Source organism: Pelobates fuscus, chromosome 6 (genome assembly GCF_036172605.1).
Source record: "Pelobates fuscus isolate aPelFus1 chromosome 6, aPelFus1.pri, whole genome shotgun sequence".
In the NCBI taxonomy this organism is placed as follows: Eukaryota; Metazoa; Chordata; class Amphibia; order Anura; family Pelobatidae; genus Pelobates; species Pelobates fuscus.
In genome coordinates, this window is record NC_086322.1 from 298,300,039 (window position 1) to 298,588,396 (window position 288,358).

At 43.2% G+C, this 288,358-nt stretch overlaps 1 long non-coding RNA gene across 4 annotated transcripts; it reads right to left on the reverse strand.

Annotated features, from left to right (window-relative positions):
- Positions 1-66,606: 66,606 nt before the first annotated feature.
- Positions 66,607-199,774, reverse strand: LOC134615148 (uncharacterized). Of its 4 annotated transcripts, XR_010091286.1 has the most exons (5): positions 198,917-199,774; positions 194,272-194,418; positions 77,703-77,769; positions 77,511-77,609; positions 66,607-67,229 (listed from the first exon to the last, which is right to left on the reverse strand). It is a non-coding gene; the product is annotated as an uncharacterized LOC134615148 (long non-coding RNA). The 4 variants fall into 4 exon arrangements; XR_010091285.1 differs by lacking the exons at positions 66,607-67,229; positions 77,511-77,609; positions 77,703-77,769 and adding an exon at positions 156,730-157,419 and having other exon boundaries at positions 194,272-194,383; XR_010091287.1 differs by lacking the exons at positions 66,607-67,229; positions 77,511-77,609; positions 77,703-77,769 and adding an exon at positions 156,730-157,300.
- Between the last annotated feature and the right edge of the window lie 88,584 nt (positions 199,775-288,358).

A 288,358-nucleotide genomic window follows, 5' to 3' on the forward strand; every position in this document is an offset into this window, starting at 1 on the left:
GGCGGTGCAGGGAAACCTCAGGGCGGCCCAGCAGCATCAGAGGGTATGGTATGACCGACGGGCTAGGCACCGGAGCTTTCAGATCGGCCAAAAGGTCATGGTGCTAAGACCGGTCCGAACAGACAAGCTCCAGGCCGCCTGGCAGGGCCCCTACAAAGTTATAGGGCAGATATGCGACACCACCTACACCATAGCTAGCTGCGAGGATGAGGATGTGAAGCGAACCTTTCACATCAACATGCTTAAGGCCTATCAGGAACGGGCAGAGGAAGTGACCGCTATCTGTGCACCAGCAGGGGAAGATACAGAGACACTACCTCTTCCCGACCTATTGGGCAGCAACGAAGGGAGGACCCAGATAGAGAAAGTCCAACTAGGCGAACAGCTGGGACCACAAGAGAGGGCTCAAGCTGTCCGCTTGCCAGAATCCAAACAGGCCACATTCTCTCAGGAGCCTGGGTACACACTCCTAGCCGTCCACAAGGTGGAGACTCCAGGGCAAGCACCCCTGAGGCAGCCTCCTTACCGTATTCCGGAAGCAGTCCGAGAAGGGATGCGGAAGGAAATCGATGAGATGCTTCGGTTAGGGGTAATAGAACACTCGGAAAGTCCTTGGGCCTCGCCGGTAGTCCTAGTACCAAAAAAGGACGGGACAACCCGCTTCTGTGTGGATTACCGGCGACTCAACGACAAAACAGTTTCTGACGCCTATCCAATGCCGCGGATGGACGAACTGCTTGACCGTATCTCTGCAGGGAAGTATCTGACCACAATTGACCTATGTAAGAGATATTGGCAGATTCCCCTAGCAGAAGATGCCATACCCAAGTCTGCCTTCATCACCCCGTTCGGCCTATACCAATTCCGGTTTATGCCATTCGGGATGAAGAACGCCCCGGCCACCTTCCAACGGATGGTGGACCAATTACTGGGAGGTCTCCAGGACTACGCATGCGCCTACCTGGATGACATCGCCATCCATAGCGATACCTGGGAAGCGCACCTAGAACACGTAGGGGTAGTATTAGATAGGATAAAGGTGGCCGGCCTGACCTTGAAACCAGACAAATGTCATTTGGGTATGGCGGAGGTACAATATTTGGGCCACCGAGTAGGATGTGGTAAGCAACGGCCGGAGCCGGCTAAGATCGAGGCCGTTGCCAATTGGCCCACTCCCCAAACCAAGACACAAGTCATGGCTTTCTTGGGCACAGCCGGCTATTACAGACGCTTTGTACCCGACTATAGCGCCGTAGCCAAACCCCTGACCGACCTGACCAAAAATAAGTTACCCCGACAAGTCCTGTGGTCCCCGGAATGTGAGGTGGCTTTCCAAGCACTAAAGAATGCTCTGGTTAATGCTCCAGTGTTGGTTACCCCAGATCCTAACAAAAGGTTTATTGTCCACACAGACGCTTCAATGTTTGGACTGGGGGCAGTACTAAGCCAGATCGGAGAGGATGGGGGAGAGCACCCGGTGGCATACCTGAGTCGGAAGTTGTTGCCAAGGGAGGTCAGTTATGCCACCATTGAGAAGGAGTGTTTGGCCTTGGTATGGGCACTCAAAAAGCTCACACCCTATCTCTATGGCCGGGCCTTCACCCTCATCACGGATCACAATCCCCTAGTTTGGCTCAACCGGGTCTCAGGGGATAACGCCCATTTGCTGCGCTGGAGCCTGGCGTTACAGCCCTATGACTTTACTATTCATTATCGCCCAGGCAAGCAAAACGAGAATGCTGATGGACTGTCGCGCCAAACGGCTTGGCCTCAGATTAAAAACTTTGGAAAGACCCGTCAACCCTATTGGACCAGGAAAGGTCCAACCGAGTTGCCGGAGCAGGGAGGAAAAGGGGGGCCATTGTGAAGAATTTTTCTTGTATTTGCCTGTGGGCCCTCAGTTAAACCTTCTCCCTGCTGTTTAAATGCCTGTATCCGCTCGGTTCAATATGTATGTACCACTTTAAGAACATTTTTCAAAAGTTGACAGTTGGCAGTTTACTCCTTGAGCTTTTATTAAATTGGCTGTTGTCTCCCTGAACGGTGTTTTGTCTGGTTACTGGGGGATTTGGGATATTACCTTCTATACCAGCGGAGATCTGGGGATTTAATATTGCAGTCCCGTTACACCCTAGTCACCCACCCCCCACCCAAATAAAACCTATCCCCTACCTACCCCCCTCACCCTAAAAATAGTGAGGCCAATCAGAGTGCTCTTTGTCATTTTACACAACGTGGGAAAGTTCTTTGGAATTTTCCCACGCTGTGTAAAATGACTCCTAACACTCTGATTGGATGGCTTGAAATCTAACCAATCAGAGTGCTATGTGTCACTTTACACAGCATGGGAAAATTCCAAAGAACTTTCCCATGCTGTATAAAATGACAAAGAGCACTCTGATTGGCTTAAATCATCCAATCAGAGTGTTCTTAGCCTAATTGCAGGGCGGGGCAAGGCTTTATAAGTCTTCCCCCGCCCTGCAGAGCTCAGTCTGCGCGGAGCCCTCCATGGGTGAAGATGGATGAATTTTTTGAGCGTCAGGTTTTTTCTTTTTCGGCTGGATTTATTTCTTGCGATCGGGTTTTTTATTTTATTTTAAGTTCGACGGGTATGATGGCTTTTTATTTGGGCTTTTTTTTTTTTTTTACAGGTTAGTTATTTTATTCCCCCCTCACTATTTTTAGGATGAGGGGGGTAGGTAGGGGATAGGTTTTATTTGGGTTGGGGTGGGGTGGGTGACTAGGGTCTTGGGGACCCCTAGTCACCTATGAAGGGGGGGGGGATTTTTAATTTAGGGCCCCCACCCACCGCTCAGGGGTGGGGGCCGGGGGGAGGACAGTAGGTTCCCCCCCATTATTCTTATATAGGGCCGCCACTCAGGGGTGGGGGCTGAGGGGTGGTCAGTTGGTTCCCCCCCCCATTATCCTTATTTAGAGCCTCCACCTGCTGCACAGGGGTGGAGTCCGGGGGGAGGACAGTAGGTCCCTCCCCATTATTCTTATATAGGGCCCCCACCCGCAGCTCAGGGGTGGGGGCCAGGGGGGTTAGGACAGTAGGTGTCCCCCCCATTATTCTTATATAGGGCCCCCACCCCTAAGCTGCGGGGGGGGGGAGGACAGTAGGTCCCCCCCCTCTATTGTGATTTATGGGCCCTGAATTAGGTGCCTCCCCCCCCCCAATTGTCCATTATGGCCCCCACCCACCGCTCAGGGGTGGGGGCCTGGGGGGGAGGACAATAGGTGTCCCCCCCCCCCCTCATTATCCTTTAGGGTACCTGTACTAGGACTTTTTTGTTTATTTTAACAGTGAGCAGCCACTGGCTGCTCACGGTTTACTAGACATGCCCCTACTTGCGTTATAGCGAGTAGGGGTTAGAATTTACTAATACTAATTAATCTTTATTTAGTATTAGTAAATTTGTCTGAAAGACCAATTAAGGTCTTTCAGCCTAATAGTAGATAACTCCCTGATACGGTGGCCGCGGCAATGAATAGGATCGGAGTTTCATTCATTCGAATGAAATTCCGATACGAACAAAGTCCCGAATTGCGTTCTAACACGAATGGAGAAACTGTTAGAACGCAATTCGGCAGTTTTGACGGCGTCCTGTCTAAGTGACAGGAAGCATCGTGGGAACAGGGAGGAAAGGATTGTGGGAAAATTGCTGTGACCACCGGAAACGAAGCACACTTTGCTCCTCCGCTGGTCACCGCGTAGGAAACCTCCATAAGAGAAATAATCAAACGTGCCTTGTCTGAACTCCTTCATCTGGTTCCGAAAAACTGGGTCTAGCTGCGGGCCACATGCTCATTCTGACCTTAAACAGTGGTCACCCTTCTAAGCTGCCGATGGTGTACCCGAGGATACCCTACACAAGCGTGTTCTGCTCTGGGGGACCGGAACAGGGCTTGCGACCTACTCGAGCTTAAGCTGAGGAGAGACGGCTGCTCTCCCAGATCTTTGATCGACGCATAGCTGTCCGTTCCCCCTCTGGACCACTGGGGGTTATCCTGGTTACTGGTAAACCACACTAACCTTCGCTGCCTTTAACCCCTCAAGGACCAAACTTCTGGAATAAAAGGGAATCATGACATGTCACACATGTCATGTGTCCTTAAGGGGTTAAGCACCCTCACTGACAGACCGTGGACAGGGCGGATTACCTCAAGATGGCAGACATGCTACCACCTCGTGTACAGGAACCTACAAAGTCCACACATGGTGCATACGAGCACATACAGCAACGCCTGACCAAGATCTTTGACAACATCAGCTCGTCTTGAGACAACAACGATGCTGGTTGGAGAGAGAGAGTGCAGGGAGGCAATACGGGAGATGTGCGGGTCCCACCCTGGGCGCTTCTTTTGAAATGGCGTTACGGTCTCCTACCCGTGGCCTACCTGAGCTGAAGACCAACCCGGTGCATCGACCACCAACGCGGAAGATCGACAGCTCATCAGGATCAACTGCTGTTCCAGTAAAGGGAAGCACCTGGTCTCCTCTGCAAGCTCCAAAGTTCGTGGACTTTGGATGCAGGCTTTCATGATGGCCTGGGTCTGGGGGGCAGTCTTGCTCAGACCCTGTCTCATAACGCCACTGGGCCACTTTTGTTCGCCACCAAGCCAGAGCATCGGCTGACTCGGGACTTAATAACCCAAGCCTTTAACTAGTGGGAAATCTGACTCACTTATTGGCCCACCTAAATGCTTGCTGCATGCCAACTAACATATCATTGTATCATAGTGTTATCGCTCACTTCATTACATTTTATTTACTTACATTGCTTATCTCTTATGCTAAATTATTCTAAAATACCATTAAGCCTCAGTTGTGCAAAGATTGAGCAGCTTGATATGCAGCTCATGCCCTATGCTGGTTAAACTACCTTCACTTAGCTGGAGTCCCTAGCCTACATATATTTTGGTTTATCACGCAGTAACCTATCCGAGGGCTATAACATGTTCACTAACTACCCTTTTAAACATGTACTTAATCTCACAGCCATAGTGTGGTGCCAATATTTTAGTTCTGTGTTGTGTGGTAACCCGCAATGGTGTGGACCCATAGGTAATATAATTTAATACTCCGGCCTGTTAGGCGGCACCTATACTATGCTACTTCACACACTAAGGCCTAGCCTAACTTTTTCCCCCGGGCACTAACCTTGTACCCTCTTTCAAGCATCTATGTATGCCAGGCACTTAACTAATACTTAGCGCGGATTGCTATACCAGGCATATGTTTTATCCTTAAAGCATTTGTTACAGCTACTCATTACGCATCGAGACTAGCTTGTGACAGTATAATATGATGTATACTTGGATAGGTGTTGCTTGACATGTCTAAATTTAGTTTCTTAAAAAAAAAAAAAAAAAAAAAGAGACTGATTAAGGCAGAGTTTAGTACCATATGTATACATGTTATGCCTTTGTTTTGTACACATGTGCTATGACTCCTTTTTTCTAATTTCTGTATTGTATCAACTATGCCTCAAATAAAAAACAGATTGACAAAAAAAATCAAAATGTTTGCTTGCTATGAGGAGGACAAAGGCACAGATCGTTAATATTAATCGTACATATAAGGTTTGGTATATCGTGCCCTGGGAGATTCCTGTTTATGATTTCTTAGTCTGTGCTGGTACCAGGAATAAGAAACCGTTGCTGAAAGGGTTAATGCTGAAATGGACTCAACTCCCCTCGGTTCTCGATCCCTCGGTCACCAAAATCAACGTTGATGGAGAATCATTGTCAGCAAAAAGACACGGACACCAACAAGATGCTTTGACAAGATTTCTCGCTCTGTATTACTTCGAAGCTAGCATTTATACACAGTTTCTCACGTAAGCCGTGAAATGTATTGTTTCCTTGTAGTTAATAGTACATACTTGTCTGACATTAAAAGATAAGCATTTGAATAAAGACGGGACAGGAACATCCGGAAGTCAAACAAGGTCGCACATCCTCTAGAAGGAAGACCTTGGTACAAAATACATCTGCCATTTTAAAGCATACAAAGCAAAAATAGTTTAACTGTTTCATATCCTTTCAGTTAGCAATAATGATTATAAACCTTATCTAAGCATAAAATACATATGGTCAAGAAAAGTTAACTATTTCATATTCCTACAACCCCCTAATGAAATTGCTCATATTATCGATAAAATCTTCCCAGGACAGAGAAACTTCCACATGGTATTTTCAGGGGTGCTAGTCACCCCCTGCGGGACTTTCATTAATTTCTTCACCTCGATTCCCATGTGGTAATTCCTAAGGCCCAGTTTTAAAGATGGGTTGATACCCTCCAGTGGCAGAGAGGAGAATTTCCAATTGTTTCTGTTCTGCATTATGGATTAATTTCTGTATTCTCTTCCTCAATATACAAGTAAGGTGGCAGTTATATAAAATCATACACAATAAAATCAGGACTATAATAACAAGAGGATAGAAGATTGATTTCATTATCTGGGATCCAGTAGGGGACCAACCAGTAAAAGCATCGTACCAATGATGGGCTAAATCATTCTAAATTTGTGAACTCACCTTAAGGAGTTCTCTTTTTAGGATATGTGTGGCTACCTGTGTGTGTTATCTTTGGGAAAAATATAGTCCCCTGTGTATGTGGGTGCCCATCAGGTTAAATTTCTGGCAAAGATATCATTAACTGGTACTGGTAATGTGTTAAATTGACAAGCTAATTTAACATCCTTTGATGATGCATGATATAATGTAAAATAGCATGAGCATGAAAAATGTGAAACATTACCAGTTAACCATTCATTGCATTTAGTGGATTGGGGTTTTAGAAGTAACCATTCATTATCTGTGAGGTTAAGCATTCCTCTAATCTTCTCTAGTTTAGGAATCATTAGTGTGCTTTCTAATACCAATCTTTGTTGTTGCATCCATAAATACCTGATGGCACAAGTACTCCAGTTACTTAGACCTGTAGTGAATTTCATAGTTGCAACAGTTAAATTACCTAAACAGTTATACCTTGATTTATCTAAATCCAATCCTATAACCTGTGATTTAACAACAGTTGGAGCCCAGTTTGCAGTAGCATGGAAATCAGTCCCTATATGCATGCTGGCCGTGTTTAACTTATTCTTGAGGGTCTCCATATCCATACTATTTAGTATACCCATAGTGGTTCCAGCATCTCCTAACAGTGTGTCATACCATTCCCTTTTCTGCCTTTGTTTGTTGTGTTACATAATGTTACAACAGGAGTAGTGATTTTTAATGACACATGTACAGCTTGTAAGAAGGCAGTAGTATTAACACATGTGGACGGAATAGGTGTGTGTGTGTGTGTCGTTGTTGACTTTTGGTTCTATGGTAGAGGATAAAGGACAGTAATAAGGTGTAAAATATAAGGTAGTGTATAGTTCTCAATTGCAGTGTCGTTCATAATGACTAACATTTGTCCCCTTCTCCAATTAATGGTACCAGTTATATAATCATTATTAAAAGTAATAAGGCCTGTCTGTTTACATTGATATGCAACCTTATTAATTTTCTTATAATATATATATATATATATCCCAAATCTGTTAAGGTGTTTTTTTCTTACCATCAGAACTTATATTAAATAATGTGACACAGATATTAGTGTAATTAGCAACCTTAACTGTGCACATTTCTGCGTTATAAGATCTAACAATTTTCCGTGAACCTTCAAACAAACATAAAAAAAATAATGAAGAATTGGTGAAGCCCTAATAACTCTTCCCTACTGGGGAATAACCCACGATAATTAGAAAAAGACAGAAAAGGATGGAACCTAAGGTTCCTAAATGGAAGAGTTATGAATGTAAAGGGAATCCCTACCTTTAATAATCCTAAGGGTATAGGTGAATAAAAAGACAGGAGGGAAGATGAGGGTAAGGGGATTAGCTGTGTAAAAACACATATAATTCCAAACAACCGCTAGACAGAGAGATTCAAAACCTAATATGGTAAGGTTAAACACCTCTAAACTGAAGGGTTGTAAAAAATGGGTAGGAGAAAAATTGAGGAGGAGAAGGCTACTACAACTCCTTGGAGGGGAGAAACAAAAATCCCCCAAAGCCCAAAAAAATGAGAACGTAACCTCCTTCTGGTGGAGAAAAAGAAAATCCCCAAAATCAATTTAACAACAAAGTAACCCCCAATCTCTAAGAAAAAGAGGGTACTAGTGCTATTACCTCGGCACTGCGAAAAACCACAAGTGCCTACCTTATTACCCTACTGCCTTCCTGTCTAAGATAGCTTAAAAACGAATTAAATTAAACTGAAAATTGAATCCATAAGTGCTACCTAAGTGAACACACAAAAAAACAAAATAGTTAAATAAATGAGAACTCGACGCGCGTTTCAGCGTGCTAACACGCCGTCATCAGGAGTGATAAGCCTCTACCTGTCTCCATGCTCGTTTATATAGGGATTGTTGCAATCAACTTGAAACACTTTACCGCTGTGTGTAGTTCCTGCGTGCGCATCCGATCCTCTGATTGGTCAGAGGATACCCTTGTTGATTGGGCTATGATCACGTGATCGGGATATTTGACGGGTGCACACGTGGGGATGGGGGAGTGGTCTGGTCATGTCACATGGTGACACGCTTATCCGTCATGATAAGACCACCCACATACCCTCCCATTGGTGCACACGTAAGGGCAGGCGGTCGCATACAGGGGGAGTGATTTAAGTCGCGTCATATAATGACGCCGCTGTCAATCATTTGGAGTCTTCCCTTTTGCGGCTAGATCTATCATGATCGCCGGACGGTGACTCCACCCCCTCTCCTGTGCTTGGTCCCGATCTTACTGTATCCCAGATGATCTGGGCTTTATGTAGAAGATCCCGAAATGTGTCATTTTAAGCATGACCCAAGGCAGTGTTCAGTCACTATAGTGTCAATCTTACAGATCGGGTGTTATACAGAGGGTCCTGAAGTGTCCCCTTTGGTATGACCCGAAGCAGTGTCTAACTACTATAGTATTTAGCTCACAATTAGAATATTATAAAAAGGGGGGCTTGAAATGTGCAGTTTTGGTATGACACCAAACAGTGTGGATTGCACCCTAGCATAAAGAGGGAGAGGGAAAGAAACTTAGTGATGGAGACATTTAAGAGTAAGGGCACAGCTTATCAGTCTCTTTGCCTTTCAGGCTGATGGGTGACACCCATAAATTCCTGAGGCTGTCAGATTTGCTGAACCCCATACACAATCCCACATCACACAGTAATATACATCTAAATAACAGTGACTATATACAAGTGTTCAACCTAATATGTACAAAGGACTTGTGAGAGATGTCCCTAATTATATATTACATCCAAAAAGAGAGTAATCACAAAAAAGCAGTAAATGAAAACCCCTCATTCAATCCTGCGGGAGAAAGGGTCTTTAATCTATAGATCCAGTACGACTCACGTTGACGCAACTTAGTGTCCCAATCACCTTTTCTTTGGGTCTGAGGAATATGCTCAATTCCCATAAACCTCAGTTTTTTAGAGGAATTTGAGTGATGTATTCTCAGGTGCCGGGATATGGGAGTTTCTAAGGGTCGCCTAACTGAGTTTACGTGTTCCCTGATCCGTAGTTTAAAGGGTCTAAATGTTTTGCCCACGTACTTGATGCCGCATGAACAGATGAGTAAATAAATCACCCCCTCTGTTCTACAGTTAAAAAATGACCGAACAGGGAACACCTCTGTATTATTGCTGTCACTGAATTCTTTGGAATTCCTTTCCATGAATTCACACGCACTACAGTGCCCGCATTTATACGACCCTTTCGGTAGATAGTTATGACGTTCCATTTTTCTGGGTGCCAGATGACTCTGTACCAAAGTGTCTCTGAAATTTCTCCCCCTCCTCGCTGTAACTGATGGAAAGGGGGTAATTACATGCTTCAGGTGTGGGTCAGATTTAAGGATCGGCCAATAGCGTTTGAGTGTATCCATCATGTAATCCCACCCAGCGTCAAATGTGGCGATACATCTAATCAGTTTCTTGTCTTCTACTGATTGTATCTTCTCATCAGTAAGAAGTGTATCCCTGTCAGTCTTAATGGCTCTAGCATAAGCTCTACGTAAGACCCTATTTGGGTACCCCTTGTCCTTAAAAGCCCGCCTTAATTCCCAAGCTTTAGTCTTAAAGTCTTCCATAGATGAGCAGTTACGTCTCAATCGAAGGTACTGGCCGATTGGGATGCCAGCCTTGAGTGGTTTTGGGTGGTAACTAGTCCAATTAAGGAGACTGTTTGTAGCAGTTTGTTTTTTATTTTTATGTCAATCTTTCTTTATTGAAGCAAGCATTGAAATGGGTACAGAATAAAGAAGAAGGGACATACAGTATGTTTACAGGCTGGGAACATGCTAACAAGTTGTCACAGCTCCTTTGAGCGATAGCTTCTTTTTTTTTTTTTTTTTTTTTTTTTTTTGTGTCAATCATATTTTATCGGTAAGGTTTCACCGGTAACAAAAACAGCAATTTCACATAAGTCACACGGAAATGTAGATTGATCCTTTTACAACATAATAACAGTTAAACTTTTGAGGTGCCGAAATAGGATGCCGATTTCTGGGAAGCTTAGGTAACAGAATTGGCTTTGGCCAGAACACTCGTTTGCTTCCCCCTGGGTTTGCTTGGGTTTATTCGGGCGACTCTGTGGTCGGCAGTTCCCATTCCCAGATCCCCACTTATTAACAACAGATTTCTAGTGTTTCCATTTCGGGGTTAACTCCTTACTACCCCAGAACCTACGTCGTGTCAGGGTATGTGTACTCTTTGTGTGCACGGGTGGTCCAAACGGGACCAGATTCCGTTGCTGTGTGTAGTTATTGGAACAGTGTGTCCCCTGGGCGTCTTACTTATGGTTTGAGCAGCCCCATGTGTTACCCTGCTCGGTGGAGTGTCCTTTCAGGGGTATCGGTCATGTCTGGTGGGCCATGGCTGTCCATGGGTTTGTGTCTAGGTGGTGGCCTACTATCACGTCTATGTCCGTCTGGCTAGCTTCCCTTGACTTCTAGGTCCCCTCAAAGAGGTTTTGTTCCGTATCATGTCGTGTGGTCCGGATCTCGGTTTTGAACACCTAGGTGCTGTAACGAGTATATACCCCTACACGCAGGATCCAGCCTAACAGAAGACAGTACAGAGGAGAGATACGTCTACCGGACCTTAGAGTGGCCGGACTCGACGTAATAGGATAAGACAGAGTCAGGAACGATCCGAGGTCAAGGGCACAAAGAGACAGCGTAAACGAAAACTAGCCGGGGACTGGTACACAGGAATCAGCAAGCCGGCAAACAGTACAGAATAGGATAAAGCGAAAACGAAGTCAGAATACAAAGCCAAGGTCAAATACGGAGAAACACAACTAAACACAACAAGCACTAAAGGGAACTGTAGCAGAAACCACGATAGGGCAAGGAACTAAGGGAAAAGGGTAAGTATAAGTAGCCTTCAAACTAATATGATTGGCTCTTGTCACTTCCACTCCCCCAACAGGTAAGTGTATGGGGTGATTGGCATGACAGGAGCCAATGGGAGCCTTTTTGCAATTTAGGCTCCCACTGTCTCTTTAAGAGCGCGCCCGAGATTCGCGGCGCGCTCTTAGCTGCAGGCGGGACACGTGACCGCTTCTCGCGGTCACTGCCCGCCTTCCTGTCTGAACAGTCGGACGAGCCGCGCGCGGCTCGTGCAGCCGCAGGACCGCGCGCGGCTTGAAGAGAGGACCGCGTCCGGCCCCCGGATAGGGTAAGTACCGCTACAGGTGCGAATAAAGTTACCTGTCCGTCAGAGTGAAGTACAGTCAGTTAGGGGGCCAGATTCCTCTGGCGTCTAGTAGTATGAAAGGTCCGTCACGTTAAGGGTTGGTGGAGGGGAAGAGGGGGGAGGGGGCGAGCATAGTCGGTACAGGGGGGAGAAAAGAAGGGGGGGGGGAAGTCTAGAACCCGGGTGAGGTCTCCTCCGGCTATTTAGCTACTTTATTTCCTTAGCGCTGGGTATAGTCCGACCAAACTGCGCAGTTCGGGTAGCCATTCCGGCTCTCTGCCTATCCCGGGGATTTTACGCGATTCCCCTGGAGATGTAAAGTCGCCAGGGGTACCATTGCAATGCGCACTTATCTGAGCGTCCCTGCAGAGAGGCTGTCAGTATCTCCATATCATAGACGCTCTCCACCTTGTCCACCCATTGTCTAAACGAGGGTGTCGTTGTGCGTTTCCAATGTAGGGGAATCAATGCTTTCGCTGCATTCAACAGATGTATGGTGAGAGAGTGTTTATATTTCTGCGTGGGTATGGGAGTGTGATGTAGAAGCATTGTCATGGGTTGTAGAGGGATGGGATCGCCTGTGACTTCTCTAATTTTCGTGTTTATCATCTGCCAGTATGTTACTATGCGTGGACAAGACCACCAGATGTGCAGATTCGTTCCCAGGGCCGTGCCGCACCTCCAGCAGTCACCCGCACCAGCTCCACCGAAGTGCCTAAGGGTGTCCGGAGTCCGATACCAGTGCGATAATAGCTTATATCCAGTCTCTTGGATCTTTGAGCTGATCGAGCACTTGTGGGTTAAGCGGACTATTTTGTCCCATTCCTGGTCCGAGAGTTGTGTACCTGTCTCTCTTTCCCACTTGCTCTTGTATCCCAGTGGGTAGGAGTCTTGGGCCTCTCTCAGAGAGTCGCACATGCGCGACACCCCATGGTCTATGTGACCTCTTTTTGTGCATATTTTTTCAAAATCCGTCAGTTGCCTATGAAGGTGGTCCTTTCCAGCTAAGCTGGTGACATACGATTGCACCTGGTGGTACCGAAAGATGTCTAATTGTGTGGGCCGTGTGTCTCCGAGCAGGTCCTCAAGGGGACGGAGTCGCCCCCTCGAGCACCACTGATCTAGGTATATCCAGTTCGCCTGATGAAAGTTCCGCAGTGCCGTCGGGTGGAGTCCCCCTGCTAGATTTGGGTTGCATGCGATCGGGGTCAACGGGTTCGGTGATGTAGTGAGCCGATGGGTGTAACGAACCTTGCACCAGACATTGAGCGTCGCGTCTATCATGGGGTTGCCCGTCCGCAGTTCTGCGAACGTGGTGCCCCCCAACCACAGTCTCGAGGGGATTGTACCTCCTGTTTGCTGCAGTTCCATAGCCACCCAGCGCTTTGGGCTCTTGTCTACATGCCAGTCTGTGAGCCTGTGCAAGTGTGTGGCTTTATAGTAAGTGGACGCCGAGGGCAGTCCCAGTCCCCCGGATTGTTTAGGTCTCTCCATCGTCGACTTGCGGACCCGCGAGGGTCTATGATTCCAGATGAACCCACGGATCGCTGTATCCAGCGATTTAAAGAATGATTGTGGGATTAAAAGTGGCAGGGTGGCAAAGAGATACAGCAACCGTGGCAACACGTTCATCTTGATCGCGTTAATCCTCCCGAACCAGGTGATATAGTAAGCCGTCCAGCGGTGGAGGTCTGATTGTATGTTCCGGAGGAGGGGCAGGAAATTCAGTTGGTAGGTTTGTGAAAGGTCTTTCGGTAGCCAGGTACCGAGGTACCGTATCTTCTCCGTGCACCACGAGAAGGCAAACTGGTTGCCTAGTCTGTGGGCTTCGCCTTCGTCCTTCATTATCGGCATCGCCTCCGACTTGTCAAGGTTCAATTTCAGGTTTGACACCTGGCGGTATTCGTCAAAAGCCTTTAGTAGGTTGGGCACGGAGACCAGAGGTTGTTCCAAAAAGAACAACATGTCGTCGGCGTATGCCGCTACCCGATGTTCCTCTGTGCCCATGCGAACCCCCGTTATACCCCCGTCCCGTCTGACCGCCTCCAGGAATGGTTCCAGGGTGAGGGCAAACAGGAGGGGGGACAGGGGACAGCCTTGTCGCGTTCCATTACATATCGGGAAAGACCGCGTGAGGGCTCCGTTTATCCGTATCCGGGCAGTCGGAGTGGTGTACAGGGCCGAGATCCACATGCGCATATATGGACCAAAGCCCATGTGATGCAGCGTTTCCTTCAGGTATGTCCAATCCACCCGATCAAACGCCTTTTCGGCGTCCGTCGAGAGGAGGACGACGTCTCGCTTTCCGGCCCGTGCGTTATGAATTATGTTTAGCGCTCGGATGGTGTCGTCTCGTGCTTCCCTGCCTGGAATGAAGCCGACCTGATCCGGGTGGATCAGGTCGGGCAGTAACCGGGATATCCTCAGGGAAAGGGCCTTCGTGAACAATTTTAGATCTGCGTTAAGCAGTGAGATCGGCCTATAGCTGGCACAATTGCTCGGGTCTTTCCCTTCCTTGGGGATCACCGTGACTACAGCCGCTAGGGTGTCCGTGGGGAACGCACCCCCTTCTCGCAGGGCGTTTAGGCCAGTCAGAAGTCTCGGTAGGAGCTCCTCTTGGAACGTCCGTAAGTAAGTCAGGGGGAGGCCGTCTGGACCCGGTGCTCGGTGTGGTTTCGAACGTTTCATTGCAGTCGCTAGTTCTTCAAGGGTGAGGGGGTTGTCCAGCTCCTCCGCGAGTGCCGGTGTGAGTTTACGTGTTACATGGTGAGCTAGATAGTCCGTTACTCGTCGGTAATGGGTCTGTGCAGCAGCACCCTGTTGGGTCTGGGATTGGTTGTACAGGTCCGCATAATAGGACCTGAAAGCGTCCAGAATGCCCTCAGGCATCCCCGTAGTTCGCCCATTTGGTGTATGGATTTTGTGTATGTGTTGGGATCTACGCTTTTCCTGGAGCATCTTCGCCAGGAGTTTGCCGCTTTTGTTGGAGTGCTCATAGAAGAACCTGGCGGATTTTCGCATGGTGTGCAGCAGGCCCTGGGAAAGGTGGTTCGTGAGTGCTCTGCGGGCTTCTGTGAGCCGTAAATGTATGTTGTCGTCTAGTGTGTGCTTATGTGAGTTTTCTAAGTCTGCTATCTGTTTCGTGAGGTCTGTAAGCTCGCGTGCCCTGTCTTTCCTGCGCTGTGTGCACACGGAAATGAAGTGCCCTCGGACTACGCATTTATGGGCCTCCCACAGTGTCAGGGGGGACATGTCTACTGTGTCATTTTCCTCAAAGTAGTTCCTGATAGTCTGACGGGCAATGGTACAGGTCCCTAGGTCGTCCAGCAGGGACTCATTGAGCCTCCATTGGCGTTCCATGGGTTTGAGCAGTGGAGATTTTATTTCCACCGCGACTGGTGCGTGGTCTGACTGATAAATAAGTCCTATATTAGCCTCCCGGAGAAGAGGCAGGCTACCCTGGGGCATGAATATGTAATCTATCCTGCTGTATTGTTTGTGCATCGGGGAATAGTAAGAAAAATCTTTGTCCTCCGGGTGCGCCGCCCTCCAGCAGTCCACTAACCCAGCTTTGGTCAGGGAACGTCTGATCGATCTAAGGCAGTGTTCCGGGACCGTACTAGCTCCCCGAGAGGAGTCCATGCGCGGGTCAAGAGGGACATTAAGGTCCCCTGCCAGCACCACGAGGCCTTCCTTGAACCTGTCCAGTTTAATCAGTGTCTTGGCTATGAATGTGTGTTGTTGCCTGTTGGGGCTATAGATGCACGCGAACGTGTGGGGAACGTCTCCAATGGAGCCTTTAAGGAAGATGTATCGACCCCCCGGATCAATGAGAGTAGCCTTGTGTTGGAAATGTACCGAGTGGGCGAATAAAATCGCCACACCCACCTTCTTCATGTCTGGGTGGTTGGCAAAGTAACCCTGTGGAAAGCGTCTATTTTCCAGTTTTGGCGCGGAAGAACCGCGGAAATGCGTCTCCTGCAGGAACGCTATGGACACCCTGTCGGCCCATAACCTGCGCAGCAATTGAGCTCGTTTCTCAGGGAGGTTAAGACCCCTAACATTGTGGGACCAGAGCTTAAGCAGCGCCGGTTTAAAGGACTCCATAGTCTCTTCGCGAGAGTCCCCCGCCCGGGCTCAGCGGGGTATCGTAAGGGAAAGCTTCGTCGGTCTAGTCGGGTCTATTCGGGGAGAGGGAAAGGTGGGTGGGGAGGTATGTGGTGAAGGTGTGGTCAACCGTCTAGGTAAGTAGGTCAGTCGGGGAACAAAAGGCAACAATGAACCTTGGTCGGGTGTAGGTTGTCGGGGGTACTAAGGTGAAGCCCCTTCCAGTCCCGGACCAGTATGTACAGTATAGGTCAGTTGCGTGGGGTGCGTGGGAGGCTACCCATGGTGTCGGTCGCCCTCTCTGGTAGGTGAAGTCAGTAGTGGACTCCCTCAGCTCCCAACCCGCCGAGTGTGTCTTCCATCGGGTCAGTGCCCGGCGAGTCTCCCTATCTAAGCTATCGCGGGGTACCCATGGCGGCCCTAATCCCCCTCTCGGGACCCCCGTGTCGGCCATGTAATATGCTGAGAACGGGTGGGGACCCTTGGTGTCCCGAGCCTAGCCTGTGTGGGAATTGCCGGGATCCCTGCATCCCCCAATTTCGTGATTGTGAGGGCTAAAGCACTTCCGGGCCCACTTCCCTGTGTCCTGGAGTGGATATATAACATACAGAGTCGGGGGGGGTCTCCCTGCCCTACTGGATAGCTAACGTACAGGACTAATGAACAAAAACATCAACTTAGGCTAAAACCAAGTAAAACATGTACATAACATTCAGTTGCATGGGCTAAAAATCTCCTCCGCCCGCCAAATCAACATGGTCCCCCCGGAGACGCAATCGTTCCGCACCGCGTCTGGCTCCGCGCCCGCCAGGGTATGACCCCCAGCTGGAGCCCGGTCGGCCGCGGGCGCGTCACGGGTGCGTGGCCAGGCCTCCCCCTCCACCCGCCCGCACCCCCCCCTCCCACCCCCGGCCCCAACAGCGGCTCGAGGCCTGATCACATCTGTCAATTTATAGGCATAGTCTGGGTGATATTCGGCCCCCTTTCCCTTATCTCATGGCCGGTGGTGGTGCAATGTCCAGCAAACATCCCATCCCCCCGTCGGGGTGGGGCCCCTTGGCCGGCATGGTTATCCCCCCATTGATCGTCTCACACCCCCCACCCCACCTGATAATGTATCCCCTGTTGTGGGTTTGCAAGACCCCTTGCTAGCCACCCGCTAAAACATGTCGGAATGCTTATCTTACCCATCCCATACCCCTCCCCAAAACATCGGCCCCCCCCGGGTTAGGAAGATCCCGGGGAGTCTCAGGGTCCCAGTGAGGGAGGGGGGGGAAGGGGGGGGGGGGGGCACAAAGACAGTACATACCCCTGGCGTACAGTCCTGGTGTCTCTGGGCCTCTGCATTTCACTCTATGCTGTGGGAGGTCAGGGGCTGTCCACTGCTCGGGCCTGGCCGGTAGGAAAAAAGAAAACGGTGTGCAGGTCATTCGTCGATGCGGGTTCTGCGTCCCCGGGGGCCCAATCGCAGCTTATTCCTCCGGCGCGTCCGGGCCACCTCTACGTTGGGGGGGTGTACTCGGCATGGGTCCCCTTCTGAGCATGTCGGCTGGTGTAGTCGGACCCGTAGGCCTTGCGGGCGGATAGTCCAAAATCCAGTTAGGTACAGGCAAGTCCGGTAGGCCCAGCGCGTGCAGGAAGCGTGGGACTTCTGTGGGCCACCTCAAGACGTGCCATATATTTCCAATCCTCGCTTGTAAGCTGAACGGGTATCCCCATTTATAGTGAATCCTCTTCTCTTGTAACGCATTTGTAATTGGCTTTAGGGCTCGTCTCGCATCCAGGGTGATGTTGGATAGGTCTTGGTACAGTGCAATAGGTGAGTCCATGTATCGGAGTGAGCGTTGTGAGCGGGCCGACCTCATAATGGCCTCCTTTAGCTGAAATGACCGGAGACAGCAGATCAGGTCTCTCGGCTGACCATCCCTGCGCGATGCCCTAAGCGCCCTGTGAGCTCTCTCAAGTCCAAAGTCTGGCGGTGCGGCCTCGCCCAGGATCTGGGTAAATAGGCCTTCGAGCAGCTCACGTGGCGATTCACCTTCAGATTCCGGCATGCCCCTGATGCGGATATTATTACGTCTGCCTCGGTTATCAAGGTCCTCTACTTGGCGTCTCAACTCTAGTAGGATATTGCCTTGCCTTGTGGCTGCCAGCTCTGATGCCCGGTGGTGTTGGGTGGCCTGCAGGCTGTGTACCTCCAAATCGTCCACTCTCTGTTCCAGCACCGCCAGGTCCCGCCTCACTGCCGTGATTTCCTCACGTACCGCTGCTCGAAGCTCCGCAATGAGTTCAGCCTTGTCTCCCCTCGTGAGCATGTTCGCCGCAATAGCCGCCATGTCCGCGGACAGCTGGGTGAGAGTATCTGTTTGTGTGTCTCTTGCGGGGGATCCCCGCGGGGAGGGATCGTGGCTGCTCATACCCGGGGACGCAGGCGCCATATTGTTTGGGCCTCGTGCGCCGGCCAGCGGTTGCGGTGTAGCAAGAAAATCGTCCATAGGTCCCGTCGGGTGTCCCGAGGAGGGCAACGTCGGGCCGGGAGTGGCCCCCTTCTTAGTTCTCACCATCAGCGTGGTTGTATGGGAGTTTAACGCTTTGTTATAGGGGCTTTAGCGGGTTAGGGCCTGGGAGCTCCGAAAGCGTGCGTCCTACTCCATCAGCAGCCAGGCCACGCCCCCCCAGTTTGTTTTTTAAAACAAAGTTGTTTGTACCCGTCCCCCTTCCTTGATCGTGATAGTAATATCAAGGAAGTTGATTTGGTTACCACCTATCTCGCTGGTAAATCTTAGGTCAAAGTCGTTTGTGTTCAGGATTTTGACAAAATCCTCAAAATCCTTAATAGGCCCCGTCCACACAATTAGGACGTCGTCGATGTACCTTTTCCAGAATGCTACTGACTTTGAATACTTCCCTAAGTGTGGCACCTTAAGGGTTTGATTCTCCCAAGTTCCCAAGTAAAGGTTAGCGTAGGACGGGGCACACGAAGTCCCCATGGCTGTCCCTTTAATTTGTTGGTAAATGGTGCCATTGAACAGAAAGATATTTTTAGTCAGTACCATTCTGAGTACATCCGCGACAAAATTGACATAGAGGTTTGAGGACTGAAGTTCTTGTTGTAAAATTGTTTTGATATTATCAATGCCCTTCTGGTGTGGTATAGAGCTATACAACGATTCCACGTCCAGACTGCATAGTACTGCTTGCTCTGGTATGGATATGTCCTTCAAGAAATTTAGCATTTGCTTAGTATCCCTTATGTGAGAGGGTAATCTTGACACTATAGGGGACAGGATTTTGTCTAAGTAAATACTCAGGTTTTGGGTCAGGTTGCCACATCCTGACACGATTGGTCTACCTGATGGATTAACTAAAGACTTGTGGACTTTAGGTAGGCTATAGAACGTGGAGAGTACTGGCTGTTTAACAAACATGAAGTCAAATTCATTCTTGGTAATTAGTTTGTCTACTAGGGCCTGGTTCAGCAGGGTTTTAATCTCGATAGAGTATTGTGAAGTAGGATCGTGACTAAGAACCTGATAGGTTTCCCTATCGCCCAAAAGGCTCTGTGCCATTTGGATATAGTTAGGTCGATCCATGAGCACTATATTCCCACCCTTATCGGATGGTTTGATTACCACATCAACATTCTCATTCAGTTGTTTGCATGCCAATTTTTCCTCTCTAGTGAGGTTACCACATATTTTAAGGTTCTGATCTCCCAAATCTACTTTTTCAACATCTCTACACACCATCTCCAAAAAGACTTCAATATTCTTATAGTCTTTCAGATGGGGAGTAAATCTGCTCTTAGGTGCGAGATGTGTGTTCGGGACATTATTTACAGGGTCATTAGAGTCGAGTAGTTCAATCAAAGTGTCCAAGCAGTCCATGTCTGTGATTGTAAGTCCTAAGTTTTGTGCTTGTACTTCTTTTTTATGTGTGTGGTACTTGTGTAGAGCTAGCTTGCGGGCAAACAAGTGCAAGTCCTTCGTCCACATGAACTTATTAAAGGGAGGGGTCGGTACAAAGGACAAACCTTTGGAAAGTATTTTGGTTTGTATGTCAGTTAAGCTCAAGGAAGATAGGTTTATAACTCTTAAGTCACCGCCCACTAACGTCGGTATTGTCTCTGGCCCCTGCCTCTCTGTGATTGTCTCGTTCGCGGGCGTTGGACTTCGTCCGCCTGTCTCAGCCCTAAAAAATCAACCCCTTTTCTTAATATGCTTTTTGGTGCCGCTGGTAGAGAACTACTGGTTGCACTGTCCCCTTCATTATCTGTTGACTCGTATTCCGATGTACTGAAGTGATCTGAGTCGATTCTAGTTCTCCTTTTCGTCTGACGGTAAACTTTCCCCGTTTCAAAATCTGAGGTATCTCTTACAAATTTATTGTGTTTTTTGATTTTAATTTGATACGAGAATTTATCCAAGTTAGACTTCAGCTTTATTTCTAGATTTTGGAACTGGGGTTCATCTTTAAACCTTTGAATGTTCTCTATTTCATCATCTAGGTTTTTTTGAATTTTAGCTAGGTGTACAGTCTCATATTTACATATAATCGACATAAAGGTGTTTGAGCATTTAGCTGCTGCGTTCTCCCATTCCTGGCTGAAGCCTTCTATTTCAATATGCCTAGAGGGTGGGACAAGAACTCTCAATCCTCTAGGTATAATATTCTTAGCGATATACGTCTCTAGAGTAGAGATTTCCCAGCTAGTTTTGATTTGCTGTTTAAAGACCTTGGTTAGTTTGTTAAAACCACTCTGTATATCCACAGGGGGTAGCGTTTTGGGCGGGGAGTTAGTAGAAAAAATGGATTCTGCATCTGAGCACCATTGTTTGTGGTCTACTTTATTTGTGAGGAATCCTGCCATAGATATGAAGTGGGGTTTAGTAAATAAATTGCTTGACTCTCTATTGAAAGGATGTATAGGGCTAGAAATGGTGCATAACACCTATATAGAGTAAAAATAATGAAGAATTGGTGAAGCCCTAATAACTCTTCCCTACTGGGGAATAACCCACGATAATTAGAAAAAGACAGAAAAGGATGGAACCTAAGGTTCCTAAATGGAAGAGTTATGAATGTAAAGGGAATCCCTACCTTTAATAATCCTAAGGGTATAGGTGAATAAAAAGACAGGAGGGAAGATGAGGGTAAGGGGATTAGCTGTGTAAAAACACATATAATTCCAAACAACCGCTAGACAGAGAGATTCAAAACCTAATATGGTAAGGTTAAACACCTCTAAACTGAAGGGTTGTAAAAAATGGGTAGGAGGAAAATTGAGGAGGAGAAGGCTACTACAACTCCTTGGAGGGGAGAAACAAAAATCCCCCAAAGCCCAAAAAAATGAGAACGTAACCTCCTTCTGGTGGAGAAAAAGAAAATCCCCAAAATCAATTTAACAACAAAGTAACCCCCAATCTCTAAGAAAAAGAGGGTACTAGTGCTATTACCTCGGCACTGCGAAAAACCACAAGTGCCTACCTTATTACCCTACTGCCTTCCTGTCTAAGATAGCTTAAAAACGAATTAAATTAAACTGAAAATTGAATCCATAAGTGCTACCTAAGTGAACACACAAAAAAACAAAATAGTTAAATAAATGAGAACTCGACGCGCGTTTCAGCGTGCTAACACGCCGTCATCAGGAGTGATAAGCCTCTACCTGTCTCCATGCTCGTTTATATAGGGATTGTTGCAATCAACTTGAAACACTTTACCGCTGTGTGTAGTTCCTGCGTGCGCATCCGATCCTCTGATTGGTCAGAGGATACCCTTGTTGATTGGGCTATGATCACGTGATCGGGATATTTGACGGGTGCACACGTGGGGATGGGGGAGTGGTCTGGTCATGTCACATGGTGACACGCTTATCCGTCATGATAAGACCACCCACATACCCTCCCATTGGTGCACACGTAAGGGCAGGCGGTCGCATACAGGGGGAGTGATTTAAGTCGCGTCATATAATGACGCCGCTGTCAATCATTTGGAGTCTTCCCTTTTGCGGCTAGATCTATCATGATCGCCGGACGGTGACTCCACCCCCTCTCCTGTGCTTGGTCCCGATCTTACTGTATCCCAGATGATCTGGGCTTTATGTAGAAGATCCCGAAATGTGTCATTTTAAGCATGACCCAAGGCAGTGTTCAGTCACTATAGTGTCAATCTTACAGATCGGGTGTTATACAGAGGGTCCTGAAGTGTCCCCTTTGGTATGACCCGAAGCAGTGTCTAACTACTATAGTATTTAGCTCACAATTAGAATATTATAAAAAGGGGGGCTTGAAATGTGCAGTTTTGGTATGACACCAAACAGTGTGGATTGCACCCTAGCATAAAGAGGGAGAGGGAAAGAAACTTAGTGATGGAGACATTTAAGAGTAAGGGCACAGCTTATCAGTCTCTTTGCCTTTCAGGCTGATGGGTGACACCCATAAATTCCTGAGGCTGTCAGATTTGCTGAACCCCATACACAATCCCACATCACACAGTAATATACATCTAAATAACAGTGACTATATACAAGTGTTCAACCTAATATGTACAAAGGACTTGTGAGAGATGTCCCTAATTATATATTACATCCAAAAAGAGAGTAATCACAAAAAAGCAGTAAATGAAAACCCCTCATTCAATCCTGCGGGAGAAAGGGTCTTTAATCTATAGATCCAGTACGACTCACGTTGACGCAACTTAGTGTCCCAATCACCTTTTCTTTGGGTCTGAGGAATATGCTCAATTCCCATAAACCTCAGTTTTTTAGAGGAATTTGAGTGATGTATTCTCAGGTGCCGGGATATGGGAGTTTCTAAGGGTCGCCTAACTGAGTTTACGTGTTCCCTGATCCGTAGTTTAAAGGGTCTAAATGTTTTGCCCACGTACTTGATGCCGCATGAACAGATGAGTAAATAAATCACCCCCTCTGTTCTACAGTTAAAAAATGACCGAACAGGGAACACCTCTGTATTATTGCTGTCACTGAATTCTTTGGAATTCCTTTCCATGAATTCACACGCACTACAGTGCCCGCATTTATACGACCCTTTCGGTAGATAGTTATGACGTTCCATTTTTCTGGGTGCCAGATGACTCTGTACCAAAGTGTCTCTGAAATTTCTCCCCCTCCTCGCTGTAACTGATGGAAAGGGGGTAATTACATGCTTCAGGTGTGGGTCAGATTTAAGGATCGGCCAATAGCGTTTGAGTGTATCCATCATGTAATCCCACCCAGCGTCAAATGTGGCGATACATCTAATCAGTTTCTTGTCTTCTACTGATTGTATCTTCTCATCAGTAAGAAGTGTATCCCTGTCAGTCTTAATGGCTCTAGCATAAGCTCTACGTAAGACCCTATTTGGGTACCCCTTGTCCTTAAAAGCCCGCCTTAATTCCCAAGCTTTAGTCTTAAAGTCTTCCATAGATGAGCAGTTACGTCTCAATCGAAGGTACTGGCCGATTGGGATGCCAGCCTTGAGTGGTTTTGGGTGGTAACTAGTCCAATTAAGGAGACTGTTTGTAGCAGTTTGTTTTTTAAACAAAGTTGTTTGTACCCGTCCCCCTTCCTTGATCGTGATAGTAATATCAAGGAAGTTGATTTGGTTACCACCTATCTCGCTGGTAAATCTTAGGTCAAAGTCGTTTGTGTTCAGGATTTTGACAAAATCCTCAAAATCCTTAATAGGCCCCGTCCACACAATTAGGACGTCGTCGATGTACCTTTTCCAGAATGCTACTGACTTTGAATACTTCCCTAAGTGTGGCACCTTAAGGGTTTGATTCTCCCAAGTTCCCAAGTAAAGGTTAGCGTAGGACGGGGCACACGAAGTCCCCATGGCTGTCCCTTTAATTTGTTGGTAAATGGTGCCATTGAACAGAAAGATATTTTTAGTCAGTACCATTCTGAGTACATCCGCGACAAAATTGACATAGAGGTTTGAGGACTGAAGTTCTTGTTGTAAAATTGTTTTGATATTATCAATGCCCTTCTGGTGTGGTATAGAGCTATACAACGATTCCACGTCCAGACTGCATAGTACTGCTTGCTCTGGTATGGATATGTCCTTCAAGAAATTTAGCATTTGCTTAGTATCCCTTATGTGAGAGGGTAATCTTGACACTATAGGGGACAGGATTTTGTCTAAGTAAATACTCAGGTTTTGGGTCAGGTTGCCACATCCTGACACGATTGGTCTACCTGATGGATTAACTAAAGACTTGTGGACTTTAGGTAGGCTATAGAACGTGGAGAGTACTGGCTGTTTAACAAACATGAAGTCAAATTCATTCTTGGTAATTAGTTTGTCTACTAGGGCCTGGTTCAGCAGGGTTTTAATCTCGATAGAGTATTGTGAAGTAGGATCGTGACTAAGAACCTGATAGGTTTCCCTATCGCCCAAAAGGCTCTGTGCCATTTGGATATAGTTAGGTCGATCCATGAGCACTATATTCCCACCCTTATCGGATGGTTTGATTACCACATCAACATTCTCATTCAGTTGTTTGCATGCCAATTTTTCCTCTCTAGTGAGGTTACCACATATTTTAAGGTTCTGATCTCCCAAATCTACTTTTTCAACATCTCTACACACCATCTCCAAAAAGACTTCAATATTCTTATAGTCTTTCAGATGGGGAGTAAATCTGCTCTTAGGTGCGAGATGTGTGTTCGGGACATTATTTACAGGGTCATTAGAGTCGAGTAGTTCAATCAAAGTGTCCAAGCAGTCCATGTCTGTGATTGTAAGTCCTAAGTTTTGTGCTTGTACTTCTTTTTTATGTGTGTGGTACTTGTGTAGAGCTAGCTTGCGGGCAAACAAGTGCAAGTCCTTCGTCCACATGAACTTATTAAAGGGAGGGGTCGGTACAAAGGACAAACCTTTGGAAAGTATTTTGGTTTGTATGTCAGTTAAGCTCAAGGAAGATAGGTTTATAACTCTTAAGTCACCGCCCACTAACGTCGGTATTGTCTCTGGCCCCTGCCTCTCTGTGATTGTCTCGTTCGCGGGCGTTGGACTTCGTCCGCCTGTCTCAGCCCTAAAAAATCAACCCCTTTTCTTAATATGCTTTTTGGTGCCGCTGGTAGAGAACTACTGGTTGCACTGTCCCCTTCATTATCTGTTGACTCGTATTCCGATGTACTGAAGTGATCTGAGTCGATTCTAGTTCTCCTTTTCGTCTGACGGTAAACTTTCCCCGTTTCAAAATCTGAGGTATCTCTTACAAATTTATTGTGTTTTTTGATTTTAATTTGATACGAGAATTTATCCAAGTTAGACTTCAGCTTTATTTCTAGATTTTGGAACTGGGGTTCATCTTTAAACCTTTGAATGTTCTCTATTTCATCATCTAGGTTTTTTTGAATTTTAGCTAGGTGTACAGTCTCATATTTACATATAATCGACATAAAGGTGTTTGAGCATTTAGCTGCTGCGTTCTCCCATTCCTGGCTGAAGCCTTCTATTTCAATATGCCTAGAGGGTGGGACAAGAACTCTCAATCCTCTAGGTATAATATTCTTAGCGATATACGTCTCTAGAGTAGAGATTTCCCAGCTAGTTTTGATTTGCTGTTTAAAGACCTTGGTTAGTTTGTTAAAACCACTCTGTATATCCACAGGGGGTAGCGTTTTGGGCGGGGAGTTAGTAGAAAAAATGGATTCTGCATCTGAGCACCATTGTTTGTGGTCTACTTTATTTGTGAGGAATCCTGCCATAGATATGAAGTGGGGTTTAGTAAATAAATTGCTTGACTCTCTATTGAAAGGATGTATAGGGCTAGAAATGGTGCATAACACCTATATAGAGTAAAAATAATGAAGAATTGGTGAAGCCCTAATAACTCTTCCCTACTGGGGAATAACCCACGATAATTAGAAAAAGACAGAAAAGGATGGAACCTAAGGTTCCTAAATGGAAGAGTTATGAATGTAAAGGGAATCCCTACCTTTAATAATCCTAAGGGTATAGGTGAATAAAAAGACAGGAGGGAAGATGAGGGTAAGGGGATTAGCTGTGTAAAAACACATATAATTCCAAACAACCGCTAGACAGAGAGATTCAAAACCTAATATGGTAAGGTTAAACACCTCTAAACTGAAGGGTTGTAAAAAATGGGTAGGAGGAAAATTGAGGAGGAGAAGGCTACTACAACTCCTTGGAGGGGAGAAACAAAAATCCCCCAAAGCCCAAAAAAATGAGAACGTAACCTCCTTCTGGTGGAGAAAAAGAAAATCCCCAAAATCAATTTAACAACAAAGTAACCCCCAATCTCTAAGAAAAACATAATCTCTAACAAACATAATGCATCGGTTTCATTAGCTGTGGACACATTCCATATGGGTAACTGGTACTTATAAGCGTTATTTGTCCAATTCATCCAAATGCATTCAGTCAATGAGTGATTGCATATTACATGCTGATAGAAAGGTGGTGGAGAAAGGTTCTTGAGGGAGCGTGTGTGACGAATGCTAGATGAGGGGCTACGGCCTAATTGGGCTGGGGGGTATTGAAGAATTGTTCATCGTGTCAGAGTCTTTTCTCCAGAAACAAACAGGTTTCAAACTTCTCATTGACTTGTACTCATAATGGCATTCAAGGAACAATATCAGAGGTGACAACTCCAGAAAGCATAGCGCAAAACATAATCTTGGTCTCAGGTACGTATGAACCTCTCAATCTACGATATGGTGTAAAAGCCATGATGCTTCGCTGGCGAGAAATTCTTCTGTTTCCGATCGAGGAGTGGTGTTGTCTTCCTTGGCTCCCCTCTTTGGACACAACTTCACTCGGGATGCGTGAATCCAGATGTCGTGGGAATCTGTGAGGACAGCGGTTCTGGGTACAGCAATCACAGTAGCAGGTGGTCCAAAAGGGTATCCTCCTTTCTTGGTCCTGTTCAGCTGACGGATATACACCTTGTCACCGGGCTGGTATGGATGAGTAGGTTCCTGTGAAGGTAAGGGAAAACTTCGAAGAAACATTGTCATACATACCATTCAGTTTTATCAACAATTCCTGTACATATTGTTCTTGTATTAGCTGTAAATCCCCAGACATTATAACAAGCGGTTCCCTGGCCCAGGGTGTGGGAAAAGGTCATGCCATTAAAATCTCAAATGGAGATAATTTAGTCACCTTGTGGGTATTCATTCTTATCTCAGCTAAAATAGCTGGTAGATATCTAGTCCAATTTACCCATGTTCCTGGGTAAATTCTGGGCTTTTCCTTCATAGTCATATTCATCCTTTCAACTACCCCTGTACTTTGTGGATGATAAGGTATATGAAATTTCCAGGTAACTTGCAAGAATTTAGCAAGTTCCTGGGTAACCTTACTGGCGAAAACCAGGCCATTATCAGAGCCAATCTGCAGAGGGCAGCCATACCTGGGAATAATTTCAATAGCAAGAATCTTCACTACAGTCCTAGCATCTTCCCTAGATGTCACAAAGGCCTCAGGCCATCTACTATACTGATCAACTATGACCAGTAAGTATTGCTGTTTCTTACCAATTTTGGATACATGAGTAAAATCAATCTGTAAGTGTGCAAAAAGAGCAGCTGGAGGGGGCAAATGTTCGTGCTGCGATTTGTGTGGAATATTAGGATGTGTTCTCATACATGGTTCACACGATCTTACAAAAGATTGTACATGCTGCCTGAGATTCCTAATATAAAATGAATTCATGAGGAATTGAATGGTGCTTGCTATGTGCCTGACTGATGAAAATAAAGCAGCTGGCTTCAAGTATGCCTATTCTCCCCTCTTTAGAGAACAGATCATTCTGATCTTTCTCTAAACCTTGTTTAATCCAAAAGACAGATTCTGGGTATTAAGAAAAAGAATCTCATAACCACTTAAGCGCTGGGCTGTCATGTGTTGTGTGGTGAGATTTTTTATAAGCTGAGTGACCTGGTGACTGGCATGAAGTATTGTAGGATGCCCTAGTGTGATAGTAGTAGCAGTTTCAACAACCATTGCACATGCTGTCAATGCTCTGAGACGCCGGCATACCCTGTACCGGAGCTGAAACTACTTTGGAAAAGAATGCTATGTGACGCATACCGCCTCCGTGCTATGGTTTTACAATTGTCCCAAGCATACAAATGAAATGGTTTACAATACACAGGTAGTCCTAAAGCCGGGGTTTGCACAATAACAACTTTAAGGGCAATATATGCAGCTAGTATGTCTGGTGACCAGCAGACATTTTCAGGACTGTCAGAACGTACAGCCTCCCTTAGGATTGAGTCATAATGGGAGCATTCAGGGATCCACTGGCGGCAGTCATTAATCATGCCGAGGAAGGTGAGCAACTCCTTCCGAGTAGTGGGTGTAGGAATCCTCTGAATGACCTCAATAAGTTTTGGACTCAATTGTCTGGAGCCTGAAGCCAGAACAAAACCTAAGTCATCAACCTTTGATTTACACAATTGCATTTTGTGTTTAACAACCTTGTGACCAACAGTTGCTGACAGTATCCACAGTGCTTGCCTCATAGCTAGGGCTACATAACAAATCATCAACATTTTGCAAAAGGACGGAACCATGACCGGTGATCCATGTTTTTTAGAGTATGTTGGAGTACCAACGAATAAACAGCTGGGGAATCCACATATCCTTGGGTAAGCGTGTCCAGGTAAACTGACCGCCTTCAAAAAATAAAAACCATAAGTAGCTGTGTCTCTTGATCAATAGGTATAGACAAAAAAATGCATTACTTAAATCAATGACAGTGAAGCAAGTGGCATCATGTGGAATGGCTGTAATGAGGGATGTCACATCAGGGACAATGGGTGAAATGGGCACAATTAAAGTATTCAGGGCTCTAAAGTCCTGAACTAAGCGATATACTGGCCAGTGGTGTTGGGAGTGGGCCTGGTGTTGTTCTTGTCTACCGAGCGTATTTTGAGAATTGTGGGGTTGTTGGGGTGGCTGGGGTTTCCTGGGGTGTGGACACTCATTCCTCCAGTTGCCATGCTGGCCACAGTTGAAACAAGTGTTCCTGTCTATTCCTCATTAACCCTGATTTCCCTGTCTCCATCCCCTTGCCCCTCTTTGACCACCCCTTCCACGGGCTCTATGTGCTCCATCCCATCCTCTCTCTCGGATCTGTGTAGGTGGACAGTGTTGCAATCCCTGAGCATAATAAGCAACCTTACTTCCTAAATATTTTCTTAAGTCAAAACAACCTGTGTTTTACTTTTCTATAACCTTGGTAAGAAAATCTTAGCCACCCAAATTGGACCAGTCTGAAATCAATTATTTCACAAGCAAAGAATACTGTGGCAACATATTACCAAGGCATGACTGTATTTTAAGGAGATCCATATCATCTCCAGACATAAAACCTGCCTCATCCTTCCAACACTTGTAAAATCTCTTTACAAAAATCATATTACCAATCTCTTCCTTTGCACCTTGCTTATATGCCAAAGCAGTGGATATAGACTGCTTATTCTTCCATAATCTCAACATTTCAACTTTCAACTTCATTCCACATTTTAGCACATCTTACTGAAGTACTAAGCTCATAAACAACAATTAATTTCAAACATATAACTCATACTCAGCATACAATGTCTCACAAAACAGTATCTTTGCAGAAACACATAATGGGTACCCAGCAGATATGCCAATACAGAAATCACATTTCTGGGCACGCAACTACACACTCTATCTCCCTCCTAGGAAACACGGATAGACACAATATGAAAGCAGTCTTAAACTAACACCTCCAAATCTCCATTTCCATATAGCTATATCAGACCACAACACAGAGCCTCTTTGAGCTGATAGAACTACTCCAACTCCAACTACTCTTGGCCAAAACGCTAGTATTCAACAGCTAATAAAACAGTTATTTGCTAGGTTAGTTGGCTGGCATTCTTATCAGTATCACTAGACTGTGACAAACTGATTCACATATAATTTAAAACAATACAGCAACATATACCGTATTTATCGGCGTATAACACACACCTTTTCTCCCTGAAAATAGGGGGAAAATGATGGGTGCGTGTTATACGCCGATATCCCATATTTACTTACCTGTCTTGAAGCGTGGGCCGGTGTTCAGCGCGCACCGCGGTACTGGAACTTCAATTTCAGGTTCCGGTTTCCGGCGGGACTGAAAGGAAGTGTGCTCAATATAAACCGGAGACCTCTCATGGTCTCAATATAACTAAAGTCCTTACACCTTTCCTATCTTACTGGATACAGTCTTACTGAACCAAAGGGGGGTCATAGACAATCAGCGTCAATAAGACACAAAAAGGCTACTCACCTCAATGGTTTTGCTGATCCATCCCACTTATAGACACCAAGCTGAAAGGGTTAATGCTGAAATGGACTCAACTCCCCTCGGTTCTCGATCCCTCGGTCACCAAAATCAACGTTGATGGAGAATCATTGTCAGCAAAAAGACACGGACACCAACAAGATGATTTGACAAGATTTCTCGCTCTGTATTACTTCGAAGCTAGCATTTATACACAGTTTCTCACGTAAGCCGTGAAATGTATTGTTTCCTTGTAGTTAATAGTACATACTTGTCTGACATTAAAAGATAAGCATTTGAATAAAGACGGGACAGGAACATCCGGAGGTCAAGCAAGGTCGCACATCCTCTAGAAGGAAGACCTTGGTACAAAATACATCTGCCAAAGTCAGCATAATTATTTCAAACATTATTTTAAAGCATACAAAGCAAAAAGAGTTTAACTGTTTCATATCCTTTCAGTCAGCAATAATGATTATAAACCTTATCTAGGCATAAAATACATATGGACAAGAAAAGTTAACTATTTCATATTCCTACAGTTGCAATTTCATGTCTTTCAAATTATTCGAATGGCAATATTTGCAGAGGAAAAACTCTTTTACAAACAGAAATAGAACAGCTTCTATTTTGAGTCCTGCATTGATAAATGTTGGATTTCCAAGACCGTTAAGCTTTCAATCTTGGCCCAAAATGTAAAAATTACAAATACTTATTTTAGAATTTCCAACAGCTCACACTTTATTTACAGAGGCACTCTAAGTATACTGTAGTGGTTATGGTGCAAGTGGCTATTGTTTACAAGTCTGGTAATGCTCGCTTGTAAACCATCAAACCATTTTAAAACCAGTTTGATATTTAACTGCCTCACTTGCGTTTGCCAGCTGATTTTGGTTTGAGCTTTTTTTGATAAATCAGAATTCCTGCATTATCATATCCATACCAAGTCTGGACATTTATTTATTGGCGGAGTGTTCAAGTGATGGCTCCACTTTACCATTTTAGCTCTGACTGTAAAGACTGACAGAGACTGTTATGTACAGTGTTATATTGTTCTTAACCCTGTCAAGAGACCCTTTGCTCCATTATCAATGCAGTGAGTGAATATGATATAACCTTATATATTCTTGTCGTTGTCAATATTTGTCACTCATCTAGTGAGAGCAGCAAAGACCCCCAATAGTGGCAACCCTGCTTGGAGGAAGGAGGCCCATGGGTGCCTCATGGGTAACTTATTCTTATCTGATGCTGTGATCCGCGGGCTTGCCTTCTTCAAGCTTTCGCTTCTGGTGCTTCATTCACCAGGAACCCAAATCAGTGCTGTACTCTCATGCATGACAATTCTGCATTACTGTGACCAAATAGGGAACTTGCTGAAGTGCTTTATGTGTGAAGAGTGTGTCCTCTTTTCACATTAAAGGACCACAATAGTGCCAGGAAAACAAACTCGTTTTCATGGCACTATAGGTTCTTTAGGTCCCGTCCCCCACCCTCAGGGACCCACTTCCGCTGTGCTGAAGGGGTTAAACACTTACCTTTCTCCAGCGCCGGGCTCCCTCGGTGCTGGGGAACTCTCCTTCCTTCTGCTGACGTCAGCGCTGAATGCGCATGCGCGGCAAGAGCCGCGCGTGCATTCAAACAGTCCATAGGAAAGTATTTCTCAATGCTTTCCTATGGACGTCCAGCGTCTTCTCACTGTAATTTTCACAGTGAGAAGCACTGAAGTGCCTCTAGCGGCTGTCAGTGAGGCAGACACTTGAGGCTGGATTAGCCCTAGTGTAAACATAGCAGTTTCTGTGAAACTGCTATGTTTACAGCTGCAGGGTTAATACTAGATGGACTTTTCACCAAGACCACTTCATTGAGCTGAAGTGGTCTGGGTGCCTATAGTGGTCCTTTAAGTGCAGATTTCAATAGAAATTGGCAATTTTGTAAATAAACCTTGTTACACCTCCACTCCTGGCTGTCATTCCGGCACCAGGTTCTAAAGACTTCTCGTTGAGCTGCATTAAGATGTCTGTGATTGGACAGCCACAGAAAGTCTGGGTGGGGTTAGACGGTGAGGGCTTTTGCAAGCTGTTTCTAGTTATACCCCCAATGAAAAAATAAGTGTTTAAATGCATATTTTCATTAGTGGTATATTTACTAAATGGTGATTTTTTATTTTAGCAGTGGAGTGTCCCTATAGGAGAGAAATTTTAGAGAGTGGGAGAATTTATAAAAGTAATTTGGGGGAGTTCTCAATTGTGAAACAGTGAGCGGTCTCATCTGCTTCACATTTAGAATTAAGCTGTCCTTTATTTTAGAGGTTAAATTAGCTAAATTAGCACCCTGGACAGCGTTATTGCACACAGCAAGAGCTTAAACAGCAGTCTACACTGAATCCAACGGAAACAGACTAACTTACTATACAAAGACTGGCCAGCGACGCCTGTTTATTGATGGAAAATTATTCTGGTTTTTGTTTTTTTTCTTATTTTTTTACTTTTATAAAATATCCTTAAAACCAGTCATAAAGAGGGGTAATATTCACTCAAATACACAATTAATGCTAATATTTTAGTGCCTGACGATTACGTGAACAGGTTTTTAATTTACTTTAAATTTATTGTAGGCATCTGCCTCTGTTTCCTGATTGGATATTTATTTAGTGAATTATTAGTATCATTTGGGGGACAAATGAAATCCCTAATAATACAAACATGTAATGTGACCCATAAATTCAACGTACCCACTCCTATTGGAGACTATAAATTTGCATGTATGGATTGACTGTCGGCTAAGTCTCAAAAGCTCCCTATGGCCTCTTCCTCCCACTGCCATCACATCAGACAGGGGAACTACATGTGGCCTTGTCCTCTCACTGCCATCACATCAGACAGGGGAACTACACGTGGCCTCTTACTCTCACTGCCATCACATCAGACAGGGGAACTACACGTCTCCTCTTACTCTCACTGTCATCACATCAGACAGGGGAACTACATGTGGCCTCTTCCTCTCACTGCATCACATCAGACAGGGGAACTACTGCCAAGTGTTAACCAACACCAGATAGTGGGCTCCTACTCACCACTGAAACACAAGATGTATTGTTGAGCCCCTTAAGGACCAAACTTCTGGAATAAAAGGGATTCATATGTCACTCATGTCATGTGTCCTTAAGGGGTTAAATTAATATTTTCTGTCTGGAATGTTTGTTGGGTGACCATCCATCAAAATGCGGTATGCTATTCACGTCTACAGTAAGAATTGTGGTAATATTTTTCATTTTCACATTTACAATTTACAAATGAAAACGTTGTCAGAGGTTATAAGTTAATTGATGCAGGAAGTCTGTGGAAAGGAACATGTGCAGAAACATACAGCACCTTACAAGGAGCCAGCAGAACAAGTCATTAGTAGTTACTTTCCGTTTAACTCTTCACTAGGTTGGATTAGAAAGGAAACACTAACAGAATGATAGATGCTTCTAGAAGAAGGACAAAAACTGGACAATCACTGTTCGGTGTGATTTGTGCGCAGTCAGTTTATGGAAGAAGGTCAGTTTATAAACAGTATATGACTGCATGCACAAAAAAGTACAACAACAATAGCAGGCAAATAATATATAAATTAAAAGATAAACGTCTTTCTGATAACCAAACTTCAGCAGAGCATTTCTTACAGTGGGAAAAAAAGGACCCAAAATAGGAACTGAAAATATTTACTCTCAAGAGTATAACAGACAAATATAGCACATTCAATTTTTCAGTTTATGCACATTGAAACTTGCCAGACGGGTTATGTTGAATGAAGTTACCTCCATGATAGCATACCACTTGCAAAAGTAGACAACCCAAAGTATTACAAATAGGGTATGTCCAGTCTTTTTTTATTAGCCACTTAGTCACAAACACTGGCTTTCATAATTGTTTGTGTGTGAAAAATGCATCATTTTAATCTGTTCAGCAGTTTTTTTAAACAAACATTTAATGATATTATTAGGAAACCTGGTTAAAACAATTATCTTTTCTTTCATGCAGTGTGGAATAATAGGAACGAATCAGCTCAAATGTGGAAGTTCCAAGTTCTGATTGGCTGCTTACTTTGTAGTTTTAAGGAGTTCATTTAAATTACCAACATGTTTGCACAGGATGCAATCAAATATTGCTAGCCTAGCTGTTTATTTCAGCTTTCTTGTCCACTTTTAAATTGGTTGGCCAGAACATTATAACATTGTAATATAGGCTTACATGTAAAAGGATTAATTGAAATTTGGCAAAATGTGTACAAAAATAAGTTCTCATTCTAAAATCATAACTTTGACATTGCTCTTTATATTTTTACTTTTTTTTTCTCTAACCCCTTAAGGACGGAAGCAATTGTACAATTTCTGACAAAAATAAAACCTAGAACTTTAGCTATATGTCTGTTCAACCATTATTTACTTCTTTCATATTAAGTGTACCAACACTTATTATATATCATTTTTATATACTTAGAAACAGGCCTTTTTATTTTACATCAAATATTTATATATGAAACATAATTTAATGTGAATACAATTAAAAAAAAAAGTTTGAGTAATTAAGAAATTTGATATTTTTGAAGTTCTGCATGTCATTTTAACTGTATGGGTACAACAATGCCCCCTATGTACAGGTTTTGTGGTGTTTTGGAAAGTTAGAGGGTCAAATAAAGACATTGCCCATTTCAATTTTTACACATTAAAATTTGCCTGATGGGTTTGCTGGGCCTATATTGCCTTTGAGACCAGGAATGAAAATTTAACCCATTATGGCATGCCATTTGCAAAAGTAGACAACCTAGGGTATTCAAATTGGGTATGTCCTATATTTTTTAGTAGCCACTTAGTCAAAAACCCTGGCCAAAGTAGTGTTTGTAAGGGAATTCCCATGTCACAGACACTTTGAGAGGCGTGAAGGCTAGCTTCCTGCCCAAAGACTTTGGGTCTGGTCCCAGAAATTTCTTTTGTCTGCCGAGTTACTTATTTTACTCACATCGCTGTCATAACAACTAGCGCATGACTCTCAGACATTTCCTCCCTAAAAGGACTGTAATCACCATAGTTACCTCTCTAGTCTGTGCCTCCCAGCTGAGCGTCCCTTTCCTGGGGCCCAAGTGTCACCACATACTAGCCGGGAGACTATAGAAACAAGGTGCATTTGACCAGGAGCAACCCACAAATTTTATGGAACTCTTTTTCGTGTAAAACCTTGTGGAGAGCACTCTCGGTCCCAGAGGCACCTATCAGAGTGCTTTTTGGAGGGGAGATCAGGGAGGAAGTGTGGCATCAAAAGACACCTTGGACTTGAGAGCTTCCTGCCTTGGACCCGCTAGAAACCAGAGAATGTGACCAGGAATTACGAAGTAACAGCCTGGAACCCTAAGGCAGATCAGAGAATAGCCGTGACCCAGTGAAGCTTGAATGTACTATAATTCGGGCACGGATTTTTGGCCGGCATGGACGCTCTGGGTAGAGCTTTTCAGGGACACATAACATGTGAGGATACCGGCCTCAGGAGCCACAGGAACCCAGTGTTGTGAGACCGGGAAAAGCAGTCGCATGTTGTGAGTGCTCCGTGCACCTAAGGCCTTAACCTGAGCAATTTGGACCTTCAAAGCCTGATTCCAATGGCGAAACTAAATATGTCTTAGTTCAAACCTAACCGGACGTCGGAGAGACAAGAAAAGTCACACTTTTTTGCCCCAAGAACCGGGTAGACTAAGATTCAGGCGCTGCCTGAAGAAATCCAAGATGGCGCCGAGCAGTCAGAGTTTGAGTCCTCTCAAAAATCACAAGCAACAGACTCTCCAGCTACTCAGGGAGTATTACAGGCTATGCTGCACGATATGTCAGACAAAATACTGCATACCTTACAATTCTCACTCGGAGACCTACGCAAAGATCTTCAACAATTGGGGGCTAGAACATCCACTATGGAAAACACCATGTCAGAGTACGCTGAGGCCCATAATGACATGACTGCAAAAATGGATGGCCTAATGTCTCGGATGGAAGGATTTGAGATAAAGCAGGCGGATATGGAAGACAGGGCCCGGCGGAATAATCTCCGCATTAGGGGAGTGAAAGAAACGGTCAGTGCCAATGAACTGTCTGCCTATATTATGGAGCTATTATGTGCAATTGCCCCAGAGCTCCCAAGAGAGGTCAAAGGCAGCGTACATCGCATAACTATCCACAAATTCCTGCCACCTGATACACCGCGAGACATATTGCTACGCCTCCGCTATTATAATGCGAAGGAGGAAATCCTTAAGAGAAGCAGGACTCACACAGACTGATCGGAGAAATACCGGGACGTCGCGGTATATGCGGACATTTCAGCATTTACACTCAAGAGGAGGAGATCTTTCCGAGCCATCACGGAGCAACTCAGAGCCCACTGAATCATCTATCGTTGGGGATATCCAGTGAAATTGTTAGTGCAGCGAGAGGGTAAAATCACCGTAAAGCTTACTCCCGAAGACAGATCCAAAGTACTTCATGAATGGGGACTGGAACCGAAAGAACCAACAAGACCCACTGGAGACACGCAACGCCTTTCTCCCAAATGGAAGATGCCGAGGAGAAGATGAAGGACTAAATGCTGGTCCCAGAGACTGTGCTAGTGTAGTATTGTTACCGCATGTCCTATTGTCCCTATGACCGTTATATGTTGGTATCATTGAGGATAGGTAGTGTGGTACTGGGGTTATTGCACTCTTTTCTCTTACTCTGTCTCCCTTTAGACGTATCAGAAATGTTTATGGGGATAGGTGGCCCTAGGATACAGTCCCCTACATGTAATGTCTAAACAGAGACCCTGTAATACAAAAAATTATAAACGCAAATGCATAAATTACCAAAAAATAAAGTATTTTTACAATTTCCACTAATAAGACATATAACCGTGCCAGCATGGGACGAGGAATTGCAATGGTCGCCTGCGTTAAATGTGGCAGAAGGGGAGTCCTCTATCACTAGATTAACCTACTTTCCCCAATAAATTGGGATCCCCAAAATTGCTGGAAGGGTCAGGAGCAGCTTCCACTTGACAGCGGTATTTAATCACGCAAAACCCACATTTCTAGTTCTGATTGCTGGGAAAAAGGGGTAGAGCAGGTACGTCACCGGGGAGGCAAAAAAAGAAGAAGAAAAAAAGGAAAACACAACAAACCAAGAAAAATAAATAAAATAAATAATTACATACCAAGATTAAAAAAAAACCATCTAATCTGTTAATGTATGTTGCTTGTACATGCTTATAATAGACAGAATTGAGATTTCTTGTATTGGTCCTCACATTTGTTTGAAGAGTATTCAAGGGCCATTAGGAGCACATTCTCTAAGGACAGGAAGCTACATACTTCCCCAGGGCACTACTGGAAAGTGCCTAGCTGGCTTTTCTGCTCTTTAGTTATATTTTTCTTTGTTTCACTTTTTGGCGCAGGATGGGTGGCGCAGGGCTGTTTTCGCTGGGCGCCGTTTGTGCACTTCATTATTTGGTTTGTATGTTTCCGGTAAGAGTTGCGCAGGGGTCTCGACCACTAGGCGGGTTGGTCGGGGGCTACTGGATTGCAGTCTTAATGCCATTCATTCACAGAGCTGCTTCACTCTGCTTAATAGAGCTGGGAGGAGTGGAGCTCTCTATAAATCTTGAAGTTTGTATACTCATACAGCACACAAAAATCTATGACCCACCGTGACCAGTGGTGTATCCTGGTTTTGTGCTGCCCTAGGCAGAACAAAACTCAGGCGACCCCCCCCACGCGCGCCACCCCCACCCAACCTTTACCCCGCCCCGCATTCTAAACACACACACACACACATTCACTGACAGATATGCATACACTCGCTAACAGAAACACACACACTAATAGACAAACTCACACTCAGTAACAGACAAACTCACACTCAGTAACAGACAAACACACTAACAGACACACTCGCTAACAGACACTCACACACTTGCTAACAGACACACACACACTCGCTAACAGACACACACTCACTAACAGACACACACTCACACTCACTCACTAACAGACACACACTCACACTCACTCACTAACAGACACACACACTCACACTCACTCACTAACAGACACTCACATTAACACTTTTTTTTTTTTTTTACTTTAACCCCCACAGCCTCCTTACCTTTGGGAATGCTGGGGGGGGGGGGGCCTTCTTTTTTCCCTGGTGGTCCAGTGGCTTTTTTTTTTTACTTTAACCCCCCAGCCTCCTTACCTTTGGGAATGCTGGGGGAGCACTTCCTTTGAGCTGTCTGCTCAGCTCCCTCGCGCGCCGCACAGTGAGGCTGGGAGGCGGAGCCGGAATATGACATCATATTCCGGCTCCCAGCCTCACTGTGCGGCGCGCGAGGGAGCTGAGCAGACAGCTCAAAGGAAGTGCTCCCTCGCCGCCCGCCCAGCAGCGCCGCCCGACCGCCCAGCAGCCCAGCATGTCTGTTAGCCGCAAGGCTAACAAGACATTTGCCTTGGGCATTTGGGGGGCGGCTTTTTTTGCCGCCCCCTGGAAAATGCCGCCCAAGGCAAATGCCTTGTTTGCCTCGCGGCTAATACGCCCCTGACCGTGACGATCTACTCGCAAAATGTCAAAGTCCTCAATATACCAATGAAAGGCACCTGTTGAGCCGAGAGCTCTGAACACACCACACATATGTCATATGTCTACAGGAAACCCACTTTTGCACACAAGATCACCCTCCCTTATTGTATAGGGATTACCCTATACAATTTCATTCAACTTCCTCTACTAAGTCAAAGGGTACATACTCCTCAGCAAAAACCTATCTTTTCAGGCACACTTCCAAGACATTGACACAAACGGACGGTACCTTATTTTAGTAGGCTCTATCACATAGTTACATAGTTACATAGCTGAAAAGAGACTTGCGTCCATCAAGTTCAGCCTTCCTCACATATGTTTTTGCTGTTGATCCAAAAGAAGGCAAAAAACCCAGTCTGAAGCGCTTCCAATTTTGCAACAAACTAGGAAAAAATTCCTTCTTGACCCCAAAATAGCAGTCAGATGTCTCCTTGGATCAAGCAACTATTACCCCACTAATTAGAAATTATATCCCTGTATGTTATGTTTTTGCAAAGAATTCCATATCCTTCTTTGCCTTAGATGAAATCTCCTTTCTTCAAGCCTAAATGCGTGACCTTGTGTCCTATGTATAGCCCTGTTTATGAATAGATTTCCAGATAATGGATTCTACTGGCCCCGAATATATTTGTATAATGTTATCATATCCCCTCTCAGGCGCCGTTTTTCCAAACTAAAGAGATTTAAATTTTTTAACCTTTCTTCATAACTAAAATGCTCCATTCCCAGGGGCGTGGCTGACCGCCGGACAAGATGGCCGCATAAGGACTTGCTCCGGTACAGAGCTCCAACAACCAAGCTTCAAAAGGAACAAATAAGAGAAAACAACAATCCCTGCGGTGATGTCTAGTCACAGAGCGAAGAAGTCGGCCACAAAACCGGACAAAATAAACCACAAAACACAGTCTTCGCGGGCGGCCTCACCACGAGACACTCAAGATGGCGGTGATGACTCAGACACGAGCCTCACCATGGCGGAGAATATACAATCAGACCACATTACTAAAAGCTTTTTAGCACAAGCCCTGGACACACTGTCCAATAAATTGATAGCCTCGTGGCAAACGGCTGAAAGGCTGACTAAAGAACTGCAGGACATAGGAACACGCACGTCGCAACTGGAGGACAAAATGGGGGACCTTGCTACCACCCAAAACAACACAGATGATCATGTCAGGCGCTTAGAAGGGAAGGTGGAAAGGCTGGAAGTGCAGATGGCTGATGCGGAGGACAGGGCACGGAGAAACAACATTAGGCTCCGGGGGGTGCCTGAGTCCGTACAACAAGTGGACCTCCAGGCCTACACAAGAGGTCTGATGAAGGCCTACGCGCCGGACATCCCGGCTGATATGCTACTAATAGACCGCATACATCGAATCCCCAAGCCTGCCTACTTACCTGACACCACGCCGCGAGATGTGCTGTTCCGCGCTCACTATTTTCATATCAAGGAATTAGTTCTCAAGGCGAGCCGCAATCGAGAACACACGCATGAAGATTATCCCACAGTTAAAATCTTTAACGATTTGTCTGCGGCTACTCTGAAACGGAGACGAAACTTCCAACAGGTGGCAGAAGCGCTACGGCAACACGGAACCAGGTACCGGTGGGGATACCCGACCAAAAGGCTGGTCCAACATGGCGGGGGATTCAAACCTATCCTCACTCCACAGGAGGGCATCAACCTCCTAAAAGAATGGGACATTCCTTTCTCACCCGCCGAAACAACCTCCAAGAAGAAAACTGCTATGGAGTGGAACAAAGTCCGCAAGTGACTCTCTCAAAGCATGGGACATAAGCCGCAAGTATTGACTGCCATACACAACAACAATGCAACACCACGCACCTTCACACATCCATTCAATAACAGCTACACATAGACTAACTACAGCAACTTTCACACCCTCATGCATACTCACACGGCAAATGTAGAGAAATACAGCGGTTGACTCCGTTTTTGAGCCGCGGAGCACACGGGTGTCACCTTACCCCAGCCACAAGACCCATCTCAGAGACTAATGGCAAACGGACTGGCTACGGCCAATCAAGTTCAGATAGGATGATAAAAATGATGTGACATTAATGTGATAACATGTTATGCGATGTGCTGGTCATAGGTTCATACACAGGCCTCTGGGCCACAAGCGGGTTTGGGGGCTTGTATTGAAATGCTAACACGATAACTAATATGACACAGTGCTCTCCAAGGTATAACCTAGGCCGTAGCCCACAACAATAACACGGGTCTTGGTTATGGGGGACACGAGTCACTGACAGAAAGCGGCGTGTGGCTGACGAAGCAGGCTAGCATCGCCCCTATGCATGACCACGAGGGCTGTGCATACGGGCCATGGGCCGGGCAGAGGCTACACGACTTGCCAGCGGAGTAAGGCAACATATGAACGTAGTCCGGGACCCACAAGACCCAAAAAACGGCACTGTACGATTGTTTAAATCATCATAACCACTCTGAATGGGGGAACAAAACAAAACTAGACATTCCCTAGAATTTCCCTTTAATTACGCCTTTAAGTAATAACACATACACCACAAGGAGCTCGACAGCCACTCATGGGAGAGATGGAAAACTCCCGTCCCCGAGGTGTGGATCGTCCACACCATAAACAGGAATTCTTGTTTATACCACCCAAGTTTTTACACCCTGGTTCCTCCCCCCCCTCCTCTACCGAACCCCAGGAGAGTACAGCCTCACTAGGGGCGCACAAGCACCCTGCAATCGATCACCACCAAGCTCACAAAAAGGTACATACACTAGGGCCGCAGTGTGTCTTTACCCAGCAGCTCAAATCACTCCAATGTCTATAACGATACGAACCCACAACACCCGAGGACTAAATCACCCGCACAAACGCCGCATTCTCTTAGAAGCGGCAAAGCAAGATAAAATAGACATACTGTGTGCCCAAGAAACACATTTCGTGAAAAACAGGGTCCCCAACTTTGGACTCCGAGACTTCCCAACTCAATTTCATGCCACACACACCTCCAAGTCCAAGGGAGTATCATTTCTTATACATACCTCCTTGACGTTTGAGCTTCTAAAAGTCAACAAAGATACATAATCCTGCACTGCATGATAAACAATACTGAATACGTATTAGTAGGCATATACAGCCCAAATACAAACCAAAGGCAATTCCTGCAAAAAGTCCTGAATAAACTCCCTCATCAGACACAGGGGGCTATGGTCATATGTGTAAACCTAAACCATGTACTAGCCCCATATATGGACAAGACCTACACAGATACCCTCCACCGACAACATGCAACAACCACACAGAGCACAGCCATAACTAAATTGCTAGCGGAACACAACCTACATGATGCATGGCGCTCACTACACCCTATGGATAAGGAGTTCACTTACTACTCACAGGTCCACAAATCATTCTCAAGGATAGACCATATCCTGGTATCCGGAACACTAGTTCCGAGAATCACCCAATGCACCATTGGGGACATTGTATGGTCCGACCATGCCCCACTCACGATGACACTAAGAGGTTCCTTCCCCCACAGAGGTCGAGCACCTTGGCGTCTAAATGACGCTCTATTACACGATCCCACTTTCTTGACCCAAATGACCCAAGACCTGGAACTATACTTTCAGACCAACGATACCCCGGACATATCCCCCGCCTCCTTGTGGCAGGCACATAAACCAACCATTAGAGGACTAATGATAAGCAGGGCCTCATACATCAGACGCACAGCCAACGCAGAATACATAACATTACTGCGCATAATTTGGAATGCCACAAATGCACATACAGCAAATCCAGACACAACCCACCTCGCGACAATCGCACAAGCCACGCAACGCCTAAACGACATTCACCTAGCCAAACATCGCACACACTGCAACGCCTAAAGATGAGACAATACACACAGGGCAACAGAGCGGGGAAGGCTCTGGCAGCGATGCTGCGGAAACAGCAAGCTCAATCCATACTCTATATAACCTAAAACAGGATAACGGCACATATCAACCCACGGACACTGAATTAGAGGACTTTTTAGACCCCATACACCTGCCAACACTGACTCAGCAGCAAAAACAAGCGATTCAATCACCGGTAACTACTCACGAAATACAACAAACAATAGCTGCTCTTCCAACCGGGAAATCCCCGGGACCAGACGGCCTAACAAACTATTACTACAAAACATTCACTAGCATACTAGCCCCCCGCCTGACACCAGTCTACAACCATATTATCACCACAGGCAAGATACCGAAAGAAATGCTCACGGCGCACGTAGTGACACTCCCCAAACCAGGGAAACCCCCAAACAAAAGTCAAAATTTACACCCAATCTCGCTCCTCAATATGGACACGAAAATACTAGCCAAGATATTCGCCAACAGACTGTCCTCAATTATTCCCACACTAGTGCATGCGGACCAAGTAGGTTTTGTGAGCGGGCGCCAGGGAGCGGATGGGGTGAGGAAAGTGCTGGACTTGCTGGGTGGGCTGCGTGGAGGAAGTACGCCTAGCGTATTAGTATCACTGGATGCCGAGAAAGCATTTGATCGCCTCCACTGGCCCTTCCTCCACGCGGTCCTAGGGAGGTTCGGATTCCCCCAGCAATTCACGACTCTCATCAAGGCATTATACTCATACTCCTCGGCCCAGGTGGTAAATGGTGGCTTCTCCTCAGCCAACTTTAACATATCCAACGGCTCACGACAAGGCTGCCCCCTGTCCCCAATACTGTACATCCTAGCCCTGGAACCCCTTACACATTTGATCAGAAACAATCCCCAAATACAGGGCATTAAAGTAAAGAACACAGAACACAAACTAACATTATTTGCAGACGACATCCTGCTCACGCTACAGAACCCCCGGAATTCGTTACCCGCACTACACCACCTAATCCGCCAATATGGCAACTGTTTATATTACAAATTAAATATCTCCAAAACACAAGCAATGGGCATCAACATCCAACAGCCGGAGCTAGGCATCCTTAAAGAGACGTTCGCATATGAATGGCGAACGGATAATCTCAAATTCCTAAGGGTAGCATTAACAAAAACGTTAGCAGGCACCCACAAAGCCAACTATAACCCGCTACTCATAGAACTTAAAAACCTCATACACAGTTGGAAGGGGAAGTTTATCTCTTGGGCGGGCAGAATAGCTGCTGCAAAAATGCTACTCCTCCCGAGAATACAATACTTATTCAGAACCATCCCACTAGCGGTCCCTACTAGTTACCTACGCGAAGCACAAACAGTAATTAACTCATTTATATGGAATGGTACCAAACCCAGAATTGCCAAATCCACTCTATACAAAACGTTCCCAATGGGAGGTATGGGCCTACCGAACTTAACCAACTATTACAGAGCAGCCGTCCTAGGCCAGGTGTTAGCTACCAGCGGCAACCCCAACCCCCCGCAATGGGTGCAGATAGAAGCGGTCTACACTAATGACTTCACATTACCGGCCCTGGCCTGGATGTCTAGGAAGCTAAGACCAAAATATAAGGACATCCTCCCCACAACACAGCTCACGCTACAAACCTGGGACAAATTTGGGGATGCACACATATTGAAAGGGGGCATCTCCTTAGCAATGCCACTGGAATCGGTGTCTTTAGTAATACCAGGCTTCAACTTTAGGCTGTGGCACAACCACAATATCACACATCTTTTTCACATATACCAAGGCCCCACATTGAAACCATTTGCGGAAATTCAAACACAACATAAGCTACCAGACACAGCACAATTTTCGCACAGACAGCTTTTGTCATGGTTTAGGACCCAAACAATATGCTCGTACAACAGTGTAAATGGTCTACAGCTGACGGAGGTAGAAAAAAATATGTCTTAAACTGAGACCACTGATATCCATGGTCTATGCCATACTTAGTGCCAATGAGGGTCCCCACGTTTATAAAATCATGGAACCGAGAACTCAGTGTCCACATCACTGAGAGCCAGTGGGGCCAAATACTCCGGGCACATAAGAACCTCTCCCTGTGCACTTCCCATATGGAAATTACGCGCAAAATTTTGTACAGATGGTACATGGTACCAGTACGGCTTAACAAAGGTAACCCCACCATACCGGACTCATGCTGGCGCTGCATGGGAGACAAAGGAACCATGCTCCACATATGGTGGGCCTGCTCAACAATGCAGCAATATTGGACAGACGTAATCCAAGTAATAAAGGCCTGCACAGGTGTCCACCTCCAGCGAGCCCCAGAAATGTATCTGTTACAATTATTCCCAAAAGGCCTTACAAAAGCCCACCAATATCTTATATACCAAATTATAGTTGCAGCCCTCCAAACGATAAGCAGGCACTGGCGGGACCCATGCCCACCAAAAGTAGCCCAATGCATCGCTTCAATAGAGCTCACTTCAATATTCAAAACTATACGAAAAAATGGCACGGAAGACCGCACAACCGAAGCCAGCCATAACAGCAGCTTGGGAACTATGGGAGAAATACCTCGCCACCTCACAGAGCTGAAACCCTGAGCTATCAATATGTAGATTCACCCATTAACATGAGACAAGAACGTAACTCCACCAGCTGTGACCATATGTACGTAGCAATAGACATATAGCAACAATATGAATGTAACAACTAGGAGTAACAGAATGTACCCACGCAACATAAATTAATTGTAAATCTGTTTTCTGTAATGATGACTATGCAACATATTTCCAGCCTTTGGTGAATACAGATTCACCCCTAGACTTTCCTACCTCCCATCCCCCCCCTTCCCTCACACCCCCCTCCTCTCACACCCCCCTCCTTAACCCGTTACTGTTAACAAAAGTTAAGGTATCAACCTGCTCGAAAGGTACAAAGCACACATCAAGAATCGTGCAACAGCTGAACAAAACTGTTACTAAGTAAAATATTTCCTTGTTGTGCTAAATACTGAAATGCATGTTGATATTATAAAATGCAAATAAAAAAAAAAGCTCCATTCCTTTTATCAATTTTGTAGCTCGTCTCTGCACTTTTTCTAGTGCCATATCTTTCTTTAGAACAGGTGCCCAAACTTGCACAGCATATTCAAGGTGTGGTCTTACCAGCGATTTATAAAGAGGCAAAATTATATTATATATAATTAATATTTGTGTACGGGATTATGGAAGGGGCGCACATTAAAGTGTGTGTAGTTTTTAATATATAAGAGTCGGTTGAGGTGTGCCGAAACCGACGCGAGGTTAGGCCTGCAAAAAGAGGGCCCACCTGAGTATAATGATATATAAAGAGGGTGTGGTGGGAGGGAATTTCCGAAATCGTCGAAGACAGGTGAGTAAGGGGTTTGCTGGGTTTAAATAGGGTTAAAATCCCTCCCACAACTTCAGGCATACGCCTTCTATTTGTGTACGGGATTATGGAAGGGGCGCACATTAAAGTGTGTGTAGTTTTTAATATATAAGAGTTGGTTGAGGTGTGCCGAAACCGACGCGAGGTTAGGCCTGCAAAAAGAGGGCCAAAAAGTATGTAACATGTATTAAACATAACGACATCATTTAGACATATTATAGAAAGCGAGCCTGATTTCTTCACTGGACTTGGAATGAACCGGTCGTATGCCGAGGACTTCCAGCGTCCCCTCTTCTCTACAAGATGAGTTGGAACTTGACAACTAGAGGCTGCTGAGGCGGCCCTAATACAGAATGAATGTCCCGAGAAGGAAATTGGATTGAGGCCAAGACTAATAAACGAGGAGCGAATGTATAGCATGAACTGTTTGAGAGATGTGCCAAAAAATTGTGCAAGCAACCATTATAATCGGAACGCATGTATTACCTTGAACCACATATAATACTTACACATATCGTAAGCCGTAGAGTACGTTTGCTTAGTATTATTGGACAAATCTTACCTGCGTAGACTCTAACTCCAGGCATGATCGATACCTTTTTTGACCTGCAGAGGAAATCTGGACTGCGTGTTCTTTTATTCCAACCGTTACATTTAAGCAAGGTCCGACTTCAGGACTTCGGAAGTGGCTAAGGCGGAGGATACTGCAGGGGACTTGGGACGACAGGGTTAGCGTTTATTAAAGATAATACGATACCTGAAGCTAGCTGTTGTAGCGTGCTGTGAGGAGGAAGGAAACGTAAAAAGTAAAAATTATGCAAGACTCCGATGCCCATTGAATTTCTCGTGTAGTAGAGCTGCTAGCTAATGGGAACCAATTAAGGACTATCCCGTAAGAGTTGAGGCCGTGCCAGTAGCCCTGTGTTTGAGAAAGGCCCTACCTATGATTTGGGCCATGTGGACCCGTACCAACTACGCGTGGCAGGGTATTAACCTCTTGTGGACGAGCGTCAACCTGACCGTAAACGTGTGATTACCTGCAGTAAACCACAGCGAAAAAAGGACTGTAACCGGCACCTAATGAAACTAACTGTCGTGATGTGAACCGAAGAATAGAATGCAGAGCCGTGACTCACCGTAGGGAAATATTTGCACAAGAGAGGAACCGGAAAAGGAGCTTCGATTGTAGTTTAAATTCGAAGACGATATGTGTTTGTATAGCAAGTACCCTATAGCAGTTACTTGGTAGGCGCGAGATCGTAAAAGTTTGTATTATAGGATGCGTAAGATGTTACAACTTAAATCGAAACATCCAGCATGACCGAAAGTAACTCCTGATGGACTTCTTAAAGTTAAATAAAGTGAAACGTGAACAACATCAAATGCGTGATGAATGAATTGGATGCACATGGAGGACCCTGTGAACGCCAAGCGTGCAGACAAGTCCCTAATTAGTAGATTAAGGATTTGAATGGTATACGTTTGGTCGAAACGGAGGCAGAGTGAAGCCTGGATGTTCGATATGAAACAAGTGGGAATTCTGTTTACCCGGTCTAATCGGATTGCTAAAGCTTATCCTGCATTGCTTGTATAGGTGACTTAGACGTGAAAACTAAGTGAGAGTATGAGTCGACAAATGATAATTTAGAACTCAACGTACCAAATGCCCCCCAATATGTTGTGAAGTAACAAAATGTATAACTGTAATACATGAGTCTGGAGGCAGTCACTGTATGCACGTCAGCGCCTGGAGGACCTGACGACGGTCCAATACAAGGCCAAACCTGTACGACGTGTAACGTGAAAGGCAACGTGGGACCCAACATACGTATTTAACTGAAAATATGTAAGAAATGCCTGAAACAAGTTGTTGAAAGGAACCGCTGGTCTAGGTGACTACTAGCTCGGCCTGGGCACGTAGTGTATGTGGTACTTGAGGATCACCAGCAAGTGACAGGTTGGGGTAATATGTATATATGGCATCCTCGTACTGTTATAACTAAGTATCTAGCGGAGCCATAGCCCGTAAGAGATAACGTATTGAAAGCACAGGAATTAGCCTAGCATGAATGTTCTGACAAACTGTTTGGATCACTGTAAGAGTATGTAACACACAATCGAAACTAAAGCGGGAAATAAAGCGCTAGGATGTCAGATTCGGTTATAGGATCTAAAACATAGTGATTATGCGTGATGGTTCTGTACTGTGCCGACCCCCCAGCGCACTAGGGGTGCGAGCGTGAGTGTGAGTGAGTGTGGGCTGGCTGACTAGCTAGTGCCGCGATGCGGCGAAACGATTATTCTAGGTTGGTGACAGGTGAGGCCCTGCTATTTGCCAAGCGGCTTGAGAGGCTCTATCTATGCGTTGGCGCGAGGGGGCAGTGTGGCCACTGGACGGCGTGGCGGGGTGTCGGCCTCTCGGTAAAAGTTAAACATAAGATAGAATGGGAGTGACAGATGAGGCCCTCTCTATGCCACCATGCGAGGCGACTAACTATGATTTGGCCCGAGGGGCAAAGTACCTCCAAGTATGAGGATGGGTGTTGGCCTCGCGGGACCACTAACCTATGGCAAAGAAGCCAGGGGGAATAACAACTAGTGGACACCTAGGAACCTGACAGCCAGCCGTTGCTAACTAAGAGGGAAGGTCAGTACGTGAAAGAGGACATGCCACGGAACGAAAAGCGGGTGGTAATGAGTTAGGATCATACAGCTGGACCGAAACTGGAGTGCCCTGTGAGCATGTCGGGGTCCAGATGGTCGGGACGTATGAACAAGAATGTGTGTATGAATCGTATGTATGGCCCTCGGGGCCCATGGTGCCATATCGCGGCACTGGTTTGTAATGTAAAACGAGTTTCAATTTTTTTTTTTATTTTTTTTTTACGCGAACAGCAAAGACCTGATGTTTCTGAGATACAGCTTAGGGAGAGGAAACGCCCAACTAGTATAAAAACGCCGAATTTTGTATGAAGTGAAACATCGTTGTAACGAGAGAGAGAAACGGATACACGTATCAAGTGAAATCGCTGGCCATGTTGCCATTGGTATTTAGTATGCAGAATACCTACATACTAGCCGTTCTATTTATTCGGACGGAAATGTCGTAAAGAAGTATACCATGAAATAGACTGAACATTAACTGGTTAAGGAAGCTTTAAGAAATAATGAAAAGTGTACTAGATGAACAACCGTGTACGAGTGCTAGTTGTACCTATCATGTAATGCACAAAACCAGGTACTTGAACAGCGGTAATGAATGAGACCCAGCCCCATACTCACGTCATTTTTAGAAAGGAATTTTACTAACCAGACTGAAACGGGAACACTATGTAAGTGTAGCAACGTATGTCGGTGCCCAATTATTCCCTTACGTCCGGCAATTAAAACGAAAAAAGACCGACTAACACTAAATAGGTATGTAGCTTTAAGAGACACAGCGACCGTATACTAGACGAATTTCCCTGCCATCATGAAAAGGAAAAAAAGAAAATTGTAAAGTTTCCAGATAAACGATGGAAGTGTGAAGACCACATTCCCCAGGTCTAACTGTTCAATTGGAATCTATACATCCTGGGTTATTTGAAACGTGAGATGTAGATTACTAGCAAAATATTTTATGTTGTCAAGAACACATTTCGTTTTTTTTTTTTTTTTTTTTTTATGCGAAGAATGTGGAAACATACAAAACCAGTGTAAGACTGACCATTTGAGGAATAAAAAATTCGGTATGGCATAAAGGTTGACAGGACATTGTGTTATAAGATGCGAACAATTATTTAAATATAGCATGGTTTAATTAAATGGTGGAAATAAATGAAGGTGAGGACTAGTGGTTCAGTTGAATGCCATGGGGAAGGGGTTCAGTACCATGGTGAGTGCGTGGATAGCGCTGAGGCTGGGTGACGTGAGTTAGTGTCGTTCATGTACGCGTGGTCGTAGTGCATAGGAGTCGGTCGTGGAAGACCTGTGTTAGTTAAGGTTCCGCACTAGGACAGTCGGGGTTGCGGTCTCGTCATTTCTAGTGAGTACGAAAGGTGGGGCGCCGCTCCTGTGTTGCGTGAATCCCCGTACCCTATGGTTGTAGGTGGTGCATGGTTTGTTAAGCGTCAGTAAGATGCTATGCGATCGTTGTGCCTTGCACTCTGGTGCAATGAATATAATCGCAACATTTAAATTCGAATAGCAGAGTTTTGAACATACCAGCTTAGCCATTTTGTTTTTAATTGCCCAATTAAACACAACTCATGACAGTCTAATATTTTTTAAAAATCACCAGACTACGACATTAACAAGTGCACTAACATTAATTTTTTTTTTTTCTTCAACCACTGTTAAAAGAAACCATTAGCTTTTTCGCCCAGTACAATGTCAAAAGCATCTGTTTGTTCTCGTAACCTGTACGGCACTAAAAGTGTTCCTCTTGATCAGCGCGATGACCTAGACTTCACTATTTTGCTCAACAGACACACTGCTAAGGTCTGCCAGCTTTCTCAGCCTGTGCACTAACAGAGGGGTCCACTTGGTCTCGCAATATGTACAGAAGAAGAATGATCAATTAGCTCTTTCAGTCTTCCCCTTTACTGTACAATGCTCAAAGAGACAAATAGAACAATACCCAAAATTCTGAAATACATTTCACAGTCCATTTGATATAATTAGCCTCGTAGGCAAACAGACCAAGCCACCCAAGCTTCTATTACATACATGAATAGCCATGCTAAAATATAGAATTTGCCATTAGTTGTGTACGGGAGCTGCAGTTCCCAACATCGTTTTAAAATGCTATGAACACGTAATTTCACTCGACAATAGAGATTCCCCGAAGCGAGAAAGTAAACGTGACTATGCGAAATCCGAAGTGTGTTTGCCGAAAAAAAAATAAATACTCACGATTGGAAACTAGCTGAAACGCCGAGGAACGTGTACTCGTGTCGAGGCGGAAATGACGTCAGAAGGTTTGCGCTACCCGGAAGAGGAATTTCCGAAATCGTCGAAGACAGGTGAGTAAGGGGTTTGCTGGGTTTAAATAGGGTTAAAATCCCTCCCACAACTTCAGGCATACGCCTTCTATATATATATTAATGACATGATGTCCACGATAGTATCAGTCTATGCACCAAATACAAATCAAATAAATATCCTCCGTATGGTATTGAAAAGGGTGGTAGCTATACGCCAAAGGATTACAATATTATGTGGGTATTTCAACCATATCCTTGATCTGGCATTAGACACTACCCTTTCCCCACAAAAAGCTAGATTTGGACCACTCAAAAGACAGTATAGAGCGCTGCAAAAACTCTTTTTTTTGTTGCATCATTACTATGACGCCTGGAGAGCTTCCCACGGGACAGAAAAATCTTGTACCTACTCCTCACATATATACAACTCATATTCCCCTCTGGATGCATTCTTCGTGTCAGGATCACACCTTAACCAAATTGACAGCTGTGATATTACCCAAATCACATGGTCAGACCATGCTCCGGTCTGTTTCTGACCTTGGAAGAACTTATATGATTTTAAACATCGGAGTCCATGGAGACTGAATGACTCTCTATTACAAAACAAGGAGTTTACAGGCAAAATAGATGAGGCCCTTCAAAATTATTTCCTAGATAACGAGACCCCTGAGGTATCTATCAACATGATATGGCAGGCACACAAAACAGTGGTAAGGGGACTTTTTATACAAAGAGCTGCTGCACTACGTAAACAGTCTCAGGCACAATTGAAGCAATGGCAAAAGGACCTTTATGCACTTATTGTGCAAAACAAACTAACACCATCTCTATCGCTTAAAAGCCAGATCTTGACCCTGACGAGACTTTTACACCAATAGGCTCTCGGACTACCAGTTATTAGCTTAAACGCCTCAAAGCCAATTTTTATGCTCAGGGGAACAAGGCGAGTAAGCTCTTAGCCGGTAGTTTAAAGGCGAGACAAGCCTGTCAAAAGATCGCATATCTCACAATGCGAACGGGAACCAAGATACATACTCCAAAAGATATCATTGACAAATTTGTGCGATACTACGCAGATCTGTACAGTTTAAAACAGGACCCCCAGCTATGTCAACCGCCAGAGTGAGGATATAGCTCACTACCTGACGGACCTTAATTTACCCGACTTGACCACAGCACAGCAGGCAGACTTGACCGGTCCACTGTCGGAACATTAGGTGGTTGATGCTATTAGGGTACTGCCATCGGGTAAAGCACCTGGAGCTAATGGCCTGGACAACCTCTACTATAAAAAATTCTGCATCATACTAGCTCCTCACGTGGTTGCAATGTTTGCGAACGCTGTCACCACTGAACACTTGTACACTGATATACTTGCAGCATATGTTGTCACACGACCTAAACCAGGTAAACCACCTACCATACCTCAAAACTTTAGGCCCATATCGCTTTTAAGTATGGACGCGAAACTGTTCGCAACGATATATGTAACCCGACTCAGTAAGATTTTACCCCATGTAATTCATTCTGATCAAGTGAGTTTTGTGACAGGACGCCAAGGAAATATATACATCTGTACAACATGCGTGCACACCAAAGTGGGTAAGAAGATATATAAAATATGAATTACCCTTATATTATAATAGATAGTAAGAAGCTCCCTTAGATCGTGTTTTAGTAGACATACAAAAAAATACAATCTAAAAATGGGGAAAGAAATAACAAATAATGGTGCAGTAAATAAAAACACCAAAAAGCACTAGTGACTAAAATGCACTCACTAGATAATTATTGATTGCAGGTATAAGGGAGAGTAAAATGGTCATAAAAAAAAAAGTAGTTTAAGAAAGTAGAGTGAAGACATGGGGAAAATGAGGATGTGGGAGAAAGGAAGGTCACAGCTGACGGGCAACCTGAGGTGTGATTTCTTTTTTTTTTTTTGTCAATCTTTCTTTTATTGAGGCATAGGGTTATGGTGATACAGAATAAAGAGAGGGAGACTTGCAGGGGTTACACAGGCTAATATCATCATATCAAGTTACAAAATCTCCAAGAGTTATCCGCCTCATTTTATATTTTTTTAAACAAGCTTAAAACAAACATGTGTGTTATAATGTATTTCTCGGTTATCCTGCTTAATTAACGTGGCGTTGATACATCAATACATATATTGTGTAGAAACAGTCGTTCGGTGAAGACGATTTTAAGCAAGCTAGAAATAGATGCAATACAGCAAATCAAAGATTTACATACAAGAGTATTATCATGTGGAGCATCTAAAGTAAGTGATTCAGGCTAAAACTGAGCCGTGGAGGCCCAGTTAGTGACAAGTTAAACTGAGACCACAGGATTATGACAGTCGTATAGTTTGGTTATGCTAACAGATAACAGGTAGGCCAGTATATCGCACAAGATGCTACTTAGTGTCTCGCGCAGCTAAGCCTAGGTATGATGTTTAACTGCCTATGTCAGCCAGACCGGGATAGAGGGTTTACACTGGTTTCAGCAGCCTATTAGCAAGTCGGTTCGCCAGTAGGGGTACCGCTCTAGTGGCCTATGGTTTTTGCACCGTATGTTGGCAAGTAACATTAGGATGTATGTGGGTTAGGAGCCTAACAGAATACACCAGCATAGTCGCATTAGTGTGAGCAACAAGCAGCTAAAAAATATCGCTGGGCAGGACTGGTTAAAGGGTATACATGAGACATTGGACATATAGAGGAGACATATATTACATCGCTGAAATATAGGGCAGCATGCATGGTGACTGCCTGGAATAATAGTGTCCCTTCTGTTACTGCATATTGTCCAGTGGAATATGCCTGCTGTGCTCCGGGGTGTATGGGTTCTGTCCGTTGAACCATGGGTCAAGTGTGGTCAGGCTGTCAGGTAGTCCAAAGCAGCCCATAGATAGGTTCCTGTATGCGGTATCCGGGTTGTGTGGCCCAGAGCATGGGTAAGCTTGTAGGGAGTCCATATGTGGTGGTCGGTGTGTCCGGTCATTTCGGTTATATCTCGCGCCGGGTGCGCCGTGTAGGATTTCCCGGCGTTGTGACATTGCCAGCACCATGGGTCACCAGCCTTCGGCCTGGGGCCTTCGTAGGCGCTCGCGCCCTTGCGCCATTGATCCCATCAACAGGATCGTGGGCCCCGGGTTCCGCCGGGTTGCGGTCTGTCCCCGGGGGATATGGCAGGCTGTAGAGGGGATCCTCTTGGTGAGCGCCCAGCCCAGAAGAGGGGTGTGTGGTCCCACAGGTAGCTCCGTTTCCAGGAGTAGAGTGATGTGATGCGTGTCGGTGAGTTACCGGATTTAGATGTTGCTGTACGGTATATGTCACCACAGGTTTGCAGCTTTGTATTCCATGCTGGGTCCTGTCTGCAGTCTGCTTCAGGGTCTGCCGGTCTGGCCTCGCACACGTGGCTGCCGCCATTTTGACTGCGGATCTCAGGCCTTCTTGGTGGGTAAGTAGAGCCTCCGAGTGTGGTCATAAGGCTTGGACCGGGATCACCCCCCCCGGTCCGGTGGGGGGGGAACAGGGCCGGACCTGCCGATGTGCTGTGCGCTTGATCGGCTCCGTCGGGCAGGATAGCGAGGTGGCGGCCGTCCACCTCACTCACCGCCTGGTCGGGTCCCGCTTGGTGCTGCAGGGATCCCGCCTCCGGGGGACTGGAACTCCAAGAGCGAGCCTCACCCCGACTTCGGTAGTCCGCATACAAGGTAGATGGTCGCTGGGTGCCCCATAAATCGCGGGTTATAGCGTGTATATCACTCGGTCTGCAGGAGCTGCTCTTCCCTGCGACCGCTCGGCTCGGCTCGGCGGCCCGGCCCCGCCCCCGTGATTTCTAGTCTTCATGGGTCAACAACCACATCACACAATCCGAGCTCGAAAGGGTACAGGCAAACATGCAACCTTTCTTAATGTACATAATGTTTTGCAACTGCTAGTCGTACTGTTCTAACCCTATGATCCCTACTGCGATGGGAATGGCAATGAATACCCTTACCGTTTTATCTTCTGTATCCTGTTGAAACGCTTTTGACTCAATAAAAATTGTCAAATTGAAAAAAAAAAGTGCTCAGTCACTCTACAGGTGAGACCTGAGACACTGCTAAAAGAAAAGTTGTGAATCTTCAAACGGCAGGACTGGGGCTGTAACTCTAAGGACTGATATGATTCTGATTTCAGTCTCTTTTCATCTATAGTGCTTGTTGCTTCTGTTAACCATGTCAGATACTTCTTGGCTCTATATTACCACTGCAGATTAATTATAATGCAAGCTGTAAAAGTCATAAAGAGTCTATCAGTATCCTGCTGCGTTAACCCTTTGCATATTATTTTATGGCAGCAGCAAATTCACTATAAAGCTGTAGTTGTCATAGCAGGAACACTACTGAAGATGAGATCATGTAAGGGAGAACTAAGAGGGCTAGGAAGCTAGAGAGAGAGAGAGAGAAAAAGAGAGAGGAGGAGCATTATACATTTATTTATTTATTTATAAAATATTTTACCAGGAAAGATACATTGCGATTTCTCTCGTTTTCAAGTATGTCCTTGGTCAATCTCTCTCTCTCTCTCTCTCTGTATTACAACTCTGTGTAATCAATTGCAGTGATCCTGGCTGTGTGGGATAGTTATGTATATCCTTATTGTGCCCAGCTCTGTATTTTACTCGGCTCTCTGCCTGTTGTATGGGTATCTCTTTGTTTTTACTCTTCCCTTCTAGCACCAGCTTCTGCACTGTTTGCTTGTTTTTTTTCCTCTCTTCCCCCTCACTCTGTAATCTTCACACAAGATATTTACGACCCTCTGCGAGAATGGTGTCTATTTTCTATCAAACCTGTGTCTTATCTGCAATCATGTCACTCTAACCCCAGTATCATACTCAACTTTGAATTCTATGTGTTGTCTTGCTCAGAAATGCTTTAGACTTGAAAAAGGGAGTCTGCTAGCTCCTGCTAGTGTATTTGTAGGGAATCTTTGAATATATTTAGAAACTAATGATGGGTGAATGAAAATATAGGAAAGGAAGTTCTTAAATGTTCTATAAGTTTACAATTTATTTCTAGCTACCAAAATGGTTATTCCACTATTAGGCTGTAGGGACAGCTTTCATAAAATACACAATTCCCGATCGTAGGTTAGGAGGGAATGTTCCACAGATTAGGTAAAAGTAGACATTTATGAGAAAATCTGGCAAGTATTTGTTGGAGGGGTTCCTCAATAGAATATTGATGGTGAGATGTACTTGAGTGGTGGTTTTCTGTGTGTTCTAAATTTACTCTAGCTCAGGGGTCAAGTCCTGGGGAATAAAGTGTGGGAACTCACTCGAGTTCCACCCTGACCCCACCACCAGAAAAAAACTAAACTTGCATGCATATATAAACACGTACACACACACTCAGGTGCACACATACACTCACAGACACACACACACATACTCACAGACAGACACACATACACACACACTCACAGACACACACTCCCAGACACACACACCCACACACTCCCAGACACACACACATACACCCACACATACACTCACAGACACATACACACACTCACACATCCACTCCCAGACACACACACTCACACACATACACACACACTCCCAGACACACACACACTCCCAGACACACACACAGACACACTCCCAGACACATACACACACACAGACACTCAGACACTCCCAGACACATACACACACACACTCACACATCCACTCACAGACACACACACACCCAGACACACACACACACACACACACACTCCCAGACACACACACAGACACACTCCCAGACACACACACTCCCAGACACATACACACACACCCAGACACACACACACTCACACACACATACACACACACACTCCCAGACGCACACAGACACACTCCCAGACATACACAGTCACTCACAGACACACACACTCACAGACACACACACTCCCAGACACACACACACACACACACAGACACACACACACACACACACACTCACAGACACACACACACACTCACAGACACACACACACTCCCAGACACACACACACACTCACACATCCACTCACACACACACACACACACACACACACACACACACACACACACACACAGACACACTCCCAGACACTCCCAGACACACACACACTCCCAGACACACACACAGACACACTCCCAGACACTCAGACACACACACACTCCCAGACACACACACAGACACACTCCCAGACACATACACACACACAGACACTCAGACACTCCCAGACACATACACACACACACTCACACATCCACTCACAGACACACACACACCCACACACACACTCCCAGACACACACACAGACACACTCCCAGACACACACACTCCCAGACACATACACACACACCCAGACACACACACACTCACACACACATACACACACACACTCCCAGACGCACACAGACACACTCCCAGACATACACAGTCACTCACAGACACACACACTCACAGACACACACACACACACACACAGACACACACACACACACACACACACTCACAGACACACACACACACTCACAGACACACACACACTCCCAGACACACACACACACTCACACATCCACTCACACACACACACACACACACACACACACTCCCAGACACACACACACAGACACACTCCCAGACACACACACACTCCCAGACACACACACAGACACACTCCCAGACACTCAGACACACACACACTCCCAGACACATACACACACACACTCCCAGACACATACACATACACACACACTCCCAGACACATACACACACACACTCCCAGACACATACACATACACACACACTCACAGACACACACACACAAAAATTATTTGTATTTTTTTTTTTAAATTTAAAAATGTCCACCCAGCCTCCCTACCTGGAGAGCTGGCGTGGACCTGTCCCTGGGGTCCAATGGGGCTTCAGTGCGGCCGGCTCTTGTCTCTCTCTGTCAGCCGCGGCGAGGGAGATGTGTTCTCTCTGCTCCCTCTCGCCGCGCGGGCTGTCTGCTGATGCCGGGAGCCGGAAATGACGTCATATTCCGGCTCCCAGCATCAGCAAACGGCGCGCGGCGAGAGGGAGCAGAGAGAACACAGCTCCCTCGCCGCGGCTGACAGAGAGAGACAAGAGCCGGCCGGGGGGGGGGGTCCTTCAGGTGGCCATTAGGCCACCTCTTTGGCCCCCCATGACAGGAGGAACACGGGGACATTTGGGGGCGGCATTTTTTGCCGCCCCCTGAGTGCCTGCAGGACCATAAACGGGAACGGCGTTCCTGCACTAAAAAAAGTGCAGGAACGCCGTTCCCACGCGTTCCTGCAGGACTCGAGCCCTGCTCTAGCTATAAACAAATCACATCCTTACTGCCCTATTACCCATATTTTCTAGGTACATTATAAATGCAAACGCAATGAGGACCAGTTTTGCACAGTTGGTACCTTGATGTTTGTGTTACTTTGCACATATTGTATCAATGTCTCTTACTCCTGCTGATGTCAATCTTCAATTTAAAACAAATATTAAGGGGGTGTTAGTTTTACACTTCTCACGGGTAACTCCTTTTCTTTGGAATAGCCCGCCTACCACCATGCGACTCTCCAATCATTTAAAAAGTGCCTCAAAGGGGGCGGAGCTAACCACCTAGCTGATCAGACACCATTGCTCACAGCTCCGGCTCTAATCTTTACTATCTCACCTCAATCTGGAGAATCACCATAAATCCCACCATCCTCGACCCACACCCCGACTTGGGACGCCGAGCTGCATCGATAGATGCCCTTCTTTGTAAAAAAGACGCTGCTGAAACGGCAACGAAAGACCGGGGCCTACTCTGCGCAGCCACTGCCCGACCTGACGGCGCTCCTCGGCGGAGTTTACCAAGGCCTTGCACCTACCTTGTCTACCGAACCCCATCCCAGTCTGGTGGATCACATGCCTGCCATGGGACGCCGTTCCCAGAAAGCCAGCACCCAGACAGCACCCAGGGAGAGACATAGGGGCTATGCTACAACGGCCCGCTAGGCCCAAACTGGCCACAGGAGAAAGCCAGACAGCTACTGCACAACAGGACCATGCTGATCAGCCAGGGAGCGCCGACTTCGGCACCATACCACCAGCTCCCCGAGAGGGATCGCCACCAGTGACCAAACATGACCTGCAGATACTCCTGCATGATTTCCACAAACTGCTGGCGAAGGAGCTTACAGGACTCAGAGCTGACCTACAGGCCACAAATGATCGGGTGCGCGCCACAGAGGCTGACATGACAGAAGTCACAACAAATTTAACAAACATACAGGCCTCGGTGCAACAGCTCCAAAAGTCCCAACATAACCTGACCCTGCACCTGAATGCCCTCGAGAACAGCCACAGACGCAATAATATCAAAATCCGAGGCATCCCAACAAGTGTCACGTCAGAAGAGCTGCCACATTATATAAGAAGGCTAATAGCAACAATACTGCCTCCAGCGATGGCAAGGAAAATATTAACCGATGGAATATATCGGGTCGCAGGCCCCCCAAGGGCTCCCCCGCAAACAGCACGTGATGTCATCCTCCGCTGTATGTCCTCACAAGACAAGGGACAGATTATGGCGGCACAAGACCCCACTATCATTTGAGAATTCCAACCTCACCTTCTATCAAGATCTAACAAGGGCCACCCTTCAATGGCGCCGATTACTCCACCCAGTGACCCAACAACTGCGAGCAGCCAACATGAGCTACAGGTGGGCAGCACCAGGATCGCTGCTGGCTATGCACAACGGGATTACCCATACACTTACCTCTCTTGCAGAAGCCCCAACCTTTCTTGAAACGCTGGGACTGAAAGCGGCAGACGCACAAACCCTAGAGAGCACCTGGGACCCAGATAACAGCGTCCCCTTCATTTAACGCTCCGACCTGGCACACCAACAGCCCACATGAATGCAGCTGAAAGAAACAATCCGTAGGACACTGCATAGAGACTATGGATAACCGGGTTCTTCGGACACTAGCGAAAAGAATGTTTATTTGCCTTTTTAAATGTTACTCAGCATAGCGCAGCTCAAGTTAGAGAGTGAGCGATAGAGACTTATACCTATGCTTATGGTAAGATTGTTTATACCCCAGTTTCTCTGTTCCCAAGTTGCACAGCTTAGCGCAGTTCAAATCCTGGCACGAACGATAGGGTCTCTTACCTACACCTACCTGACACACTGGGACCCCCCTCAAGGGCCCCCGAATCCACAACAGACACCTACCACGGTGCCAGCACCCACACTCCTAATAGACGAGATGACAACCCCCCCTCCCCTCCCCGCAGGCCCCCTAGGTTAGGGGTATCACACAGTACACACCTATCACTGAACACCACACTGAGATGGAAAGGCACTCGGAGGGATGGCAAACACATACACGATCAATAAGATACCTAAGCACAGATCGGCAACACCCCGTACCGGAATTAAGCCCAGTCATAGGACCTACACGGTACTGTTTGTTACAAGCATGGTTCTGAGATATAAATGATACCTACCCATAACCAAGCAACTTCTCTGCGCACACAGCCACAGAATCACAAACACAACCTCAATTCCAAGCATGATATAACTCATGAGCATCGACATGCCTCGCACACTTTAGGAAGATATCAATTAACCTCGGGCATGTCCTATCAAACGCAGTAAACTCACAAAAACGTGCTGTATAATCGTTGATAACTCTTTGTCACACAAATGTATACCTGTTTATAGCCTATCTCTGCTGTTGTGGCAGAATAGGTACTTATGTACCATTTACGCACGACAAAATAAAGAATTAAAAAAAAAAAGTGCCTCAAAACCCATCTCTTCAGGAAAGCTTATAGCCTCCCAGAGTAACCTCTACCTCACATACCTTTTCCTTGCTCTCTCCTAAAAGGCAGAACTCTCCTTCAGCTCTGCCTCACTCCCACTTTCTTTGATTGCTATCCCCAGTCCTATTGTGTTTTGTACCCCACCTCCTCTAGATTGTAAGCTGGTTTGAGCAGGTTCCTATTCATGCTTATGTTCCTGTAACATTTTGTAATTGTCTCAATTATTGGTAAATTGTGTATATCGCTACAGAATATAATTGTGTAAATCGCTACAGAATATGTTGACGCTATATAAATACCAATAATAATAATTGCAGCAAAATCAAACCATCTGTCTGTTTACATTTGGTTGGTAAGGAAAATGGTTAGAGTGGACCACTCACCCAAAATACCTTTACGTCAGTCAGTAGTATAGTATGCTCTCTTTAAGACTTGCCTTAAAGGAACACTTCAATGTAAGAACTGATATTCGGTTCCTTTAACCCTCCTAATGCCAGCCCCCTCTAACAACTAATAAATAAAATAATACATTTGACTTACCTTTTTTTTTCCGGAGGCAAGTGGTCTTTGTATTGCCTGTTTTATCACCACAGCTAATGCTTTGCTATTTGGAGGGCTTCTATGTCTCTGCTATAGAGCATTTTATCAGTCAGACCTCCATCAGACAGGATGCAGATTGTTATCTAGCCCTACCTTTGTCAGCATCTCTGCACATTTCCTGAAAAGTATATAACCTGGTGTGTGGTAATTTATGACCAAATATTACACACTTTAAGATAGATGTTAAAGTGTTCATGGCTAGAATATATTTGCATAAAATGCATCATTACTTTATGCTTGTAGTACTATTAAATGCATGAACTTTATGAAAAATGCAGCTTTAAGAAATTGTCCCTTTCCTGACCACTTAGTATTTTCCAGCATAGAGAGATACAGACAATTGTTTCACAGGGAAGTGCAGGTGAACCCTCATACAGGCATTCTCCTGCTTTCCTATACCACATCACAGCATGTGACATGATTGCTCTGGATAGGAGGTTAGTAGTTGCTTAATAGATGATATATATATATATATATATATATATACTGTATATAATTCATCTCAGCAACAAATTATATATTCAGAGGGAAGAGTGAATGGTTTGCAGGTGACAGGCTCACTTTAAGTCTTTGTGCAGTTCAGACACCTACCTTGTTTGTGGGTTTTAGTAAAGCGGAATGCATCTTCAGTTCTACATTTCATTCAGATAATTTCCCACTCATCATAGGAACAGACATTATTACTCAAAAAGACATATCTAGATTATGGTTTGTTTCATTTCCTCAAACAAAACAAGCACGTGTACTGCTGCCTCCTATGAAAAATACTAGTCATTATCCATCATCAGCAGAAGTATCTACTGTCCAACTCTCTCTTTACAGTGTGCCTCTGCCTCACTGACCATGTAACCCTGTGCTCTGCCCACTACAGTGTGCCCCTGGCTATATAATCCCATGCTTTGCCGCTTACCGTGGCCCCTGGCTCTGTATCACCATGCTCTGCCCCTTATGGTGCGCCCTGACTATGTACCCCATCTTCTGCCCCTTACAGTGTGCTCTCTGACTATGTACAATATGCTCTGCCTATTACTGTGTGCCTACTGACTATTTACACCATGCTCTGCCCCATACAGTGTACCCCCGGACTATGTACACTATGCTCTGCCTCTTAAAGTGCCCCTTGACTATGTACCCATCTTCTGCCCCTTACAGTGTGCCCCCTGACTGTGTACCCCATGATCTGCCCCTTAACGTGTCCCCTGACTGTGGACCCCATTATCTGCCCCTTACAGTGTGCCCCCGACTATGTACACTATGCTCTGCCTATTACAGTGTGCCTACTGACTACGTACCCCATTCTCCCCCTTACAGTGTGCCTACTGACTATGTACCCCATGCTCTGCCCCTTACAATGTGCCCACTGACTTTGTTCCCCATGCTCTGCCCCTTACAGTGTGCCCCCTGACTATGTACCCCATGCTCTACCCCTTACAGTGTGCCCCCTGACTATGTACTCTATGCTCTACCCCTTACAGTGTGCCCCCTGACTATGTACCCCATGCTCTACCCCTTACAGTGTGCCTCCTGACTATGTACACTATGCTCTGCCTATTAGTGTGCCCACTGACTATGTTCCCAATGCTCTGCCCCTTACAGTGTGCCCCCTGACTATGTACCCCATGCTCTACCCCTTACAGTGTGCCCCCTGACTATGTACCCCATGTTCTACCCTTTACAGTGTGCCCCCTGACTATGTACCCCATGCTCTACCCCTTACAGTGTGCCCCCTGACTATGTACCCCATGCTCTACCCCTTACAGTGTGCCTCTGCCTCCCTGGCTATGTAACCCCATGCTCTACCCCTTACAGTGTGCTCAAGGCCTCCCTGGCTGTTATCCCATGCTCTGCCTCTTACAGTGTGACCCCTAAAAGTGTCCTATTGTCGAAATGCACATATAACCTGTGCTCTGTCCACTACAGTGTGTCCCTGGCTATGTACTCCATGCTCTGCCCCTTACAGTGTGCCCCCTGACTATGTACACTATGCTCTACCCCTTACAGTGTCCCCCCTGACTATGTACCCCATGCTCTACCCCTTACAGTGTGCCTCCTGACTATGTACACTATGCTCTGCCTATTACAGTGTGCCCACTGACTATGTTCCCCATGCTCTGCCCCTTACAGTGTGCCCCCTGACTATGTACCCCATGCTCTACCCCTTAGTGTGCCCCCTGACTATGTTCCCCATGCTCTGCCCCTTACAGGGTGCCCCCTGACTATGTACCCCATGCTCTACCCTTTACAGCGTGCCCCCTGACTATGTGCCCCATGCTCTACCCCTTACAGTGTGCCTCTGCCTCCCTGGCTATGTAACCCCATGATCTACCCCTTACAGTGTGCTCAAGGCCTCCCTGGCTGTTATCCCATGCTCTGCCTCTTACAGTGTGACCCTGACTATGTACCTCATGTTCTGCCCCTAAAAGTGTCCTATTGTCGAGATGAACATATAACCTGTGCTCTGTGCACTACAGTGTGTCCCTGGCTATGTACTCCATGCTCTGCCCCTTACAGTTTGCCCCTCTATCCATGCCCATGTAAACCTGCACTCTGCCTTTTACAATGTGCTCCCTGGCCATGTAAGACAATGCTCTGCCACTTACAGTGTTCTCCTTGGCTATGTACCCATGTGCTGCTGTTTACAGTGGGCCCCTGCCTCCTTGGCTCTATATTAAGCCACCCTCTGCCCCTTAGTGTGTGCCCCTGCCCATGTAACCCTGTGCTCTGCCCACTACAATGTGCCCCTAGACTATGTACCCCATGATTTGCTCATTACAGTGTGTCCTTGCTTCCCTTGATATGTAACCCCTTGCCCTACACCTTACAATGTGCCTCCTGGCTATGTACCCCATGCTCTGCCCCTTACAGCATGCTCCTATTTCCATGCTCATGTAACCCTAAGCTCTACCCCTTACTGTGTGGCCCTGCCTCCCTGCCCATTTAACCACAAGCTCTGCCCACTACAGTGTGCTCCCATTTTCCTAGCTATGTAACTCCAGAAGCCACCTAAACTGTGGTTTTAACACTATAGGGTCAGGAATATATGTTTGTGTTCCTGACCCTATATTGTTCCTTTAAAGATTGCAGCATGTAAATCTGCATACACCAATATTAGGGTAAAAGACAATGCAGATCGCTCTCTGGGATTGGTGACGTACCACCCTGGGGACTGCTGACAAACCTGCATTCCTGGCCATGTTTACAGCATGTTCATTTTATGGGAAGATGCTAAAGCTCACAACTCCTGTGATGTACTCTGTGTGGTCCAAAACATTTTATTTTTATTTTATTTTGAAAATACAATTTTATTTATCTTGCTTGATGTAGAAATGCAATATATACATGAAGTATTAAAAATTGTACAAGTATAGTGATTGAGAGTAATGATAAAGTATAACAGTTTACCACTGACTTAATTTGATTTCCATTTTAAACATAACAAAGAAATCGTTGCAAAACAAACGTGGCTTGCCCTGCAGACCCCACCCACCACAGCCCCCTATTTATTAATTTAAAACAGTTCATGATTTACAAGTATCAAGAACAACATACGTAGGAGAGGCTTTTGTGTCAACTCGAAATTAGTTTCATGTAGCACCTGGATGGCAAGCATAATATAATCAGGATAAACAAAAACTGAGCTGACCTACAATGATTTTAATACTGCCACTCCTTCTTCATAAACCATGATATACAGTATTCCCTCCTTGTTTCACAGAATGTGATCTAAAAGGAAAATAGCCTGGTAAATGGAATTTTATATATGCATTTACTTTAGAAGTGTAATGTGTCCCTATCCCCACAAGAGGGCGATGTTATCCAGTTGTAATGTGTAGTAGATACTGGAGGAGCAGAAATGTATGAGATATAGCTGTCCTGTTCCTATATGTAGATTTCTATTAACTTCCCACACAGCTTGAGAGTGGCACAAATTGTAGATTGTTTATGGTACTGTCAGCTTAGCTCCCAAAACTCCTTTTTTTGTTGTTGTAGATTCCCATCCCTAAACCTAGTTTATTGTAATGATTCTAGCTGGGGAGTGAGTTTTCTATTCCCTCTATCCAGATGCACAGGGAATGTATGATAGAGCCGTGGGCATTTAATAGTACCACAATTGCTGTATTAAACATTCTAGCTTCCTGGAATTTCCCATATTTACACGAAATTAAAAACCACTTCCAAAACACTGTATTAAACACAAATAAAACAACATATGTGTGGTGTATATAGGAAGCAATATGTGTATATAGCATGCAATATAAAATTAATAATCCTCTATTAGTGCTATAAGTGAGGAAACACATTAAGTTTATATGAATAAGCAATCTTCAGTGAGATATCAATCCAATAATGATTTAACCAATATCAGCAGAAATTATTCAGAAGACTTTAATCACTTTTTAAAAACATGGAAAAAAACATAGTGTGAAACCATATACAAAGGGTGTTATGAATAGAATGCTTGAAAAAAACACTCACAAACACAAAGGCACCTTAATAGGTCCCAAAGACCAGCTCAAATGGCGAGGGTGATGTCCCAGAGGTTATTCACCTCCCTGCTTCAGGTCCGGAATCCTGGCAGAAGGTGTAGTTCTACCCTGGTAAAGTCCCAAGCTGGAATTAAGAACCTCACTACTGCAATTGGTGTACTACACAGTCTAATAATTGTTGCTAGCACTCGAGTCTTTAATAATGTAATGAGGTGCTGATACCTGGATAAACCCTCAACTTGGTACGCGTAACAACAATACGAAGATGGGTGGTATCACACACTCGCTAGAAAGAGTTAAAGATATTTAGGTTTGCTTATTAGTGTTCTTATTTCTCCTTAATTGTTTAAGGCACAAAATGACTGTCATACACAGAAAGGGATGCACGCCTTGAAGCTGACTGTGACACCCCCAAAATGACTAAACAGTGCAAAAAATTATTATAAACAAAAAAAATGACATACAAAAATATAAAAAAATAACAGATTATTCAGACAATATTCTGTTAACACTCCTGCTGTATGCTGGTTTATAGTATCACAAAGGAGTGGTACAGCAATACTTTAATCAATTTATTTCTACATTTCATTGTAGAGGTTCCCAAGAGTTTGATCCCAACTTGTAAAAGGCAGTTCTAGTATACTTTGAAGTCTTCTAGACATAAGTAGATTCGTAGTTGCTGCCTGAGGTGAATAATCTCCACATCAATATATGTTGCAGTAGTATATCACTTTTCCATTACTTTATCCCTCAGTGTAAAATAGGAAAAATAAATATAATAGACAAATTTGGCCAAATGATCACAATATATCTGTTTAAAACAAATGCTCTTTGTGGTGGTATTTTCCCAATTTTGAGGCTAAACCACTAAATAATAGGTCATACACATGTGATGGTAAGTCTACGGCCACAAAATAATCTGTAGTGTCCTCAACTTTAGGTCAAAAAGGGGACCAAATGTACTTGCAGAAATTGTATCCAAATAAACTTTAGTTTGCAAACCAAGTTTGGAGAGTTTATTCAAATATGACATTTGGCCAGTTATACATCCGTTGGGTCCCACCCATTTGCAGAAACCAGGGCTTGTATGCTGGAAATTTCTCAACTCTTCAGTGGCTCTGTTTATTGTCTGAACAGTAGGATTCCTGGGCTGTGTGCTCGAGACTGTGCGTCCCTTCTATGACCCTGAGGAGAATCCAAGATGGCTTCTATTTACAATGATATCGACAGCATGCAAACAGTAGCTCAATTGCGTCATTACACTACAACATCGACTAATTTTATTAAACGTACATATAATTCTGAATGAATGAGTTTTTATTGCTAACTGGCTAAATAGCTTTTATAGTGCTCGAGTACATAGAACTGCTCTATGAACACACGGGAAGGCCTATCACTATGCTGGGTAAAGGCACAAGTTAGGGGAAAGAAAGAACTCAATAAAAAAAAAAGAAAAATTGGTCTGAAATAAAAAAAAAATAAACAGCTGAAATAAGACACAAATAAAACAGAATAAGCAAGATATATTAACTAAGCCCTCAATGAATACTATCCTAACAACCTACTTTTCTACCCTACCTTTTGTGTCACTATACCCCACTCCCTCTAGCATGAAGGCCCTCAATCCCTCTGTTCCTGTGCGTCCAACTTGTCTGGTTACAAATACTTGTCTGTTAGTTCACCCATTGTACAGCGCTACGGAACTTGTTGGCGCTTTATAAATAATAATAATTAAAATATAATTAATAAAATTAATGTAAAAAAAATTACAAAATAAAATTAGTGTAGATTGGATTAGCAGTATTAGTCCAGTAGACAAGATGCCAAAATACCAGAGTACTGCAGTATGCAATGAAACCTTTTTTGTTGGACTAACATAATATTATGTATTATTTTAGTCCAATAAAAAAGGTATCATTGCATACTTCAATACTCTGGTATTTTGGCAAAAAAAATATATATATACAAGGTCTGTCCGGAAAGTATCCAGCCATGTAACATGAAAAATAGAGACATTTATTGAAGAAGATACAAGAACAAATTGTAATTCTATAAGGAGAAAGCATCCATGGTGTACATATGTTAAGAAACCGTGGAGAGTCCAGGGTCGCGGACCAAACTTGGTCAAATACTGCATGTAGAAGTGCAGAGAATTATAAGGTTAGTGGATCAAATAGTGTTCAGGGCAAGGCTCTAAAAGATTTAGGAAAAAAGATTAACCATAATGTATTATTCTGTATAGTGTACTGTTGCCATAGAGTTTTCCACCGAAGGGCAACAAAGACCCTCCGCGAACTTCCTTGTTTTAGGGAGTTCCCTTCCCTTCCCATTTGCAAAAGTAGAAAAAGCAAGGTATTGCAAATGTTAAGTATTTTTTAGTAGCCACGTAGTCACAAACACTGGCCAAAATTAGCGTTCAGTTTAGTTTATTTCGCATTTTTCACACACAAACAAATATGAACGCTAACTTTGGCCAGTGTTTGTGACTAAGTGGCTTCTAAAAAAGACTGAACATACCACATTTGTAATACCTTGGGTTATCTTCTTTTGCAAATGGTATGCCATCATGGGGGTAATTCTCATTCCTGGACTACCATACGCTCTCAAAGGCAACATAACCAACCCTGCAAATTTCAATGTAAAAAAATTAGACCTTTATATTTGACCCTGTAACTTTCAAAACCCTATAAAACCTGTACATGGGGGGTACTGTTATACTCAGGAGACTTTGCTGAATCCAAATATTAGTGTTTCAAAACAGTAAAACGTATCACAACAATTATATAATCAGTGTAAGTGCCATTTGTGTGTGAAAAATTAAAAAAACTTCACTTTCACTGACAATATCATCGCTGTGATATGGTTTACTGTTTTGAAACACTAATATTTGTGTTCAGCGAAGTCTCCAGAGTAAAACAGTAACCCCCGTGTACAGGTTTTAGGGTGTCATAGAAAGTTACAAGGTTAAATACATTGCTAGCAAATTAAATTCTCTGGACTTTCGGCCTGGGTTGTCCGGCAGGTCCCTCAAATTGCAATCAGTAAAATTACTTAATTATGTAAAAATATTATATAAATATGCATGTAGAATTTAAATATATATTTAAAGTCTATGTGTATATTTATGAACTTATTTATATAATTTTGTATATGGATATATATATATAATTCCATACTAATTGTATTTTGATATAATTATATATATTAATATCAAAATACAGTTAGAATAAAATTACATTCAATATATAACTTATTTATTTTTTACATTTTTAGTTTATTTTATTTACTTATTAATATTTTATAATATATATATATATATATATATATATATATATATATATTTGTGTGTGTAATTTAATTAGAAGTGTATTTTTATATTAATATAAAAATACACTTAGTATGACATTATATATCATATATATATATATATATATATATATATATAGAGAGAGAGAGAGAGAGAGAGATATGTGTATGTACACATATATATCTATATTTTGATTTAATTAAAAAATATATATTTTATTTTACAGATGCAGTCAGCTGGATTAACCCATTTCTGAAACTGCTATGTTTACAGCAGAAAGGGTTAATTCTAGATGGACCTGGCACCCAGACCACGTCATTAAGCTGAAGTGGTCTGGGTGCCTATAGTGGTCCTTTAAAAAGTCTACAGGGACAGGCTATAGACACCAGAACCACTACATTATGCTGTAGTGCTTCTGGTGATTATAGTGTCCTTTTAGGAATTGTATTTTTGTAGTTGAAAATGAAACTTTGTTAATTTAAAAAAAGAAAACTGGCTCATAATGTTTTTTTTTTTTTTCTCGCTGGCTCCTAGATTTCAAGCAAATTTGTCAAGTCCTGGGGTAAAATATAACTTTTAGGTGAATAAAAGACTGAGAGTGACCAAAAGAAGGGCACGGGCCCCACTCAGCAGAGACATTTGGTCCAAGTTAAAATGTATTCAGTGTTAAATGTGACTTTTAATTTAACACATCAGTGTGCCATTCTACCTCTATAGTGGGGAAAAGGTTCCAATCCACTGTTTCATAGCACATCTCAAACCATAAATCTTTTAAAACCAGAATCAGCTACGTGCTTTTATTTTTCTTTCTTTTTTCCCTTTGATGGTGTGGAGGGTTTTGTCCATACTGTGGTTTGAGCAGTAATCTGCTGCCTGGTTAAAACAAACATATACTGTCTGTGCAGTAATCTGATGAATTATTCCTGTGTTTTATGCACCATATGACTGTTAACCAGTAATAGTTACCGTATATACTCGAGTATAAGCCAAGTGTTTCAGCACATTTTTTGTGCTGAAAAACCCCAACTCGGCTTATACTCGAGTCAGTGTCTGTATTATGGCAATTTACATTGCCATAAAACAGACAGGGGGCTGTGGGGGCTGCAGAGCTCTTACTTACCTCTCCTGCAGCTCCTGTCAGCTCCCTTCTCCTCCGCGCCGGTCCGTTCAGCACCTCGGTCAGCTCCCAGTGTAAGTCTCGCGAGAGCCGCGGGGTCATAGTGCGGCTCTCGCGAGACTTACAGTGTAAGCCGACAGAAGAGCTGCACGGACCGGCGCGGAGGAATGGGAGCTGACAGGAGCTGCAGGAGAGGTAAGTAACAGCTCTGCCAGCCCCCATCCCCCCCACTGAACTGCCAATGCCACTGGACCACCAGGGAAGGAGAGCCCCCCTCCCTGCCATGTATCAAGCAGGGAGGGGGGGACGAAAAAATGTATAAAAAATATAAATAATAATAATAATGAAAAAAATAAATAATAAAAAAATAAAAAATTATTTAACCAAAAATAAATTATTAAAATAATAATAAAATAAATAAATAATAAAAATGCCCACCCCCCACCAAGGCTCTGTAACACACACACACACACACACACACTGCACTCATACATACTGCATTCATACACACACACACACACTGCATTCATACACACACACTGCATTCATACACACACTGCATTCATACACACACGCTGCACTCATACACACACTGCACTCATACACACACTGCACTCATACACACACTGCACTCATACACACACTGCACTCATACACACACTGCATTCATACACACACTGCACTCATACACACACACGCTGCACTCATACGCACACTGCATTCATACACACACTGCATTCATACACACACTGCACTCATACACATACACTGCACTCATATACACACACTGCATTCATTATATACACACACTGTAAATAAATATTCAATTAATATAATTTTTTTAGGATCTAATTTTATTTAGAAATTTAAGTCTTATACTCGAGTCAATACGTTTTCTCAGTTTTTTGGGGTAAAATTAGGGGCCTCGGCTTATATTCGGGTCGGCTTATACTCGAGTATATACAGTATTTATTTTACTATTTCACTGTTCATAGCCCTTGTGTCCCTTAAAAGAATCAAGTGCTGTAATTTCTAATTGCCGGGGGAAAAAAATCAATATGCTTACAGGCTCTTATGCTCAAACAGAAGATTGTGCATCACAATAAAAACAAATTCTGTATATATTCATTAGAAGGGAGGTCATCCAGCTAGTTTATTTTACAGACAAATCTCTTTACTGTTTCATTGTAAAGAGGTGACAAAAGACAAACACCAGTGTGCTAAGAGTATGTAAGACCAATATGGATTTGCAGTGACTGAGATTATGTTCAAGTGGAAAATTGTTTTTTTTTATTTTCATGGGCTGCAACGCTAAGCTCTTACCCTGCGTGGCAACCGTTGTCAGATTTAATTAGCAGGAGTGAAGCAGTATCACTGCTTCCTTCTCTATACCATTTATTATACTGCAGCTCGAGGGGCTAGTGACCCCCAACAAGCTAAGACTACGGAATGAGATTTTACTTAGGCTTGTCCTCAAAGTAATCAAATGGGTATTGCTATCGTTTTTCTGTAAAGGAATCTACTTCAGCTGAATCATATTACGAGTTGATGGAATAATGACATCACATCCTTCTGAGTCACTGCGACGGTACAATTCCGTGTGCAATTCATAAAATCCATATAGGACATGTGCAGTGTGCGTTTTTTACATGAGATAGGATGGCATTGGATCACAATACGCTTGGAAAGAAAGAGCTGTGTTGCACAAACATGCTGCAGTAGAAGAAAACCAGAATACATTATTTTATTGTGCGTTACTGACATTTCTCTGTTGTTTGGATTACCTCTGAGAAAGACTTGAATGGTGTTCACGCTATGACACTGTATTTATTATTCCTCCACTGTCCTATTGTCATCTCTCTTCTACAACCTTGTTTGTATTCCTCTGCACTAACAAGATCGCTCCTATCACCAAATATTTTCTGCAATTTAAAAAGATTAACATACCATGATTCCTGGGTTTGATGCACTCTGTAACTACTATAACCAGTATTTGTTTATACACAGGCTGACACCCCTGCATTACCACAGGCTGACACTCCACATGGAGAGATCCCTGCATTGTCGTAGGTTGACACTCCACACGGAGAGAACCTGGTATTCTTGTAGGCTGACACTCTAAACGGAGAGAATCCTGCATTCCCACATGCTGACACTCATCACGGAGGAACCCCTGCATTCCCATGTACTCACACTCAACACAAACAGACCCCTGCTTTCCTGCAATAAACTACAATAATTAGCTTTGCAGGGTTATGGGACCTGGGAATATACACCCAGACTGCTGCAATGAGATGAAGTAGCCTGGGTGCCTATAGGGACCCTTCCTTTTAAGCTGAAGCTACAGTTAATGTAAGGCTGATTATGTGGTGACTATTAACCTCTTCTGTGTGTGATGAAGCAGGGTGGTAATGCATAGTATTACTTGTGTGTGTGTGTGTGTGTATGATGGCCCATTTTCATCATATGGGGATGCTACCATTCCACCATCCATTTTTCATTTTTAACCCGACAAAGGCACTGTTTTGAAAGAAGTTGAGGATGCCTTTCCTATATGAGGGTACCACCGAAGGCATTGCAATTAGGTGATCGTATTTACATTTTTTAACTAATGTGCAGTACATTCGAAACCGTTCTGTATGTGGGTTACAAATTCAAATAACCCCTTATTTTAGGCAGTAGTGTGTCTTGATGCCATAAATATATCCATAATATTAGTTATTTTATTTTTCCACATTCCTATAGTTTTATTAAATGCAAGTTATTTTTCCCCAAAGTGTAAAAAAGTAACTATAATTTTAGATTGCAGGGGAGAACCATTTAAGCTTCCTTAATACACATAATACTATATGTTTATTTAGTCTAATAAATGTAGATATAATTTTTGCTGCAGTGTTGGGCTGTGTAAAAAAGGCAGTTTTTCATTATTTTCTCATAACCAAGCCACAAGGTACAATGTAAATGTATATTTAGTGTGGACAATGGTGTTGGGGTATTTTGTTTAATTAATCTTCTGTGATGAGTTGCATACATTAAAAAATAATACCAACAGTAGAATTACACTACTTTGTTTCTGGATGTACGCCTGCATTAAAAAAAATCTACATCTCAGCCACCCTGTTTGGGGCATTGTACAACTAACGTCAGGTTTTGATGGTTGGTATATCTTGCATTGAGATTAATTGCACACTTTGCTGTGTACAAGGTTTGTTTTACGTAGCTGTCTTTCTGATTCACCTATAAGAATAGAGACAAGAAAGCAGAGTGAGTTAAAGGTTTATGGAAATTGCCCATCTTGGTTTTCAAGTGAGGACATTGATTGAATTCAGAGCCATCCCAGACGGTCTATAGATTGACTTTACATTATACAGCCTGTCTCACTGTGTCCTTCTAGACATTGCAGAAAGTCAGCACTTTTACTGGAAGTTTATCGTGAGCTTTGCATATCTACTTCCTAGTAAAATAACGATACTTCACCTGTCCTGTTCCTAGCCAAAAGCTTCCAGCAATATTTCTTTATATTGCTTAAAAAACAATGTTGGATACACAAGCCACATCTGTAATCTTTACAAAGACTTTTCATTTTAGATAAGTCACAGACTGTAATACCTTAGAAGGGTTAGTGGATACACACTGTGTGCATATAATTATGGGAGATAGGCACTATAGAAGGAAGTCTTTCCAGGATACACATACTGTGTGTGCACAGCATTTTGGCAGATACGCACTTTAGAGAGAAGCGACTGGACAAGACTCACTTTCACCCTTTATTTCTTAACCCCTTAAGGACACATGACATGTGTGACATGTCATGATTCCATTTTATTCCAGAAGTTTGGTCCTTAAGGGGTTAAAGGGGCACTCCAGGCTCCCAGACCACTTCTGCCCATTGGAGTCGTCTGGGTGCCAACTCCCACTGCCCTTAACCCTGCAAGTGTAATTATTGCAGTTTTCATAAACTGCAATAATCAACTTGCAGGGTTAACTCCTCCTCTAGTGGCTGTCTACTAGACAGCCACTAGAGGGCACTTCCATGTTTATAGCACATGAAAAGTGTGCTATAACGTCGCTGGACCCTCACGCTATGTGAGGACCTCCAGCGTCGCTGAAATCCCCATAGGAACACATTGAAAGCATTTTGTTTTACTGGCACTGAAGAGTCCCTTTAACCCCTTAAGGACCAATCTTCTGGAATAAAAGGGAATCATGACATGTCACACATGTCATGTGTCCTTAAGGGGTTAAAGAACCACTAAAGTCACCCAGACCACTTTTTATCAATGAAAGGGTCTGGGTGCAATGGAGTGTCCTTCAAACCCTGCAATGTAAAACATTGCAGTTTTTTTTAGAAACTGTAATATTTACATTGGAAAGTTAAAGGCACGCTCCACTGCCCAAATAGAAAAAAAAGAATAAAAATCAATAAGTAGATATACCCTGAATGAAAACATGCATGCATTTAATTATGCCTTTTTTTTCATCGGGGGTATATCTAACCACAACTTGCAATAGCTACAGATCTCTTGTCTGCAGCCTTTTCAAGCCTTCTCCTTCGTACCCCGCCCAGGCAAACAACCAGGATGTAATGGACCAGTTGTCTGATTTACAGTCATGTGGGTGTTACAAGGTTCATTTATAATAATGCCATTTTTTAAAAAAAAAAATTTTTAATTCTTTATTTTTGTTGTGCACAATAGTAACATACCGCTCTGGTGCGCCACAACAGCGATATCAGGATAAGTTTAGAAAACATTTGCTATACAGGTTGTGACATATGTTAGTCAGGCACATTTTTAAGTTATTAGGATTAGTATTTCAACAGTGTAGATTCTCGCTTGAGTAATTATAAAACATCATTAATTAAACTCTGTGTGTCAGGTGATGTGGACTAAGGTTAGGTAAGCATACAGATACTGAACCTGACTATTTGCTAGTCAATGCCCTATTTTCTTCAGGTATTGCTTTAAAAAAAAAATCGCTAGACACAAGAAATGAACAAAGAAAATCCGCTGAGAACAGATAGCTATTACCCTCCACCCTGACCAGCTATGCTAAACAGAGTAAAAAATTAACTAAATGAGCTGAGAGTGCTACAGTGCTATGGCTAAATAAATTGACGCTGGGACTCTCTGTCAATCATTCCTCTTAGCTAGTCTGCTTCAGGCATATGCAGACAATTGAGTATCATAAGGGTTTAGTATCTATGTTCTCAGTAAATACTTGGTGCTTATTGTCCACACAGCGGTAGTTGAGAAGGGGCTCCCAGGGTGCTGGAGCGGTGTGCCCGTCGTTAGACATGAATGTGAGTGCTTCAGCCTATGCCCATAGGAGGGAAGTCTCTCTTGGTGTCTTGATGTGCCCTGTCTTTGGTGCTTCTGTGTTGGGAGTCTGCTCTTGTAGTGACCTGTAGGATGTGCAGCCGCTTGATTGCTTGGTGTGCAGCGCTGGTTATGATGAGCTGGGTCGTGCTGCGCTTGATGCATAGTTTCAGATGAGGTGGGGTGCTTGCGTGATATGCTTGGTAGGCTATTCCACTTATGTGTATTTGGGAGTGGGAGTATCGTGGTACCTTTTCCCGCCGTGGGGATCGCAGATATCTACGTCGCCGGATGGCTGTCCTGGGAGCTTGAGGCAGGTATCTGTAGTAGCGGCGTCTCATTGCGGGTCGGGTCCATGATGCTACAGTTTTCACCGCCAGCTGGAGAGTCACTCCGCGGCTGTGCATTGTGGCCCAAAAGCTTGCGCAGATCTGGTCTAAGGCCCCCAGGAGGTATGTGGGTGGCTGGGCGCAGGTACTCTGCTTGTTAGGCCCGTGCTGGGCGGCCATTTTGGTTGTGTCTTAGTAGTTTGGTACCCTTGCCTGCTGTGTGGTCTGTTCAGCTGCCCTCTGTGCCAGTCAGATTGTCCAGTGTGGACCGGGATGTCCCCCACCGGTCCAGGGGGGGGGGGTTGGGAGATGCGAGGTCTCTTAAGGGTTCCGGTGTCGGGGAGAGCGGCCGCCTCTCCCCGGCCCTAATCCCAGTAGGCCGCACTTGGATTTCCGCTCTCGTAGCTCCGACAGGCTCCGGGGTGGTCTCGATCGGGTCCGACGTGGGTGGTGTACCCTTGGTGGTCTTCTGGCAGATTTGCCGTCGCTTTTACCCCGGTTTCTTCCCGCCAAGCAGGAGCTCGTGCTTTGTGTGTCCGCACGGCTTGGCGGTCAGGCTCCGCCCCCCATAATGCAATTTTGAATGCATTTGATTGGAGGACTTCACCAGCTCAGAGTGCATACATACGCGTGGCGTGGACATTAAAAAAAAAAAAAAGCAATCAACAGACAGTATAGGGTATAGGGGGGCAGGGAAGCCTGCAGTAAAGAAGGGAGGGGAGACAGGCTTAGAAGAGGATTAGTACGTCTGTTGCTAGGACACTGGGTGCGCTAACAAAGGATGTAACATTTATACAGATTTTATATAAGGCAGCCCAGAACAGAGGTACAAACAGAGATGCTGCACAACCAGACTCCTATCACCACGACCACTTCAAATCATTCAAGTGGTCATGATGATTGGAGTAACCCTTTCTAGTGGCACTCATGTGAGTACAGCCAGCTTCTTCCTTTAGATACATAAATGAGAAAAGGAAAGTAAAACAAGGGTTAGTTAGATTAAAAACAAAAGAAGACAGTGCCAGATAAAATTAATGTACTAAGGAGAAAAAAAAAATCTATCAGGAAAATCTATAAAAAAAAAAGGCACAGAATAGTCAAAATGATAAAATACGATAGGATATACTAAAAATTGAATAACAGGGCAGAAATAAAAAGAACAAATAAAAGTTCAAAGTAAGGTCCAATAAAATTCAGTAGAAATAAAATAACCAAAAAAGAAGATAAAACTTGCAAGGAGAAGACAACCAAGTCCTGTCAGAGGTATTCTTCTACATAGATATAAGATCAGGATTTTCTTGAAATTTATAAATGAAAAAACAGACACCTAATAGTGTAGTATATAGCAACAAAGAGTGGTTCTAGTAGATCTAAGGTTTATGTAGTTCTACTCACATTTAGTAGAGCTTTAACCAGCTCTATGATGGATAGTGTATAGTGGTATAATCTCCGCGTATAGGATACGTGAAGTGATGTGGTTGGCAGATGTCACAGCTATATGGAGACAATAGAAATAAAAACCGCAATAGTACTCACTGTAAAAAAAAAATAAAAACACGAGTATTAAATTCACATTTGTGTACTCACATTTGGTAGAGCAGGCAAACTGCTTAGTGGCAAATTCCCCACTTTGGATTCTTTAGAGTAGTCCTCACTGGAACGTTTGTTCAGTATTTACAAATGAAAATGAAGGAAATGGACCTCAGTTAGGAAAAAAAAACCAAATGAGTAATTTGTTACATGTGAGTTTACAGAGGAAGAAGTTCTATTTCAACTGTCAAAGACAAATAAGTTGATGGTGCATGATGGGATACACCCAAAGTTATTTTTATTTAACCAATCAGGAGTAGTCCCAGAAGACTGTAAATTGGCAAATGTTGTGTCCATTCACAAGAAAGGTAGTAGGGAGGAGTCAGGCAACTATAGACCAGTAATCCTTATTTAGTAGTGGGGAAAGTGGTGAAAACCATGTTAAAGGGTAGGATTGTGAACATCTAAAATCCCTTGGATTTCAAGACCAGAGACAACATGTTTACTTCAGGTAGATCATGCCAAACTAATCTTATTGGGTTTTTTTTTGAGGGGGGGGAGGCTGGGAGGTTTGGGTGACTAAAATAATACATCAGGGTGCAGTAGACATTGCTTACTTCGATTTCAGTAGGGCTTTTGACACTGTTGCACATAGAAGGCTCATCAATAAACTACAATCTTTAAGCTTGGATTCCAGTATTGTTGAATGTGTTAAGAAGTGGCTGAGTGACAGGCAACAGAGTGTTGTAGTCAAAGGAGTATATTCGAAGCAATATCTAATTACCAGTGGGGTACCTCAGGGATCTATACTTGGACCCATTCTCTTTAATATTTTTATTAGTGATATTGCAGAAGATCTTGATGGTAAGATAGGTATTTTTGCTGATGATACAAAGATCTGCAACAGGGTTGATGTTCCAGTAGGAAGCAAGAAGCCAAATGGCAAATGATTTAGGTGAACTAGAAAAATGGTAAGAGCTGTGGCAACTGACATTTAATGTGGATAAGTGCAAGATAATTCATATTGGGCGTAAAAAGCCACGGGAAGAGTATAGAATATTTGATACAGTGCTAACCTCAACATCTGAGGAAAGGGATTTCTTGGTAATTATTTCCGATGACTTAATCGTAGGCAGACAAGGCAACAGAGCAGCAGGAAATACTAGCATAATGCTTGGTTGTATAGGGAGAGTTATAAGCAGTAGAGTATAAAGAGGGAAGTGCTCATGCCATTGTACAGAACCCCGGTAAGACCTCACTTGGAGTATTGTACGCAGTACTGGAGACCATATTTTCAGAAGGATTTTGATAGTTTGGAAAGAGTTCAGAGAATGGCTACTAATCTGGTTCATGGATTGCAGGATAAAACTTACAAGGAAAGGTTAAAGGAGTTTAACATGCATCGCTTGGAGGAAAGACGAGACGGGGGATATGATAGAAACATTTAAATACATACAGGAAATCAAAACAGTAAAGGAGGAGACTATATTTAAAAGAAGAAAAATTACCAGAACAAGAGGACATTGTCTTAAAGGAACACTATAGGGTCAGGAATACAAACATATTCCTGACCCTATTGTGTTAAAATCACCATTCAGGCGGCTTGCCAACCCCCTCCTTAGCCCCCTTAGAAGGGGTTAAAACTCACCTTATTTCCAACCCGGTGCGGGTCTGCCATGCTGGCCATGCCCTAAGTCCGCCCCCTCGGTGACATCATCAGAATATACAATTTTTAGTCAATCCAATGTTTTCCCTTAGGGAAATCGGCCAGGAATCAGGATGGGGGAATGGTCAAATACCGTTTTGGCCAATCAGCACTTCATCATAGAGATGGGTTTGACACGGCAGGAAGAGAGTGGATTTAGGATAGAGACACAGCAGGAATGAAGTGGATAGTGACATGGCAGGAAGGGAGTGGATAGTGACATGAAAGGAAGGGTGTGGATTGGGGTAGAGACACGGCAGGAAGGGATAGTGTAATAGTCCTTAAGAGAACACTATTGGGTGAGGAACACAAACATGCATTTCTGACCCTTTATTGTTAAAAACACTACCTACCTCCACTAGGTATAGAAAAATCTTACCTTTATTCCAGTCTTCTGGCGCTGGCTCTGTTGAAGCAATGCATCTCTATTCACTGTCACCATGCACAGGTAGAGACACTAAATGTCAGTCACACTGTGCCGCACTAACCCAGCAAGCACCTGTAGTAGCCATCTGAGGAGTGGCCACTGAGGGGGACCCAAGGCAGATAATAATTTAACAATGTTTACCACTTACAAGAGATCTATGCAATGGAGGGTTAATAGTACAAATTTCCATGTAATAGTATAGTCTACAAGGGGAATAATTTTAATACCTTATTGAGGTTGTGTAGTAACTCACAGATTGTTGAAATAGTGATTGTAATTGTAGTCCATTGAAACAATACAAGCAGGAGTCTGGTTCATGACGTATCAGATACCTGAGAGCTCAAGAAGCAGCTTTTGTATAGCAAAGTTACAAAATAACAGAGTGATACAAAGTTGCTGTATCTTCCCTAACTAGGCTTGCTGCATTGTCAGTGTGAGGGCAGAGATTCGTCACTGATGACATTTGGACAAGGCAGAGCAGCTTCAGGATAATGACAAAATCAGTAAGGTGACCTAACATATTCCTGCACCCCAAGGAGTGCATTACATGGGCAAACCTTGAGGTTTATCAGGATATATTCTGTGGAATGAAGCAACCAACCTTGGTGCATGAACATCTTTAGCATCTTCCTCTAGGTTCATAACCCTTCCATCTATTCAAGTACTGTAACGTGCCACGATGGAACGTAAATTAAGAATTGTATGGACTTTGTATTCTTCTTCATCTTTTATGATAATGGAATCCGTATAGTTTTCTTAAAAAAAGGGAATTCTTTAAAAAAAAAAAAAGTCAGGTGTATGTATCTGTAGGAGAGACATGAAATACAAAATGTAATTTGATTGAAGGTGGTAATTTCAACTTAACAGCAACATCGTTTATTATGCTAATAGCAAATGGTACAATGAAAAGAGAGCTGAGTTTTTTGGAAGGGCGTGTAGTGTTTTGTGGAGAGCCATACTGTCACAGTTCTCACCGTGCTATACAGATGGCCAGACGTTGCAATCCCATAAGTACCCAGCAGGGGATTTGAACCTGGGCATTTTACTGCCCCGAGCCTGCTACTTACCTCTGAGCCACAATTCAGCTCATGCATCAGCCTGAAGTCGAATCTTGACTTATACCTAGCACTTGGGGGCTGGGCTTTACCCGTGACTGCTCCTGTCAATCTCAGTCCACCTGAAGCAGATGCCTAATTAGCCAGGTAAAAGACACTGCGTCTCCCTGAAGGAAGTGTTAGTTTATTGACTCTGGTTCTCGTTATTTGTTCCTGTTATTGTGTATCCTGATCGTGTGTTCTTCAGTTTTATCCCAGCTCCTGACCTTGGCTTATCTCAACGTTTACTCTGACCTCTGGCTTCCCCTGACTTCAGCTATACCTTGACTACCCTTCTGCTTGTCCTTGCCTGTACTGTGACTTGAAACACTATTACTGCACAGCCCCGGTGCACAGACTCACAGCCCAGGTGGCTTCTTACCTGGTCACCTTGGACTGTTTTTATTTGCAAGGGTGAGCGTATAACCCTGCACGTCGGACTCCACACCAGGTGAGATCCTGACACATACAGTATCTTCTATCTTATAAACTGGGGAAGGTCATCTTCCTTTATCAGAGAAATGTTTTTTTTTAATAGACTGTTAGGATTTAAGATTTTCTTTTAGTGTTTGGAAAATTTTAGTAATGTCATCAATATGGACGTTTACAGAAGAATTAGTACTGTAAGTAAGATTAGTTCGTATTTGTGGTGGAGCTCCAATAGAGTATCTCTGCCAAAACCTCACTTCAGAGTATTCTCCAGAGTATAAGCCCACCCAAACATCAGTCGAGACTTGATGATGGGTGAAAATAGGAATCTTTATTAGGTTTCAATGCACATATTTATACACAGACCTCTGGCAGGGGGTCATCAAGTAAAACAATGGAGATCCCCCCCATGCACATAAATGTCAACATTAGTAAACCACACACATATGGTATCCCCAAATAGCGCCATGATCCATCGCAGGGTGACCGAGCTACATACAATTTAAGTTTCAACAGGTTGTGCCAAAGTACCTATCCACTCGGCAGTTCCACAGAGTTTCTAGGTTTGTGGCAGTCTAATAGCTGATTAGTTTGTGTGAGTCTAGTTTTCTTGGTCACCCTGTGCCCCCGATCAGCACAGGGTGAGTTAGACAAAGGAGGTGACAGGAAGCTGAGAAAGGGAGTTCCCCATGAATATGCCATTACCTCTATTCCATACTCAAACCTACCCCCATATGTCCCTATTCTCAGGGGTTTACCGTGACACCCACACATTCCAACAGTAAATCTGGAACCCCACGTTTCCACCCCAGAGTAGTAGGATGAATATTGTAGGTGGAATAAAATGGAGTCATGTTGCTGCTTGAGGGTACAGAATTATTATATGCAAATTCAACAAGGGGCAAAAAAGTTCCATCATCTTGAAGATATGTACAATAACAATGGAGATATTGTTCCAAACATTGATTTACTCTCTGTTTGACCATTTGTCTGTGGGTGATACCAAGCTGATAGATTATGGTTTAAAGGACCACTATAGGCACCCAGACCACTTCAGCTTAATGAAGTGGTCTGGGTGCCATGTCCACCTAGGATTAACCCTTTCTGCTGTAAACATAGCAGTTTCAGAGAATTAGGGTTAATCCGTTAATCCAGCCTGCTAGAGGCGCTTCCGCTCGTGTGATTTTCACAGTGAGAAGACGCCAGCGTCCATAGGAAAGCATTGAGAATGCTTTCCTATGGACTGACTGAATGCGTGCGCGGCTCTTGCCGCGCATGCGCATTCAGCCGATGACGGGAAAGGAGGAGGAGAGTCTCCAGCACCGAGGTAGCCTGGTGCTGGAGAAAGGTAAATGTGTAACCCCTTCCTCCCAGCCCGGCGGTAGTGGGACACTGAGGGTGGGGCCTCAGGGCACCATAGTGCCAGGAAAACGAGTATGTTTTACTGGCACTATAGTGGTCCTTTAATTGAAAAGAGGAACAAAGTTATTTTCCAAAATAAGTGATTTAAACTTGATTCCACGATCAGAGATTATTTCACAAATGAGTCCATGTAATTTAACGATATTGGATACGAAGTTCGTAGCATTTTCATTGGATGTAGGAATCTTTGGTAGAGGTATGAAATGAGACATTCGTAAAATGATCAACATTTCTGCAATGGTAGTTTGTTTTTGAGATAGGGGCAATTCAACAATGAAGTACATAGAGATAGATTTCCAAGGTCTGTAAGGTATAGTCAGATTCATCAGGGATTGCAGAGATTTGGTTTTGATTTTTGACCTACTGGACAAGAAGAACCTTATTTCAAAACAGAATCAAGTAGCTGTGGCTACCAAACATGTCTACAAGCTAATGCAAATGTTTTCTTACATGCCAAGGATCATCATGGACCAGTTTCAAGGCCTCCACATGTAGAAAAAATGGAAACATGTACTGTATCATTCTTTAAGTAAACTTCATCTCGTTTTATTTAATTAAAGATGGTTTGACTGGCAAAGCCATTTCATTCATAGGTATTTTTTTTTATTTGGTCACTGAATTGTGATGTTATTACAATGAATTTGGTGGCTGGGAGTACTGAGGTAGGACATAGTCTTATGTTTTCTGAGATAGGTAGGATCTAGACAAATAATCAGCTTTTTTTCTCATTAAACAAGGTTCGTATACTAATTAGATGGTCTTATGAATCCCTTGCTTAGATTTTGTTCTAAATAGTCCTTGAACATCTTGAATTCGGCATCTGAGAGTGGATACATATATGTGTGAAAGGCAGAGATGTTCTGAGAAGGATACTTTTAGGCAAATCATAAATCCTGTATGGAGGTAAGGATTCAGTTTTTTGTTTTTTTAATTTACTGACTTTGTTCTTAAATTCTATATACTGTTTAGATATTGAGCCCTCGTTTGTGATATGTAAAAGGGAGGAATAAGAAAAACACATTTCCTGACAGTAAGTGGTGACTGGTGGGGTTATGCAGAGTCAACCAATCCGTACCTAATATAACAGGAAAGGTCAGTGATTTAACTACATCAAAATATAAGATGAATTCAGTATCTCTTTTGTTTGTGGTCCTTTGCAAAGGGCTGGTTTTCTGTTTTATGGGACCTGAAGGCATGAAAGAATGATCAACCACTTGAAAAGAAACAAAAGTATCTTTAATTCTGTCAGTAGTGTATGATCTTGGTTTTAATGCAAAAAGTAGCTTGCATGAATTGTAAAATTCACTATATGTTGCAGTCACCTGAAAATCTTTCAGGAAGACAGGCAACAGGTTCAGGAGCATCACGAAAAGTGCCTCTAGTAGTGGGAGTGAAGAATATCAGATTTTGGATTTCTCTAAAATAAGACAGGAGACGCTCATTAGCTTTTGTAATTCCTGCATGCCTTGTAGCCCGCCTCTGCACTTGTGCCATAATATCCTTCTTTAGAACAGGTGCCCAAAATTGCACAGCATATTCAATATGTGGTCTTACCAGTGATTTATAAAGAGGCAAAATTATATTCTCATCCCAAAAATGAATGCCCTTTTCAATGCATGACAATACCTTACTGGCCTTAGCCACTGCTGAGTGACATTGCATATTGTTGCATAGTTTGTTGTCTATAACAATTCCCAAGTCCTTTTCGTGTGTTGTTATCCCTAATTCGCTTCTATTAAGGGTATACGTTGCTTGTGTATTCTTTACGCCGAAGTGCATAACTTTCCATTTTTCAACATTAAAATTCATCTGCCATTTGAGTGCCCAGTCCCCCAGTCTAAATCCCTCTGCAGCAAAGTAATATCTTGCTCACGTATTATTTTACAGAGTTTTGTGTCATCTGCAAACACTGAAACATGACTTTCAATGCTTTTTTCAAGATAATTTATAAACATGTTAAATAGAAGAGGTCCCAGAACAGAACCCTGAGGGACATCACTTGCCACCTCTGTCCAGCTTGAAAATTTACCATTAATGACAACTCTTTGTACTCTATTTCAAAGCCAATGTTCTACCCAAGAACAAGCATTTTCATCTAGACCGATTTCCTTGAGTTTGCACACTAATGGAACTGTATTAAATGCCTTGGCAAAATCCAAATAGATCACATCCACTGCAACACCCTGACCTATACTTCTACCTACTGCTTCGAAGAATGCAATCAAGTTACCGTATATACTCGAGTATAAGCCGACCCGAATATAAGCCGAGGCCCCTAATTTTACCCCAAAAAACTGGGAAAACTTATTGACTTGACTATAAGACTTTCTAAAAATTTCTAAATAAAATTAGATCCTAAAAAAAATTATATTAATTGAATATTTATTTACAGTGTGTGTATATGAATGCAGTGTGTGTGTATATGAGTGCAGTGTGTGTGTATGAGTGCAGTGTGTGTGTATGAATGCAGTGTGTGTGTATGAGTGCAGTGTGTGTGTATGAGTGCAGTGTGTGTGTATGAATGCAGTGTGTGTATGACTGCAGTGTGTGTGTATGAGTGCAGTGTGTATGAATGCAGTGTGTATGTATGAATGCAGTGTGTGTGTATGAATGCAGTGTGTATGAGTGAGTGCAGTGTGTATGTATGAATGCAGTGTGTGTGTATGAGTGCAGTGAGTGTATGACTGCAGTGTGTGTATGACTGCAGTGTGTATGTATGAATGCAGTGTGTGCAGTGTGTATGTATGACTGCAGTGTGTGTATGAGTGCAGTGTGTGTGTATGAGTGCAGTGTGTGTGTGTGTGTGTGATGCAGAGTGTGATGCAGAGCCTTGGTGGGGGGGTGGGCATTTAAAAAAAAAAAAAATTATTATTATTTTAATTTCTTTTGTTATATTATTATTTATTTATTTTTATTATTATTATTAATTTATTTATTTTTCGTCCCCCCTCCCTGCTTGATACATGGCAGGGAGGGGGGCTCTCCTTCCCTGGTGGTCCAGTGGCATTGGCAGTTCACCTTCCGCCTCCCTGCACTTCCGGGTTCACTGTGAAGTGCAAGGAGACGGATCAGACCTGATCTTTTCCCTGTAAAAAAAAAAATAAAGTTTAATTACTGACTACAGTGATCAATTGGCAGGGATTACATTTTACTATGATCTAATTTCTTTTTTTTTTTTTTAACCCTCGGGGGTTAAATTTATTTTATTAATTCATTTAAGTATTTTAAAATGATAAATTTAACTAGCTGGGGTGGGTGGAAGTTAGTGGGGAATTGGGGGATTTTGTGTTAGTGCTGCTTACTGCTAGTTAGGGGTTAACGGTAAAAAAAAAAAGCTTAGAAAAATGTTAAATCTGTAAAAAAAAGTTTTAAGAAAGTTTAGAAAAGTTTAAAAAAATAAGCAAAACAAAAGTTTAAAAACAAGTTTTAAAAAGTAAAAAAAGTTTGAAAAAGTAAAAAAAAATACATTTAAAAACGCTCATTACCACTACATCTGGAACAAACTAAAAAAAGTTTGAAAATAAGCTTTAAAAAGTTAAAAATTAAGTGTAAGAAAAGTTTTAATAATGTTTAAGTAAAAAAAAAAAAGAAACCCTTTACCCAGTCGAAATAAAAATTAACCCCTTCCCTGCCAGTCGATCGCTGCCTACAGTGATCAAAATACAGATCACAGTATTAAACTGTGATCTAATTTTTTTAACCCCAGATGATTAACTTTTATTTTTTAACCCTCAGGGCTTCAATTTATTTAATTTTATTTAATTAACTAATTTAAATATTTTATTAATATATATTTTGCTAGCTGGGGTGGGTGGGAGTTATGGGAAAATGGGGAATTTACTGTTAGTGCTGCTTACTGCTAGTTAGGGGTTAACGGTAAAAAAAAAGCTTAGAAAAATGTTAAATCTGTAAAAAAAAGTTTTAAGAAAGTTTATGAAAGTTTAAAAAAATTAATAAGCAAAACAAAAGTTTAAAAACTAGTTTTAAAATGTAAAAAAAGTTTTAAAAAGTAAAAAAAAATACATTTAAAAACGCTCATTACCATTACATCTGGAACAAACTAGAGAAAAAAATGATCCCACGCCAAGGTTAAAAATATGAATTACCCCAGGGTTTATTCTTTAATAAATAGTATGTGTTTGTGGTGAAGTTTCAATAACCAACTATCTAAACTACTCCAAATTGGAACATGGACACAGTGTAAAACTTCAAAGTTAGAAAAAAACGGAATGGCTGCGTCTCAAATGTGCCCCTTCAACATCCACATATACCTGGCAAAGGTACATACGGGGGTATTGCTGTACTCAGACCACATAGCTGAGCAACATATGAAGTATTATACAGTCGTAGCACACATAAGGCTTGCAAAATATACTGTGCAGGGGGCGGGGCCGGGCCGACTGGACGCCATGAACATGGGCTCCAGCACTAACCCGAGCCAAAAGGCATACGAAACCACTCCTGGCTGCTTAAAAGTCGGACACGACCGCAATGCACAGGGAGCAACCCCGGCACATCACTGCCGCCGACGTTAAACGTATCGCAAGCCGGGCCGGCAACAGAGGCCTTGCGCGACCTACACGCGGCAGAGCACCAGACCGCCCGCGGCCGCAACACGCGGCAAGGAGCTGCAAAGAGGCACAACCCCGGATCGGGAGAAACCGCACAGCTGAAACCCCACCCCAGGCCCGGGGCGCGGCGCTGCCCCCCCCCCTGGCCGGCGGGGGTCATCCCGGCTGCATGGCGGCGACCCGCGACACGACGGGGGTTACCGTGTGGAGTCCACACTGGCCGCCTACACTGGCAAAGGCTGTGGAAGAAACAGCAAGCCAGCAGAAGAAAGACAGCGACATACGGATCTCAAACTGCTCATCGTCTGACAAAACGGCCCACCAAGAGTCATGAGATGACCAGCACTGAAATGGAGGCGCTTCATTACAGATTCATTCACCCAGAGGGCTGTAGCGCAACTTACCATGGGGCACTGGCATAGACGGCTCGTGCAGGCCCAGACGATACTGAGCACCGGGCGGAACGCCCGCGCCGCTTACACAATGACCAGAGCAGTGAGTACCCCGGTCTCTGGGTATGGGAGGTCCCCGGAGAATCCTGTCCCCACTGTCGTGAGGCGGGAGTGTGGCCGGGGGGGTAGTGTACCAGCATTAAGTGTGATGCCGACACTGGGAGAGACACGGGAGTGCCTGCTCCATGGGGAACAAAGTGATACTGGGGAGGTGCAGGGGGCGGGAGGGCCACGGACTTTGTGGTGGGGTCTCGTGGATAATCTCAGCCCCTGAGTGCCCACAGTGCCGCGGAGGACCCGGCCAGTGGGCGGGGGCCAGCGTGGGTGTGACGGGCGGAGGCTTGGCGATCTGAGGACTGCACCGAAGCTGAGACATGTGAGGCCTCCTTCAGACTGCCATACAAGTTATAACCAGCCTTTTTTTTTTTTCTTCTGTTCTTTTTTCCTTCCGTTCATTTTGATTGCCCTATATATTTTCGCTATAAATTTGCAAGGATGGTATGGGAGCGTTTTCTGCATCAAAGTATCAAATATCGCATAAGCTCCACTAGATGGCTGCCACCTATCTCGCAGACCAACAGCACTTATTTTTTCTACACATGCTGCATCAGTGTTGGTTTAATTTTTATGCTACGTGTAAGCCGTCTGTTTACGCAACGTTTAAGTTACTACTATTAATGCATATATTATAGGCATTCATAATATCTATGTTAGAGTCACAATAGACTAGGCACTATTTGAACACATCTTATGATAGGTCTGTGTACCTAATCACTTGGGTTATCAATCCACAAGGGAACACGTCACCCCTATCCACTCGCTGCATAATTACCACTGCATAGTTACTACTGTATATGTTGATTATGTTAATGTATGTACCGCGACTTAAACCTGAATATGTTCTCCACGTTACATGGCCTCAGCGGACATAGGCTACATGTTAGCCATTGTAATCAACTTATTGACAAACCAAATGCAAATATGGCGCATGGCACAACCTATAGTGAAATTGTCCACAGGACGTCACAAGTGGCTTCAGCAAGCACATACTAAATTGGTGCCCTATAGTACCCAGAGGCTATCTGGTACGCTGCTGTAATTAGTTATATATCTTCCGACCCATATTATACTTACAATAGAAAGGCAAAGTATACTTAATTACATATACGGTTACATATACTGAAAGCTCTACCACATGCTTAGTTAGACACAACTTGACTGCGTAGTGCCATATGAGGCCCCATTTTGAACTCAACCGATGCAGGGAAAAAAAGAAACATATGAAAAATGTCCAAAACTATAGGGCTATAATATGCTATGACAAACTTGCCCGCATATCTATTCATGTTTTTCCATAACAAATGCATTGTTGACGCTTTACCCCCTGCGTGGGAAAACTGCTTATTGTGTTGACCTCAATAAAAACAGATTTAAAAAAATCTTTGTGTGTCAAAAAGGCAGTTTTAAAAAGTAAAAAAAAATCATTTAAAAACGCTTATTACCACTACACTTGGTACAAGCTAGCGGAAAAATGATCCCACGCTAGGGTTCAAAATATACCTTTTAAAATACCCTGGGGTGTCTACTTTAAGAAATGGTAGGCCTTTGTGGGGTAGTTTGAATTTAAAACCTGTGAAGATGCTTGGAAATTGCACATAGGCCCAGCATCAAAATTCAAAGTTCTGTAAAAACTGATATGGCTTGGTCTCCTATATGGCACTGGAGCTTCACGAAATAGTGCCAAAGACATTCATTGGGGGTGTCTTTTTACTCAGAAGACTTAGCTGAGCATAATTTGGGGGTTTTGAACTTAGTGGCACATATGAAATATACAAGATGCCCAGCAAAAATGCGATCTGTATGTAAAAAACGCACAAAATTATTTTTTACCACATACTTTTGCATATATTGGTGAAAAAATGGGGGCATGTTAAGGCACAATATGCACCTTATGAGATACCCTGGAGTGTCTATTTTTACAAATGGTAGGCCTTTGTGTTTTTTTTTTTTTGAATAGTCAAACTACTATAATACCCCAAATGGAAGCATAGGCTCATTAAATCCATCTCTCAAAATTCTACTGTGAATACTGAAAATGACAGGTCTCCTATATGGCACTGTAACTTCATGAAATAGTGCCAAAGATATACAATGGGGGTGTCATTTTACTCAGCAGATGTAACTGAACACAAAATAAAACTTTGTACAGGAATAGCACACACCAACTTTACAAAATACACATGAGAATTTCTTTGTTATAAGTTTATGTGCCAAAAACCAAAAAAAACACACAATTTTACTCCTATATTTAGCAGAGGTTGGCGGTGAAATGGCTACGTAGAAAGTGTCAAACAACCTTAGGTAAACAGCCCGTGATGTCTACTTTATATGAATATATATATACCTTTGTGTGTCAATTTTGTTTTCTTTTATGGCTATTAAGCTTACAAGACAAACATACCAAATTCTAAAATCGCTCCACATTAAAAGTTTATTTTACTCCTTGTCCTTTGTGACCTGTAACTACCAAAAAAACCTTAAAATCCCAGACACATTATATATTCTGTAAATCAGAACAACTAAATGAATTTATTTTTAATTACTTTCCTTAACCTGCACTAATTGTGCACACATTGTTATTGCATAAACTGTAAAAAAAAAAACCACAAAATGTTTAATTATTTTTGCATTTTTCTGTATTTCTTTATAATAAATAAGCATATATATATATATATATATATATATATATATATATATATATATATATATATATATATATATATATGTTACATCAAATGAAAGCCCTTTCTGTCCTTTTAAAAACGGTGTATAATATGTGTCGGTGCAATAAATTAGTAAAATGCAAATTGCAGTTGAACGTAAACAGCAAAAAAATGCTGTTGTCATTAAGTGAAAGACAAGCTTCTGAAGCTCTGTCCTTAAGGGGTTAACAAGTTTAAAAACGTAATTCCTTTTGCTGAGCTACTAGTCCCTCTGTCCCAATTTATGTCCGGGTAATTAAAATCTCCAATAATTAAAGTTTTACCCAGATTTGCAGCTTTCTCAATTTGCTCAAACAGCTGTTGTTCCTCGTCAATATTATTATTATTATTTTATTAGTTATATAGCGCCAGTAAGTTCCGTAGCGCTGTACAATGGGTGGACTAACAGACACATAATTGAGATCAGACCACTGGACGTACAGGAACAGAGGGGTTGAGGGCCCTGCTCGATGAGCTTAGATGGTAGAGGGAGTGGAGTATAGTGACACAAAGGGTTAAAGTAGGGGAATTAAATAGTTTGTTAGAGAAGGGTTTATTGAGTGCTGGGTAGGTCATTTTTGACAGTTGCAGGAAGGGAATCATGGGGTGGAGGATGAGAAACCTGCTGACAGTTTAATTGATACGCTTTAATGAAGAAGTGAGTTTTCAAAGATTTTTTGAAGGAGTGGAGGCTGGGTAAAAGTCTGATTGAGGAAGGGAGGGAGTTCCATAGAATAGGTGCAGCCCTGGAGAAATCTTGAAGGCGAGCATCAGAGGTGGGGATCCGGGCAGAGGATAGGCGTAGGTCTTGGGCTGAGCGCAGGGTTCTCAACGAGATATATTTGTGTATGAGGGAGGATAAGTATGTTGGAGCAGCATTATGTTGGGATTTGTAAGCAAGCGCCATATTAACATTAGGTGGTTTATAACATATCCCAACCAATAGTTGATTTCCCTTCTTTTCCCCCAAGCAGATATTTACCCATAAAGCTTCCACATTTTCCTCATCGCATTCCACTTGCTTAAGATTTGGCTTTAACTCACGGTTGACATACAAACATACCCCACCACCCTTCTTGTTTTTCCTATCCTTCCTAAATAACATGTACCCATTTAAGTTAACTGTCAAGTCATGTGTCTCATCCCACCATGTTTCATTTATGCCTATTATATCGTATTGTTTAGTGTATGCTATTGCCTCTAGTTCTCCCATTTTGTTATTTAGGCTCCTTGCATTAGTAAGCATACATTTAATATAATGAGTCACTTGTACTTTTTGTGAATTATCAACATTACATACCTTCTCTGTTCTGTGCTTTCCCCTCCCCCCATCTCCACCCCCCTTATACTGAGCTAAAGCCCATCTCCTTTCTGTCCTATCTCCATTTTGTAGATTGCTATGACCCTCCCCCCCCCCCTACTACTAGTTTAAAATCTCCTCGAACCTTCTAGCCATCCTATCCCCCAGAGCTGCAGACCCTCTCCCGTTTAGGTGCAACCCATCACTACTATAAAAGTTGTACCCAAGCGCAAAGTCGACCCAGTGCTCTAAAAACCCCAAACCCTCCTTCCTGCACCAAGACTTCAGCCACGTATTTACCTCTCTAATCTCCCGCTGCCTTTCCACTGTAGCGCGTGGCACAGGTAATATCTCAGAGAATACCATCTTAGAGGTCCTTTTCTTAAGTTTGTCACCTAATTCCCTATAGGTGCCTATTAGTTCTTTTAAGTATTGGGTTTACCAAAGATTTGGGAGGAATTTTCTAAGAAACAGACAATATGAAAGAGGTAAAATGCATTTTTTCCCCCACATTATTCTTACTGGTGGTAAATACCTGACAGATCTTGGTCTTGGATCTGTTTATACACTATTAGTAATATGTAGCATGTCAAGCTGTAGCTTCACAGTCAGCACCCCTATTTCTGATGCTTAAACTTCCAGCTTTGTAAGGATATGCTGCATTACTACATGTCAGCCATCGATGGACAGTTTGAGTTTCCCTTCTTAGCTAGTAGTTGGTTCTTTTCAACCTTAACATGAAAAGGACATTGTTTGCTCAGTATTAGACATGATGCTGCAGACAGTGTTCTTCTAAAGCTTTATACAAAATGTCTTCAATGGAAAATAATATAAATCTCCATGTCAAGGAAAGTACTGCAACAACAACTTACGACACCTTCCTGGGACACAAATTTAACATTCTGCCAGCTATCTGATTAAAATCACCCTAGAAAAAAAACGATTCACTTAAAAATGGGCTTAGTTAATGTCAGCAACTAAAGATAGTGCTTTTCTGGCGAGACTCCCAGCCAAAGCAGATTCAGGGTCATTGGTTTGTCGAATAGAAACTTCCTTCTCATTCATGGCTCTCGTACCGTCCAGGCTAGCTGAGAATGTACATATTCTTTATGATGTTTAAAGGGACACTATCGGCTTCAAAACCAGTTTTGTTATAATGATCATGCCAGTGCAGTCTCACTTCTCAATTATCTGCCATTTATTAATCAAATCACTTTTGTTTCTGTTTATAGCATCCTAGTCACACATCCCCTGGCTGTGATTGACACAGCTTGCATGAAAAAAAGGTTTCTTGTTCAATCAGATGTTAACTTGCTTTCAAAGTTTTTATTTCCTAATATGTAAATTAGACTTTAATCAAACACAGGAGGCTCCTGTAGGGTCTGGAAGGCTATTACCAGAGCAGGAGATACATTCTAAATTAAACAGACTGTGCAATAAAGGAAGTTTAAACTTTAGATCTCACTTTACAGTAATTGTTTAGGAAGGTTGTGCCAGTCACATGCAGGGAGGTGTGACTAGGGCTATATAAACAAAGTGATTTAACACCTAAATGACAGAGAATTGAGCAGTGAGACTGCAGTGGCATGATCTATACACCAAAATTGCTCAATTAAGCTAAGGTCGTTTTGGTACCTGTAGTTTCTCTTTAACCCCTTAAGGACACATGACATGTCTGACACGTCATGATTCCCTTTTATTCCAGAAGTTTGGTCCTTAAGGGGTTAACAGATACACCACAGTATGTTTGTTTTAACCACATAGAAATTATCTGGCAAAGTGAATGTAAAGAATATGTTCTTTCACTCAGCTAAAGCTGGCCTTCTGTTGCCTTCCATGTTATAGGAAAAAACAGCTGGGATTTAAATCTTTCCATGTAACTTATCAAACAAACATGTGTGTGGGCATTGATTAGCAAACCAACAAAATCAAAATCATAGTGTCAGCCCTGGAAATGACCAGTAACAATTACAAAGCATTTCTTGGACATCGCAGGATTTGGTACGCACCATCGCGGGATTTGGTTCCTTCTTCCTGCTGGAACAGAAAGAGAGAGTGGACAGAATATAGAGGGACAGCATAAAGAGGGACAACATAAAGAGAGAAGGGACAGAATAAAGAGAGAAGAGACAGAATGAAGAGATGAAATGAACAGTATGCCATTTGCAATAAACTTTGCATAAAATAGTTCATTTGCATTCAATTTTAATGGTTCAAAGAATGTCAGGCAAAATGGTTGGCCCTCATGCATGTGCACTTCATCAAATCTGGCCCTCTTTGAAAAAAGTTTGGACACCCCTGGCTTAGATCATCAGTAATGAAAATCTCAGCTACGGGTGAAGCTGCAGCAAGGCAGGTGCAGCCTAGGGAAAAATAATTCTTATTTAATGGTTGCAGAGGCCCTAACTCCAAATTACTAGCAAGAAACTCTTACTTGTATTTTTTAAATTTTCCTTTAAATACCACTTGGGTGGTAAGCTGTAAAGATATATTGTTTATCCAAATTTGTATTCTTTCTCTTCCAGTATTTATTTATATCAATAAACATTGGTTAATAGATAATCTAAATGGCAGTGACTGTACAGGTTATTTATTGAAGTGGGAATCGGTGAGAATTGTTAGTGAATTTGAAGTTTTTTTTGTTGTGGCCAAGAAAATTTTTTTTGTTCATAATCAATAGGTTCTGCTTTTGTCTGATAAAGACTCCTAAACCTGATTAGATCAATGTACTGGTAATTGTAAATTGCATATATATTAAATCGTATTTTGTGGGTTTTTAGTCTTATTTGCCACAACCTTTTAAAAATTGCCTTGGTGGTGGCAGAGTTATATTATTACATTTAAGTGTGAGTGGTGTTAAAGAGGAGTGAATTTTTACCCTTTCACTGCCAGAACCAAGTCACTTGCACACTTCGAGTAGGGTGTATTTGTGCCAGCCTGCACCAGCATAAAGGAAGGTCCAGTTCTACTACTTTACTTCCACCAAAATGGTTGCATGTGAGGTAAAATTGTAAAATACCTCTTACAGTATTTACAGCCATACATTAAAGCAATGTAAGACTGGAGGAAAAAACAAAGGGCGTTACAGAATGCCTCTCCTGGTACTGGATAAGTTTACTTCTCCGGATATACAGTGCCTTGATCGTAAAGATAGCACTGACTGGACATGAGAAAGGAAACACTATGCGTTGTCATATTCTGTTTAGTTGGCCAGATGGTCCTAGGTCAGAATGTAACAGTCAGGATCGGGACAGGGATCCAACACGCAAAGTACAAACAGGAGGTAGGTACGTATACCGGACCTTAGAATGGCCGGACTAACGTAAGGAGTAAGCAAAGAATGGTCTAGAGACAAGCCGAGGTCGAGGGAACGAGAGAGCAGATAAGCGAGAGACAAGCCGAGTCAAAGGGTAATAGAGGTAAGCAGGGTAGAACAAACAAGCCGGGTCAAAACCAAAGAGACAAATAGATAACAAGAGCACTGAGTGACTAGACAAGCTAGAACCACGACAGGGCAATGAGCAAATGCATAAAGCCCTACTTTATACCCTGGTTCTAGATAGGTAATCACGCCCCCGACGAGTCCTGATTCGTGGTCGGGACTTGATTGACAGGTCGGAACGGATTGTTGTCATGACGTCGGCTACTGAGCGCCGCGTCATAAAAGGAAGCGGGTCCCTCGCAGCCGGCGTGTAAACGGCCGAGAGAACTGCGAGGAACGAGTGAGTCAACCCCTCTGAGAGGATGAACGCCTAAGTATCTCACCTCCTCTGAGGTAGAGACAACAGGTACCCTGACAGTACCCCCCCTCTCAGAAACGCCCACCGGGCGGAAGGAACCGGGGCGAGATGGAAAACGAGAGTGAAAAGCCCTGCGGAGGCGAGGAGCATGCACATCCTCCTGAGGTACCCAAGTCCTCTCCTCAGGACCATATCCCTTCCAGCCAACAAGATATTGTAACCTCCCCCGAGAGATTCGAGAATCGAGGATGGAGTTGATCTCATACTCCTCCTGACCCTCAACCTGAACAGCGCGAGGAGAGGATACAGCGGAGGAAAACGTGTTACATACTAGAGGCTTCAACAAGGAAACATGAAAGGAGTTAGGAATGCGTAAGGCAGATGGAAGGGCCAGACGATACGCAACTGGGTTAATTCGAGTCAGAACCCTGTAAGGGCCAATGTAACGAGGGGCGAATTTCATAGAAGGAACCTTCAAGCGAATGTTTCTGGTACTCAACCATACCCTATCACCTGGAACAAAAGCCGGAGCCGCCCTTCTACGCTTATCAGCGTGTTTCTTGAACAACGCGGAATTATGCAGGAGAATTTGTCGAGTTTGATCCCACAACTTCCTCAAATTGGCAACATGAACATCAACCGACGGTACCCCTTGGGAAGGAGAAACCGAGGGAAGAATGGAAGGATGAAAGCCATAATTCATGAAAAAGGGGCTAGAACGAGTAGAATCACAAACGAGATTGTTATTTGCAAACTCCGCCCAAGGAATCAGACCGACCCAATCGTCCTGGTGTTCGGAAACAAAACAACGTAAATATTGTTCAATCTTTTGGTTGGTGCGTTCAGCAGCTCCGTTAGAATGGGGATGATAGGCAGAAGAGAAATTCAATTTGATGCCCAGTTGAGAACAGAAGGATTTCCAAAAACGGGAAACAAATTGGGAACCTCTATCAGAAACAATTTCGGAGGGTATCCCATGTAAACGAAAAATCTCTCTCGCGAATATCTCAGCCAATTCGGGAGAAGATGGCAGTTTAGGTAAGGGCACGAAATGAGCCATCTTAGTAAACCTGTCAACCACCGTGAGGATAACAGTCAAATCGAAACAGGCAAATCGACAATGAAGTCCATAGCCAGACAGGACCACGGTCTCTCGGGAATTTCCAAGGGATGCAAAAGCCCACATGGAAGCGTATGAGGTTGTTTAGTCTTCATACAGACCTCACATGCTCCGACGAAATCCCTAATATCCTTACGTAGTGAAGGCCACCAGAAATCTTTGGAAATCAAGGCACACGTCTTGCAAATGCCAGGATGCCCAGCCACCTTACTGTTGTGAAAGCACTGTAACAGTTCCAGTTGGAGTTCAGGAGGAACGAAATACCTTGCCCCAGGACCCTGTCTAGGAGCCAGATGCCGTAACTTCATGATCTCGGCCAGCAACGGAGAATGAATCCTGAGACTCGTGTTGGCGATAATATTGCACTTGGGAACTATAGAAGACAAAACCGCCTCAGATATAGTAGAAGGTTCATGTTGGCGAGACAAAGCATCGGCTTTAGAGTTCTTAGAACCAGGTCTATAAGTGAGCACGTAATTGAAATGAGTGAGGAACAAGGACCAACGAGCTTGCCTGGCGGACAAGCGCTTGGCCTCCCCAATATAGGACAAGTTCTTGTGATCCGTCAAAATAGTAACAGGATGCAAGGTCCCTTCCAATAAATGTCTCCACTCCTTTAAAGCCATGATGACCGCTAGTAGTTCCCTGTCACCAATGTCATATCTGCTCTCAGGCCCAGATAATTTCTTGGAAAAAAAACCACATGGATGTAACGGTTTATCCACACCTAACCTTTGAGACAAGATAGCGCCTACCCCTGTCTCTGAGGCGTCTACCTCGAGTAGAAAAGGCAAAGTCGTATCAGGGTGAACTAAAATTGGTGCAGAGGCAAAAAGTTCCTTGAGTGTCTTGAAAGCAACGAGAGCTTCAGTAGACCAAGTCTTAATGTCAGCCCCCTGTCTGGTCATATTGGTAATAGGAGCAATAATAGAAGAGTATCCTTTAATGAAACGCCTGTAATAATTGGAGAATCCAATAAACCTCTGAATGGCTTTGAGACCCCTGGGTAATGGCCAATCTAAAATAGACTGGAGTTTATCCGGATCCATTTTAAACCCGTCCCCAGAAATCACGTAACCAAGAAAGTTTATCTGAGATTGGTCAAAACTACATTTCTCCAATTTGCAGTACAACCCATGTTGTAGAAGTTTGCGCAATACCCTTCTGACCTGTCTGTGGTGGGTCTCAATTTCTCTAGAGTGTATTAGTATATCATCCAAATATACAATAACGCACTCCTGTTGAAATTCCCTAAGAACTTCATTGATCAGGTCCTGAAATACTGCCGGTGCATTACAGAGCCCAAAAGGCATTACCGTGTACTCATAGTGCCCATATCGGGTATTGAACGCTGTTTTCCACTCGTCACCCTGCTGAATTCTCACCAAGTTATACGCCCCTCTGAGATCTAACTTGGTGAAAATCTTGGAGCCTTTTAGACGATCAAAGAGCTCAGTAATCAAAGGAATCGGGTAGGCATTTCTAATCGTTATTTTATTCAAGCATCGATAATTAATGCAAGGCCTTAACGTACCATCCTTCTTATTCACAAAAAAAAAACCAGCCCCGGCAGGGGAGGAGGATCTCCTAATGAATCCTTTGTCTAGGTTCTCACGAATATACTCCTCTAAGACTAGGTTCTCCTTAGTAGATAAAGGATATACCGTACCCCTCGGAGGCATGGTCCCAGGCAGGAGTCTGATCTTGCAGTCAAAGGGCCTGTGTGGAGGTAAAGTGTCAGCATTCTTTTTGTCAAAGACTGCCTTTAAATCCAGGTACAGAGGCGGTATTTGTACGTCTGTAGACTGGGTAGAATTAGCCGGTGCGTTAACTACGCAAACCGGTGAGACTTTCTGTAAGCACCTGCTCTGGCAACCCTGACCCCATGAGACTATCTCCCCTAGTTCCCAATCAATAATAGGGTTATGTTTCTTTAACCACGGATACCCCAGGACTATAGGAACAGAAGGAGACGACTGTAGGATACCAACAGTTAAGTTAACAGGTATGGTCTCACGAAAAATAACAGGTTCAGATAATGGTCTACCATCTATGGCCTCAACGGCCAAGGGTGTATCCCTTAGCTGGGATGGAATAGAGTGTTTAGTAACAAAAACTTGGTCAATAAAGCTCTCAGCAGCTCCGGAATCTACCAACGCCATAGTTTTTAGTACTCCCTTCTCCCAAGCTAAAGAAACAGGTAGCAGAAGCCTGTGATCTTTATAATTATGTATAGAGGACAAAATAGAAACACCCAAGGCCTGTCCTCTAGAGAAACTTAGGTGCGAGCGTTTCCCGGGCGATTAGGACAATTTAGGCGTAGGTGCCCTCTTACTCCACAATACATACACAACCCCTCCCTTCTCCTGTACTGTCTCTCTTCTTCTTTTTTTTTAAAGATTCTTTATTTTTCATTTTTCAGTTTTCATGAACAAAAGTGAGTGAACGTTTTTACAGAAAAAAGAGGTTGGTTAGTTAGGGGGTTACAATAGGATACAAAATATTTCAGTAGGACATTTTTCTGGCATTGTGGTTTGGTATCTCTCATAACCTTTTCTTTTGAGGATCTTGAGTTAGGAAGGCTACGTGTGCGACCGTTCGGGTCGTGTTGCCTGCGGTTAGGTGGAGTTACAGGGTTCTAGGGGTGGTTATGAGGCGTCTTTCGAGTTACCTGTTCCGGGATATTCCGGTCATTAGAGATAGTTGAGGTTGTAGGGTCATTAGCCAGAAGCTTTCAGTGGTGATCCTCCTATTGTTGGGGGGATGGGGATAACTGTCTGGGGGAGTATGGCCTTCGAGTCGGGCAGAGGTTGTGGTTGTGTCTGTAGGGCCAGGAGGTTAGGGTGGGTGGTACAGGGAGGGTAGTGTTAAGTAGGGGGGTAGTTAAGGGGGGGGGAGAGGAACTGTGGAGGAGTGAATAGAGTGCTGCTGCCCTTCTGGGTTTTCCCTCCGAACCCAGGGTGGTGGGGTTGGATTGGGGGTGGGTTGAAGCTGTGCGCTTCATCCTAGTTGTGGTTAGCGTCGGTGGTGTAGGTCGTCAGGTCTGGTGTGTCACCATGGGAGGGCATTGTGTCCGTCGAGCCACGGGTCCCAGACTTTGTGGAATGAATTAGGGGTGTCGTGTATCTGTGCTGTAAGTCTGTCCATGTCTATGCTGTCTGTGATTTTCGTGTGTATTTGAGAGTGAGTGGGTATACGTGTTGTGGACCAGTTTTCGGCGATTGCTCGGCGTGTGGCTAGGGCTATTCTTGCTATGAGCTTATTTTCACTACGGGTGAAGCTGTCCAGGGGCTTAGAGAGTAAAAGGGCCCATGGGTCAAGGGGTACTGGTTTGTTGAGTAGGCCAGATAGGAGGGTCGTCATAGTTTTCCATAGGGGTGTAAGTTTAGGGCATGTCCACCAGCAGTGGAGGAATGTGCCTGTTTCTCCGCACATTTTCCAGCAGAGGTTGGTGTGGTTTTGTTTCATGGCCTTCAGGCGGCAGGGGGTGAGGTACCATCTGAAGAGCATTTTGTATGCCTGTTCTTGATGGGTGACGCAGATTGAGATGGATTTAATAGATGCCCAGATGTCGGCCCAGTCCGTGGGGTCCTCGGGGGGTCCGAGATCTTTTTCCCACGCCGTAATATATGGGAGGGCTATCTGCGTGTGGTGTGTGGTTAGGTTTATGTAGATAGATGAGATTTGGCTCTTCCTGGATGGTGACTGTAGGGTATCTCTTTCAAACTTGGTCAGGGACGAGGTGGCTGCTATGCGAACCGTGTCGGTCGCTGCGAAGCTTCGGAGTTGTAGGTAGCGGAAGTGATCAAATGTGGTTAGGGTTTCGGGGTTGGGGAGCTCCGTGTATTGCAGGAGCTTGCCATTGGGGTAGAGGTGTCCCAACCTAACTATGTCTCGGTCTTCAAAATGGGCATAGTGTTGAGGAGTGAGGCCAGGTTGGAACATTTTGTTGCGGAGGATTGGGGTGAGGGGTGAGAGGCCTGTAGACAGGTCAAATTTGTCGCTGAGCCGGTCCCAGAGGTCTAGGGAGTGGGTGATTGCTGGGGATGTGGGGGGTGGCAGTGGCCTGTATTGCCTTTGGAGCCACATGTATTGGGAGGGGTGGTCTCGGCCAAAGATGAGGTGTTCCAGGTCCACCCATCGTTTGTGTGCGGGGGGGAGATGCCAGTGTTGGATTTGTGTCAGGTGGGCTGCATGTAGATAGTGGGTAACGTTGGGGAGGCCTAGACCTCCGGAGAGTTTGGGAACATATAATGTGGCTCTGCGGATGCGGGGTTTTTTCCCGTTCCAAATGAATCGGTCTATGGCAGTTTGAAGGCTTTTGAGGTCCGTTTTATTGCAGGGGATGGGTAGTGCTTGGAAGGCATAGAGGAATTTGGGTAGGAGGTTCATTTTAACGGAAGCTATCCTTCCTAGCCAAGATATGTTCATCTGTTTCCAGCGCTCCAGGTTTTGAGTTGCTTTCTGGAAGAGTGGGGGATAGTTGGTTTTGTATAAGGCGTTGGTGTCACTAGTGATTTGGACTCCCAGGTAAGTGATTGCCGTTGGGCGAATCCGAAAGGGGAAGTCTTGTTTTAGGGAGTGGATAGTGGGTTCTGTCAGGTTGAGCGGCATGAGGTCTGTTTTGGTGGCATTGAGTTGGTATCCCGATATCTTTGAGTAGTCTTGTAGGGTTGTTATGAGGGTGGTCAGGGTTGGAATGGGGTCAGTCAGGGTGAGGAGGATGTCGTCTGCGTATGCGGCGATGGTGAATGTGTCGTCCCTAATTTTGAGTCCTTTGATGTGTGGGTTGGTACGTATGGTCTCCAGCAGTGGTTCGAGGGATATAGCGAATAGTAGGGGGGACAAGGGGCAGCCTTGTCGGGTTCCGTTCAGTATAGGGAAAGAGGGGGGGGTGATATTGGGGATTAGTAGCTGCGCAGTCGGGGTGTGGTACATGGCTTGGAGAAAGTGGGTGAGTTCTTGTGGGAATTTGAATTTGCGAAGGACTTCGAATAGATAGGGCCATAGAAGGCGGTCAAAGGCCTTCTCGGCATCTAGGGAGAGTATGGCGGTCGGGAGGCGTTTATGGTTGGCGTACCAGATTAGGTCTATGACCCTTCTGGTGTTGTCTTGTGCCTGTCTATGGGGGATGAAGCCTACTTGGTCTGGGTTGATGAGTTTGGGCAGGAGGGGATTAATTCTCGTTGTCATGACTTTGGTCAGGAGTTTTAGGTCTATGTTTAAGAGTGAAATGGGGCGGAAGTGGCCTGGTTCTTCGTGGGATTTCCCGGGTTTAGGTAGGAGGGTAATGTTGGCTTGCGTCATGTCGGGGGGTAGAGGGTTGCCTTTGAGCATTGCATTGAAGACTTTGCATAGTCGTGGGGTGAGTATGTCTCCGAATGTTTTATAATAGATAGCTGTGAAGCCGTCAGGTCCGGGGCTTTTATTGGGTTTCAGGGATTTTATAGCTGCTTGTAGTTCTTCTGGGGATATGTCTGCTGAGATAAGAGTTCTGGCTGTGTCAGTGAGGGAGGGGAGGGAGAGTTTCTCAAGGAAGTCGTCTGTTAAGGATCTGGCGAGGTCAGTTTGGGGGTCCGGGGTGTGGTTGTAGAGGGACGTGAAGTATTGCTGGAAGGTTTTTCCGATTGTGTGTGGGTCAGTGCTCATTGTACCGTCTGATGTGCGGATCTTAGAGATTCGTTTTGTGTCTGTTAAGTTTTTGAGGCGTTTAGCTAACATCGAGTCTGCCTTGTTGCCCTTTTCATAATATCTTTGTTTGGTCCATGTGAGTGCTTTGGCCGTGGTTGAGAGGGAGAGGCGTTTGAGTAGGGCTCTCGCTGTTGTGAGTTGGTCAAGGTGTGAGGGGGTCGGGTGGCGTTTGTGGAGGGTTTCTAGGCGGCCTATGTCTGAGATGGCATCCATTAGTTGTCTGTTGTGCTGCTTTTTACGCGCTGTGGCTATTGCTATGAGTTTGCCTCTGATTACTGGCTTGTGGGCCGCCCATAGGGTGATTGGGGAGGACACGGAGGGGTCATTCAGGGTGAAATATTCCTTAATGTCATCCGCTAGGGACGAGGTAATGAGCTTGTCTTGTAGGAGTTGTGAGTTAAGTTTCCAAGTCCAGGGGCGTGTCATGTTGGGGATTGAGAGGGTAAGGGAGATGTCGGCATGGTCCGACCAGGTTATGTGACCAATGGAAGTGTTTGTGATTCTCGATGTTATGTTTGGGGAGATGAGGAAGTAATCGATGCGGGAGTAAGTGTTGTGAGGGTGGGAGTAGAATGTATAGTCCAAAGTTGAGGGGTGTTGGGCTCTCCAGATATCCAGGAGGTTGTGTGTGTGTAGGAAGTGGGAGAAGGGAGCGTCGTTGTGTGATGGTCTTGGGTCGTTCTGAGTTTTGGTGGTGCGGTCAATGGGCGGGTGGTGTGTGGCGTTGCAGTCGCCACCTACAATGGTGAATGTGGCTTTAATCGTAGTGAGATGTGCTGAGAATGTTTGCCAAAAGGTCGCGTCTGGGGTTGTAGGGGCGTATAGAGAGGTGATGGAGTAGGTTGAGGAGCCTATTTTGCCTGTGAGCGTGAGGTATCTACCTTGTTTGTCTGGGAAGGTTTGGATGTCGTTCAGGGGGCAGGATGCTTTAAGTATGATGGCCACCCCTTTGGTTTTAGCTTCTGGGGAGTTGGCGAGAAAGCTGCGGTTGTAGTGTTTGTTCCTGAGTGGGAAGTGTTTGTGGGGGGTGAAGTGTGTCTCTTGGAGTAGGAGGATGTCTGCTTTTTGGTTGTGTGCCCATCGTAAGAGGGCATGGCGTTTTTTGGGGTTGTTGAGGCCCTTAGCGTTAATGGAGACACAATGTAAGTTGAGTGGCATGGTCAGGAATGGTCTGGTCAGGTGTCGTAGCGTATGAGGGGGTGTTGGACTGGTCAATGGGGAGGAAGGGAGGAGGTCTGGGCCCGGGTGGTCCCAGAAGGGCAGCAGGAGGATTCAGAAGACGGGTAAGGTGTATGGGGAGGGGGGTAAACGTGCTGGTCTTACGTCGATTGCCAGCAAAGGTGAACTGTGGTACCGGGGGTCTCACTGGTCAGTGTATTCGGAGACCGGCGGTACGGAACAGGTTATGTGAGGGGGGTAATGGTCGTTCGTCTGAGAGTGGTCGGCAAACGGCAAATAGGTTCGTATGGGCAGTCTTGTCCTAGTAAGGAACCGGGGAGAATGAAACCTGGAAGGTAGGCTTCTTAACTATGTACAACGGAGTTTAGAGGTTGTCGCGTCTTTTGTGTTTGGCTTTACCCTTCAGATACTTTTCTGTTCTGTCCGGGGGGGGGGAGGGGGGACACACATGAACAAGTTGTGGGAGCAAGTTGTGGGATACAATGAGTGCTCTGCGAAGTAAGCATTTTTAACAGTTGTTACAAGTTATTACACATATCACAAGGATCTGTATGGCATGCATGTAAGATATTAATAGTTTGGGTTGTCATCATGTATCTATACTTGATCAGCCAAAATTGAAACTGCTTTCATACCCTAAGTGGGTGGAATGTCAAAGTATCAAATCACCGTAGTTGTGTGTGGCTGGGAAATACCTCCCTGCAGGGATCCCTGACTTTGACCTTCCCATGGTTTGTCAGGTTTTATCACCCTGTCTCAAGCTACTGAGCAATCAGAATTCAGTCTGTTTGTCTGAGATTGCCCGGGGCAGGGTGGCACTGACCCGGCTGATCATTCTTTAGGTGTGGGTGGTCCGGCCAGGCTGGAGGGTCGTATTGCCCCGGTCTCAGTCTCTCTGGGGACGTGAGGGGCTATAGTGCCTCCCACGAGTGTCTGGGGTCATTGTAGTTATTGGGGAGTGCCTTTTCATAGTGGCTCTAGGCCGTCGCGGCCCGCCGCCCCCCCCGTCCCATGGGAGGGGGGGGGGGGACGGCCGCCAGGGCCCAGACCATCTGTAATTTACTGTCTACGCATTCCCGTCCTCCAGCCAGGTCGCGTGCTCTGTGACTCAGGGGAGTCGTTACCTCGTCTGTTACTGGGCCTCTGCAGCCCGTCACCCCCCACCCCCGTTGGAGGAGGGGGGGGGAAGGCCGCCAGAGTCCCACTGTGTTCCATCGATCCCGCCCCCCCCAGTCCCCCCTGTGCCTCAAGTGAGGTTGTGTATGAGCCACATGGTGTATATATCATGTCATATCATCCCTGCCCGAGGCCGTCGCGGCCCGCCGTCCCCCCACCTCATAAGAGGGGGGGGGAGTGGGGACCACCAGGGCCCCGGGTCCCTCCACCCTGTCCATTTCCCCCCACCCCAAGCAGTTGGAATAAGGCAAAAAAGGTGTCCCCACTGTGATCTTACTGTAGTCCCAATGTACTTAGAGTTTGCACAGTTCGATCTCCAGCAGCCGGGTCTTGGGGTGTGAGGTGGAGTGTTTCATCGCTGGGTGAGGTCGCCTTCATCTGCGGTTGTGGATGATGGACAGCATCTTGTGGATCCTGGGGTGGGTCTCTAGAGCCTGTTGTGGCCTCAGGTTGAGGTCGGCCGGCCGGTATGCCTCAAGGCCGGCAGCAAGGGTAGCTGTGGTGGGTGGTCGCGTCTGCCGGGATAGGGCCCTGGTGATGCTGAGTAAGTGGGTCCCGAGGGCCAGAGGGTAGGCATAGGTGTTGAGTGCATTTTGTCCGGTTCTGGGGTTCGCGGTTAGGTCGTTAGTTTCGGCTTGGCAGTGCTGATGGTATTAGTTCTGTGTGTCCGGGGTCGGTTAGTAGGGTGGGCTTGAAGTGAAGGTGCCATGAGTGGAGCCAAGACGCGGCTGTAACAGTGGGCTTCGGTTTAGGCTGGAGGCTGTCTAGGGCGTTGTCTTCTGTCGCGTTCCCTTTGTGGTTGTTGGTCCCATGGACCGTGGTGGGCCGCTGGTTGTCGTTGCGAGGCAGCGTTTGAGTCCAGGATTAGGTCTTGGAGGCCTAGTTGCGTAGCGAATTCTCGAGCTTCCGATGGTCTGTATAGCGTGTATGTGTGGTTGTCTCGCCGCACCATAAGTTTGAAGGGATGGCCCCAGGAGTAGCGAATTCTCCGTGCCTGGAGGGCTTGGGTCAGCGGTTTGAGTTCTCTGCGTTTGCGGAGGGTCGTGGGTGCTAGGTCTTGGTATAGTTGCACCGTGTGGCCTTCAATCTGCAGTGGGGTCTCTCTGGTGGCCCGCATGATCGCCTCCTTAATGTGAAAGTAGTGGCAGCGAACTATAATATCTCGGGGTTGCGATGAGCCTGCTGTGGGTGGGCGAAGGGCTCTGTGTGCCCTGTCTAGGAGGAGGTCGGATGGCGCGGCGTCTGGCAGCAGGCTGCTGAAGGCCTCAAGGAGCATGGCGTTAAGGGTTTCTGGTGCTGCGGATTCAGGCAGGCCCCTTATGCGAATGTTGTTTCGCCTTGACCGGTTATTAAGGTCTTCTTGTAAGTCTTCCAGGTAGGCTATTTGTTCTTGCATGTCTTTAAATTTGTCTTCGTGGTTGGAAGTTATGGCGGTAACGTCAGCCATTTTGGATTCTAGCGTGTGTGTGCGCTTAGTTAGGGCGGTCAGGCCTTCATTGATTGGGGCCAGATGCTTAGTAAGTTCATCTGCCACTAGGGATTTCATGTCTGTGAGTAGTTCCTTGAGGTCTTGCCTGGTAAGGGGTGATGTCTCTTTCCTATGGCTAGTTATGCTGGTGTCAGAGTCTGAGTCCGAGGCCTGCATGCTGTGTGCGCATGGCGCCTCTCTGTCTGACCTGGTTTTGAAGATTGGTGCCACGGCCGTTCCGGACTTGGATTTTCGTCCGCCTCCCATTTCAGCTTGCTCTGGTGTGGGTCGGGTATGCAGTGCTCGGTTCACGGGTGGATTGCCTGTGTTAGTGCCCGTTTTTTGTGCTTATGTTGCGTTTGCCGCCACGGAGCTCTCTCAGACCGCGGCCATCTTCATCGGCAGTCAGGCTCCGCCCATTCGTCTCTCTTCTTCTGAGAGGCGAGTATTGCCTATCTGCATAGGTTCTGGAAAAGCTGAGGTTGTGGATTCAGGACATTGAAATGAGGGAGCTAGTTTAAAGGAAGGTCTACGGGTGTCAGGATCGGGTCAGGGATCCAACACGCAGAGTACAAAGAGTAGCAGATACGTATACCGGTCCTTAGAATGGCCGGACTTAACGTATAACTACGATAGAATGGTCAGAGACAAGCCGAGGTCGAGGGAACGAGAAGACAGGTAAGCGAGAGACAAGCCGGGTCAAGGATAACGGAAAGACAGGAGAGTAAATACCTAAGCCGGGTCAGAACCAAAAGACAAGAGAATAACAAAGCACTGTGTGACTAGGCGGACTAGAACCACGACAGGGCAATGAGTGAATGAGAGAGCCACTGTTAAGTATCCTGGCTAGGGAGAGAAGACACGCCTCCGGCGAGTCCTGATTCGTCTCCCGAGATTTGAGTGACAGGACGTTCCGGGTTGGCGTCATGACGTCTACCTCCGGTCCTCCTGTTATAAAAGGAAGTGACTCCCTCGCGGCCGGCGTTAGCAAGACCGAGTGAACCGCGAGGGGCCGAGGAGACATGCCGTCCGGACGGATAAACTTCTAAGTCTCTACCTCTCTCAGAGGTAGAGGCTTCAGGTACCCTGACAACGGGTTCTATCTCGAGTGTTCTGCCTCTCTCTTAAACGTTCATCAATACGAGAAATAAAAGAAATTAAATCCTCCAAATTTTCAGGAAGCTCTCTTGTGGCAACCTCGTCTAGAATTTCATCTGATAGTCCGTTTAAAAATACGTCTATATAAGCCTGTTCATTCCACTTAACTTCTGCCGCCAAGGACCTGAACTCTAGTGCATAATCCACAAGGGTTCGGTTATCTTGTCTAAGGCGCAACAATAATCTAGCTGCATTGACCTTTCTACCTGGAGGGTCAAAAGTTCTTCTAAAAGCAGCGACAAAGGCATTATAATTATAGACTAACGGGTTATCATTCTCCCACAATGGATTGGCCCATCTCAGAGCCTTATCAATGAGTAGTGTGATAATGAATCCAACCTTCGCCCTATCTGTAGGGTAGGAGCGGGGTTGTAATTCGAAATGAATACCTATCTGGTTTAAAAAACCACGACACTTATCCGGAGAGCCACCATAACGTACAGGAGGAGTAATACGGGAAGAAGCACCTACTGTGGCTACCTCTAGACCTGAACTTACAGGGGAGATGGATGTAGTACGCATCTCTTCTGGTTGATTATTAGAACGAGATAATAAAGCCTGCAGCGCTAGAGCCATCTGATCCATTCTATGATCCATGGCCTCAAATCTAGAGTCGGAAGAACCAACCTGAGTGTTTGTACCTGCAGGATCCATTGGCCCTGTCGTAATGTCAGGATCGGGACAGGGATCCAACACGCAAAGTACAAACAGGAGGTAGGTACGTATACCGGACCTTAGAATGGCCGGACTAACGTAAGGAGTAAGCAAAGAATGGTCTAGAGACAAGCCGAGGTCGAGGGAACGAGAGAGCAGATAAGCGAGAGACAAGCCGAGTCAAAGGGTAATAGAGGTAAGCAGGGTAGAACAAACAAGCCGGGTCAAAACCAAAGAGACAAATAGATAACAAGAGCACTGAGTGACTAGACAAGCTAGAACCACGACAGGGCAATGAGCAAATGCATAAAGCCCTACTTTATACCCTGGTTCTAGATAGGTAATCACGCCCCCGACGAGTCCTGATTCGTGGTCGGGACTTGATTGACAGGTCGGAACGGATTGTTGTCATGACGTCGGCTACTGAGCGCCGCGTCATAAAAGGAAGCGGGTCCCTCGCGGCCGGCGTGTAAACGGCCGAGAGAACTGCGAGGAACGAGTGAGTCAACCCCTCTGAGAGGATGAACGTCTAAGTATCTCACCTCCTCTGAGGTAGAGACAACAGGTGACAGTAACAGACAGAGTCCTCTGCTGATAGAATTGTTTTGTTTTTAGTGTGCCGCTTGCTGAAGTACAGTTTTAAAGGGCATGTACGCTGGCCATTGGCCGCCGATCTCAAGAACTCAACACTGTGGCAGTTGGAAGGGATATAGGGGCCATGCTACAGAGGCCTGTCCTGCCCAAATTTGCTTCCGCGGAGGACCTTCGTGCTGCAACCCAGACTCCTACACTTGAGCAGCAGGGGTCGGAGACCTCTATGGACTCACTTGAAGCACAGTTCTTACATTGAGAAACCTCCAATGGCTCGGCTCCGACTGTCACAAACGCACCCTACTTCAAGAGTGTGCAAGACATAGTTGTGGTGGTGAAAGGGTGAAAGGGTTAAAGTTCACTATTTGTCTGCACTAGACCGGAAATAATGATAAAATCCTACTTAACACCACCCAAACTTAACCATAATAATATAAATATTACTATTTTAACACTGCTACCACCGAGAAAATTTATAAATGGAGTGCCTTGGTCCCACAGGTAACTTAATAATAAAAGCCCACCAAATATCACAATATCTAAGCAATTGCAAAACACTAATTAGTCTCTTCAGGTAACGTGATTCTTTACCAGACAAAGGCAGAACTTAATAAAGGAATATGTATTATGAGAAAAAAAAGTCACAGTGCATACAAAAATAGATGATAAATTATTTACACCAACAGATAAAAAACAAAAAGGATAATATAACAGAAGTCCTAATCACTTACTCATGTTTTCAAAGTAAAACGTCTGCGCAGGGGGTCTCTGGCAAGGAAGATGGTGACTCACTCAAAATTAGATTTTGTCCCTAAGCAAGTACAATGCACATTTCAATAACATTGGTTATATACCCTGTGGATTACCAAGTTTGGCCCAGGGGTGGAGATAAGGCAATAGAGACAATAAGTGACCACCCCCTTGTGTTCCAGACCACCATTAATCCAAATGGAAACATTTGGTTCTATCTCCTCTTATGTACTTGCCACAGAAATAATAATTGCATCTATGAATTTTTCCATTCCACACATATGTCACACTTCTTACTTGTGACCCAATATAGCGGACATTACAATCCCTTCTCATATGGTCATATGGCAAAGGTTTAACCCCTTAAGGACACATGACATGTGTGACATGTCATGATTCCCTTTTATTCCAGAAGTTTGGTCCTTAAGGGGTTAAAAATAATATCAGGAAGTATTACTTTACGGAAAAGGTAGTGGATGCATGGAATAGCCTTCCAGCTGAAGTGGTAACGGTTAACACAGTAAAGGAGTTTAAGCATGCATGGGATAGGCATAAGGCTATTCTCACTATAGGATAAGGCCAGTGACTAATGAAAGTATTTAGAAAATTGGGCAGACTAGATGGACCGAATGGTTCTTATCTGCCGTCACATTCTATGTTTCTATGGTTAAGTTAGGCAAATAATGTTTAGGCTTGATTAGAATAGTGTGCTTGTCCCGGTCTTACTATAATAAAAATGAGGCTTAATTATTGATCTGTGGGTAAGTATTAATGTTTCTTAAGGATATGATACTGGAACACAAGGGTTTTTCTTGAAAGCTAATGACCATTCATGTCAAAGGACTCCCTATCTAAAAGGGAACCAAGACAATGGCAAATGAGAGAGTTGGTTTATACTGAAATCAGATTTCCAGGCCACTTATGTGTGACTTCTTACACCTTACAGAGTAGCTATGTTGGGGTCCCAGCTTAACCCCTTAAGGACCAAACTTCTGGAATAAAAGGGAATCATGACATGTCACACATGTCATGTGTCCTTAAGGGGTTAAAGGAGGAATTTATGTTGTAAACCTTCTGACCTCCCATACAATCAAATGAACCCCTTTTCAATTTGACTATACCACCTCAACCAGATGGCCAATTCATATATGCACTACACAAATTACATACAATTTCAATATCCTTGCCGTGACACCGACCACTAAAAACGACCTGAAGGTGGGGCGTGGCTTGGACGCCGAGGAAGATGGCCGCGTGAATCCGGAGCTCCCCGCAAGGCTCCCAACACAAACTCGCCTACAGCACCTTATTGCCCTGAAAATTGGCAAATCACAGAGAACTGGGCACACCTCGAAGCCCGCGGACACCCCGAGGGGCGCCGCGAACCCATCCATGCGGCGGTACCTGTCAGCCCCGGCGGACCGCGAGGCACAGGCCTCTAACGACGCACCGTCGTCACCCTCCCTCTGTGGAGAAGAGACTCTAGCTGAGACACCGGCACTACACCCCGAGGAAACACACCCGGAATGGATGCGCATTCTCCGTAGCCTACCCACTAAGGCGGACCTGGCGGCGGCGAACAATGACCTCCGCGCTTCCATCACAGTGGAAATACAGGCCATGAGGGAGGAATTCTGCGGCCTAAGCCAGAGGGTCTCTCAACTCGAGGCGGACTGCGACCACATGCAAACGGCGCAGGCTGCCAATACCGAGACCCTGAAGCTAACGTTACAACGGATACAACAAATGGCGTACCACCTGCGGGATCCCCGAAGAGACAGACGAAACCACACCGATACAATCGACCCTCCTAGAGATTTTCAACAACTTACTGGGCAGCACACCCCAGTCGCCAATAGACCTGGTGAGAGCACATAGGCCGCTTAGACCGAAAGGCCCCCCAGGAAGCCTACCCAGGGACACAATTTGCTGCTTGGCAAGCTACCAAACGAAGGAGGAGATACTACGTAGAGTCAGAGACGCAGACAAGGTACTACTGGGCAGCACAGAGATCCAATTGTTCCCAGACCTGTCCCCCACCACCCTGGCCTACCGCAGGGCTCTGCGCCCATTCACCAGACAACTCCAAGCTAATCGAATAAAATATCGCTGGTGTTTCCCGAATGGACTACAGGTACACACACCAAAGGGCCCGTACATGGTAAGGGAAAAGGCGGACATGGAGACCCTGGGAAGGGAACTGCAGATCACACCGGCCCCTCTACAATGGCCGGACCCCCTCACCCTATATACACCTGCTCAACAACCAAGGCCACAAGGCGCAGGTAGCCAGATCCCGCGCACTTCCCGCCAACAAGCAACAGGCCCGAGAGGCCTATGAGGAACAGAGGAGACAGCCAGTACCGATCATGCAACCAGAACAATCGAGACAACGATGCCATCTATGGGGATCCCTCCCCCGCCCAACTGCCCCAAACCGGACATGTACAGACGAGACGATACCCCTCAAACAGACACAGCCATATCACAAATGGACGCAGCTCAGACCAAAAGGACCGGATTACAAGCCAGGAAACGGACACCCCCTATCCCGGGACTCACAAGACCACGACATCACCATTCCCCAAACGTTCCCGAAAGCGCAAATCGCAGACCTCAGGTTTCCTGAACAACATACGGCCCGGGACCCTAGACCCGGAGGCTCCGGGACAGACGAGGACAACCACAAGTATTCGATAAAACTGGCCGAAAGGTCGGAGAGACTATTGGTATCTTAACACGACCACGTTACTAAAGGGACTGTTACTCATATGTATCGCAGGGAGGTGGGAGGTGGGAGGGAGAGACGGGGGAGGTAAAAAACTGCAAATTGTGGGATTTCTTGTACGGGGTAATGGACGTGAGACGGGCAGAAGACCGACGCGGTCGACCGTACTCCCCTGGGAGGGCCTAGCGATGACCTACCCAGGAGCAGGCCGGGGGGTCGGGGGCCCGCGCCGCTCGGACACCCGAGGGGGAAGGAAGAGGGAGGGGGACCGGGTACAAACAACGAGCTGCTGGCTCACTGCGGGGCCCGAGGTACTGGACGACCATAGGGTAGAGACGGACAGCCATCCCAACCCTGTACAACAAGCAGCGTAAGATATTAAACCGGCGGACACATACGCAGAGGTGGGAAGACATAGGGGAGAAGATCAGGGAGATGAGAATACCAGCCCTTTCTCCAAGCTGGTATAGGAGACAGAGGACACACACCAGCACACCCACCATCACACACGAACACCCTCCGGGGACCGACGGACTAACAAGACTATAGACGCAGGAGGGAAGGGAGGGGGACCCAGGGGCACGAAACTGCATGTAAGCGAGGTGGCTAACTGGAGGAAAGGGGGCTACATAGACGGGCCCATCCCTGGACATGGTGGGACAGGTGGGGAGAGATGCTAAGGTTAATGTTCTAATGTTATACTATGTTCATCTGAAAGTTTTACCTTATGTTTTCTGTCTCATATGCTACTACACTGCTTGAGTCTCAACTGACCCAATGTCACAACGCAAACCTGAGGCGAGGACACAAAGCACACACACAATCACATGGAGCCCCGAGGGGGACAATAAGGGACACAGACCAAGGTAAGAGGACGACCTGAGATAGGGAAAGCAGGGAACATCCTGACGTCAGCCACATACACGCTGACGTAGCCGGACACCTCGACGCTCCATCTACTCCCGCACGGGATAAGCGCCAATTTTAGGTGAACGACTCCTGGGACCTAGGAGAAGGCCAGGGTCTACACGCACACCTAGACGCAAATTCCCTAACGCCGCTGAGCCGGCGGACGACACAACCAACACCCCCCCCCCAACCCGTAGCAGCCGGGGTACTGGACTCACTGAGGCAGACCCCGCCATGACACTAACACCAGCCAACCTAACGTTGATCACCATCAACGCTCGGGGTCTGAACAAACCTGAAAAAAGATCGTCAGCCCTGAAAGACTTCCACGCCGCTAGAGCGTCAATAGTCTTTATCCAGGAGACACACTTTAAGGAGGGAGCTAGACCAAAACTACATAACCACCACTACCCCACGGGCTATTACAGCGACTATCATGGAGGCAAAGCACGGGGCACAGCGATACTCATACACAGGGGGGTCCCCTTCCGAGAACAAGGGATACAGGTGGACCGGGAAGGCAGATATGTACTCTTAAAAGGCACGATAGCTGGACAAATGTACACCTTCGCTAACATTTACGCTCCCAATCAGCGACACTATAGGTTCCTGACGGGAATCCTCCGTAAGATACAGGGGTTCGTGGAGGGTATACTGATATTAGGGGGAAACTTCAACCTAGCCCTGGACCCGAAATGGGACACATCCACAGGAAACACCCACATCCCTGCTCAACATCTAACCGCACTAAAAAACCTCCTATCCAGACACAAGCAGGTAGACAGCTGGAGGGCCCATCACCCAGACGAGAGGGACTATACGTTTTTCTCACATCCTCATAACTCTTACACCAGAATTGACTACTTTCTACTCACACACTATCACCTCCCCCTCGTCTTACAAGTGGAACACGGCACAGCCACATGGTCGGACCACGCCCCCGTGACGCTCACAATAACGTCCCCACTATACAGACCAAGTGTAGCCAAGTGGCGGCTCAATGAACACCTACTCGGACATCGGAGCTACCCTCCGGGAATACTTCGACCTCAACACATCATCCCAAACGTCCCCGACGATTAGGTGGGAGGCACATAAGAGTGTGATCAGGGGACATTTCCTACAAAAAAGCTCCATACTCAAACGACAACGAGAGGCCGCCATGGTGGACATACTGACGAAAATACAGGAGATAGACAACCAAAATAAAACCAATCAGACCCCCGAACTGCAAAGTCAACTGCTCTCATTGCGCAGAGACCTTACCAAACTTCTCCAGACGCGATACCATAGGGACGCGCTGAGACATAAAGCGTTCTTCGCCTTACACGGCAACAAGAGTGGCAAGTTACTGGCGAGAATGCTAGCCAAGCGACGACAACTGACATACATAGACCGCATTAGGGACAATACAAACACGCTACACAGACTGCCCCAAAAGATACAGGAAACAATCAGGGCTTACTACGCCAAACTCTACTCGCTCCCACGACCACACACACGACACGCGGACGAACACCTCACGGACTCGATCAACAAATACCTACACTCACACTCGACGCCCACACTGGACAAGGCTGTAGCAGAGCTCTTAGATGAGGAGATAACTCTGGGGGAACTAACCACGGCGGTGAAGCAGACGAAGCCGGGCAAGAGTCCAGGCCCAGACAGCCTGCCGCTCCGCTACTATAAAATATACGCAGACATTCTATACGCCCCACTAGTCTCCACGTTCAACGCCATTAAGGAGGGCCACCAATTTCCCAAACAATCCCTGGCGGCACACATAACGGTTATCCCCAAAGACGGTAAAGACGGGGACCAATGCGGTAGCTACCGCCCCATATCGCTCATAAACTGTGACCTCAAACTGCTAGCTAAAATCCTTGCAAATAGACTACAAACGCACGTCCCCATGTTAGTTCACCCAGACCAGGTGGGATTCGTGATGGGACGAGAGGCACGGGAAAACACCATGCGCACGCTCACAGTGATGCACAGTGGTAGACGAGCCGCGGGAGGCCTTCTCCTGCTGTACACGGACGCGGAGAAGACCTTCGATCGGGTGGGGTGGAAGTACCTATTCCACACTCTCACGCACATGGGCCTGGGGCCAGGGCTTCGGGGATGGATAGAAAATCTCCCCCCGAAATCTCCCTCCCTAACATACTGAAAGCATTCCGTGACTTCGGGAACATCTCCAACTTCAAAATAAACCTGAACAAATCCTTCATACTTAACGTGTCCATCCCGGAGCGCAGGGCAGAGCCATTACGCCAACACTACACTTTCCAATGGGCGAACCAAAAAATGAAATACCTGGGGATCTGGCTAACAAAAAGAGAAGGGGATATGTTCAGGGAAAATTTTGCCACCATGCAGACGAAGATGCGCACAGACATGCAGGAATGGGCATACCCACACATCTCCTGGCTGGGTAGGATACAGGTGGTGAAAATGAATTTTCTCCCACGCTTACTCTACCTGTTCCAAACCATCCCCATAACAATACCCCGCCCTTTCTTCACCTCACTGCGCACGGCCCTGGGACAATAAGTGTGGAACGGTAAACAACCTCGGCTTCGCCATGCACTGCTGACAAAACCGAAAAACAGGGGCGGACTGGCACTGCCGGACTTCACCCTCTACTATAAAGCATGCCACTTCCTGCGGATAGTGGAATGGACTAAGGCAGAGACCCACAAACTGTGGAAACAGGCTGAGGAACATGTGGCGGGCATATCGGTCGCGGCCCTACCGTGGTTGCCCCCGGAGGCCTCGGTGGGCGATGCAAAACGCTCCCCCTACACTAGAGCCACTCTACAGATCTGGAACCGCACAAAAGGGAGACACGGCCTTACCACGTACCCGACCCCCCTATTACCACTCACACACAACTCGACCTTCCCACCAGGTCTGGACCCCAGAGCATTCAAGGACCTAATACAAGACCCAATACCCAGACTTAAACACCTACACACGACAGACGGCATAAAGACACTAGTGGACCTACGTGAAACAGTGGAACACACCCTCCTGACACAACTAAAATAAAAACAAATCCGCAGCTACATTGCAACACTCCCTCAGGGCCCGATACTAACACGGACGACCACAGCCTTTGAGAACCTCTGCCTGGACCCGAACCCGATCACACACGGGTTTCCACCCTATATACCCTACTACTAACACACACACCAACAGAACTACCTGGATTCTATGGGAAATGGGAGGCGGCACTAGGCCACACGCTGGAGCAGGAGGATTGGGAGAAAATATGTTACCTCACACACCACTGCTCCAGCTATAGCAAAACACAAGAGACGGCTTACAAGCTGTTAACACAATGGTACTATACCCCCAAGACCCTGCACGCACGAATCCCGTCGCACTCCCCTCAGTGTTGGCGATGCGAGGAGGACGAGGGCACTCTCCTACACATATGGTGGGAATGCAAGAAGATAGCCCCATACTGGAATGACATACACAAGATACTCCGACGGTTCACAGACGACCCACCGCCATTCAGCCCAGAGGCCATGCTGTTACACCACACCACGGCCCCCAGTTCTGCATACAAAAAATCACTCACGATACGCATATTGAATACAGCCAAATCACTGATACCACAGTTCTGGAAACAGCGAGACACCCCCCCCTAAAAGCTTGGTTCGCACAAATGGAGGAACTGAGATCCCTCGAAGAACTCCACCATACTGCTAATGACACATTCCAAAAGTACTTAAACACATGGATACACTGGATTCTCCAGACTTCCAAACCTGACTTCACCAACATACTACAAGATACACCCTCCAGCTAACAATACGAAAACGCCGAGTCGAAAACGCCGAGTCTAAAACGCCTCAATAGGAGATAGCTCAGGGGTCAACGGGGCCTCGGCTGCTACGGGATCCTCCCCTAACTCACACACATCCCTACACGAAACACCACCACACACACAACCTACACCAGGAACAACCCGTGTGACACATAGGCCCTGACGAGGCCGAGGACATGCCAACACACCAGATTAGGCTGCTGACCAACCGGTATAACATACCCTAAGACCCGGACACGAACGACCAAACGGTCACCAGCCTACATGCACCGACATAGGACACCTAACAACATGTCAGACACAGGGCAAACGGGCAACAGTGCCATGACTTACATTCCATAGGTAAGAACCCTAGGTTGCTAGAGATCTTTGGGTCATCCAAATCACTCGACCGCACCACCTGGAAATACCACCTACTGTTCGCTCCTGGTGGGACCTGCGAGTCCCCTATACACATAATAGCTCTGATGTACAGTGACCTGCGTGTCACAAAATTGTGTTACAAGTCTTATGTAAACATGCATACTTGTGAGCATGCCGCACGAGTCGATGAACGAAATGTTGGGACCTGCGAGTCCCTGTCGCTTATTTCATAACACGAAAATAACCTGCCTGAAAATGTGAACAACCCAAATAACAATTATATTTACAAAACACAAAGTATATACTCGCGCATGTTGCGCTTTAAACCCTGTGACTGAAACAATGCTTGCGACCTACGAGCCTCACTGTATCAGGCTCCCATTGTCATAGCACCGCATATACCCGCACATGATACGCTCTGAACGCTATGCTTGACACACTGCTAGAGGCCTGCAAGTCTCATTATATCTTGTTTTCATTGACACCTAACCGTATATATGTGCGCATGTTGCGCTTTGAACGTTCTACTTGGAACACTGCTAGAGACCTGCGAGTCTCATTGTATGTCGCTTTCATTGATATAAAACTAAATAAAAATCATATTTACAAAAAAAAAACAACCTGAAGGTTTTGTTGTCGAGTAAACTGCTGGCTCCAGACACGGTCCTCATCAGAGCTAACGCGCAGGCCGTCACAGAATGTGTGAGAGCCTCAGAGGAGAATATTCTAGTTGTGCAAATTCACCTTTTTAATCAGGTGAAACAATTACAGAACCTACAGAAGGCTATGTTGATCCAGATGACGAAAATGGAGGACCGCCAATGCCGTACTCATATTACAATTAGAGGCATCCCTGCAGCAATCTCAACAGTAGAATTGCCCCGTTACACCGCCTGTCAACCATCTTTCTCACTGGCTTAGAAACTAACCATTGACTGTGTATCTTTTACCCGGCTCCCTTAAAACACCACTAAATATAGAAAGGGACATTATTTTCAGATGCTTGACAATCCATTACAAGAGCCAAATTTTGTCAGCACTCAAAGGTGAAAAAACTTTGTCTTTTGAAGACTCACACTTATCTTTCTTCAATACCTCACAAGGGCCACTCTCCTCTGGCGCAACTCATTCACTCCAGTCACAATCCAATTGTGGCCTACAGATAGGGCGTGACTGGCTTTCTGGTGGTCACACACAGCTGGACTATACACACTCTCACATCAATGGCAGAGGCGCCCATCTTTATGGCAACACTGGGACTGACACCCTTGCATGCTGGCCTAAGTGAAGAATGTACCACAGAGACTTGGGATCTTGATGCTATTGTACCCTTCGTCCTGGGCTCTGATGCCATGACTTGGGGAGAAGTCTGACCTTACCTGACACACCTATACTCCTGCCGGATGCCTATCTGCAACCCAGGCATTTCTCTTGCTGCTCATTCATGTTACATGGAACTCTGGGACCAAGCCTTGCTTAGGCCTCACACTATTCATATTGAGGCAGCCAGACCGAGATCATCATTGGATTATCGAGAGAGATACACATTTTCTAGTTATCCCTACATGGCGACTTAACCCCTTAAGGACCAAACTTCTGGAATAAAAGGGAATCATGACATGTCACACATGTCATGTGTCCTTAAGGGGTTAAAGGACCACTATAGGCACCCAGACCACTTCAGCTTAATGAAGTGGTCTGGGTGCCAGGTCCAGCTAGGTTTAACCCTTTTTTTCAGAGAAACTGCTATGTTTACCTATGGGTTAATCCAGCCTCTAGTGGCTGTCTCATTGACAGCCGCTAGAGGCGCTTCTCACTGTGATTTTCATAGGAAAGCATTGAGAATGCTTTCCTATGGACTGGCTGAATGCGAGCGCGGCTCTTGCCGCGCATGTGCATTCAGCCGATGATGGCGAAAAGAAGGCGGAGAGTTCCCTGCGCCGAGGGAGCCCGGCGGGGGGGAAAGGTAAGGGATTAACCCCTTCCACCCCCTAGAGCCCGGCGGGAGGGGGACCCAGAGGGTGGGGGGGACCTAGAGACCATATAGTGCCAGGAAAAAAAGAGTATGTTTTTCTGGTACTATAGTGGTCCTTTAATTCTCCTGATGTTGTCTCCTAAGCTTTACACTACCCAGTCAGACCCAGACTAGAAATAGCGTGAGACATATATATATATATATATATATATATATATATATATATATATATGTAAAGATTGTAGCCGTATTAGTCCAGTGATGTAGATGTAAAAAAGATAAAATTTGCATCTTGTAATACCTTTTTTATTGGACTAACAAAAAATTTTAATGACAAGCTTTCAGGAGAACCTCCCTTTCTCAAGTCTAAAGCATTTCTGAGCAAGACGACATAGAATTCAAAGTTGAGTTGTGATACAGGGGTTAAAGCGACATGAGTGCAGATAAGATACAGATTTGATAAAGATTTGACACCATTCTAGCAGAGGGTCGTAAATCTCTTTTGTGAAGATCACAGAGAGAGGGGGAAGAGAGAGAAAAAAACAAGGAAACTGCAGAAAATGGTGCTATAAGGGGAGAGTAAAAACAAAATCATTACTTATATTAACAATGCTTGAATTCCCATCCAGTGCGCTGTTTCTTTACAGTTGTACAACTTATATTCTCATGCATGTTTATTATACTCTAGTCACCCATTGATTGTTATACTGCAATGCACTGCAAAAATAAAAAAAATAAAAATTGCTTTATCTTTAGATATACTGCAAGATATTTTGAGGAGCTGAGATATTGCTGCAAGAAAGTCAAAGACTTTAAAAAAAAAATAAACAACAACAAATCTAATATTAACCTTGTGTGTAAATAGTTTTATCCAGCAGAGCTTCATTCAGTGGTTTCTTTTTTTTTTCTCGCCCTGCTGAGGCTGTTGGGACGATAATATTGGGATGGCAGCCAACCATATTGCCTCAGCATTCTTGCATGCCCATAATCCTGGCCATCCATATTAATTGTGAGGGAATAGAGCCAAAAGGCTGATATGGGTGTTTGAGAGTAATGAGCGACAATACTTACGGGAAATTAATTTAATGAAAAAGAATATGGCACTTCAACAAAATATGAGGAAAGTTTGCCTGGTTTGGCATTAGTCAACAAAGAATAATGTTATTATCTTTTAAATGATGTTCTGCAATGCAGATTTCCTGCCCTGCAAGTAAGAGAGTATTTCGGCATTAAGGGATGTTAGAGGAGATGGTTAAACCTCCCTGGAGCCTTTTTATCAACCTTGACCTTCCCTGCCAGCCGGCTTATTCTTTTTCATATCAACAATGTATAATCAATAGTACCTTTTCTGTTAATGTTGTTCCTGGCCATCTGACTAAGGCCGACAGCACAAGCGAGGAGACTAGCGACTTGCACATTAATGACAATCAGAGAGGCATAAGCTGGCAATAACCCTACGCCTTGTGTGTATGTATTATATATATATATATATATATATATATATATATGCCAGGCATTGAAATGTTACAGGGACATACAATATAACAATTGTAAAGCGCTACGGAATCTGTTGGCGCTATATAAATGGCAATAATAAATAAAATAAAATAAACAATCAGACCACATTGCGAAGTATCAACCATTGGAACAACATGCACTAATCAACCCGTGAAGGCAAAATGCTCATCATATTTGTTACCTTTCTAATTATTACTTTTCTCTTACCCTGGTTCTTGTTTTGTGATTGTAATATGCTAGTATTATTAGGGCCTAATTAAGGGTTTGAAATTAATAAAGGGAAAACAAAAGATTGGAAATAGGTTGCGCTGTAGTGACAATGTATAGTGGTAATATACTCACATATATTATATATTATACTTACATAAAAATGTAAAAAGCAAGAAAATTAATTAAAAATAGTCCTAATACTTAGTGAACTTCTATAGGATCCAGTTGACCTGTAGAGACTTGAATATGTGATGAGTCCAATAGAGTACTGGATCTTCAAGTACTGGAGTAGTCTTGACTCAGTTTTGGATATGTGGATAAAAAGACAGAAAGTACTCCAATGGTACAGACTGCGAGGTGACAGGTAAATATATATATATATATATATATATATATATATATATATATATATATATATACACAACAGGGAGGTAATACACTCACCTGTTTGGGAGCATGGACTAGCTCAAGTATTTCTGGCATTCAGTGGCGTCGATCCCCCACTGGTAGGATATAGGTGTTGATGATCTGAAGAGCTCCTCAGTGTGTAGAGAGATAAAAGCCAAATATAGTGCTCACTGTATACATTATAAAACAGGTAAATAGAGAAGAAATGGAATACTCACATTTGCATGAGCAGGATATACTGCTCAATATGATAGCGTGGGTGGTACTATCCCCACCTAGGATTCTTGGGCAGATGTATGCTCCAGTATTTATGAATGACCAGGTGTAAAATCAATAAAATAATAAAAGGTATATGGCAAATTTGTGATTTAAAAAAAGCCAATATTCCGTTATTAATAATATTTTAAAATAAAGTAAAAAAATAGCCAAAACTCGTTTCGCCACACAGGGCTTTATCAACTGGCAATAAAAAAACAACCTGGTACATTGATGCTTATATAGGCTTAATAAACATATGCTAATTAAAATTTTGGTGCCAAAATGACGTCATTAGTAAAATACATCAGAACAGTACAAAACATAAACTATGTTTACACTGGTTGCTGGGGGAGGTGGCTATCGAGTGGAACGCATCCATTTCTGGGAGCGTTCCACCCGCGGACTCCACTTCCCAAAGCACTTTGCTGTCTAAAGTATAAGCCCTCCTTATTGTTTTTCGGCACTTTGCCGCTGGCGAATCCAGTCAGGGCGCCATGTGGATACGGACTATCATGCCGCCCTGCCTACTGCCGTCAGAGGAGGGCGTATATATCAATGCTGATCTCGGCTCAGCATACATTTCCCAAAGTCCTTTGGGGCATACCACGTGATCGCGGTAGATCGCGATCATGTGATCAGAATTCTCTATTTCTCTCTCTCTTTTTTATAAGTTTTTGTAAGTTTTTTTTTTGTTGTAAATCTCTTTTTATTGAAAGAATGTAAGCGAGAGAAGTAGGCTCGCAGGCCTCCATGAGCAACATTTGTAAAGACATAATACAGATCATGAGTCAAACTTTGTAAGTATACAATAACGTTATGCGGAACAACGCTCAAATACATCCTCATAGCATAGAGAGAGTAAAGTTGCATTTTAGATATGTATGCCATAAAAGCGATGTCTATTCCTTTAAACTTTGATCTACACACGAACACGTATTTTAATTGTCATCCAAGGCTTAGTGTATGATATCATCTTCCAACCCTTTTTGTGAGTCTAGGCTTTACTTATCATGTTGAGGAATACAGATTCTGGATACATAGATCACTTTAGGTGGACATAGAATAAAAGATAAGGTTATACAAACCCTCACATGATGTGTCCGAGGATTGATATCAGATTTTAAATGCTATGATCGGGGCTCGCGGGCCTAGAGTAGTGATGGACGTGCAGGTCCTATGTGGCGTTGCCAGATTTTGAACGTGGTGTGTAATATATATTTACAGAGATAAGAACAGTATGTGTTTCCAGATACATGAATCAGGATGAGTTCCCCAAACTGGGGCATGTTTTGTTTTTATGACTGAAAGAGTCCAAGAAGGATGCAAGCCTGGTAAGTCAGAGGGTACGTTTCTAATTAGGCTCGTAAGACCCGAGAACCACAGTGAGGCAACGTGCATGGGGTTCGGATCACCCCTGATCTCATATGTGCGGGTGGTCGGGTGTTCGTGATTGTTGTCTGTGGAGGGGTCTGTATTGAGTCCAATCTACTTGGCCTCTTTTTCATAATGCTGTGAGTCAAGGATATGTTGTGATGGGTTTCCTCCCCTTCATCTAACTACAAGTGGTGTGAGGTGCATAAGGAGTATGGTATATGTGTTGAAAGTTGGTGAATCGTGAGGTGTTGTGGGTATTATGTGTCAATTCTTCGGTTATGCTCCCTGTAGTTAGAGTGATTCATGATATGTGTTGCTAAACACAGAAGGTAGAGTGCCTGTGTCAGGTCGTGTTGTCAGTACTTGTGTTGTACCTAGCATGGTCTCAGCATGCTGTGTATTTTGTGTTTGGTCTCCTCGGACCCCACTCCTGTTCCCCCTCCACCCCGGCACTCCGGCAGTCGGCCAACAGAGTGCAACAAGAAAGGACGGGACAGTGTGGGAGGGTAAGGTAAGAAGGTATAGTATGATCTGTGCTATGCGGGCCCTGTCTCTGCCGACGTCCCCTGTACAGCCCCAACAGCATCCCCATCCCATCGGTACTGGGATATGTATAGGAACCACGGTAGCCATATCTCCGCATGTCTGGTTCCCCGGTCTGTCAGAGATGCGTGGGTTGCTTCAGCTGCCTGGATATCCTCTACCCTGTGGATCCATTCTCTCTTAGTGGGTACCGTCGTTGTTTTCCAATGTACCGGCATGGCTGCTTTGGCCGCATTTAGGAGATGACGGAGTATCGATTTTTTGTATAGCGGAATTGGTTGCGTCGAAATGTGGAGTAAGGCCAGTTCAGCGCTCCAATACAGAATGTCTCCCAGGATAGTCGTCACCACGTCCTTGATCATGTCCCAGAATGTGGTTATGCTCCTGCACGACCACCAGATGTGTACCAGGGTGCCCCTTTCTGCCTGGCATCTCCAGCATGTGGGTGGGACTGATGGGAAGATCCGGTGTAACAGTGTTGGTGTTCTGTACCAAAGAGAGAGCAACTTATAATTCACTTCTTGGTAAAATGAGCTCATGGAGCTCTTCTGTTGCCAGATCAGTGCTTTATCCCATTGTGGGGTTGTGAAAGTCGTCCCCAATTGTTCCTCCCATTGTCGCTTAAACGTGTTGGCATTAGTTGTGCCAGCTGTTATGAGGTGTTGATAGAGTGCTGAAATTGCATGTTCTAGGGGGTATCCTCGGTCGCAAAGTTCTTCGAACCAGGTGAGGTCTCTGTGTATGCGTTCTTTGTGGGGCATTGAGTCGTAGTAATGTTTCAGTTGTATGTATCTCATGACGACGAGGGGAGTTCTGGGTTCGCCTTCCAGTAGCGAGTCCAGAGTACGCAATCCTCCGTTTCCCAGGGCCTTGTGTATGGGGATGAACGTCCCGGAGCCAGCAATGGGCCATGCTCTAGTGGGTATTCCGCCTCCTATGGCTTTGTTATGCGTGATGGGGATCATTGGGCTTGGTGTGGGTGAAATATGGTTTTGATCTCTCAGCGCCTTCCGGCTTTGTATTGTCTGTAAGATCGTCCCCTCCCCTCGGTATTGCGACACGCTACTCCCGTCTCCTCCCCAGATCTTCGCCTTCAACGTAGGGCCAATAAGGCCTCTGTCGAGCTCTGCCCATTGTTTCCGTGTTGGTTCCAAGTGCCAGTCCAAGATGCGCTGTAGTACCGTAGCTTGGTAATACTTTTTAAAATCCGGTAGTGCCAGGCCCCCGTGTTGTCTGGGCCGGCATAGGATGTCATATCGAAGTCTGGATCGTTCGCCTCGCCAGACATATTTGATGACCGCCGATTTCAAAGATGAGAAGAAGATCGCCGGTAGTGTGACGGGTATGGTCTGCATGAGGTATAGAATTCTCGGGAGTATGTTCATTTTTAATTCCGCTATTCGCCCATGCCATGTGACGTGCGGATATGACCATTTAGTCAGGTCAGCCAGGACATTCTTAAGCAGTGGCTGGTAATTCTATCGATTTATGTCAGCCGGATCCGTAGACATCCAGATGCCAAGATACTTCATCTTGTCACGGCACCAGTGAAATGCGAACTGCGATTCCAGGGAAGTGTATTCTGCTGTGGGTAGCGTGATGTTCAGAGCTTCACATTTCGATAGGTTAAGCTTGAATCCAGATACCTTCCCATATTTATCGAGTTCAGAGAGGAGACATGGTAGAGTAATTCTAGGGTTGCGTATGAAGAAAAGTAAGTCATCCTCGTATGCGGCTTCTTTATGGTCCGTCTCCTTCCATTCGTATCCCCGAATATCTGGGTTCAGCCGGATCGCTTGCAGTAGCGGTTCCAGGGACATTGCGAACAGCAGAGGTGAGAGCGGGCATCCCTTTCGGGTGCCGTTATTGATCGCAAAGTCAGTTGTCGTGGCCCCGTTAATCCTAATTGTTGCGTGCGGTTTGCTATATAATGCGGATATCCATGTGAGGAGCTTCTGTCCGCAGCCCATCTGTCTCAGTGTTGCCATCATATAGGTCCAGTTGACGCGATCAAACGCTTTTTCTGCGTCCGTTGAAAGTAGCATCAGGCGGGTTTTCGTCCGTCTTGCGTGGTGTTGGATTGAGAAGAGTCGGAGGGTGCTATCTCTGGCTTCTCTTCTGGGGATGAAACCCGTTTGGTCTGCGTGTATCAGGTCCGGGAGAAGATGTTTCAACCTGGTCGCCAAGACTTTGGTAAATAGTTTAGTGTTTATGTTTAGCAACGAGATCGGTCGGTAGCTGCCGCACGACAGTGGATCCTTCCCTGGTTTCAGTAAGACAGTTATGGTCGCTGCCAGTGATTCCGTTCCTAAAGTCCCCCCGTCCTCCACCACATTAGTTGCTTTAATCAGCCACGGCAGCAGTGTACCCGAGAATTTTTTGTAGTACCCGACGGAAAAACCATCTGGGCCAGGGGCCTTGCCTGTCTTGGATGATTTGAGTGCTGCCGCTAGTTCTTCTACGGTGATTGGTGAGACCAGGGTCAAAGCCGCATCCTGAGGGATCGGGTTTGTGATTGTGCCATTTAAATAGCTTTGTATTTGCGCGTGTCGAAGCGTGTTTTGTTCTCCTTCTTCTTCGGGGGGGGGGGGGAGGTAGAGGTTTTATAAGGCTTGATAATACGACCTGAATTCTTCTGCGATTTTCTGTGGTAGGGGTGTTGCTTCCCCTGAGGCGAGGCATATTTTGCGTATTTGTCTGTGGGGCATAGAACCTTTCAGGAGTCTTGCCAGGTACTTACCCCCTTTATTCGCGTGAACGTAGTAAAAGTCTTTCGAGCGTTGTATCGTTCGGAGGTGTCGTTTCGTAATGAGTTCTTTAAGTGTCCTTCTTTGTTCCATTAGTTCGTCATAGACTGCATTTAGTGGGATCTCTTGTGTTGGCGCTCTAGTAGTGCTATAGAGCGGTATAGGTCGGTCATTTCCTGTATTGCTGCTTTCCTCTTTTGCGTGGCGATGCGCATAAGTGTGCCGCGGATGACACTTTTGTGAGCTTCCCATATGGATATTGGGGATGTCACAGGTGTGTCATTTTCCTGGAAGTACTGCTCCAGCTCCTGGGTTATTTGTGTCTTGGTGTCTAGGTCCATCAGGAGTGTTTCATTGAGACGCCAGGTCCACATGGAAGGTCGAAACAGAGGGGACGCCAGTTAGATCCTCACGGAGCTGTGGTCCGACCATGTGGCTGGTTCAATGTCTGCTTTTTGAAGGCGAGATAGTCCCTCTTGCATGACAAAGAGGTAGTCAATACGGGAGTAGCGGTCGTGGAGAGCTGAGTAATTCGTGTAATCTTTAGCGGAGGGATTGAGCGTCCTCCAGCAATCGACCAACCTCAGAGATTCCAATGTTTGTCGAATATTTCTAATGTTATAGTTACATAGCTGAAAAGAGACTTGCGTCCATCAAGTTCAGCTGTAATGCCTTAACTATGGTATCCTCTTACTTCCTGGTTCCACGGAGCCTAGCCACACCCCTGTATGACACGGTCTGCCTATTTAATCTGACTGCACCAGCTGATCAAGGCTGGATTATTGAACTACGTTCCTTACTCACAACCCGGCTACAACTTCGTTGTGAAAGCCTCTGCTACCAGACCGGACTGAAAGACTCTGCAAAGTTCCCTTCACCTCTCCTCATCCACGACTAAAGATTAAACACTCTTCATACGCCTCTGAGGAGATCTCGGGAACCAGTAATCTATGTGCTGGAAGCTAAGTAAAACCAATGTGATAAGAGTTGCATCTAAAAGCTGTTATTACCTGTCTCCAAAAGTCCTTCGGTAAAAACAATCCCGTTACAGCTAACTTCAACTCATACTTCATCTCAGTTAGCTGCATCTGTCTTGCTTCAGTTAAAGTATGGAACAGCTATTGTAACTACTTATCACCTAAACCGTTAACTCTACTAAGAGACTCTTTATTGATTCAGTGTCTGCAATTTACTACCGTTTACTCCTTAAAGCTACAGTGCCTGTAACTGTGGACTTCAGTTATCATTTACTCCTTAAAGCTACAGTGCCTGTAACTGTGGACTTCAGTTATCATTTACTACTTAAAGCTACAGTGCCTGTAATTGTGGACTTCAGTTATCGTTTACTACTTAAAGCTACCTGTAAATTGGAATTAAAGTCTTTACCTTTTACTTTCGTTAATAAATATTCAACTATACGAAATCTGCAGTTGTGTTCCTTCATAACAAATGTTTAAACGTGACAGATTCTGGAAAACGATGACCCCATTTTAGATTCACTGGATGAATTTTTTGAAGCCATGTCTCTTCTCTATGAAGATCCTAACAAACAAGCTACAGCTGATTTAACAATCAGAACACTACAGCAAAGAAATAGACCCGTTGAAGATTACATTGCTGAATTCAAAAGATGGGCTATAGAAACGCAATGGAATGACATCACATTGCGCAACCAATTTCGAATTGGTTTATCGGAAGCTGTAAAAGATGAATTATCTAGAACAGAACTCCCTACTAATTTGAACGCTCTAATTCGCCTATCAATCAGCATTGACAGAAGATTAAGAGAAAGAAAGGCCGAAAAAGCCCTTTCACAGTCAAAAGACCGCAAACCTTTCACTCCCTCAAAAGCTCCAGATAAGACTTCCATACCAAGTGAACCTATGGAAATAGGGGCTCCAAAGCCTCCTGACAACCCATCTGAACCAATCGAACCTATGGAAATAGGGATAATAAGAAGTCCCCTCACTCCTGAAGAGAAAAATCGAAGACGTCAATTAAACCTATGCATGTATTGTGCCTCTCAAGTTCATTTAGTCTCTGATTGTCCTTCATTAAAACGGATAAAAGGCAGAAGGCAGTCTCATGCCTCTTCCATCCTAAGTGTACTTCCCTCTACAGCAAATACTCAAATGTCCCCTATCGTTCTTGTATTACAGTGGGACAATAAAAGAATCATAACCAAGGCTGTTATCGATTCCGGTGCAAATGGAGTATTCATCGACTCAGCCTTTGTAACAAAGAATAAAATTCCTTGTGTTCGTAAAAGAACGTCTGTACCTGTTAAAGTGATTGACGGGTCCCTCATCTCATCGGGACCAATACTTCATGAATCCGTCCCTCTAAAAGTAACCATCAATCATACTCATACGGAAAGTCTTATATTTGATGTTATCTCATCACCATTTTTTCCTATTATATTAGGGATCAACTGGTTAAGGAACCACAACCCTCAAATCTCATGGTTTCCTTTCTCTCTCACCTTTAACTCACATTATTGTAAAGAAACATGTTTACAGCAAATTCCAATTCTCCAGTCTACGAAAGAACCAGCTAAAACCTCATGTTGTTCTGACACCGAACTGGAGTCTCCTCCTCCTACAGTCATTGGAATCCTATCTTCTCTTATCGACGACGTTAAAGGTCTCAGTGAAGACGCTCTTGAACTTCCTAAATCAAGTAAATTATCCAAGAAAAACGGTCTCTACTATTTTAAAGACCGGATTTATGTACCTCCCTCTTTCAGAATTAAAGTACTTGAAATTATTCATGATTCTCCTCTGGCAGGTCATCCAGGTATGAAAAAGACCCTTGAATTGTCTAAAAGATACTATTGGTGGCCTCGTCAAGACCAAACTATTGAATCTTATGTCAATTCCTGTTCTGTATGCCAAAGATCCAAACATGTGTCCTTGCTAAAGCCTTATCATCCTGACCCTTTCCAAAGAAATGTCACTACTTCTCCTGATCCCATATTGGTCCAGGGTGAAGAAGAATACGAAATTCAAAGTATACTGGATTCAAGGATCCATCGTGGCTCCTTACAATACCTCATCAGATGGAAAGGATATGGTGTTGATGAAGATACATGGGAAAACTCCTCTGTTGTTCATGCTAATAAATTGATTTCCAAATTTCACAAGCATAACCCTTCTAAGCCAAATCAATAGCACCCAGAGGTTGCTCATTAGAGAGGGGGTACTGTAATGCCTTAACTATGGTATCCTCTTACTTCCTGGTTCCACGGAGCCTAGCCACACCCCTGTATGACACGGTCTGCCTATTTAATCTGACTGCACCAGCTGATCAAGGCTGGATTATTGAACTACGTTCCTTACTCACAACCCGGCTACAACTTCGTTGTGAAAGCCTCTGCTACCAGACCGGACTGAAAGACTCTGCAAAGTTCCCTTCACCTCTCCTCATCCACGACTAAAGATTAAACACTCTTCATACGCCTCTGAGGAGATCTCGGGAACCAGTAATCTATGTGCTGGAAGCTAAGTAAAACCAATGTGATAAGAGTTGCATCTAAAAGCTGTTATTACCTGTCTCCAAAAGTCCTTCGGTAAAAACAATCCCGTTACAGCTAACTTCAACTCATACTTCATCTCAGTTAGCTGCATCTGTCTTGCTTCAGTTAAAGTATGGAACAGCTATTGTAACTACTTATCACCTAAACCGTTAACTCTACTAAGAGACTCTTTATTGATTCAGTGTCTGCAATTTACTACCGTTTACTCCTTAAAGCTACAGTGCCTGTAACTGTGGACTTCAGTTATCATTTACTCCTTAAAGCTACAGTGCCTGTAACTGTGGACTTCAGTTATCATTTACTACTTAAAGCTACAGTGCCTGTAATTGTGGACTTCAGTTATCGTTTACTACTTAAAGCTACCTGTAAATTGGAATTAAAGTCTTTACCTTTTACTTTCGTTAATAAATATTCAACTATACGAAATCTGCAGTTGTGTTCCTTCATAACAAATGTTTAAACGTGACATCAGCCTTCCTCACATATGTTTTTTGCTGTTGATCCAAAAGAAGGCAAAAAAAAACCCAGTTTGAAGCACTTCCAATTTTGCAACAAGCTAGGAAAAAAATTCCTTCTTGACCCCAGAATGGCAGTCAGATTTATCCTTGGATCAAGCAGTTATTACCCTACATTGAAAGATTATATCCTTGAATATTCTGTTTTTGCAAGTATGCATCTAGTAGCTGTTTGAACATCTGTATAGACTCTGATAAAACCACTTCTTCAGGCAGAGAATTCCACATCCTGATTGTTCTTACAGTAAAAAAACCTTTCCTTTGCCTTAGACGAAATCTTCTTCTAGTCTAAACGCATGACCTCGTGTCCTATGTAAAGTCCGGTTTGTGAATAGATTTCCACACAATGGTTTGTATTGGCCTCGAATATATTTGTATAATGTTATCATATCCCCTCTCAGGCGACGTTTTATTAAACTAAATAGGTTTAAATTTGTTAACCTTTCTTCATAGCTGATATGTTCAATTCCTTTTATTAATTTGTAGCCCGCCTCTGCACTTTTTCTAGTGCCATAATATCCTTCTTTAGAACAGGTGCCCAAAATTGCACAGCATATTCAATGTGTGGTCTTACCAGTGATTTATAAAGAGGCAAAAAGATATTCTCGTCCCGAGAATGAATGCCCTTTTTCATGCATGACAATACCCTACTGGCCTTGGCCACTGCTGATTGACATTGCACATTGTTGCATAGTTTGTTGTCTATAACAATTCCCAAGTCCTGTTCGTGTGTTGTTATCCCTAATTCGCTTCCATTAAGGGTATACGTTGCTTGTGTATTCTTTACGCCGAAGTGCATAACTTTGCATTTTTCAACATTAAATTTCATCTGCCATTTGAGTGCCCAGTCCTCCAGTCTATGTTGCGTTGTGAGAGACAGCTATGTCCCGAGGATGAGTCTAGCGTTGGGTCCAGTGGGGCATTAAAGTCACCTCCTACCAGTAGTATCCCATCTGTAAATTCGTCTAGCATGTGTAGTGCGTTCCTTAAAAAGGAGGCTTGATTCCTGTTGGGGACGTATATTGTCGCTATCGTGTATACTTTATCTGCTATGACGCCTTTTAAGAAGAGGTACTGTCCCTGCGAGTGTCATGGAGTAACACTTCAGGGTTACGTTCTCAGCAGTGAGGAGCCTGACTCCACCCCCCTCTGACACAGCTCTGAAAGTATTTAGGGAGACTGGGCCAGAGGGAGGGTGCTTGGTGATTGATTGTTTGAGCTAACGTGTGAGCTCCCTCCTGGAAGCTCCATAGGCTCAGCTACTGGGAAACTGGCACCAGACAAACCCTTCCAGCCTTTGAGCAAATACAAGGATTGCTGCAAGCCATAAAGGATTACTGGAGAAAGGAAACTTTGCTACTTTACAAGTGGACAATATGTCTGGACTATTGGAGGACTACCCATATAAACCTTAAGTATATCTTTCAGCTAATTGATTACAAAATCATTTATGCTATGAACTGTTTCTTGCATTGCAAATACTTCCATTTCTACAAGTTACTAATCTCATGAAGGACAACTCCTATCATGCTTATTCACTATGAACTGTTTCTTGCTCTGCAAATATATTCATTGCTACAAGTTACTAATCTCATGAAGGACAACACCCATCATGCTTATTCACTATGAACTGTTCCTGCTTTGCAACTATTCTCAGCTAATTGATTATTGTTCCTATTGAAGATTACTGTTTCTTGCATTGCAAATACTTCCATTGCTACAAGTTACTAATCTCATGAAGGACAACTCCCATCATGCTTATTCACTATGAACTGTTCTTGCTTTGCAACTATTCTCAGCTAATTGATTGATTATTGTTCCTATTGAAGATTATTCTCATGAACTAATGTTACTTAATGCATCTCTGAAGAAATACTTAATACTGAACTTTGTGTTGTTGAATTATTTGCAATTCTTATTATTGGATTATTGCCTAAATGCAATTCATTCTTATTAAAACTTCGGTTGAATCAAGTTACCAGTGATTCTCTCTTTTACAAGCTGCAGTTGAGTTCCAACCCAAATCACCCCAAGTAGCGTAACAGCGAGTCCTGTTTGCGTTCTAATTCCTTGAATGTTAGCTCGGCCGCCAGTATAATGGCTACTCCAGATTTGTGGGCCGATGTGTGGTTGGAGAAGTAGGTGTCCGAATAGTGTTTATTTTGCAGTCTGGGCGCCGATCCCTCCTTGAAGTGGTTTTCCTGGAACATGTCCACCGTGATATGTTTTTCTTTAATTCTCTTAGTAAATGTGTCCTGCGTTCAGGAGTATTCAGACCTCTGCAGTTTTGGGTGAGTACTCTCAGGGGTGTGTTGCGATAGGCCATTACGTTTGCGGCTCCCCGGGGCTTGTCCGAGTTGTGGGGGTCTTTCAACCCTGCGCCGTACGGTTCTCGGGTCCCCAACACAGATCAACACAAAGAGAGTCAGGGTGAGGGGAGAGAGATAAAAGGGAGTATTTGTTTAGGGAGTGCAGGAGCGGGATCCCCCAGGACCAGAGGCCTCGAGAGAGAGAGAGAGTCGGTCAAGTCCCGTGTTGTGTAAAATGAGGAGCACCTCCGGGTGGTGGAAGTCCTCGTAGATATCGGGTGTATCCCCCACTTGGACCCAGTAGTGTTCCACACGTCCGAGCCAGTCAGCTCTACAGGGCTAGGACTTTTAGGTGGGTGCATTGGGCCATACGTAGCCATGGTCCTCAGTGTACCTTGAGTGTAGGGGTTTTCGTTCTGCTCATCTAAAGGGGGGAAGATACCTCTGTAGCGGACTGGACCCTGTACCAGAGTCTGCCCCAGTTTCCTGGAGGGGACTGCGTACTCACCTCCTGCCCAGTGATTATGGTCCCGGGAAGATGGGACCCTTTAAACCCATTGACTGGACGTAATGGATTGTGTATGACCTTACTGGCCCTTTAAGAACCAGTCAGGGACCTTCTATGACTTTTTGGGAACAATACCCCTTTAAGACTTTGCAGCAGATTGCAGTAAGGATGTCTTTTATAGTATGTATGTTTCTGTATATGCAGCATTCGTCTGATTGTTCGGTAGAATCGCTCCATTCATTATATTGAGTGAAACTACCGAACAACCAGACCACCCAGGAATAAGTGTGCCTCCAATTACCGTTTGCAACAATGTTGCAAACGGGTAATTGGCAATCTATGTAATATGTTCTTTGTCCTCTGGGTGGCCGCCATTCGGGAAACAAACACGTGACGGCGGCCATCTTAAACTCCCGAACAGCGGTGTTTTGCCGTCGAGTGTCTGGAACTAAAATCGGACACTTGACTAGGCAAACACCGCTGAGTCCTCCAGACTTCCAGCAATTCGTGCAGAAACTACCGAACGGCCCGCCGTTCTGTAGAAAGGATCCCACGAACAAGGGGATTCATACGAATCCTCCCCAAGCTCCATAACCCAGTCAATTTGTGTGTTTCATTCCCTTTTCTGTGACCGACCGCAGGGCCAAAATACATGGAACTATTTTCGGATACGTTAGCCATGCGGTCGGTCAAATATTTACCTCCCCATAACTCCCGAACCCCTGGTCTGATCTGGGTGATTTTTGGATATGTTCCTCACCCAGATCAGGGCTACCAGGGGTACCATATTTGGGGTACATCCAGGAATTGGAGAAAAGTGTACACTGTATAATTAGCTTAAGTGTTAATCTAAGGGGAGGAGATGTGTGGTAGGTTACGTCTATGGTATTGGCTACTGCACTAATTATGGTGAGTCCCTCGCTTGCATGGGAGAATCTCATAAAAGCAGGCATGGTGTAAATAAACCTCAGTTCTACTCCTGATACTGTGTGTCGTCCAGTTATTGGGAAAGGTGATGGGATATCTTTGGATTATATCGCTGATTGTGCTGGTTACCCTGTTGGATTTATTACTTGTTCCTGCATCCCCTGGATATACTGGTGGAGTAAAGCTGTGAGAAATCAGCTCTCCGCTACAACCTCATTAGGGTCTTTGACATGCATAATGCGTCCAGAGGTGTATTGGTAGCACTGGCGAATTATTTTTCGACAATACAGAGTGTGCCCCTAAGCGCAGTGTTCCATAGTGATTACTTATGAAGTGTTATATATACAATAATTTTTTTTTATTTCGTTTTTGCATACAGTAGTGCGCAGATGCCCTGAAACCACTTATGTGTGGTTGGGTCTATGTAACGGTAATCACAGACGTGTGAATCTAACTATTTGGGCATGTTAGTTATTATGGGGAAGGTAATAGGGGTCTGAAGTCACTGGTGCTGCTCTGTGTCGATTGATCCCCCTCTAGGTTTCCCGTGGCTCTCCCCCTATATTCTACAGACCCAGGCCTCTGCGTTGAAATCCACTGATATCACATATAAACACTTAAAAAATACTTAAACAATTAACAATCAACAGTTCGGAGCCATAGTCACGTGTTCCATTATGTGGTAATCTGATCCAGGCCCTAAGGGTAAATAGGAGTTACTTAGTAAGAGCGCAGGGTCCTATCTCCTTATCTCCCAGGTGCCCTCCGCCCAACATGTACATTTGTGGCCCCAACCGGGAAGAGTTTGAGTTTGCAGTTGGGGGGGAGGGGAGAAGTGCTGTGCTATGTGGAGAAGCAATCAAGTGCAAGGTCCCCAGTTGTGTACCCCCAGACCCGTGAGTCCCCCTCCCAAAACCCCCATCGGGCTTACCCAGCGTACCTGGTGGGGTTCCGTACAACGCTGCTATGCACAATACCGGTCAGGGGAGGACGGGGTTCACTGGTGGAAACGCAGGTGGATAGTTACCATATGTGCCATTGGGGTTAATCTGAGCAGTAGGGTCTCAAAGGTGGATCGGGGTTCTCGGCCAGTTGTATGGTTTTAGTTGCCGTCGCGGGTGTGCAGGGGTACTCACTCTTCCGGTGAGGTCGGGTTCCTGCGCCGCCTGGTCGGTTGAGCCGGTGGGCCCCTCTCTGTGATCTCGGTGGCATGCTCGGTGGACCCAGGATCCAATTGGGCACCGACAGCGGTGGAAGGCCCAGTTCTTCCAGGAAACCTGGCACTTCTTCGGGCCATCTGAGTGAAATCCAACTGTTATGTCTTGCCATGAGACCAAATTGGAACCCCCATTTGTATGTGACATTGCGGTCCCTCAAGGCGGAAGTCACTGGGCGGAGTGCCCGTCGAGCCTCAAGCGTTATAGGGGATAAGTCATTGTACAAAGCTACCTGAGCCCCCCTGTAGGGCCAAGTTGGCCTGTCGCGTGCCTTCTTCATTATGGCGTCCTTTACCGGGAAGGAATGTAAGCAACAAATGAGGTCTCTAGGTCCGTCTTCCAGGGTTCGGGGTCGCAGTGTCCTGTGGGCCCTCTCATATTTAATGGGCCGTGGAGTAGGTGATTGGAGTATTGATTGGAAGAGCTCAGTTAGTATCTCCACCACGTTTTCCGCATTCTCTGCCTCCGGTATTCCGCGGACGCGGATATTGCATATACTGCCCCTATTGTCAATATCTTCGAGGTGCCTTCTCATTGACAGTATGATCCTACCCTGGCGTGCCACAGCGGTGTCCGCGGATGTGAGACGCGTGGTGAGGGCCGCATTTGTTTCCTCCAGGGTGGTAATGCGGCCTGCGTGTGAGGCGACCTTGGAGCGGATTCCCGCCATCTCAGCTTTCAGCGTGAGCGTTTGTAGGTCGACTTTCGTGACTACAGAGGCTGCCAGGTTCCGTAGTTCACCCTCTATTCGTACGAGGGTCGGATTGTCTGGATCCGCTGGCGGCGTCGGCGCCATTTTGGGGCTTCCCGGGTCCCCGCTCGTACCGGAGTGCGGCTGCAGGTAGTCATCCAGGGGCCTTTGTTGCGTGTTCCTAAGAGTCTGGGGATGTTCTGGACGTTTTGTGCAACCCATTTGGCTTAGGCAAGCGCTAATAGTGACTATTTAGAGGGCTGGTGGAGCGGAGCTCTCCTCTCACGCGGTCATCTTGGTCAGCGTCCAAACCACGGCCCCAAGTTTTTGTAAGTTAACACTCGTTTTTAAAAAGAAAATATAGTAAAACTATTTACTTTGTCTTCTTAATATTATGTTCCCATCACATTTATGTTTTGTACTGTTCTGATGTATTTTACCAATGACGTCATTTTGGCGCCAAAATTTGAATTAGCATATGTTTATTAAGCCTATATAAGCATCTATGTACCAGGTTGTTTTTTTATTGCCAGTTGATAAAGCCCTGTGTGGCGAAACGCGTTTTTAGGCTATTTTTTTTACTTTATTTTAAAATATTATTAATAACGGAATATTGGCTTTTTTAAATCACAAATTTGCCATATACCTTTTATTATTTTATTGATTTTACACCTGGTCATTCATAAATACTGGAGCATACATCTGCCCAAGAATCCTAGGTGGGGTTAGTACCACCCACGCTATCATATTGAGCAGTATATCCTGCTCATGCAAATGTGAGTATTCCATTTCTTCACTATTTACCTGTTTTATAATATATACAGTGAGCACTATATTTGGCTTTTATCTCTCTACACACTGAGAAGCTCTTCAGATCATCAACACCTATATCCTACCAGTGGGGGATCGACGCCACTGAATGCCAGAAATACTTGAGCTAGTCCATGCTCCCAAATAGGTGAATGGATTACCTCCCTGTTGTGTATATATATATTTTTTTTTTACCTGTCACCTCGCAGTCTGCACCATTGGAGTACTTTCTGTCTTTTTATCCACATATCCAAAACTGAGTCAAGACTACTCCAGTATTTGAAGATCCAGTACTCTATTGGACTCATCACATATTGAAGTCTCTACAGGTCAACTGGACCCTATAGAAGTTCACTAAGTATTAGGACTATTTTTAATTCATTTTCTTGCTTTTTACATTTTTATGTAAGTATAATATATAATATATGTGAGTATATTACCACTATACATTGTCACTACAGCGCGACCTATTTCCAATCTTTTGTCTTGCCATTTTCTTTGAGGGTATGTGAGGGAACCTCATATCAATAGGTTGCAGCTTTATATCTATTTTAGCTTCTATTTGATCATATAGCGCTGATCCAACATCTATTTGTTTAAAATTAATAAAGGTTTTAACTCCATTGTTTCAGCCACCTTTCTCCTTTATAATTATTATGTATAAAACGCCAACAGATTCCGCAGCGTTATACAATAGATGAACTAACACAAGTATTTGCAACAAGACGAGTTGGATGAACAGGAACAGCGGGTGTTGAGGGCTCTGCTCAAACAAGCTTGCATTCTAGAGGGAGTGGGGTAAAGTGGCACTATTTATCTCTGACATTTCCCTGTGACATGCCAGCTACTGGTACACATAGTGGAGGAGGCATTAACCTTGGAATTTGCTAAATCTGAATCAATTTGTCACAGGACCATAGAGTAAAATAAAGCCTTATATGCCACCTCCTTCAGGGAGGACAATCTGCCAGAGGAACTACCAGTCCACAACCACTTGCACCACTAGCCAGGCCATGGAATTGCATAAACTTGCATACTATCTCAAAATCATGAATGGACCCTTAAAGCACCTCCTTTGAGCCACCCTACACACCAGAGGCGGCTCTCTAATTAGGCGGTTTAGACGGCCGCCTAAGGCCTCGCGCTGGATGGGGCCTCGCGGCCGCCTAAACCACCTGTGGGCAGACTGTGTCAGGTCCTCGGTCACTGACCGAGGACCTGACACCAGGAGGGGGCCCGGCGGCTTGCCCGGTATGCCGCCGGGTGCGAGGCCCCTCCTGGCTGCCCGGCCAGCCACCGCTGACACCGGTCTGCAGCTCCGCAGTGAGCAGAGCTGCAGACTATGTGTCTCGCGAAAACCGGCTAATCAGAGCGTTGCCGCGGGTTACCACGGCAACGCTCTGATGGTCTCGCGAGATTACATGGTCTGCAGCTCTGCGGAGCTGCAGACCGGGAGCAGTGGCCACCGGACCACCAGGGAGCCCACTGGACCACCAGGGACTAAAGGTATACCCTCAGCCTCACCACCCTCAGCCCCACCAGCCTCAGCACCCCCCACCACCCTAAGCCTCAGCACCCTCAGCCTCACCACCCCCCACCACCCTCAACCTCACCACCCCCCACCACCCTCAGCCTCACCACCCCACCGCCCTCAGCATCACCACCCTCAGCATAACCCCCCTCACCATCCTCACCACCCTCAGCATCACCCCCCCCACCCCAACCACCCGCAGCATCACCCCCTTACCATCCTCAGCATCACCCCCACCCCCCTCAGCCTCACCCCCCTCAGCCTCACCACCCTCAGCCTCACCACCCTCAGCCTCATCCCCTCACCACCCTCACCATCAACCCCCCTCCTTCTCACATCGCATCACCCCCCCTCACTCTCACATCACCCCCCTCACTCTCACATCACCCCCCCTCACTTTCACATCAACCCCCCTCCTTCTCACATCACCCCCCCTCCTTCTCACATCACCCCCACTCACTCTCACCATCACCCCGCTCTCCCTCTCACCATCACCCCGCTCTCCCTCTCACCATCACCCCCCTTTCCCTCTCACCATCACCCTCCTCTCACCATCACCCCCCTCACACTATCACCCGCCATACACACAACACACTTCAGTCTCAGACAAAAACGCAAACAGTGGGGCCTCATGTTTGAGTTTCGCCTAAGGCCTCATAAACTCTAGAGCCGCCTCTGCTACACACTTTATGAAAAAGTCTTTATTTTTTGCTTCCCTTAAAGCGGCACTGTCATGCCGAACTTACCTTTCACCTCTCTCAGGATCTGTTCATTTCTTCCTGTCTGCTCTAGTTTTCTTTAAAACTTAAGAAAAAGTAGGGGCTATTTCTCTTATGGAGGTTTCCTACACCGTGACCAGCGGAGGAGCAAAGTGTGCTTCGTTACCGGTGGTCACAGACATTTTCCCACAATCCTTACCTTTCCTCCCTGTTCCCGCGACGCATCCTGTCACTTAGACAGGATGCCGGCAAAACTGCTGAATTGCGTTCTAACAGTTTCTCCATTCGTCTTAGAACGCAATTCGGGACTTTGTTCGTATCGGAATTTCATTCAAATGAATAAAAAACTCTGATCCTATTCATTGCCGCAGCTGCATCATGCAGCCGCTTAGTAGATAACTCCCTAATTCCCATGGTATCAGGGAGCTATCTACCAAAAGGCTGAAAGAAAGAAATTGGTGTTTCAGCAACATTTACTAATACTAAGTATATATTACTTAGTATTAGTAAATTCAGCCCCTACTCGCTATACCGCTAGTAGGGGCATGTCTAGTAAACAGCCTGTGGCTGCTTATTGTTAAAAGAAACAAAAAAGCCAGAGTACAGGTACCCTAAAGGATAATGGGGTGGACGTGGACCTATTTTCTCCCCCCCAGCCCCCACCCCTGAGCAGTGGGTGGGGGCAATAATGGACAATCGGGGGTTGGGGGACCTACTGTCCTCCCCCACCGGCCCCCACCTCTGCGCGATGGGTGGGGGCCATTAATCACAATGGGGGAAGACCTACTGTCCTCCCCCCCTGGCCCCCACCCCTGAGCGGTGGGTCAGGGCCATAAAGATAATTGGGGGGGCGTACCTACTGTCCTCCCCCCCGGCCCCCACCCCTGATCGGTGGGTGGGGGCCATAAAGATAATGAGGGGGTACCTACTGTCCTCACCCCGGCCCCCACCCCTGTGTGGTGGGTGGGGGCCATAAATACAATGGGGGGGACCTACTGTCTTCCCCCCAGTCCCCACCCTTGAGTGGTGGGTGGGGGCCATAAGGATAATGAGGGGGTGGACCTACTGTCCTCCCCTCTGGCCCCCACCACTGAGCGGTGGGTGAGGGCCATAAAGATAATGAGGTGGGACCTACTGTCCTCCCTACCCGGCCCCACCCCTGGGCGGCGGGGGGCCGTCCTCCCCCGGCCCCCACCACTGAGCGGTGGGTGAGGGCCATAAAGATAATGAGGGGGGGAACCTACTGTCCTCCCCCCACCCCTGCGCGGTGGGTGGCGGCCATAAATTACAATGGGGGGACCTACTGTCCTCCCCCCCGGCCCCCCACCCTTGAGCGGTGGGTGGGGGCCATAAAGATAATGAGGGGGGACCTTCTGTCCTCCCCCCCTGGCCCCCACCCTTGAGCGGTGGGTGGGGGCCATAATGAGGGGGGGGACCTTCTCTCCTCCCGGCCCCCACCCCTGCGCGGTGGGTGGGGGACATAAAGATAATAGTGAGGGGGGAATAAAATAACTAACCTGTAAGGAAAAATTAAACTTACCATTTGACGTCTTCTTTTTCTAAAATCTTAATTTTTCAGCCCCAAAAAAGGCCAAATAAAAAACCTGAGCGCAAACAATAAAACCAGACGGAAAAAAAAACCAGAGCGCAAAAAAAATAATCCTTCTTCACCCATGGAGGGCTCCGCGCAGACTGAGCTCTGCAGGGCGGGGGAAGGATTGCCCCGCCCTGCAATTAGGCTAAGAACACTCTGATTGTTAGCTTGATATCCAATCACAGTGCTCTGTGTCATTTTACACAGCGTGGGAAAGTTATTTGGAATTTTCCCACGCTGTGTAATTTGACTCATAACACTCTGATTGGTGGGCTTGGACCAATCAGAGTGCTCTTTGTCATTTTACACAGCGTGGGGGTGGGGGCCGAATAGGCTGCTCACTGTTTAGTAGACATGCCCCTACTCGCGGTATAGCGAGTAGGGGTATTCAGGAGATTTTAATCTCCCTTATGCTATTATGGAGGTCATATAGACCCCCATAGAGTCAGGAAGGACATGGGGGGGGGGGGCTTTGGAAGTGGCTGGGAGCACTGCTCCCTGCCGCTTCTATCTTTACATATTACAATGAGGGAGCTGTGCGCCGGTAGCTCCCTCCTTGTAATAAACCGAACAAACAAACGAACACTGATATTCAGTGTTTGTTCGTCTGAAATTTCTAGCCATCTTTCTGACGAATTAATGAATAGATGAAATTCCTGTTTGCATGCCCAAGTGTGTAACTGGGCATGTGCGGGAATCTCACAGCACTATCTAGTGTGGGCAGATGACGTGTCCCACAGGGACTTCCTCTACCCACACAAAGATGGCAGCGCCCTGAATATAGATTGGGGCAGAAAATAAAGATTAAAAGTAGGTAATATGGGAGCTTAGGGACATTTGGGGGTGACTAAGGGGTCAATTAGATGTAGTGAAGTTGGGAGGGGGGTTATAAAAAAAACGGGATTCGGCCATGACAGTGCCGTTTTAATGTACCGAATGTATATTTTAGAATTTCTTATCTTCTGCTCTATCAATTGACTGCAAGAGCCTGCAGCAGCTTCGTGTGTATGTGAATAAAGTAAACACATTGCGCTGTAAGATTAAATTGCTAAATAATTTTTTTTTTTCATGTAGTCTGTGTGATACTGAGCCAGTGGCTAGGGCTACATAAATTGCGTGATTTAACTCCTAAATATCAGAGAATTTAGCAGTGAAACTGCAGGGGCATGATCTATACACCAAAACTACTTCATTAAGCTAAAGTTGTTTTGTGGAATCTAATTTAAACATTAGTTTTTTTATGAGACTTGTGAAACTTGCAAAACAACCCTTCCCTTTATAATTTTTGTACACTGTGTTGTGTTAAACTCAGGTTCCTGATAGAAAAGGAGATTTTGCGTATCATGACAATAATACCTGCATCACCCTTTTACTTGTCTTTATCTCAGTATTGCACGTTCTTCTTTTTATTACTTGTCATTAGACATTCCACAATGTAGTATGATCCCCTCAGGACTGAACAAACAATACATCTAATAAGATCATAATAACAAGGGATTTAGCCAACTTTCAAAAGGGAAAAACAGGCTGGACTTAGAGATCCATCACTTTCTGTGTCTGTCACAGCTCGCTAATAACACCTACATCTAATTAATTTAACGTGTCAAGCTCCTATGAAAGTATATTTGAAGAGCTATCAAATAAGTGAGAATGCCACAATTTATATATAAATATATATTTAATACATCTCACTGTTCTTTGCTTACAAACTGCAGTAGAAGAGTATATCTTGACTTTAACATGCTGGAGCAAATACAGAAAAAAGTAACAGAACAAAGTAACCCGAAGGAATTCCCTCTGCTAGTATTAGTACTGTTATTATCAGCAAATAGATTGTTGAAACTGTAAAGAGCGACAACATCAAAACACTGAATATACATGTAATGGGACAATGTTATGTAAGGTGGTTTCATGTTTTCTTCTCTAAATGACAGACTTCAAGCAAACCTGACTCATCTTTTTAACAATGTCATGTTCCACACCCCCATTAGTTGACCCATATTTCGTTTTACAGAAAGAAACATAAGAACTATTCTTCCTTATGTAAATTCCCAAGGTTGACAAAGGGTGGAGTATTCCTCAAGTCATTTACTGCATTAGCCTTATACACATCCTGAGCATTCTTCAATTCCTTTACTGTGTTAGCCTTATACACATCCTGAGCATTCTTCACTCATTTACTGTGTTAGCCTTATACACATCCTGAGCATTCTTCACTCCTTTACTGTGTTAGCCTTATACACATCCTGAGCATTCTTCAATTCATTTACTCCGTTAGCCTTATACACATCCCGAGCATTCTTCACTCCTTTACTGTGTTAGCCTTATACACATCCTGAGCATTCTTCACTCCTTTACTGTGTTAGCCTTATACACATCCTGAGCATTCTTCAATTCATTTACTCCGTTAGCCTTATACACATCCCGAGCATTCTTCAATTCCTTTACTTTGTTAGCCTTATACAAATCCTGAGCATTCTTCAATTTCTTTACTTTGTTAGCCTTATACACATCCCAAGCATTCTTCCATTCCTTTACTGGGTTAGCCTTATACACATCCCAAGCATTCTTCAATTCCTTTACTGGGTTAGCCTTATACACATCCTGAGCATTCTTCAATTCCTTTACTGTGTTAGCCTTATACACATTCTGAGCAATCTTCAATTCCTTTACTGTGTTAGCCTTTTACACATCCTGAGCATTCTTCAATTACTTTACTGTGTTAGCCTTATACACATTCCGAGCATTCTTTAATTAATTTACTGTGTTAGCCTTATACACATCCCAAGCATTCTTCAATTCCTTAACTTTGTTAGCCTTATACACATTCTGAGCATTCTTCAATTCCTTTACTGTGTTACCCTTATACACATCCTGAGCATTCTTCAATTCATTTTCTGTGTTAGCCTTATACACATCATGAGCATTCTTCAATTCGTTTACTGCGTTAGCCTTATACACATCCTGAGCATTCTTCAATTCATTTACTCCGTTAGCCTTATACACATCCCGAGCATTCTTCAATTCCTTTACTTTGTTAGTCTTATACACATCCTGAGCATTATTCAATTTCTTTACTTTGTTAGCCTTATACACATCCCAAGCATTCTTCAATTCCTTTACTGGGTTAGCCTTATACACATCCCAAGCATTCTTCAATTCCTTTACTGTGTTAGCCTTATACACATTCTGAACATTCTTCAATTCCTTTACTGTGTTAGCCTTATACACATCCCGAGCATTCTTCAATTCCTTTACGGTGTTAGCCTTATACACATTCTGAGCATTCTTCAATTCCTTTACTGTGTTAGCCTTATACACATCCTGAGCATTCTTCAATTCATTTTCTGTGTTAGCCTTATACACATCATGAGCATTCTTCAATTTGTTTACTGCGTTAGCCTTATACACATCATGAGAATTCTTCAATTCATTTACTCTGTTAGCCTTATACACATCCCGAGCATTCTTCATTTCCTTTACTTTGTTAGCCTTATACACATCCCAAGCATTCTTCAATTCCTTTACTGGGTTAGCCTTATACACATCCCAAGCATTCTTCAATTCCTTTACGGTGTTAGCCTTATACACATTCTGAGCATTCTTAAATTCCTTTACTGTGTTAGCCTTATACACATCCTGAGCATTCTTCAATTCCTTTACTGTGTTAGCCTTATACACATCCTGAGCATTCTTCCATTAATTTACTGTGTTAGCCTTATACACATCCTGAGCATTCTTTAATTCCTTAACTGTGTTAGCCTTATACACATTCTGAGCATTCTTCAATTCCTTAACTGTGTTAGCCTTATACACATTCTGAGCATTCTTCAATTCCTTCACTGTGCAACCCTTATACACATCCTAAGCATTCTTCAATTCATTTTCTGTTTTAGCCTTATACACATCATGAGCATTCTTCAATTCATTTACTGCGTTAGCCTTATACACATCATGAGGATTCTTCAATTCGTTTACTGCGTTAGTCTTATACACATCCCGAGCATTCTTCACTCCTTTACTGTGTTAGCCTTATACACATCCTGAGCATTCTTCACTCCTTTACTGTGTTAGCCTTATACACATCCTGAGCATTCTTCACTCATTTACTGTGTTAGCCTTATACACATCCTGAGCATTCTTCACTCCTTTACTGTGTTAGCCTTATACACATCCTGAGCATTCTTCAATTCATTTACTGTGTTAGCCTTATACACATTCTGAGCAATCTTCAATTCCTTTACTGTGTTAGCCTTTTACACATCCTGAGCATTCTTCAATTCCTTTACTGTGTTAGCCTTATACACATTCCGAGCATTCTTTAATTCATTTACTGTGTTAGCCTTATACACATCCCAAGCATTCTTCAATTCCTTAACTTTGTTAGCCTTATACACATTCTGAGCATTCTTCAATTCCTTTACTGTGTTACCCTTATACACATCCTGAGCATTCTTCAATTCATTTTCTGTGTTAGCCTTATACACATCATGAGCATTCTTCAATTCGTTTACTGCGTTAGCCTTATACACATCCTGAGCATTCTTCAATTAATTTACTCCGTTAGCCTTATACACATCCCGAGCATTCTTCAATTCCTTTACTTTGTTAGTCTTATACACATCCTGAGCATTATTCAATTTCTTTACTTTGTTAGCCTTATACACATCCCGAGCATTCTTCAATTCCTTTACTGTGTTAGCCTTATACACATTCTGAGCATTCTTCAATTCCTTTACTGTGTTAGCCTTATACACATCCTGAGCATTCTTCAATTCATTTTCTGTGTTAGCCTTATACACATCATGAGCATTCTTCAATTTGTTTACTGCGTTAGCCTTATACACATCATGAGAATTCTTCAATTCATTTACTCTGTTAGCCTTATACACATCCCGAGCATTCTTCATTTCCTTTACTTTGTTAGCCTTATACACATCCCAAGCATTCTTCAATTCCTTTACTGGGTTAGCCTTATACACATCCCAAGCATTCTTCAATTCTTTTACTCCTTTAGCCTTATACATATCACAAGCTTTCTTCAATTTCTTTGCTGGGCTAGCCTTACACACATCCTGAGCATTCTTTATGTGTTAGCATTGTACACACCATATTCATTCTTTAATTCGAATGCTATTTCCACTAGAACGTTCTTCTAATATTACCTGTTAATCACACGCTTTCCTTCTGCCTGGTGGAATCCTTATAATCTTAGCTAGTGACCAAAGTACAGGCTATGTGCAGACCAGACCCCTTCTCCTGAATGTTCACAAGGCTTTTTTATCCTTCGTTCTCTGTCCGTGGAGCATTAACCGCTCAATGTTGGAGCAATTTAAATAGTTCAGTAGTTTAGCTCGGTTAATTACATTAGCCAATTTGAGAGCTTGAGTTCATTAATGCAAGGACAACTAGCAATTAAATACAATGATTTAATTCTGTGAACAGTTCTCAGTACAAGCCCTGGATGAAGAGTAAATTCAGAGAAGGTGAAGCCAAAGATTCTTCCCCTGTTTCATCTCTGGGCATTAAAACTTTTTCACTGTTTGACCCATAGGCAAGAGCATCTCAGCATTTGATAAATCATTTTGTGATATTTATTCCAGATCAAAGTTACACATGATCATTGCTGAAATAATGAAACACACTTTTAAAAATATATATTTCAGAGATATATTGAGACAGTGTAGATTGCTTATGTACTATTTATATGTGTTAGCTGCCATAAAGGATTTATAATATAAACATGGGAATCCCTCAGTATAATTTTTCCCTCAGTATAGCTGGTCCCAGACACAGAGTTTGGAGATTTTCTGAGACTAGTTTCCTGAAGAAATACTTACGTAGGGCTATTTTGCTAAATTCAAATTCAACCAAGATTCAAACAAGCATCTATCCGTTTTTGTACATCTAGTAACTGAGGCTGTTGGAAAAGTTTCTTTGCTATGCTGCTTCCTGACCCACTATCCTATTGTGTAGGTTATAAAATGGGTAGCTATTTCTGTCTGTTGGAAAAGATAATCTTTTTCATAAATACTGATGTAATCAGGGCCGCCACCAGAAATTTGGGGGCCCCTGACAAAGCACAAGGTCTGGGCCCCCCTCCCCGCTACCCATCCTCCCGGCGCGCCCACAGGACTCTTACCTAGTCCGCAGACAATGATGCAGGACTGAATGTGGTGTGTATAGTGGAAGTGAATTAAAATGTGTGTAATGGATGTAGTGTTTGTGTGTATTAGATACTGTTTGTGCAGTGAATGCAGAGTGTGTGTTTGTGTAGCGGATGCAGTGTGTGTAGTGGATGTAGTGTGTGTTTGTGTAGTGGATGTAGTTTTTGTGTGTACTAGATGCAATGTGTTTAGTGGATGTAGTGTGTGTATTAGACACAGTGTCTCTGTATAGTGAATGCAGAATGTTTAAATGTGCGGTGGGTGTAGTGTGTGTACTGTGAATACAGGATGTTTGTGTAGTGGATGCTGTGTGTATAGTTAATGCAGAGTGTGTGTCAGTTTAGTGAATGCAGAGTGTGTGTTAGTGTAATAAATGCAAAGTGTGTGTGTCAGTGTAGTGAATGCAGAGTGTGTGTGTCAGTGTAGTGAATGCAGAGTGTGTGTGTCAGTGTAATGAATGCAGTGTGTGTGTTAGTGTAGTGGATGCAGAGTGTGTGTCAGTGTAGTGAATACAGTATGTGTGTGTCAGTGTAGTGAATGCAGTGTGTGTGTGTTAGTGTAGTGGATGCAGAGTGTGTTAGTGTAGTGGATGCAGAGTGTGTGTTAGTGTAATGAATGCAGTGTGTGTGTTAGTGAAGTGAATGCAGTGTGTGTGTTAGTGAAGTGAATGCAGTGTGTGTGTTAGTGAAGTGAATGCAGTGTGTGTGTTAGTGTAGTGGATGCAGTGTGTGTGGATGCAGTGTGTGTGTTAGTGTAGTGGATGCAGTGTGTGTGATAGTGTAGTGAATACAGTGTGTGTGTTAGTGTAGTGAATACAGTGTGTTAGTGTAGTGAATACAGTGTGTTAGTGTAGTGGATGCAGTGTGTGTGTTAGTGAAGTGAATGTAGTGTGTGTTAATATAGTTGATGCAGTGTGTGTGTTAGTGTAGTGAATACAGTGTGTGTGTTAGTGTAGTGGATGCAGAGTGTGTCAGTGTAGTGAATACAGTGTGTGTTAGTGTAGTGGATGCAGAGTGTGTCAGTGTAGTGAATACAGTGTGTGTTAGTGTAGTGGATGCAGTGGATGTGTTAGTGTAGTGGATGCAGAGTGTGTCAGTGTAGTGAATACAGTGTGTGTTAGTGTAGTGGATGCAGTGTGTGTGTCAGTGTAGTTAATGCAGTGTGTGTGTGTTAGTGTAATGAATGCAGTGTGTGTTAGTGCAGTGAATACAGTGTGTGTTAGTGTAATGAATACAGTGTGTGTGTTAGTGTAATGAATACAGTGTGTGTTAGTGTAGTGGATGCAGTGTGTGTTAGTGTAGTGAATACAGTGTGTGTGTTAGTGTAGTGGATGCAGTGTGTGTTAGTGTAGTGAATACAGTGTGTGTCTTAGTGTAGTGAATACAGTTTGTTAGTGAAGTGGATGCAGTGTGTGTGTTAGTGAAGTGAATGTAGTGTGTGTTAATGTAGTGGATGCAGAGTGTGTCAGTATAGTGAATACAGTGTGTGTTAGTGTAGTGGATGCAGTGTGTGTGTTAGTGTAGTGGATGCAGTGTGTGTTAGTGTAGTGAATGCAGTGTGTGTGTCAGTGTAGTGAATGCAGTGTGTGTGTCAGTGTAGTGAATGCAGTGTGTGTGTGTTAGTGCAATGAATGCAGTGTGTTAGTACAGTGAATGCAGTGTGTGTCAGTGTAGTGAATGCAGTGTGTGTGTTAGTGCAGTGAATGCAGTGTGTTTGTGTTAGTGTAGTGAATGCAGTGTGTGTGTTAGTGTAGTGAATTCAGAATGTGTCAGTGTAGTGAATACAGTGTGTGTGTTAGTGTAATGAATACAGTGTGTGTGTTAGTGTAATGAATGCAGATTGTGTGTTAGTGCATTGAATGCAGTGTGTGTTAGTGTAATGGATGCAGTGTGTGTGTTAGTGTTGTGGATGCCGTGTGTGTGTGTTAGTGTTGTGGATGCAGTGTGTGTGTTAGTGTAATGGATGCAGTGTGTGTGTTAGTGTTGTGGATGCAGTGTGTGTGTCAGTGTAGTGAATGCAGTGTGTGTGTCAGTGTAGTGAATGCAGTGTGTGTGTGTTAGTGCAATGAATGCAGTGTGTTAGTACAGTGAATGCAGTGTGTGTGTCAGTGTAGTGAATGCAGTGTGTGTGTTAGTGCAGTGAATGCAGTGTGTTTGTGTTAGTGTAGTGAATGCAGTGTGTGTGTTAGTGTAGTGAATTCAGAATGTGTCAGTGTAGTGAATACAGTGTGTGTGTTAGTGTAATGAATACAGTGTGTGTGTTAGTGTAATGAATGCAGATTGTGTGTTAGTGCATTGAATGCAGTGTGTGTTAGTGTAGTGAATACAGTGTGTGTGTCAGTGTAGTGAATGCAGTGTGTGTGTTAGTGTAATGAATGCAGTGTGTGTGTTAGTGTTGTGGATGCAGTGTGTGTTAGTGTAATGAATGCAGAGTGTGTGTTAGTGTTGTGGATGCAGTGTGTGTGTTAGTGTTGTGGATGCAGTGTGTGTGTTAGTGTAATGAATGCAGTGTGTGTTAGTGTAGTGAATACAGTGTGTGTTAGTGTAGTGAATACAGTGTGTGTTAGTGTAGTGAATACAGTGTGTGTGTCAGTGTAGTGAATGCAGTGTGTGTGTTAGTGTAATGAATGCAGTGTGTGTGTTAGTGTTGTGGATGCAGTGTGTGTTAGTGTAATGAATGCAGAGTGTGTGTTAGTGTTGTGGATGCAGTGTGTGTGTTAGTGTAGGGAATGCAGTGTGTGTGTTAGTGTAGTGAATACAGTCTGTTAGTGTAATGAATGCAGAGTGTGTTTTAATGTAGTGGATGCAGTGTGTGTGTTAGTGTAGTGAAAACAGCGTGTTAGTGTAATGAATGCAGAGTGTGTGTTAGTGAAGTGGATGCAGTGTGTGTGTGTTAGTGTGTTTACTAGTGTATGTATGTAATGTAATGAAAGTTATTCCCCCCTCCCTGTTTCTTACCGGGTTCAGGGAGTGGGGAAGATTCTTTGATTCCTGGTGGTCCGGTCTGTTGCCATTGTGGGCCCCCCCCCCCCCCCCCCCCCCGGCTCCCTGTATTTGCAAAGGGGGCCCAGCGGACTGCAGGAGCACTTTCCAGTATTTCCCTGTCTCTCACTCCCGCGAGATGGGGTGCGCGCGTTGCGCGGAGCGTTGCCGCGGCTGCACATATATATAGCGATGATCGAGTGTAATTGTGGGGCCCTGGACTGCCAAAGCAGTCCGGGCCCCCCAGGACCGCCGGGCCCGTGACAACCGTCACGGTTGTCACCCCCTGATGGCGGCCCTGGATGTAATGTCAAACAGTGGGGGATGGGCTTATGCCGATATTTATAAGTGGAATAAATGGAGTCTCCTCCCATCAGGTCCTATGTAGTATTTAATTGTCAGCTACTGAATATTGAGTTCCTTTACTGAAAAGCAATAAAACAGTTATTCACAAAAAAAGAGTCTCCTTACACCATAATCTATGCTGGAACCATGGGTAGTTACTGTGCTAGGATGCGGATGGTGGCCACAGCAGTGATAGAAAAGAACATGTTTAACTTAGTCATGTTGCCATGTGGCAGTAGGACAGGGCCACAAACTGGAATCAGAAGTACTGGAAGAGGTATTTGTGCACAATTTTCCCCTGATACTCCACAGGGATAATATGGCAAAATTTAGATAATTGTAAATGTAGAGGTAATACATTTGGACAAGCCACTGGAAGAGATATAACTGCATACTAAAATGCAAACCAAATGCGCATGTGGGATAATGAGTTGTATTGCTCTGAGGTCAAATTTGCAGAAAAATGTTAAAAAGTTAAGTTCTTTTTATTTATTTTTTTATTTTTGTAGTGCATAGTTTAACAGACATGCTTGCATTAACAATTCAGATGATTATATATCACAATGAAAGATAGTAATGATAACATGAAAAGTCAAGAATACTGCACTTGGGACAGCGGGGGGACGAAGAACACTATGTGACAGGGGAGGTGGGAAGAACACTATGTGACAGGGGAGGTGGGAAGAACACTATGGGACACAGGAGGTGGGAAGAACACTATGGGACAGGGGAGGAGGGAAAGAGCACTATGGGACAGGGGAGGGGGGAAGAAAACTATGGGATAAGGGGGGAAGAACACCATGGGACAGGGGAGGGGAGAAAGAACACCATGGGACAGGGGAGGGGGGAAAGAACACTATGGGACGGGGGAGGTGGGAAGAACACTATGGGACGGGGGAGGTGGGAAGAACACTATGGGACGGGGGAGGTGGGAAGAACACTATGGGACAGGGGAGGGGGGAAGAACACTGGGATAAGGGGGGGAAAGAACACTATGGGATAAGGGGGGGAAAGAACACTATGGGATAAGGGGGGAAAGAACACTATGGGATAAGGGGGGGGAGAACACTATGGGATAAGGGGGGAGAACACTATGGGATAAGGGGGGGAGAACACTATGGGATAGGGGGGGAGAACACTATGGGACAGGGGAGGGGGGAAAGAACACTATGGGACGGGGGGAGAACACTATGGGACGGGATGGGGGAAAGAACACTATGGGATAGGGGATGAGGAGAAAAGAACACTATGGGACAAGGGACGGGGGGAGAACACTATGGGACAGGGGATGGGGGAAAGAACACTATGGGACAGGGGATGAGGAGAAAAGAACACTATGGGACAGGGGAGATGGAAAGAACACTATGGGAGAGAGTAGAGGGGAGAAAAGAACACTATGGGACGGGGGAGGAGAAAAGAACACTATGGGACAGGGGATGGGGAAGAACACTATGGGACAGGGGATGGGGAAGAACACTATGGGACAGGGGATGGGGAAGAACACTATGGGACAGGGGATGGGGAAGAACACTATGGGACAGGGGACGGAGGAAGAACACTATGGGACTGCGGAGGAGGGGGGAAAGAACACTAGAGGGGGGAGAGAGGAACATTAAGTGGGAGGGGGCACCGGAAGAAAAATGAGAAGGGAAGATTTTCATATTAGATTAATTAAATTATATTAATAAAATTATAGGAAATACACTTTTTAAAAATCATTTGGGGAAAAAAATCAATTTCGGTTTTCGGCAAAGGGCATCACGAAGTTTCGGTTTCGGACCAGAATTTTCATTTCGGTGCATCCCTATTCAGTACTGTGACAGTAGTCACCATCACCAGGAGTTTCAGACGAACACTTTATGTACGACCATGGACTACTCCTATGTCTTAGTCACCCTGTGCTGATTATATATGTATGGTGTGTATTGTAGTTTCATTCTTAGATGTTATGTGTGTTCTCCTGTCCTGCTGATGCTTGCTACCAACTAGGTGGATTTGACTATGGAGCCTGTATAGTACCCTCTGTTGGTAGCAACAGCAATATGCACTACTTGAATAGCAAGGCTTGTTAATTTGCATATTACTAATTTTGCAGGCCAGAGAGATGTTTTGTGTTAATTATTGTCTTCCCCACTTTATAAATAAGTTCCTGTATGTTGCCTGATAAGATTTGGTTAATGGTAGTTTATTGAAGTTGTCTCAGCAATTTAAATGCAAAGAGGCCAGTCCAGAGTAAAAATAAAGCTGTGTATGTTAGTTCATTATGGAAATGTGTGTTCTTTGTGGATTTTTCGGAAAGTACTGAGGCTTGACCCTAGCTAACATCATTTTATATATTTATTTCTGTTTTTCCATTATGTTTGATTTTGCCTGTCTGAAGAATTTCGTGAGCGTTCAGCTGCTGAAGCAGCAGGGTGTGATTGAACCATAGAGTGTTCAGGCATATCCCAATCCAACATCCAGTAAGCCCAAGCCGGACTGTAGCTGTATTCCGTGATATTTCAGTTATATGTTGCTCAGCCCCAGCTATGACCACAGCAGAATGTTACGTGATTGATGTCTTCATGAGATGTGTTTTAAAATTTATTTAAAGGAACACTATAGACTCAGTTACAATACATCTCATTTAAGTGGTCTGGGTGCAGTGTCCCTGTCTCCTTGGCACTGCAATGTAAAACATCTATTAGAGAAACGGCAATGTTTACATTGCAGGGTTAAGACTGCCTCTACTGGCTATCTACCAGAGAGCTACAAGAGGTGCTTCCTGAATTTACAAGGAGTTTAACTCCATAAAACAACACTGGACATTTTCACACCCAAGGTTTAGACCTCATTCCAAAACTAACTAAACCAAGCGCAAGAGAAGTATGAATCCCACATCAGGGCATACAGTATCATCAAGCTTGATTTTCTGAAGAGCAGTTCAAGTGTTCACCTGGCATAATAGGGGAATTATTGTACTCCCTGTGAAGGTGTAGATAATGCTGCTCTGTCTAATACTGCAAGAAGGAGGAACATAGGGTAGCCTGAGCTGGAGGACCTGGAAGAGGATGATGAAGATACTGTAGGGCAGTGGTTCCCAACCTTTTTTCACTTGAGTACCCCATTGCAGCCCATTTCCATAAATTGTACCCCTCATATTAGCAAAATGTTTGTTATTAATATAGTTGCTGTTATTTCAAATGTATATGTTTTTCTCTGCCCAAGGCTCTCCCTGCTCCACCTCTGCCCTAGGCTCTCCCTTCTTCTCCTCAGACCCAGGCTTCCCTGCTTCACTTCGGCCCTACTCAACCTCGGCCCCAGACTGCCCCTGCTTCTTCAGTTTCCCCCTGCTTCTCACACATGCAGATACACAGATACAAACACTGACATACATACAGACACACATGCAGATGCACAGACACACAAATACAAACAATGAGACACTCACAGAGATACAGATACACACAATGACACACATGCAGATGCATGGACGCACAGATACAAACACTGACAGATACAGACACAGCTACAATCACTAACACATATGCAGATACACAGACTCAAACATTGACACACATGTAGATACACAGACCCACAGATACAAACACTGGCACACATGTAGATGCACAGACACAGCTGTCCTATGCTCATTTGCACACGCTACAGCAGAATAGGTTTCTGCTCAGCTCCGGTCCTCCCGTCCCACCACCTGTTCCCTCGATCCGCACTTTGTCTCCTTCTCTTGCTTTGCCTCTCACTACAATTTTTAATCTCTTCCTCTCCTCTGGCATTTTCCCTCTACCCTTCAAACATGCAACCGTAACCCCAATTATTATTCTTAATATTATTATCATGATATTTATATAGCGCCATCAAATTCCGCAGCGCTTTACAATGGGTGGACGAACAGACATGTAGTTGTAACCAGACAAGTTGGACACACAGGAACAGAGGGGTTGAGGGCCCTGCTCAATGAGCTTACATGCTAGAGGGAGTGGGATAAAATGACACAAAAAGGTAAGGATAGTATTAGACTAGTGACAGTTGCAGAAGAGGAATCAGTCGGGAGCTATTAACAGTTTAATTTATATGCTTTGTGTATGCATATCTGCAGAGATCCTTGAGAGAGTTGTGGATGCGAGATTGACATCAGAGAGTATGTGGAGGTTTGTACTGTTTGTGTGGTTTCTAAGGATTCCCATAAACTACCATGTGGGTTATTACAACCTATACCGAGTGTTCCATGGTCTCATTTGTCTATGGACTTCATTGTGGAACTCCCGATTTCTAAAGGCTATACCACCATCCTTATGGTGTTTGATCACTTTTCAGAAATGGCACACTTTGTTCCGCTCAAAAAATTACCTTCTTCCCAAGACCTGGTTTATATATTTATATGCGAAATTGTCAGATTACATGGTATTCCACAAAATATTGTGTCAGACAGGGGTTCTCAATTTGTGTCACGATTTTGGAGAGCATTTAACAAACAGTTGGGTAAAGAATTGTCATTTTCATCTTTGTACCATCCTCAAGCTAATGGTGCGGATTTTTGTCAACAACGGTCGTCATTCTACTGTTCTTCCTGCAGTGTTCTCCGACACTGCTATTCCTGCTCTGGATGAACATCTTGCATGTATACGTGAGACTTGGACTAAGGTCCACACGGCTCTTGAAACTGCTGCAGCTCGTTTCAAATTTCATGCTGATAAGCGGCGTGGTGCCAACCCTGTTTACCCAGGTGGGTGATCGGGTATGGCTCTCCTCGCAAAATAATAAAACTCAAGGATAGCATGAAGTTTCACCCAGGTTTATTGGTCCCTTTCGAATTGTTCGGAGAATCAATCCTGTTTCACATTCTCTTGCACTTCCTACCTCCTTGCATATACCTAATTCATGTATCTTATGCTTAAGCCTCTTATCTGCAATATGTATACTGTCTATTTTGGTTAGGGCTGCTATGCTGCTGCGGTTGCGGTTTTAATAGGAGACTCACCTTCGCCCATATCAAAGATGGTGTCAACATGTGTGCGACGTCACGTCATAGACGAGCACGCATGTTTTGGGGTCAGAGGCCAGAGACAAACAATTACAGCCTCAAAAGGGTTATTTAAACCAGAACTACCTTTTGGTCAGTGCCCTGTCATGGTTTCCACTAGCTGGTTATCCGAGAGTGTGTTCCTGATCGTGTTTTTCTTTTCTTTTTTTACTTTGGCTTCGTTTTGACTTCCCTGATTTCTGGTACCCTTTACTTTTGGCTTTTCCTTATCGCTGTCTCTCATTCTGTGTCCCTGAACTCGGCTAGTTTTCCGACTTTTCTCGGGTACGTTAAGTACGGCCATTCTAAGGTCCGGTAAGACGTTACCCTTAGTTCTAGGGTGTGGATCAATATAATCCTGACAGATACAAATACTGGCACAAATGCAGATACAAACACTGGTACACATACAGATGTATAGACACACAGATAAAAACACTGCCACGCATGCAGATACACAGAAACACAAATACAAACACTGACACACATGCAGTTGCACAGACAAATTGATACACATGCAGATACACAGACACACACACTGACACACAGCTGTACAGACACACAGATACAAGCATTGCCACACATGCAGATCCATGGGCACACAGATACAGACACACACTGACACACATATATATACATACACACTGATACACATACTGATACACATGCAGATACAATGACTCACATACAAAAACTACATACACACTCATACAGACATCCAAAACACGCATAAAGGTAAAAAATTTAGCCATCCTCCAGTTTCTTACTGTGTAGGAGCAGGAGGGTGGCTGCTGTTGACTGGGGCTGGTGGGAGTTGGGGTCTTGCACCTCTCTTGATCCACTCACCCTCCCGCCACCCCCATCCGATGCATCAGTGTCTGTTTGAGCTGGAAGGAAGTGCCTAGCACTCTATCACATCCTCCCAGCAGGTTAAAAGGGGCCCGGTCGTGCCATTAAAGCGCCACAGCGCACGACCGGGCCCTTCGTGACACAAGACCATCAAGTGGCCCAAAGTGCATTGTCCACATGATGGACCAGGGTCTGCACTGCTGCCATTACCGTTTTGGTTTTTTTTTTATTGCGTACCCCCACAGGCACTGGATTGTACCTCTGGAGGTACACGCACCACGGGTTGGGTACCCCTGCTCTAGAGGACTATCGGCCAGTTCTCAGGGAAAATGGAAACTATTTTACCCGTTTTAAAAATAATTTAAAGTATACATACCAGGCCTTTTCATACTCTTTACAAATATGATAATATATGCAAGTATGAATAATACTGATAAAAAAAATACATTTATATGTTTACAAATGTGAATAATTAAATGAAAGCACAGACAAATATAATTCTATTTTAGATGTAAAATCTTCAAATTTAATATAAAATTATAAAAAATGCTGAGAACATGTACATATTGTCAAGTTAACAGAGTAGATTTCATTTTAAAATAGTACGTTTTATTTATTTATTATTATTATTATTATTATTTATAAAGCGCCAACACGTTCTGTAGCGTTCTACAATTGGTGAATGTTCCTTATTTTGAATGTTTTAGCAAAGCACTCCTTATGAAATTTGCTCCTCCCCCCACCCCCTCCCAAAAAAAAAACAAATTAAGTAATACGATTCAGATACATTAAGTTAGTGCAAGCCTATATATTGATGCTTTGGATAAATAATTTTGAAACTCAAAGATATAAAATAAAAGTTTTTTTACAAAGCACAATTTTTTTTTGTATTGTTACAAGTTTACTGATGTCACCATGCATTGTCACTTTAAAATTTGCACATGGTGACATTAGTAAACTAACAAAAAATAAACAACTGTTAGTGTAGCACATGAGAAGATCAGGAGAAAATATCTGCTACAGCGTGGTGGTAAAATACAAAACCTAACCAAAACCAATTATATATTAGAAGAAAAAAAGTGATAAGGACTGACATGGCCTCTTCATTCCAACCTGTCCTCTTTAATGCCATGTGTCACCTCCCCCAGACGAATCGCCTTCAAGTTCTCCATGTATGTGTTGAAAAATCTGATTGTTTGCTGCTACTTCTGATTACATCTTCCTGTGATCTTTTCACCGAGTTCATATGTTCTTTATCTGTCTTCACTCTCCATCTGGACCGACCACTGAGGCTGCCGTTGGGCTCTTAAACTTGCTGAGGGTGCAAAACCACCTGTTGGTTCCACTGGACTGGTGCTGGTTAAGCAGATACAGCTGAAGAATATAAGAGAAGGAGATGAGGTCCACCAAAATGAGCACAAACAGTTCAGCCAGTGCAGGATGAAGTGGGTCTTAACGAAAAAAAATACATCCATATTCAAGGTTTCAGCTGACTGTTCAAAAAAAAAAAAAGAAAAAGGGAATTATCTAGCAGAAGTCAAATAATACAAGAAAAAAAAAAACATGAAAGCCTTCCCTATATCCACCCTACGGAAATAACTTGGACAGTCCGCCCAAACTCGTCTGTGAAACGTCTACATGAAAACATAAAAGTACACCGAAAACAAAAAATCAGACTGCTGATTGGGGGATTTGCCATGATTTACCGTGCAAGGAATTCTCAAGTTCCATTTTTAGTTCAGTCAAATTCACTGGTTAGTAAATATACCTCTGAATATGATTATGTCTGAGCCACAAAGTCAGTCAAATGAGAGAGTTCCCCAAACAGAGTTTGTACATGTGAAAATATAGCTGTTCCATTAGTGTTTAATTACTCCCTTCCAAGTCTGTGAACTGATGGGATCAGTCACATATTGATATCTGTTCTTGTGTTTCATTCCCATGAAGAACATTTACTGATCTTCTCTGGGATTTTAAATTGATTACGTGATAGTCATTAGATTTTAACTGCTCTATAACCAAGTGAATACTCTGTAATTTTATGTCCCATCAGATAATAAAAAGGATTTCATTTATAAGCTCACATCTGCAATGTGGAACGACTCAATAATTAGGAACAATAGAACATTATAGCATAAATTATTTTTGCTTTTAAATTATCAATGATATTGGCTAAAAATATTCAGCATACTTCAATGCACCCATGCTAGTCATACCAGCCATCTCTTCTTGACATGCCTATTATTATTATTATTATTTTATTATTTATATAAAGTGAGAAAAAAAAGTATTTGATCCCCTGCTAAATTATGAACGTTTGCCCAGCGACAAAAAAATTATCAATCTATAATTTTAATGGTAGGTGTATTTTAACAGTGAGAGACAGAATAACCCCCCCAAAAAAATCCAGAAAAACATATGTCAAAATGATTTGCATGTCAGTGAGTGAAATAAGTATTTGACCCCTTTAACTTGGTACTTGGTGGCAAAACCCTTGTTGGTAATCACAGAGGTCAGACATTTCTTGTAGTTGGCCACCAGGTTTGCACACTCCTCTTTGCAGATCCTCTCCAAGTCATTAATGTTTCGAGGCTGACGTTTGACAACTCCAACCTTCAGCTTTCTCCACAGATTTTCTATGGGATTGAGGTCTGGAGACTGGCTAGGCCACTCTAGGACCTTAATGTGCTTCTTCTTGAGCCAGTCCTTTGTTTCCTTGGCTGTGTGTTTTGGGTCATTGTCTTGCTGGAATACCAATCCACAACCCATTTTCAATGCCCTGGCTGAGGGAAGGAGGTACTCACCCAAGATTTGACGGTACATGCCACCATTCATCGTCCGTTTGATGCAATGCAGTTGTCCTGTCCCCTTAGCAGAAAAACACCCCCAAAGCATAATGTTTCCACCTTCATGTTTGACGGTGGGGATGCTGTTCTTGGGGACATAGGCAGCATTCCTCCTCCTCCAAACAGGGCGAGTTGAGTTGATGCCAAAGAGCTTGATTTTGGTCTCATCTGACCACAACACTTTCACCCAGTTCTCCTCTGAATCATTCAGATGTGCATTGGCAAACTTCAGACAGGTCTGTTCATGTGCTTTCTTGAACAGGAGCACCTTGCAGGCGCTGCAGGATTTCAGTCCTTCACGGCATAGTGTGTTACCAATTGTTTTCTTGGTGAGTATGGTCCCAGCTGCCTTGAGATCATTAACAAGATCCTCCCGTGTAGTTCTTAGCTAATTCCTCACCGTTCTCATGATCATTGAAACTCCACTAGGTGAGATCTTGCATGGAGCACCAGACCGATGGAGACTGACCGTTATTTTGTGTTTCTTCCATTTGCGAATAACCGCACCAACTGTTGTCACCTTCTCACCAAGCTGCTTAGCGATGGTCTTATAGCCCATTCCAGCCTTGTGTAGGTCTACAATCTTGTCCCTGACATCCTTGGACAGCTCTTTGGTCTTGGCCATGGTGGAGAGTTTGCAATCTGATTGATTGCTTCTGTGGACAGGTGTCTTTTATACAGGTAACGAGCTGAGATCAGGAGCACTCCCTTTAACCCCTTAAGGACACATGACATGTGTGACATGTCGTGATATACTTTTATTCCAGAAGTTTGGTCCTTAAGGGTTTAAGAGAGTGCTCCTAATCTCAGCTCGTTACCTGTATAAAAGACACATGGGAGCCAGAAATCTTGCTGATTGATAGGGTATCTAATACATATTTCACTCATTGACATGAAAATCAATTTATAACTTTTTTGACATGCGTTTTTCTGGATTTTTTTGTTGTTGTTATTTTGTCTCTCATTGTTAAAATACACCTACCATTAAAATTATAGACTGATCATTTCTTTGTCAGTGGACATTCTTCTTACAATTCTTGCAACCTAAAGTTTGCATTTCTTTGCCAGCTCATGATGATTTGGTGTGATTTGTATTCACACTGTAACGGAGCTGCCTGTACCCTGGCTGAGTACCTCTGCCAAGGACCGCTTCCTAGCTGGAATGGGACAAACCGCAGCGCTTCTGCCCCCCAGTCGCTGTGACTTGACTGGGGTCCTGGAACCTCTCCGTCCTTGAGCAGGCTCGGGGACTAGCTCTATCCACTCCCAGGGACTGGACGACACACAGTCCTGGGAGCTGTAGTCCTTACAAGGACTTTCCACGCTGAATCCTCCACGCTGAAACAAGCTGGAACAGTGATTTTCCCTTTCCCCTACCAGTGAATAGACGACACATAGTTCTGGGAGTACAAGCTGGAATACTTTAATATGGCCAGATGACCTGCTTTTATACAATAGTCCCTACATGGGGTCTCCCACACAAAACAACAGGGAAATTCCTCCCAGGTTCCTCTGTGCCTGAGAGATAATTACCTGAGCAAACCGTTACAAGTTAATTATCTCTCAGGGACAGAAAATATAACAATTTTCAAAACACCCCAAAATAGACATAAAGTACATGAAAACCCCACAAAAGTCACATCCCCTGATAGCCCCTGATCAGTGTGGACAACATTTCCCAAAATCACCCAGATTGTTTCAGGGGTTCGGGTTTTTTCATAGAAAGTCATGTTTTTGACCGACCACACATGTGGCTTAAACCCAAAATAGTTCCATTATATCAGTGCTAGCGGTCGTTCAACTTCGGTAACATAGAAACGAATAAAATACCAAACTTAGTCTCTATTTGAACTGTGGAGCTTGTTCCCCTCATCCAGAAGAACGATTACACCGAACAGTGTTCTTCTAGGATCTACAGAACCGAACGCAGGCAATGATGGAAGTCCAGCGGTGTTCGGGAGTTTCAGTGTCCGATTTTAGTTACATGAACTTGTCGACCAAACACCGCTGCCTGCATTCATGTGAACAAGATGGCCGCCACCTCGTGGTCGTTCATATGGATTTCAGCCACCCAAACGGATTATTAGAACACTGTTCCAAGGTGTTAATAGGGGTTAACAAGCTCTTCGATGGTCCCTGGTTGTGCGGTTGTTCGGTTCCCGAATGGTATAGGAAAATTACATGAACCATGCCATTTAAATTGTCTTTTACAAGTTTCCCTGCAGGGCCCATAGTCTGTGGGCAGGAGGCTGGCAAGCAGGCTCCTCCAGGAGCTTGTGGCAAACTCATGTGCGAAGAGGGGTTTGTCACAGACACCATGATTGCTGACACATTACTGCTTCTATTTAATGTCAACAAAAGCCTTACTCAGGCCTAACAGCTGCATCCTTCTACTTCAAGCATGTCAAACTCAAAGGCTAGCACGGACCAAATAAACAAGGTTTAAGTTAATGTGAGCTATAAAGAAAAAAACAGCAACTCCCTCTTCTAAACCCCAACACGCCCTCTACTAAACCCCAGTCCCCCCCTCTACTAAACCCCAGCCCACCTCTATACTAAATACCTGTCCCCCCCTCTAGACTAAATCCCACTCCCCCCTTTCTATACTAAATCCTATTCCCCACTCTACTAAATCACGGCACCCCTCTCTACTAAACCCCTGCCCCTGTTTGAAAAAAAGAATAATTATGAGCTAACAAGCAGACTCCACTCACATTGCCACTGCCAGAATGCCGGAGTCCAGCCTCTGGTATACCCCCAATGGCACCATCTGCACCCTGTGCCAAAGCGGATCCTCCCGCTACTCCTTGAAATCCTGTGAAGGTGGAGCACGTTGACGTCACGCCTGAATGTGATGTGGCGTTGCGTGTTTCTGTGCACCTCCAGGTCCTCCACTGTCCAGCCACGGCCTTGCAACACTGACCAACACACACTCACTGACAGACACACGCACTGACACACATTTACACATTCTTGCACACACTCACAAATCATTTTAATTATGGCTCCCTACCTTTAGGAGCTGGTGTGTAGCCTCTCCCTGGGGTCTCCCTTCCTGCTCCTCACTGCTCCCCGACTCGCGCAGTTTAGAGATGCCAGATCGGAATGACGTCATATTCCTGCACCCGACATTACTAGAAGGCGGCGCGAGGGAGCAGTGAGGAGCATGAAGAACAGGCTGAGCTCCCTCACTGCCTCCAGCGTCCTCTACTCCCCGGCCGGGTACATTATAGTAGAGTAGGCACCTGCAATGTGGGGAGAGCAGGTGCCTACTCTGCTTTAACATGTCAAGCTCGCGGGCAGCATGCGACCTGCGGGCTGCGAGTTTGACATGTTTGCTCTACTTCTTTCATTGCTCTATATGTTTACTTGAGTGGCAGTTGTAATATATAGTTTTATTTTGAAGTTACAAAATAGTTACTCTCTTGTTGCATTGTTTCATATAAGTTGCATATCTCTTAACTTTCTATCTCTTACTTAAAACATATAAATACACTACCGCATGCTAAGAAATTGTTGGTTTACAGTATATTCAGTAAGATTTATTGAAAATGCAAATAGCAGAAGATTTTATTTTGAGTTAAATCTTACGCTATTTAAAGTATCACCTGGGAAATATTGGAAACATCAGGAAACCAGTATTTACTATTCTGTTTTACTTTTCTAAAGATCACAATATGTAATCCACTATTTACAGGTTTCTGCTTATTTGTAATTATTTGTTTTATGTTTCGTTTGACAATACCAAATTCCATGATGTATGGATATATGTGTCTTTTATTGTACTGCATTTTTACATTAAAGTGCCACTGTTGCCCCCCTCCCCTCCAAAAAAATGAATATTTATTTAAAAAAAAATAGATGAAAATGTATGAAATACTAATTTTTACAGTGTTGGAATTTCACTGAAATTCTAAACCAGTCAAGAGATATGCTATGCAAAGTATGGACAGAGCTACCACCGTCTAGAAATGCCATCTGCAGGGATTTGGAGCTGTTTATGGAGGGTCTCCTGGTATCCCCTGTAGACCTCAGTGCTGCATTCTCCCACACGCAGAGTGAATAGGACCAGCCGGAGGAAAATGTCCGTGCACACGAGGGACAGGTTCAGGTTAGAAAAAACTCTCACTTTTACCTGCCCCCCAGCCACTGGATTTGGTAATAGTTTCTGAATTTCACTATATTAAAATCTGTGTTTATATCATCGCCTTGGAGTGTAAAATTTCTCACTAATTTCTTGAGGTTGCTGCAATGCAGCTATACAAATAATACGGCTGTGCAGCGCAGCCACGCCAAAACCACATCATCTTTTTGCAAACAATTGGTGCCAGATTCTCATTCACCTTAAAGGAACACTATAGCATTCAAAACACATACATGTAGGAGGCGCAGACTGTGAATTGGCTGATGGGATAGTATGTATGAAGGCGCAGACTGTGAATTGGCTCATAGGATAGCATTTAGGAAGGTGCAGACTCTGAATTGATTTCTGGGATAGTACGTAAGAACAAGCAGACTCTGAATTGGTTGATGGGACAGTATGTAGGAAGGCGAAGACTGTGAATTGGCTCATAGGATAGCATTTAGGAAGGTGCAGATTCTGAATTGAGTTCTGGGATAGTACGTGAAAAGAAATAGACTGTGAATTGGTTGATGGGACAGTATGTAGGAAGGCGCAGACTGTGAATTGTCTCATAGGATAGCATTTAGGAAGGTGCAGACTCTGAATTGAGTTCTGTGATAGTACATGAGAAGAAGCAGACTGTGAATTGCTTGATGGGATAGTATGTGGAAAGGTGCAGACTGTGAATTGGTTAATGGGATAGTATGTATGAAGGGGCAGACTGTGATTTAAGTTCTGGGATAGTACGTGGGAAGGAGCAGACTGTGATTTGGTTAATGGGACAGTATGTGGGAAGGTGCAGATTGTGAATTGGTTAATGGGATAGTATGTATGAAGGAGCAGACTGTGAATTGGTTAATGGAATAGTATGTATGAAGGGGCAGACTGTGAATTGGTTGATGGGATAGTATGTGGGAAGGTGCAGACTCTGAATTGAGTTCTGGGATAGGACGTGGGAAGGAGCAGACTGTGAATTGGTTAATGGGATAGTATGTGCGAACGTGCAGACTAAATTGGTTGATGGGATAGTATGTAGGAAGGTGCAGACCGTGAATTGGTTGATGGGATAGTATGTAGGAAGGTGCAGACCGTGAATTGAGTTCTGGCATAGTACGTGGGAAGGTGCAGACTGAATTGGTTAATGGGGTAGTATGTGGTAAGGTGAAGACTATGAAGATGCTGATGGGATAGTTTGTGGGAAGGTGCAGACTGAATTGGTTGATGGGATAGCTAACAGAACAGAAAGTTTGCTCTTGAAGGGGTTAGAACCCCTTCAGCCACTTACCTTAACCCAGCGCCGGGCTCCCTCGACACTGGTGACCTCTTCTCCCCCTGCCGACGTCAGCTCCCGAGTGCAACCGAATTTGCACATGCTAGGCCAGATTACTCAATTCTTTCCTATGGACGTCCAGCGTGAGTTCAGTGCGATTTTCACACTGAGAATCCAGCTACTAGAGGCTGGATTACCCCTCAATGTAAACATTGCAGTTTCTCTGAAACTGCTATGTTTTCAGCTGCAGGGTTAAAACAAGGGGGACCTGGCACCCAGACCACTTCATTGAGCTGAAGTGGTCTGGGTGCCTATAGTGGTCCTTTAAGTAGCTTAATTATGGCTACCTAGACAAGTCATTATTAATGGTGGTTTTTGGCGCTGTCTGCCTCCCATAGATATGAAATGTCAGCATGGAGATTACAAAGGGAGGGGTATGGAAGGATAAAGTGCGGAGGGCTGTTATCACCAATTATCCTTCCTATTTCTGGAACTTTGACCACATTCGAAGAGATGTCAATTTACAGCCTGTAATCTCTAAAACCGAGCAATCAGTGGCCTGCCTGAAATAAAGGTGCAAAGCAGAAACACCTAGGATTATTCACTAAACCCAGAATTTTGGGAAATAAACAGGGAAATTAAGCAAGACAATAAATAAATAAATAAAAATTTCGTTTAACTATTTTGGGTCAAAATCTGCAATTTCTTTGTCACCTTTCCACAGTTCGTGTTTTGTGTAAATAAATGCATCATGCTTGCAGCATGTATTTATATATAATAATTTCTTTTTGTGACAGACCGCCTGCACTCCAAGGGTACCTCTGTCTGGTACCGCTGCTTCCTAGTACTTGCGAGTACCATAAGTACTGCACTGGAACACCATAATCACTGTAAACCCCACGAACCGCCGCAGCTTGGTTGGGGATTTGCCGTCCTCCACCCACCCTGGACCCAAGACCAGGATCCAGCTTCCAGTAGGTAGACCTCTTCTAGTCCAGAGAGCTTAGTAGGAACAGCTCTTAGAAGAGCTAGTGATTATACTCAGGGGATTATTGTGATATAGCAATCCCCAGAGAGTAGTTCTCCAATTCCCCAAACATGAGCCAAGACTTAGCCACAGCTGGCCTTTTATGCAAGTCCTCATGCAAGGGAACACCCACGTGGACCTTGTGGGGGACAGGATGACAATTGTTACAAACCAATCAGAACAGTAATTAAATGTACGACACTCCCACAACAAACATACAATCCTTCCCCTCTGCCTGTGAGATAATTGGATCAGATACTGTATTAACCCAATTATCTCCAGGCAGAAAAAACACATATTTTACTAAACCCCAAAAGTACCCCAAAACATATCCCCATAAATCTTACATCCCCTGATAGCCCTGATCTGGGTAAACAACATATCCAAAAATCATCCAGATCAGAGCAGGGATTCAGGAAATTCCTGGAAGTCCTATTTTTGACCCATCGGCAAACTGGCAAACAGGCCCCTCCAAAAGCCAGTGACGAGGTTACTTTCGTCACACTTATATAATAAAGCGCTGCATCCAATCTGTGTTAGTTTTAGTCTAGTCTTAGTCGACTAAATCTCCAGTAGATTTTAGTCGACACAACTAAAATCTAATGTATTTAGTTAAAGCCTTTCTATCTGTCTCTTTTACCCCTCTGGGTGTCTCTCTCCCAAGTCCCGGTCTGTCTTTTTTGCCCCTTCTACAGCACCTTTGTGTTTCTTTGTATCCCCCCAGCCCCTCCGTGCATCTCTTTCTCTCCATAGCCCCATTTGTGTGTCTCATCCCCCAGCACCATATCTCTTTCTCCGGCAGCCACTCTGTCTCCTTGTGTCCCCCAGCCCCTCCATGGATCTCATCTTCCCCACGTGTCTCATTCCCCCAGCTGCCCATGTGTCTCAATTCTCCCCCCACCTTCTTCATGTGCTTATTCCCACCCCCCCCAGTCCCTCCATATGTCTCATTCTCCCAGCCCCCCCATGTGTCTCATTCCCCCCAGCCTCCTCATTTGCTCCATTCACCCAACCCTATTATTGATGTGCCTCATTCTTTAAGCCCCCCATGTGTCTCATTCACCCAGTCCCCATTGTGTGTTTAAATCCCCCAGCATCCATGTATGTAATTTCCTCTTCTCCATCCCTGATATGTCTTACCTGCCAATTGTGAAAGAAAATTCCAATTTAGTTTTAATCATAGTCTTTTGACTAAAAGCCATTTTAATTTTGTCGTATTTTAGTCATCTGAATTGTTTTAGTTTTAGTCTAGTTTTAGTCGACTAAATCTCAAAACTTTTAGTCAACTGAAATCTGATTAAACTTGTTAGTCGACAAAATTAACACTGCATCTAATAATAGCAGTGTCTGTGATATGTGCATTACTAACAATGTACCCAGGTAAATTCTAAATTTTTTTCAATATTGGAAACCCATAATGAATGTAAACTCGCAGTTCACTGTATGTTTAATTGTATTTAACTAACCTCCCACACAGAAGAGATTTGTTGTGTGGCCTTCCCCCTTAAGAAGGGTAAATGACTGGCCCTGCAGAGAGAATTATCTTGTCTGTCTGTTCACTCATATCACTGAATATGTTGCCATTAACTGTCTGGATGAGTCTATAATCTAATAATAGTCGTTATCAGGGCTTGTGGCATTTTATCAATTTGGGGTCAATACTGGCAAATGCATTGCTATCATTGTAAACAGGCCATGTAAATTTTGTTTTAGGTAATGTAAAATTAGCAGGTTTTATTTGCGCAGGGTCACCAACAGAAAGATAAGATTTTATATAATAATTACAAATCTACATACGGTCCCGCTGGGGGTCATCTGCTTTGTTGTGTTTTTCAAATGGTATATAATATTCCTGTTAATGGTTATAGGTGTAAAGGAAGTGTGGCTATTAAAGGACAGTACCTCGAACTATGTGTTTTCTGTAACAGCAAACCCTTGTTCTAGAGGCTAACAAGTCCCTGTTAACATCTTCCTGTTTAACAGCTTTTTGCAAAAAGTGCCCTTCTGGTGCATTTTCCAGCCGTATGGACAAAGTGTTACTGTAGCTGTGATACTGATTGTGACTCTAGATATCGCAGCAATCCGTTAAAAATTAATGTGCGTCTCTCCCACCCTTACACTGAAAGGGCAGCAGCAAGACCGCTACCAAACAACATCTCAGAGCTCAAAAGGGAAGCAAAAATATTAAATAAAATAGCCAGGCAGCCGTAACACAGCATGACATTAAACTTGATGCCTGGAACATAACTCCCAACTCCGATGTCCTGAGAATCGGGACCAGTGACTCGATGTTACCAACTCTGACCCAAAGGGGGGGATCTGCCCAAGTTCATAGCATGTTAGCCAGATGTGAATAAACGTCAGGCTGCCCGTCGACACTCAGGCAGGCCCACTGAGGATAGGACATGCAGGGAGCACTGTTTCAGTGTTCCCTGCATGGTCCTCTTCCCTGAACATAGCACACGCACATCTATTGATCGGATTGTGCTATGAATGTTGGGTTCAAAAGTGGGACGGATTAAGGTGGTACAGGACCCAGAAATCAGATAGGAGGCATGAAGGAAGGTTTCTCAAAGGGCACCAACTTAATACAATAAACTATTATATGCTGCGACCTTGGATCAATAGAGAACCAGCGAGTGTTCTATGTGATTGGCAGTTGTGTGTTTGTGATGTTTTTAGAACCGATACCAATAATCTGTGAATTTAGCCGATAATTTATACCGATATTCTGTGTATTTAAAGTTTTGGGAAAAAAACAACAATTTTTACACAAATCTGCCATTAGATGAACATGTTTATTGTTAATGTTTAGTTTTGTAAAATCTTTCTTTTTGATTGTTAAATAAATAATACATAAACAAGTTAACCCATTGGCCATTATACAGAAAAAAACATGTGTCCCCTCTCCTCTGCTCTGTATGACAAAGATGAAAACCATTCCTCATTTTACTTGCATTTCTCCCAGCAGCATCATTCTCCCCCTCCCCTGTAATTTCATCTCAGTTCACAGCTAAGCAACAAAATCTAATTTTATATTTTATTTTTTACTTGGCTAAATCCAATCCACAATCCTGAATCCACAATATATTACACGTATTTGCTGCTTAGTTTGACTTTTGCAAGGCATTACAGCATGTATAAGTTATATGTGTGAGAGACAGACTCAGTTTTTTTGTCTACTATGGAGTGCAGAATCCTAAACACCCACAGTGTACAAACCATTCCTGAACTTTGACTTCGAAATTAAAGTTGTATAAAAGCCCCTGCGATCTTCATTCTGCGGGATATACTATACTCATGCCCTGTAGGATGAAGATTTTAGGGGCCTCTTATATTCGTGGCCTGTAGGATGAAGAGTTTAGTGGTCTGTTATAGTTGTGCCGTGTAGAATGAAGATTTGGGGGCCTGTTATAGTCGTGGCCTGTAGGACGAAGCATTTAGAGATCTGTTATAGTCATAACCTGTAGAATAAAGATTTTAGGGCCTGTTATAGCCGTGGTCTGTAGAATGAAGATTTTAGGGGTGTGTTGTAGTTGTGCCTTCTAGGATGAAGATATTAAGGGCCTGTTATAGTCGTGGCATGTAGAATAAAGGTTTTAAGAGTTGTTTTTAAGAGCTGTTATAGTTGTGCCATTTAGGATGAATATATTAAGAGCCTGTTATAGTCGTGGTCTGTAGGATGAAGATTATAGGGGTCTGTTATAGTTGTCACCTGTAGGCTGACGATTATAGAGGTCTGTTATAGTCGATTTTAGTGACCTGTTATAGTTGTGCCTTCTAGGATGAAGATATTAAGGGCCTGTTATAGTCGTGGCCTGTAGAATTAAGTTTTTAAAGGTCTATTATAATCGTGCCCTATAGAGTGAAGTTTTTAGGGGTCTATTCTAGTCGTGTCCTGTAGAATATAGATTTTAGGGGTCTATTATAGTCATGCCCTATAGAGTGAAGTTTTTAGGGGTCTATTATAGTCGTGTCCAGTAGAATGAAGATTTTAGGGGTCTATTATAGTCCTGCCCTGTAGGATTAGGATCTGAGGGATCTGTTATAGTCATGCCTAGTAGAATGAAGATTTTAGGGGTCTATTATGGTCGTGCCTTGTAGGATGAACATATGAGGGGTCTGTTATACTTGTGCCTAGTAGAATGAAGATTTTAGGGGTCTATTATGGTCCTGCCCTGTAGGATTAAGATCTGAGGGAAACTGTTATAGTCTTGCCTAGTAGAATGAAGATTTTAGGGGTCTATTATGGTCGTGCCTTGTAGGATGAAGATATGGGGTGTCTGTTATAGTCGATAGTGAATTACATTTTCTTAGACAAGTTGTGGAAAATCAGTTTTTCTATTTTGAACTTCCATTCTATATCAGCCTCGAAGGTTGGTGAATACAATATTTAATTTACATAATAACAGGCGCTTCACACAATTTACCTAATCTCCTTTTTTCTGCACGAAAAAACAATCCACAAGGCAAAATAATTTACCAAGATTTAAGGTTTAATATGTAAAACATAGGACGGATTTCCAACCCTCTCTGGACCCTGCATAAGTGAGTATGTAAAACGGCATTCCTCCTCTAACTCATAGTTTGATCATATACATACAATATTGAGATTATTCATCTTTTCTAGTCTCACTTACATAGAATCAACATGTAAAAGCTTTATGGGCCAATCCATGCGTGCCTCCCCCACCCTTCTTTTTGAGATTTAGTAGATGATGGATCCATAGATATAGGTCATTGTCATTGCTTTATGGACTCTGTCTTCTGTTGATGGCTCCGGAGGTCCTCTACAGCTGTGTCAGGGCGATCAATGCACAGCTGCAGCTGGTTGAAGGGGACCAAATCCATTGAACTGTTGATTTGGTTCCATTTTACCAGCTTTAGCAAAGCATTCATTGAGAGAAGATTTTTCAGGCGTTTTGGAGTTCAAACAAGCAACCAGTCCAAAGAACGGTATGGATACATATAGACTAGTTTTTAATACATTTACCCACTTCTGGAATTACTAACAAGATTCAACATTAGTGGCATTTATTTCTGATTACGTAGGATAAAAGCCAGATAAAAGATTTTAGTGTCTTTTTCTTGAACACTGACCTATTTATTGGCACTAGAATCTAACTACCCCTATATAATAGGCAGCCTTTTTCTCAGCAAACTTACACAAACTCTTCATCTTGTGTGTGTGTGTGTATGTATATATAACACATGTCTTAAAGTGGTTGCTTGTAACATCTTAAAGAAGGAGGGTGATTTCATCCACTAAACTCCAAATAGTAGCAAACTGGAATCAGAATGTGAAAAACAAGGCAAAATATTTGATAGGGAAAATTCTTCAATGGATATCAGCTAAAATCACAGTTTAGTTGGAATATTGGCAATTTGGACAATTAATTATTTTAGTAAAAAAAACTTACAATACAGGACTTTCAAACTCTGGCTCTCCTGTAGTGTGTGTTGGCCGTAAGAAAACAATGCTTAGATCTATGACGTATCTATGATTATGCACAGAAAACACTGCGGTAGGTGAAAATTTTAAAACCTTTTAAAGAGGAGCTGTCACCTCAACAAGAGAAAAACTCATCCCTGCCTTTAGTATATGACAGGATCTTTCAGCCATATACATGCACCTTGGGTCAGGCAGTGTTTGAATGTGACAATTATTAGGTCTCATGATGTCACTGCACTGTGCAGGGAGTGAAGCTGAGAAGACCATAGAGACTAACCATAGAGATCAAAGAGACTATAGAGGTATCCATACACTGTCTGTACCAAGGTGCATGTTTATGGCTGAAGGATCCTGTCATATACTAAAGGTAGGGATGAGTTCCTTATTTTTTTTTTATTACATATACTTCATTTAACAAAAAGGCTATTTCCTTTCAAAACGTGATGAAAAAAAATCATTATATTAAAAAAGTGTTGAGGTGACAGTATATACCTGTTTTACCTGCAATAATCTGTTATACATGCAGGAAGTTATTTCTTTCTCCAGTTTAATTGATGTGCATACGGCTATTTATTTAGTAATGCAGTAGTAGTCTTTCCTTTAAGGTAAGCAGTGTTTTGTCTATCTTTGTCTATGGTCCTCTTTTTCTCTTTTCACTTTTTAATTAGTGAAATGTAATTATTCCAATATGTATGCATCACAGGAGAAATTCTTTCTTTCCTCCTTTTGTATAAATGGCACCCTAGCATGTCCCCCACAAACCACGCCCCTTTTTTTTTTTTTTTTTTTTTACAGAGCAACAATTAAATAGGTTTTAAAACATCTGCTGACTACATAATCCCATACAGTGTAGTATACTCAGCATTTTTACACAGCTACGGATTCCAAATACTGCTTTCTATGGCAAAACTCTAACATCCCCATTACAATCAATACAAAATGAGATGCCATGAAAATGCAATATGTGTCCAATTAGTTATAATTGGAGCAAATGTTGATGCAGATAAAGGGTTTGTGCAAGACGGTATTGCTGCAGATTGCTGGGCGTGTTCAGTGTCTTGCCAAATCAGCATGGCCATAGCATCAGGCCCAGTGTCCATTGCCTGGAGATGTAAACTAAGACTTATCAGTGTTCAGACAAACCATTAGACTTCATATTTTAGGCAGCTTACTGCTAGTTGCATGTGTTAGAAAAAAAAACAATTGTTCTAGCTGTTTAGAGGTGTTAATTTGGGAGTCTGGGAATTTGTGTACGAATTAAAAAATATTGTGCAGTGGCCATTATTAGTTCTGATACAGTGAGCTCTACAGTATTACTCTATAGTCAGTGCCCCAAGGTTAGAATAACACCTCCTTTATTTAAAGAATAGGCAAAAAAACAACAACAACAGGGGTCAGTGCTAATAAATGAAGTAGAACAGTGTGAGTTAGGCAACAATACAATATAGGTATATCTTTATATAGTTCACAAAGTCTTGTGTAAGATGCTTAAAACCAATAAGGTTTAAGAGTTAGACAGGGTGTTCTTTACGCTTCACCAGTGTCCGTATATGCAGGAGGGGGATAAGAAAATGAAGAAGCAAATAGTGCATTAAATCTCACTGGGTATAGATAAAATAGGGAATAAATTGGGTTGCACTCACATTATGTAGAGATTAAGCTAGCTCTGGTGTGCATAGCGTACAGCGGTATGATCCCCGGATATGACGTGGGTGTTCTTGGTGATAGAAGTATCAGGAACCCAGAATGACCAAAATAAAAGGCAACAATAGTGCTCTCAATAAAATTTTAAATAGATAGTAAAATGAATAAGAATAGTACTCACAAAGATAGAGCAGGCTAACTGCTCTATGACGACAGCATAGGTGCTATGACCCCATCTGGGATTCTTTGGAGTAGAACAGGATAAAAGTTGTAGATGCCAGGTTGATTGAAGAGTAAAATAATAAAAGATAGTGGCACAAGTAGTAAAGTGACCAAAATCTATTTAATAATTAAAAAACAAATTGAACATACATATAAACGCGTTTTACCATAAAAGGCTTAATCAGTGTAGTAGAAGACAGTCAAGTTGAGATTTATATAGGCATAAAACAAATAAAAATTGACGCCATAATGCTTTGTCCAATAGAAAAGCAGATAGTGTTTTTCAATAAATTTTTTTTTTTTTTAAATCAGCTTGTTGATTAAAATCCTCGACTTGAGAACAGTATCTCTACAATCACAGGAATTGACTCTTTGAGGTGCTCGTTAGCCATGGTTTGTAATGACAGCTGGATTGGTTGATGGCTGTGTTTGTACATACTTTTTTAAAAAAAACTTTTTAGTATTGATTAGTCCATCTTTGATAAAAAATGTCCAGTTCTAAAATTGATAGTTGTTCTACTGTATTCACTTGTTAAAATAATACCTCTGTCATTTGTGTTTAAGTGGTTTAAAAAATAGTTGAGTGAATCTTCTGAGCCTTCCCATATGAAAAAGAGATCATCAATATATCTTAAATAGGTGACCAGGCTTGCCCGCCAGGCATGCTCCCCCCAAATGGCAGTGGACTCCCAATCTGCCATAAAGAGGTTGGCATAACTGGGGGCAAACCTGGTTCCCATGGCTGTACGTCTCTTTTGGAGATAAAAACAATAAAAAAAAACAGAAGTAAAACCAGCTAATCTCAACCACACAGTAGACACTATAACAAATAAAGAATTGATCTTTTAAACTAGAAATGAAATCTCAAAGACAATCAACCTAACCTTATTATTTTTGGTTTTAATAACAATAACACTAATCAAGAAAATAGTTTTAAAAAAAACACTGGCATCTTTTAAAACAAGATGATACCCTTAACCCCTTAAGGACCAAACTTCATGTCATGTGTCCTTAAGGGGTTAAAGAGATAATACCCGATCATCCAAATATTGTATTTAGAGGAGCCCCAAATCTCAAATCCATTTTAACCCCATAAGGACACATGACGGAAATATTCCATCATGATTCCCTTTTATTCCAGAAGTTGTGTCCTTAAGGGGTTAACTTCTAAGTTTACCAAAAATAAAATCCGTAGACACCAACCATCTTCCTGTTTTTTATCTGAAACAAAAGGTTTTTACAAATGCAAGGTATGCAAAAGTACTGATACATCAATGCCCCAAACCACCCAGTTCAAGTCAAACAGAACTCAAAAAACATATCCCATTAAAGATTTCATCAGCTGCAATATCAATAATGTTATTTATCTTTTAGAATGCCCTTGTGATCTCCAATATGTTAGAATGACCACAAGGAGCCTCAAGACACGATTACGAGAACATTGCCGCAACATTTCAAACGGATACCCCAATCACTCGGTCTCTAAATATTTCATTATACACAACAAAGATCCAAGACATCTAAAATGTATTGGTATAAAAAATATATATATATATTATCCCATGGAGAGGTGGTAACATAAAAAATATCCTTGGAAAATGTGAAATGGAGTGGGTTTTTAAATCTACAGACTCTTACTCCCAATGGTCTCAACTTTGATTTGTTCAATTTTATTTAACCAATGCATTCTCTCTTGTCATATGATTTTAATATTTATATCAGGTATGTTATATGTCCTCATTTCTAAAGTTACCACCTTTTTCTTCCCTGCCTATAGATCATGTTTTCTACTAAGTGTTTCCATGCACCCATCATTTAATTTAATTTTTTTTTTTTTTTTTTTTTTTTACTATAATTAAGTAACACTGTTCTATTTAATAAAATAGGTGTGTTGTTCCCTGTATTTGGTCTAATTTTATCTTACTATGCCCTTTACCATGTCTTCTATATATCTATAATTATATTCAACTATTATTTTTTATCTACATTACTGCGTTTTTATATATTTCCTCTCTTTTTGGCTGCCACTTAGGAGATTTCTATTTAGTTTCCACACCCAATATGGCCACCATGCTTTCCCAACCTACGCTATTCATCACTTCCCCCACCAAGATGGCCGCTGCGACCGTCTTTTTTATATATTATTTACATAGTTTTAAACTTCATCCTTCCTTCCCATTATCATATTAATGATTGGGAACAATCCCCTTCCATGCCTAGTTGTACAATGTGGGACAATCTCTCACGTCGGCAAATATATCTTCTTTAATTTATGACTACAGCCCCCATAATGCTTAGTGGCTGGATCTTTATGACGCGCATCAGGTGCTTCGGCGATTGAAGCCGTTTACACACTTAATAATGCTCGTTTTATAGAATTTTATATATAATCTGATCTTTTATTACTAAATCTTCTAATGTCTACATGTTCCGTTTTGTTATTTATTCACAAACACTATCTGTTTTTATATTGGGCAAAGCATTATGGCGCCAATTTTAATTTGTTTTATAAACCTCATTTTGCCAGGTTGACTGTCTTCTACTCCATTGATAAAGCATTTTATGGTGAAACGCGTTTGGATGTATGTTAAATTAGTTTTTTAATTAATAAATAGATTTTGGTCACTTTACTACTTGTGCCACTATCTTTTATTATTTTACTCTTCAATCAACATGGCATCTACAACTTTTATCCTGTTCTACTCCAAAGAATCCCAGGTGGGGATCATACCACCTATGCACTTATGCTGTCTTCATAGAGCAGTTAGCCTGCTCTATCTTTGTGAGTACTATTCTCATTCATTTTACTTACTATTTAAAATTTTATTGAGAGCACTATTGTTGCCTTTTATTTCTGTCATTCTGGGTTCCTGATACTTCTATCACCAAGAACACCCACATCATATCCTTTAAGTGGGGATCATACCGCTGTACGCTATACACACCAGAGCTGGCTTAAGCTCTACCAAATGTGAGTGCAACCCCATTTATTCCCTATATTATCTATACCCAGTGAGATTTAATGCACCTTTGGCTTCTTCATTTTCTTATCGCCCTTCTCTGTATATACGGACACTGGTGAAGCGTAAAGAACACCCCGTCTGACTCTTAAACTTTATTGGTTTCAAGCATCTTACACAAGACTTTGTGAACAATATAAATATATATGTATATTGTATTGTTGTATTGTGGCGCAACTCTACCCTTCCTTTGTATTCCTGTCTTTGACTTACCTTATCATTTGTATTATACATTTGTGTTACATAAAGACTATGTAAAAGTAAAATTTGAATATTTGATATTTCATAATCTAAGATTCAAAATGTTGCCATAATATGTGGATATTATATATATATGTGCTTTATGACACATCACAGGTGGTATAGGACACACGCATGTCACGGGAGGTATATGAAACAGGCGCGTCACAGGCTGTATATGAAACAGGCACGTCACAGGAGGTATATGATACAGGCATGTAATAGGAGGTATATGACACAGGCATGTCATGGGATATATAGGATACAGGCACATCACAGGCGGTATATGAAACAGGCACATCACAGGAGGTGTATGACACAAGCATGTCACAGGAGATATAGAATACAGGCACGTCACAGAAGGTATATGATACACACACGTCACAGGCGGTATATGAAACAGGCACGTCATAGGAGGTATATGACACAGGCATGTCATGGGGAATATATGACACATGGATGTCACAGAAGGTATATGATACAGGCACGTCATGGGAGGTATATGATACAGGCACGTCATGGGAGGTATATGATACAGGCACATCACAGGCGGTATATGACACAGGCACGACACAGGAGGTATATGATTACAGGCACGTCACGGGAGGTATATGACACAGGCATGTCATGGGGCGTATATGAAACAGGAACATCACGGGAGGTATTTGAAACAGGCACGTTACAGGAGGTATATCATACAGGCACGTCATATAAGGTATATGATACAGGCACGTCATAGGAGGTATATGACACAGGCTTGTCACCGGAGGTATATAATACAGGAGGTGTATGACACAGGCATGTCACGGGAGGTATATGAAACAGGCGCGTCACAGGAGGTATATTATACACGCACTTCACAGGAAGTATATAAAACAGGCACGTCACAGGAGATATACTTTCTGTGACGTGCCTGTATCATATATCTCCTTTGACGTGCCTGTATCATATACCTTCCGTGACATGCCTGTATCATATATGATACAGGCATGTCGCGGGAGGTATAGGATACAGGCACATTGTAGGAGTTATAAGATACAGGCGCGTCATAGGAGTTTTAAGAAACAGACGCGTCAGAGTTAAAAGAAACAGGTACATCACAAGAGGTATATGATACAGGCACATCGTAGGAGTTATAATATACAGCCGCGTCGTAGCAATTTTTAGATACAGATGTGTCAGAGTTATAAGATACAGCCACGTTGCAGGAGGTATATGATACAGGCATGTTGGAAAAGGCATATGATACAGGCACATTGCAGGAGTTATTAAATACAGGCACATCACAGGAATTATCAGATACAGACACTTTGCAGGGGTTATATGATACAGGACATTGCAGGTTTTATATTATACAGGAATTTTGCAAGAGTTGCTAAAGACACATTTTAGGCACCATAGTCACCTTAGGTGCCAGGAGTTCCCTGGTTCTCTCCCATAGTAAGTAATCAAGCAATTTAAGAACAACCAGCAATGTAACCAGTACAGCCTGCTATAGTAAGTATGGTACCAGAAGTGGCCTGACATCTTCTCAGAGTAAGTAGTCAAACTGTGTTTTAGAATGGTATGGCAGCTCACCTAGTTTTCCTTGGATGCAGAAGAAGTTAGATGTCTACCCTGAGCTAAGCAAGACCTGATAAAGGGTCACACTCAGCCAACAATGGTTCTGCTTAGCTCAGTGGAGCTAAGTGGATTCTCATTGCATGAAAATTGTGCCTAAGGAAACCAAAGAAATTGTTAAACCGTTCTTCAATGGTTTTGACTACTTACGCTGGGAGGGCACCAAGGCAATGTAACCACTTTTGCAAGATGTAGGGGTTATGTTGTATTGTGTGTTCCTTTACAGGACACTCATTGTACAATACAGTTATGATGCAAGAGAACACCAACCTATATTTCTGTTGTTCATACAAACAGGCATTTTGCAGTAAATAGCTAAACTACAGCCATACATTTGGAATCTATTCACTAAACAAATATATAAAAAACATTGGCAATGTTTCGAAACTTACGCTATAACCACAAATTTTGTAAGTTGTTATTTCTTTACAGTTCACCATTAGTGTATAAATCCCTTACACTCCAAGCCCAGTTTAAACTTTTGCAAATATAAATTCACTGGGCAGACCTCTGGCTGTAGCTATGACAGCTTTTGTTAATGTGGGAGGGGGCAGCAGATTCAACCATATTGTACTGAGCCCAGCACGGAAACCTTGCAATGTGCTGACACAGGCTGCACCAAGGTCATAGTCAGGACAGTGACTGGCCTGTATAAAATGTGCTACCTTCATTCTGTACATAATACTGACACAGAGCCCTCTCAGTGCTGAGAATGATGGTTTATATTGAACAAATCTATCCAAATCTTATCACTTTCTCATTACAAATATTGCTTGCATGTGCCCCTTTCTAAGATTTGTGCTTATAATTTCCTGTCTCAGTATCTGTATTCCATTGATCTTTCAGGGGTATCAGTAGCCATTGCTGCTGCCAATCTTCTCTTCGCCCTTATCCCTTTACTACCTAACCTATACATCATCTGCGCCACTTGTAACATTTCCTACTCTACACTGAACAAAAAATGATAAGCGCAACACTTGTTTTTGCCCCCATTTTTCATGAGCTGAACTCAAAGATCTATAGTGTTCCTTTAAGATTTATTTTTTTGTCGTTGATAAAAACTGGAAATAATAATAATCTGACTAACAGGCTCACTATTTGGCTGTTTTATCCATGGCTAAGAATCACAGTTCGGTATTTTTTTTAGAACCCCCAGGACTTTTCATCTGGGCACAGTACCTCCAGCACATACAAGGACTGAACTCAAATCATCTTCTTGACTTACTTTCTAGGCTCAGTAACCCCTGTACATTCCAGGACTAAAATCAGAACCTCCCGGGACATACCCTTTGGGCTCAGTAACTCCAGTACATTCCAGGACTAAGCTCAGAACCTCCCCTGGACCTCCCATCTGAGGCTTAGTAGATCCAGTACATACCTGGACTGAGCTCAGAACCTCCCTGGGACGTAACATCTGGGACCATTGGACACCAGCCATCTTAGACTGTAGGATTACCCATGCTGCCCACATACATCCAGTGAACCCCTAGCTTTGGCTTCCTTCCTTACAGAGTGCACTGCTTTATTAGCAGTGTACACCAGTTTGGCCTACCCTCTTACAGAGAGCACTGCAGTGCTAGCCAGTGGATCCCATCCTTGGTCTGTCAGCTTACAGAGAGCACTGCAGTGCTAACCTTTAGACCCCAGCCTTGGGCTGTCAGTATACAGAGAGTACTGCAATGCTAGCCTTTAGACTCTAGCCTTCGGCTGTCAGTTTACAGAGAGCACTGCAGTGCTAACATTTAGACCCCAGCCTTGGGCTGTCAGTATACAGAGAATGCTGCAGTTTTAGCATTTAGATTCCATCCTTGGGCTGTCAGCTTACAAAGAGTGCTGCAGTGCTAACCTTTAGACGCCAGCCTTGGGCTGTCAGTATACAGAGAGTGCTGCCGTGCTAACCAGTGGAACCCATCCTAGGGCTGTCAGCTTACAGAGAGCACTGCAGTGCTAACCTTTAGACCCCAGCCTTGGGCTGTCAGTATACAGAGAGTGCTGCAGTTTTAGCATTTAGATTCCATCCTTGGGCTGTCAGCGTACAAAGAGTGCTGTAGTGCTAGCATTTAGACTCCATCCTTGGGCTGTCAACTTACAGAGAGTTGCCATGCTAGCCAGTGGACCCCATCCTTGGGCTGTCAGCTTACAGAGAATGCTGCAGTGTTAGCCTTTACACCACAGCCTTGGGCTGTCAGCTTACAGAGAGAGCTGCAGTGCTAACCAGTGGACCCTATCCTTGGGCTGTCAGCTTACAGAGGGCACTGCAGTGCTAGCCTTTAAACCACAGTCCTGGGCTGTCAGCTTACAGAGAGCGCTGCAGTGTTAGCCTTTAGACCCCAGCCTTGTGCTGTTAGCTTACAGAGAGCGCTGCAGTTTTAGCCAGCGGACTTCAACCTTAGGCTGTCAGCTTACAGAGAGCGCTGCAGTGCTAACCAGTGGACCCCATCCTTGAGCTGTCAGCTTACAGAGAACGCTGCAGTGCTAGCCTTTATACTCCAGCCTTGGGTTGTCATCTTACATAGAGTAGTTTTAGCATTTAGACTCCATCCTTGGATTGTCAGCTTACAGAGAGTGCTGCAGGTTTAGCATTTAGACTCCATCCTTGGGCTGTCAGTTTACAGAGAGCACTGCAGTGTTAGCCTTTAGACTCCAGCTTTGGACTGTCGTTTTTTTAGACTGCACTGACATTTTAGTCATTGAATCCCAGTGTCAGAATGCCATCTTATAGAATGCACTGCAGTTTTACCCGAAAGCCTTGGTCCGCTGGCCTTCTTTTCACAGACTGCACTGCAGTGCTGAGCTGGATTCTCCTGCAATCAGACGTGCGCGTTTCAAAGGCTGACTCAGCAACAGCACTTTATTTTTTTCTTTAATTTTTGATTGGATGATCTTGAAATAAGCCACTTTTAATTTATTTTGAAATCAAGCAATTCATGAAGGCACCCCTGACTCTGTATCACCCATCCCTTAGTAGTTGAAAGTAATAACTTGGATATTTTGCAGACACACTTTTCTGCATTAGCCGCTTGTTCTAAAGGATGACTGGTATTGGGAAATATATGAATTGTATGTAGGCCAGTCAGCACTTTTCATTTACCATCCAACAGTATACAGAATTTCTTTATGACTGATCTTGTAGTCTCCAGGTCAGTGACTGTCTCATTCTTCCTGACAGTAGATTGGCCATATTTTACGAACAGCTAGAATTTCTGTAGGTAATATGTGAAAAGTACTCCCAGCAGTAAGCAGCATTCACAGAATATTTAAGTCAAAAGGGTTTTTATGTGCTGCTAACCAACATAATGAAATGGTAAATGTAGTGCAAAACAAAAATAAAAGTTTGCTAAAGTGACACACTCGTGGTTTACATTCAACACAAGAGGAAGCGTTTCACTAGCAGCAGTAGGATATCGTAACATCCCTTGCCCTGTGTGTTTCTGCCTGTTCCGTGGACAGAGGCCTGCGTTTTCCTATGCTCACACTGCCAACCACTGACAGCACATTATACTGGAACACCTAAACAAAACCAGCTTTACAAATTAAATGGAAGTGCCTTAAAAATGTATCACGCAATTTTCTGTCTGTTATTTTCTGTAAGCACTCTTTCATGTCATTCAGGAACAGTTTCTGAGTGGAAATTATTTGCGGTTAGCGTAATATAAAGCATAATAACCATGAGAAGCCCCGTGAGGAGCCAATGAGGAGCCAATCTATATCTCAGTTTTAATTGGGGGATGTTTTTAATAAGTTCATACTTCAAGGCTGCGCTCAATAATTGTACCATTCATACACTTAGGGCCGGATTAACATAGGGGCTGATGGAGCTGCAGCTCCAGGCCCAGGTCCATGGAATAGGTCCATTGATTTAAAAAAAAAAAAAAACGTTTTACACACACTAATATTAGGGTTGCCAGGTATTTCTCATGTATTTCTTATGGTTTGCATGTATTTCTCAGAAGTATTTCCCAGGTATTTGAGGCTGCCTAGCCGGTGCCGGTAATGCAGTAATACCAGCAATACAAATGTCTGTCTCAGTATAAACAGAGATTATTCTGCAATACCAGCGCCGGCCAGTAGAGGTTTGTGTGGAGAGAGACAGGGATAAGAAGTTACAGCATCTCCCTCCCTGCCTCTCTCTACTCATTGATCCACAAGGGAGCAGCTCTGCACAGAGAATCCAGACAGCAGTTTCCAGCCTGCGAGACATGGGGACAGTCTCTCAGTGTCCCCATGTCTACCAGCCAGTGTCCCTAGTGTCTCAGTGTCCCCTAGTATAAAAGAAAAAATCTGAGGTACTCACTGTGATAGATTTAAGCAGGTTTATTGGACACTGCAATGTTTTGACCTGTACCCAGGTCTTTATCGAGTCTCCAGTGTCCCCTATATATCACAGTGTCCCCTATGTATCACAGTGTCTCAGTGCCCCATGTCTCCCAGTGTCCCCATGTCTCCGTGTCCCCAAGAGTCTCAGTGTCCCTAGGTCTCTCAATGTTCCCTAGGATCTCAGTGTCCCCCTGTCTCCCAGTGTCTCAATGTCTCTCAATGTCCCCTAGTGTCCTAGTGACATGGGGACACTGGGAGACATAGGGACACAGACACTAAGGGACTGGGAGACAATGGGACACAAACATGTCCCCTTTTTGTGTATGTTCACCCCTTTCGGCAGTTCTGGTTATGTGATTTGTGTCAGTGGCCCACCCTTTTACCCCATCCATAGACTTCCTGCTTTACTGGACACTGCTGTTAGGGGGTATGGTATGTGACGGGTTTACTTGAAAGATGAAAGCGTGAGATTAGTATAGGGTATGTGTTTTCTCATAGCTGAATCCTATGAGTTTCCCTCCAGCACCATCTCCATCAGATACATGACGCTTAGGAGGTAGGACTGTTTTAGTGTTGTTGGTCAATAAGATTTTGTAATTAGGCCCATCATAATTGTCAGCACCAGGCCCACTGGGCTCTTAATCTGGCCCTGCATACACTTTATCATTATTATTATTTTATTTATAATCCTCCAGCATATTGTGCAGCTTGATACAGTGGGCAAATAAATGTCCTGATAGTTTTTCCAAAATAAAATATGTGCTTGGGTAATATTCTGAACTTTTCTGGGAGAAAATCTGCAGCAAAATCCATAGAAAATGTTGTCACTTTCTAAGACAGCTCCGAGGCTGGGGGATGGGTATATGGATAAAATGTACATATTGTACATTAGCCAACTTTGAAATCACTATAAGCAGTTTGCATTGACTCAATAGAGCGGTACCTTCAATGCAAGATATATGTCCTGGATCCCTGCCATTGGCAAAGACTGAGCTCTAGCAACTACACGTGATTAATCAAGTATCACTGACGTGTCCCTCCTGTGCTTCATGTTTTGGTAGCAGTGTTTGTACATGAATGCAGGGTAATAAAAACACAGCAAGGGTCTGCTCTTGCACTATCTGCTCTTGCTCTGCATTATTGCAGTTAGTGACCAAGCTGGCTATTAATGCAGGAAGCAGTCCTGCAGTCTGAAATGTTTACAATCACCCTCCATTCCACACCAAACCATTAGTATCCTGACACATCTTTCAATACTAGAACACATGCTTCTAATATACACCAGAACATCTGTATCAGGATACATGCCTCGCATTTTACACCAATAACTCTATATCGGGATACAAGACTCATATTCTACACCAATAAATCTATATCAGGATACAAGCCTCACATTTTACACCAGTAACTCTATATAAGGATACAAGACTCGTACTCTATACCAATAAGTCTATATCAGGATACAAACCTTGCATTTTACACCAATAAATATATATCAGGATACAAACCTCGCATTTTACACCAATAAATCTATATCGGGATACAAACCTCGCATTTTACACCAATAAATTTATATCGGGATACAAACCTCGCATTTTACACCAATAAATCTATATCAGGATACAAGCCTCGTCTTTTACACCAATAACTCTATATCAGGATATATAACTTGCATTTTACACCAATAAATCTATATCGGGATACAAGCCTTGCATTTTACACCAATAAATCTATATCAGGATACAAGCCTCGCATTTTACACGAATAAATCTATATCAGGATACAAAGCTTGCATTTTACACCAATAAATCTATATCAGGATACAAACCTCGTCTTTTACACCAATAACTCTATATCAGGATACAAACCTCGCATTTTACACCAATAACTCTATATCAGGATATATAACTTGCATTTACAGCAATAAATCTATATCAGGATACAAACCTCGCATTTTACACGAATACATCTATATCAGGATACAAACCTCGCATTTTACACCAATAAATATATATCAGGATACAAACCTCGCATTTTACACAAATAACTCTATTTTAGGATATATAACTTGCATTTTACACCAATAAATCTATATCTGGATACAAGCCTCGCATTTTACACGAATAAATCTATATCAGGATACAAACCTCGCATTTTACACCAATAAATCTATATCAGGATACAAACCTTGCATTCTACACCAATAAATCTATATCCGGATACAAGCCTCCTCTTTCACATCAATAAATCTACATCAGGATACAAGCCTCATCTTTTACATCAATAACTCTATATCAGGATACGAACCTTGCATTTTACACCAATAAATCTATATCAGGATACAAACCTCGCATTTTACACCAATAAATCTATATCAGTATACAAACCTCGCATTTTACACGAATAACTCCATATCAAGATATATAACTTGCATTTGACACAAATAAATCTATATCAGGATACAAACCTCGCATTTTACACAAATAACTCTATTTTAGGATATATAACTTGCATTTTACACCAATATATCTATATCTGGATACAAGCCTCGCATTTTACACAAATAAATCTATATCGGGATGCAAACCTTGCATTTTACACGAATAAATCTTTATCAGGATACAAACCTTGCATTTTACACAAATAACTCTATATCAGGATACAACAAGCCTCGCATTTTGCACCAATAAATCTATATCAGGATACAAACCTCGCATTTTACACCAATAAATCTATATCAGGATACAAACCTTGCATTTTACACCAATAAATCTATATCAGGATACAAACCTTGCATTTTACACCAATAGATCTATATCAGGATACAAACCTCACATTTTACACCAATAAATCTATATCAGTATACAAACCTCACATTTTACACCAATAAATCTAAAGCAGGATACAAACCTCCTCTTTCACATCAATAAATCTACATCAGGATACAAGCCTCACATTTTACACCAATAAATCTATATCAGGATACAAACCTTGCATTTTACACCAATAAATCTATATCAGGATATATAACTTGCATTTTACACCAATAAATCTATATTAGGATACAAGCCTCGCATTTTACACCAATAACTCTATATCAGGATCCAAGCTTTACATTTTACACCAATAAATCTATATCAGGATACAAGCCTCGCATTTTACACCAATAAATCTATTTAAGAATACAAGCCTCATCTTTTACACCAATAACTATATATATAAGGATACAAGCCTTGTCTTTTACACCAATAAATCTATATCAGGATACAAGACTCGCATTTTACACCAATAAATCTATATCCGGATACAAACCTTGCATTTTACGCCAATAAATCTATATCTGGATCCAAGCTTTGCATTTTACACCAATAAATCTATATCGGGATACAAACCTCACCTTTTACATCAATAAATATATATCAGGATACAACAAGCCTCGAATTTTGCACCAATAAATCTATATCAGGATACAAGCCTCGCATTTTACACCAATAAATCTATATCAGGATACAAGCGTTGCATTTTACACCAATAAATCTATATCAGGATACAAGCGTTGCATTTTACACCAATAAATCTATATCAGGATACAAGACTCATATTCTACACTACTAAATCTATATCAGGATACAAGCCTTGCATTTTACACCAATAAATGTATATCAGGATTTAAGACTCATTATCTACAGCAATACATCTATCTCAAGATACAAGCTTTGCATTCTACACCAATAAATCTATATCGGGATACAAACCTCACCTTTTACACCAATAAATCTGTATCACGATACAAGCCTTATATTCTAATCTACATCATTAAATCTATATCAGGATACAAACCTTGCATTCTACACCAATAAATCTATATCAGAATACAAACCTCGCATTATACACCGCTAATTCTATATCAGGACACAAGCTTTGCATTCTACACGAATAAATCTATACCATGATATAATGCTTGCATTTTGCAACTGTCCATCTACATTGTTATTTTCTCATTCTGCATCATTATTGCAATATCCAGACATATACAAATAATATTCCAATAACTTACACAATAATTTTCTATTAATACCCAGATATCAAGACTTGCAGTAATCAAACACCTAAATAAGGGATTGGACAATAATTATAACAATATTTTGGAATGCACGGTACTCATTCTATAGTAATACTCAGATATCAAGAAACACAGTACTCATGCTGTAGTAATACTAGGATATCCAGACACAGTAATCATTCTACTGTAATACTAGGATATCCAGATACACAGTGCTCATTTTATAAAAATACTAAGATATCAAGAAACACAGTACTCATTCTATAGTAATACCCGAATATCAAGATACACAGTACTCATCCTATAGTAATACTGGGATATCCAGATACACACTAATCATTCTACAATAATACTAGGGTATCCAGATACACACTAATCATTCTACAATAATACTAGGGTATCCAGATACACAGTACCTATTTTATAGAAATACCATGATATCCAAGTACACAGTAATCATTCTATAGTAATACTAGGATATCCAGATACACAGTAATCATTCTATAGTAATACTAGGATATCCATATACACTATAGTTATTCTATTGTAGGATATCCAGATACACTATAGTTATTCTATTGTAGGATATCCAGATACATGGGATATCCGTATACACGGTAATCATTTCTAGTAATGCTAGGATATCCAGATACACAGGATATCCATATACAAGATAATAATTTCTAATAATGCTAGGCTATCCAGATACATGGTAATCATTTTTTAGTAATCCCCATATAGTGGGAGGCACAGTCCTCATCTATAGTAATACCTTTATAATAGGATTCACAGTACTCATTCTATAGTAATACCGTTATAATAGGATACACAGTACTCATTCTACAACAATACCCATAAAATGAGATCCACAGTACTCATTCTATAGTAATACTAGAATATCTAGATACATGAAAATCATTCTATAGTAATACTAGAATATCTAGATACATGAAAATCATTCTATAGTAATACTAGAATATCTAGATACATGAAAATCATTCTATAGTAATACTAGAATATCTAGATACATGAAAATCATTCTATAGTAACATCCATATAAAAGGATGCACAGTACTCATTCTATAGTAGTACCTATATAGTGGGATGCACAGTACTCATTCTATAGTAATACATATATAGTGAGATGCACAGTGCTCGTTTTACACTGCGGGGTGGGGGGGGGGGTCATGAAGACATATATAGCTGCAAAACAAGTTTATTGAAATATAAGTCTATACAATGGTCATAAGTCATAAGTGAAGGACCTGGTGTCCGAATTGCGCCTCATTGGCGACTTTATTGTACCGCTTCAAGAAATGTGTTCAATGAAGTCCAAGTGCCAGCCTTACAAATGCTGTCAGGCTAGGCATTTGCCACAGAAGCTCAATATGCTAACACTGCACGAGTAGAATACCCTGATACCTTTACGTACTGGGAGGGATTGACACTGGTATGCCTTTGAAATAGCTGTTACCACCCACTATCATAATGTGGAGGTATAGGCTGTTTCACCCATTCTGTGGCCAAATCGCAACACAAAATTATAGAAGGCTTATGGAATGAACTGGTCTTCTCAGTGTAGAGGGAAAGCATTCTAACCACATCCAAAGTATGCCAAGTCTCCTCCGCTGAAGAGAAAGGATAGACATAGAATGGTGTTGACCTAATCAGGGCTTGTAAGACCAAAGATAGGTCCAATGCCGGCATAAACACCTTTACTGGAGGCTGGATCGTAATCACTGTTTTCATAAAGCACATCACCAATGCTTCCAATGTCCAACGGATCCCTGTCATTGTGGAAAGCTCAGAGACATGAACTTTCAGGGTATTACAGCTAAGATCCTTCTCCAGGCCTGCTTGGAAGAAACTTAAAAGAAAACAGGGCTGGTGGATTAATTCCAACATTCTGTTCCTGGGACCAACAGATGTATCTTATAGTAAGTAGAGGAAATCGAGTACTTACGAGATTGTAAGAGAGTCTTAATGACAGTGTCTGCAATACCATTTTCAACTAGAGTCTCCCGCTCAACCTCCAGGCCATCAATCCCAATGAATGCGGATATGGGTGTAGAAGGGGACCTTGACTCAATAGGTCTGGACGGATTTGAAGTTCCTAGGAGGTTCTTGACTCATCCGTCTTGCCACTGGGAACCAGGGACAAGGTGGTGAGAAGGGAAGGATTGCAATGACTTCCACCTACTCTTTCCATTTTTATTGAGAACTGAAGCAACTAAATACTAAATCAGTGGTATTGGAGAGACTATGTAAGCCAGTCTGAAATTCAAAAGTTGGGACAAAGCATCCTGAACTGGAACTCTAGGGTAATATTTTCCAGTAAAAAAATACCCTGATCTGATTGTTCCAAGAAGTGGCTATTCAATCTGTCCGAGGTTTCCCCCAGATCTAAGTTCTTCCCTGAAGTGCAAAATTAAATTACATCTATCTGAAGTTTCCCTCACATCTGAGTTCTTCCCTGAAAGACGAAATGACTGGAACGTGACGAGGTTGGCTGACCACCTTGCCAAAGGATGACTTTACTGTATCTAGTATCTAGTATCTCCAACTAACCTGGAAATATTGGTCTCTTGGTGATCTTTTCTCCGACCATGAGGTTTCTGTTTTTTAGTTCTCTTATACTGGGGTAAAAAGACCTTGCGGCCCTCAACCACCTTTTGACAGAGTCTAGGGACCTTCTGAAGAGAAGCTTCACTTCAAAGGCAATGGTGCATACATTTGATTTGGAGAAAGACTAAGCGCCCCAGTAACACAGCCATGAAGCTCTCCTAGCTCCTTCTGAAAAAGTCATAATACTAAAATATTATAAAAATTATTATATAGGGATGCCTCTGCAAATAATTCAGTTGCCACATGCAGAGGATGATGAAGCAACTACTTTTTGAAGACAGTCTATACATAGCTGCTTTCCTTCAACAGCTTTCCCTTTGCAGCCTGAACAAGGACTTCTCGCTTTGTTTCCTTGTGGTAGATGATACTGTCCTTTCTTCATTACTAGAAAGTAATTCAAGAATATCGCAGGAGGGACTCTATGCACAATATAAAAATACTGATCAAATAAATCCTTATTCGCCTAAATGCAGAAAGTGGTAAATGGGCTTTAGGAGGAGAAGCCATAATGGTCTAGCTAAAAAAGAAATGCATAAATTAAATATATCTAAAATGAAGTATGATATAAGAAAAAAGCAATGTATGGTTCCAACCTGTGGCAAATGTTATTCAAGTATACCACACTGTAAATAACGAATCCAATCAAATTTGGTGCCAAAAGCACTAACTAATGCTCGTTGGCCCTTAAATAACTTAGTGCTGGTTGTCAAACTAAATTTTCTGAATTTTTGGCATCAGTCCACCCTTAAGATGACTGCAGTGACTTGCAAATCCCTCAATTTGCTTAATTGCAGTCTGAGTTATAATTGCACAAGACTGCACATGCATGGGCTTTCACAATGCTCAGCGCAAATTTACTGGCTGAGAACTGGGAGCAGGCTCACAACTAGGTGCCAGAGGAGGTCACAGGACAACAGGAACCCGGGGAAAAACACTGGAATCGAGGGGAAATCAAGCCTGCAGTGAACTCGATCTTAAAGATAACTAATAGAAAAGGGAAATATTAAATATCACAACTCTCATCAAAGAAAAATAGGGAGCTAAAGGTATCCACCCTAAGAGCTGTAGGACAGGAAAAGGACTTGATATCTTAGGACTATATCCTCCTTTTAAAGACCCTTCTGCTTTACTGTCAGCGGTAAAGGGCAGCGCTAACCCATTTGTATATGCTGCCATGATTAGCCAGGAAAATGGGATGCACAGCAATCATTTGCATAAAATGTACATGACACAAATCCTGTATATTATAGTGAATAAATACAATATATAGTACCTGTCATTTAGCTTGACCTCTTAATATCACTATTCTAGCAACCATAGTTTTCTACTTTACTCTTAGGTTTTGTGTCACTATACCTCACTACCTCTAACATGTATACTCATAGAGCAGGGCCCTCAACCCCTCTGTTCCTGTGCGTCCATCTTGTCTGATTTCAACTATGTGTCTCTCAGTCCACGCATTGTACAGCGCTGCGGAATCTGTTGGCGCTTCATAAATAATAATAGTAATAACAATTGTTATTTACATTTAGATGCTTAACAACCACTTCAAATAAAGCAGAAAAGCAGGCATTTACAAGCGACAGCTGGACTGATGTCAGTTTTTATCTGGTGGGAAAAGGGAGCAGTCATGAAAGCAATGTGTAGAGGCCTCTGGACTTTAGGAATGAAAGCATGGACAGTTTGCTCTCTCACTGGCTGTGCCGCAGTCAGCTCTCTGAATATTTAATGTCCTGACGAGCAGTTCCACCTGCTGACACAGTCAAAGTGGTACAACAATACACACACAAGTACAAGATCATCAATTGACTCCTCTCCCAGGCTGCTTGCTCAGGGCTTTTTCTAGTTTCACTCTTTCTATTTTAACCTGGACATTTTTTAAGCACATGTTTGTGCAAATTATTTTCTACTAATCTGGCACAGAGATGTATGACTGACTCTTTTATCTGTTGTAGCCTATGGGGTTATAAAATGATGGGTGCCTTGTGTGTCAGGCTGTATCAGTGCACAGGAGGTAAGGCTGTACCTTTAATAGAACTGGATTATGAACAAATACATTGTGCAGGAGTGCAGTGATTTAATCTGGCCATACTGTGTGCATTGTCTATGGCATTACTGTGAGGGCTGGTAAACGTGGTATAACCACCAGCTAGAAGACAATCTCACTTTGTGTTCTATTACTGGAGATATCTGATTACTGGACATTACTGAACTTTAGATGTTCCTTACTTTCTTTAATATGTGTTCCCTTACATGTATTGCTTTAGATGCAGTGAGGTGTATTGTGCTGTATTTATTGAAATATGGACATTGGATTCATGCAGAAAATTAATTATCAAACAATGTGCTGGAAAATATTAGTTAATACAAACTCTAAAAAAATCCTGAGGCCCACAGCATGCAAGGGGCCACAGGGGTTGAGCCTTACTAGGAGTTTGGATTATTCTGAGGTGAAGTCCAACATATCTCGGAGCCGCGGGTCCCAGCCTGAGATACATACTTCTTTACATTCCATAATCTGTCAGTTCCATATGGATTTATAAAGAAGTATGTTACCCAAACAGAGATCAGATCCATGGAGCAGATTAGAGAATGTAGAGTCTATAGATACATTACAATGTGCTATATACATATATTTACATTATATGATGTGTGTTTACATTATAAGAAGGAATATAGTTATATTATATACAGTCTGTTTACATTATAAGAAGGGATACAGTTATATTATATACAGTCTGTTTACATTATAAGAAGAGATATCATTATATATTATAAACAGTGTGTTTACATTATAAGAAGGGATATAATTATATTATAAACAGTGTGTTTACATTATAAGAAGAGATATATTTATATTATATACTGCATGTTTACATTATCAGAAGGGATATATTTATATTATATGCTATGTGTTTACATTGTAAGAAAGGATATAGTTATATTATAAACAGTGTGTTTGCATTATAAGAAGGGATATAGTTATATTATAAACAGTTTGTTAACAGTATAATAAGGGATATATTTATATTATATGCTGTGTGTTCACATTGTAAGAAAGGATAAAGTTATATTATAAACAGTGTGTTTACATTATAAGATGGGATATATTTATATTATATACTGTGTGTTTACATTATAAGAAGGGGTCTATTTATATTATATGCTGTGTGTTTACATTATAAGAAGGGATATATATATATATATATATATATATATATATATATATATATATATATTATATACTGAGTGTTTACATTATAAAAAGAGATATGTTTATATACTGTGTGTTTACATTATAAGTAGGGATATATTTATATTATATACTGTTTGTTTACATTCTAAGAAGGGATATAGTTGTATTATAAACAGTGTGTTTACATTATAAGAAGGGGTATATTTATATTATATGCTGTGTGTTTACATTATAAAAAGGGATATATTTATATTATATACTGTGTGTTTACATTATAAGTAGGGATATATTTATATTATATGCTGTGTGTTTACATTATAAGTAGGGATATATTTATATTATATGTTGTGTGTTTACATTATAAAAAGGATATAGTTGTATTATAAACAGTATGTTTACATTATAAGAAAGATTATATATATATATATATTATATACTGAGTGTTTACATTATAAAAACTGATATATTTATATTATATGCTGCGTGTTTACATTATAAGAAGGGATATATTTATATTATATACAGTCTGTTTACATTATAAGAAGGGATATAGTTATATTATATACTGAGTGTTTACATTATAAGAAGGGGTATATTTATATTATATAATGTGTGTTCACATTATAAGAGGGGATATATTTACATTATATGCTGTGTGTTTACATTATACGAAGGGATATATTTTATTATATATGGCGTTTTTACATTATAAGAAGAAATATATATTTAGATTAAATACTGTCTGCTTACATTATTAGAAGGGATATGGTTATAGTATATACTGACTGTTTACATTATAAGAAGGGATATAGTTATATGCGTGTTTACATTAGAAGGGATTTAGTTATATTATATACAGTCTGTTTACATTACATGTGCTTTATAGATAAATTATAAGACGGATGTATAGATACATTATAAACATTCTGTTTTATATAGTGTGGTTACGGTGTATGTGTACAGTATAGATTCATTAGACGTGTTTAGTTTATATAATGTGTTTACGGTGTATGTGTATTGTATAAATTCATTATAAGTGTTTGTTGTGTATGTATATTGTATAGATTAATTATAAGTGTTCTGTTTATAGTGTGTTCATAGTGTATGTGTATTGTATAGATGAATTATAAAGGTTCTGTTTTATATAATTTGTTTATAGTGTGTGTACTGTATAGATTCATTATAAGGGTTCTGTTTTGTAGAATTTGTTTAAAGTGTATGTGTACTGTGTAGATTCATCGTAAGTGTTCTGTTTATATAGTGTGTTTATAGTGTATGTGTATTGTATAGATGAATTATAAAGGTTCTGTTTTATATAATTTGTTTATAGTGTGTGTACTGTATAGATTCATTATAAGGGTTCTGTTTTATAGAATTTGTTTAAAGTGTATGTGTACTGTGTAGATTCATTATAAGCATTATGTTTATATATTGTATTACAGTGTTTGTGTACTGTGTAGATTCATTATAAGTGTTCTGTTTGTGTAATGTGTTTACAGTGTATGTTTATTGTATAGATTCATTGTAAGTGTTCTGTTTGTGTAATGTGTTTACAGTGCATGTGTACTGTGTTGATTCATTATAAGCATTCTGTTTATATAGTGTATGTGTAGATTCATTAGAAGGGTTTTGTGTATACAATACGAGTTTACAATTATGTGAATGACTGTGTTAGAAGATATGTATCATTTGGTGTTTCATTGTGTAAATGATAGGTAAATTGTAAGGGCAGAGTATATAGTATGAAGTCTGTATACATTGTAATGGAACACATCATTGTATTCACACATATATCCAGATCTACATTGATGATTTCACGCAATGCACATATTTATAATGTATATAAAACACACCATATATCTATTAAATATATAAAGCTGGCACATGAGCAATTTTACAAAATCAATTCTTATATTGTCATGTTTAATATTCACTTCTCATAAATAAACTTCTGTTTCTAATCTTCCACCTCAAAGATACATCTCGGTTTAAAACCCCAAATCCAAATTTTTTTAAAAAAAGACCAATTATTACAATTAGTATCATAAAGTTCAGACTATTCACTGTCTGCAAGGAGCATGCCTCATGTTAGTAATTAGTAAAAGTTTACTTATAAAAGACCACCATACTCGGCAGCAGTATAGTAAGTCAGGGAGAACACATATATTTATTTAGTGAACTGAAATCCAAATTAGTCAAATTGAGGGAAAAATAGCAAGCTAGCAAATTTCACGTTTTTTATCATATCTTTTATTATGGCCTTTGTTTCACAAATTTGGTTTTAATTTCTTTGTTTAGTAATTAAACTGCCTTGGTCCGTGCTAAGAACAAATCACTGCAGGTTAATGTCACATACTTAGCATATACCTTCTAATGCTTCTACCTATAGCCAAACCAATCACATCACGCCATGTTTAAAAAAACCTCACAAAATGTTTGTCTAGTAGGTCATGAAACATGGGAATGTAGGTGATTAATATAAATATAAACTAATTTACAACTTATTTATCAAGAAAAGGAAGACACTGAAATACTAGCTAGTTCCCTTTCCTTACACATTGTAAATAACTGATTGTAAAGCTTCTTGGCACCTAAATCTAACATGCAGGGTTCCTCTGGCAGAAAACACATGGGGACAAGCAAAGACAGGACGATCGGTGAATAAAAAAATAATTCTTACCTCTGGCGTCCGGAGTGGAGACTGTGCTGCAGGCAGGGTTTATACGCAACGTGCATTTCACTACAGACAAAGGCTGTGCCCTCTGCTGGCATTGAATGTGTCCCGGGTTTCCCTGCATTGGGCAGATTTATAACCTTAGTCAGACATCTGAAATAAAAGAGAAATGAGGGCAGCAGGTAGAGAAGCAGGTTACAGGCCACTCACGCTGGTCTGTGTCTGTCTGTCTCTTGTAGTACTTAACACCAATCTGTCTCTCTTTGTTTCTCCCCTGTCTCTCTTTCTGTTCGCTCATTCCTTTGCAGCTTGCCTGAGCTTTAAAGCTCCCCTAACAATGTACTGAGAGTTCCACTACTGAAAATGATGATCACACGGAATACACCACTATTATGAGTTGGATTTAGGCATCTGGCAAAGCAAGAGGTCACTGTGCCATTTCCTGCTCACTCAGCAGTGCTGGAATGGTATATTCAGCTGGTCCACTCACCTGCCTGGACCCTCCTCCTATCCCCCATCCACGCAGATCAATAGCAATTTACAGGGAAACCACAAATGGCTCTCTTACTCTTAATGATTTTTGCAGGTTTTTTTTCTTTTCTTTTTTTTTTTTTTTGCTTCTTAATGAATTTTTAGTTGAGGGTTTAAGTAAATTTATAGGCGCCATGTAATATTAATTTTTATAATATATATTCTGTAATTTGATTAACATATTAATTTATTTTCAATGTCTTTCATTAGTCAATATTGAGTCAATAGTTTGATTCATTTTGTAATGACTTGGGAAGATACCATTGAATTCGTTTTAGCTTCCTGAAGTTTCCCTTTGACATCCAAAAGGACTACAGCTGGGGGCTCTCTGAGAAAGCGTCATTTGATAAAGTCCTGTCCCTGTGAGGTCCAACGTATTTCTGTGTGAATATACTCTGCTTAATAATTAAGGCTGATATCTCTGTTTTCTGATACCTGTGTAAAAGGAAACATGTTCCTCGTGTACACATTTGGTTGTAAAGAAATCTGTGGTTTTAATCAATTTTTTAAATGTATTTTTTATGTGAGATGAGCTATCTAGATGGGAAATAAATATCTCATGTTTAAAACTGAAATTGTGCCATTAAAAGTAGCTTGTGTATTTTCATAAGATTGATTTGGGTAAAATTACACCATTTCAGATAGTATATGCCTGGCTGCCTTCTTTGGATGGGTATAGTGAAAACAACTCAAACAATCTGTAAGGAATAAAAAGGAAATCCCAAAAATATATAGCAAACCTTCTGAGAGGGATATACAAGTGCTTGTGTAACATCAAAAGAGTCTGGACTTTTTTAGGATTTTATATAAAGCAAAATATATTCAAATTAATATAAATGTTGAAACTGTCCTTTTTAGATTGCAAGACGCAGTCCTGTAAGGAAACATACTTTTCACCATGTGCCTTTAAATCTGTACTCTGTTTATTGAGCAGACATATACAAACATAGAATTGTTATGTGTTGTTTTGTTTATTTTTTTTTATTATTGTTAGAATGTTGTGTGTTACCTGACAAATAATATAATGTTTCCCATTACTGTAGATTTATGAATCTGCTTTATTTATGTAAACTCATGGACTGCTGTCTTTGTCACGCGTAATGGCAATATACATTTTTACAGTTTACTTGGCAGTATGCAGATACATTCAGATTACTTTTACATATTTGTTTTTCTCTATCAAATGATAAAAAAAAAGATTATTCTTGTACTCTGCACTGTCTGCCAAGAAAAGTAATCTCCTGGTTATCACTGATTTGCTGTGTGTGATAGGAATCATGGTCTGTGGATTCTTGTGGCATTTCGCAAACCTTTTCACAAAAGCTTCATTACGGCAGCTAGAATTAACCTGACAACAAGTTTCAGTGTAGCTAGCAGCATTTGTTAAGTAAATACTATTTGTCGAGCTTTTGTAACATGTGCATAGCTGGAAGTTGTATTCATCAAACGCACAACACTTTGCAACGCCTAATTTTTCGGACGGACTGTTTAAGCTCTTAGTTCTCCCTCCCCATGTTGTCCTTCCAGTTCACACTCTGCAGTATATTAGTAATGAGAGTTTTTGCAAACATACCACTAATTGTTCCTTTTCATACTCTAAGTGTTTGTTCTTTTAGTTTTGGTGGGAAATTATACTGCTTTTATTTCCCTGTAAATTCCGAATTTCCATATCATAGCTTGCAATTTGTGTTGCTTTTTTGCCATTTGTCATATAACTGGTCATGGTGTGTGTGCATGGGGGGATGCTTGTGGTATTATTTGGATGACCAAGGTGGTACCTGTTTCGGTTTACGTTTTAAGCAGTTCTGTGGCTTGGTGAAACCACCTTTATCAGTATCAACAAATGTGTCCCTATCTGTCTGCCAGCTATTATAGTATCTGAATATACTGGATTTAGCATGAATAACGTGTACACAGCATTCACACACCAGGCCCCAAATATCTCTGCAATGGAAGCGGTAGCTAGTCTTAACCAGTTATATATGGCGTGTCGCTCTGCAGAAAGCACAGTGAAAGTTTCTGGAATATTCCAAGCAAATGTTTTTTTCTCTAAACTGAATATGAAAGAGAATTCAATTTTTTTTAGTACATGATTGCAAAATTTTAAAATAAACTTCAGCTATTTTTCCATCTTTGCTTATTAAGGCCTAAAACTTGCAGTTTCTTGGTCAGTAGCCCACAATTCCTGGCTTAGTGAATAATACATCCCAAGTTTGAAGTCCTATATTGTAAATTACAAGTGAAACTAGGTCCATTTACTTCTATAGCAATTATGTCTGTAACTAATAATAACATGTATTTGTTTACAGTAATTGCTGAGTCTATGTATCTATACTGTGTGTTTATCTAGATGGATATAGATAGATAGATAGATAGATTACTGAGTCTATGTGTATACTGTGTGTTTCTCTAGATGGATATACATAGATAGATATATAGATAGATAGATAGATAGATAGATAGATTACTGAGTCTATGTGTATGCAGTGTGTTTCTCTAGATGGATATAGATATATAGATAGATAGATAGATAGATTACTGAGTCTATGTGTATACAGTGTGTTTCTCTAGATGGATATAGATATATAGATAGATAGATAGATAGATAGATTACTGAGTCTATGTGTATACAGTGTGTTTCTCTAGATGGATATAGATAGATAGATAGATAGATCGATAGATTACTGAGTCTATGTGTATACAGTGTGTTTCTCTAGATGGATATACATAGATAGATATATAGATAGATAGATAGATAGATTACTGAGTCTATGTGTATACAGTGTGTTTCTCTAGATGGATATAGATATATAGATAGATAGATAGATAGATTACTGAGTCTATGTGTATACAGTGTGTTTCTCTAGATGGATATAGATAGATAGATAGATCGATAGATTACTGAGTCTATGTGTATACAGTGTGTTTCTCTAGATGGATATAGATAGATATATAGATAGATAGATAGATAGATTACTGAGTCTATGTGTATACAGTGTGTTTCTCTAGATGGATATAGATAGATAGATAGATAGATAGATCGATAGATTACTGAGTCTATGTGTATACAGTGTGTTTCTCTACATGGATATAGATAGATAGATAGATAGATAGATAGATCGATAGATTACTGAGTATGTGTATACAGTGTGTTTCTCTAGAAGGAAACAGATAGATAAATAGATTACTGAGTCTATGTAGCTACACTGTGTGCTTCTCTAGATGGACATAGATATATTATTGAGTCTATGTATCTTCTTTGTGTGTGTTGTAAAGGGTGCACATAGTGTGACTTGATACAAATTGTGTGTGTGTATTGTTGTGTAAATATATTCTATATGGTGTGCATGTCTGCACAGATGTATTTTTGTCTATGTAGTATTTCTGCGTATACAGATATGTATAGGATTATCATCCTCTGTGTAGAAGTTTTTCCACTCTGCGGGTCTTGTAATCACCATGTGGTGTATTATATTAATCAGAAAGTACTCCTGTCATATCATGCAGTATATTCTTCTTGTTATACCCCCTGCATATTGCTTGTGGACATGGACTTATACAAAGTTATTTAGATTAAAACATACAAAATCTACCCAAGGGCAACGAGAAAAAGATGCTTTAAATGTTATTTCATTTTAAAGTAATTGAACACTGTACCATGCAGCGTGTTACTCTGTGTCTGCATGCATTTCCTTACAGTGATGCTGTGTGCTAATAAAAATGTTCAATTCATGTACACAGTCCCTGTCTTAATGTAGCTTCACACGGCTGGTGCTAACCCTTTCTCTTCCGTGGAGCATCTCACAACACAGGCCTCCACTAGCACAGAACATGATAACCACACCAAATGATTACACGCCAAACTTGTAAGATTTCAGCCTTTATGCATCCACTTCAATTGCTGGCTCGGCAGAATTCTGCATTGAGAAGCATCTTTCTGCACAATCACCCAAATAAGCCTTTGCATGCAGCGCTCAAACATCCAACCTCTAAGAGATGCTCATTCAAAGTCATCAGGCAAGTTTGAATGGAGCAGGTAATGTCCTATGATATTTAAAGCAAGCTTACTAAAAGAGAACAGCATAGAAAAAGGAGGGTGTGTGAGTGGAGAGAGACATACCCTGATAGAAGAGTCGGTTGCAGCAGCGGAGTCACCAGAGCACAAGCTGAAAGCTGAATCAGCTTTTGAGAGTTAGGGATGCATAGAGGAGGGTCATAGAATCACAAGGTAATATTATGCTGCAACCGCCTTCCCCTCTCTCAGAGCCAATCTCTAATGCAGGAGAAGAGAGACAGAACAGGCCCAGTGATGGTATAAGCATCATCCACCCTCTCCTCTGCCCTCCCGACTCCTAGCAGGCACCTCCAAACAGCCCCATGGGATGGAGGGTCCAGCAAGATGGGACGCTTCACTTCCAAGGTCCTTGCAGGAAGGACACTGCCATGGAACAGGGTCCCGCGGGTACAGCCATTGATATATGCTGTGTATTTTAATACGTTGCCTTGAAAAGATGAGCAGGAAATAATCTGGTCAAAAGGTAATTAAAAATCAGGCCAAACACGAGTAGTTTTCGCTCTTTTTCTGGGTCCAGAGTTTCTGTCTCAGTAATCATGTTCTTAGATATCCTTATTGAATACTGTCCTATCATAGCTTCATAGGTTGTAAAGGTAAATGTGTAATTGCAGGGGGTTCACAATGCATTGTGTTGCTCTACTTCTTGCACATATAGGGTTAAATAACCACCACCCTTGTCAATAGTGCACATATGGAGTACTTCCTACATTTCTAACCTGCACTTCCTGCATGCCGTCTACATCTGCAGCAATCCCTGCTCCTTCCCTCTGCACTGGGCCGAATAGGACAACTGGGTAAAAAAAGATGTAAACTAAGTTTAATGTCCAAATTAAGGGGAAACCAGAAGAATAAGGGTACAGAACTAAAAATAAAAAAAAATATTGGAGTAAATTAAAAAAATATTCCACAAACCTTTGGTCAAAAGTGGAAGCCACCTTCCAAGTGCTTATATACCCAACTATGTATTCGACACATGCTCTGTTCAGTAAGTGTCCTCCTTTCATGCCATCCCCTCTCTTACCATATTTAGTAAACCGAAGCAAAAATAACCTGCCAGCTGGAAGCAGCTGAGCTTCATTGACTAGTAGTCCCATAAGCTCCACACTTGGCCTTTTCCTCTCCTTGTTTTGGTCTATTTTTAGACAAGCCAAATAAAGGCACCTCTCCCCTGCAGCTTCCCAGCCTTTCTCATTACTTTCTGTTCCTTCTGCTATGTATGGATAGTGGGGCCGAGTGCAGCATACTTTGTGTCATTCACTTATTTCTATTTCTGTTGTGCGTTCTTGTGTAGTTCACTAGACTGTGTATCTAGAAGTGCGGCTTGGTGCACTTGCCAAGTTAATGTCGCTGAATGTGTTGTATTTATTTAGCTGGCTGTATCGAGTTACAAACAATCACACACAAAGTAAGAGATAGCAATATCAAGGCAATTAGCTGAGCAGAAAACTCTTTATATTATTTTTCAAAGAAATTAATGTTAGGGTTCCCATGCCACATACGTAGAAACCGGTAATGTAAGAGGGAATATTGAAGAATACTGACCTTCCTGTTTAATTGTATCACAGGAATTAACAAATAGCTATCCTCAACAATTTACACAGGTTTCTACGGTGTAATATTTTAAAAATAAATTATTTTGTCATCTAAATGTGTTCTATATACATGTACTGAGACTGTCCGAGTTACACCCAGCTACATACTACTTAAAGAGACAGAGTGCAGTTTCACACCCTACCATAACCTCTTCTCTATACATCTGTGGTCACATATGGCCTGTGTATGGTCATTTCTGCAATGGGTTGTCACCCTCTGGACACTATGTATGCATAATCTCAGGGTTAATCAGGGGTAACCCTAAATTATTTAGTTCACATGAGGTACCAAACACAGTATATCAAGGTCCGACAAGAGTTTGTCATGCTGGTAAATGAGGGTTAAATTCCTGTCCACTCTTTTGGCTGCACTCTGTGCAGAGGGCTAGTGAGACAACCTCCCTCTATACTTTGTGTCCCCCTGTCCCACATTCCTTTTAGATTGTAAGCTTTTGAGCCAAGCTCTCTCTAAACTTTGTGTCTCCCCTATCCCACCATACCCTCTAGATTGTGAGCTTGTGAGCCAATCTCTCTCTATATCTTGTGTCTCCCCTGTCCCCCATTCTATCTACATATGTCACTTGCCAGCAAGTCTTTATTTACCCTGTCCCCCATTCTCTCTTATGCAAGTCTTTTATTTAACTTGTGTGAATGCATCCATGTCAGATGTAGCTATAATAACATTTACATGTACAGTACTGACATTAAATAAATAAGGGGTAATATTGTTCGCTGTCTTTGCAAATCAATATATTTATCTGTAATTTAGAAATTCTGTGTTTTTCCTTTAAGCTTAAATAGCAAATTAAGATTCTAAAATAATTTGCAAAAGACAAGTAGCAATATCTCTTGTCAGTGTTTAGAGAAATATATAGACTTCCTAACGCAGCCCTCCCACTGCAGTGCTACGGGTAATGTAGGGACAGACAGAAATGTTGTTGGCTGGTCATTATACAAGTACTGGGCATGTTAACTGTTAAATTACTGAGTCCCCTGTCTGCTACATTAACAAGCCATATATAATTTATTATAATATACACATTACTTTTGTAATACAGTTTAATTTTATTACTCTATAGTCACTACTTAACTACCTAGGTCTAAACTTTACTATTAACAGTTTAATAATAACGTGGTGTTTCTTTAATTAAAGTTACAGAAAATTAATTATAGTTTAAAGATGAACTTGCATGTAAGGTTTTTATTCTCCTGTTAGACATTAGACATGGTGGGCAAAAACTCAGAGTAGGGTTTAAGGAGTCAATAGCTTTTTTAATTAATGAACCAACAAACCATGAATGCTTAACATATGGAGATTTGGTTGACCATTTCAAAGCATTTGAATATCTGTATGGATTTTCTAATTAAGCTGCTCAAGTGTATGTAACTTGTTTACGTATGCCTGCTCCTTCAAATATCTTCAGAGATAGTAATTGGGAGCTGAAAAGCCGCAAATTGATCTGTGAATTTCGTGTACGCTATTTGCGTAAAAATAATGGACCTGCCATTTAAAAATTTTTTTTTTATAATTCTTTATTTTTGTTGTGCGTGGGTACAGCAAAAGAGATGGAATATACACTGAAAAAGAAATTTGCAATGGGACAACATGTCATTACATAGAAGTGTATATAGAGTCACGGACATTTATTGGTAAAGGTAAGGTAAGAAAAAACATTGTGCAGCAGATTGAGTTAGATGCTAGGTCAGGTAAGTATGCTCTGTGCACTGAGTTTTATCTACAAAGTGCGGATAGTGAGAAAACAAGACTGATATCTCAGCTGGACAAAGAATTTCCCGCAGGTGGCCACTATAGAGAGGTTAAATTTTGTATGTGCAGCGTTTCACTGAAGTGGTCTTTGTGCTTACAGTTACCCTTAAATTACATTACTAACTAGTTTTGTGGTTTGTTTTATTAATATTTATACAGAGCTGTAATAAAAAAGGAATTTGTGAAACAATTGACACAGTTTTATTTCTTTTCTTTTCTTTATTTATTATGTAGATTATTATAATTAATACAAATAAGATACTCAGTGGGGTCCCCGCAGTTTTCTGATGTTCTGAACCTCAGATTACCAATGAATGGACAATGCGCACAATATTCTGTAGTGTGAAGATGTCTGTATGTGCTGGTAGGCATTGTATGTGTCATTAAGAGATAAATACAACGTGAAAACATGTAATTTCACCATAAATAATATTAACACAGGAAAGGTACCTTCAGATTACTCTGGTTTTAAAATATGTCCTGGGGATGTTACCTGCATAACAATAGTACACTGGTAATGACTGATTGAAGCCACAAATAGACTGCTACTAAATACTGTTTTATTTATACAAAAAAGAAAGAAAGCAAGCATTTTCCCACTAGATCCCTTTGGACCTTACTCACATTGCTTAGAGCCTATATGCCTCTTTTTGGGTGGACTCCTTCCCTCTTGTCTCTGGTGGTCTTTTACCTCAAAGAACAAAAAATATACACCGAAATCTAGTGCAGTATGTTTAAACAGTATAGTAGTATGAATACATAAAAATGAGCCACTCACTCAGAAAATAAATCAATAAAAAAAATAAAATAATTTTCTTGAAAAAGGATACAAGGAGGAAGATTTAGATAGATGGGAAGAGCAAGCTCTGTATTCAGATAGGAACCAACTCATTAAATATAAGGAAAGAGATGAGACCCAGAATTATCAATTAGTTTTTATTTGCAATTTTAACAACTCCAGTTACAAAATAAAACAGAGTTTTAACACGTTTTAAATAAAATCCTCCCATATAAAACCAATTAATTTTTAGAGAAGCAAATAATATTAAGAGAAAAATAGTTAAGAGTGATAACCCTGCCCCTAGTGTCAGTAAACATTTTTTAAATAGCAAAGAAGTTTTTTTTTTAAAATGTGGCACCTGCCTTGCCTGCAGAAGGACTGCAAGCAAAAAAGAGCACATTAGTGAATTCTGGACCTCAGATGGAAAGAAAAAAATTTCACAATCAGGGTTCTAGTGACATGTTACTCAAACTTTTTTATATACAGTGGTACCTCGGATTACGAAATTTAATGCGTACTCCGGGACGTTTTGTATTGCGAAATATTCGTAAACCGAAACATAGTTTCCCATAGGAATGCATTGAAAACCAATTCATCCGTTCCGGAGGTCAGAAAAAAGTCAAAATGAACTGGCATGGAAACCAACCCACAATACAGAACACACAGTAAAAGGCATGCAAAGACGAAGCTCAGCTCACTACCTTTCCACCGCTTGAGAAATGCACCCAAAAAGTCCCAAAACCACTGCAAAGAATTTCCAGAATGGCTCCAAAACGATGCAAAAACAACTAAAACACCTCCACACTCAACGCCACGTGCTACCCACAGACTCCAGCATGCACGGGGAAGGCGCTATAAACCTCCCAGGCACAATGTAAACTAGGGAAACTTGTTTCGTATTGCGAAAAAATTAATAAACCGAGGCATTATTTTCAATGGATTTTCATTTGTAAACCGAAAATTATGTTAACCGAGGCGTTTGTAAACCGAGCTACCACTGTATTTGCTTATCTGTAAATGTGGTCTGTATTATGTGGGGAGAACAACAACACCAGCCCATATTAGGTGGGAAGAGCACATATGAAATATCAAAAATGGACAGGAGAAATACAGTGTTCCCCTGCATTTTAAAGAATTACATAATAGGAATCCTCACAATCTCCAATTCCTTGTAATTGAACAAGTTTCAGGTGATTGGAGAGGAGGGGATTTTAATAAAATGATCTGGAAGAAAGAGATGGGGTGGATTTTTAACTTAAATTCTATGGTTCCCTTTTGGCTCATTTCTGATTTCATTTTTTTAATGAATTTTTAGATTGATGTATATCTAATAAACAGTATATTCCTATAAGTTAACTTTATTCCCCTTCTCCTGGTATCAGTTGAATATTTCTTCCATTCCCTTATTCTGTACTTCTTTTTTTTTCCTTTCTTTTCTCTTTCCTCCACCTTTTACATTACATATTTAGACTTTTGGAGGTTCTTTTCCAGCCCCAAATGGCAGCCGCGGAATGCATTCCACAGTGGAACTCATATCCAAGACTTTTAGTTAGAGTTTAAACCCAAAATATGACCGCCAACATCACCAGGAGGAATACGAAAAATGGCCAGCGACATCGCTTGGTGGAACGATTAAAATGGCCGCCGCATAATCTTGGAACTCGAGGAAATTGCCGCTGACTGGAAGTGACGTTGTGGCGAAACCGGAAATAACATTGCAGCTGAATTTAAACATGAAAGAGAGGTTTGGAACACATTACCCTCAGGACAGCAAAATGAAACCAAATCGGAAATGAGGTCCATATGGGCGATATGAAAGGGACACTATACACATGGATTAGCCAGATAAATTGAGAAAGCCTTTATAAGGTGAAACGTCTTTTTATCATTCATATTGTACCTGTGATTTTTTATTTATTAGTATATATGCTATTTTTTATAATATTCTTTTTTTATTCATTGGATTTAATAAAATACCATTTATTCATACTTGGATCTGTGGTGACTATTTACCTTGGAACCAAAGGGTGGCGTCCCCCTCAGAATTAGGCGCACTGCAATTCAAATAGAGCCTTTTGAAAGGCTCTGGAACACGTGAGTGGCTCATTTGTATGTATTCAGACTGTTATACTGTTGAAACATACTGCACTAGATTGTGTTGTATATTTTTTGTTCTTGGAGGTAAAAGCCCACCAAAGACAAGAGGGAAGGTGTCCACCCAAAAAGAGGCTCCAATGCATACAAGCTAGAGCCAGGCTGTGACGAAGTGCCCTTCGCCACTTTGTCCTGGAGAGGCCTGCTTGCCTGCCTCCTCCCCTGCGACTATGGTCCTGGACTATATTGCACTGTAAACCCTGTATTCAGGCATATGGACTTGTATTAGACTGTCTTTTTCCCTTTATCTATGCTGTAGGTTTGGACTACTAATATAACCTAACAGCCAGGAGATTTAGGCGAATATATTGCATAAGAATCACATTACTGGAGAATACAGCCGTTCGCATGATTTCATGCGAATTCTTTGTGCTCTGAATAGGTGGCCGCCATTTCGGGACTTTTCCACGTGTTCGCGGCCATCTTGCGTGCGAACAGCGGTGTTTGCCTGTGAACGCATGGAACTGAAATCGGAAGCGCAAACAGGCGAATACCGCTAAGACCTCCAGACATCCAGAATTACGCACGGAAACTACCGAACGACCGGCCGTTCGGTAGTTATACTTAACTTAGTATGGGGATTCTAGCGACCACAAAGATGCGAATGGATGGCAAGAATTTCGTCTATTTTACCGTGCGAACGGAGACCGACCGCAAGGCCAAAACTCATGGAACTATTTTCGGCTAGTTGGTCTGTGCGGTCGGTCAAAACTTTGGAGCCCTGTATCTCCCGAACCATCCATCCGAATGGGCTGATTTTTGGACAGACTGTTCCCCTGAACAAGGGCTATTTGGGGATACCAGATTTAAAGCTGTACCCCCTGTTTTTGGGGTACATCCAGAACTTGGGTAAAATAATGTATGTTTTAATTGGGTTATGTGTTTATCTGAGGGGAGGAGACGTGGGGGTGTTACCATGCATGTGATTGGTCAATTTCATCCTCCCCCTGGGAGTGTCCTGTATGTACCTGATCCTAATAAAAAGCAGGCTGGGTGTTCCAGTCCTGAGACCTCTTCTGACCCTCAATACGTAGCCTTGTCTCGTTATTGGAGGGAACTGCTATATCACACTGGGGATTGCTATGCGCTGCATATTCCCCTGAGCTCTTAATCACTTAGCTCTTGTAAGAGCTTGTTCCGGATACGCTCTCCTGGAGGAGAGGTCTTCCCCACACGGTCCTGGAGGACAGAAGCCGATCCAGGGTGGAAGGAAGACGGCGCGGCTCCAGTTAAGCTACGGCGGTTGTGGAGCCTGCGGTGGTTGTGGTGTCGTCTGCAGTGCTTGGAGTCCTCTGAGAGCGCTAGGAGCATCCATCAACGGAGGGTACTCAGTCGGAGTACACGGAGCTCCGTTACAGTGGTGGCAGCGGTGGGATGGCGTCCTAGTGCGAGGAGAAGCAGCTCAGAGACACGGGTAACGTTTGGAGTTACAATTGAGGGCAACGCTAGCCATTGGGCAGCGCCCCTGGCTACAACAGGATGGCTTCCCTAGGGCGAGGAACAGCATCCTGGGAACACCCAGCAAAACTGGACTATTGGTATAGTCACGTACAGTTTGACGCTATGCTGAAGCGGCGGTTGGCTATCTACGGGCCCCTTCTAACCGAGGAAATGATACCAAGAATGAGGAGAGAACTGGCGGAGTATCTGCAGATGGAAGCAGAATATCGGGCAGTGAGGGCAAAGTATTCCGTCCCTGCGCCCCAACAACAGCGTGAGTTACAGGGGGCCGAAGGGGCCGTCCTTCCCCCCCAGCAGCCGTGTGTCCTACAGAGAGCAGAGACAGTTGGTCCCTCTCTACAGCAACAGGACCATGGTAAGGGAGTGGAGACAGGCGGTCTCCCTCTCCAGCGGCAGTGTGTACCCCAGGGGGCCGAAGGTGCCGTCCTTCCCCCCCAGCAGCCGTGTGTCCTACAGAGAGCAGAGACAGTTGGTCCCTCTCTACAGCAACAGGACCATGGTAAGGGAGTGGAGACAGGCGGTCTCCCTCTCCAGCGGCAGTGTGTACCCCAGGGGGCCGAAGGTGCCGTCCTTCCCCCCCAGCAGCAGTATGTCCTACAGAGAGCAGAGACAGTTGGTCCCTCTCTACAGCAACAGGACCATGGTAAGGGAGCGGAGACAGGCGGTCTCCCTCTCCAGCGGCAGTGTGTACCCCAGGGGGCCGAAGGTGCCGTTCTTCCCCCCCAGCAGCAGTATGTCCTACAGAGAGCAGAGACAGTTGGTCCCTCTCTACAGCAACAGGACCATGGTAAGGGAGTGGAGACAGGCGGTCTCCCTCTCCAGCGGCAGCCTGTGTTTCCAGGAAAGGAGCACAGCACCCCCTCTCCCCAGCGGCAGCTGTCCCCAACAAGGGGAGACACCAATCCTCCAGACGGCGCAGATGGGACCGTGGTCTCTGTGCCTGACCTACAGGGATGCTGGACAGCCTTTCCAGATCCCCAACTACCCTCACCGGGACACCCAGAGGAGGGGGTAAGTACAAATTCCCCTCCCCAGCTAACTCCTAGCGTGGCACCAGGGTTAACGGAGGCGATGCTAACCCCTCCTGACGTCCAGGTTCCCTTAACTACTGAGCCGGATTATGGTCTCAGTACCCCAGCGGAAGAGCTGGCAGCTGGACAGAGCGCAGTCGGCCTCTGCCCTACCTTTGTCCCTGGTCCAGAGCCTGATGACCTGCAGGCTACCCCAGTAGAAGAGCTGGCAGCTGGGCAGAGTGCAGTCGGCCTCTGCCCTACCTTTTTCCCTGGTCCAGAGCCTGATGTCCTGCAGGCTACCCCAGCAGAAGAGCTGGCAGCTGGGCAGAGTGCAGTCTGCCTCTGCCCTACCTTTGTCCCTGGTCCAGAGCCTGATGTCCTGCAGGCTACCCCAGCAGAAGAGCTGGCATCTGGGCAGAGTGCAGTTGGCCTCTGCCCTTCAAGTACCCTCGGCATGTGGCCTCATTACCACAGCCAAATACCCAGGTGCAGTGACTGTGTGTTGTGGGTGGGCTGTTCCTGTACTTTGATGTTGTGGGGGGGCCACTCGGACATCTGTTTATTGTGGGTTGGTGGATCGACTAACGGAGGCACTGACCGACAGAAGGTCAGGTGCCTGGTTAGTCTTCCCCCCAAAGGGGAGATGTGTGACGAAGTGCCCTTCGCCACTTTGTCCTGGAGAGGCCTGCTTGCCTGCCTCCTCCCCTGCGACTATGGTCCTGGACTATATTGCACTGTAAACCCTGTATTCAGGCATATGGACTTGTATTAGACTGTCTTTTTCCCTTTATCTATGCTGTAGGTTTGGACTACTAATATAACCTAACAGCCAGGAGATTTAGGCGAATATATTGCATAAGAATCACATTACTGGAGAATACAGCCGTTCGCATGATTTCATGCGAATTCTTTGTGCTCTGAATAGGTGGCCGCCATTTCGGGACTTTTCCACGTGTTCGCGGCCATCTTGCGTGCGAACAGCGGTGTTTGCCTGTGAACGCATGGAACTGAAATCGGAAGCGCAAACAGGCGAATACCGCTAAGACCTCCAGACATCCAGAATTACGCACGGAAACTACCGAACGACCGGCCGTTCGGTAGTTATACTTAACTTAGTATGGGGATTCTAGCGACCACAAAGATGCGAATGGATGGCAAGAATTTCGTCTATTTTACCGTGCGAACGGAGACCGACCGCAAGGCCAAAACTCATGGAACTATTTTCGGCTAGTTGGTCTGTGCGGTCGGTCAAAACTTTGGAGCCCTGTATCTCCCGAACCATCCATCCGAATGGGCTGATTTTTGGACAGACTGTTCCCCTGAACAAGGGCTATTTGGGGATACCAGATTTAAAGCTGTACCCCCTGTTTTTGGGGTACATCCAGAACTTGGGTAAAATAATGTATGTTTTAATTGGGTTATGTGTTTATCTGAGGGGAGGAGACGTGGGGGTGTTACCATGCATGTGATTGGTCAATTTCATCCTCCCCCTGGGAGTGTCCTGTATGTACCTGATCCTAATAAAAAGCAGGCTGGGTGTTCCAGTCCTGAGACCTCTTCTGACCCTCAATACGTAGCCTTGTCTCGTTATTGGAGGGAACTGCTATATCACACTGGGGATTGCTATGCGCTGCATATTCCCCTGAGCTCTTAATCACTTAGCTCTTGTAAGAGCTTGTTCCGGATACGCTCTCCTGGAGGAGAGGTCTTCCCCACACGGTCCTGGAGGACAGAAGCCGATCCAGGGTGGAAGGAAGACGGCGCGGCTCCAGTTAAGCTACGGCGGTTGTGGAGCCTGCGGTGGTTGTGGTGTCGTCTGCAGTGCTTGGAGTCCTCTGAGAGCGCTAGGAGCATCCATCAACGGAGGGTACTCAGTCGGAGTACACGGAGCTCCGTTACACAGGCATATAGGATCTAAGCAATGTGAGTGGCAGTCCAAAGGGATCTAGTGGAAAAATACTTGTTTTCTTTGTCTTTTGTATAAACAGTCTTCACTATTGTAGTTTTTTTTATATTTTCTCTCTGAGGTATATTTCACCCAGAGAAGCCAAATCGCAGCCAAATTGCTGGCAAGTATTTTTCTATTGATTGAAATACTAACTGTAATATTTTTACTGTTAGCACGGTTGACATACTGTATTGCACTTTTTTTGCACAAAATTTGTTCACTAAGCACTTTAAAGGATCTTTTTCAAAATAAGACGCTTGTGAAGGTATTTATCATAAAGGTTTTGCACAGAATGTATGTTTTTTACTGCATGACACCTAATAACACAAACTGTATTTTGGTTGTGAATTGTTTTTTTTTTTACAGGTGTTGTGCAAGGCAAAACTTCTAGTCGCCATGGCGACCTGGCGCCTGGGATTTGCCGTGCTCTACATTAATTGGTCATTTAAAAACATATATTGATATTTGACAAGCTAGGTATGTTTGTGTGTATTTCTGCTTGTAGTGTATTGTATTGTATTGTGTTTGAACCTGTGAGCATAGTGAGTGCATGCAGTCGTGTAAATGCATGCATATACAGCGTGTATTTCTCAGTGCTGTCCTATGATATACATTGTGTATCACTCAGTGCGGTCCTTTGATATACAGTGTATCACTCAGTGCTGTCCTATAATATACAGTGTATATCACTCAGTGCTGTCCTATAATATACAGTGTGTATCACTCAGTGCTGTCCTATGATATACAACGTATATAATTCAGTGCTGTCCTATGATATACAGTGTATCACTCAGTGCTGTCCTATGATATACAGCGTATATCACTCAGTGCTGTCCTATAATATACAGTGTGTATCACTCAGTGCTGTCCTATGATATACAACGTATATCACTCAGTGCTGTCCTATGATATACAGTGTATATCACTCAGTGCTGTCCTATAATATACAGTGTATCACTCAGTGCTGTCCTATGATATACAACGTATATCACTCAGTGCTGTCCTATGATATACAGTGTATTGCTCAGTGCAGTCGTATGATATACAGAGTGTATCACTCAGTGCTGTCCTATGATATACAGTGTGTCACTCAGTGCTGTCCTATGATATACAGTGTGTATAACTCAGTGCCGTCCTATGATATACAGTGTGTATCACTCAGTGCTGTCCTATGATATACAGCGTATATCACTCAGTGCTGTCCTATAATATATAGTGTATCACTCAGTGCTGTCCTATAATATACAGTGTGTATCACTCAGTGCTGTCCTATAATATACAGTGTATCACTCAGTGCGGTCCTATAATATACAGTATATCAGTCAGTGCTGTCCTATGATATACAGCATATATCACTCAGTGCTGTCCTATGAAATACAGCATATATCACTCAGTGCTGTCCTATGATATACAGTGTGTATCACTCAGTGCTGTCCTATGATATACAGTGTGTATCACTCAGTGCTGTCCTATGATATACAGTGTGTATCACTCAGTGCTGTGCTATAATATACAGTGTATTGCTCAGTGCTGTCCTATGATATACAGAGTGTATCACTCAGTGCTGTCCTATGATATACAACGTATATCACTCAGTGCTGTCCTATGATATACAGTGTATATCACTCAGTGCTGTCCTATAATATACAGTGTATCACTCAGTGCTGTCCTATGATATACAACGTATATCACTCAGTGCTGTCCTATGATATACAGTGTATTGCTCAGTGCAGTCGTATGATATACAGAGTGTATCACTCAGTGCTGTCCTATGATATACAGTGTGTCACTCAGTGCTGTCCTATGATATACAGTGTGTATAACTCAGTGCCGTCCTATGATATACAGTGTGTATCACTCAGTGCTGTCCTATGATATACAGCGTATATCACTCAGTGCTGTCCTATAATATATAGTGTATCACTCAGTGCTGTCCTATAATATACAGTGTGTATCACTCAGTGCTGTCCTATAATATACAGTGTATCACTCAGTGCGGTCCTATAATATACAGTATATCAGTCAGTGCTGTCCTATGATATACAGCATATATCACTCAGTGCTGTCCTATGAAATACAGCATATATCACTCAGTGCTGTCCTATGATATACAGTGTGTATCACTCAGTGCTGTCCTATGATATACAGTGTGTATCACTCAGTGCTGTCCTATGATATACAGTGTGTATCACTCAGTGCTGTGCTATAATATACAGTGTATTGCTCAGTGCTGTCCTATGATATACAGAGTGTATCACTCAGTGCTGTCCTATGATATACAGTGTGTCACTCAGTGCTGTCCTATGATATACAGTGTGTATCACTCAGTGCTGTCCTATGATATACAGTGTGTATCACTCAGTGCTGTCCTATGATATACAGTGCTGTCCTATGATATACAGAGTGTATCACTCAATGCTGTCCTATGATATACAGCAAATATCACTCAGTGCTGTCCTATGAAATACAGCATATATCACTCAGTGCTGTCCTATGATATACAGTGTGTATCACTCAGTGCTGTCCTATGATATACAGTGTGTATCACTCAGTGCTGTCCTATGATATACAGTGTGTATCACTCAGTGCTGTCCTATGATATACAGTGTGTATCACTCAGTGCTGTCCTATGATATACAGTGTGTATCACTCAGTGCTGTCCTATGATATACAGTGTGTATCACTCAGTGCTGTCCTATGATATACGGTGTGTATCGCTCAATGCTGTCCTATGATATACAGTGTCACTCAGTGCAGTCCTATGATATACAGAGTGTATCACTCAATGCTGTCCTATGATATACAGTGTATCACTCGATGCTGTCCTATGATATACAGTGTGTCACTCAGTGCTGTCCTATGATATACAGAGTGTATCACTCAATGCTGTCCTATGATATACAGTGTATCACTCGATGCTGTCCTATGATATACAGTGTGTATCACTCAATGCTGTCCTATGATATACAGTGTATCACTCAGTGCTGTCCTATGATATACAGTGTGTATCACTCAATGCTGTCCTATGATATACAGTGTGTCAATCTTCTTACTTCAAATGAAGTGGGATAACACAGATGCGAGAAGCCAGTCCCCCCCCCCCCCCCCCCCCCCCCCCAACCCCCAATTGCCCTCACTCCCATGCGATGAGTTAGGTAAAAGAGAATTTATATTGGGTTTGATATTCAGAACTGCTCACTATGTTGCTTCACTTTTGTGCTGGTTGTGCCATGACTATCTAAGGAGCCATAACTCTTCTAAATGTGGAAAGGGGGTGCTTAATAAATTTGTACAGAAAAGGCTGGCTTGCACAAAAAGGATGTAAGAAAAGAAAGAGAAAGGTGTCTGTGTACAGAAACGCACTTGCATGCAGAACTCCTGCACTTCCATTAATCATACTGTGTGTACGTTATATAGATTGTGTGCTACAGTAAATAACTATATTCAGTACTCAGTGTTTGAAGCCTATAAATGTAAAGACAAACACCATTTCACATATATACATGTATTGTGGCTGTTTAGAGAGACAGACATGTTAAAATAAAAAAAAATCCTGAACAAAATGTTAAATATTTATTTTACCAGTGGAGCTGCAAGCAATAGGTATTGCTAAAGGGATTAGTCTGCTTTCCTGCCCGGAGCTCATGGCCCTTATTACAAATTAAAGACTCTGTCCATGCACTGAATGCATGCACGCAGGTATCAGTCGATGTGGTTACCCACAAAATACTGCTGCACTTCATTATATCCTGACTGAGGAGCTTAATTTAACATAACACAGGTTTCTGATGTCTTGAGCCTCAGATGATCAATTAATAGACATTACGTGCAAATATTTTGTTGTGGAGTGATGTATTCGTACTAGGCATACTATGTGTCATTAAACGTTAAATGCAAAAAACTGAAAACCCAAATTTCACCATTAATGCAGAACAATAGACACACTGGTAATAAATGATTACATCCACTTTTGAAAAAGCTTTGGCGAAACGCGTCAAGTGAGGACTTACTCTGCAATAAGACTTGTTTTTTTACTTTATTCTAATAGTGCGCTGCACTCATAGCATTTTAGTTTTATCTTTTACAAAAAAAGTACTTTTTCTTATATTTTACAAGTCTTTTGAGTACTTACGTATACCCAGTTCCTGCTGCTTATCTGGTTCCTGCATACATCCTCAGGTGGGGATTGTTCTACCTAAAGTTCTTCATACAAGAGCAGGTTCTTGCTCTTGGTTATTTGAGTAGGATAACACCCTTTTAAAAAATTATTTCCATACATACATACCATACCACTGGAATTTTTTCTGTTTCTCTTTCCAAATGATGTCCACATCCACTTGAAAATAAGCTCTGCTGACCTCCATGTTATATCCATAGATGGGGATTATTCCGTCCAGGCCTACTAATATAGAGCTTTTATAGCTTTATAAAGTTTGAGTGTTCCTTTGACCCTTTGACTTATATTACCATTTTTTACATCTATTAACTGTATCGCACCATTATTTCTCTTTAAGATATACAAACTAGAAGTTGGTCCTTCCTTCATATGTATATTGTTATTTATTATTAGCGCTGTTCACCTTTATTCTGGTTTATAAGAGTGAGGGAACTCATTGTTGGTGAATTGCTGCTATGTTTACCAATAGTGAGCGCCTATCTCTATATCATTCAATAAATGATTACAGCCAAAAATAAACTACTGCAAAAAAGAAAGATATTTCACCAAATTCTGTTTTCTATATTTATACGTAAACAGTAATGAAATGGTAGAGTAGGTATACAGTAACCATATGCATACTTGTACCAGTAAAACAGAAGTTCAAATTGTGACATATTAAAATACCCAAATCTTCACTTATATTTAATCTCTAGAAATAACATTACATACTGAAAATACACAATACGCAATGTCATCACCAAAATTTACAAGTTGCGTAAAAGATGAGCTTCCATGCAAGCACATGTAATGAAATGTAGCCGATTGTGCGTTTATTTGTCTGGCTTGCACTAACCTGCTATGCTACGATAAAAATACAAATAAAAAAAAAAAATGGAAAAAAACAACAGACCCAATTTCAGATGTTTCATACAAGGCTGATCCAGTAAGAGCCAAGATTTCCTGCTTTCCTTCAGACGCCTTATTACACAGGTTGAAAGTGACATGAAAAGAGCACGTTTTACGTCAAGGTAATCTGAAGGTAAGTTATTGTTCATCGAGAACTAGTTATTTTACTGACAATTCAAGCTGTGTAGAGATACAAGACCTCCATTTAATATTGCTGGATATCTACAGTTTGCATTGTCTAATTAAAAGTAATACATTGTACTAACATGGCCAGCTCTGATACATGAGGCTAGACCTCCATTAGATGGGATTTAGTTGCTGTGCAAGATTTGCCATTGCTATTGGCAAGAGAGTATCTCCAAACCAAGGGGCAAATAATGTGCAGATAGACATTCCATTCTGCTAGCCATCCATATGATGATGTTCCAGCCTTGGGCTGCTGAGCTCTGCTTTACAGAATATTGTTTATTAATTGTAATAAAGATACGAATATATGTCCTGCCTGCTATATAACATTGAATTATGTATGTCTCTGTCCATGTTTATATTAATTTATAACCCTCAGTCCAACTGCTTTATGCTTACCTGCTGGCAGATGGACAGGGCATTTACAGCATATCTTGTCCCAAGCCAGTTTATGTAGAGATTTAGATGACAACTAGTAAAGGCAAAAAAAAGGCGTTCTGTTCTTGGTTTCTCATCCCCATGTTTCCCTCTTGTGGTAGTGGTACACATATAGGAAGATTTTAATCCAGAGGCTGCCAGACAAGCTTTTACCCACACACACATGGGATCTCTTAGTGTGGGTGTGTAGCTTCCAACATGCTGTCTCTGAAGAGATATCCGAATAATAGAAGTGTTACAGCATCCCTGCTAAAACGGAAATGTTTAAGTGAATTAAATGATATCTCAGTAACTTGAATAATATATAAAAGAAAGCCAAATAAAAATGGGTCCTTATTACTGAAACAGGTTAAATTGGAGTGATGGTTATTTGATAACCTCGATCATGTGATTTGCAATGTTAAAGGGGCACTGTCACTTCTCGGGATTGGTAGTAATGTTTAATTATTCCCTATCTTTAAAAGGACAAGCAACATAAACACTTCATTTTATTTGATGACTTTTTTTTTTTTATATGGTTGTGTAAAGGATTCAGAGAAACAGCAATTTTACATTTGCCAGAGAATATGCTAACAGTTGCTGAAATACATTAGTCTTTGAGACTTTAGTGGTTATAGTGCTTGGAGTGTTCCTTTAAGACAAATTTTATAGGTGATCTTAATTTTTTTAATCAATGAGAATGGATGATTCCCCTGTAAGTTCTTTCTCATTCTTCCTGTCAGCCAACGGAGAAGGAGGGGTAGCTGTCCACAGGGGCGTATTAGCCGCAAAGGCAAACAAGGCATTTGCCTTGGGCGTCATTTTCCAGGGGGCGGCAAAAAAAGCCGCCCCCAAATGCCCAAGGCAAATGTCTTGTTAGCCTTGCAGCTAACAGACATGCTGGGCGGTCGGGCGGCGCTGGTGGGCGGCTGGCGAGGGAGCACTTCCTCTGAGCTGTTTGCTCAGCTCCCTTGCGCGCCGCAGAGTGAGGCTGGGAGCCGGAATATGACGTCCTGCCTAGGGCAGCACAAAACCAGGATACACCACTGGCTGTCCATATATTCATATACTCAATAGTTAAGAGGGCACCAGCTTTGTAAAGAAGAACTGAAGATTTGGTTCAAGAAGAAGGACTGTGGATTATTAAGAAAACAAATTCTAATAATGGTCTCTGTACACATGCACTACATGTCACAATTCAGATATCGTGTGAACCAATGATTTGTCTCAGAGCACTTTATTCATAGAGAAGCAAAGGCATCATCAGTATATTTCTAACTTCCTCTGCCATTAACAGGCGGGAGCAATGCATATTGTAGTAGCTGCACAGACATCTTAAACCAAAAACTGCAGACTTGACAAAACTGTTGGAATGATGATTCAGCAGCTATTTTGGTAAACACATCAGAAGTGAAACTTTTTAATGATTTTTATATTTTTGTATTTTTTATAAGGACATGTTTGTGACAATTTACAATTGTTATTCTTAGAGTATAACTGCAGCAAGCTTTCAGTGTCTGCCTGAGTGCTCTGTCTGCATTGGGATTTGTTAAAGGGACACTCGAATGAACACCAGCCATGTGCTCCTTGCTTACATAATGATAAGGACCATCCATAGCAGAGAAAAAAAGAAATCTGTCATCCAGTGAAGTGTATATGTTATTAAAGAGTGTGTAAATATATAATTAACTGACAGCAATGCTGACCAATAGGTATGAACAGCTCCTCCAACCTACCATAAACAGAAAAGCTTTTTTTTATTTCCAACGCCAATTGCTATGTTTATCCTGTTAAGGTGAAGTGCGCATGTGCAGGCTGAGCCTTTTATACCATCCAGTTGTGGTTGCTATGGTGACAACTTGGAAATGTTTTTATTATTTTTTTTTTCAATTTGTATTTTTTATGGTAGTATTTGAAAGCAAACATTAGCAATGACATAACACTTTTTGAAACAGGCTGTTTACTTTTGGGTTATTGTGAAATATCTGTTTTCTCTGCCCGGAGATAAGTGAGTTTAGTACAGTTCCTGACTCAATTATCTCTCAGGCACAGGGGAGGGATTATCCAGTTTTGTGTGGGAGTGTCCTGGACCTGAGAGCCAATGTAAATACAGTGTGTACTTTTTCACAGTACCCTCTCAGGACCAGTGGGGAATGCCCTTTGAATATGTTTAGTAAACCCCTTGAATGGGGACCTGCATATAAGGCCAGTTGTGGCTGCCATTAAACAGTTCCTCTTCACCCTCAACATAGAGCCTTGTCTCATGTGTGGAGGGAACAGCTATAATCACTCTGGGGATTGCTAAATCACTATACTCCCTTGGATTACATCACTAGCTCTTTTAAGGGCTATATGGCTATAATCTCTTGGAGTAGAGGTCTTCCCACTGGGAGCTGGATCCAGGTGTTGGTCCAGGGTGGGAAGCGGCAAGACCCCAGCCAAGCTACAGCGGCTAAGGGGACTACGGTGCTTATGGTGTCGGGTGTGGTGCTTATACTAGGAAGCAACGATTGGCGGAGGTACCCAGTCGGGGACTGCGTTCATTAACACAGATAACCCACCGACGTACAGACTGTGTTCATTACCACAGATAACCCATCGCGATGAAGACTGTGCTCATTACCACAGATAACCCACCACGGTACAGACTGTGTTCATTACCACAGATAACCCACTGCGATGCAGACTGTGCTCATTACCACAGATAACCCATCACGGTACAGACTGTGTTCATTGTCAGTTTGTAAGAGATTCCTGTGGGATTTCCATTGTGTTAATAAATGTATTCTAAGAATATTCGGGACATCAGCTGTGTCAGAATTTTGCTAATTTCCTAATGGTTTAATTGGAATATATGAACATTTTGCTCAGAAAAAACTGCAGTACGTGTATATGAAAGGGTTAAATAAGGTGACCTGTTATGCATATCCTGCTGCGTTTTACAATAGATTACTGCATGGCGTGTCTGCAGTGTATAATTCAATACAGCTCCCGCATACTGCTACATTGATTGTATTATGGAGCAGGAGGCTATGTAGGGATGTGTACGCTACGAAACCTCTCTTACTGCAGCCTGTAATCTCATTGCTGTATCAGAGGACACCTACAAAGTCATCTCTTTGATATGCCTTTTCATATTGAGTATGGCTTTTGCCACAGAATATGTGCTAGCCAAACTGATGGCTGTTCTACTGGTTAAGTTATTCCCTTTATGTTCTTGGACTTCCTTCATTTTTACCACCATGCTGTCTGCACCATAGTCACACTGCCTTAAAGTGACGAAGCAGCTTATTCCATTTGTCTTACTGAGCCATTTACTTCTATTCAACATATTTATAAATGATATTAAAATAGACATTGAAAATCATGTTTAAGTGTTTGCATATGACACAAAACTCTGTAAAGTAATACAAAGTGAGCAGGATATTACTCGCTGCAGAGGGATTTAGATAGATTGGGGGACTGGGCACTCAAACGCCAGATTAAATTCAATGTAGAAAAATGCAAATGTATGCACTTTGGGGAAAAGAATGCACAAGCAACTTATACCCTAAATGGCAGTGAATTAGGGATAACAACACACGGCCGTATTCGGTAATTGTTATAGACAACAAATGAAGCAATAATGTGCAATGTCAATCTCTTCTTTTTTCTAGGGACAGTCATTGGGAAAACTGTTGTAATCCAATTGTTCCTGGTAGGATTTATCAGATAACACAATTCTGACATAGGTCTCTGCTTTATTTAATGATTTTACTTTGTTTTCTTTCATGTGAAAGAGATTTTTCTGAACCTACAGTTTGTATCTTTCAACAAGCTGGCCAATCTAATCTCTTCGATAATGTCTGTAATAAGGAGGCCCTTCCAGTTATCACAGTCCATTCACAGGAAGACCAGTACATGCAACGCGACTGCGTAATTTCACTAGTAATAATTACCATTTGTGGGTACCAGTCATTGTGTAACATTACACCACGTTATTTCACTAGTAATAATTACCATTTGAGGGTTCCAGTCATTGTGTAACATTACACTACATAATTTCACTAGTAATAATGACCATTGCGGGTACCAGTCATTGTGTAACATTACACTACGTTATTTCACTAGTAATAATTACCATTTGTGGGTACCAGTTATTGTATAACATTACACTTCGTGGGTTCACTAGTAATAATTACCATTTGTGGGTACCAGTCGTTGTGTAACATTACACTTCGTTGGTTCACTAGTAATTATTTTATTATTTATATAGCGCTATCAGATTCCATAGCGCTGTAAAATGGGTGGACTAACGTACATGTAATTGTAACCAGACAACTGGACGTACAGGAACAGAGGGGTGGAGGGCCCTGCTCCATGAGCTTACATTCTAGAGATAATTACCATTTGTGGGTACCAGTCATTGTGTAACATTACACTACGTGAGTTCACTAGTAATAATTACCATTTGTGGGTACCAGTCATTGTGTAACATTACACTACGTGGGTTCACTAGTAATAATTACCATTTGTGGGTACTCTGCTTGATTGTCACTTGTAAGCTGCGAGTGTTGAAGAAGGAGATATGTGATATCACATGGGATCAAATTAAGAACTATAGATGTGTTCTCTCCATAATAAAACACAATAGAAAAAAGAGCAAATCCCTGTAACCTGGGGTTGAGATTGAATTCTCCAACACTTTCATTATACTTCGGGTTATATCCAGACCCTTTTCCATGTTCCCTTCTGTCTTCTCCTGTTGACATCACGTCTTGTAACCAGATCCATGTAAAAGGTTAATGTGACAATTTGAGTAGGTGCAGCTGTCTGGAAGCATGGATTCAGACTGTCACAAGCAGTGAATCTGTACTCATATCAAGTTCTAGAAATACACAGAGATGTGTGTAATGTGGTTTGATGCCAGCACTAACCATTGCTTCCTCAGTGTGATTTCAAATCCAACTGATTTACCAACCCCATGCAGTTACGTCAAGCTGGGATCTGTGCAGGTGAAATATTTACAATATAGGTTTCTAATCATACAGTTGAAGGCAGCTCAAACACCCAAACAAGAGCCTCTCTGTTCCGGCCCAAAAGAAAATGCGTATGGTAGAAGGAGGAGGTGGTGCCTTGGTGTGATCTCAGAGGTAGAACTAGTCTCTGTGGTAATTGAATAAATAAAAGAGAAAAAATACAACAAAATATAGTGTAGTATATTCTTTATAAATAGTTCAGAGTAAGAAGTGCACTTAATAAGTGTAGAGCTCGAGTAACTCTACTATTTAGTGCCAAGGTCGGTATGATACCTGCCTAAAGATGGCTGGTCTCTTCTTCAATAAGGTGCTTAGATGCGTGGTGACCTCAGGCAGGTTAGCTCAAGATGGTGTACATCCCAGCAGAAGACAGATAGAGAGCAAAAATATGGTTTTGCTCAATCCACAGCACTTAGGTGGTATGTTCCCCATCAAGGTGAAATGTATGCAGGCTCTGTCAGAGTGAAACCCAGAGGAAGACGTTTACCGGACCTTAGAGTGGCTGGACTTGCGTCTGAGAGTAGTCAAAGGAATAGCCAGAGGTCAACGGAATACAGAAGACGGGCACACGATAATCCAAGCCAAAATAATGGAAAACCAGAGAACAGAATAGTCAGAGGACAAGCCAAGAGTCAGATACCAAAAAAGACAATCAGAATAAAAAGAGCACTAGAGGACTCAAACAAGAACCACACTAGGGCGCCTAACAAGTGCCATGGTTGCCTTTTTATAGTGTGGGATCTTTAGCTTTAAAGCCACGCCCCCAATAGGTCCGGGAGCGTGGCCACGTTTGAATTTTGGCGCCACTATTTTGCTGATGTCGGCGCGCATGCGCCGCGTCATAAAAATGGGCGAGTAGCGAGTGGCCGGCGTCAGAGGGACTGAGCCGTCTCCCGGAAGTATGGGAGGAGAACGCCGTGCTGCGCGGGTCCGGCGGGGAAAGGTAAGTGATCGTTACAGTACCCCCTCCCCCTCGAGAACCGCCCACAGGGCGGGCAGAACCAGACCCGCGTGAATGACACCTCTCAAATAAACGAACCAGGCGTGGGGCGTGAACATCAGAGGCGTCAACCCATGAACGTTCCTCGGGACCATATCCTTTCCAATCTATGAGATACTGCAACTTACCCCTGGAAATATGGGAATCTAATATAGACTTTACTTTGTATTCATTTTGATCCTCTATGAGTGCAACAGGAGGATTCAAGGTATTTTTATTTTTATTTTTATAATTCTTTATTTTTCTTGTGCTTGCAATGACAACGAGCGTGTGGAGCCACAACAGCATCCACAAGCATTTTCAAGACAATGTAAAGTGTGGCAGTAATTTGAAATTAACATAAATAAAACTTTGCTTGTATGATATAACATAGGATAACATATCTAGGTTCGCTTTAGGTTATAAGCGTGTGGCTTTTATGTAATGTGACATGCATGCCCTCTGAACCTAATGGTAAGTGTGGCAGGTTGTTAGGCTAGGAACGGTAGCCTTATACTATGTACAGTAGATTAGTCGTTAGGGTATAGGCTTATACGGTATATTGGAACAACAACAATCAGGGTATCACAGTGTTGAGTACACTTAAGCTTATGGTAAAACACATAGGTCAAGGCAAGAGGCGTGACATTAACCTTGTCTAGTAGGAGTTATATAACATGCTTAAATATGACTGGCTATGCTTAACTATAGCTTTGAGCAGATTGTAAGATGGAGGTTAAGCTAACTTTCCCCTCATGTATAGGACAGGCTATTATCATGGGAGACCCTCGAAGGCTTTCCTGTCATGCAATCTAAGAAGGGCCACACATTCCTGGCATTTGCTATGCATGGTGTAAGCTGACAGTGAGCAGTGTCGTTACATGTTAGTTTAGTGTGTAAGCATGGGTGTTTGAGAGACCTAGCAATACCAGGAGGATGAGAAAAAAGGAAAGAAATAAAAACTGTGAGGTCAGGCATTAAACCGAGTTAGAGTGAGAGCACATTTCCACTGACGCTAGATGCAATAGTGTATGTTTGCATTGTCCTAGATAGGTACTGCAAAGCTTGCATTAGGGTTTTTTTTTATTTTTTTTTTAATTCTTTATTTTTGTAGTGCAAAGAAACATAACAGCAGGTGTGTGGTGCCCCAACGGCAGTCCTCACACTGATTGTCAAAATTTCTAACATTGGGGTTTGCATGAGTACGTGCACATTTTTAGTTATGTATGACAAAATTGTTCACGTTTAAACATTACGATAGGTATGTATTCAATAAGAGTAGCTGTGATGCAACTAAATGTGGTGTAAGTCATGGCAGTATGACTAGACTGGATAATGCTATCCGGTTAACTGGTTTGAGACTGGCTAATCTAGCTGTCAGTGCTTCTTATTTTAAAACAGGCAAAACAATCATATAAACAGATTTTAGCTAAGCTGTGCATTACAGGCTCTGTGTGGGTCTGCGTAGCTCCTGCCCATTGTCGGCATGCTGTCCGCCCTGGAAGATCTAATTGCATGGCAGTGGCCTGCGTATGGGTAATAACATATGTGAGGGCTTGACACGTGCATATAAGTGTAGGCTGAATTAGAGCTAGACCTGCTCAGCTTATTAATAAGCAATACTATGTGTGTAGTAACTAGTTGAACAAAACTGGTAAGGCTGGTAAAACAGATGGACTATAGTGTGTACTGCTGGCTATTTAGCAGGTAGTAATATTGCGAACACACATTTAGTCCTGCTTTTTGATCAGGAGGGTGGCTGGATTGAAGACAACTTCACCCGATACTGTTGTATACCGGTAGTCTCCCATGATGGTCTCACAAGATGTAGTGGTGCTGTCGGCACCGGGAGGTGTGCTCCAGTGACTGCATGGTGTGTGAGTCCCAGGCTAGACCACATGGAGAAGAGTCTCTGGGTGTGCCAGTTAAGTCATCCGATGCCCCTTCTGGAGGCTTGGTGTCCAGGTGCTGTGAGTGAGTACTGCTTTCCAGTACAGCGAGTAGGCTGCCTGTCGGGCCTCTGTAGTGGTCCAGACCAGTCCCGCCGACGTCGCTTTACTGTCAGGGAGTCAGTGTGAGACTGGAGTCGGCTCCAACATCTCTCACCGGCATGACTCCCGGTCTGCCTCCTCTGCCGGGTGTTTGTACGGCCTCTCAAGGGTGCTGTTGGTCTTTTCCGCCGCCCCGACCGGTGCAGCCTCTTGGGCCCTCTCGGTAGCGTCGTGGAGGTACTGCTCTGCATGGGATCAGTGGCTGTGAGCTTGCGGGCATGATCCGCTCGGAGCCTCAGCCGCTCCCAGAAGGCTTCACATATTTTAAGAAATGCTGCCCATGAGGTTAGAGTAGGTCTCACATGCTTTTCGGTGCCGTGTTCCAGCGCCATCTTGACAGCAACTGCCAGGCTGTGGATTTTGGCGGGGTGCACACTGGACTGACCCAGATGCAGATAAGTGCCCTGTGAGGGGCTGCAGCGTTGTGTTTTAGGGTCATGCTTGTACTGTTGGCTCAGCTGGTTGTTATATGTGTCGAGTGAGGACCGGGATGACCCCCGCCGGTCCAGGGGGGGGGGAGGAGGCGAGTACACTAAGGGGTTAGTGCAGGACTTTACCATCGAGGAGAGCGGCCGTCTCTCCCTGGCTCGGTCGCAGGTAGGCCCCATGTGCTTTGTACGGGTTCCCGGGAGGTGTGAGTTTCGTTTGTAGTTTCAGTCGATTCCCCCGGGTTTCCCCGTCTCGTCTTGTGCCCTCCGGCTTGTGAGCGTATCTGTTTTCGGGGTTTTAACCCCCAATTATGTTGCTTTGTGCAGGAGCTGATTCGCAGCACGTCTGACCTGCTCGGCAGTTAGGCTCCGCCCCCCCCTGCATTAGGGGGTTTATCCCTTCTAACCAATGCCTAGTGATGGCAGATTATCCTCCCTGGCCTCCCACCATGAGTCCCAAGGCAGTCTGAGGTACTTGCATCCCTGGTTTTGTTGCAGTCCGCAGGCTTCTGCAGGGCATGTCCAGTAGGTGCCTGGTGATAGCGCTGGAGCTCAGTTGTTGTCAGCCGGGTTCTAGGCAATGCTGATTTCCATGTGAGCAGGGGGGTAGCAGGGTGCGAATGCGCGACAGCCGTGTTCCGGCCCCAGGGCAGCAGGAAGACCCGCACCTGTGTTCCACTGACTCGGTTGCTCGTAGAGGCTGGGTCATCCCTCCGCCGGGTGCCGTGGGGAGCTTGGGTGGTCTTCCGCCGCCAGCGGCGGGTAGGTCCCTGGCAGTGTGGTCGGTGCCTAGGATGCTGTCTCCATGTGGTCCTCGGCCTGGGTCGGCGTTGTGAACGGACCACGATAGCTGCCTCTGTGGGGCAATAGAGGCTCTGGGTCTGCGCCTCTGCCGCTGTGGGGGAAGCTTGGAGCCTAGAGGTGGGCCTCTATGCCTTGCTGGAGTCTTGTTGGCGGAGCCTGTTGTCATGGCTTGTGGCAGTGAGACAGTTCCTGTGGAGGGTCGCGGTGCAGCATTCTTTTTTGCATCTCTTTTTTGGCGCGTGTTGCATAGCCGAAATGTTGGAATTCTTTTTGGCACAGGCCCTGTGTGCAATTGCTGCAGATCAGGCCGTTTCTTGTGTGGCGTTTCGGCAACCGGTTGGGTCTGTATTAGGTGGTGCATCTTTGCTTTAAGTTTACACCAGAAGTCTCTGAAAATTCTCTCCAACCTAGCCGCACTTCCCGACCTGTCCTCCGAGTCGTCGTGGGACCACGCGGCGTTCGCCCTCTTGGGTAGGTCATTATAGTGTGTAGCTGCTTTACTGCGCTCTGTCATTCGTTCAGGGTAGCCGCTCGAGATCGCTTCGGGGTAACCCCCTTGCTGTGGAGTGTGGACCGGGATATCCCCCCCGGCCCAGGGGGGGGGGGGGGGGAACGGGACTCTGTGTGGTCCTGCTGGCGGAAGAGACAAGGGACGGCAGATCGGCCATTTCTGCCGCAACCGCTCTGCAATGCTTTGGACGGTCGGCATCCCGGCTTTTCGTACCGGGGCACTCCGGCAGCCTTCTGCGATAGTTAGGTCTCTGTTTGGGTCTGGTTGAGAGCGGCAGGAGACTCGGTAAGTCGCTTGGGATAGTGATTTGAGAGAGAGCTCTTGCATGTTGCGACCGGCCGCCCTGCTGGTCAGGCCACGTCCCCGGATTCGAGGTATTTTGAGTATAACGATTACATATTAAAGGTTTAAGGAGGGAAACATGAAAAGAGTTAGGAATCTTCATGGCATTCGGCAAGCGCAGGCTATAACAGACTGGGTTAATGCGTTTAAGTATTTGGAAAGGACCTATGAAACGGGGAGCGAAATTCATTGAGGGGACTTTTAATTTTATGTTACGAGTACTCAACCATACTCTGTCACCTGCTACGAATGTAGGAGCAGCTCTATGACGTCTATCCGCATTATTTTTGTGAATCTGGGCCTTCTGAGTCAAAATATGTTTAACCCCTAACCAAGTCTCTCTCATATCGTTGATAGTGCTGTCAACACTTGGCACTCCTGTAGATGAAAAAGAACTCGGTAGAGTTGTAGGGTTAAAACCATAATTAATAAAAAAAGGGACTATGTTGAGTAGATTTGTGCACCAGATTATTATGGGCAAATTCATCCCATGGAAGTAGCTCCACCCGATCGTCTTGATGCTCAGAAGTGAAACAGCGGATATATTGTTCAAGGCATTGATTCATGCTTTCCGTAACCCCGTTTGATTGGGGATGGTAAGAAGAAGAAAGGTTAAGATTAATACCTAGTTGGTCACAAAATGCCCTCCAGAACCGTGAAACGAATTGTGGCCCTCTGTCGGAAGTAATATCTTGAGGTATGCCATGCAAACGTACCACCTCTTTTATAAATAAAGAGGCCATTTCAGAAGAAGAAGGTAATTTGATTAACGGGACCAGATGGGTCATTTTAGAGAATCTGGCGATAACAGTCAATATGACACTATGATTCTTGGAGGGAGGCAGGTCCACTACAAAATCCATGGCAATACTCGACCAGGGTTTATCGGGAATGGGCAGTGGCAATAGGAGACCAAAAGAACGACCTTTGGGTGATTTAGTAGAGGCACAGATTCTACATGCAAGAACGAACTCACGAACGTCCTTCTTGTATGAAGGCCACCAGAATTGTTTTTCGAGTAAAGATTCCGTTTTGTGAATACCCCGATGCCCTGCCAATTTGGAGTCGTGTACAAGGGATAAGACATTTTTTCTATAAGCCAAGGGTACGTATAATTTTCCCCGGGGAACGGTTAATGAGGCAAGATCCTGGAATTTGGATAGTTCCTCCATTAACCCAGAAGAGACTTTGGCATGGACAGTGGCAATTATGTGGTTGGTAGGGATTATGAAGGAAAAATGGGTTAAGGGAGGTGATAAATGTTCATGTTGACGGGATAAGGCATCAGCCTTAGTGTTCTTTGACCCTGGTCTGTAAGTTACAATGTAATTGAACCGTGTTAAAAATAAAGACCATCGAATCTGCCTGTCTGACATTCTTTTGGCCTCTCCAAAATACAAAAGGTTTTTATGATCCAAATATTGTTTGGGTATCTGAGTAGTTAAAGGTTCCATAGTAGGCACATTAAGTAAACCTACGTGTTTAATTGGAGTAATACACTTTCTAAGACAAGTATCACCCCATTTTAAAATCTCTTTTTTCTCCCAGTCTATAGAAGGATTATGTTTAGAGAGTCAGGGAAAGCCAAGGATAACAGGAAAGATGGGAGAAGTGATTTGTTGCAGGATTATGACCTCCCTATGCAGGGAACCTACGGTTTCACTTCGACAGAAGTCGAAGTGCGTTCAACTATTCGAACGCCGCCTTCGGATGGGACTTTGTTACTTTTCAAGGCAGAAATAGACCGACCGCACCGCCTGAATCTGTGGAACTGTTTTGGGCATGCAAACAGGCGTGCAGTCGGTCCAAAGAGACTTTTTTATATTTCTGGAACCCCTGAACGGATTTGTACGAATTTTGAATATGTTTTTCCCCAAGTTGTGTTGTTCATAAAAATACAAGTTTTATTCCTGTGTGATGAAAAATCAGGAAGTTATAAAAATTTGTAAAAAGTATGATTTTTCAGCTTGGAGATAATTGAGTAGATACAGTAAGAGAAAAGATAGATATCAGGTGTATTAAGTAACAAATATTTGGGACTGGCAGCTACATACATACACAAGCGTCTAAAATTGAGTGGTAGCTCAAAAAAGTATAAAGAAGTATGTGCGCTCAGGAATGAATATGTCAAAAAAGGACTATTGTATTTACTGTAATTTAGCACTTATACAATAAATAGATATATTTATTTAAAAAAATCAAACAAAACATTGAATCAAATAAAAAGTCACAATGTGTGCATGGATCCACTTTAGTGAACAATGTATCAATCAACTTTCTCTATAGAATATGTAACACAATACAAAGTGTAATACAGATGCTAATCTGTCACCTAACTCTGTGTAGAGAGTACAAAGTATCACATACGGTATCAGAAGCAGCTGCCAAAAAAGAAAAAAAAGAAAACACAAATAAAAAACCTATATATAAAAAATAATAAATAATAAATAATAACACTCTAATGCATAAACAATAATAAAAAGTACCTGCCTCGGTGTGGGCCCCCCACCGAGGTAATAGAGGAAAAAAAACCCAGAAAAAAGGAAGGGTATTGAAGAGGATTCTATGCCGCCGGTATCCGACCCATGTCAAAAGGGGTCCGTCGAGGAACGGTGAGATGCACCGCGGTCGGGATCTTCGAAAAAGACCGCGGTGAACGCTGTAGCAGACCACTCACAGTAAGAAACTCACATACAGTAAGAAACTCAATTATCTCCCAAGCAGAGGGGAGGGAATCTGTGGGATGTAACCGTTGTCTGATTGGTTAATGCCTAATTGCCTGTGGGCGTCTCCCTTGCAGGGGAGCACTGCATAAAAGCAGAGTACCTGCCATTAAACATCAGATCTTCTTGACCCTCAATACGTAGCCTTGTCTCGTTGTTGGAGGGAACTGCTATATCACACTGGGGATTGCTATGCTCTGCATACTCCCTTGAGCTTTAATCACTTAGCTCTTGATCCTGATACGCTCTCCTGGAGGAGAGGTCTTCCCCACACGGTCCTGGAGGACAGAAGCTGATCCAGGGTGGACGGAAGACGACGAGGCTCCAGTTAAGCTACGGCGGTTGTGGAGTCTGCGGTGGTTGTGGTGTCCAGTGCGGTGCTTGTGGTCCTCGGCGCAAGCTAGGAAGCGTCCATTAACGGAAGGTTCCGTTACACGCGTAACTCCCAATTGCATAGGTTCTGGGGGAGTGACTGCTGTTGTCTTAGATGAAGGGAAAGTCAATGCCAGGCGTACCGGCACCCGTCTAGGTCTATCTCTGGTGTTCTGTCTATGTCGGAGGCGCTCATCAGTGTGGGCAAGATATGTGATTCATTCTTCCAGCACATTCGGTAAGTCCCTGGTGGCTACCTCATCTAACATTGAATTTGTTAGAGCACATAGAGCCCTCCGCCCACGAGGCCCACCTGAATCCCCACCAAGGGACGTTATATGCTGCCTAACCCACTTCCAAACGAAGGAGGAAATCCTGAAAAAGGAAAGATACATCAAACAAGTCCTCCACAACGAAATAGAAGGGAACTGCACCTACCTCCGCTACAAATGAATTGGCCGGACCCGATGGCCTTCTACACCTTTTCTCCAGAAACGCAACACCAGGGTCTGCAACCTGCCCAACTTAGAAGAACCAGGCAACAGGCCACCCACCCATCGGGCGCCAACATATGAAGACCAACCCGCAAACCGAGATCCCGGGGGTCCAAATGAGACCAGCTGGAGTCAAAAAAATCTTTTGACAAAATAGGTATATATAAAATCAATCCAGATAGTAAAAAGCACTTAATGCATTTCTCCTCTAAAAATGGTTTAAAAAAAAAAAATGAGATCTGTGCAGGATTACACATTTACACGTGATTCTTTTAATGGCTTATCTCTTAACAAACCGACTTATAGACCACGTGTTGTGTGGTCACAGAACAAACGGTTTTAAATTCTGCTATGGGTAATGCAAGCATTAATTCTCACTGTTAACTTTACACATCAAGTGATTTTAACACAAAGTTTTGGCTGTGATGAAAATGATTCAGGGTCCCATGGCTGTGGTCCGTGACCTGGGGTGGGGAAATAGACCTGCACAAGCAGGGATATGGTGGAAATTATTGGTTGCCTCTGAGGCATTGAGTGAATAGACACGGTAGTGGTGGTACTTAACTTGAGATGCTTGAAATCCAAGCTCTCTTGTTGTTGTGCCAAATCATTAAATTCATGAAGCACCAATACCCAAAAAGTAATAATCAATACCTAATAAGGTTTATAACGATATTGGCGGGCACACAACCCAATTCGGGATGAGTATATTGAACAATAGGAAAGAGAAATCACACCGAGACCAAGTTGAAGATAAGAATTCACATCACACTTTATTGTCCACAAAGGGACCTAATACAAAGTACCGTATATACTCGAGTATAAGCCGACCCGAATATAAAAAACTGGGAAAACGTATTGACTTGAGTATAAGACTAGGATGGGAAATGCAGCAGCTACTGGTAAATTTCTAAATAAAATTAGATCCTAAAAAAATTAAATTAATTGAATATTTATTTACAGTGTGTGTATATAATGAATGCAGTGTGTGTATGAGTGCAGTGTGTGTATGAATGCACTGTGTGTGTACATATGCAGTGTGTATATATGAGTGCAGTGTGTGTATGAGTGCAGTGTGTGTATATGAGTGCAGTGTGAGTGTGTGTGATGCAGTGTGTGTTTGTGTATGTGTTGCAGAGCCTTGGTGGGGGGTGGGCATTTTTATTATTTTTTTTTTTAATTATTATTATTTTTTTATATTATTTTATTTTATTAATATTTTTTTTCGTCCCCCCTCCCTGCTTGATACATGGCAGGGAGGGGGGCTCTCACTCCCTGGTGGTCCAGTGGCATTGGCAGTTCAGTTGAGGGGGCTGGCAGGAAGCTGTAACTTACCTCTCCTGTCAGCTTCCTTCTCCTCCGCGCCAGTCCGGTCAGCTCCCAGTGTAAGTCTCGCGGCCGCGCTATGACCCCGCGGCTCTCGCGAGACTTACACTGGGAGCTGATAGGGGCGCTGACCGGACCGGCGCGGAGGAGAAGGGAGCTGACAGGAGCTGCAGGAGAGGTAAGTAAGAGCTTCCTTCCAGCCCCCCTCCTACACAGCCCCTTGTCTGTATTATGGCAATGTAAATTGCCATAATACAGACATTGACTCAAGTATAAGTCGAGTTGGGGTTTTTCAGCACAAAAAATGTGCTGAAAAACTCGACTTATACTCGAGTATATACGGTAAGCTTAATTCTCATTAATATAGTTGCATGCATTCACTTCAAAACAGCTTAGTATCTAGATATATCAGCTTAAGTATACATCACCATTAGAGAGGCTTGGTGTCTTCGCTGCCCACGACTGGGGGAACTAGAGCAGTCAGGCTTGGGAAGACCCTCTCTCATGGGAACAGCAGAGACCAGCAACACGCATCCGCATTACAGGTGGGTAGTTCTCCAAGTGAGTGCCAAGTTTTCACGTATTTTATATCTTTTACCAAGTTTGCAACTTTTCCAAGATCTCTTATCAGTGCAGCCCATCATGTGTTTGTCACGCACGTTAAGTAATCTTTATGGTTGATCAGGCCAGTTCAGATCACCCAAGGCCCATGCCAAACACATGTGGTACCCCTTTCTATCTATGTCCCTCTACTCTTATCTTCCTACACATAAACTCCTTTGGACATATGCTAAACACGCAAACATTTTATGCTGTGTCATAGCTGAATTGCTTAGTGCGACACAGTTTAAGACTAGTGTCGTCTTAGCTATCTATAATTGTTTAATTTGCTCATTAGTGATCAATCAATCATGCAAAAAATGGAATATTATCACACTTGTCAGCATGTTGCTGGGCATCTTGAGAACAATCTCCCAATGCTGGATCCAGGAGCACTGTGAGAAGGCAGGATGTTTTACTCCAGAGGGCTTCAGGAACACTGTGAGAAGGCAGGACGTGTTACTCCAGTAGACTCCGGGAGCACTGTGAGAAACCAGGACGTATTACTTTGGCAGACTCTGGGAGCATTGTGAGAAGGCAGGACGAGTTAGTCCGGGAGCACTTTGAGAAGGTAGGACGAGTTACTCCAGGAGACTCCGGGAGACTGTAAGAAGGTAGGACGTGTTAATCCAGCAGACTCCGGGGGCACTGCGAGAACGCAGGATGTATTACTCCAGAGGGCTCCGGGAGCGCTGTGAGAAGGCTGGATGTGTTACTTTGGGAGCACTGTGAGAAGGCAGGACGTGTTACTCATGAGGGCTCTGGGAGCACTGCGAGAAGGCAGGAAGTGTTACTCTAGCAGACTCTGGGAGCACTGTGAGAAGGTAGGACATGTTACTCCAGCAGACTCCAAGAGCACTGTGAGAAGGCAGGACGTGTTAGTCCAGCAGACTCCAGGAGCACTGTGAGAAGGCAGGACGTGTTACTCCAGCAGACTCCAGGAGCACTGTTAGAAGGCAGGACGTGTTACTCCAGCAGACTCCAGGAGCACTGTGAGAAGGCAGGACGTGTTACTCCAGCAGACTCCAGGAGCACTGTTAGAAGGCAGGACGTGTTATTTCAGAGAGCGCCAGGAGCTGTGTGAATTCAGGATGTTAAGGAAGTACATTGCATTTTTGTTTAAAACCTTACCTCACATTACCTGAGGTAACTACATTATAATACCTAAAATGGTAATATTGTAAACTTAACAGCTTTCATTTATTCATTCCTGCATTACAGAAATATAACTTGCAGCAGTCAATATAAGTTGTGTTTTCAGTTGAATTGGTGGAAACCCCTTGAACCATTCGTTGTGTTGAGCTATTTGAATTGCTTTTGTTTCATTTGTTCATTGCAAACAGCTAAAAGGGTGTACATTTTGACAATAAATCTGATTATCATTGGGGTTGAATAATTTTGATTACAACTGTATATATACATTTTCTAAAACGTATGCCAAGGTTACGTATGGAATGGCTGCCCACCCGCTCACCACCAGCTGTAATGTTATGGAATAATGGGACCATCTCTCCTGGTCTTTTCTTGTTAGTGGTTTTGAGGGAGCACAGTAAATTTTATTGTAATGAATTTTGTTCTAAAGATTTATCCTCTGTATTTTGGATTTCTGTAGATTTACCTAGAGAAAGTGGTTGAATATATTTGGTAAATGTACTTCCGTTAGAACAGATTGGGGTGAATCTGGTAGAAAGGTTTGATAAATAGCATGTCATTTATGTAGGATTCTCGTGTGAGAACACCTGATTTTAAAGGAGACCACGGATTGTGCTCCTTAACAGGAAATGTCTGTATTTCTACCTTATTTGCCTTTAGTAAATATGCAATGTGGTGGAATATCACTTGCAGTGTACATTACTGCACTGTGCAGCACCAAGCACACAGTGAGATGCAGGATACACATGGAGAGCTCTGGTTGTGAGATGCGTCCCTGTTCATTGCAGTTTCAACATGTTCATTAGTCCCACTTCTCCATCTCACACTATAGACTGAGGGCTGCAGTGCAGTGTGGTGGGGGACGCCCTCCTGGTCTCTGCATTCTCACAGCCCAGCCTCCTGACGTGCTGCCCTCCTGTCCCTTTGGTTGGAAAGAAGAAAGAATAAAAGGAGACGCCTGCTGGGATTTCTGCAGTGAGATAAATCATGTTTTCTGGACATCTTCCAGCAGAATCTCTCAGGACTCCAGCTACAGCATGAACTGCTCAATGGAGAACTTTCTCTCCACTCACCAACACTTAGGGCTGACACACTTCGTTACAGAGAATAACTGACTACATTGAAAGCTCTCGACAATCTATTTATTTCTTGCATGGGTTTCTACATTTGTCATATCTTCCCTGATTTTTCATTGAGTAAATATTGTCATTTTATCCCAGTGAGAGAATCCCACGGACCCTTCATTCAATGGGAGATTGTCCCTTCTGTCAGCACAGCCATTAAATGCACACTATACACAGAGAGCATTATTAGCCTTTATTAACCCCCAACATGTTTAACAGCTCAGTATTGATTCATTATGGGCTTATTTACAAATGCCATACAAGGCACATTGATACATTCAGATACAGTGTCATTTAATAGGTTGCTGTTGGCTTGTGTGACGTCTAGAATGGATACTATTTTCTGAACTCCTATAAAGTCTGCAGTGTGCAAATCACAATTATGTCTTGTTCCATGTTTTTGTTTAACCCTTGCAAAGTAATATAATGTTAAAATAATGTTTAACCAACTATACTGTTTATAGAGGGACTTTATTATGGCCGGCTCTTGATGAAGTGCTGTTAGGATGCTCTTCAAGTTCTGAGTGTTTTTCTTTTGGGTGTGAAAGTCCTTCAGAAAGAAAGGCACTCTAGTTACAGTATTTGGCACGCTAAGTTTGATATGACTCAAGCTCTGTAGTTGGATGGCTGGCAGCAAATTGCTGCAGTGTAAAATAAAATGCATGGGACGAGGTGACTTGCAGAGAGAGCAGTCTATCCACTCATTCATTGCCAGTGTTCACAGAGGATCTGACTTTATACAAAAATACCCACTTACCTAACAAGCGTACTTGTTCCAGTTGGGACAGAATGTAAATGTTAGTGCAATGGGGTGTTATTTTACTTCCTTCGTTTTATTTACAATTTGATCAAGGGAGGAAACAGAGACACAAAGAGTCATTTTAGAGTGTAAGCTTGTTTGGGCAGGGCCCTCTCCAGCTACTGCTCCCATATGTCAAATGTGTTTTACCTTTGGCGGCGGCACTGCTGAATATTGGTGATATTTAATTAATTGTAATATTTCACCATCTAATACAGCTCCTCTAATTGGGCTGCTCAGATTGTGTCCAATACAGTTCCTCTAGCTGGACTGATCTGGTTGTGTCTAATACAACTCCTCTAATTGGGCTGCTCTGATTGTGTCTAATACAGCTACTCTAATTGGGCTGCTCAAATTGTGTCTAATACAGCTCCTCTAATTTGGCTGCTCTGATTGTGTCTAATACAGGTCCTCTAACTAGGCTGATTTGATTGTGTCTAATACAGCTACTCTAACTGGGCTGCTTTGATTGTGTCTAATACAGCTCCTCTAACTGGGCTGATTTGATTGTGTCTAATACAGCTACTCTAACTGGGCTGCTTTGATTGTGTCTAATACAGCTCCTCTAACTGGGCTGATTTGACTGTGTCTAATATAGCTACTCTAGTTGGCCTGCTCTGAGTATGTCTCATACAGCTACTATAGCTGGGCTGCTCATATTGTGTCTAATACAGCTACTATAGCTGGGCTGCTCATATTGTGTCTAATACAGCTACTATAGTGTGGCTGTTCAGATTGTGTCTAATACACAATTAGACAGCCACTAGAGGGAACTTCCTGCTCTATAGCACAGGAAACCTGTGCTAGAGCGTCGCTGGACATCCTCACGCTGTGTGAGGACCTCCAGCGTCGCTCAAATCCCAATAGGAAAGCATTGAAATTCGTTTTCAATGCTTTCCTATGGGGAGAAGTAATGCGCATGCGCGGCATTGCCGCGCATGCGCATTAGGTCTCCTCGGCCGGTGGGCAGGATCAGTCTCGACCACCGGCCGACGGAAGAACAGGGAGGAGCGACGCGGTGAGGGACATCGCCGTTTCCTCAGGTAAGTGACTGAAGGGGTTTTCACCCCTTCAGTACCTGGGGATTAGTGGGTGGGAGGGAGAGGGACTCTCCAGTGCCAGGAAAACGGATCGTTTTCCTGGCACTGGAGTTTCCCTTTAATGTCTCTGATCTTATCTCATATAAGTATTATTTTTATCTTTTTAGATTTGTCTCCTATGCCATTAATTAAAAATATGTACAGTGAGGGAAAAAAGTATTTGACTCCCTGCTGATTTTGAACGTTTGTCCACTGACAAAGAAATGTTAAGTCTATAATCTTAATGGTAGGTGCATTTTAACAGTGAGAGACAGAATAACCAATGCATGTTAAAAATATTTAAATTAATTTGCATGTCAATGAGTGAAATAAGTATTTGACCCCTTCGACTTAGTACTTGGTGGCAAAACCCTTGTTGGCAATCCCAGAGGTCAGATGTTTCTTGTAGTTGGCCACCAGGTTTGCACACATCTCAGGAGGGATGTAACGGCACCCCGGGCATAAAGGGGTTAAACCGCCGTTTAGAAGATCTTCCCCTTCCAGAGATACAGGCACAGCTACTGCAGAACACCAAACTCCCGAACTGAATACAAGGGAATGCTCCAAACTCCCGAACTGCATACAAAATAGCACTCCAAACTCCCGAACTGGAACCTCACGAAGAGCGGCTAGCAGACGAACAGGAAGAGCAGACAATCAGCTTACACTCCTGGCAATCAGTCTCTAACAGCATACAGTAAATCCCCCCAAAGACGAGACAGAGCTCCGTGTTGAGAGTCAAGCAGTGGTCAGGTTTATTCAGAGCTACCTGCCCAGTATTTATGCAGGTCTCCCACCTGGTGGACACTCCCCTAGGGGACCAGATGGAAGACTGTAACACAGACAGACATATATCACATTTCAGACACACAGAAGTAAAACATCCCTGTGGCGGAACCCACCTCGCCACTGGACATTGGAGGGGCCTGGCTGCCTGCCTCTTACCCGCTGACTATGGCCCCTGGAAAACTGGTACATTTAAAGATTTATATTTGGGCTTGTTATACTGTATATTGCTGCTACTGGCCCTTTTAACAGCATCTATGGACACATTGGGACTTTTGGGACTACTGTCCCTTTAAGACTGTGAAGCATATCCTAGTGTACAGCCTGTAATATTATATATGTATTTATATATGTGTTAAGTTTAACCTGGGTGATTTGTATGCAGCATTCATCTGATTGTTCGGTAGAATCACTCCATTCATTATATTGAGTGAAACTACCGAACAACCAGACCACCCAGGAATGAGTGTGCCTCCAATTACCGTTTGCAACAATGTTGCAAACGGGTAATTGGCAATCAGTGCAGTGTGGTCTGTGTCCTCTGGGTGGCCGCCATTCGGGTTCCGAACACGTGGCGGCGGCCATCTTAAACTACCGAACAGCGGTGTTTTGCCGTCGAGCGTCTGGAACTAAAATCGGACACTCGACTAGGCAAACACCGCTGAGACCTCCAGACTTCCAGGATTTCGTGGGGAAACTACCGAACGGCCCGCCGTTCGGTAGAAAGAAACTCACGAACTAGGGGATTCATGTGAATCCCCCTTAGTCTCTATAACACCAGCAATTCGTCTGTTTCATTCCCTTGTTTGTGACCGACCGCAGGGCCAAAATGCATGGAACTGTTTTCAGATACTTTACCCATGCGGTCGGTCAAATCTTTGGAAACCCATATCTGCCGAACCATTCATCCGAATGACTTGAATTTTGAGTATGTTGTCCCCCTGAATAAGGGCTAAAAGGTGTAAAGGTGTACCCCCTGTTTTTGGGGTACATCCAGGAATTGGGGAAAAGTGTGTACTGTATAATTGGGTTAAGTGTTAATCTAAGGGGAGGAAATGTGTGGGAGGTACATCCATGTGATTGGTCAATTTCATCCTCCCCCTGGGAGTGTCCTGTATGTACCTGTTTGTGAATAAAAGCCAGGCTGGATGAGCCAGTCCAGAGTTCCTGTTTTACCCTCAAAGTGATGTGTCGTCTCATTATTGGGGGAAGGATTTATTGTATGCTGTTCCAGTTGACTGCTAGGAGTACAAGCCTATTCGTATGGTTCCTATTCAATGGTCTATAGCATTCATACGCTTGGGAGAATTTAAAGGTTGCTCGGATTCGGTGATTATGGTGTCTGCCAGAGTGCTTGGAGTCCTCAGGAAGCACTAGGAGCATCCATTAACGGAGGTACCAAGTCGGGGTGCCAGGTGATCCGTTACAATCCCCACAATGCATCCTAATTTCCCTCCCTCTATCCTTGAGATAATTGAGAAGTAATCTAATTATCTCCCAGGACAGAGGCAAAACTCCATTATACACGTGGGGACACAAATACAGTAAAATACATTAAAAAATATAATATTACATTTATTACACACAACTCATACATGTCACATATCCCCAGATAGCTGGGATCTGAGCGCACAATACTACCGAATAGCGCTCAGATCCCATACACATAGTATAATTGCCATGTAGCCAAAGTCTTTAATTGCACGAATAGGCTCCATGGCATAGCTATCTGGTCAAATACATTCCCTTAGTAAAAGTCCCGATCCATCCGGCGTTCGGCTAAACAGCCACGAATAGAAGCAGGGAAGGCTGGAGGTTCAGCGGTGCCTGCACGTAAAAGTGTCCGCTTTTAGTGCACTGATTCCGGGCTGACCACCGCTGTCCGTCCGGGGAGCTCCATAACACCGCCACCTAGCGGCCGCTAAGTGTAATCCACCCAGTAATAGTCAATTAAGCTGCGGTTACCCGCAGCTACTGGGTGGTCAATTGACTGCACACGCTCGTTAAGCCGTGGTTAACCGCGGCTTCAGGGAGGTAGATTGGCGGCACATGCCAGCTTCTGGGTGGCCAATTAACAGCGCCTGCCGGCTCCCTGCGGCTCTGGGGAGGCTAATAGAAGGCGGTTTGTGCGGTAGACTAAATCTACCGAACAACTGTGCAGAAAGGCATGAATAAACCTTTAAGTAAAATTAACTGTTTAACTGCTGGACCATAATCCAAAGGCAGCAGGCGGGCAACCAGGCTCCTCCAACGCAATGTGGCGAGATTGGTCTCGTCACAAGGTATTTTGTCCCAATCCTCTCCAAGTCGGTTTCGAGGCTGATGTTTGGCAACTCGAACCTTCAGCTGCCTCCACAGATTTTCTATGGGATTAAGGTCTGGAGACTGGCTAGGCCACTCCAGGACCTTAGTGTGCTTCTTCTTGAGCCACTCCTTTGTTGCCTTGGCCGTGTGTTTTGGGTCATTGTCATGCTGGAATACCCATCCACGGCCCATTTTCAATGCCCTGGCTGAGGGAAGGAGGTTCTCACCCAAGATTTTGACGGTACATGGCCCTGTAAATCGTCCCTTTGATGCGGTGCAGTTGTCCTGTCCCCTTAGCAGAAAAACACCCCCAAAGCATAATGTTACCACCTCCATGTTTGACGGTGGGGATGGTGTTCTGGGGGTCATAGGCAGCATTCCTACTGCTCCAAACACGGCGAGTTGAGTTGATGCCAAAGAGCTCGATTTTGGTCTCATCTGACCACAACACTTTCACCCAGTTCTCCTCTGAATCATTCAGGTGTTCACTGGCAAACCTCAAATGGGCCTGTACATGTGCTTTCTTGAACAAGAGGACCTTGCGGGCGCTGCAAAATTTCAGTCCTTCGCGGTGTAGTGTGTTACCAATTATTTTCTTGGTGTGACTATGGTCCCAGCTGCCTTGAGATCATTAACAAGATCCTCCCTTGTAGTTCTGGGATGATTCCTCACAATTTTCATGATCATTGAAACTCCACGAGGTGAGATATTGCATGGAGCACCAGACCGAGGGAGACTGACAGTTGTTTTGTGTTTCTTCCATTCCATGCGAATAATCGAACCAACTATTGTCACCTTCTCAGCAAGCTGCTTGGCGATGGTTTTGTAGCCCATTCTAGTCTTGTGTAGGCCTACAATCTTGTCCCTGACATCCTTAAACAGCTCTTTGGTCTTGGCCATGGAGGAAAGTTTGGAAACTGATTGATTGCTTCTGTGGCGAAGGAGAAACTCCTGAACGGCGAGACAGTTCTAAGAGAGTGCTTTAAGAGAGTGCTCCTAATATCAGCTCGTTACCTGTATAATAGACACCTGTGAGCCAGAAATCTTGCTGATTGATAGGGGATCAAATACTTTTTTCACTCATTGACATTCAAATCAATTTATAACTTTTCTGACATGCATTTTTCTGGATTTTCTTTTTTTTGTTGTTATTCTGCCTCTCACTGTTAAAATACATCTACCATTAAAATTATAGACCGATCATTTCTTTGTCAGTGGATAAATGTTCAAAATCAGCAGGGAATCAAATACTTTTCCCCTCACAGTATAACTGGGGTTCCTTTGTATTGAAACGGCTGAAAGCACTACCCCCCTCTCCGCTCGTTTACCCACGTCCCTTTCTGTCCGGACACCTTACTCACTTCATCTTCTTGTTATTATACTGAAACTTCCTGCTTTTCTGTGTATTCTAGAGACTCTGACAAAGACACTTATCTATCCTGTGTGAACCTCCAGGTAACTGAATCTTTGTCACAGCCACTTCCTTGTCAGCATTGTAATCCTCAATTTATCTGTACCTCCCGTCCAGGGAAATTGCTTTCCTCAGCTCTGCTGTAAAATTAGCAGAAACCAAGCCAGTTTTTAATCAAATTGCTGTTCAGCCTGAGCAATAAGACAGGACTTCCATAAGTAAAGTATCTTTAACCCTCGCCGTCCTGTGTGCTTATTGCTAGTATTTTATTCACAATGCCTGAAACTGGGCAGTCCTAAAACCTGTATTTTTTATGGTTTTCTGTTTTTCCACTTTTTCACTAATGCACCAGAATAATCAGTATTTCTGCCAATTTTTATCCCTCTTTTGCATTTTTTGCTCCTTTTTTCCTGATAGTTTCACAAAATATGACAAATTACTATCACATGGACAAAAAAAGACACATTGTAGTTTGGAGAATTGTATTTATTAAACAAAAAGTAAAAGCTCATAAACAAGAACAAACAGCAGTGTGTAAGCGCTATGAAGGCAATAAAGCACTCAGTATAGCAGCACTAAACCACAGTGACACAAAAAGTATCCACAGATATAAATAATGTTTAACAAAAAAAGCGTGCTAAAACTGATGACAACAAATCAGCAAATAAATAAATATAGTGCAGACTATCTGAATAGTAAAATATAAATGTGGAGAATGGGGGGGGCACTCACATTTACCAGAGCCCTATCACCCCTGGCTCTGGGTTTGCAAGGCTCCACTTGAGAGGGAAATATCCCACACTATATAGATAGAATCCAAATGGTGTGTTCTCTGAAGTCAGATGGTTCTATGTAATATAGGACAGAAAGAGGCAGAAACCACTAACTGAATAACATCTTCAACAATTTATTAATTAAAAAAAAAGGATTAAAAACTCTTACTTTGCGAGTAAAAAAGTCACCACCATTAGCAAAGTAAGAGTTTTTAATCCTTTTTTTTATTAATAAATTGTCTAAGATGCTATTCAATTAGAGGTTTCTGCCTCTTTCTGTCCTATATTACATAGAACCATCTGACTTCATAGAACACACCATTTGGATTCTATCTATACAGTGTGGGATATTTCCATCTCAAGCAGAGCCTTGCAAACCCAGAGCCAGGGGTGAAAGGGCTCTGGTAAATGTGAGTCCCCCCCCCCCATTCTCCACATTTATATTTTACTATTCAGATAGTCTGCACTAAATTTGTCTTTATTTATTTGCAGATGTGTTGTCATCACCTTGCCTGCAAGCAGATTAACTCACCTCACCTCGCCTGCAGTCTGTATGCATGGTGATGCATTCACAACTACTGGCGCTCTTTCTGGGCTAGGAGCCTGCGTGGAGGTATCTCCACACCAAAGTCAACATACCCGCGAAGAGGTCCAGGCCTCGGAGATTCCGCGGGCCGACTATCCCGCCACCTGGAGTAGGGGGATCCGTGGATGCAAGGAACAGGCTCCATTCACGACCCAGAGCTGAGACATTAGGAGCTTGCAGTACAGACAACTACCATTTCCTGGACAGCTACAAAGTTGGTGCCATTCTGTGTCACCGAGAGGAAGCAACATGCCTGGTCCGGAGGGAGACTGTGAAGAGCTGCCGACAAATGGCGTCGGATGAGCTCTGTCAGGTCCCATGCGCCGCTCGCGGCGACTTCATCACAGCGAGCGGCATCATCTGGTCCCTGTCTCCGGACTGGCAGTGTGTCTGACGCTGCACACTCCAGAGCAGCTTCCTTATATATGTGCTGCACCCGGTCATGTGACCCGGCACACAGTGATGACCTCAGAGTCCACAAGGGAGGGAAGACACTTCTCCCACGTGTTGTGGTTAACACTAGTTAAAGATTAGCCAATCAGACACACCCTGTGTGTATATAAGCTAACCCCTCCCTTGCCTCAGTGCCCTGTTGTGGTCTTTGGTTTACCATTGAGCGTTGCACTTGTTATTTGGATTTCCTGGTTACTGATATTTGGTTTTGTCTCTTGTTATTCCATCTCTCTATTTCCATTGACCTCGGCTAGTGTTTTGACTATAAGTTTTTGCATAACCCGACCATTCTAAGGATCAGTATTGCAATTTTCTCTACTCTGTCCTTTCTGCAAGTTAGAGTTCCCTAGTGAACGTTACAAGCTCCTGGCGACAGAGCTTCGGCTTGTAACTAACCCCGTTAACAGCGCTGGGTGCTCCATATGAATCCGTATTAAACTATTTCTCACTCTATTACTTGTGATAGGGGCATAAAAGGCTGAAGCAAGAGTGTAAGGAGAGTAGGAAGGTGTAACAAGGTATAAGAAGAGGAAAAGTCGGTTGAGGTGTGCCGGAACCGACGTAGCAGTAGGCCTTTAACCCCTTAAGGACACATGGAATGTGTGACATGTCATGATTACCTTTTATTCCAGAAGTTTGGTCCTTAAGGGGTTAAAGGGCCCACCCAGTAAGGAGTAAAGAAAAAGTATAAAAAGGGAGAGGAGTGTGGGGTCAAGCAATGCTAAGGAACGAACGGGAGGTGGAGGTGAATAGTGGGCTTAAATAGAGGTCCATGCCCCTCCCACAACTGCAGGCCAAGCCTTCGCATTTGTCATAATATACTAGCTTAACTCTAAGTTCATGACATACAGGTCTAGCATAAAGTATATGGCAAGCTCGCAGTTCGCAATTTTATTTTCACTATTCATTGCTTCTTGTACAATGTGCGATACCCCTAACGTGTTTTTATCAATATCTGAGACGCTGCCTGTACTAAGCAATCTTGCAGATATGTTATTATTTACCTATATGCTACTTAATGCATGACAAATATTTCTTACATTAACGGGGGGAAAAAGTGTGCTTTTACTCGAAATACCAAACTAGTGACCACCAATAATTGTTATAATTAAGCTTGTGGATGCTGTTGTGGATGCTCTTGTGTAGACAAGCCTGTATTGTTAATTTGAGCACAACAAAAATAAAGAATTTTTTTTTTTTAAAGTGGAACAAGGAAATAAAGTGACTGAAAAGTGTCTGTAAGGAATATTTTAACACAAATAAGGAAATAAATAGGAAAATTACTGAAAACCAGCCTAAAATTGTGCACAACATACATAACCCCTTTAGTGTCATTTTTGTCACCCAGAGAATGACCAGGAAACTATTCCCTGTGACCTCACTCCAGATTGTTTAATCCACAAATTTGTCTTCAGCCTGGGCCCAGACTGCATCTTCAGTATTCACAGTAGGAAACGGTGACTGCCACCGTATCCCGCAGACCACCCCTCCAGCTATGTGCTGCTAACACGCTTGGAAAATAAATTCTGGCATCATTGCCTTCAAGATGGCACCTGAAGTGGTCCCCAGTAGAGCAATATGGTGGCCCCCCTATACTGAGGAGATAGTGACATGAGCTACCTCTCGGGCTGCATCTTCTCTCCTGATGCAGAGGCCTCTCTTGTGGGGACACATTGCAGTCTAAATCCCCTGGAGGATCGCAAACACCGGTACGAGCATCATAACAGTCTCCGGCCAGGAAAAGACACATCCGGTAGTACTCCCCCTGTGAGTCATATTCACCCCTGTTAACACTCTTGATTCCCATTACCTGCCTATGAACTAGGTGATATAGAGGCAGATACCTGGCTGGGAATTGCTTACTTAGTAGTTCTGTGCCCCTGTATCTGAACACCCAGCGTTCTTTCATCACCTCTCTGGATTATCTTGCGCTCGCCTGCTACTGGATTATTGACTACTGGATCACTTGACTTTCTGTCTATGTCACTGTGCCAAGCTTTAGCCAAGCCTTTCATGATGCATTTACTTTAAGGGAAGCTCTAGATGCCACACCCGTCATCTCATTGAAGTGGTTATGTTTCCATTAGTCCCCTGGCGCTCAGTATTAAACTGTTTACCCTGGCCACCCAGGGGTCTGCCCTCTAATGGAGGGTATGACTAAGGGAGAGTGTACTTCCACACTAGCCATAGCAGTGCCTACCAGCAATGGGCAGCAGAGTCGGGACCCTGAGTAAACTTATTATTATTCTTGGTATTTGTATAGCGCCAACTTTCTCCGCAGCACTTTGCAATATTCTAAATGGGGATATTTAACAGTAAATTACACATTTACAAAATGTTACAGGAAAAATAGGTAGATGAGGACCCTGCTCAAACAAGCGGATGAGGAGGGGTACAACAAATACAATAGGAACGGCATCAAGGGGGACAGCAACCAAACAAGGTGGGAAAGTAGCAGAACTGGAGGTGACAGTGGAGTGTGCCCCTTTTAAAGAGAGGAAGAGACCGGTTTGTGAAACAGAAGTTACTCTGGGAGGCCATAAACTTTTCTGAAAAGACAGATTTTGAGGGACTTCATAAATGATTGAAGACTAGGGGAGGCTGAATTCGTCAGACTGTGGCAACAGACTGGACATGCGTTAAAACGAACTAAAACCATGTATCATTGAACACGGCTATGACTCAAGGAAACATAACCACTTCTATGAGATAAAGTGGTTATGGTGCATACAGTGTCCATTTAATGAACGATTAAAGCACTACAATTACTTATACACAGCTTCTAGATATACTTTATCATATGGGATTACATGGATTTAAAATCACATTTACACATTATTTGTTAATTGTGATTAGAACTAGAACTTCCAGTGCAAAAAAGGTCTTTGTCCCAGTGTAATAATTGACCAATACATTGAGTACTGAAGTGCTGATGCAGGTTGTTTGCCAGATTAAATGATGCATCACTGCTCCACGAGGCTCAATGGCTCTGCAGTCCCCTCAATCCTCCTAAGACTCGTCTTTCAATGGCTCCATAACCCAGCATTTATTTTGTCAATACTACCCTCTGCTGGCAGAAAAGCAGATTGCATGACCCAATTGGCTTTTTTTTTTTCCAATTTCTGATTTTAATTGCATTTTTTTTGAATGCAACAGAAGCAAAAATAAGGATATTGGGGGTACAGAAAGGAAATAAGGGGGAGGGGTAATTAATAAATAACAAACATTAGTGCTACGCAGAGCACAGGATCAACAATCTTCTACCACGGTCTGGGGCCCGCTCCCATTTCAGTCCACATGACCTACCCCAAATCCACCCACATGACCCGCCCCCAAATCCATAATATTTTTTAGAAAGGAGGGTGTTTTTAAAAAATAAATGTACGTTTATCTTTTTATTTCTACTTAATGCATGTTTATAATGTTTTTAACTTTATAAAGTTTAATGAGAAAACAATAAAGTAAATTGAAATTACCTTTACTAGTGATTAATGAGATCCGTGAGGTTGATGCTGCGAGACTAAATATTTGATATCTGGTTCGATTTTCGAAAGGAACAAACAAAGGTCTCCTCTTTCGGTGATATTCAGACGACTTCTCTGTTTGCGCATAATATGATTTCTCATCTGTGTGTCAGCTCATCTCCTCTCCCTCCTCAATTCCCCTCCCCACCTTTTTTTTCCCTTTTTTCTATTTTTTAACCTTCCTTATAGCACTGCCCAGTAGGAAGGCTGAGCTAGGTAGCCCTCTTACTATAGCCCACTATAACAGACAGGCACACATACATACATACGGACACACACACACAAGACACACATACACACATACAGACACACACACAAGACACACATACAAAGACACATACATACAAGCAGACAGGCACACATACATACAGACACACACACACAAGACACACATACTAAGACACATACAGACACACATGCATACATACATAAAGACACACAGACAGGCACACATAGAGACACACACACACAAGACACATACATACAAACAGACAGGCACACATACAGACACACACACGCACACATACATACACACACAAGACACATACAAACAGACAGGCACACATACATACAGGCACACACATACATACTGTCACGTATTCATCCGCTTATAGAAATGTGGTTAATGACATTTACTGTTCACACAGGAAAAGTTGTGCCGAGCAGCAACCTAATCCACAGAAGGGTTAATGCTGAGCAGCAATTGTGCAAATGAAACCTGGTGTCACGTATTCATCCACTTATAGAAATGTGGTTAATGACATTTACTGTCCACACAGGAAAAGTAGAATAATGGAGGAAAAGGGCACATAAGAAAGTCATCCTCACCAGCTGGTGCAGGATTCTTTTTTGTTGAGAAAAAGGGTGGTGAGTTACGTCCTTGCATAGACTACAGGGCACTTAATAAAATCACTGTAAAAAATGCATACCCTATCCCACTCATTTCCAAATTGTTCGATAGACTTCAGGGAGCTAAAGTATTTACTAAGCTTGACCTTAGGAGTGCTTACAATTTGGTTAGAATTAAAGAGAATCATGAGTGGAAGACGGCATTTAATACCCGTAGTGGACACTATGAATATCTGGTAATGCCATTTGGGTTATGCAACGCCCCGGCCGTATTCCAAGACTTTATAAATGATGTACTCAGGGAATTCATTTACTCATTTGTCTTGGTTTATTTGGACAATATTTTGGTGTATTCCCCTGAACTTCAAACTCACCACTCCCATGTGAAACCGGTTCTGCAGACGTTGTTGAAAAATAAACTTTATTGTAAATTAGAAAAGTGCATATTTGACCAGTCTGAAGTCCACTTTTTGGGTTACAACATCTCTGCATCGGGATTTCAAATGGATCCTAAAAAACTAGAGGCTGTACTACACTGGCCATTACCCTCTGGTTTAACCCCTTAAGGACCAAACTTCTGGAATAAAAGGGAATCATGACATGTCACACATGCCATGTGTCCTTAAGGGGTTAAAAGACATTCAAAGGTTTATTGGTTTTGCCAACTATTACAGAAGATTCTTCAAGGGATTTTCTTCTGTAATAACCCCAATCACTAATATGACTCGCAAAGGGGTTAGTAGCACGGTATGGTCCAAAGAGGCTGTGAATGCTTTTGAGACTCTTAAACAAAGATTTGCCTCTGCGGACATACTAAAACATCCCGACACCAGTAAACCTTTTATATTGGAGGTTGTTGCATCTGAGACAGGGGTAGGGGCTGTTCTCTCTCAGAGAGAAAGCCAGGGAACACCATTGCATCCTTGTGGCTACTTCTCCAGAAAGATGTCTCCTGCTGAGCGCAACTACGATATTGGCAATAGAGAACTGTTGCCCATTATTCTTGCCCTCAAGGAGTGGCGACATCTTTTGTAGGGTTCCAAGGACCCCCTGTTGATCATAACCGACCACAAAAATCTGGCATATATAGGGGATGCCAAACGTTTGTCTTCCAGACAGGCTAGATGGTCACTGTTCCTTTCACGTTTTAACTTTCTCATTACTTATAGACCTGGTTCTAAAAATACCAAGGCTGATGCCTTGTCCAGGCAATTTCATAATGAGTCAGCTCCGGAACAGGTGACATCTCCTATTATTCCACCAGAGTGTATTATTGCTACTACTGTCCTCTCATTGTCTTCTCCACTGCTTGGCACCATACTGGAGGCCCAGCCTCAGGCGCCCAGTGGTAAACCGTGTGATAAACTGTTCGTTCCCCTATGTGAAAGGGTTAATATCATGAAAGTGTTCCATGACAATATAACTGCTGGACACCCGGGTATCAATAAGTCCACTGCCGCGATCACTAGATCATTTTGGTGGGATTCACTCAGGAAAGATGTAAAGGAGTATGTGCAGGCATGTTCTGTGTGTGCAGTTTCTAAGGTGACTCATGCACTTCCTTGTGGCCTGTTGCAGCCTCTTCCTGTTCCTGAGATTCCATGGTCCCACTTATCCATGGACTTTATTGTTGAGCTTCCTAGCTCTGCTGGGTTCACTACTATTCTGATGGTTGTAGACCGATTTTCTAAGATGTCTCACTTCATTCCTCTCAAGAAGTTGCCATCTTCGCAAGAATTGGTCCTAATTTTCATACGTGAAATTGTCCGTTTGCATGGCATCCCTCACAGTATTGTGTCTGATAGGGGCTCTCAGTTTGTGTCCAGGTTCTGGAGGGCGTTCAGTAAACAGTTGGGAATTGATCTCTCCTTCTCCTCCTCCTACCATCCACAGACCAATGGTACAGCTGAGAGGGCTAACCAGTCATTAGAAGTTTATTTGCGTTGTTTTATTAATAGCACACAGGACAATTGGTCCGAACTACTCCCGTGGGCCGAGTTCGCTAGAAACAATGCTGTTCATGACTCCTCTGGGCACAGTCCATTTTTGTCAGTAATGGTAGGCATCCTACGGTTCTCCCTGCGGTATTTTCTGATACTGCCATTCCTGCTCTGGCAGCCATTCGGGATACCTGGGTTAAGGTTCAAACTGCTCTAGGGGCTGCTGCTGAACGCTTCAAACATTTTGCTGATAAGCGTCGGAGTGCCAACCCGGTGTACCAAGTGGGGGATCGGGTTTGGTTGTCATCTCCCAACATCAAGCTTAAGGTCCCTAGCATGAAGTTTGACCCCAGATTCCTTGGTCCCTATAGAGTGCTTCGTAGGATCAATCCAGTGTCTTACTCTCTGGCTCTTCCTGCATCTTTAGGGATTCCCAATACTTTTCATGTGTCCTTACTCAAACCTCTTGTCTGCAATAGATATACTGTTCCTTGTGTTCCTCCCCCTCTGGTGGTGGTGGGTGGTCAGGAGGAGTATGAGGTATCTTCTATCGTGGATTCTAGGTTTTCTCGGGGCACTTTACAGTACTTGGTTGTTTGGAAAGGTTACGGTCCTGCTGATCGTTCTTGGGTTTTGGCTCCTGACCTGCATGCGGGCCGTAAGATCCGCGCTTTTCACGACAAATTTCCTCTCAAGCCTAGTCCTTCCCGCCCGGTGGGCGTTCTTCAGGTGGGGGGTAATGTCACGTATTCATCCGCTTATAGAAATGTGGTTAATGACATTTACTGTCCACACAGGAAAAGTTGTGCCGAGCAGCAACCTAGTCCACAGAAGGGTTAATGCTGAGCAGCAATTGTGCAAATGAAACCTGGTGTCACGTATTCATCCGCTTATAGAAATGTGGTTAATGACATTTACTGTCCACACAGGAAAAGTTGTGCCGAGCAGCAACCTAATCCACAGAATGGTTAATGCTGAGCAGCAATTATGCAAATGAAGCCTGGTAACTGACTTTGGGGTCAAAGGCCGGTTACAGCCTATCCCTAAAGGAGGGGTATTTAGGCCCAGTTCTCATCCTGCTCAGTGCCCTGTCGTGGTTTCCCTTGTGGTTGTCCGAGAGCGCGTTCCTGTTATTAGTTTTCTACCTGGTTTTTGACTTTGGCTTTGTTTATTGACTTCTCTATATTCTGGTATCCTGACTCCTGGCTCGCTGCGTCCCTTTCTCTGTTCCCTGACCTCGGCTAGTATTTTGACTATTCTATGTACGTTAAATCCGGCCATTCTAAGGACCGGTAATACGTTACTTATTTGTCATCCGTGCTATACAGTTCTACGTGCTGGATCAAACAGTAATCTTGACACATACAGACACACACATACAAAGGCATACACATACGACATACATAGACACATACAGACAGACACAAGACACACATACAAAGACACATACATAAGACACACATACATACAAAGACATACACACAAAACACATAGATACAAAGACAAGACACACATATATACAGACAGACACACACACATACATAAATACAAAGACACATACACACACATACAGACAGACACACACAAGACATACAAAGACAAACACACACAAAATATTTTAGTCACCCTCCTGTTCCTATCTTTTAGGTGCAGGAGGGTGACATTGCCTGGGGTCCGGTGGTGGCTCAGGTGGATGGGAGTCAGAGTTCCGACTCTGACTCCCTCTGCTTCCTCCCACGCAGTCTGTGTGTTAGCTGGGAGGAGTGACGTGCAGTCACTTCCTCCCAGCTCTGTGATGTAATCACAGGGGGCCCGGTCGCGCTGTTAAAGCACCCAGCGCTGACCGGGCCCCTTTACAATCCACATCCATCGGGTGGCCCTGACAGCATGGGCCACCCGATGGACCCTTTGGACGGCGGCGCGCTGGCCAGTGCCGCAAATGGTGACGGCGGTACCCGGTCACAGGGGTACCGCCGGCTCGCACCCTCCCGCCCGCCCAGTCTCTCAAAACGAGGAAATCCCTACCGCCCACCTGGAATCCTGAAACGCCCACTAGTGGGCGGTAAGGACCAGGTTGACGACCCATGGTGTAGTGGATGCAGTTTGTGTGTTTATGTGGTGGATGTTGTGTGTGGTTGAGTAGTGGATGCATTTTGTCTGTTTGATGATGTATGTGTGACAAATGCTGCTGGGAGGGTATTTTTACCTGTAGCCTGGGAGGGGGGACACTGGATTCCCTGGTGGTCCGGTGGCTCCGCTTGTTGGGCCAGCAAGGAGGAGCCCAGCAGACTCCCTCCATGTTCTCCCTCCTGCCAGCCAGTGCTCTATTTCTGACGCGAGCCCAGCATGCACTGCGTGCCGCGGAGCGTTGTCAAGACAACCCGCACAACGCTTTACAGCCGTGGCTCGAGAGAGTGCTGGAGGGGAAGGTCAGTGTGTCCTGGGCCCTGCTTGGAAGCCAGCAGGGCCCACAGAGGAATATATACATAGCGGTACTTGCTATATATATATGCAGATTGAAGGGCTGGGGGCCCGGGCATGCAGAGGATACCTGTGCAGTCTGGGCCCCCCAGGACCGCCAGACCCGTGACAACCGTCATGGTTGTCAACCCCTGATGGCGGCCCTGTTGGGGAGTGTGGGGTGTGCCCAGGCCTGGTGTTGATCAGGCGTATGTCTGCATCTAAGACGATGTTCTATGTGGTTGTGTGCTCTCCACTTACGGGGCTTTTAAGGTAAGCCTGTGTGCTGTCCAGTTGGCCCATTCTTTTGTGTGCATTTCTTCCCTACCTTTAAGTCTGCCATACGCCATACGTTCAAATTCATATGTGGAGTCTACTCTATTCCACACTTCTGATATTGATGGCACGTTAGACTTTTTCCGGTGTCCTGCTATACTAGTTTTTGCTGCTGTTAGTATGTGTATAGCAACAACCTTTTGGTGTGATGAGAAAATGGTCGGGGAGAGATGTAGGAGGTAGCATTCCAGTGTAAATGGAATTGGTGTTGGCATGAGTCCGGTTAAGGACCCCTTCTACCTGCCGCCAATATAAGGCTAAGATGGGGCAATCCCAGAACATGTGTGGGAAGAAGTGATCCCACATGTAGGCCACACCTCCAACACATAGGCGAGGCGGTTTGATACATATGTGCTAGCCTGGTCGGGACAAGGTACCACCTCATTAGGATTTTGCAGTATGCCTCCCAATGCGATAGACTTTGTGATGATGTTTTGGTGGTTTGAATGGCTTGAATCCACATAGGCATAGGTATGGAGATATTAAGTTCCTTCTCCCATTGTTCCATGTAACTGTGTCGTGATAGTGGGTCTGCATTGTTTATGGAATTGTAACACAGGGAGAGTGGTTTAGCTTTCGTGCATTTGCAAATGCTGTGTAGCCCGAAACTAGTAAGTTGTCATTCTTCACAGCATTGTATGTTGTATGTGTGTGATGTGTTTCACCCTTATGTACGTGAAAATGTCTCTAGCTGGTAGATTGAATTCTGCTTGTATTTCTAGAAATGGTTTAAGGCCATGTGTGGAGTATAGTTGATGAATACATTTTATCCCTTTCTGTGCCCGGTTTTTGATGGGTATATTGTCTGATAGGGATGTAAGGGTCTCGATAGGAGCAAAGAATAGGAGGTTTGCTGATCACTTCAACAGTTGCTGTCAGATGATCATTCTATCTTGGAACTTTATAAAAGGATTTAGTAAACGGGAAATTATTGTAATTTCACCAACAGCATTATTCACAAATGCAAATCATGATAGTAGTAAATTTAGGAGTAATAATCAAAAAAAATTCTATAACACAGTAAATCAGCCATTTTAAACTGAATTGTGTCATTCAGATTCCAGTTAACTATATTTCAGAGTTCAGTGACAAACTGCGAGTGGAATTGCCATTTTAGGGTAATTTAGGAGAACATTTGGCTTATCCCTCCTGCAACATCAACCCTGTTACATATCTTAATATCATCAGCAAAAATACCTACCTTACCATCAAGACCTTCTGCAATATCACTAATAAAAACATTAAAGAGAATGGGTCCAAGTACAGATCCCACTGGTGACAAGCCCAAGCTTCGAATATACTCTATTGACTACAACCGTCTGTTGCCTGTCCCATTCAACAATATTGGAGTCCAAACTTAAAGATTGCAGTTTATTGATTAGCCTTCTATGTGCAACGGTGTCAAAGTGAGAATTATTTTGCGTTCAAAGTTATTTTCAAATTCATGGCCAAAATAGCTAAACTGGATTAATTATCCAAGCCCGCTACACCTGGCATGTCTCACTTTACTGAATTCCCCAGATTGTGTTGAAATTTTTACTTTACAGTATAAATATTTAAAGATCTAATATTTTTACGTTTTATATGTTTTTATGTTAAAGTTACTTTTTATTAAAAAAGAATGTATTAAAGGGACACTATTGCATTAGAAATACAAATCTGTATTAATTAAGCAATATCATTCCTGTCCCTCTTCTTTTTCAGGTCCCCTCTCCCTTGTTCAATATAAAATTAAAAACTTTTAAATGTTTACTACTTTTTTCAAGCACCAAGGATTTCTTTGCTCTGCTCACCTCTCCACCTCTCACGCCCAGCTCCATCTCCTTCTTTCCATCCAGCTTCACCTCCCCCTCTCTCCATCTCCATCTACCTCTCTTCCCATCTCCCTCTTTCCATCCAGCTTCACTACCCTCTCTCTCCAGCACCATCTCCCTCTTTCCATCCAGCTTCACCTCCCCCTCTCTCCAGCACCATCTCCCTCTCTCCCCATCGCCCTCTTTCCATCCAGCTTCACCTCCCCCTCTCTCCAGCTCCATCTCCCTCTCTCCCCATCTCCCTCTTTCCATCCAGCTTCACCTCCTTCTCTCTCCAGCACCACCTCCCTCTCTCCCCATCTCCCTCTTTCCATCCAGCTTCACCTCCCTCTCTCTCCAGCACCACCTCCCCATCTCCCTCTTTCCATCCAGATTCACCTCCCTCTCTCTCCAGCTCCCTCTCTCCCGATCTCCCTCTTTCCATCCAGCTTCACCTCCCTCTCTCTCCAGCACCAACTCCCTCTCTCCCCATCTCCCTCTTTCCATACAGCTTCACCTCCCTCTCTCTTCAGCTCATCTCCCTCGCTCCCCATCTCCCTCTTTCCATCCAGCTTCACCTCCCTTTCTCTCCAGCTCCATCTTCCTCTCTCTCCATCTCTCTCTTTCCATCCAACTTCACCTCCCTCTCTCTCCAGCTCCCTCTCTCCCCATCTCCCTCTTTCCATCCAGCTTCACCTCCCTTTCTCTGCATCTCCCTCTCTCTCCATCTCCCTCTTTCCATCCAGCTTCACCTCCCTCTCTCTCCAGCACCATCTCCCTCTCTCCCCATCTCCCTCTTTCCATCCAGCTTCACCTCCCTCTCTCTCCAGCTCCATCTCCCTCTCTCTCCATCTCCCTCTTTCCATCCAGCTTCACCGCCTTCTCTCTCCAGCACCATCTCCCTCTCTCCCCATCTCCCTCTTTCCATACAGCTTCAGCTGCCTTTTTCTCTAGCTCCATCTACCTCTTCCCAACCAGCTCCACCTACAGCTCTCCCCCAACTTCATCTCCCTCTCACCCCACCACCATCTCTCTCTCCCCATCTCCCTCTCTTTATCCAGTTTCACCTCCCTCTCTCCATCAAGTTCCATCTCCATCTCCCTCTCTCCTCTCTATTACCTCTCACCATAGCTCCATTTATCTTTCTCCTCTCCAGATCCCTCTCTCCACAGAACCATCTCTCTCTCCTCTCAACGCCATCTCTCTGCCAGTTCCATCTCTCTCTCCAACAAGTTTCACCTCCCTCATCCCTGAGATCTATCTCCCTCTCACAAAGCTGTATTCCTGGCACTATAGCCCCCCCCCCCCCCCCCCCCCCAACCCCACCTCTCATACCCCCTAGGTGAATAAAGAGTTTAAAACCCTTTATTTATTTATCTGGTTGGGGCTCCTCCTGCTCTGACGTCCCACAATGAGCGGGTGCTAATGCACATGCTTTCCTATGGGGAAAAATCCAAACCTGGATATCCTCATGCAGAGCATTACCAAAGGTCCGTTAGGATGCAGAAAGTGCCTCCAGTGGGTGTCTGGGAGACTTAGTGCTGCGTTTACCATTGCAGCACTAAGTGCAATTGGGACACTCCACCCAGACCACTTCAATGAGCTGAAGTGGCATGGGTGCCTACAGTGACCCTTTAATCTCCTTTAGTCCCTCCCAGCTAAATTGCCCGAGGGAGGGACTTAAACTATCATGTCCTGCTCCCTCCTTCAGTAGCTTCCTATCTATGGCTGTGCGCTGCTCCTCGCACCTTCTAAGAGTTAGAGGCTCTCTGCAACCCTGCCCACAGGAAAGCATTTGAATGAACACTATAGTATTACGCAGGGCCGGATTAACATAGGGGCTGATGGAGCTGCAGCTCCAGGCCCATAAAATAGGCCCATTGATTATTTTTTTTTACACACTACTCTTAGGGATTCCACCTGGCTTTTATTTTATTGGCACAGCCAGTATTTGAGGCTGCCTGGCTGGTGCCGATATTGCAGTCATACTGGCAATACAAATGCTGGGATTTTTCTCAGTATAAACAGAGATTACGATGCAATACCAGCACTGGCCAGTAGGGGTCACTGTGTGTGGAGGAAGTGAGGGATGGGGGGAAAGGCTGCAAGGAGACATGGGGTCACTGAGAAACTAAGGGTCATTGGGAGACATTATGACAGACACTGGGAGACATGGGGACACTGAGATACTAAGGGACATTGGGAGACATTATGACAGACACTGGGAGACATGGGAACACTGAGACACTAAGGGACTTTGGGAGACATTATGACACAGATACTTGGGGATACAGAGACACATGGGGACAGAGTGTCCCCATGTCTCCCAGCCAGTGTTCATGGTGTCTTAGTGTCCCCATGTCACCCAGTGCCCCCTAGTCTCCCATTGTCTCACTGCCCCCATTTCTCCTAGTGCCCCCATGTCTCCCAGTGTCTCAATGTCCCCATGTCTCCAAGCCAGTGTCCCTATTGTCTGTGGCCCTGGTGTCTCAGTGTCCCCATGTCTCCCAGTGCCCCAATGTCTCAATGTCCCCATGTCCCCCAGCCAGTGTCTCTAGTGTCTGTGTCCCTATGTCTTCATAGGGGTCCCAGCCAGTGTGCCAGTGTGTCTTCATAGGTGTCCCAGCCAGTGTGCCCTAATCTCCCAGTGTCCCTGGTGTCTCCGTGTCCCCAGGTCTCCCTGCGTCCCCAGGTCTCCCCATGTTCCTAGTGTCCTAGTGGCATGGGGACCCTGGGAGACATGGAGACATAGATACATGGGAATACTGGAGGACACAGGGATACATGAGGCATTGAGACACTGTGATATATAGGGTCACTGGGAGACCTGGGGACACGACAATAGGGGACACTGGGAGACATGGGGCAGTGAGAGCCTGATACATTGGAACACTGAGACCTGGAATAATCGACACATGGAGGCACTGAGTCATGAGGGCACTGGGAGACATGGGGACACTGGTAGCAATCCATCTATACAGTAGAATCAAACCAAGTAGTTTTTTGGTGATTTTACAGCATTTTCTCTTATGTTACTCCTTGTGATTTACATCATGTGATGTCACCCATACATAATTAATTATGCAAATTAGTAAGGCTGGTATGTTTTTGCAAGAAAGGTGGCAACCCTAACTAACTTTTCACATACTCTTGCTTAAGTATGGAAACTTAAGAGGGATGTATGGGAACAAAACTTGTGTGGATGGCTGACAATGAATATAGTTAAGGTAATGCGGACTTTGGTCTCTCTAACACTGGCATGTTCACTTTCTTCTACACTCACTACATACAGCTTTTCTCTGTCCCAGACTATAAACCAGGAGCTTCTGCCTCCTAGTAAGAAGGTAAGGAGACAAGTGGACCAGCGAGTGCTAGGGGACAGTCCTTAGAAAACGTTGAGCAGGTGCATCATTAGACGCATTTATGCCAAGCTCAGGGTGCTGTCTACATAGTATGTCCTTACTTGGCCAGCTGCATGATTGGCAGGCAGCCTGACATGCATTCATGCCAGGCTGGCCTTCCAATTCTTTGGGAAAACACGTCCTCTTTTTGGGCATGTTCGCCCTTTTGGCAGGTTACGTGATTTGTATCAGTGGCACACCCTTTTATCATGCCAATTAACTTCCTGCTTGACTGGAGTTATGGATTTACTTGAAAGATTAAAACATAAATTAGAGAGAGATTAGCATAGGCTATGTGTTTTCTTATAGCTGCTTTTTTCTTTCTCTCCAGCACCATCTCCATCAGATACATGACGCTTGGGAGTGTTTTAGTGTTTTTGCTCGATAAGATTCTGTAATTAGGCCCATCATAATTGTCAGCACCAGGCCCACTGGGCTGTTAATCTGGCCCTGGTATTAGGAATACAAAGCCGTATTCCTAACACTATAGTGTCTCTCTGTCAGTGAGGAAAGCGCCTCAAGTGAGAGGTGGACTTTAACCCCAGTTGAGAGGACAGGGAACCCAGGCTACTTCATTGAGTTCAGTGTTCCTTCAATTATCTGGAGTTTTCATTCAATTCCTTTTAGACATTGTTGTCCCCTGCTTTGAGCCTGTTTGTTGGCACTAATCATTTTGCCATATGTGCCATTTCCTCTGTACTAACTGGCATGCATTCATCACCAGCAGTAACTGAGAGCCAGATTTACTACAATGGCCTGTTATGCTGGCTGCCCAGATCGAGGGATGTATCTCTTAGTGCTGATGGTGGAATACGCTAACATTGTGTTTATCAGCAACAAATCTTCCCGCAGTTCTAGCAGTTCTGCTGATGGATCCCTCTCCAATTTACAATCAATTGTCCTCATCAATTCTGCTCGATCATGGTATCTGGGAGCCATACTTCACCAGCTGCATTTACTCTATTTAGCTGTGAATGGAGAAACCCATGTGCACTTATTAACTAAACAGTGAATTGTACAAAAATATCCAAGCTGTGACTATAGTGGAGATTATTTCCTAATCTGCCATATCGCTCAGAATATTACCATGTTCCCCTTCATTGGAACGTCTCCATGTTATTGGAGGTACTAGAACAGGCACGGCTAATTAACCCTTAGCACACTGCTGACTGGTCACAAGTCGAAAGAGTGCTAAACCGTAGCCATTACTGCTTTAGCACCTATATTTCTATATATTTTTCCATTCCATAAATAATATATGCACAGTATGCTCAGGTATAAATTAGCATCACAGCACTGTACACAGATGTGTCTGAACCACTCACCCGTTACCCCATAATGCATTTTTTTATGACAGCATCTCACTAAATAAAAACAGGTGCTTGTCTGGAAAATGTAAAAAATACATTTAAGTTAAGTTTTATTTTTTTTATGAATATTAATCATCAATTGTGACTAAATTTCAATAACTTTTCTTGTTTTAGTAAAATAAATAACAAGATGCACCGATAAGGAAATGGCTGTTGGCACCTATATCACTGGGGCTTGGCTCGAGAGTGTCAGGATGTATACATATATATATATATAGATATTGTGATCGCAAACTAATAAAGAATCATACAGTCACCTCGCCACCTTTCACATGTCCGGCTGGGATTACAGGACCCTGATCACTGATGATTAGGGCTGTGAGCCCAGCCCCAGGTTCCCGGATCCCAGTGAGCCAGTCCGGCCCTGCTCAGTAGTTATAATTCAGGATTATTCTGACAATGTGATTTATTTTATTACATGTCAGTGTTATCTGCAGCATGTCAGCAGAACCAAAAGAGAACGGGAAGGTACACTCCAGGCACCAAAAGTACTTAATCGAAATAAAGTTGCCGTGGTGCAGGAAGGTCCTAGGTATCGGCTTGCCACAGGGGGTTAAACTGTTAAAATTACTTATTTAACCCCAAAGTCTTCAGTCTTTCCCTTCACTTGATTTATTTGGCCAAGACTTCAATCAGTCACTCAGACCACCACTAGAAGGACTTCCTGGGTTCGACCCTGCAAAGACTGTAAAACTGAACCCTCCCCATAGAGATGCTTAGACTTAAGGTATCTACATGAGAAGATGCCGTTTGGTGTGGTTGTTTTGCTGCGCATGCGCATGGGCCTTCCAATGATTACCTATGTTCTCACGTAGACCGACGTAATTCTTAGAGGGATGATGGATCACCACAGGATGTGTCAGTTACCCCAAAACTAGAAACTGAAAGTTTCAATTAGGAAATTTTTAGTGGACTACATTAAAAATAATGAATGTTTCAATGTCCTAACCTAGAATTACCTTGATAAATATGTAAGTGATCATGTCGATAATAATAATTAGTAACCATGCAGTTTAACAGGCAAACAAGGGGTGTCTGTAAGATTAGGGGTGAGGCAGCTTTCCCCTTTTCCCCCAAATTTCATTATCATGTGTGCATTGGCTCTGCTGAATGGCAAAATTCAGGCTATAATAGCCGAGTTGTCACAATGGAAGTTGTAACGGGTCCTATTATCCCAGTAGGAGAGATCCTTGTAGCTTCTCCCGAAATCCCAGCTGAAGTAGATCAGAGTAGTGATTATAGCTCCCAATCCCTCAAACATGAGTCGAGAAGTGGCAAAACGATCTGTTTAATGGTGGCCACAGCTTGGGCTTTTATGCAGGTCCTCCAGCAAGAGATACTCCCACAGGGACCTTGTGGAGGACTGAAACACAAGTTACAGTAACCAATCATTTTACAGTAGAATATAAAATACACCCACATAAACAGTGAAATCCCTCCTCTCTATCCTGGAGATAATTGGGTTAAGTGGCCGGAGTGAACTTAATTATCTCCAGGTAGAGAAAATATTTTCATTTTACAAATGTAACAAAATACATTAAAATACATAACTTTTATTTCACCGAATGGAACCCCCACATTCGAACTATATCCCCAGATAGCTTGGATCTGAGCGCTCAATATAGCCAAACAGCGCTCAGATCCCACGAACACAGTTAAATCACCATGGAGCCAAAGAGTCTATTCACCGACTGTTCGTTAGAAATATGTCCAGAATTAGCTCCATGGATTTAGCTATCTGGGTCAGTGCAGTTAGTGTGTTCTGAATGTACCGAACGGCACGGCGATCGGTTAAACAGAGATGAAAAGATGGAAGTTGGGTAGTCCCAGCGGTGTTTGTGGGAAATTTGGGCCAAAAATAGTTCCACGCGGTTGACGACCAAACACCGCTAGGCGTTCGTCAGTTTAAAATGGCCGCCGCCACGTGTTCGTTCAAACGAATGGCGACCACCCAGCTGTCCGTCAAATAGTTGTGGTTAATAAGCTGCACACTCCCATTGCGTGTGGTCTGGCTGTTCAGTAGTTTATTCGATTTTAATAAAGGGAATGCAATAGGGCTAAATTCACGAACAGCAGATGAAATAAAGGGCCCTGGTATTCACAAAACAGGGGTTTTGTCACAGAAGTGTTTGAGAAATGCTGCAAATCAGCTATGTTTGTCTAAATCAGAAGTCGTCAACCTGGTCCCTACCGCCCACTAGTAGGCATTTCAGGATTCCAGGTGGCGGTAGAGGGGGTTCTGCGGCACAACAAGCTGAATCCTCCTTCCATCGAGACAGTGGGCGCGAGTGCACAAACGCACATGAAAACGCGTGCATGCACGCCCGAACGCAAGAACGTTCCAACATGCGAGTGTAACACATGAGAAGAGGAAGGGGAGGAGTGGGAGCTGATGTACGATAGCAGGGACAGGCAGAAGCGGAGCAGAGCACTTGTAAAATAGGAGAAAGAAAAGTTATAGGCAGGAGAAGGAGAGAATTCTTGTTGGCTAATAATAATAAGTGGGCTAACTAGCTCAGCCTTTCTTTTGGACATTTCCATATGGAAGGTAACAGAAAAGAATAAAACAAAGAGATAAAAAGGAAAAGATCAAAATAATATTAAAAAAAAGGAAGAAAATAGAAAAAAAGGGGATAAAATAAAGCAGTGTTTAGAGTGGCTCATGTATTCGCAAGTTACGTTTTGTTATCTCTTAAAATAAAAGAAAGAAAGATGGAAAATAAGTAAAGGGAGGAGAAGGAGAGAATAAAGAGAAAGGGAAAAAGAGACCCCTGATATATTGATATAATATAAGGAAGGTAAAGAAGAAGGATTTATTTTTATAGTGAGACGTAATAAAAATTGGCACCTACTACAGCGTTATTTTTGGTGTTAGAAATAAAAGGGAAAAGAGGGGGCGCGGGGAAAGCACTGTGTGGAGTGCAGATCAAAACGTGGTAAGAGTAAAAGTAGTTGTTAAATTGTGCAACAAATTTAGAACCCATGTCTGAAAAAAAGAAATATGCTTGTGGCTATTTACCAGAGTATCTGAAGATGGGTTTCATTGCATCGCTTACAAATAAACAGCTTCCGATGTGTTTACTGTGCCACAAGACATTATCTAATGAAGCAATGAAGCCAAGTCGATTGCGAGAATATCTTGCTACAAAGCATTCACAAGATAAAGATAAGCCCATTGAATATCTTCAAGAAATCTATAAAAGATTTCAAAATCGTTCAACAAAATCTGCATCATTTCAAAAACAACATGCAAAGAATGAGGATGGATTAACTGCAGCTTGTCGCATATCACACGTAATTGCAAAAAGTGGTAAAAGCCATAATACTGGAGAAACTTTGATAAAACCTGAAGTTTTAAAAACATTGCCCCTTAGCGATAACACAGTAAAGAGACGCATTGATGAAATGGCAGCTAATGTTGAAAATAAACGTATAGGTATTCTCCAAAATTCTTCATTTTCCATACAGTTGGATGAGTCTGTCATTGCAGGTAATAATGCAATACGGAAAATATATGTACAGTACCTTGATGAAAACAATACATTGCAAGAAGAAATGCTATCCACTTATGATTACAGATACAAAAAGATTATCAATATTTAATGCTGTGAAATTATACTTTGCAAAAAATAATATACTCTTGAACAATATTGTTGCATGTGCTACTGATGGAGCACCATCAATGGTAGTCCACTATCGTGAATTTGTTGCTTACTTGAAGGAAGAAGTGCCAAAGTTTTGTGTATTCATTGTGTTGTGCACAGACAACATATTGTAGGAAAATATTTAAGTACAAGTCTCCATTCATCATTAAGTATTATAATTAAAGCTGTAAATAAGATCAAATCTAATGCCAAAGGTGATAGAATGTTTCGACAGCTGTGCCAGGACAATAATGTGCAGTTTATTAGGTTACTTTTACACACACAAGTTCGATGGCTCTCAAAGGGTACATGCTTGTCTCATTTTGTTGCATTATTTGATAGTGTCATACAGTTTTTTGAAAGTATTAATGAGGCTCGTCTCTATGAACAGTTAAAAACATTAAAGAATGATGCCTTTTATTTGGCAGACATTTTCAAGAGATTTAATGAAATTAATTTGCAGCTTCAAGGAGCCAATATAACTCTTATAAGTTGCTAAAATATTGTGTCATTATTTATCGAAGAGCTTGATCTTCTCCATCATAATATTTTCAATAGAGAATTTAATCAGTTTCCTGAATTGTCATCTATAAAAGATGATGTAAATCCGGGGGATATCGAAAGGTTCAGTAGTCACCTCAACTAACTCAAATTAGATATGGAAAAATTATTTCAAGATATTTTGAACTTAACTGTATGATAAATCCTTTTTCAGCAAATGTTGCTGAGGTTGATATAACTTGCCGAGAAGAACTATTAGAACTTAAATATGACGAATAGAGTAAATGTAATTTCGGCAGTGGTGGATACCAAAAACTCTGGCAAAATAAAAAAAATGCCTGCGTTATCTCCAAATATGTGGAAAATTATATTCAATTTATTGATACCTTTACCTATCACATATCTTGTAGAATCAGGCTTTAGTGCTGTTAATCATATTATGAGCAAACAGAGAAACCGTCTGAATATCACCGAAAGAGGAGACCTTTGTTTGTTCCTTACGAAAATCGAACCAGATATCAAATATTTAGTCTCGCAGCATCAGCCTCAAGGATCTCATGAATCACTAGTTCACAGTAATTTCAATCTACTTTATTGTTTTCACATTTAACTTCATAACGTTAAAAACATTATAAACATGCATAAAGTACAAATAAAAAGATACATTTAAGTACATATTTTTTTAAAAACCCTCCTTTCTAAAAAATATATGGCACTTGCGCTAAAATATTCGAGTTACTGCAGCACTGGTGGGCGGTAAGGAAATTTTACCATCAAGAAAGATGCATTAGTGGGCGGTAGGTATAAAAAGGTTGACTAACCCTGGTCTAAATGTTGCCTTTCAGATTTTAATTCACCATGTGTGTGTGTTTAGTGTTAGATTGTGACCATTGAAAAATGAAACAAAAAACCTGGGGGTACAGCCGTTTCATAATAAGTCAAGCACCCCTAATGAAGAAGAACAGTCTTTTAAAATGTGTTTTGTTTTTTTCTTAAACCAAATAATTTTAAAAAGCTGAGCCATTATGACTAGATTTCCTATGGGGAATATGTCCACCGATGCCCCTGATTGTGACATTCCCTTCGAACATAATTTACGTTTTGTGATATGCAGGGTGTAATCTTATTAATCTTTTACATATGTACAGCTCTAACCCTGTACTACATGTTACATACTAAGAAATTATATTTAAAATAGTTTGACTACAAAAAAAAATGCTGGCTAAACAAACATTCCATTCATGTAAAATTGCCACAAAGAGTTAAGTGGTTCTTGCTGGGAGTAATTTGTTAGATAGATGAATTACCATTTGGGTCTGGCTGGATTTCTTGCCCCACTCCAAGGGGTGTGAATGGCCATTACAGATGAGGTATGATTGACTTTGATGGAGAGGTTCTCCATGTCACTCTCATGTGCTGGAGATTTGCCAGGGTGTCATGACATCAGCTGTTATCTGAGCATGCTTACAGAGGAGAGTGTGGCTGGTACCTAGCGAGGGATTCTCCCAGCCTGTCTGTCATCACCAGGCCCGGCCCTGGCTCCAGACGGCCTGTGCCCTGATAAAAACACACAGACACCATCCTTGGTGCAGGGGGGTGTAATGTCTGTCTCCACACAGAGTCTCACGGGCTCTTATCTACTGCTCAGGCCCCTCAATGTATGATGGAAATGTCCATCCAAGTGTGGGAATGAAATAGCGCACCATTCTGTGCTTGCCATCCTCGCCGTCCATTAAAAGAAACATTTAATTAGGGAGCAAACCATATCAAGCACACACAGGGCCAAGCTGGCCAGGTGTTTATAGCGCCCCCTCAGGAGCGAGATGGTCTTTCTCGGCCGCTGTATATACTCTGCTCAGTGCTCCGATCATTGATTCATTCTGTTCATTTTCTCATTTGGAAACCACAGGATTTGATCTTTTCCTTTAATGGCTTTTAAAAGCCTAATCGTAGACGGGTTTAGTTTATACAGAGCTGGTGTCTGTGATGACAATATTCAGCAGAAGACGTCCTGATAGCCATCATTCCCACCTCATGTCTGGCTCGAGCTTTGATGTGTCTTAAGATATGCAGCGCATTTCATTGGAAAAGATGTGTCTGGCTCCCAGCCTGCTCTGTGCTTTAATCGGGAGCTTCGTGGAATCGTGTGACTTTAAATCAGTTGTAAATCTATGAACAGCCTGGAAACAACCTCGGGCGCTGTGTAAGTCCTCGGGGATGTGAGGCTGTAAGTGATCCTGGAGCGAACACTGGGCTCAGGGTAACCGTCCTGTAAATACTATAAATACATTTTAACACTGGCTCCAGTATAAAATGTGGGCTCCCCTGGATATAGAATATACCAGGCCCAGCATGGAAACATAGCAGTAATGTACAGCCTGTGCTGAACAGAGAGACAAGGAAGACACACTGATTATATTAGAATTGAGAACCCATGCAGAGATACAGAGGATTTACTGTAACAAATCCTTATAGAAGAACTTACATGCTGTGCGTTAGATTGTGCAGTGTGGACACCGGAGTATAGGAAAGGGAGATTATTGTAGCCCATTGATTTTATAATAGATTATGTAATAAAACCTATTTACAGAATGGCTTTTTTTATCTGTGATGGATGGAAAAGTTGCCCTGAGATAATGTCCCATTTTATTCTCCTGTTTGTTAAATACTGCTGTACAGACCCTAGAGCCGCAAAGCAAAATCTAGCCGAAAGGGCCATCTCGTAAAAAAAAAAAAACAGTGTGTAATGTAACACGGTCTTTAACCTGTATCATAATAAAAACATGTCCTTTAGCCCCTTAAGGACACATGACATGTGACATGTCATGATTCGCTTTTGTTCCAGAAGTTTGGTCCTTAAGGGGTTAAATAGACATTGTGTTATAATCCAGCCAGTGTCAGTGCATGTTGTACCACGTGTCAGCCACTAGAGGGAGATGTGCAATCTCTTTATCTGTTTGTATTCAGTCATTGAGCAGTATATTCAATGGGTATCCAACTTTGGCCCTTCGTGTTCCCAATATCTGAAGTATTAAGAATGTGCATGGGGAAAATTTTCAGTTTGGTTCAGCATTCCGAAATTCGGCACTTCGAAATTTCGGGACTTCTCTTGCAGCCGCTTAGTAGATAACTCCCTAATTCCCACGGTATTAGGGAGTTATCTACCAAAAGGCTGAAAGACCTAAATTGGTCTTTCAGCCAAATTTACTAATACTAAGTAACAATTACTTAGTATTAGTAAATTCTGCCCCTACCCGCTATACCGCGAGTAGAGGCATGTCTATTAAACAGTGAGCAGCCTCCCTGACCTATTGTCCTCCCCCCCCCCGGCCCCCACCCCTGAGCGACAGGTGGGAGCCCTAAAGTAAACTAATGGGGGGACCTATTGTCCTCCCCCCAGCCCCTACCCCTGAGTGGCGGGTGGGAGCCCTAAGTTAGAATAAGGGTGGGGGACTTATTGTTCTCCCTCCCGGCCCCCACCCCTTAGCGTTGGGTGGGGGCCCTAAATTAGAATAAGGGGGGGACCTATTTTCTTCCCCCTGGTCCCCACCCCTGAGCGGTGGGTGGGGGCCCTAAATACCAATAAGGGGGGGGGAACCTATTGTCCTCTCTCCCGGTCCCTACCCCTGAGTGGCGGGTGGGGGCACTAAGTTAGAATAAGGGGGGGAGACCTATTGTCCTCCCCCCGACCGCCACCCCTGAGTGGTGGGTGGGGGCCCTAAATCCTAAATACCAATAAGGGGGGGACCTATTGTCCTCCCCCCTTGCCCCCACCCCTGAGCAGTGGGTGGGGGCCCTAAATTAGAATAAGGGGGTACCTATTGTCCTCCCCCCCGGCCCCCAACCCTGAGTGTAGGATGGGGCCCTAAATACCAATAAGGGGGGGACCTACTGTCCTCGCCCCCGCCCCTGAGCGGTGGGTGGGGGTCCTAAATAAAAAATGTAAACCCCCCAGGTGACTAGGGGTCCCCAAATCCCTAGTCATCCCCCTCCCAAATAAAACAAAATACCCTACCTACCCCCCTCACCCTAAAAATAATGAGGGGGGCCATTAACTAGGTATCCGTAAAAAAAAAAACACTTACCATTTGATTTCTTCTTTTTTCTAAAATCCCCAATAGCCGTCGCAACCGTCTTTGAAAAAAAAAAAAAACAGAGCGCAAAAAAAATCCATGTTCACCCATGGAGGGCTCCGCAGACTTATAAAGCCTTGCCCGCCCTGCAATTAGGCGCAGAACACTCTGGTTGGTTGGTTTAAGCCATCCAATCAGAGTGCTCTTACAGGTAAATGAAGAGACTGACAGGTAAGTCTCTACATTTACCTGTCACAGTACTCTGATTGGTTAGCTTGAAATCCAGCCAATCAGAGTGCTCTGTGTCATTTTACACAGCGTGGGAAAGTTCTTTGGAATTTTCCCACGCTATGTAATTTGACTCATAACAACACTCTGATTGGTGGATTGAAAGTAACCAATCCGAGAGTTATGAGTCAAATTATTACTTATTCTAACTTAGGGGGGTGGGGGCTGGGGTGGAGGACAATAGGTCCCCCCCTTATTCTAATTTAGGGCCCCCATCCGCCGCTCAGGGGTGGGGGCGGGGGGGGGAGACAGTAGGTCCCCCTCCCTTATTCTTCTTTAGGGCCCCCACCCGCCGCTCCGGGGTGGGGGCCGGTGGGAGGACAATAGGTCCCCCCCTTATTTTAGTTTACGGCGAACGCAAATTTCTGCAAATGTTCGCGAACGGGCGAACCGCCATAGACTTCAATGGGCAGGCGAATTTTAAAACCCACCGGGACTCTTTCTGGCCACAATAGTGATGGAAAAGTTGTTTCAAGGGGACTAACACCTGAACTGTGGCATGCCGGAGGGGGATCCATGGCAAAACTCCCATGGAAAATTACATAGTTGATGCAGAGTCTGGTTTTAATCCATAAAGGGCATAAATCACCTAACATTCCTAAATTGTTTGGAATAACGTGCTTCAAAACATCAGGTATGATGTTGTATCGATCAGGTAGTGTAAGGGTTACGCCCGCTACACAGTGACAGACCAAACTCCACGTTTAACGCACCGCAAACAGTCCATTTGCACAACCGCAAACTCCCCCAAGGTTGAATACCAAGCTAGCCATGTCCCGTTCCTTGTCCTCACTGATGTCATTGAAGGTCTCTTCCTCCACCCAGCCACGTACAACACCAAGGGTCCCCGAAAGGTGACAACAAGACCCTTGGGACGCCTGCTGTATTTGGTCTTCCACCTCCTCAAAGCCATCTTCCTCCTCTGACTCCTCTTCTTCAGACGCTCCAGGAAGAAAACAAATGGTATGATGTCGCTGATGGTGCCTTCGGTGCGACTGACTAGGTTTGTAACCTCCTCAAAAGGACGCATGAGCCTACAGGCATTGTGCATGAGCATCTAGTAGCGTGGCAAAAAAAATCCTAGCTCCGCAGAGGCTGTCCTAGCACCCCGGTCATACAAATACTAGTTAACGGCTTTTTCTTGTTGGAGCAGGCATTAGGAGTGTTGAATTCCAACGTGTCGGGCTGTCGCAAATCAAGCGCCTCACTGGCATGTTGTTTCACCGCTGGATATCTGAAAAGTGCGCCATGGCCGTGTAGGAACGCCTGAAATGGCCACACACCTTCCTGGCCTGCTTCAGGACGTCCTGTAAGTCTGGGTACTTAAGCACAAAGCGTTGTACGATCAGATTACACACATGTGCCATGCACGGCACATGTGTCAACTTGCCCAAATTCAATGCCGCCAACAAATTTCTTCCGTTGTCACAAACCACTTTGCCGATCTCCAGTTGGTGTGGAGTCAGCCACTGGTCGACCTGTGCGTTCAGGGCGGACAGGAGTGCTGGTCCGGTGTGACTCTCTGCTTTCAGGCAAGTCAACCCCAAGATGGCGTGACACTGCCGTATCCGGGATGTGGAATAGTACCTGGGGAGCTGGGGGGTGCTGTTGATGTGGAGCAAGACGTAGCAGCAGAAGAGGACTCAGCCGAGGAGGTTATGGAAGAGAATGGAGTAGGAGGAGTAGAGGAGGTGGCAGCAGGCCTGCCTGCAAGTCGTGGCGGTGTCACCAACTCCTCTGCAGAGCCACGCATTCCATGCTTGGCAGCCGTCAGCAGGTTTACCCAATGCTATTCAATCTACTACAGTCAAAATTTTATTTTTTTTAAATGTACACTACTGTTACACCAGATATGAGTTGCACTGGTGTGACACTGTGCCCTGGCAGGCCCTGAAACGCACACGTGTGAAGGAAACTGACTGCTATTATATTACAGACAAAAAAGTTTTTGTTTGTTTTTTAAATGCAAGCTATTGTGACACCAGATATGAGTGGTGGCACTGGGCAAGTGGGCACAGTATACGCTGTGAGCCTGACACACACGCTGGCAGACAACTAACTGCTATTCAATCTATTACAGTCAAAATTGTAATTTTTTTTGTGTTAAATGCAAGCTATTGTGACACCAGATATGAGTGGTGGCACTGGGCAAAGTATATGCTGTGAGCCTGACACACACGCTGGCAGACAACTAACTGCTATTCAATCTATTACAGTCAAAATTGTATATATTTTTTTAAATGTACACTACTGTTACACCAGATATGAGTTGCACTGGTGTGACACTGTGCCCTGGCAGGCCCTGAAACGCACACGTGTGAAGGAAACTGACTGCTATTATATTACAGTCAAAAAAGTTGTTGTTTTTTTTTAAATGCAAGCTATTGTGACACCAGATATGAGTGGTGGCACTGGGCAAGTGGGCACAGTATATGCTGTGAGCCTGACACACACGCTGGCAGGCAGGCAACTGCAATTAGATTACACAGGGGGAAAAAAAAAGCAGACTGATGTTCTAGCCCTAAAAAGGGCTTTTTGGGGGTGCTGTCCTTACAGCAGAGATCAGATGAGTCCTTCAGGACTCGAGTGGACACTGAATACACTAGCCTAGCTATCAATTTCCCTATTAAATCAGCAGCAGCACACTGTCCCTCCTCTCACTAAGAATGCAGCTTCAGAATGAATCTAAAATGGATGCTGTCCAGGAGGTGGGAGGGTCTGCTGCTGATTGGCTGGAATGTGTCTGCTGACTGTGAGGTACAGGGTCAAAGTTTCCTCAATGATGACCAATAGGGGGCGGACTGAACATCACATATGTTCGCCGTCCGTGGCGAACGCGAACAAGCTATGTTCGCCGGGAACTATTTGCTGGCGAACCGTTCGGGACATCACTACTTAGTATTAGTAAATTTGTCTGAAAGACCAATTTAGGTCTTTCAGCCTTTTAGTAGATAGCTCCCTAATACCGTGGGAATTAGGGAGTTATCAACTTTTTCATTCCTGTCATTCCATTGACAGGCTAAGTAACTTACATTTTATATGAATGTGTGTTACTTGATTGTTACTTGTTACTTGAAGTGTTGCAAATGGTTACAGATGAATCCTGGCTATGTTTGTATAATTTTTATTTAATTATACTTTTTATTTAAATTATTACTTATTCTAACTTAGGGGGGTGGGGACTGGGGTGGAGGACAATAGGTTCCCCTCCCTTATTCTTCTTTAGGGCCCCCACCCGCCGCTCAGGGGTGGGGGGCGGGGGGAGGACAATAGGACCCCCCCTTATTCTAATTTAGGTCCCCCACCCCCCGGTCAGGGGTGGGGGCAGGGGGGAGGACAGTAGGTTCCCCTCCCTTATTCTTCTTTAGGGCCCCCACCCGCCGCTCAGGGGTGGGGGGCGGGGGGAGGACAATAGGACCCCCCCTTATTTTACTGTAGGACCCCCAGCCGCTGCTCAGGGCTCGCAGTATAGCGAGTAGGGGCATAATTTACTAATACTAAGTAATCTTTACTTAGTGTTAGTAAATTTATCTGAAAGACCAATTTAGGTCTTTCAGCCTTTTAGTAGATAGCTCCCTAATACCGTGGGAATTAGGGAGTTATCTACTTATTCATTCCTGTCATTCCATTGACAGGCTAAGTAACTTACATTTTATATGAATGTGTGTTACTTGATTGTTGTAAGTGTTGCAAATGCTTACAGCTGAATTCTGACTATGTTTGTATACTTTTTATTTAAACTTGTATACAGTGTAACATTCTTCATTCTTTCACTGGGTAGGTATATTAGTACTTTGGCAATACTGTGCTTCGGAACTTCGACACTTTGGAAATTCAGCTATTCGGAAGTATCCGAATTGCCCGAAATTTGTCCGAATTGATATTCGGAACGAAACGAATTGCACATGTCTGTGAAGTATAATAAAGGGTTACCATTGGATGTCTTCAAGTGGCTAGTATAGAGGGCCAAAAGTGAATAGCTCAGATATAGTCTGAGAGTGGCTGTAATTATCAGTGCAGCAGAATAATAATCAGAGTCAAATGTTGAAATAGGATGAAAGAGTTAAAATCGAAAATATTTAATAAGAAGGGAAATAGGGGATAGGATACCAATATGTGTTACGCACAGTGTAACAGGCTCAGTTCAGAACTGTTCATTCAATGAACTGGGATTCCGTGTGTTTTTGATTGCTGATTCTCTCAAGTTGTGTATAAATCTGTATCAGTGTTAAACTGTATCAGTTTACTTGTTTGTGTTTTGCCACATTTTGCTGCAGTACTTAAAGGGTTATACCAATCAAAACATAGCGTGAAATAACAATGCCTAGCGTAATAACTATTCCCAATGAAATAATTATATTTGTTGCAATTACTGGTTTTGGCTAGAATAACACTTCACCTGGGTGTCATACTGAAACACTGCACATACAGACTCCAGGCACCATGACCACTTCAAATCACTGAAGCTGTCGTGGTGTTTGGAGTAAAGCTTTCATGCTAGTCCAGACAAGTTGTGCATGCGAAGTGATTAAGCCATAGAGCATAGTTATTCTGTGTTAGAGCATGAACACTCACACCTTCTGTTTTACCCCCTTAATGGATGTTGGTCTGAGACAGTGAATCTGAATTTGGGGGTTTTAGCAGGTTTGAGCAAATATTGATTTGCACTAATCATAACCCTTTTAGCCCACACCCACATAAATAGATTTGTTCAGAAAACAAGTTTTAGTTGTGCAACTCAGTTTGTTTATGGAAGAAATACATTTTTGGTGGCTGTTATTTTAACCAAGGGATAAAATGGTTTAATGGGTGAGGAAAAAAGGTGATTTATGTCCAACCATATAATTAAATCCCACAAGGAACAATTCTTATTTAATCCCTGTTCATAGTATGAAATGTGTGCTTGCTCCACGCTAGAGTGGAACCGTTTAGTAACCTCACAAATTATGGCAGCCACGGACAGTTTTCTGGGAAAGTTTCTCCAATAACATCAAGGAAAAACAGATGCTACTAGTTCATGCGATGTGCCATCATTCACTCATTAAGGGAGATTTATTAACATATTGCCTACCTTTTTACATATCATTTTCAGTAAATATTTGGTGCAATATATTTTTATTTTGCATCTTAGTATTTTTTCAAAAATGTTTGCAATTTTTCCTGTGACACCACAGATTTATCAATATTTCCAATCTTCTTTCTAACACAAAAGTGTTTTGTGTTGCTTTTCTCATTTTCTGCCACTCTATATATGGTGGTCTTCTGAACTAAAAGTTTTGCCGATAAAATTGGCAGAATTTACTATGATGAAAACTTACTTTTTGGAGCACACTTAGAGCATTTTACTAAATCAAAACAATATCCATAAGTGTCTCAGTGTCCCCATGTCTCTCATCCAGTGTCCATGGTGTCTCAGTGTCCCCATATCTCCCAGTGTCTCATTGTTTCCATGTCTCCCAATGTCCCTAGTGTCTGTGTGCCCATGTCTCCAAGTGTCTCAGTGTCCCCATGTCTCCCAGTGTCCCTCAGTGTCTCCATGTTTCTCAGTGTCCCCATGTCTCTCAGTGTCCCCTAGTAACATGGGGACACTGGAGACATGGGGACACAGACACTTGCGGACACTGGGCATCACTGAGACACTGATACATAGGGACACTGTGATATATAGTCTCAGTGACCCCAAGTGTCTCAGTGTCACCATGTCTCACAGTGTCCCCTAGTGACATGGGGATACTGGGAGACATGGGTACACAGACACTAGGCGACATGTGGACACTGGGAGACAGGGGGACACTGGGAGACCTGGGAAACAAGGAGACACTGGGAGCAATCCATCTATGCAGCAGAATCAAACTGTAAGTAGTTTTTTGGTGATTTTACAGAATTTCCTCTTATGTCACTCCTTGTGATTTACATCATGTGATGTGACATAATTACATAATTAGTTATGCAAATTAGTAAGGCCTGTAATTTTTTTCCAAGAAAGGTGGCACCCCTAACTACTCTTCACATACTCTTGCTTAAGTATGGAAACTTAAGAGGGATATATGGAAACAAACCTTGTGTGGACTAGCTGAAAGGAAATTAGTTAAGGTAATGCTGACTTTGGTCTCTCTAACACTGTGGCATGTTCCCTTTCTTCTACACTCACTACATCCACCTTTTCTCTGTCTCAGCTTCTGCCTGCTAGTAAGAAGGTTAGGAGACAAGTGGACCAGCGAGGGCTAGGGGACAGTCCTTAGAAAGCATGGAGCGAGCGCATCATTAGACACATTTATGCCAAGCTCAGGATGCTGTTGGCCAGCATGCATTCATGCCAGGCTAGTCTTCCAATTCATTGGGCAGACATGCCCCCTCTTTGGGCATGTTCGTTCCTTTTGGGAGTTCTGGTTAGATGATCCGCGTCAGTGGCCCACCCTTTTACACTGCCCATTGACTTCACTGGACACTGCTGTTAGGGGGTATGGATTTACTTGAAAGATTAAATTAGAGAGAGATTAGCATATTTTAAGAGAATCTGAGTTTTTTTTATAGCTGCATCCTATGTGTTTCCCTCCAGCAACATCTCCACCAGATACATAACGCTTGAGAGGTATGACTGTTTTAGTGTTTTTGGTCGATAAGATTCTGTAATTAGGCCCATCATAAATGTCAGCACCAGGCCCACTGGGCTCTTAATCTGGCCCTGTGTGTATATGTGCATACATTTTAGCATTCAAACACCAACACTACACACAAATACATCCCTGCATTCAAACTGCAACACCACACACAAACACTCTCCGGCATTGCAACGTCTCCACTGCATACCAAACATACCTCTGTATTAAACAATGGAAAATGGTAGAGCACCAGCTGTCAAAGTATTGTTGGAGAGCTGGGGATCAACCTTTTGGCCACCCTTGCGATTGGGCGGCCCAAAAAAATCTTGCACCAGGGCCCTCTCTACTTAACTTCGGCCTTTGCATTGGGGTAGCTGGCGTGATTGCATGCCATGGAGTGGGGGAAGGGAACAGGTGCCATGGGGCTTAAGCAAAAGTTTGCCCAGGGTCCAATCAATATAAAGACGTCCCTGACCACCAGCCTTCCTGACCAGCCCCACTCAGTGCAGATTATGTACACAGCGTTGCTGAAGCGCTCTCTGCACAGACTTATTGCCCTCACACTTGTGCTGTGCTCGCCGGGTACAGATCCCATGAAACCAGAAATTGGGGCGATCCTGCCTGATCTGGGGCTGTTGGGAGGGATAGGTATGTATATAAACCAAAATTAGGGAAAATCTCTCTTGAGAAATCCCTCTTAGGTATAAAGGGATAATTGGTTGATAAATTAAACTTACAACATATAACCATAGTCGAGGAGGATAACTATATAAACACAAGAAATTGGTAGTAGGTATATATGTGATGGATAAACCAACCGGCTTTATTGATTTTGCCAAAGTGTATTACCCATGCCTAGTGCCATTTATAAAAGCATAGAAAAAGTCTATTGCTTATTATCCTAGTAATCTATTAAAACATGTAGTCTCTCAAGTTACCAATGTCTATATAATATAAGTCTGTTTACTGAAAAGAGCCCCCTATAATATAGTCCTTGTTGGACCCTAAAAAGGTGGGCTTATTTCGACAGACATTAGATTAGAAAAGACAAATAAGGAAGAGACTTGCTAAACTGTAAAGGGTAAGAATAGGAGAAAAGGAAATTAATATGGAGGGGTATAACGTGCGTAGTTATAAGACCTACTTCATGACACAGGTCAAATGAAGCGTTACTACAGGGCAATATCTACTGTTTAAATATATCATAAATTTACCCTGAATAGAGTAGAAAAGGATTGTGTATAGTGAAAGTTGGGGTTCAGCAAAGCTATTATTAAAATGCAGTCCTGACATATTGCTTCTTATAAAAAGACTAAGTGCTGGGGAATTTCCTAGGTTGGATGATACGTGGGGCATTTCAAATAATATTCACTGACAAGCCGCATTATAAACTGAGCTGATGAGTTGCTGATGTGGAGATGTGTTCCTGCTCCCAAGAGCTTACACCTTGGTGTTCTCTACTGCATGGTATGCTTGTTAGACCTATGTGTCAGTGGCCTGCAATTAGCAGACATTGTCACAGAACGCAGTTTATGGCCCCAGGTGGAGTGTGTAAACACATCTCGTAACTGGCAGTACCATGCCGCCCGTCTGCTCCCGCCCATACTGCAATCATGCAGGATTCACTGAATGTTTGTAATTACTGTTTGTCTCTGCCACGTCTTTACTTGTACAGTAAAACGAGACCCGGGTCCCAGATCTAACAAACACCTCTGTGATTCCTCAGTCTTCACGTTCAAAGTCTAAACGTGTCTATCTTCTGTCACCTGTGAATGGGAGACGGCCAGCTCTGCCTGTATGGTTATTACATTCCTTTACAGTTGATAACAGATGTGCAGTTAGCTGCTGAGCTTGTTAAGGACTATGGGCAGCCTTATATTTAGCATTATAGCGTCTGAGAGTAAATAAACATGATATTATTTCTATTAGTGATCCATGGAAATGTGATATAATTAAAATATTCTATTAAATATCATCTTTACTGGAGAATTGTTGGAATAGAACTCTCTAGAGTATTTTACTTTACACATTGTAAGGTTTGTGATTATCTTCATCTCTCACACTCTATTCATATCCTTACAAAAGTAATAAATGTAAAAAAAAAAAAAAAAGACACATCCAAAGATACTACAAACAAATAAAGAAGGGGGGCGGGGCCGGGCAGCCGGGCCGGCCGGACGCCATTGTCCGGAGCTCCTGCTCCATGCCGACAAAAGGGCAACCAATATCGCCAACAGACTGCCTAAAAAAGCAAGGCTCCATCAGAACTGTACCGGGGAGGGCACCAGCTTACCCCCGGTACCCGAAACTCACCGCAAACCGGGCAAGCAGAGAAGGCCTGAGCGGGGCCTACACAGAGAGCCGGAAACCCAGCGCTCACTGCGGGCGGCACAACCAAGAGGACACGCAGCGGTCACCTAGACGAGGGGTGAACTGCGGCCCGGGGCACGGCCCTGCCCCCCCCCCTCTCGGCCGGTGGGGGTTATCACTGCCTCCAGGCGGAGGTGCGGGCCGCAATGGAAATCCCCGCGCGGCCCGGATACTGACCGTCTGCACTGGCACAAGCTGCGTAAATATCAGCCAGCCAGAAACATTGGAAGTCACCGCGGAGGGGATGCCACATCAGGAGCACCCCGATCAAGCACAAAGTGACTCGGGCACATACTCCACAACGGCGCTACTGCTGAGTCGGCGGAAGGAAGGTGGAGAAGGCAAAACATGAGTGACCGATACTAAGAGCAATACTCACCAGGGGGAGCTGACCTGGACGGCCTGTGTGGAATTTGGCACTGATGAGGGCCGGACAGACCCCCCGGGATTGCAACTGGCCCGCAGGAAAAGTGAGTGCCCTAATCTCTGGGTATGTGGGGTCCCCAGAGAGCTATGTCCCTGATGCCGCGAGCCCTGTGGGGCGGGATAACGCGGCCCTTCCGGCGGACCGGTGGCTGGGAGCGGCGAGCACTGGCCCCAAGAGTGTGGCCGGCACCGGGAGAGACATTGGGACACGCGCTAAACTGAGTCTAAGGTGGTGATGGGGAGGTGCAGGGAGTGAGTGGCCCACGGACTCTAGGTGTGGGGGTCGAGTGGACTGATTCAACTCCCGAGTGCCCACAGCGCCGCGGAGGACCCGGGTGCTGGGCTGGAGTAGTCTCGGGGGGGACGGATGGAGACTCGAGGTCTTGAGTGACACACTGCGACCGCGCCATGGGAGGCCCCCCAGGGACTGACATCAAAACTGGTCTTGCTCCCATATTGACCTGCCTATTTTCATCTCATAATTTTTCATTTTCTCTTTTAAATGTTTATTTCCATCTGCCCTAATGAGCATTCTCTATAAGACTGCATGTTATTAATAAGTGCAACAGGACGGACTGTACAACAATAATGTTTAGCATGCTTATAATGTTACTGCAGGACCTGCCCGTTAACCACTGCTTAGGCTATCTGGGCAAATAGCTACATAATAGATATCCACGCGCATACAACTCCACTATGGACAGTTCTGCTTTTATATTGCTGTAATTCTTATAGTTGATAATTGTTTACGCATTCCAAAATATCGTAAGCCAGAGATGAGACACGCAATACGCGACCAACGCACTTACCATAAGTTCTTAATGCAAATTAAGGTTTTTAGTCTTAACGCTTTTTTAAATTCATGATTGCTGCGAACATATTCTCACTCTGTCATTTAGACACAGTTTAAGCTGTTTAGTAACCAGCAGTAATTGCATACTTATGCCGATTAGAATGGCTAAAATGCCCCTACAGGAGCTAAACTATACTGTTAACTGTTTAGTCGCACAGCCGTATACGTCACTGCTACATTGACATACTGGAGTGACTCTCCGCATTAGCTCCAGTATGCTTACGTCATCTATGGTTGCTTATTAAGCGATAACCCAATTTAATTGCATATATCAGTTGACAATACGAATCAATATGTTCTGCTATACAGGCTATGATAAATCCGCTTCTGCGTAAGCGACAAAATGTTTGCACCTTTTATTTACCAATGCTTATGCCCCTGCGCGGGCAACTACTTGCTTTATTACAAATCAGTTTGCTAAATGCGTTTATATTGTGAAAACAATAAAAATATTCAAAACAAACAAATAAAGAATATGAGTGCTATACTATAGAAAATGATAATGAAAATATCAGCAGCAAATAAACACCAGAAAAACAAACACCTAAAAATATTCTGAGTGTATGATACATGTGTATACAAGAAGACAAATATTCTACATGTATGCATCATTTTATTATTTTTCAATATTACTTGTCTTCTTATGTAGAGCGGCTTTTATTCATTTATTTTGGCTTTTTTATTTTGTAAATCCAAAATAGACAGTAACTAGTATAAAGTGCCCTGTCCCTCTATCAGCCCAGGATCATCACTCTGTTCCCCTTTCAGTGTATTTTCTGTTGTAAATATAAGCAAAGTGCCAGGGAAGAGGCAAAGCTGATTTTGGAATGTGAATTCCAACATTTTTGCCGTTTTTTATTATTATTTCTTAGTAGACTGTCTTCCTTCCTACAGACAGTTGGTAAACGAGCAATATATTGTTTGTGTGTCGTGCGTCCTGTTTATACCGCACAGCGCAGTCTTCTTGTTATGAAGTTACAATATGTTACAGCTTTATTCTTGCACCCGCAGAGATTACACAGCCCTGTGATATCATTACTAGTCCAATCACTGAGGCTAGCCATGCTGTTCTTCAGACAATTGCTAGCTCTTTAAATTTTCGTGGGGCTCTGTGCCAAAATACTACATTTACATTATCAATAGCAGTTTAATCTCTTCATCAAGTCAGTATCGTGTCTGCCGGAAGTACCGGATTGGAGACCAGGAACAATGCCATTAAATGCTGTTACTAGCTCTGTAGCCATGCCCTTTCCAAGGTCACCATCTTGTTGAAGCCACGATTCTGGTGCCAGCGCTCTAGCAGTGTGCATACAGAGTCCTACCCTCCGGGCTGTGCCATACAATGCTCTGACTTATCCTAATGGTTTCAATATTTGTTAAAGCGAGACAGTCTAGCAGGCAGAGTTGGATAACAATGTTTATTCACCGCTTTCTTTTTCCAGTTTTCTTTTCTTTGCTTGGTTGCCTGATAAGGGCATTTTTCAAATTCATTTTGATAACTTGTTATCCTGAATTAAGAGTACATCCACCCGGACACAAACTGCACAAGGAAGTGTCTCCTGGTGCAATGTAGCAGTGTAAATGCTTATTTCAAGGGCCTTAAGGTTTCATGCAGCCTTCTGGGCCCTTAAGTGCGACCCTTTGACTGGATTTTTACAGAACAAATCGTTTTATTTGTATAAAATTTTTTTGCCTTTTATATTTTTATTTCATTTTTAAAATGAATGTATTGAAAATACCAAAGAATATGACACAAGATCATACTTTTGATTTTGACCTTTTGACTTTACTACTTTAATTTTACGTTTGGTTTTAACACATTCTTGCATATAACAGCAGTAAACACAAATTGCCTTGGCGGAAAGAGCTTTAGAACCATGCACAATTGTGTATTATCGGACTCCATGGACATGTCCACCCACATATCAGAACATACTAATACCCTTCCCACAATACCTAGGTTAGGTACATACCATAACAGTTTGACCCATTTGCCTTATCTTACAGTATATTCTCTTAACCTCTTACCATGACTAGTGAAAGGTACAAATCAAAATTTCTTTTTGGTTGTATAGGGACAGCTGGTTCTCAACGGTGTATGCACTTATGTTAATATATTACAAAAAAAGTACAGGAAATCTCTCCTTGGAATGTTAAATCTTGCTATGCCATGTAAATGTCCGCTTGCCAATATTACCATGCTTTATTCTGTCAAAAATAAATATATATATATATAGATAGATAGATAGATAGATACACACCAATGAATGAAATACATTTTAATGAAATAATCCTCCCAGATTGACCGGAGTTCTGTGAGATTTCCATATCCTGTCAGAAATCTGTACCCGCGGATCTTGTACTGCCTATCAGCACTCCTGATGGGTACAGAAAACTGATTCAGGGCTGGGAGCATGCGCAAGACCACCGTGTCTCTTTCGGGGATGCAACATGAGCTGGCATCGTAAGTCCTCCTAAGCATGGTCCTGCAAGGTAAGTAAAGCTAATTAACACACACATATTATAGTTAGGGCATTCACTAAAGCACACGGACAATTAGGGTTAGATTTAGAAATGATTTTTTTATTTAGAGATACACATCCCGAGCATTCTTCAATTAATTTACTGTGTTAGCCTTATACACATCCTGAGCATTCTTCAATTCCTTTACTGTGTTAGCCTTCACACATCCTAAGCATTCTTCAATACCTTTACTGTGTTAGCCTTATACACATCCCAAACATTCTTCAATTCCTTTACTGTGTTACATTATACACATCCTGAGCATTCTTCAATTCCTTTACTGTGTTAGCCTTATACACATCCTGAGCATTCTTCAATTCCTTTACTGAGGCAGCCTTATACACATCCTGAGCATTCTTTAATTCCTTTACCATGTTAGCCTTATACACATCCCAAGCATTCTTCAATTAATTTACTGTGTTAGCCTTATACACATCATGAGCATTCTTCAATTTCTTTACTGTGTTAGCCTTATACACATCCCAAGCATTCTTCAATTCCTTTACTGTGTTGGCCTCATACACATCCTGAGCATTCTTCAATTCCTTTAATGTGTTACATTATACACATCCTGAGCATTCTCAATTCCTTTATTGCTTTGGCCTTATACACATCCCCAGCATTCTTCAATTCCTTTACTGTATTAGCCTTATACGCATCCCCGGCATTCTTTCATTCATTTACTGTGTTAGCCTTATACACATCCTGAGCATTCTTCAATTCCTTTACTGCATTAGCCTTATACACTTCCTGAGCATTCTTCAATTCTTTTACTGCGTTAGCCTTATACACCTCCCCAGCATTCTTTAATTCCTTTACTGTGTTAGCCTTATACACATCCTGAGCATTCTTCAATTCCTTTACTGCGTTAGCCTTATACACATCCTGAGCATTCTTCAATTCCTTTATTGTGTTAGCCATATACACATCCTGAGCATTCTTCAATTCCTTTACTGTGTTAGCCTTATACAGATCCTGAGCATTCTTCAATTCCTTTACTGTGTTAGCCTTATACACATTCTGAGCATTCTTCAATTCCTTTACTGTGTTAGCCTTATACACATCCCGAGCATTCTTCAATTCCTTTACTGTGTTAGCCTTATACACATCCTAAGTATTCTTTAATTCCTTTACTGCGTTAGCCTTATACACATCCCAAGCATTCTTCAATTCCTCTACTGTGTTAGCCTTATACACATCCTGAGCATTCTTCAATTACTTTACCGTGTTACCTTATACACATCCCGAGCATTCTTCAATTCCTTTACTGTGTTAGCCTTATACACATCCTGAGCATTCTTCAATTCCTTTACTGCGTTAGCCTTATACACATCCACACATCCTGAGCATTCTTCAATTCCTTTACTGTGTTAGCCTTATACACAATCAGAGCATTCTTCACTTCCTTTACTGTGTTAGCCTTATACACAATCAGAGCATTCTTCAATTCCTTTACTGTGTTAGCCTTATACACATCTTGAGCATTCTTCAATTCCTTTACTGTGTTAGCCTTACACACATCCAGAGCATTCTACAATTCCTTTACTGTGTTAGCCTTATACACATCCCGAGCATTCTTCAATTCCTTTACTGCGTTAGCCTTATACACAATCAGAGCATTCTTCAATTCCTTTACTGTGTTAGCCTTATACACATCCCGAGCATTCTTCAATTCCTTTACTGTTAGCCTTATACACATCCTGAGCATTCTTCAATTCCTTTACTGTGTTAGCCTTATACACATCCCGAGCATTCTTCAATTCCTTTACTGTTAGCCTTATACACACCCTGAGCATTCTTCAATTCCTTTACTGTGTTAGCCTTATACACATCTCGAGCATTCTTCAATTCCTTTACTGTGTTAGCCTTATACACATCTCGAGCATTCTTCAATTCCTTTATTGTGTTAGCCATATACACATCCTGAGCATTCTTCAATTCCTTTACTGTGTTAGCCTTATACACATCCTGAGCATTCTTCAATTCCTTTACTGTGTTAGCCTTATACACATCCCGAGCATTCTTCAATTCCTTTACTGTGTTAGCCTTATACACAATCAGAGCATTCTTCAATTCCTTTACTGTGTTAGTCTTACACACATCCTGAGCATTCTTCAATTCCTTTACTGTGTTAGCCTTATACACATCCCGAGCATTCTTCAATTCCTTTACTGTGTTAGCCTTATACACATCCTGAGCATTCTTCAATTCCTTTACTGTGTTACCTTATACACATCCCGAGCATTCTTCAATTCCTTTACTGTGTTAGCCTTATACACATCCTGAGCGTTCTTCAGTTCCTTTATTGTGTTAGCCATATACACATCCTGAGCATTCTTCAATTCCTTTACTGTGTTAGCCTTATACACATTCCGAGCATTCTTCAATTCCTTTACTGTGTTACCTTATACACATCCCGAGCATTCTTCAATTCCTTTACTGTTAGCCTTATACACATCCTAAGCATTCTTCAATTCCTTTGCTGTGTTAGCCTTATACACATCCCGAGCATTCTTCAATTCCTTTACTGTTAGCCTTATACACATCCTGAGCATTCTTCAATTCCTTTACTGTGTTAGCCTTATACACATCTCAAGCATTCTTCAATTCCTTTACTGTGTTAGCCTTATACACATCTCGAGCATTCTTCATTTCCTCTACTGTGTTAGCCTTATACACATCCCGAGCATTCTTCAATTCCTTTACTGTGTTAGCCTTATACACATCCCGAGCATTCTTCAATTCCTTTACTGTGTTAGCCTTATACACAATCAGAGCATTCTTTAATTCCTTTACTGTGTTAGCCTTATACACATCTTGAGCATTCTTCAATTCCTTTACTGCGTTAGCCTTATACACATCCTGAGCATTCTTCAATTCCTTTATTGTGTTAGCCATATACACATCCTGAGCATTCTTCAATTCCTTTACTGTGTTAGCTTTATACACATCCCGAGCATTCTTCAATTCCTTTACTGTGTTAGCCTTATACACAATCAGAGCATTCTTCAATGCCTTTACTGTGTTAGCCTTATACACATCCCGAGCATTCTTCAATTCCTTTACTGTGTTAGCCTTACACACATCCCGAGCATTCTTCAATTCCTTTACTGTGTTAGCCTTATACACAATCAGAGCATTCTTTAATTCCTTTACTGTGTTAGCCTTATACACATCCTGAGCATTCTTCAATTCCTTTACTGTGTTAGCCTTATACACATCTCGAGCATTCTTCATTTCCTCTACTGTGTTAGCCTTATACACATCCTGAGCATTCTTCAATTCCTTTACTGCGTTAGCCTTATACACATCCTGAGCATTCTTCAATTCCTTTATTGTGTTAGCCATATACACATCCTGAGCATTCTTCAATTCCTTTACTGTGTTAGCCTTATACAGATCCTGAGCATTCTTCAATTCCTTTACTGTGTTAGCCTTATACACATTCTGAGCATTCTTCAATTCCTTTACTGTGTTAGCCTTATACACATCCCGAGCATTCTTCAATTCCTTTACTGTGTTAGCCTTATACACATCCTAAGTATTCTTTAATTCCTTTACTGCGTTAGCCTTATACACATCCCAAGCATTCTTCAATTCCTCTACTGTGTTAGCCTTATACACATCCTGAGCATTCTTCAATTACTTTACCGTGTTACCTTATACACATCCCGAGCATTCTTCAATTCCTTTACTGTGTTAGCCTTATACACATCCTGAGCATTCTTCAATTCCTTTACTGCGTTAGCCTTATACACATCCACACATCCTGAGCATTCTTCAATTCCTTTACTGTGTTAGCCTTATACACAATCAGAGCATTCTTCACTTCCTTTACTGTGTTAGCCTTATACACAATCAGAGCATTCTTCAATTCCTTTACTGTGTTAGCCTTATACACATCTTGAGCATTCTTCAATTCCTTTACTGTGTTAGCCTTACACACATCCAGAGCATTCTACAATTCCTTTACTGTGTTAGCCTTATACACATCCCGAGCATTCTTCAATTCCTTTACTGCGTTAGCCTTATACACAATCAGAGCATTCTTCAATTCCTTTACTGTGTTAGCCTTATACACATCCCGAGCATTCTTCAATTCCTTTACTGTTAGCCTTATACACATCCTGAGCATTCTTCAATTCCTTTACTGTGTTAGCCTTATACACATCCCGAGCATTCTTCAATTCCTTTACTGTTAGCCTTATACACACCCTGAGCATTCTTCAATTCCTTTACTGTGTTAGCCTTATACACATCTCGAGCATTCTTCAATTCCTTTACTGTGTTAGCCTTATACACATCTCGAGCATTCTTCAATTCCTTTATTGTGTTAGCCATATACACATCCTGAGCATTCTTCAATTCCTTTACTGTGTTAGCCTTATACACATCCTGAGCATTCTTCAATTCCTTTACTGTGTTAGCCTTATACACATCCCGAGCATTCTTCAATTCCTTTACTGTGTTAGCCTTATACACAATCAGAGCATTCTTCAATTCCTTTACTGTGTTAGTCTTACACACATCCTGAGCATTCTTCAATTCCTTTACTGTGTTAGCCTTATACACATCCCGAGCATTCTTCAATTCCTTTACTGTGTTAGCCTTATACACATCCTGAGCATTCTTCAATTCCTTTACTGTGTTACCTTATACACATCCCGAGCATTCTTCAATTCCTTTACTGTGTTAGCCTTATACACATCCTGAGCGTTCTTCAGTTCCTTTATTGTGTTAGCCATATACACATCCTGAGCATTCTTCAATTCCTTTACTGTGTTAGCCTTATACACATTCCGAGCATTCTTCAATTCCTTTACTGTGTTACCTTATACACATCCCGAGCATTCTTCAATTCCTTTACTGTTAGCCTTATACACATCCTAAGCATTCTTCAATTCCTTTGCTGTGTTAGCCTTATACACATCCCGAGCATTCTTCAATTCCTTTACTGTTAGCCTTATACACATCCTGAGCATTCTTCAATTCCTTTACTGTGTTAGCCTTATACACATCTCAAGCATTCTTCAATTCCTTTACTGTGTTAGCCTTATACACATCTCGAGCATTCTTCATTTCCTCTACTGTGTTAGCCTTATACACATCCCGAGCATTCTTCAATTCCTTTACTGTGTTAGCCTTATACACATCCCGAGCATTCTTCAATTCCTTTACTGTGTTAGCCTTATACACAATCAGAGCATTCTTTAATTCCTTTACTGTGTTAGCCTTATACACATCTTGAGCATTCTTCAATTCCTTTACTGCGTTAGCCTTATACACATCCTGAGCATTCTTCAATTCCTTTATTGTGTTAGCCATATACACATCCTGAGCATTCTTCAATTCCTTTACTGTGTTAGCTTTATACACATCCCGAGCATTCTTCAATTCCTTTACTGTGTTAGCCTTATACACAATCAGAGCATTCTTCAATGCCTTTACTGTGTTAGCCTTATACACATCCCGAGCATTCTTCAATTCCTTTACTGTGTTAGCCTTACACACATCCCGAGCATTCTTCAATTCCTTTACTGTGTTAGCCTTATACACAATCAGAGCATTCTTTAATTCCTTTACTGTGTTAGCCTTATACACATCCTGAGCATTCTTCAATTCCTTTACTGTGTTAGCCTTATACACATCTCGAGCATTCTTCATTTCCTCTACTGTGTTAGCCTTATACACATCCTGAGCATTCTTCAATTCCTTTACTGCGTTAGCCTTATACACATCCTGAGCATTCTTCAATTCCTTTATTGTGTTAGCCATATACACATCCTGAGCATTCTTCAATTCCTTTACTGTGTTAGCCTTATACAGATCCTGAGCATTCTTCAATTCCTTTACTGTGTTAGCCTTATACACATTCTGAGCATTCTTCAATTCCTTTACTGTGTTAGCCTTATACACATCCCGAGCATTCTTCAATTCCTTTACTGTGTTAGCCTTATACACATCCTAAGTATTCTTTAATTCCTTTACTGCGTTAGCCTTATACACATCCCAAGCATTCTTCAATTCCTCTACTGTGTTAGCCTTATACACATCCTGAGCATTCTTCAATTACTTTACCGTGTTACCTTATACACATCCCGAGCATTCTTCAATTCCTTTACTGTGTTAGCCTTATACACATCCTGAGCATTCTTCAATTCCTTTACTGCGTTAGCCTTATACACATCCACACATCCTGAGCATTCTTCAATTCCTTTACTGTGTTAGCCTTATACACAATCAGAGCATTCTTCACTTCCTTTACTGTGTTAGCCTTATACACAATCAGAGCATTCTTCAATTCCTTTACTGTGTTAGCCTTATACACATCTTGAGCATTCTTCAATTCCTTTACTGTGTTAGCCTTACACACATCCAGAGCATTCTACAATTCCTTTACTGTGTTAGCCTTATACACATCCCGAGCATTCTTCAATTCCTTTACTGCGTTAGCCTTATACACAATCAGAGCATTCTTCAATTCCTTTACTGTGTTAGCCTTATACACATCCCGAGCATTCTTCAATTCCTTTACTGTTAGCCTTATACACATCCTGAGCATTCTTCAATTCCTTTACTGTGTTAGCCTTATACACATCCCGAGCATTCTTCAATTCCTTTACTGTTAGCCTTATACACACCCTGAGCATTCTTCAATTCCTTTACTGTGTTAGCCTTATACACATCTCGAGCATTCTTCAATTCCTTTACTGTGTTAGCCTTATACACATCTCGAGCATTCTTCAATTCCTTTATTGTGTTAGCCATATACACATCCTGAGCATTCTTCAATTCCTTTACTGTGTTAGCCTTATACACATCCTGAGCATTCTTCAATTCCTTTACTGTGTTAGCCTTATACACATCCCGAGCATTCTTCAATTCCTTTACTGTGTTAGCCTTATACACAATCAGAGCATTCTTCAATTCCTTTACTGTGTTAGTCTTACACACATCCTGAGCATTCTTCAATTCCTTTACTGTGTTAGCCTTATACACATCCCGAGCATTCTTCAATTCCTTTACTGTGTTAGCCTTATACACATCCTGAGCATTCTTCAATTCCTTTACTGTGTTACCTTATACACATCCCGAGCATTCTTCAATTCCTTTACTGTGTTAGCCTTATACACATCCTGAGCGTTCTTCAGTTCCTTTATTGTGTTAGCCATATACACATCCTGAGCATTCTTCAATTCCTTTACTGTGTTAGCCTTATACACATTCCGAGCATTCTTCAATTCCTTTACTGTGTTACCTTATACACATCCCGAGCATTCTTCAATTCCTTTACTGTTAGCCTTATACACATCCTAAGCATTCTTCAATTCCTTTGCTGTGTTAGCCTTATACACATCCCGAGCATTCTTCAATTCCTTTACTGTTAGCCTTATACACATCCTGAGCATTCTTCAATTCCTTTACTGTGTTAGCCTTATACACATCTCAAGCATTCTTCAATTCCTTTACTGTGTTAGCCTTATACACATCTCGAGCATTCTTCATTTCCTCTACTGTGTTAGCCTTATACACATCCCGAGCATTCTTCAATTCCTTTACTGTGTTAGCCTTATACACATCCCGAGCATTCTTCAATTCCTTTACTGTGTTAGCCTTATACACAATCAGAGCATTCTTTAATTCCTTTACTGTGTTAGCCTTATACACATCTTGAGCATTCTTCAATTCCTTTACTGCGTTAGCCTTATACACATCCTGAGCATTCTTCAATTCCTTTATTGTGTTAGCCATATACACATCCTGAGCATTCTTCAATTCCTTTACTGTGTTAGCTTTATACACATCCCGAGCATTCTTCAATTCCTTTACTGTGTTAGCCTTATACACAATCAGAGCATTCTTCAATGCCTTTACTGTGTTAGCCTTATACACATCCCGAGCATTCTTCAATTCCTTTACTGTGTTAGCCTTACACACATCCCGAGCATTCTTCAATTCCTTTACTGTGTTAGCCTTATACACAATCAGAGCATTCTTTAATTCCTTTACTGTGTTAGCCTTATACACATCCTGAGCATTCTTCAATTCCTTTACTGTGTTAGCCTTATACACATCTCGAGCATTCTTCATTTCCTCTACTGTGTTAGCCTTATACACATCCCGAGCATTCTTCAATTCCTTTACTGTGTTAGCCTTATACACATCCCGAGCATTCTTCAATTCCTTTACTGTGTTAGCCTTATACACAATCAGAGCATTCTTTAATTCCTTTACTGTGTTAGCCTTATACACATCTTGAGCATTCTTCAATTCCTTTACTGCGTTAGCCTTATACACATCCTGAGCATTCTTCAATTCCTTTATTGTGTTAGCCATATACACATCCTGAGCATTCTTCAATTCCTTTACTGTGTTAGCTTTATACACATCCCGAGCATTCTTCAATTCCTTTACTGTGTTAGCCTTATACACAATCAGAGCATTCTTCAATGCCTTTACTGTGTTAGCCTTATACACGTCCCGAGCATTCTTCAATTCCTTTACTGTGTTAGCCTTACACACATCCCGAGCATTCTTCAATTCCTTTACTGTGTTAGCCTTATACACAATCAGAGCATTCTTTAATTCCTTTACTGTGTTAGCCTTATACACATCCTGAGCATTCTTCAATTCCTTTACTGTGTTAGCCTTATAGACATCCTGAGCATTCTTCAATTCCTTTACTGTGTTAGCCTTATACACATCCTGAGCATTCTTGAAGGTGTCAGTATCTAATACACTTTCTTTAGAAATTTTTGTTTTTATTGAATGCCAAAAATTAACTGTCACCCTTACACAAAGTTGAAGTAATGCCCTGGCTTTCTAACAGTTGTGATTGTTATACTTTGTCTGGGCTATTGATGCTTGTGAGGGATGTGTAGCATTAATACAGGACATATTCAGTCAGTATGTAGCATGTGAATTGGAAACTCTGCTTGGAAGTAGCATTGACTAATCTTAGTCCTGCTATAGTACAGACCGCAAACAATGTACATGTAGTCACTTATAATCCCAGTCTTTGCTTTACAACGATTTAAAACAATTATAAAATAAGATGGATTTTCTATTTGAGATATTGATTTTAGTTTGTGCATCCAGTATCTTTAGAGGCCCCTGCCAGTGCGATAAAACAAGGGACTACAGGTTGAAACATGAGAGGCCGTTGACTGAAGGAGTTTCTTTACATATTAAACAAGATAAGGAAAGAAAGACCCGGTAACAATGTGAGCAGCAGCAGGGAACGTGTATAGGGAAGGATTCTGCGCTCCAAGTTCACCCTCCTTCTCAAAGGGTTAACAGACCTGGCTATCTTCAGTGTATGGCAGCTTCACAACACTAACATTGCTACTGTCAGAAAGATGACATTGTAACTTCACAGATTCACATCGTTTACATTCATTGATAATGAGAAAAAGTACAAATTTTATTTGATTTTAGCATTTTATAAAACATCTAAGGATTATTAGGGCAGAATATTTTAACAGAGTCAGTAGTACAGGGAGTGCAGAATTATTAGGCAAGTTGTATTTTTGAAGATTAATTTTATTATTGAACAACAACCATGTTCTCAATGAACCCAAAAAACTCATTAATATCAAAGCTGAATATTTGTGGAAGTAGTTTTTAGTTTGTTTTTAGTTATAGCTATTTTAGGGGGATATCTGTGTGTGCAGGTGACTATTACTGTGCATAATTATTAGGCAACTTAACAAAAAACAAATATATACCCATTTCAATTATTTATTTTTACCAGTGAAACCAATATAACATCTCAACATTCACAAATATACATTTCTGACATTCAAAAACATAACAAAAACAAATCAGTGACCAATATAGCCACCTTTCTTTGCAAGGACACTCAAAAGCCTGCCATCCATGGATTCTGTCAGTGTTTTGATCTGTTCACCATCAACATTGCGTGCAGCAGCAACCACAGCCTCATAGACACTGTTCAGAGAGGTGTACTGTTTTCCCTCCTTGTAAATCTCACATTTGATGATCAGGTGAACAAGGAGGCCATGTCATTAGAT